Genomic DNA, 288,358 nt, shown 5'->3' with positions numbered 1-288,358 from the left:
TCTCACATCCACACATGGCTACTGGAAAAACCATAGCCCTGACTAGACAGACCTTTGTTGGCAAAGTAATGTCTCTTCTTTTTAATATGCTGTCTAGGTTGGTCATAACTGTCCTTCCAAGGAGTAAGCGTCTTTTAATTTCATGGCTGCAATCACCATCTGCAGTGATTTTGGAGCCCAAAAAATAAAGTCTGACACTGTTTCCACTGTTTCCATCTATTTCCCATGAAATGATGGGACCAGATGCTATGCATTACTTCACTTAAAACAACAAATTGATATGACAGGCTTTACTGTACCCATTTTATAGATAAGGAAAGTGAGGTTTGCCTAATATATACAATAATTTAGGGAAACTACTGGTAGTAGTGGAGAAGGAAATGGCAACCCACTCCAGCATTCTTGCCTGGAGAATCCCATGGACAGAGGATCCTAGCAGGCTACAGTACATGGGGCCGCAAGAGTCAGACACGACTTAGTGACTAAACCACCACCACTGGTAGTAGAACCTAAACGTCCTACGTCCTAGTCTGTCTTAAATGAACCATGTTGAATCCTCCTACACTTGGCTGATTAAACAAACAAACAAAAAATTATAGAATAAGAGACTTTGATATAAGGCATAATGTCAATCCAAAGTTGTGTGCTGTGAAATCAACATTGTGTTGTCCAGTACTTGATGTCAGTTTGATAACATAACAAAGCACGTAGAATCTATTCTTTTTTTTTTTTGTCTAAAGAGCAAAATATGTCCATACATACTTTTTTTTTTAATTTTAAAATCTTTAATTCTTACATGCGTTCCCAAACATGAACCCCCCTCCCACCTCCCTCCCCATAACATCTACATGTATACTATCATGTAAGAATTGAATCGCCAATCTATGTCTGACGCAGGATACAGCATGCTTGGGGCTGGTGCATGGGGATGACCCAGAGAGATGTTATCGTAGAATCTATTCTTGTACTTCACAGAGCTGACAATCAGCCTTTCATTGAGAAAACAGTGCCCAACCCCACTGGGTTTTAAAACTTCATCTGTGCTTCGCATTTGTACCAAACATTGCAACCATTATTGGTAAGAACTGTCAAAATGCATTCATCCTAATCACTAAAAGGAAACTATTTCTCAAAATGGTTGCTTTTTCAACAGCACCTACCAGCTATATATTCAGATGAAAGAGACAAGTGGAGTTGTGTGTTTTTTTTTAATCAATAAATTGGCTCTTATGGAAGTCATTAATGCAAACTGTTTAGCAAGAGAGGCTGATTTTTCATTCCTAGTTGGCATTCCATAAAAAAAATATTGTTGCACTGAGTCTCTGAACAAATCTTATGATCAAGAATCACTATCCATAGTGCCTGTAGAATGCTCCCTGGTCCACCTACTGGAAAGAAAAGGACATATTTGGCCCGGAGGAGAACCTAAAATTGCCTGTGCAGAGGAGGCCAGTCTGGGCTGGACCCAGATATAATGGGAGCCACCTCAGATTCTTGAGCAGAGATGAAGAAAACAAAACTTATAAAACGTTTGGCCTGGTACTGTGTTCAGTCTTCTGACCTGGCCTTAGAGTTAAATTGCTGACTAGAGGGTGTGTGTCTTATGGGCGGAGACACTTGTGATTCATCTTCATGACAACTTCCCCCACCCCAGCCCTTGAGTTGGCAGCACGTGCACAGGAAGGGCTTGACAGAAGCTTGTGAATGTGGGCAGCAAGGGCGTGGACTGGGAAGGGTTTTATGAAAGATACTGATTTCTTTGCCCTGATCTACCATTATAAAGCATAGTGGGTTTTTTTCCTAGCTTGTAAAAACTAGATTTTATGTATTTCTGCCTTTATGCCTTGGTTTCATTTCTAAATAGAACTTGTCAACCAGAAATCCCAGCTGACACTTCTAGAGAGGGAAAAGTTTTTCATCTCTGAGTTGGTCTCAGATAATGAGGCTGGGATTTCCTGCTACATAGAAACGGTGGATATTTTCCAGAATTTTCCATGCTTAAACTGGTTTGGATTCTGGTAGCAGAGATCCCGATACCAGATCTGGCATACTTGAAGCTGCAATACTTCTGAAGGAACAAGCTTGTATCTGTTCTTTCTGGCTCTCTCTGGAGAAGTCACATCATGCTGAAGTGGGGGTCAGCTAGGAATCAGGGTACCTGGAGTCCACAGCCCTCTGTGGCTACCTCAGTAGGTGTCCTTGAACAAGTTGTTCACCTCTCTATGCCTCAGTTTCTTTTTCTAACAGGAGCAAGGTCCTGCCAGAAAAAGACTCTCTCCAAGGCCCATTCTGGAATCACAGGCCATTTACTAGTTAAAAAGCATATTATTCTACTCAGGATTTTACATCAAATGTTACCGAGAAAAGTAAGAGAATGATACTGCTCCAGGAGCCAAAATGCACACACAGAGAGATAGGTTGGCGGGGGAGGGCAGAAAAGAAAGGTAGGCTGGCTGGCGTGGGGTGGGCGGAGAGGGGAGCAGCTTGCAGGAGCCCCTCAGCCGCAGAGGACCACCTTTGTCTGCATTTAACTCCAATTTGAAAGCAAGTGAGGATGATTTGAGAGAATAACATTGAAATGTATATTATCACATGTGAAATAGATCGCCAGTCCAGGTTCGATGCATGAGACAGGGTGCTCAGGGCTGGTGCACTGGGATGACTGTGAGGGATGGGATGGGAAGGGAGGTGGGAGGGGGGTTCAGGATGGGGGACACGTGTACACCCGTGGCTGATTCATGTCAATGTATGGCAAAACCACTACAATATTGTAAAGTAATCAGCCTCCAATTAAAATAAATTAACTTTTAAAAAATGAAAGCAAGTGTGCTCAGGTATTGAAGAGGTAGCTGATATTGACCCTCCAGGGAGCTCCTATGATCAGGGCCCAGTGCTTCCCTCATGGCCCTGCCAAGGTTGAGTTAAGAATTCTCCAGGTAGGGAATTCTTTGGAGATTCTTGCTTAAGTTTTTGGAATATTTCCCCCGAGGAAACCATTCTCTGGGAAGTGGACAGGTCATATTGGATGGGTGGGTAGGAAGGGTTGCCCAGTTAGCTATTCCTGAAGGGGGAAAAAAATGTCCCATCTGAGCCCGCTTCCCGGCACCAGGTCTCCCTAAATCCCACTCCAATACTCCACGTGGACACTCCTCCCCCTAGAAGAGGAGTTCCCAAAGGAGGAGGTGGGGTGGGGGGGGGGGCGCTTCGTTTGTTTAAAAAAAATAATCTGCCATTAATCATGCCTGTAAGAGCGTTTATTAATGCCCTGTCAACTGTTCAGAGTGAAGGCAGCCGGTCAGCTGCCCGCCCTCCCCGTTAGCTGTGTGCAAACACTGGTGATTAAGCGCCAGATTTAACATCCTCATGAATATTTAAGAGGCTGTTTTTGAAAGTTTCCTGTCCTTTTACACTAATAGCCCCATTAAAACCTGTTTACAAGCCAGTCAAGAGAGTAACTGCATGCACTTAAAACATGAGAGTGCTCCCCCAAGAGGGGCACGTGACCACGTGAAGATCAATACTCGGCTTAAAGTAAGACTGTCTGCCCGCCCCCAGCGGAGCCCAGCCCCGTGAGAGCCACGTGAAAGAGCTGGAAGGGACCCAACTTGTTAATTAGACCAGTGAGGTGGGGCACGAGGGAGCAAGCCCTGGTTACTGGGCTCCGCACTGCCCTACGTGGGGTGACTCCAGCTCCAGAGACATTGTAGAAGTTGCTGAATGATGTCAACAGCCACCCGTTCACCAGCCCAAGGCCAGCCCAGGAAAGGAAGTGAGTCTCCGGGCCTGAATAACATGATCCACCTGCTGGCTCTTGCCTTCCACACACCACCCCGAGCACTGGGCTCTGCTTCTGTCCCAGGCTCATCCAATGAATCTTCTCCAAGGAGTTAATAAAGGCTTAAGGAGAGCAAGCATAATGAGAAAGGGTTCCTTAATTAAGTCACTTGCTCAGTCGTGTCTGACTTTTTTGCTACCCCGTGGACTGTAGCCCACTAGGCTCCTCCGTCCATGGGATTCTCCAGGCAAGAATACTGGAGTAGGTTGGCATTTCCTTCTCCAGGGGATCTTCCTGACGCAGGGATCAAACCCAGGTCTCCTGCATTGCAGGCAGACGCTTTGACCTCTGAGCCACTAGGGAAGCCCTAGGCTTAAGGAGAGCAAGTACAATGAGAAAGGGGCCCTTAAGGATTCCCCAAAGCTTTAGGGGTTCAAAGGGAGACAAGGCGAATTTGTGAAGGGAGGTGGGAGGTGTTGGGAATGGGGGGGGGGGCATGTCCCCTTTCTGCACAGAAGAGCTGGTTTGCCATCAGCACCTGAGGCTGCCTTTCTTGCAGTTAGGAAGGAAGAGTGAAGTGTGGAAAACCACTTCCTCTTTGGAGCGGGGCAACAAATACCGGAGGTTACATGTAAAGGAATGGACAGACAGGTGGACCAAGGGCAGGGGCTCTGCCGAAGGACCTTGTCAGGCGCAGGTCCTTCCCAGCCGTAAGGGTGGGCAGGTGCGCAAAGGACCAGCCTCACTCCAGGTGCAGGACTCTCCAACACTAGCTCTCATTCCCCGTCAGCCTCCTGGGTCTGCGCCGAAAGAGTCCAAGAATCCCCTTTAGAGCAAGGAGGTGTGCCCTGAAATTTACCCTCTGAGTTCTTGACTGTTCTTTGCAAAATTCACCATGTGGTACACCTCATATTCCTATGGCATTGTCGAGTCCCTCAAAATGCAGCCCAGAACTGCTCTACTTTTTATCTAATATACTGCGTGGCCTAGAGATAATTTTTGCTTTCTTTCTGATGGGATATGTGCATGGTGATACAGTATACATTGATATATAATGTTACTCACTGATCCGAAGCATTGTAATCTAGGAATGCCTTCTCTCCAGAAATTCTACAAGAAGCAAAAGTTAAAACCAAAAGACTTCTGAGCAGCCAGAAAAAAACTTCACTAACATTTTAAGCATTTTACTCATCAAGTCCTTATTCCAGTAGGTTAGTGACATTTTTAACATGATTCCAATAAGTCTGGCTCTCTGTATCTCCAGTCAATTAGAAACAGCAGAGGAGAAACTGGCCATAGGAATAAGTCATATCTCTGGACAGTGAGAATAATAATTTTTAAATTCTGGAAAGAGCACCAAGAACCCCAACCACACAGCAGTCCAGGGTCATTTATTCCAGGGGTGAATAGCCTCCCACACCACCACATGCCCCAGTGGTCAGTAAAAAAGGTGATAAGCATAATGTTTCATGTGTAATGAAGCAGGAAAGGGTGTGTCACACAATGCTTTGAAAAGTCTATCTGTAAAAGTTAAACCTTTTATAGTTTGGGAGCTTAGAGCTAAGCCTTCAGCTATCCAGAAAATGTATCTCCAGAAGAACTCACTTATCCTCTGGGTTGTTTTTTTTTTTTCTTTTTTCCTTTCAATACATTCACATTTCTTGTTTCCACCACAGAGTGTTCAAACAAATCTGGATAAATTTATATATTAGGAGGGCAGAATGTCACATTGAAAAGCTGGTTTCATTACTTTTCAGGCAATGGTGTCCTGGAGCTGGTTGCCTTAGCTCAGGAGAACTGAGTGTTACATGTTCAGAAATTTTATGGGCTAGTGTTGTTGCTGTTCAAGAGCTAAATCATGTCTGACTCTTTGCAGCTCCATGAACTGGAGCACACCAGGCTTCCCTGTCCTTCACTATCTCCTGGAGCTTGCTCAGATTCATGTCCATCAAGTTGGTGATGCTATCTAGCCACCTCATCCTCTGTGGTCCTCTTCTCCTTTGCCTTCAATCTTTTCCAGCATCAGGGTCTTTTCCAGTGAGTCAGCTCTTCATATCAGCTGGCCAAAGTATTGGAGCTTTCAGTGTCAGTCCTTCCAATGAATATTCAGGGTTGATGATTAAACATTGAATTATATAAACTTACACTCAAGTAACTTATACTAAAGACAAAGATAGTAAATATGCCACTTCTTAATCATTTTGTGGGATTTTACTCTTATCTTTGCTCTTGCAGGTATTATGTCTATCGTATCTATGGTGAAAATGCCTCCTAAAACCGTGACTGCTGCCTGTCACTCCCAATGCCACATTCGGCGACATCCCTTCAACAGTTTGAAACGGCCGTGGTAGGAATATTTACATCATAGAAATTGGCAAATGCCACACATAACGTCTGTTCAGGTCTCAGTACAGCACTGTTTGGAATAAACATGTCTCAGGCTACACAGGTTACAGGGTGAATTCCTGAGTAAGCACGGGAAGGTTGCTGTGCTTGGGGAAGCGGAAAGGGAGATGGGCTGGTTTTTCCGATGATCTATTACTATGTGACCTTAGGCAAATGGCTTCCTCTCTCTCAGGGTCTCCCTTTCCCCAGCTGTAAAGTGGGAGTATTGAACTTGATCGTTGCTAACGTCCTTTCTAGTTGTAACACTATTCAACTCTAGGGTGCCTCAATGACTCTCAAGCCAAACAAGCACAGAGGCATTACACTCCAGCCCTTGGCAGGCAGGAAGGAAGGAATTTAGCAACACTTCCTCCTTCTCAAACCCACTCCAGTACTCTTGTCTGGAAAACCCCATGCCTCCGGGGTTTAGCAACCATGTCCATGGGGTCGCTAAGAGTCGGAGACGACTGAGCAACTTCACTTTTCACTTTCATGCATTGGAGAAGGAAATGGCAACCCACTCCAGTGTTCTTGCCTGGAAAATCCCAGGGATGGGGGAGCCTGGTGGGCTGCTGTCTATGGGGTCGCACAGAGTCGGACATAACTAAAGCGACTTAGCAGCAGCAGCAGCCTCCTTCTCAAATACTGCCCAGAAGAATGTAATAGCATGTATAAAGCAGCCAAAAGGACCCAGACAAGTTGAATCAGATAATAGAATTTGAGGTTCCCATTTGCTTTCATTCATTCTTCAGACTGCAGTTTGCCACTAACACCAGCAAAGCCATTTCTGAAATTCAAGGTATTCTCTAAATAGTAAAACCCCCAAGAAATCTTTTAAGTGTTCAATATTATGATCCAGAGACTTACAGAGTGATGCCCTGGAAAATGAAAAGGCTTTGGACTCAGAAGACCTGGATTTGGGTACTTGACATTCCAATTCACTTTTTCTGCTTGTGTAAACTTGGACAACCGAAATATGTTCCACACTCAGCTTGCAGTAAAATGTGAACAATTCCTAGTGGTATAGACTAGGGCAGCCTTTCTAGAGAGACTTTTTGGTGGTACTTATTCAAAGTGTCTGCTTTATGCCTCAGTCACTGTCCTCTTGAGTTTGTATCCCACAGAAATTCCCATCCAGGCCCATCAGCAGTACTGACGCTTGTGCCAGAGTTGGAAGACACCACAGTTTTCACTACCACTGGGGGTTTCCCTGGTGGCTCAGATGGTGAAGAATCTGCCTGCAATGCAGGAAACCTGGGTTCGATCCCTGGGTCAGGAAGATCCCTTGGAGAAGGGAATGGCAACCCACTCCAGTAGTCTTGCCTGGAGAATTCCACGGACAGGGGTGCCTGGTGTGTTATGGTCCAAGGAGTCGCAAGAGTTGAACAGGACTGAGCGACTAACACACAAAGTTTCCACTAGGGGGTGTAGATGAGTAAACCATGAGGGACTCACACAGTGGAATATAATGCAACATTTAGAGACAAAGGGGGGCTTCCCTAATAGCTCAGTTGATATAGAATCCGAATGTAATTCCGGAGACTCCAATTCGATTCCTGGGTCGGGAAGATCTGCAGGAGAAGGGATAGGCTACCCCCTCCAGTATTCCTGGGCTTCCCTTGTGGCTCAGCTGGTAAAGAATCCGCCCGCAATGCGGGAGACCTGGGTTCGGTCCCTGGGTTGGGAAGATCCCCTGGAGAAGGGAAAGGCTACCCACTCCAGTATTCTGGCCTGGAGAATTCCATGGAGTCTCAAAGAGTTGACATGACTGAGCGACTTTCAGAGACAAAGAAACACAGAACGGTGCTGAAAACATAGCATTGAGTTAAAACAAGCAAACAAGAGTGAAAGTTCAAGAAAATTACCACTTAGGTAAGGGCTGCCCAGGTGGCACTAGTGGTAAAGAACCTGCCAGCCAATGCAGGGGTTTGATCCCTGGGTCAGGAAGATCCCCTGGAGGAGGGCACGGCAACCCTCCCCAGTATTCTTGCCTGGGGAATCCCATGGACAGAGGAGCCTGGCAGGCTACAGTCCAGGGGGTCACAAAGAGTCAGACACAACTGAAACAACTTAGCGTGCACGCACCACTTACATAAGTGAAAACTGCACACATGCTAAACAAAAGACACCTTTTACATGTGCACACATACACAACAAGATAAACGTCAGACACATTTAGAATGATTGTGTGGAGCAAAAAAGTGGGAGTGGGAGAGAGATATAAAAGATAAATGTATTCATTAATTATTATGAAAACAAGACAGGGCAGTGTATAGATACTGACTAGTGTGCTGTGTAGTAAATGTAATGAACTCAACCCCCTAAACCTAAGCCCAATTAAAAAATAATGAAAAATTATAATAATACTTTACCTACCCCCACACAATTTTGGTGAGGATGAAATGAATAATGTATGTGAAAATCATTTGTGGACTGTGATATGTTACATAGATACATCAGTATAGTCATCATTTTTACAGTATATCTGAGAAACAATGAGTTGGGGGCTGAAGGAAATATTTCAGAAATATACTAAGTGAAATGAAGTGAAAGTCACTCAGTCATGTCCGACTTTTTGTGACCCCATGGACTATACAGTCCATGGAATTCTCTAGGCCAGAACACTGGAGTGGGTAGCCAGCCATTCCCTTCTCCAGGGGAACTTCCCAACCCAGGGACTGAACCCAGGTCTCCCATATTGCAGGTGGATTCTTTACCAGCTGAGACACCAAGGTGTCTCATATTTCTGTCTTAATAAGTTTAACTGATAAGGTTACAAGTGCCTTAATTAAATATGACTCTGTAAATCACAAGTTTTTAAATAAAATTGTGGTCACTCTCTTTTCTTCTTCTGGGTAATGTATTTGTGGTCGACATTGCCAATCACTGACCCATAGGCAGAGAGAACCCTGCTTCCTGAGGGATCCCGTTGATCACACAGCATGGTGCCTTTATCCCCAAAGGATCAGCTGTGATTCGTCTAAGACAAGCACAGAAACCCCATTTCTTGGAATGAGGTGAGTGATGGCTGTCAGTGGGACTCAGATCTGGGAAAAGATATAACAGGGAAGGTTTGCTTGGAGGAGACTCCTGGAAGAAAAATTTTCCCTATTATAAAAAGAGAGAGAAAGATAAGCTCAAGGGCTTCCATCTCCTCTAATCTGAAACAAGAGGATGTGCTGTCTGCAGCTGGGGCAGCCACTGTGACCGTCAGACAGGAAACCTAAGGACAAGTGGACAGTATGGGGCTAATTGAGCAATATGGAGAAAGAACCAGTTTCTGGCTGACTCGGATAGCTGAGCCACCACGCCAAACCTAAAACGGCCCGGACCTCTGGCCATTTGAGCTCATTAAATGTCTTTACTACTTTAAACACTGAGTCAGACATAACTTTCAAACTTTTCCTGGCTGATAGACTGTTTAACGTGGCCAGCCTTGAAAGGAGATGTCCATTTTCCTACGCATGTTCTGAGAGGAATGTCATCCTTCTCCCACCTTTCCATCATTTTCCCAAATATTTCATTTGGCAGACTTTGCAGGAGCAGTGAGCCACGGTTTAAAGCAAGCAGGGCCTGACTGTTTTGTGTCAACCAGGAGAGCAAGCACGCATAAAGCAACCCAGGCCTCTGAGATGTCAGGAGACGCCAAGAGTTCTGCAAAGGGGAACTTTAACTCTGAAGCCAAAGATGGTGAGAAGTGCCTCATAAGGAAAGGTCGAGGACAAATGTGCGGACTGGAGAGAAGACAACTTATGGCCTTAAAATGCCATTAGGTCTGGGTGTGGAAGAGGGCTTTGACTTGCTCTGTGTGGTCCCATTAAACCAGTGGGGAAAGTTTTAGCTAGAGATCTGCCCAACTCCAGGAATGCTTATGCTATAAGACTATGAGCTTCTGGGCCAACAAATGTGTGCAAACTAAAGCATTCTTCATTCAATAGCGGGCCTTTTCAACCCCTCCCTTCAGGGGCTTCACTGGTGGCTCAGATGGTAAAATATCTGCTTGCAATGCAGGAGACCTGGGTTCAGTCCCTGGGACAGGAAGCTCCCCTGGAGGAGGGAATGGCGATCTAATCCAGTATTCTTTCTTGGAGAATCCCATGGACAGAGGAGCCTGGTGGGCTACAGTCCAGGAGGTCACAAAGAGTTGGACACAACTGAGCGGCTAACACACACACACACACACACACACACACGGGGCTCTGTTGAAGCCCAAGATTATAAAATCATGTCCTCCCCTTGAAAAAAATGAAAATTATCTTCAGGATCATAATTTAGTGAAAATGGGTAATAGCAGAGGCCCTTGATGGAGGTAAGAATGCAGAATGGAGAATCTGAGGTCATCATAAATTATTTTCCAACTCTACATTTTTGGAGAACAAAAAACATGGTCATTTTCTAAAGAGTTGAAAATAGAATTACCAGAACTGAACTGATGATCCAGCAACTCCACTTCTGGGTATATACTCAAAAGAATTGAAAGCAGGGTCTCAAAGAGGTATTTGTACACCCATGTCCATAATAGCATTATTCACAGTAGCAAAAGGTGGAAGCAACCCACATGTCATTAACAGATGAATAAACACATGTGGAATATGCATACAATGGAATGTTATTCAGCCTTAAAAGGAAGGAATTCCGACACATGCCACATGAGTGACCTTGAGGATGTCATATTAAGTGAAATAAACTAATCATAAAAAGATAAATACTGGGGCTTCCCTGGTGGTCCAATGGTTAGGAATCTGCCTTGCAAGATGGGAGACTGGATCCCTGGTTGGGAAACTAAGATCCCACAGCTGAGCCCAAAGTGCCATAACTAGAGAGCATGCACAATGCAGCAAAGACCCAAGGCAGTCAAACAATTCTTTCAATTTTAAAAATAAATAAATACGGTATGGTTCTACTATGTGAGGTACTAAGAACAGCCAAATCCACAGAGACAGAAAGTAGAATGGTGGAGGCCACAGTTGTTTAACAGGTATGGATTTCCACTTTTGCAAGATGAGAAGAGTTATTAAAACTGGTTGCATCTCAGTGTGAATGTACCTAAAGTCATTGAATTATACACATAAAAGGGGTTTAGATGGCCAATTTTGTTATATATTTTTACCACAATTTTTAAGGGGTATGGTTGCTAGATATTTTTGTAGGACCCAGATCCAGGAGGTATATTCTTCACAGTCCAGGGTGCAAGGACCCTCATCCCCTCCAGACCCAGAGGAAAAGAAAACCCATTCTCAGAGGCACCAGGGAGGAGGAAGGAGCGAGCACAGCCACTGCTCAGAAGCTCTGCCCAGTACCCGGCCCTGCTTTGGAGAAGTTATTATCACCCTCCTGCAAAGGGCATTGCCCTGACTCTTGGGCAATCTAAACAAAGAACTCTAAAAAGAAGCAGTGAATTAAATAAGAGTTGTCTTCAACATCAGCCATTCTGACCCTTTTGTTCTTGAGATCCAGAGGGGGGATATGATTTTGCCTACGATCATGCCTCAAATTAGTGAAAAGACTAGAACCATCAGAGTTCCAAGAACCATCCCCTCCATTCACAGGTAGGTCGGTGCAAGTATTATTTAGCATTGCTAAAGAACTTCATATTTGCAAAGTGCTTTATGCTCGTCTATTATTCATGCACTAATGAGAATACTTAGATTGTGCCTTTTCTCCAAGGAACTCAAAGCACTTTGTAAATGTTAACTCATTCACCCTCTATGTCCCAGGGGGACAGACAGAAATCCTCACCCCTTGGTTCTGCACTTGGTAAAGAGTAAGTCCAGCAGAGGCAGCAAGCATGATGGAAGGCAGGCTCAGACCAACAACTTTCAAGTCTTCTTTCCGTATAAATAGTGCGCCTGGTACTGAAATTAAAGCCCTAGAGTCCAATGAGATGTTTCTCTGAAACTGAATGGCATGCATGATAGCAGAGAAAGGGAGCTTAAGTTGTAAGTAGAGGGAGGAAAAGGAACATTTTCTAGCCACATTATAACAGTCAACATTCACTGAGCCTTCCTGAAGTGCCTTCTTAAATGAACAATACAAAGAAATAAAGCAATCCAACAGAATGAGAAAGACTAGAGATCTCTTCAAGGAAACTGGTGATCTGTGACAACTAGAGGGGTAGGTTGGGGTAGGAGGTGGGAGAGAGGTTCAAGAGGCCGGGGATATATATATATATATACACCTATGGCTGATTTATGTTGATGTATGGCAGAAACCAACACAACATTGTAAAGCCGTTATCCTCCAATTAAAATTTTTTTAACTAAAAAAAATAGAAAGAAAATTGACAATATCAAGGCAACTGCAAGGATGGACAGGATAAATTATAGAAATGGTATGGACCTAACAGAAGCAGAAGAGGTTAAGAAGAGGTGGCAAGAATATACAGAAGAACTAACAAAAAAAGGTCTTAATGACCCAGATAACCACAGTTGTGTGGTCACGCACCTAGAGCCAGACATCCTGCAGTGTAAAGTCAAGTGGGCCTTATAAAGCATTACTACAAATAGAGCTAGTGGATGTGATGGAATTCCAGCTGAGCTATTTCAGATCCTAAAGGATGATGCTGTTAAAGTGTTGCACTCAGTATTTCAGCAAATTTCTAAAACTCAGCAATGGCCATGGGACTGGAAAAGGTCAGTTTCCATTCCAGTCCCGAAGAAGGGCAGTGCCAAACAATGCTCAAGCTACTGGACAACTGCACTCATTTCCATGCTGGTAAAGATTATGCTCAAACTCCTTCAGGCTAGACTTCAGCAGTATGTGAACTGAGAACTTCCAGATGTACAAGCTGGGTTTAGCAAAAGCAGAGGAACTAGAGATCAAATTGTCAACATTTGTTGAATCATAGAGAAAGCAAAGGAATTCCAGAAAAAAAAAAAATCTGCTTTATTGACTATGCCAAAACCTCTGACTGTTGCAAAAAGTCAGACGTGACTTAGCAACTGAACAACAGTAGTATGATGCACCAGGCTTGCAACTCCTGAGTCATCTTATTGCCTCCTCTTCTTAATCTTATGATTGGATAATAATTATCTTCCTTTTCCAAATGAGAAAACTGGGATTTGGAGAGTTTAAAAAGCTTTCTCAAAGCCATCTCTAGATGGTGGCAGCATTGTGACTAGAACCCAGATCTCATTGCAGGGCGTGTGCTTTAAAGCTACATAGGAAACCGCTACTTCCCAGTGTTAAGGGATGCCAGAAACCATCACTCAGTAATGTCACAAAATCCTGTTCTAAGACAAAGTTACCAACCAAAGTCACTAAGGAGGCTGAGGGATGAAGGAAAACCCCCAAGAAGATTTTCTTACCCTTCCTTCTGGCATCCCATCACTTGTGGCTTACATCTACAATGTCAATTAGCCATTCATAGTATGGTCACACACACTTTCAAGACTGCCTCTCTCCCACCAGACTATGAGTTCCTTGCCTTTGTCATCTTTGCATCCCTAGTGCCAACATGATACCTGGTTCCCAGGAGGTGTCCAATATGTATTTTGGGGAAAGGAAGAAATACAAGACTTTTGGATAGTCCTTAATCCATGTCTGAAAGTGAAAGTGAAAGTCGCTCAGTCATGTCTGACTCTTTGCGACCGCATGGACTGTAGCCTGCCAAGCTCCTCTGTCCATGGAATTCTTCAGGTGAGAATATTGGAGTGGGTAGCCATTCAACCCAGGGATCAAACTCAGGTCTCCCGCATTGCAGGGGATTCTTTACCATCTGCACCACCAAGGAAGCCCAATACCTGTCTGAACCAGTTGCCAATGATCTTATGATTCTATATTTGTAGCTACTGACATAGGTCATAAGTTTTATTTTTATTTTGAAATTTCTCTCTACCCATCATCTTCTACAAATAGGGAACAATCCATCAGCAGAGTATTGAACATCTGTACCATTATAGGGCTGTGGGTGTTCTGAAGACATCCATGAGCTGATGCTCTTTACCCTCCCAGAGTTTACATTCCAGTTAGAGGTGTGATAGTAGAAAACAAGAGACAGTTGGTGAACGGCATGAGATAAATTCATATGCTAAACTGAGGTTTAAACTAGAGAGTTTGGGGGAGTTGGGACTGGGAAGGTTTCATGGAGAAAGTGATATCTGAATAAGACCTAAATAGAAGGTTAAGTATCTGTTAGGAAACAAAGAAAATGGCCCTATTGAGACAACATGTGGGGCCAAAACAGGGCAATGAGTGTGGGCTGTGGGGAGGTCAGGAGGAGAAATAGCCTGCCAGGAGCAGGTAGGATGTATTACATAGGCATTTCTTTTCTAGGCACAGAAATTCACTCAACTGAAAGTCAGCCACTGGCACTGGATGTACAAGAAGCTATTCAACATCAACCTCAGATCCAAAAAAATTGTTTCTCTACTCTCTTGTTCACTAACAAAGGAGAAAGGATTTAAATTGGTGTGTCCTCTTTTAAATTAACTCACTGAGATTCATAACTTGAGTTGAAAAACCTAGAAATCTATAAAGAAGTTATACATTCTACACAAAATTGAAACTTCCTGGTACTGCAGTAATTAGAACTTCAAACACTAATAAAAGACTGTACAGTTAATTAGCAGTAGTCATAAAAGTCTAAGAACAAATATCCTACATATTAAATACAACAACTAATGTAATTGCCACATACAGATGGAAAAACTAAAGAGAGAGATGGTTAGACTCTCACCCAATAATGTTGTCTCAGAAACTGAAACATTTTTCCTTGGTGTTTGTGGACACAATTCCTTGTTATTTGTTGTTGTTAAAACACCTTGATCTCTTTTACTTATTCAAATATTTAGTGAGTGCTGAAAATAAGTAACATCCTTTCTTTAAACTGGGGTATAGTTTCTTATTAGTTTCCATTGTACACTGAAGTGAATTAGCTATGGTGGTGGTGGTGGTTTAGTTGCTAAGTTGTATTCAACTCTTGTGACCCTATGGACTGTAGCCCACCAGGCTCCTCTGTCCATTGGATTTCCCAGGCAAGAACACTGGAATTCTGGTTCTCCAGAAACAGCTATATGTACATATATATCCCCTCCCTTTTGGATCCCCCTCACACTTAAGTAACATCTTTGATAGGAAATAAAAGTTGATATATTTGAGCTTTAGGAAAGAACCACCAAGATGGTTTAGAAGTCATCCATGATTGCTTGCATTTAACTACTTAGTTATATATGTGATTCAATGGAAATGTATGCAGAAGTCAACTCAACTCCTTAGTACAGTAATACTATTTTCACACAATCTTTACTGTTAATATCAGAATATTTTATTTGTTAGTGGACTTTTCCAGTGGCTCAGCGATAAAGAATCTGCCTGCAATGCAGGAGACCCAGTTTCGATCCCTGGGTCGAAAAGATCCCCTGGAGAAGGGAATGGCTACCCGCTCCAGTATTGCTGGAGAATCCCATGGACAGAGGAGCCTGGCAGGCTAAAGTCCATGGTGTCGCAAAGAGTCAGACGTGACTGAGGGACTGAACGTTCACGGTTAAGCTACCCTCTAAATTCCACATCATTTTCTCATCCTAGAGACCAAATTTGTAAAGACACATAGACAGACACACACACATCCAACTGGTGACTGGTTTTACACATAGGTGAAGTCAATAGCCAGTGATCTAGCATTAGGTGAGGACGTAAGGAACATCCCTCCGCAAATCCCTCAGTATTACCTCCCTCACCAGCCTTAAAACACTCCATCTCCAGGACAGCTTGATGAAAAGGCTCCTGGAAGAAAACAATATCCCTTATTAAGTATTCTTACCCCTCCACAAAAAAAAGAAAAATCAAATTTGAATCTGCCATACCTCTAGATTTAATGACCAATTTACAGGAAATAAATCAGATAAAGGAACACATTAAACAACACCATGGAGATAAAGTCAGAAAAATCCAAACTGAAAAAATTCTATAAGACAAAAACCTAGTTTCTTCAATAGATAAGTTGCAAGGATAAAGAGATGGAAGAGAAACCTATAGATTAAATATTCAAAGATATCCAGCAATCACACTCTTTTTGCGTTTACCCAAAGGAGTTGAAAATTTCTGTGCACACAAACATGCACATGGTTTTATAGCAGCTCTGTTTATAATTTCCAAAACTTGGGAGCAACCAAGATGTCCTTCACTAGATGAATGGATAAATAAACTACAGTACATCCAAAGAATAGAAAATTATTCTGTGCTAAAAAAAAAAAAAAAATGAGATGCAAATCCATGAAAAGACATGAAGGAAGTTTAAGTTCTTATTACCAAGTGAAAGAAACCCATCAGAAAAAAATCACATACTGTGTGATCCCAACTTAAGAAATTCTGGAACAGACACAACTTTGGAGACAGTAGAAAGGTTAATAGTTGCTGTATGCTCTGTGTAGGCAGGAACTATGATATTGTATGGGATCTCCTATACCAAACACAATGCCTAGGCCCAACCAGGTATCAGTGACAAACATAGAGAAATGTTTGTCAAATTAGCAAAAGAAAACTGGAATCACATGATGATCTACCAATCTAAGGAAACATGACTCACAAGAATTTGAAACCAAAAAAAAGAGAGAGTTGAGAGGGATGTTGGCTTCAAGTCCTGCCTGATAGAGATAGGGGGAAATCAGTGATTTCTCAATGTGTAAGCCTGGGCTAAGGGATATTTCACTAAATATGGGAATTAAAGGATGCCCAGGACAGTCAGCTGCAGGGTCTGGGATAGTGCCAGCTTGGAGGTCAGGACCACTGGCTTCTGGCCTCATTTCTATACCCACTTGGCTGTGTACCCCGAGCCTGTTTCCTCTTCCATGAGATACACTGGAGCAGGGATTTCTGCACTCCCAGCTTTAGCACAGGTTGACTTTATGGCCAAATCAGTAGGACAGAGAATCAGATGTCACAAACATGATCATTTAACAGAAAAATCTCCCCCATGTCTTGGTTAGATTTCCCCAGAAATAGACTTCAAGATAGGATGTGAATGCAAATACTTTATTTGAGAGATGACCCCATGAAGCAGCAGTAGTGAAGCAGGAAAGTGAGACAAGGAAAAGAAGGAAAGCAACAGTGGGTGAGCCACCAATCAAGCAACACTTGGGGGCACACGCAGTCACGCTGGCAGATGATGTAAAACATGCCAGAGTTCTGCCACCTGCGGAGCAGGTATGCATGCGTGCTAAGTCACTTCAGTCGTGTCTGACTCTTGGCGACGCTATGGATTGTAGCCCATGACTCTTCTTCCCATGGGGATTCTCCAGGAAAGGATACTGGAGTGGGTTGCCATGCCCTCGTCCAGGGGATCTTCCCAATCCAAGGATCGTACTCGCGTCTCATTTCTCCTGCAGTGGCAGGCAGGTTCTTTACCACCAGCACCAACTGGGAAGCAGGTAAGGAGGAGATTTACACACCTACTTTCATCAAACATTGGCTGGGGGCTAACACCCAAGAGGAGGAAGCTTCCAACAGGTCCAGATTGCAAGGACAGTCACAGATGTTTGCCCTTGGAAGCCATTTGGGCATGTGATCAAACAATACCAAAGGGATAGGGGCAGGGTGTCAACAGCATCAGTGGCAATCTGGGGACTTACCTGAGTACATTCCTTCCTCTTGGTTTGGTCCTAATTCCCAGGGAGTCAACTGCAAGCAAAGTCAGATCTTGAGATTTGGCAATGCCTGGAATTACTCATGGTGATTTTTACTTCTGTGAATAGTCAAAGTGTTAGTCACTCAGTTGTGTCTGATTCTTTGAGATCCCATGGACTGTAGACTGCCAAGCTCCTCTGTTCATGGAATTCTCCAGGCAAGAATACTGGAGTGGGTTGCTATCGTTTTTCAGTCGCTAAGTCATGTCTGACTCTGCAACCCCATGAACAGTCGCATGCCAGGCTTCCCTATCTCCTGGAGTTTCACTATCTCCTGGAGTTTACTGAAACGCATGTCCATTGAGTTGGTGATATCATCCAACCATCTCATTTTCTGTTGCTCTCTTCTCCCGCCCTCAACCTTTCCCAGCATCTGGGTCTTTTCCATTGAGTCGGCTCTTTGCGTCACAGGGACTTCCCTTGTGGCTCAGCTGGTAAAGAACCTGCCTGCAATGCAGAAGACCTGGGTTCAATCCCTGGGTTGGGAAGATCCCCTGGAGAAGGCAAAGGCTATCCACTCTACTATTCTGGCCTAGAGAATTCCATGGACTGCATAGTCCATGAGGTCTCAAAGAGTCGGACACAACTGAGCAACTTTCACCTCACCTCGCATCACATGGTTGCCAAAGTGTTGCTTCAACTTTAGCAATCGGTCCTTCCAATGAATATTCAGGGTTGATTTTCTTTAGGATCAACTGGTTTGACCTCCTTGCAGTCTGAGGGACTCTCGAGAGCCTTCTCTAACACCATGATTCGAGAGCATCAATTCTTTGGCAATCAGTCTTCTCTACAATCCAGCTCTCACATCCATACATTACTGTGAAAAACCATAGCTTTGACTATATGGACCTGTGTTGGCAAAGTGGTGTCTCTGCTTTTTAATATACTGTCTAGGTTTGTCATAGCTTTTCATCCAAGGAGCAAGTGTCTTTTAATTTCATGGCTGCAGTCAACACTGGAGTGTGTAGCCATTCCCTTCTCCAGGGGATCTTTTTGACCCAGGGATTGAACCCAGGTCTCCTGCATTGCAGGCAAGTTCTTTACTGTACGAACCACCAGGGAAGCCCTATGTTCATTTGTGCATTTCTTCTTTCTATAAGACAAAAAAGTGCCGATTAGACACTGCCTCAGTAGTGTGGCCTTGAAGGCTGCTACAAGAATCTCCTGCAAAGGCTCAGAGCAGCAGTTTAAAATTTTTGTCGCCTGAAAATCACTTCATCATGTTTCTGGGTCCTGCTCTTCTTTTACAGCTTCAGGGAAGGACTTGAATTCCATCCAATTAAATGTGTACAACTTCAATTGTTTCGAATCTGCCTTCATGCAAATGATACTCTAAGGAACTGGTTCTTCAAGATGAAAAAAGGGGGCTGAATATCGCCTTGGATTTTTTTTAACCTATGCATGCAAGCCTTTTTAATGACAAAGAATACGATTTTCCCTGAAAGTACTTATTCCTTTAAAAAAGAGAAATAAAAACAGTGTTCTCACTACATTCTTTCTTTTTCCTGTTTTCCCCTACAAGTGAATTTGTTCCAGCCACTGTATTTTTGGTTGCTATTTTTCTTGCTTTGAGACTGTGTGTCTCCATGACTCAGATGACCATCCTAGCTGATTTTTTTCCTCATCAGTGCACCGTTTGGCAATGAACAGATACAACTTGAGGTGATTTGCAGGCAGGACTGGTTACTGCACCAGAAGCAAATCTGCCAGTTCCATCTGGGGCTTGTCTCAGTTTCACATGCAGGTGACTAAATGGCACCTGCCTGCCTCTGCCTCCTCCATCACCAACACACACACACACACACACACACACACACACACACTGTTGTGGGCTTCAGCCAACTCCGTACAGTGCAGTGCTCAATTGAAACTCATCAGAACACTTGGAAATGACAGAGTGAACACCAGGAGCCTGTTTCTAATGATATTTTCAATCACCAGGGATTTCCCTCTAAGCCATGCTTGTCTGTTTTTTCAAATTGCTAGAAAGGACATTAATAACGTTATCCTTCCCTCAAAATAGGGTAAGAATTTCATTGAAAAGGGGTTGATGGACTGGGTTTGAAACTCTGGGCTCCCTCCTTCTCCTCCAGTTAAAGGGTCAAACCAGGCGGGCAGCTCTAACATGCTGAGAAGTCAAAAATTCCCTTCTGAAATGATTCATAATGTTTAAAAACAGAAATATTAAGCGGCAGAATTTTTGTTTGTTGTCAACCGCTACTCTCACATAACAAGGGACAATGAGACCAAGAAATCAAAGATGAAGAAAACCCACAGAATCTCCAAAAACATTACTTCTTATATCAATTACTGTATCAATGCTACAGCCTCCCACTTCTTTTTCCTTAGTCACCAACAAGAGGAAGAATGGCATGGAGGAAACAGTATTGTCCCAGAGAGTCTGCAGACTGGGCTTAAATTCCAGTTCTCGATGAGACTGGGGAAGCCACCTCACCTCCCTGGCCTCGGTTTCCTCATCTCTAATCCCTGCTTTTTCCACCTCAGTTATCAATACTGACATGAGCTAAGACACTGGCAATTCCCAATCCATTCTAAGAAATGACTGTTTTTACTGACCAGGAGGGCAAAAGAATTAGCACAGGTCCATGAGGGAAGTACATGCAGATGGGCCTGCAAATCATGGCTAAACACAATGGACTCATGAATGAGACTCCCCGTTGCTATGCAGGGAAGTGAGGATGAGGAGGGGGCGGCAGGAAGGGACTGCGGTGGTCTTCTGCTCAGAAAGTAAATAATTTCCTCTCACTATCCACCTATCTGAGATCTGAAAAGGTGAGCAGATGATTCTTATAAGCAGCCCTTTCCAACCTTTTATTTCTGCTTAGTATGGCAGGTGGGGGGCGGGGAGGGGGAAGGCTCCGAAGTTCCTTTTCCATGTAAATAAAAAATTCTGGATAAAAGATAAAAATTATATTTTAAATATACCACTAAAGTATCAAAATAAAAGAAATACACAGATAACAAAGATAAAGTGAAAGCAAGAACTCTGGCAGCTAAATGGGTTCCAAGGCTAGACTTGCCCTGAGAGTCTCTTCTGAAATCTGAAGACCCTGAATTTTAATTTTGAGGGCTTTGTGGGAGATAAGGTAAAAAGTCTACATGTGCGACTCTGACATAAAGGTGGGATTGCATACTCTGTAAAAGGGCAAATGGTAAATAAACCTGCCGCTCAGAAAAGGCCAACAAGTAAACCTGTCTATTTCAGCCTTAGTGTTGGATGGAAAAAAATTTCTTCCATCAGAATCTATGTCTACAAACTGGATCTCACACAGGATTTTGATCTGAATTCATGCTGTTTATGCGGTCCAATAAATCTTAAGGTTTGATCCTGGAAACATGGATGACTCTCAAAAACATTATGCTAAATGAAAGAAACCAGATGCAAAATACCACATATTATATGATTCTATTTATATGAAATGTCCAGAAACAGCAAATTTATAGAAGATTTATAGCAAATTTATAGTCTGGGGCTAAAAGTGAAATGCTGAATAACTATAAGTGGGCAAAAGGATCTTTGGGGAATTATGGGAAAGTTTTTTTAACTTTTTATTTTATATTGGACTACAGTCACTTAACAGTGTTGTGACAGTTTCAGGTGGACAGCAAAGGGGCTCAGCCATATATTTGTATGTATCCATTCTCCCCCAAACTCCCCTCCCGTTCAGCAAAGGTCCCTGTACTGTACAGTAGGACCTTGTTGGTTATCCATTTTAAATATAGCCGTGTGTACATGTCAATCCCAGATTCCCTAGCTATCCCTTCCAGAAAAGTTTTAAAACTGCATTGTGGTAATGTTTGTTCAACACTGTAAACATACTAAAACTCATTGAATTGTATGTTTAGAATTTTATGGTATGTATGCGATGCCTCAATAAGTTTTTAAAAATTGTCCCAGGTGTACAGACAACCAGCGAAAGGAGTGCAAGTCCTCACTAGAGAAATAAAACTTAAGAAAGAATTCCCACAGATAAAATTCCAAGTGAGATGAACAACTCATAGATGAAAATCATAAAACATAAGAAACCAAAATATTTTGAATTAGGACTAGCAAAAACATAAATAGCAGATCAAGCCTACATAAATGTCAGATGATGGAATTAACTGACAGAATAAATAATAAATAACCACATTGCTAACTTTATTAATTATAACTATAAAGTAAAAGAGACACTTGGAAATATGTGCAAGCAACAAAAGGCTCTAAATTCTACCAAGCATATTTGGAAGAGATATTCCAGACATATTATATATATATTTATTTATACTATATTTATATATATAATGTAAAATTGCATATATAAAACATATTATAATAATATATAATTATATTGGCCACACCACACAGTTTGCAGGATCTTGGTTCCTTAACCAAGAATCAAACCCAGGCATGGCAGTGAAAGTGCCAAGTCCTAACCACTGGATCACCAGGGAATTTCCAAAAATTATATTTTTAAATGCACCACAGATGTGGCAAAATCATAAGAAACACACAAATAATAAAGATAAAGTGAAAGCAAGAATTCTGAAGGCTGAAGTTTATATTTATTTTACATACACACACAAACTTGAAATTGAAATTTTAATGGACTGCTTAAATAATAGGTTAATAGTAGTTAAAAAAGGAATTAGTTAAGTGGAAGGTAGATCTAAAGAAATTAACCAGAATTCAGGGCAGAGAGTATACAAGACATGTAGGGTAGATTGAGAAGGCTTTTCATATGGCTAACCAGAGCTCCTAAAAGACACAAGAGAATATGGAAGAAGAAATATTTGAAGAAATAATGGCTAATAATTTTTCAGAACTGTTGATAAAACATCAATCTTCAAAATCAGGAATCCCGAAATAAGTTGAGCCATTATAGTACAACTAGAAAAACATCAAAGACAAAAATAAAATATTCAAAATAGCCTGGAAGACGTGAGAGTTCAACTATAAAGGAACAGCAGTTTGAATGACCGCTAACTTCTCAGCACGACAACCCAAGAGCCAGAACCCAGTGCTCTGATGTCATCAATGAGCTGACAGAATGCAACGGTCACCTTAGTATCCTACAGCCAGAAAAGCTGTCACAAACTGAATGGAAAAAAAAAATGTTCTTTAAACAAAGAGAGAGAAGGAAACAGGAAGAACACACTACCAAGAAACTCTCATTAAAAGAAACTCCTTAGGGTGTCCTTTTGTCAGACAGAAAATAATTTCCAGAGATGAAAAGGAATGACGAATAATAGACAAAAAATATTGACATGTGTATGAGTAAATGTGGGTAAATGTGTGAGTAAACTAAACAAGCATTGGTTATACAAACAATATTAATAATGTCCAAGTTGTGCGACTGAAAAACAAGACTAAAATCCAACAGAACTAAATATAAGGCAATAGGGGCCAATAAGAGGCACAAGGGGTGATCAGAGTTAAAGCATTGTAAGATCTTTGTATCGTTCAAGAAGACGATAAAGATATTTAGTCTTTGTTAAGGTAACTAGGCAGTTATACATGACCGGGACAATGATAAAAGAACATATAAATGATAAAAGAAGGGAAAAATAAAATGAGGATTTTTTTAAAAACTCAATCCAAAAGAAGGGAAGGAAGAGGAAAACATAAAAGCCAGAGAAATATCAACAATATCAACAAATGATAGAAATAAATTCAAATACATCATTAATCAAAATAAATCCATTTAAATAAACCAGATTATTTTGTTAAAACACACAGTCGAGACACTGAAGTAACCTAAATGTCCATCAAGAGATGAATGGATAAAGACGTGGCACATACATGCAATAGCTGCTGCTGCTGCTAAGTCGCTTCAGTCGTGTCCGACTCTGTGAGACCCCATAGACGGCAGCCCACCAGGCTCCCCCATCCCTGGGATTCTCCAGGCAAGAACACTGGAGTGGGTTGCCGTTTCCTTCTCCAATGCATGAAAGTGAAAAGTGAAAGTGAAGTTGCTCAGTCGTGTCCGACTTTTAGTGACCCCATGGACTGCAGCCCACCAGGCTCCTCCGTCCATGGGATTTTCCAGGCAAGAGTACTGGAGTGGGGTGTCATTGCCTTCTCCGACTAGTCAGCCATAAAAAAGAATAAATAATGCCAGCTGCAGCAACATGACTGGACCTAGAGATTATTATACTAAAGTGAAGCAAGTTAGACAAAGATAAATATCATATGATATCACTTACATGTGGAATCTAAACTATGATACAAATGAACTTATTTACAAAACAGAAATAGACTCACAGATATAGAAAACAGACTTATAGTATTATTTTATTTCTGTTGTTCATTCACTAAGTTGTGTCTGACTCTTTGTGATTTAAATAATAAAGTAAATAAGATATGAAACACCAAAAATAATTTAAAAAATTTTAAACCACATTGTTAGCTTTATTAGTCAGTACGTCAGTCAGTTCAGTCGCTCAGTCATGTCCGACCCTTTGTGACCCCATGAATCACAGCACGCCAGGCTTCCCTGTCTATCACCAACTCCCAGAGTTCATTCAAACTCATGTCCACCAAGTCAGTGATGCCATCCAGCCATCTCATCCTCTGTCGTCCCCTTCTCCTCCTGCCCCCAATCCCTCCCAGCATCAGGGTCTTTTCCAATGAGTCAACTCTTCACATCAGGTGGCCAAAGTATTAAAGTTCCAGCTTCAGCATCAGTCCTTCCAGTGAATACCCAGGACTGATATCCTTTAGGATGGACTGGTTGGATCTCCTTGCAGTCCAAGGGACTCTCAAGAGTCTTCTCCAACACCACAGTTCAAAAGCATCAATTCTTCGGCGGTCAGCTTTCTTCACAGTCCAACTCTCACATCCATACATGACCATTGGAAAAACCATAGCCTTGACTAGACAGACCTTTGTTGGCAAAGTAATGTCTCTGCTTTTCAATATGCTATCTAGGTTGGTCATAACTTTCCTTCCAGGGAGTAAACACCTTTTCATTTCATGGCTGCACTCACCATCTACAGTGATTTTGGAGCCCAAAAATATAAAGTCTGACACTGTTCCACTGTTTCCCCATCTATTTCCCATGAAGTGATGGGACCAGATGCCATGACCTTCATTTTCTGAATGTTGAGCTTTAAGCCAACTTTTTCACTCTCCTCTTTCACTTTCATCAAGAGGCTTTTTAGTTCCTCTTCACTTTCTGCCATAAGGGTGGTGTCATCTGCATATCTGAGGTTATTGATATTTCTCCCGGCAATCTTGATTCCAGCTTGTGCTTCTTCCAGCCCAGCGTTTCTCATGATGTACTCTGCATATAAGTTAAATAAGCAGGGTGATAGAGGGCAAGTTAGGCTGAGGTGAAAAATAAGTGACCAAAAATCTTAGCTGCTTACAACAACAAAGATCTGCTTTAGTTATTTATTGCTTCAACAAGTCACCCCAAGTCTTAATGGATTATAACAATGACAATCTCTTATTTTTCATGATGCTGTGGTTTGGTTGGGCAAGCTTACGGGCACTCATCTGCTGGATCAGTGGGAGCTGCAAGTTTAACCCGGCCTCACCTTGGTAGGAACAGCTAGAAGGTGGAACTCTCTCCATAAAGTCTCTCATCCAGTTGTCTAACCCAAGCTTCTTTACATTGCAGCTGGGCCCCAGGAAAGTGAAAGCACCTTATGGCCTAGACTCTGGAGCTCATTCAATGTCACTTCCACCACAATCTAACAGTCAAAGAAAATCACAAGCCAGCCCAGATTCAAGTAAAGGGCAGCACAGACACGCAGTCGCCCCAGTTTATTTCCCAGTCAAGCAAGATGTCCACTGCAGGGCCATTCCATGTTGCTTTCCACCCAGGCTGATCAAAGTTTCAAAACACTTCCAGTGCCAGGTAACAGGGAGATGAGATCACAATAAAGAACATGAGAGCTCCTAAAGTTCCCAAAGTGATCTTTGCTCATATTTCCAAGTATGTAATCGGCCAAAGCAAATTACATGGCCAGGCCTGCTGGAGTGTGCTGGCTTTATAAGGGGACCTTAAAAGAGATCATCATTAGAAACGCTACTGAAGTATGAGCTAGTTGGGTGAGGAAAGAGAAGGAAACCACAAAAAGCCTCAATAATATGCAATGCTAAGAATCACAGGCCAAGAGAATATTTTATGTGATGCTAACAGAATTAACTGACACTGACAGTTACAGGCTATTATGGAGCCCACGCCCAAGATGCCAAGTTATTAGAAAGAGTCTCAAAGGGCTTATGCCACTTCTGTGTTCGACACACACCAAGTCCCCTACTGCCATGGAAAGATTTCTGGTTATAAAACTGCAGTGCTAGAATCCCCCAAATTTTCCTCTAGGCCAGCCTACTCCCCTGAGGATCACAGGTACAGGAAAATGTTAGGATAAGTCAGTGTCAGTGATCATTTACTGACCATCTCCTCTCTACGTGGGCTTCCCTGATAGCTCAGTTGGTAAAGAATCCGCTTGCAAGGCAGGAGACCTCAGTTCAATTCCTGGGTCGGGAAGATCCACTGGAGAAGAAATAGGCCACCACTCCAGTATTCTTGGGCTTTCCTTGTGGCTCTGCTGGCAAAGAATCCACCTGCAGTGTGGGAGACCTGGGTTTGATCCCTGGGTTGGGAAGATCCCCTGGAGAAGGGAAAGGCTGCCCACTCCAGTATTCTGGCCTGGAGAATTCCATGGACTATATAGTCTATGGGTTGCAGAGATTCAGACATGATTGAATGACTTTCACTTCTTTTCTTCGCTTCTCTTCCTCTCTATGTGCTGTAGTGAATGCCAAACTGAAAGATAACCTCAAAGGTCAGGAAGGAAAGATGTTAAATAATAAAAGATCAACACAAAAGCTTACATATAACAGACAGCTATTGTCTGCTTTCTGCTCTCCAGGCCACATAGGCCACTGAGATATCTGTACTTCTGTTGGCAGTTTAAGGTACACCTAAGACACGCTTACTCCTTGGAAGAAAAGTTATGACCAACCTAGATAGCATATTGAAAGCAGAGACATTACTTTGCCAACTAAGGTCTGTCTAGTCAAGGCTATGGTTTTTCCAGTGGTCATGTATGGATGTGAGAGTTGGACGGTGAAGAAAGCTGAGCACCGAAGAATTGATGCTTTTGAACTGTGGTGTTGGAGAAGACTCTTGAGAGTCCCATGGACTGCAAGGAGATCCAACCAGTCCATTCTAAAGAAGATCAGCCCTGGGTGTTCTTTGGAAGGAATGATGCTAAAGCTGAAAGTCCAGTACTTTGGCCACCTCATGCGAAGAGTTGATTCATTGGAAAAGACTCTGATGCTGGGAGGGATTGGGGGCAGGAGGAAAAGGGGACAACCGAGGATGAGATGGCTGGATGGCATCAGCGACTCGATGGATGTGAGTTTGAGTGAACTCCGGGAGATGGTGATGGGCAGGGAGGCCTGGCATGCTGTGATTAACAGGGTCGAAGAGTCGGACACAACTGAGCGACTGAGCTGAACTGAAGACACAGGGAAGTAGAGCAAACAAAAAGGCAGCCTATAAATGATAAAGCAAGCCATAGAGAGTCCAGGTGCTGGAAGAGATCCAAGGAAGGAAAAATCGCCAAAGCCTGAAATGGTCATATTGAAGGAAGAGGAACCAGAGATGAAACTCAGATGATGACACAAAATTATCCTTTGAAAGAAATGGAAAACTTTTATAAAAAGTGGTAACAACATGAACCAGGCCACTCTCCCCAGAAAGTCCCCAAAGAATGGGGTACGGGAAAGAACGGAAAGAAAGGTCCTGCAAAGAATTACATTATGACTTCCTCAGTGTGGGCTCCAAATCTCGACACACACACACACACACACACACACAAAAGCACTAGTAAGAGGCTAGAGCAGGTGACCCACTCTTCCCTAAGCTGGTCAAGCCTCCAATTAAAACAACCTCCCACTTAGTTCCACTTTTGCCAGTTTGTTGTTGTTCAGTGACTAAGTCATGCCTGACTCCTGTGACCCCATGGGCTGCAGCACTCCGGGTTCATCTGTCCTCCCCCATCTCCCAGAGTTTGCTCAAATTCATGTTCGTTGAGTCAGTGATGCTGTAAGGGGAAGATAAGGGGTCTTGTTGACCTTATGTTTGAACCCCTAGGTACCTCCCCCAATGCTGGGCAGCGCTAAGCCTGGTGAATTGGTAAAGTAAGTGCATCCTCTTCTAGGTCCCTTTCCTCCTGCTCTCTTTCCCTCTGTGGATTGCAGCATGTTCTCTCTAATCCCAGCTACCTGCCATTGTCACACTTTTTACACCTTAAAGCTAATCAAAATATATAATCTTGGTGGGACTTTCTGTCGGTGCAGTGATTAAGACTTCCCCTTCCAATTCAGGGAGTTCAAGTTCTGTCCCTGATTGGGAAACTAAGATCTCACATGCCTCATGGTCAAACAAACAAACAAAAAACCCAAAACATAAAACAGAAGCAATATTGTAACAAAATTCAATGAAGACTTTTAAAATGGTCCACGTGAAAAAAACTTTAAAATATATTTATATAATCTTGGGGGAAATCTACTAATTTATCCTAACTTATAAATGGTTACTTGAGTTTGAAGAAATGTCCAAAGAAGCAAATCACCAAAAGTATAATTTCAAGTATTAGCAAGGTAGCAAGGAAGTTGTTCTGAGGGGCAGATATTTTTGCCTGAGCCTCTGAAATTCCAGAATTTCCCCCTGGTGGCTCAGACAGCAAGGAATCCACCTGCACTCAGGAAACCTGGGTTCGATCCCTGGGTTGGGAAGATCCCTTGGAGGAGGGCAAGGCAACCCACTCCAGTATTCTTGCCTGGAGAATCCCCATGGGCAGAGGAGCCTGGCAGGCTACAGTCCGTGGGGTCACAAAGAGTTGGATACAACTGAGTGACTAAGCACCTCCTATATCTAACACTTTGGGCCTATATACAAAATCCTTTCTATCAATTCTTACTACTTCGTGCTTATAGCAAGCTTAAAAAAAAATCTGTGGGGTATTTATTGTCTCCCTGAGCAAGAAAAAAAGAGATGAAATTATATCAACCCCTCCTTCAATGCCCTATTGCAGTAGGATAGCTTGACTATCAAGTAATTTCACACAACATGATATAAAAATGGAAGAGTGAAATCTGGCATTTTTGTTATATTAAATACATTTTTGCTTCTGAGCTAGCCAGATAAACACAGAATATGTGTCCTCCAAAAGGCAGCAGAGATGAGCACTGTACTTGTTTGTTGTTGTTTAGTTGCTAAGTTGTGTCCAACTCTTTGCGACACCATGGACTGCCATACCAGGCTCCCCTGTCCTTCACTATCTCCTGGAGTCTCCTTAAACTCATGTCCACTGAGTCGGTGATGCCATCCAACCATCTCATCCTCTGTTGCCCCCTTCTCCTTCTGCCCTCAATCTTTCCCAGCATCAAGGTTTTTTTCCAGTGAGTTGGCTCTTTGCATCAGGTGGCCAGAGTACTGGAACTTCAGCTTCAGCATCAGTCCTTAAAATGAATACTCAGGGTTGATTTCCTTTATGATTAACTGGCTTGATCTCTTTGCAGTTCAAAGGACTCTCAAGAGTCTTCTCCAACACCACAGTTCAAAAACATCAGTTCTTCCACACTTCTGTATGGAAGTGTGTATGATCCAACTCTCACATCTCTACATGACTACTGGAAGAACTATAGCTTTGACTATATAGACCTTAGTTGGCAGAGTGATGTCTCTGCTTTTTAATACACTGTCTAAGTTTGTCATAGCTTTCCTTGCAAGGAGCAGGTGCTTTTAATTTCATGGCTGCAGTCACTGTCCACTGTGGTTTTGGAGCCCAAGAAAATAAAATCTGTCACTGCTTCCACTTTTCCCCTTCTATTTGCCATGAAGTGATGGGACCAGATGCCATGATCTTAGTTTTCTGAATGTTAAGCTTTAAGCCAGCTTTTTCACTCTCCTCTTTCACCTTCATCAAGAGGCTCTTTAGTTCCTCTTCACTTTCTGCCATTAGGGTGGTATCATCTGCATATCTGAAGTTATTGATACTTCTCCCAGGAATCTTGATTCCAGCTTGAGTTAATAATGTGCTATTAAAACTACATGTGTCAAATTATTTCATGCACATTGCAAATGTATGGTATATCACAGTTAGGACAGTGCTATGGTCTAAATGTTTGTGTCCCCCCAAAACTCATACTGAAATCTTGACACCCCCCCTCCCCCACCAAAGGTGATGGTATCAGGACTTAATCAGCTTTGGATGGGCTTCCCTGGTGGCTAAGAGGTTAAAGCATCTGCCTGCAATGCGGGAGACCTGGGTTCGATCCCTGGGTCAGGAAGATCCCCTGCAGAAGGAAATGGCAACCCACTCCAGTACTCTTGCCTGGAGAATCCCATGGACGGAGGAGCCTGGTGGGCTACAGTCCACGGGGTCACAAACAGTCGGACACGACTGAGCGACTTCACTATCACTTTCACTTAAGTCATGATGGTAAAACCCTCATGAACAGGATTACAGGCTCCAGAGAGATCCTTAGCTCTTTCCACCAGGAGAGGACACAGCACAAAGGTATCTACTGTGAACTAGGAAGAGTATCCTCATCTGACCATGTTGGTGCCTTGATCTTGGACTTCCCAGTTTCCTAGAGTTATTTATAAGCCACCTAGTCTTTGGTACTTGTTATAACAGCCTGAACAGACCAAGACAGTGTCAATATGCCCGAGGGCCAGGCTAGATTATGGGCCTAAAATATTTAGGTTTCTGCCACAACCTTACAGGACTGACTAAGCAGGTAAAAATCTCCTACTGTCTGCTTTCACTGATCCCATTTTTCAAGGGTTAAGACAGTAATTCGGGCTTCCCTTGTGGCTCAGCGGGTAAAGAATCTGCCTGCAATGTGGGAGACCTGGGTTCAATCCCTGAATTAGGAAGATTCCCTGGAGAAGGGAAAGGCTACCCACTCCAGTATTCTGGCCTAGAGAATTCTATGGATTGTATAGTCCATGGGGTCACAAAGAGTCGAACACGACTGAGTGACTTTCACTTCACTTCACTTCAAGACAGTAATTCAGTTTAATCTTAGTGCTAAACATTTGTCTGAACGGAAAAACAGGAGACTTGCTCATGGGAGGTTTCAGTTAAAACATTCACAGAATTTAGTGTGACAGAAGAAAACAAGAGTTTATTGGTGCCCGGTGGATCTAGAACCCATCTGCTTCCATGCATACAACTCTGGGTAGAGTTTAGGCTCCACACACACCTAGAGGGGAAGTCCCAACCATTCAGATGCGATGCACACTCCCATAGCCCCTGATTTAGAGCTTTTCTTGAATTGTATACATCATTTAGGTCCAGATATTTGTCCTCTTTGATTGTATTTCCCACCCCCTTCCAAGCCACACTCTTTAATCACGGACACATTTTTTCCTTCTCTTCAGTAAATATCTCCAACATGAATGAGAGTACATGTCCTGTTTTACTAGTACACTTTACAATGCTTTTCCCAGCTTCAGTCTTCCCTTTTATAAGCAAATGTCCAGGCTCTCTCAGTTCCTGTTAAGCCAGGCTTGAACATAGTTACTAGCCTGCTTATTTGAGACTAATAAATGTCTTTGCTTTCTATCCCATTCCAAAGAGTTGATTCTCTCCTATTTCTCCCCCTCCTCTCTGCCCACCCTTCTCTCTCAATTTACAGACCTAAACTATGGGGGTAATAGGCCTGCCACTAAAGACACCCTTCGAGAAAGCTAAAAATAATTTTAGCATATTAACAAACATTTGCTATCTAAGGATATATCTTCACGGTAGCTGGTATTATGGATGGTTGAAAAAGAAATAGAAGGAAGGCAAATTGCAAAAAGCCAAAATGTTAGCTTTTAAGTTGACCCAGGCAAATCCCTAGCAGCTATGCACCCTAAATGGCCTCCTTTACCTTTGTTCACAGGTTAAAAAAAAAAAAAAAGGAGGGTAGGGGCGGAGTGAAGTTTGGACAAAAGCACTTGATAAACAAGGCCATCTCCTTGTCCCAAAGCCAACTGTAGAGTCCCCATCTAATGTCAGGAAGCCATCCTCCTCCAGCAGTCAATTCTTAGTAATCCAAAAACGTACTTATTTATCCCACTGTCAACAGAAATAAATTATATCCTACTTCCCTGTCTTTTTTCATTAAGGAAGGGGAAAAAATGAAGGAATATAATCTATTTCCGCTGTAATTAACACTGGGCATGAGGGATCTTTGCGAAACCTTTGCCCTAGCAACTTTCCCCCTAGCAGAGGATAAAAGGGTGAGAACCTTGGAGTTCCCCCTCAGACATCTAACTGAACTCCAAACCCGGAAATCCCAAGAAAGAGAGCGGTTTCCTGAGAGGCTGTCAATTTACACGCATTTCTCATCCCACTGCCGCCCTCCTTAATTTTAGGCGCCCTGATCGCCTAAGGTAGGCATTCGATTTTTATACTTTCAAAACACTCTGGGCTGGAGAGAGGCCCTCCTCCCGGCAAATCCCGCCCGGCCAGTCCTAGGAGCGCGGGAAGGCGCTGTTGCTGCGGTAGGAGGACCAGGGCCGAGCGGGGAAAAGGAGCAGCGAGCAACACTCACGAAATCTGCTGAGCCTTGGATCGCGGACCTAGGTCTGCACCCGTGTGCGCCACACCCGCCCGGAAGCTCCTGCCCCGCCTCCGCCCTGCGGTGACCCGGTCCACCGCGAATCTCCAGTGCCGAAACCATGCTGGGCCACACGGTTCTCCCCAGCTGACTTGGGAATCCAGGGAGAGCGAAGCCTGGCATGACCCCTGTTCTCAGACTACCCAATCTGTTCCCACAGCACTTCCTGCCTCTAGGCAGAGAGAGGAAAGGGGTGGGATAGACTAAAAGTTAAAGGCTTTAACCTCACCCTCTTAAGCTTTCCAAATGCACAGAAACTACTCAGAGAAGCTCGGACTCGCCCGGCTAGGCTGCGAGATGCAATGCCCTCCGCGGAGAGAAATCCAATCCATCCTCTGCCTTCCAAGACGAGTTGCCTCTCACGACAGAGACGAGAACGGCCCAGGGCCTGCAGAGGCACGGGCAACCCTAGGGAGAAACTTCAGGATGTAGAGGGCAAACGGCCTCTGGCATCTGCTTGAGGCCCAGAGGGCAGGGCGATGGTCCGCACTAACAACAGCCTGGGGAGTCCCGGGCTGCCTGCAGAAGGCGGAGCCGGGCTAGCCCTGCGCGGAGAGAAACGAAATAGGAATGCCCAGCGGGCGCGGTAGGCCGCCGCGCGCGGCCAAATTCTTTCTCCCAGCGAAAGAAGGCGCCCAGAGCAGGAATACAAAGGGGCGGAAGACCTGTTTCTAAACCAAACCCGCACCGCTTAAAACTGGCCCTTCCCTTCTCTTTGGAAACTCTGCACTAGAGCCTGGAGACCTACGAGTTCCGTCCTACCCGAAAGGTAGGACGCTCAGAACACGCCAGCACTTTCTTCCGAGAACCCGCCGCGGAGGGGGACTGAAGGAGAGAAGAACTCAAGTTGGAATGTTTGCACTCTGCCCCTTGATTATTAGATGGAAAGACTAGAAGAGTTCTCGTTGCCTGTGCGTAATTCATTCTGAAACTCTCTGTCCCCGTTTCTTTTCCGTAAAGAGGGCCGGTCTCAACTGACAAAGTTTCAGATGTGGCTGTAACCCCAGTCCTACTCTCAGGCGTAGAGATTATCGCAAGATAGAATAGGAGTTTACCATTCAGATAGCCATTTCTCTGAGCCAACAGTCTCCTCCACCTACCTCCAAGTCTCCCACCCCCATCCCGGAGAAAAAGAAAATCACTGTCTGATTTATATCTTAGCTTCTCCGGGTCAGAGGGTCCTGAAGCTTGCAGCGGATATCCAGAGCTGGGCGCTAAGGTCAGGTCTAGATTTTTCCCCCAGAAGCTAGTACAAAGTGAAAGAAGCAAGAGGGAAAGTGCACCATACCCGGAAACTAGATTTGACTTTGGGAGTGAAAGACGCATTTAATCTAGAGATTTTCCCGCCACCGTGGTTTAGCCCCACATCACCACTCCGCACCCAACAGGTTTGCAAACCCGGCCTCGAGCCCAGGGAACTTGAGACCCGTGCATCTAGGAGAGGGCAGTCTACTGCATGAAGTCACAGGGTTACCAACCTGATTTGCTCTCACGCAGCGCTAGAGCCGGCAGCGGCTTGCGCGCGTGTTGACTACGGCGCACAGTCGGTCTGCGGTGCCTTCCACCCGCCAGCACCGGGCTGTTCTCTTAATGAATTACTAATGAGTTAAAATTGGGCAGCAGGCTTAATTAAAGCGTAGAGGCAATGTGTTTACCACATTGTAATTGAACTCATTAGGGCTATGGCTTTTTGTTTTTTAAGCAGCCGCCTTCCTTCTCTGCGTCGAATAGTCTATGGGAAGCGTTTATTAGAGAAGGAGGGGGTAGCGGAGAAACAGTCCATCAATTCTTTCAATGAAAAAGACAGGATGAGAATGGTAGCGGGTGGGGGTGAGGGAGGAACCTCCAATCCGTGGATGTCTCGGTGGACTCAGGGCTAGACCGAGGCTTCCCAAAGGTCCAAGGGAAGAGGGACCCGATGAGAGTGCCGGCGTTTGGAAATTTGCCTAGGGAGGGACCAGGCGGGAGCCAGAAAGATGGCCTCTGTGACACCCCAGTACTCCCAAATGTGGCCCATATCCCCACCATCCCCCCCGGACTTCGATTGGACTCGCCCCTCAAAGCGTCTGATACTCATAACGAGATGGATTCGCTAACTTTTAAAAGCAGCATATGAGTTTGGTTCCAAAGCTTTTCTCCCTGGTGGTGCTGAGATGGACTAATTCTCCTTTTGCCAGTTTCCCGGCACCCCTCCCCACTCCGCCCCACTGCCTTGCTGAAGACGCATAAAGGGTGCCCGCGACCAGCGCTCCCTGTGGACTCCGCCCTCCGGGCCTGACCTCACCTCAGGTGGTCTTTTCCCCAGAGGACTGGGGGAGGGTGCCGGCTTTTAGCCTAGGCCCTCAGGCAGCGAGAGAGACGCCCACCTGCGCGGCCTGCGATAACCCTTCTCCTGGCAGGGAGCCCAAGCTTGCCTGCCCGGGCTGCACGCCCCCAAAGCAAATTGTTCCCTCTTGCCTCTGGCCCCGCTCCAGTTATCAGGCCTCCAACCCTGGCCTCCCCTCCCTTAATTTGTACCACTGGGCGTGGAAGGGTGACGGGTGGGAAGCCGAGGTTGGCGCAGCGCTCCTCTCCTTGCCCTGCCCTGCCTGACCAACAGGCGGCGTCAGAGACCTAGGTCTGGGCTGGGGAGTAGGGTAGGGGGGTGCGGATCTGAGCAAGCTAAGCGGAGAAGCTGGGCTCCAGGAGAGCGACCCTCACCCCAAACTTACGAACTTGGCCGGGAAGGGACTAGGAAGAGCTAGGTGTCTGCGGAAGACCGCAGAGAACGAGAGAGTCGGGCGGGACAGAGTCGCGGCGGAAAACCCGACCGCGAGCGGGAGTGCAGAGGACCGCGGGCGGCGGAGAGCGGCAGTGGAGCCGCGGAGCGCGAGGCAGGAGCCGCGGACCGCGCGCGGACGGCTGAAGACCGCGAGGGCGGCGCAGACAGGTAAGTGGCCCCGTCCTCCGCGCTCGGCCTCCCCTCCTTCGGAGAAAACTGGCTTGAAGGGGATTCCAGGAACTTCTGATCGCCGCCACAACCCTACAGCTGACCCCTACCTCCTCTCTTTCCTTACCCCCACCACGCCCCCCACCCCGCTTTAAACGCACACCCATTCCCAATCCCCACCCCGCACCGTTTGTGGATTTTGTCAAACTCTTCCACCCTGTCTATCCTACCTCCTCTCTCCGCCTGACCCGGAAGGTTGAGGTAAATTGTCTCTAATTTGTTGCTAAAAGATTAATTGCAGAGGGTGGGTCGATTTGATTAAGGCAATTAATCTTTGGTTACAACGTTCTAATGTCACTTGCGGGGGTGGGGCGGGGACTGGAGACAGAGAAATAGAAAGAGGAGTTTGTTTTTTTTTTTCAAGACGCTGTGGAAAGAGACTTCCCTGCCTGGGACTACGGCCGCATCTTCCCTCCCACACCCCCGCAGCCCGCAGCCCTAGAGCCCACGTGTGGCTTCAGCACCTCTAAGCTGGGACAGCGACTCCCTCGAGCGCGCCTGGTAACTTCCGGTCGCGGGAGTTCACACCTGGCCAGCAGAGCAGGCGCTGACCCGGAGTTTACACTTTGCAGGCAGAGGCTGGAGCTGACCCAGACGAGGAGTACACCCTCTCGCGTCCCCACTGCCCAACCATTGGGCTTCCCTTTCCCCACTTCAAAGCAGGATCCAACCAAACTGAAAATCCCCAAGACTCAAGCCCACCCGGAGGTGGGAAAAGCAGAAACACCCAAATGCTCCTAGTAAAGTTCCCAAAGCTGGAGTTTTCTCTTTTCGTAAATAATTAACGCTGGTCATAAATAACTGATGGAGGCAGTGGAGAAAGGAGGGAGGAGGAGGCATCGAAGAGCCAGGGCGGCCAAAGAGAAATCGAAGAGTTTGTTAAAGGACCATTAAGTAAGCCTTGCTGGGAACGGCATTTCTCTGTAGATGGCAGAGCGGTTTCACCCAGGCACCCAGTCATGGGATAGAAGCAGGGAAGCAAGGCACCCAGGGGATTGGGGGTTGTGCTGACCAAGCCTGCAGCACCCATCAAAGACCCAGTCTCAGCAGTTTACCCATTCCCTCCCCTCTAGACCAGACCTATCTTCCCAGAGCCCTCTGAACCTCTAGTCATCCTCCAGCCATCTGTCATTCCCAAAGTGCTGAAGTTCTAGGCTAGATAGTTGAGACAAAGGGATGGATCTAGGCTTTGAGCTCTGTGAGTTCTGCCCAGGCCTTTGGCAAGTCCTGCCCAATCCCAGCTTGCAGGCACCTTCCTAAAGCCACCTCCTCACTCCATCCCAAACTATACCATTTTATTCTTTTTAAAAACCTGTCTGAAATTTTGGGACTTCAGCCTCTTGCTGGTTCATTCTCATCCTTCCACATTAGAACCTTGAAGAACAGGGTAGTACACATACACACACATACCCCACTGCTAAATGCTCTTACCCTGCCCCTCCACCATCTCCAATTCCTGACTTTCTTTGAGGGTCTTAAGCATGCTGACCTCGGGCACCTTGTATGCACCCCAGTTCTGAACTGAGACTCTTAGGCAGGGGTCTCAGAATCTGGAAGAAAGCCCAAGAGGAAACCCTTCCTCCTAGGTTGGAGGCCAATGCCAGTCTTTTGACCCCTTTAGGAAACACTGGCCTCTCACCAGATGGCCAGGCTCAGATGGCCAGCATATGCTTTCAGAGTGAAATTTCTGAGGACCCTTAAGCCAAGGATCCAGCACAATCCTCAGGCCTTCAGTGAGTCCATTCTGCAAGGAAAGTCATGTCTTTTCCTAGTACAGATTGTCACAGACCCTGGGAAGAAAATATTGTAGACTGTAGCAACCACCACTGGCTGAGAGGTTGGGTTCTGACTTAGGGACAGGCAGGAGCCTTGTAGCCTTTCCATTGGTTAACAGCTTCCACCAGCCCTACTTCCCTGAGGACCAGATTTGGATATACCAAAGGCCAGCCTGGCTTTTCTGGGTGGGAGCAGAGAAGAGCTTCCAAAGTAGGTTGGTGGCCTCAAGGAGTCTAGATTTTTAATGAAAATTCTCACTTGTCATCATGTGATATGAAAGAAAACACTGAAATCAGTTTTTCTCATCTACTTCATCCCCATCCCAACATTTCAAACCCTGAGCTCTTACCTTTTAAAGAACTGGGAAATTCTGAATGGGGAAAAAGAATAGGACAGTTTAGGGAATTGTCTTTCTGCCTCAATAGGGACACAACAACCCAATAGGGTTGTGAAACTAGACAAAGGGGTGGGAGGAAATCAGATCTGGAGGAGAGGAGGCCAGCCCTGGATCCGAGGGTTGTTTACTTCTCATATAAAATATAACTCCCCCAAGCAGGAAGTTGCTGCAAACAAGTATCAATAATGAATGAATCTCCTGTAATAAAATACTTACATAATTAGCACAAGTCAAGTGGTTGCATTATGTTAACCTTTTGCAACTCCAAGCTGGAAAATTTTGCTCCAGAATTCCTCCAAATGCTGTTTTCATTCTCACAAGAGGGTGAGAGCCGAGTGCTTGCCCAACCTGCCTCTCTGTTATAAGATGGTTTTCCATTTCTGAATCAGAACGTAAGTACTTCTGAAATATAACAGAAAACTCTCTTTGGTGAATTCAGAACAGTCATTAACATTCAGTTTTAAGTGAATGTTAACAGTAAATAAAGAAATCTCTTGATTGTAATAGTAGTAACAAAGCAATAATTACCCAGTAGGTGGTCATCAGTAATGATAAATGTATCATTATTACTATGTGAGTCTGGGAACTTGGTTTTGGAAACTACTTCAGACTTTTTAGTAGCATGGCTGGTTACAAAGCATTTCTTAGCCTGCAAAAGCCATATAATTTTATACACAATTTAGGTGAAAATAAATTTAAATCTGTATATTACATTTTTAATTTCAAGTTAGTAATTAAAGTTGGTTCATTATATCTCCTCTGAAACCCTCAGTGCTCATCTCCGTGGTTTGTTTGTACAATTTGTTTCTAAGACACCCAAGGTTACACAGTTCTAAAAGATGGAAAATTTAATTATTTGCCAACATTAAGAGTTTGTCGATGATATCATAACGCATCTTGCAGAACTTTGGAACTGGTGATTTTGTCTTTGATCTGGTTAGCTCTGCTTTCGCTTTGAACCCCTAACCTCAAGAGGGAAAGCCTTTTTGCTTAAAAAGTACTTTTAAGTACATAAAAATAGAAAATTCCTCTCAATATTCTCTCTGAATATTCAGTGCTTGCTATTCTTTTCAGGGGAAAAAAAAAATCAATGACTCAGATTTCTAACCCCCTCTACCCTGGGATTTATTTTGCTAATATCTAATTTCACCTTTTGCTACCACTGAGCTAACGACTGCAGGCAGGAGGAAAGCTGAAGTCATGAAGCTTATTGGGCAGCCTGAGAGCACATGATACTTTAATAATGTATTAGCTAATGGGATCAAGCTTGATGGCAAAGGAAAAATTTTTCAAATAGGGAGGAGTGAGAGGGAAAAGAACAGGAAATGGAGGGGAGGGAATGTCTTCATTTCCCCAGGAAATAAAATCCAATGTTCCTTCCACCAGTGTCAGCTGGGGAGATGTTAAATGTATATCTATGTCATTTTCTCTCTTGTGACATGTCAACAGACAGTCTACAGCCCCTCCCCCTACTCCTATTCCTCTGCCTCCCCTCTTCAAGATATAAAAGATCCTGCTCCACACCCGTTCTGCATCCTTAGCCTCAGTTACTTCTTAAATTGCTTCCCTGAAACAAAAGAGCCAGTTTTTTGTTTTTTTAAAGCCTCAAACCACATTTCTTGGTCTTGGTGGCAGTTGAAGTCTTCATACAGTTAGACTCTTTTTGCATAAATCCACTAAAATACTCGCCTTAGTTTTCTCTCCCACAGTCTTTATTTCTTGTTCCACTTTCTCCTTTTCCTTTTCTCCTTTCTCGTCTCCTTTCTTTAGGAGTGGCAATCAAAAAAGGCAAGCATCTTGCCTTGTTATTCATGATTATAGCAGCATCTTTGAGATGCATCTTTGCCAATGAAAACTCCATGTAGATGCCTATCCTTTTGTTGTAGCGGCCTAGGTTATTCAGGAGCAGAGACAAAAGCCTGAAGTGATGTGATCTAAATGAGCTCTGGGGTTTTCCAGCTGGGACCACCTCCATTTCAAAGGACTCCCTCCTTCCCAACATGGGGAGGAGGGAGGTGGAGGGGGCAGGCTCATATGTGTATGCATGCACAGAAAAAGAGAAAGGAGAAGAGAAGGAAGGGTGAGAGCCTAGTGGGCTATGCCTTGTGCCAATGTCCCTCTCTGATGCACACTCCTAGATATGTTCAGGGAGCGTGCATCTGTAGCCTTACATGTGTCCTCAGGTATTTTGTGTTCCTTTGCATTTTATCTTGGTCCACTAATATTTGCTAAGTAACCACCCAGTATACCAAGTTCATGTTCCATTCTGGATTTTACTACTTCATGTAAACTATGTGCGCATGTGTGTACTTTGCTGTATGTACAAGCTTGTGAGGACTTATGAAGAAATGTGAATTCCTTTTTATAAAGAAGAAAGTCCAGTAGCAAATATTTCCATTAGTCCTTGGCCTGTGTGAACTGGTGGTGTAACCGCTCTTTCTGCCACTCACCCAAGGGCAAGTTTTCTTGGGAGAATGTTTTAAGGGAAATTAAACATTGGTTCCTTCTCCTACTGTCTTTATTTCTTATAAAGGTTTGCTTGAAAGATAAGAAAGAATCTCACTGATTCCCATAGTCGTTGCTGCATGAGGAGCTGAAGGAATCACTGGGGCTGGGATACAGTGCAAAATGTATTCATTTTCTCTTCCTTTCCTCTATTCTGATTTAGATTTTTAGGTTTGTGCTCTCATTGTACTTCTCTTCAGATGCTCTGGCCCCAGGAAAAGGGTTCCCATTTATGAACGGTATTTTAGAGAAGGCTCAGAGGATTTTCTCATATCTTCTATGACTTCCATAATGGATGAGTTTTGGTTTGCTCCTGGTCCTTTGTTTCCTTCATGTAATTCCAGCCAAAGCAATGGAGGAAAAACCAGGGAGTCTAAGCTCAGCTTTCTAGGTTGCAGAAAGCTCTTTTGGGTAGAAAGGTGGAACTAAGGACTATCAGCAATTATTATCATTACAGCAATTACCACTGCTAATTTTTATTATCAACTTATTTTAAATGGGTTGAACAAATAGAAGCTAAGGTTCTGGCCACCTGTATACAAAATAAACACTAGACCAATTAGGGGGTAGGATAAAATTTTAATGAAAAGAACTGAGGTTCCTCCAGGGAACCTGGTTCCCTCTATGCTCACCATGAAACTAAAATGCCTTTGAAATCTTTTATTGTGGAGCTATTAAAGACTCCAAACATATCTTGGAACTGTTCAGGCCTAACCCTTGTCTCCATTCTCCAAGGAAAGTGCTTTTAAAGCTAGCATATATTAAGTGACTACTTTGTGCCAAGCATTTTACATATATTATCTTATTTAATCCTCACAACACCCCTGTGGGTTACATATCAATCTCTTCATTTTGCAGATGAAGAAACTGGGGTTTAGGGAGGTTAAGTATCTAAGCAGAATTCCACAACTAGTAAGTGATTGAGGAGAAATTTGTACCCAGTTTCAGTCTAACTGAATTGCCTGTAGTTTCTGATACACAAGAATTCTTCCATCTCTGCTACTTCTGCTAGTCTTCTGGTTTCATTCTGGGCCTTGCAGGTCTCCTTTTGCAGACTTGGAACTAACAGGAAACCATTTCTTGCCTTACCTGATGCAGAAACATCCATTCCAAGGACACTTCTTGCAGGGACACAGAAGCAGTAATATTTCTGCTGAGAATGGGATAAGAGGGAATGAGTGAGAGAGAGGCTGTTTCTTTGATCTGTACTGTCATGGGCTCTCCAGTACCGAGGCTGGGAGTAGAAAGAGAGGGGATATCTGTTGTTTCTGATTTTAATGAATTTATATTAAGGCCTTTATTTTCCTTTCGGGTCAATGCAAAACAGACGTGGGGGTGGGGAATGGCTGGAGATGGAGTCCTTTGAGATGGAGCAGGTGTGGCAGAAGTGTGTGTGGGGGGGGGGGGGGTGCGGTTCTGTGTCGTCTCTTGCCTGTCTCTTAAGTCTGCAAGGCCATGCTGGAGCCCAGAGCCCAGTATAAGGGCTCCAGTGATTATAGGCTGGGAGGCTTTTTCCGGGAGGGCGTTGAACGCGGTAGGATCTGCTACGCCTCGAAGCGCTGCACCGCGTCAGCACCGCGGACAGCTCCTCTGTTTTGGCCTTCGACTCAGACCCCAGAGATCACACGGCGCCTCTGGGAAATAGCTTCCAAGGTGGAGGAAGCCCCGGTCAAGTGTGGGTTCGCTTCAACCGATTGTTAAATTCTGAAGCTGGAAACCTTCATCCACGCAGCCGCGCCCCGCTATGTGCGCCTGCATCGAGGAGTCGCTTCTCCAGTTCAGAGGCAGCCAGCTCGGTTTGTGGTTTTCCTTTGGGTCCGGTGTCTGGGCTCCTTTACCTGTCCCTGGCCTGGGTAAACCGCAGCCGCCCAGAACGGAGATGAGAGTGGAAATGCTCTCCTCCGTGCGGTGATAGATCATGCAAACGGATGACACCAGTTTAACCAATAAAACAATTTGAATCAATTAGCCGGCTGAGGAGAGTCCCGACGTGTAAAATGCATGTCAGCTCGAATAGGAAAGCATTGATTAACTCGGCCCCTATCCGCTGCCTCCCGCCACCGCCTGCTCCTCCCTGAGCTTGCCAAGCTCTCAGGGGCCAGGACAGGGACTGACAAGGATCAGGCGCCCCTGGTCTGGAAGAAGAAAATGGAAAGGCAGTGGAAAACCATCAGGAAGCCTGTTCAAGCTTAGGAGACAGCAAAGAATCAGAGAGATAGTGAGTGGCAGAAAGTTGCTCACCATCTCAAAACGTATAATCAGGCTGTAATTCCGAAGTCCAGCTCCAGACTGGTGAGGATTTGCTGGAGCATGGAGTCTAGGGTTCTCCACCTTAATCTTTCAAAAATATGATTGGCCTGACAGGTCAAACAGACGCCCTAGACTCGCTGGGGTAATAAAATGCCATGCTATTTTTAGAATTATTGGTGCAAAAGTACTTAGCATCATACATTTCTCTTTGCAGTGAAACTTCTTTGCATTAAAAAAAAAATCTCAGGTTTGTATGGCCAGTAAGTCACCAAGGTAAAGTATAAATGTTTATGTTGAAAGATGATGTAAGGGGGTGGCTACTGGTACCACTCAGATGTGGATTCAGTCCTCAGAGTACCAAAGGTGGGAGGAAAGGCAATGATTCATCCCATTTCTCTCTTCAAAAATAATTTTTTTTTCTTAAAATAGGGATCTGTAGAGGACAAGGAGCCTTTGGGGGCACAAATGGGAACAGCAAAACCAAAAGGGAAGATCCTGTGATTCTTCCTGCTTGGCAGTGACCACACATCTCCCTGTGGTACATTAATGAGAAGACAGGCTTTTCATTGCTTCCCATTTTTGGTCTTAAAATTTGTCCCATTTCCCAGCTTTCTTTCCATGCAGTTCAGGCTTTCTTTCTAGTAGCCCGGGTTCTAGGAAGTGTGAGGAAGCCGAGCCCTCCTTTTGTGCTAACCCCTGACCTCAGACCTCAGACCTGACCTCAGCCCTCAGGGGCTTCTCTGATAGCTCAGTCAGTAAAGAATCTGCCTGCAGTGCAGGAGATCGGGGTTCGATCCCTGGGTCAGGAAGATCCCCTAGAGAAGGAAACGGCAACCCACTCCAGTAGCCTGGAAAACCCTATGAACAGAGGAGCCTGACAGCCTACAGTCCACGAGGTCACAAGAGTTGTACACAACTTAGTGACTAAACCATCATCTCATCTCAGAGAGGAGGCAGAATCAGGCCAAGGCCCTGGAAACTTCAGAAGAGCAGGTGGGTGGGCAGCCTTCAGCTTTCCACAGAAATGGATTTGTGAATGAAAATGATGCTCTTTTGGCAAATGAGCTAGGCAGGCACCCTGTGAGTTTTCCTTCTTTTAGGATAGGAGGCTCAGAGGGCACTTAGGGAGCATTCAGTTGATTTCAGCCCCTTAGGACAGAGCCCAATTTGTGCCCATAATGTCTTCAGAAACTAGAATTTGGGTGAAATATTACTTCACAGCCATTTGAAACATGCTCGAACAAACGTTACAATTTTTGTGGCTCTGAAACTGTTTTCTGCATATTCATTGAAAATAGCCACAATCCCTGTATCCCTCACTTTTTGTTCAACTGACTCTTTTGTATTACTGACCTTTAATGAAGTGCTTTCACACATTCATGCTCAAATTTAGTGATGGTCTGTGGATGCTATGAGGCAGTCCTGCCAGGCTTCCAGGTTAGTGGAGGTTGTTTTTTCAACCATTTCCACAGTGTGACTACCCAACTCTAAGCCTGTGTGTTTTACCAGGCGGCAACTGAAAATCTGGCTCTGATAGCAGAGGAAAAACTTAAAAGATCTCCCAATCACACTCCCTGTAGGTATTCTTCTTAGAATATCCTCCAAATAGGCAATTTTATCCCTTTCTGATAAAGGAGAAGTGGTCATTTTGACTCCTAATAGCTGATCCATTAAGAAGTGATACACTGACACCCCACTATATTGTATGTATGCTTTTCTTTGTGAAAGTTATGGGAAATGGTCCTTTCCCATCATCACCATTGTTGTTGTTATTTCCTTTTCTTAAAAGAGCTTGCTTCTACATAATTCCCTGAGAATTTACTTCCCTGGGAGCATCCTCAACTTGCATAAGAGCAGGTCAAGGTTGGGGCCCTCCTTGCTTTCGTGTCTCAGCTTTTCCTTGTGCTGAGTTAGCCTGCATGGCTTTTACAAAATGGGTTAGAGAACTATTCTGAATGAAGTTGATTGATGAGTGCACACGTGCTCTCATTGGGGTCCTCACTCAATCGCACTTTCCAAAATAGAGAATGCTGCTCTGCATCTTGTCCAAAAAAGGGGGCAAACGTATATTCCAAAGTGAAGACATTCTCCATGCTTCCTTCCAAGTTTTTAGATTGGGCACGCTACTCAGAAACTCTCTTCCTCCTCGGCTTTTCTCATTGCCCAGTGTTTCAGTGGACCGCTGAAACTATTCTATTCTCCGCTTAAGTGCGGTTCCTCTATCTTCGGAGACACAGTGAGGCTACCGATTTGCGCAGCGTACCCGAGGGAGCATTCGCAAAGCAGGGTGGCTCAGAGAAATGAGGGGAGGAGACGATAACAGGCAGGGATACAGTCAATTTAGAGGCGTCCTTCTAGAATCCTGGGCCTCTGGGATCCAGGTCCCCGGGATGCACGCACACTTCAGGGCTCTCTACGGCTGAATCAGATCTGCAGCTCCAGCACCGCGGCTGCGCTTGCTCTGGGTTGGAGAGGTGGTTGTCGATTGCGGGTGGGTTTAGGTGTTAGCTTTCGTGCCTGCTGAGAAAGGATCTGCTCGCTCTGCCTTTCGCTCTCCCTCCTCCCTCCCTGTAACATGCCAGCCCTTTAATGTGGAGTGTCAGGGAGACGGTGACGTCACCTTGCCCGCTGGGTGGCGTCCCCTCGGTCCGACACGAGTTCAGAGACAGAGAAAGGCGCTGTCAGACTGCGCTCCACCTGGGGCTCGCCTGCCGCGGTTTCCGCGCGCCCACACTTTCTACGGTCGAGGGGACGCCCCGCCGCAATTCGGGCGGTCCTTCTCAGCCGGCCGGGGTACCAGCGCCGTTAGCGCCGACGAGCGCCAGCATCTGCACGCGGAGCCCTCCGAAGTCCCGCCCGCTGGATTCGAGGACTCGCTTGGATGCTTCGCCTCCGAGCGACCTCGGAAGATGGGCCCGCAGCCACGCGAGTAAAGACAGCTAGGGGTTACCAGGTACTGCCCGAACCAGCCGGCCCCCACTTGGCGCACAGCTCGCGGTCCATGATTTGGGATCCCCAGCGGTGGGATTTTCCTGGTGAGGTTGAGGGGCAGCGGAGGGTTTCGGTGGTGATTGGTTTGAGAGCCAAGGGAGTTTAGCTGGGGGTCATTGGCTCGTAAATCGGATAAGGAAGTTCGACAGCTTCCTCGGATAAACTAACTTTTAATTGTCTCTTCCTCCCTCACTCACGTAAAAAAAAAAAAATCTCCCTACCTAAAGCCTCTTATTTGTGTCTCTGCTCTGACAGGAGTTTCTGGGAGCGCTTGGGGTGAAATTGGAACACCCCCAGTCGGACACACGTCTGCCGGGGCAGAGCTGCGGAGGCGGCGGGTCTCTAACGTAGAGCAGCTCCCCGATAGGGCCAGGCCCGCTGAACACATCAACTCCGGAGCGAGAGTTGTCATTATCCCAGGGTTAAATAAGATAAGAATCTTGTTTGGGGAGCGGGGATGAGCACTGAAGGACAATTTGGCAAAGCTAGGATTGGTTATTTCAGGCCCAGGTATCACGGTGCCATTTATCGCCCTGTCCCCTGGAAATACTGATCCATCCAAAGTGACAACAAGCCCAGCTTTCCTCTCTTTGGTCGCATTTGTTCAACCTTCCTGGAGGCCACGGAATGTAATGAGAACTGAGGATCCAGGGGTCAGAAGGGCGAAGGTTGTCAGGATAGAAGTTACAGGAACCCAGAGAGGACAAGGATATGACCATCTGGGTAAAGGGGTATGCTAGTGTATTCAGTGAAATCTCTATAGTAACAAACTCCAGCGTACTTGGGGGAGGGTGGTGATGCCACTGCCACTGGTGATTTTCCAGGGCAAACCATACTCTTAGGAGCTGCCCTGGACAAGAAGCTGTGCAAAGGTCACTGTTGGTTTCTCAGGGAATGAGCCACTTTCCTTGCTTTGACTTAGTGTCATCACAAAGGTTTCTTTCGCTTGCTTTTGGTGTATTTTCAATTTACTGGCTGTTTTCCCCCATTAAGTACCCCACTGACCAGATATGACAGGAATTTCACCACAGGCCCAACTCTGGGCTTCCGCTTTCAGCGCTCCCACAGATTATCAAGGCCAAGGTTTATCCCTACCGTGGGGCACTTATTCCCCCTATAAGGTGAAGAGATATCTACACAAATCAGAAAAAGAAATGTCACAGAAAGTGGTTCACCTTACAACTAAATTTGCCTTTTAAAGCCCACCAGTAAGGATCCCCAAGAGCTGTTCTGTTTCTTTGCACCGTTTCTGGGCTTAACACTCTCACCTGTACTTATTTGCTCATTGTCATGGAAATGACAGGAAAATAGTATCTGAATATTTTCAAGTCTACAACTTCATTTTTTTAATCAACCTATTAGAGCCAAAACCACTCAATTTAGCAAGCAGCTTTTAGAAAACTTGAAACACCTATTTTGGTGTAATCTTGCATATAGCTCTGTACATTTTTCCCCAAAAAATTTCTAACTGAAGTATCAAAATATCTAATGGCAGAGATCAGGGAGAAGGGCTTTCGTTTGCTTTAATGAGCTATGCCTCAACCAGCAGTGAATTTCCCCCAAGGAAACCACAGATACCACAAACATTGCTTTTTTAAAAGCTTGGGTTTATTGTTTTAACCAAAATCAATCTATTTTCAAGCAAATGTGAATGGTCTCTCGTTTACAATTTGGGCTTCAATGGCCAAGCCTCAGTTTTCCATAACTTCTGTAACCTGTCCTAGTTACAACTGTCATCATTACTTCGTAATTTCTAACAGGCATGCAATTTTATTCTAATGGCTTCCATACATGCGGGATAAGGTCTTGAGTTCCTTAGGAAGTGACTTTTTTAAAAATTTACGTGGGGTATTTAGAACTGAAGTACTTCCAAATCCCCACGCTTCCAAAGGATCACCTGAAGAAATTTGAGAGAACTTCCCTGTGTCCGAAACTTGGTCCCCTTGCCCAGTGATAATTATATCTTAACCGAAGGAAGTTATTATGATAATTTTTCAGTTAGCCGCACAACCCACCCCTCTGGTAATCTAAAAAGGCTCTAGCCAACGCTTTCTCCTTTCCCTTCCAGTCTCCAAGGCTGACCCGGAGGGCTCGGCCCGGGCTTCCCCGGCGGAGGAGATGGCTTCCAGCCCGCTGCCGGGGCCCAACGACATCTTGCTGGCGTCGCCGTCGAGCGCCTTCCAGCCCGACGCGCTGAGTCAGCCGCGACCCGGCCACGCCAACCTGAAACCCAACCAGGTGGGCCAGGTGATCCTCTATGGCATTCCCATCGTGTCGCTGGTGATCGACGGGCAGGAGCGCCTATGCCTCGCACAGATCTCCAACACTCTCCTCAAGAACTTCAGCTACAACGAGATCCACAACCGCCGCGTGGCGCTGGGCATCACGTGCGTGCAGTGCACGCCGGTGCAGCTGGAGATCCTGCGGCGCGCCGGGGCCATGCCCATCTCCTCGCGCCGCTGCGGCATGATCACCAAGCGCGAGGCTGAGCGCTTGTGCAAGTCGTTTCTAGGCGAAAACAGGCCGCCCAAGCTGCCCGACAACTTCGCCTTCGATGTTTCGCACGAGTGCGCCTGGGGTTGCCGCGGCAGCTTCATCCCCGCGCGCTACAACAGCTCGCGCGCCAAGTGCATCAAGTGCAGCTACTGCAACATGTACTTCTCGCCCAACAAGTTCATCTTCCACTCCCACCGCACGCCCGACGCCAAGTACACGCAGCCGGACGCAGCCAACTTCAACTCGTGGCGCCGTCATCTCAAGCTCACGGACAAGAGCCCCCAGGACGAGCTCGTCTTCGCCTGGGAGGACGTCAAGGCCATGTTCAACGGCGGGAGCCGAAAGCGCGCGCTGCCCCAGCCGGGCGCGCACCCCGCCTGCCACCCGCTCAGCTCAGTCAAGGCGGCCGCGGTGGCGGCGGCGGCGGCGGTGGCCGGGGGCGGGGGGCTCCTGGGCCCGCACCTGCTGGGGGCGCCGCCCCCGCCGCCGCCGCCGCCGCCTCTGGCCGAGCTGGCCGGCGCGCCGCACGCGCCGCATCACAAGCGGCCGCGCTTCGAGGACGACGACGACTCGCTGCAGGAGGCGGCCGTCGTGGCCGCCGCCAGCCTCTCGGCCGCCGCCGCCGCCAGCCTCTCGGCGGCCGCCGCCTCGGGTGGCGCCGGGGCGGCCGGGGGCGGCGCCGGGGGCGGTTGCGTGACCGGCGCGGGCGCGGCGGCCGGCGCCAAAGGGCCGCGCAGCTACCCGGTCATCCCGGTGCCCAGCAAGGGCTCGTTCGGGGGCGTGCTGCAGAAGTTCCCGGGCTGCGGGGGCCTCTTCCCGCATCCTTACACCTTCCCAGCCGCCGCCGCCGCCTTCGGCTTGTGCCACAAAAAGGAGGACGCGGGCGCCGCGGCCGAGGCCCTGGGGGGTGCGGGCGGCGCGGGCGCGGCGCCCAAGGCCGGCCTGTCGGGCCTCTTTTGGCCGGCGGGCCGCAAGGACGCCTTCTATCCGCCCTTCTGCATGTTCTGGCCTCCACGGACCCCGGGCGGGCTTCCGGTGCCCACGTACCTACAGCCCCCGCCGCAGCCGCCCTCGGCGCTCGGCTGCGCGCTGGGGGAAAGCCCGGCCCTGCTGCGCCAGGCCTTCCTGGACCTGGCCGAGCCCGGCGGCGCGGGCGCGGGCCCGGGCGCCGAAGCGGCGCCCCCGCCGGGTCAGCCCCCTCCCGTCGTGGCCAACGGCCCGGGCTCCGGCCAGCCGCCTCCTGCGGGCGGCGCAGGGGCCCGCGACGCGCTCTTCGAGTCGCCCCCGGGCGGCGGCGGCGGGGACTGCAGTGCGGGCTCCACGCCCCCGGCCGACCCGGGCTCGGTGACCGGGGCCGCCGGAGCGGGCCCCGCGGGCGCCCGAGGGCCCGCGGCCCCCCACCCTCACCTCCTGGAGGGGCGCAAAGCCGGCGGAGGCAGCTACCACCACTCGAGCGCCTTCCGGCCGGTGGGCGGCAAGGACGACGCGGAGAGCCTGGCCAAGCTGCACGGGGCGTCCGCGGGCGCGCCGCACTCGGCCCCAGCGCATCACCACCACCACCACCACCACCCCCCGCACCAGCACCACCACCACCACCACCACCACCACCCCCCGCAGCCGCCGTCGCCGCCGCTGCTGCTGCTGCCCCCGCAGCCCGACGAGCCGGGCTCGGAGCGCCACCACGCGGCCCCGCCGCCGCCGCCCCCGCCACCCCCGCCGCTGGCCCCGCAGCCGCACCCCCGAGGTCTCCTGTCCCCCGGTGGCACCAGCTGCAGCTACCCCAGCGAGGACAGCTCCGAGGACGAGGACGACGAGGAAGAGGAGCAGGAGGTGGACGTGGAGGGCCACAAGCCCCCCGAGGGCGAGGAGGAGGAGGACGAAGGTCGAGAGCCCGAGGACGACGAGGAGGAAGACGAGGAGACAGGGGTCCTGCTAGCGGACCCCTTGGTCGGCGGCGGCCGGTTCCTCCAGGGCAGAGGGCTGTCGGAGAAGGGGAGCAGCCGGGACCGCCCGCCGGCCGCCGCCGGCGCTTTCCCGCTGGCGCTGAGCTCCTCGCGGCTGCTGCAGGAGGACGGGAAACTGGGCGACCCCGGCGGCCCGGACCTGCCCCCACCGCCGCCCCCGCCGCTGGCCTCGCAGACACAGAGCGGCGGCCTCGGCAGCAGCCCCGGCAGCCCGGTCCACCATCCATCACTGGAGGAGCAGCCCTCCTACAAAGATGTAAATATCCCCTTTAGGCTCCTTCTAGCTAATTATTATTATTTAAATGCACCTTTAGGCGGAATCGGTTACATATGCGCAGGAAAGATGAATCACCAGATTTCCCCACAGAAATGAAATATTCAGTGTGTTTGGAAGGGCTTCTTTCCTACCAAGGGTCCTCCATAAAATGTGGTTTCTGGTCTCTCTCTTTCAAAGCCTCTGGAAGGCCTTGGGGCCTCTTTTTCCCTCCTGTGTTCAAGTTGGCTGCTTGTAGAAGTTGGGGAAGACCCCCTAAGTTGACCAAGTCCTTCTTCTAGTCTACCGGTCTTCTTTGCCCAAGCCGGGGCGCCCCCCTGAGCACAGCTGTTCCCCCAAAAGCAGTGGGGCCACAAACTGGTGCAGTCTGAATAATCCTATTATTTTTCTTCTCTATAATTCAGTGCCTCCCGCAACCCAGACCCCAAAAGATCAAAAATACCTTGACTTCAAAAGTTAGATTCAGTTTCGTTTGAACTGCTTTAATGGCTGCTTGAACCCCAGAGCTCTAGCCAGAATGAACACGTCTGTAAGATATTGTGTCCAGTAAAACAAAAGACAGACTCTTTAACAAGACTGGCTTCTCCCAAACCAGTCTCCACTCAGAGAAAGTGCTACCCAGGACCCCTAAAGACCAAAGTTAAATTTAAGTGGCTCAGCATTCAGTGTTCACTCAAGTGTGCATAGAAAGCACTCTCAAGGACTTGAAAGTCCAGTGACTCTGTGCTAACTCAGTGTAGATGTGGCAAATAACGTGTCATGTTGCTTTACAGAGTCTATAGTAGGTGCATGTTTAACATACTACTTCGTAAAGGATAGGGCAGGTACATGGAGTCTTACACTTGTATTTAAACACAATAACTATTCAAAGAAGATAATCATCAAAAAAAAAAAAATGAAGTCTCCTGAGGCTCCACGGAGTCACTTTTATTGATGCTTCTTCCTGCTGACTGTTGACATTAGCATATGGTTTCATCCAGGCATTGATTTGTGTGTCTAATTCTTCTCCATACAGAATCAGAAAACTAAGGAGAATAATCAAGTTATTTTATCTACAAAGGACGACAACAACTTTTCAGGTAAAATAAAATAACCTCCCCGTTTTCTTTCCTGTATTTAATCATTTCTGTGAGACTTACACCCAGCATTTCCTGCTCACACCACCATTCTGTGGGTTTTCATCCACTGAATTTTATGGGTTTTTTTAAATATCACAGTTTATATTTTAAAGAGCTGCATTTCTGTAGTTTCCAAGCAATGACAATTTTTCAAATAACAGCACTGTTGTCCCCAATCTCAACATATCTCTTTGCATTTAAATGGTGTCAGTACTCAAAACATACACAAATACATGTTAAAATTTTTGTATATCTTTGTTTCCCACTTGTCTATACAGATCACTTGTAGATTTTGTGTTTTGTTTGATTCTAGATAAGAACAAGGAGCATAGCTTTTTCATCACGGACTCTGATGCTTCGGGAGATTTTTGGAGAGAAAGAGCAGGTAGGCTGGGACAAATAGAAGGAATGAATAGTCAGATGACAGAGAGAAGGGTTGAAATTCATAATCAAAAGACTGAATATTTAGTACAAGGGTAAAGATAAAAAAAAATCAATTCCTAGTAGATATAACTAAGAAAAACACAAATGGGAAAGCAGTGACATTAATAGCAATAAGATTATTAATTGCTGGGCATATTTCAGAAGAAAATTCAGAAATATATCAGGTTACACAATGAAACAGGCTGGAAAAGCATAAAATGACAATAATTGAAATGTTCTCTTAGAAACCTTCCATTAAAAAGGATCACAGCTTATTGCTTTTAATATCTGTCAGAAAGACATTAAAGGTGTTTTATGACATCTATGCCAACATTTATATTATCTCCATGATAATGATCTCTACACAAAATGTATAATACATTTACAAAAATTACATTATACAAATTAAATGAAACCACCTTTTACTGATTGCTAAATGTCTCCAAGGGGTTTGGGAAAGACGTGATTAGAAGTTTTGATACTAAGTTGTCTATTGCAGTGTCTTAAGGAGAGGGTTTTGTTTCTTGGGAAAAAGGAATCTAATTTTCCATTTATGTAATGCAAACTGCCTTGGCTTTGACTATTCACGGTTAATTGACTGTCAAACGAGGTTGTTATCCTGCGGCAATGTCTGCAAATTTGCCTGTCAAATGAGACAGAGAGAGCAAGCTAGGAAGTGAGGGAGAAGGAAAAAGAGTGGTGTGGGGAGCAGAAATAAAGAAAATAGGATCTTAAAGAAATCTTATATAACAGCAAAGTACAATGGAAAAGGTCTCCAAACCTTTGTTTTTGCTTTCTCATAAAGGAAACTTCTCAATACTTTAAATGGGAAAAGGCAAAAACACCTATTTTAATGAAAAAAAAAAAACCTTTATATATCATAGGAAGAAAGCTATATATATTATGAGATATTTCCAAATTATTCCCTGAATATTTTATATAAATATCATCCAGTTTGGGTTGACTATGCTAAGGAGTTACTAAGAATAATTTAGTGGTATGTCTTTGGCCACATCAAGTCTCCATAAAATTCACAATGCTGGCTTTTGTGCCTTGTGATTTTACCTGGTTGTTAGCACATTTTAACTGTTTTTCTTATCACTTTCACACTAAAGTATAGCCCTTTAAAAAAAATTTTTAATCACCTTTCACGAATGAATTTGCTCTGTGTCTAACATGATAAAGTTTTTAAATGTGGATTTTTCTGTGATAATCTAAAGTGCACACATAAAGTCAAAAGCAGTGATTTTTGCCCAGAAACTACCTTTTCCCTAAGTGTGATATTTGACAAAATTGAGGTTTGAAATGGAGAGGATTGCTACCAAGGCATTTCTGATGGGTTTGCACACACACACACACACACACACACACACACAAGGGTTTATAATTCTATTCGATTGATTCTCTAATATCTAGCCACTTCCCAGACATTTCTGGATAGTCAATTGCTTTTCTTTGTTTGATATGTGTAGAAATTAATAGCCACTGGAAACAACACATTCATGAATATAAAAAAACAATTTTGGAAACATTCCTCAACCTCAGATCAAATGATATTTAGCAGCTCTGTATAGCTAAAAATAAATTTAAAAGTAGCCCAATTTCTCCCATGCCTGGAAACCACTGATGGGAGTCTATATGTATCCCAGTGAATACAAATTAATCGAGCTGTTTCAATAGCTGACGTGGATGGAGACCTTTGCTAGGTCGGTGTTGTACAACCAGTGAGCACTTAAGAGAATTCCCATTCCTCTCTAACCAAAATAGACACAGCTTGGAAAGAGTTTAAAAGCAGTGTCACATCCTAGTGGCACTGTCAAGTTAATTTGGGGGGAATTTTTATCTGTTTTTATTTTATTTTATATGCAGCCCTATCTTTGAGCATCCCCATGAAGCTCGAAGTCTAATAAAATAAGAAAACTTGCATATAGCAATGACTTATGTTTTCAAAATAATGTATAACCCACTCAGAGACAGAATAGGGATCCCACTTTTCATTTACTTAAGACAAGTTTTAATTTCATGTTGCTTGTTAAAATTAGTACTTTGTAATGTATATGCTTAATTTTAAGGTTGTTTATCCTAAGTTTGGAGGTTTTTATTTTGGAGTTAGCTATTGGTGATTTTAAAGTTCAAATTAGACTATATTTAATATAAAATAACACATTTAGGGAATAATTCACATCAGACTTCATTTTGCTAAAGCATGACTCATTAGAAGTCTCTTTGCATCTAAGCTCTAACTCTGGGTGCAAACTTTAAAGAAAATAAAAATAAAATTTTATAAATGTTCTATAAAAAATTAAAATATACATAGTTTTTAAAGAGGTATCAATAATTTGTACAAAATTGTGGTATAATTTGATGTTTAAATTGTTAAAATAGTTTTCATAGATTTAATGAGAAGATCCAAGTTTCATAATCTGAAATCATCTTTTTGGAACTTTAATTTCCTACCTTGTACCTAATAGCTAGTATTCATAATTCTTATAAAAATTTTAAATCAACATTTCAACAAATGTGTATACCCATTAAAAATCTAAATATATTAGAACATATTGATTTCTTTACTGAATTATCTCTTCTTGATTCCATATACATGAATAGTCTCTGTAGATTTGTTAAAAACTGAATTTCTCTTCTTTGCCTTCCTCCAATTTTCATGACTGGACTGGTTCCATTTGAATATGAGTTCCTCCTGGCCTTGGAAGGGGTTTGGTTCCCCCATACTTAGTAAGTTCAGTAAACTCTAAAACAGGCATTAGAATCAAGGATGATAGCGAGAGTGGATCAAAACCACAGACTAGACTGTTGTTTGATGTTCAGATGGAAATAAGAATGCCAAAAGGAAGGAAGTCAGGATCTGTGTTCACATAAAAATTCCTCAGTGCCTGGAACTCAGGGCAGCACAGTCAATAGTTATGTTGGTAATAACACCTAGTCATACTATTGATCTATTACTAGTCCCTACCTCACAATAATTAATTTGATACAGATTCCCAGAGAAACTTGTTCCACATCGATTTTCCATATTACAATTTCATTCTCACATTATTCAGGGAAGCATGTAGGTAGTAGGTTATATCGTATTATTATTATCCTGTATTGAATGGGAGACAGGTGGGACGTGAAAGGGATGAAAATATATTATTAAAATGAACAAATGTTTGGCTGAAGAATATATTTTTAAATATTTATCTTGGAGTCACAAGAATTTCATCCTCATGGTTCCTTTGCCGAAAGTGTTAGGGAGTTTGGGCTTTTGTAGGACTTGCTGTACTTATGGCTGTCCATGCTTATAGGGAAGATCAACTCATGGTCTTCACAATGGAGAAAATCCCAAAATGGTCACTCAGTTGACCTATGTGCGCATGTTTATTTGCTCAGTCATGTCCAACTCTGCAACCATATGGACTGCAGCTCACCACGCTCCTCTGTCCATAAAATTTTTCAGGCAAGACATACTGGAGTGGGTGGCCATTTCCTCCTCCAAGGGCTCTTCCTGACCCAGGGATCAAGCCTGCATCTCTTGCTTCTCCAGCACTGGCAGGCGGATTCTTGACCACTGAGCCACTTAGGAGGCCCCCGTTGGCCTGTTTTGGTATTAAGGTACTTACTTGAGATCAAACTCCAAGAATCCATTCATTTAGCAAAGTGTCAAAAATCCAGATGAACCAAAAAAATTATGAAGCCTTGTGATGAAGTGCTTTGGAGTGGTAGCAATAGACTGCTTTATCCAGAACGCCTTGCTGGTGAATGGAGTTATTTTTCCCCATGTAACAACTGTTAACTTCCACATGTACATGATAGCATTCATTTGTTTATTTACTCAATTACTCCCCAAATATTTCCGAACACCTGCTGTTCAGTTCAGTCGCTCAGTCGTGTCCAACTCTTTGTGACCCCCATGGACTGCAGCACGCCAGGCTTCCCTGTCCATCACCAACTCCCAGAGCGTGCTCAAACTCAGGTTCATTGAGTCAGTGATGCCATCCAACCATCTCATCCTCTGTCATCCCCTTCTCTTCCCAACTTCAATCTTTCCCAGCATCTAAGTCTTTTCAGATGAGTCAGTTCTTTGCATCGGGTGGCCCAAGTATTGGAGTTTCAGCTGTAGCATCAGTCCTTCCAGTGAATATTCAGGACTGATTTTCTTTAGGATGGTCTGGTTGGATCTCCTTGCAGTCTAAGGGACTCTCAGGAGTCTTCTCCAACACCACAGTTCAAAAGCATCAATTCTTCGGCGCTCAGCATTCTGTATAGTCCAACTCTCACACATCCATACATGACTGGTAGAAGTACCATAGCTTTGACTAGACGGACCTTTGTTGGCAAAGTAATGTCTCTGCTTTTTAATAAGCTGTCTGGGTTGGTCATAACTTTTTTCCAAGGAGCAAGCGTCTTTTAACACCTACTGTATGCTAGCTATTTCTCCAAGCTCTAGAGATTCAGAGGTAGAATCAATACCAATCCCTGCTCTCAAGTTACTTTCAATAAAAAAGAGGAAATGCATGAGCTGTAAGACAGTATGAATACTGTAGTAATCTAAAACAATATAACATCCAATAAGATTTATATAGCCATATGTCTCTTTAGCCAGTGTTTAATTCAATCATCATTATTGGATAATATCAGTATTTTATTTCTGTGCATATACAGTGTAACATAGAATAATGAAATGTCTTTTTAAACTACCTAACAAGTCAGTATGCAATTTTTCATTTTTACATGAATTTTTCACTCCCATGACAATCATAATTATAGTTTATTAGGAAATTTCTGACCTTTTTCTAAACATAAAGACTTGCTTCAATATGTCCCTAATACAGATTCAGTTTAGCAACAACATTTAGTTCTGCTTTGATTTTTTAGTACACCATTTTAATTAAGTTTGGCCTTTGTTCCACCTTTCAGCCCTCTTAGTAACTGTTGAGTGAAAGTGAGTGTTAGTCGCTCAATTGTGTCCTATTCTTTGCAACCCCGTGGACTGTAGCCCACCAGGCTTCTCTGTCCATGGAATTCTCCAGGCAAGAATACTGGAGTAGGTAGCCATTCCCTTCTCCAGGGGATCTTCCCAACCAAGGGATCAAATCTGGGTCTCCTGCATTGCAGTTGGATTCTTTACCAGCTGAGCCACCATGGAAGCCCCTGGTAACTGTTACTTTTCAGCAATTTTAAAGAAATTACATTTTTTAAAGATTTTTTAAAATCCTTTCTATTAGTGTTCATTAACCTTATTCATAGCAGATATTATACTTCTTTGTAATTAGAGGGACCAAACAGAGTTTTAAGCAGCCAAAATCACTCAGAATTCAGAACCTTTATATATAGGGCTCTTTAAAATAAGACCCATGGCTTTAAAGGCAAGTAGTATAAGATTAGGGGGATGCCAGTTTGGTCAAAATATTACCTACTCAAAAGTATAAATGACAGCATTTTGCTTGCAATCCCAGAGTCAAGTTTTGCATATCCTTTTTGAATAACTTCAGTGAAGTTAAGTGATTTGAAATTGAATGCAGTGGGGTAAGCCGGTGAGACAGCTGAAAGCTATTGCAGGTCATGGAAATCACGTGAAGTGGAGTCATCCTCCATTTCAATCCCTTTCATTGTGTAGAAACGCCAGCACCATTGGACTCTCAGCGTGGCTGCATCTTGTTTTATGTATAGAAGTTTTAAAATCAATTTGATTTTCACTGGTATGATTCTCTAGTGTACTTAATATGCTATGGACAGATTCCTGAGAATAGTAAGAAGCAGTTACACTTCTCATGAATATATAGCGGATGAGGCACTCTGATTTATTATTCCATTCTATTTCAAAACACGCTTATGATTTTTTTTGTAATAAAAGAAGAAAATTTCTAAAAAGCATAGACTGGTAGATCTGAGTTTTAATTCTCTCATCTACTAGATGGCTTTGGGTAAGCCTTTTGACTACTTTGGGTCTCAGTTTATACACCTCTAAATTACTATCAACATTTTTATGAACAATGACTTGAGGTATTTAAATATATGTATTTGAAATGAACTAATCCTCATAATATAGATACGAATTTCTTTTTATTTATGAAAACATTTTCTTTTTGTGGCTTTTAATAAGATATATGAGACTCAAGGAGACAGAGGACAATTTAAAACTCTTCAGAAAAAAATTAAAAATAGCATTAATTGACAAGTTCTAGAACTCAAGAGAATTCTAAATGAACTCACAATTCACTAATGAAAAAAATTTGATATGCTGATTTAAGAAGCAATGTGAATGCAACTCACGATAAATGTTGATCACAAACTATAAACCCACCGATATTAATCTTGCTCTTGTTCATTCTTTTTGGTTAATGGAGTTAATATTTAGTTAGCTCATTTTGTAGCATACCTTCTCCAGTGGTATTGATTTTCTTTTCTCTTCTCTTCTGTGACCTCACTACAGTGCCAAAAGTCACAGGGGAGAAGTTTAATGTAGACTTTAACACCAAGAAATTAACACAAGTCCACGTCCCACTGATAGAGGAGAAAATTACTTAACCTTGCTTTCTGTGTAATTGATTTTTTATACCTTAATGCAGAATGTTCTTAAAAACCTCTCTAAACCATACATTGTGCTAAATCTTGATTATTGTTCAAAGTACCAGTTCTATAAATTGTAGATTAACTTTGACCCCATCCAAATTGTGCCTCTAAGATAGATTATTAGGGAAACAAAAAATTAACTTCCAGAAGTCTTAACGTCAGATGATAAAACTAAGATTAATTATGAAAAATCAGTGTTTCTTTGCAAGTAAAACACGCATAAGAAGAGTCTCTCAATCAACAGATGCCAGGCTTGTGCTGGGGCTGCCGGGAGTCAGAGGGCGGGACCTCAGCCCAGCCCAGAGAGCATGGCAGTGCCCCGGGAACTGTGTGCAGGCAAGCTTTGTGTACACGTCTTGCCTTCTCTTCCAGGGTCCGCTCCGCTGCACCAGAACACATGTGGTAGCACATGAGTCCCCAGGGATGACAAACATGTGGATGAAATTTTTTATTCCTCATCCAAGTGTTAGAATGCATGTGTATCTCGTGTATAGACACAGCCCCAAACCAAGATAGTTTCATTGACTGAATTTACCCTTCAGTGTGCATTTTCTGAAATGTATTCTCTCCAAATGTTTTTCATCAGTTGTTGTCAGCAGCCATCCTGGGGGAACAGGGAGGACCTTTCAAAGACAAGCAACTTGCTAACCCTGGGGCTGCTGGCTGGGGTAATGCCACTGAGTGCTGTTTGCAGGCTCAAAGGAGACTCTAAAAGGGAGACAGCCAAGATAAGGAGTAGCAAACAGAGTGGGGCTGAAAGGAGAAGGAAGGAGGATGTGTTTCCACAGGAGGGACAGGCAAATGCCCACAATTTTACTCTGCATCCAAATGTCAGGCGTTTTATATTGTACCCTATGTACTTAGATGCCCTGTGCACACACAGGATACAAGACTTAAATGATCTTAGTTATTGAATTGAAGTTTAGCTTGAGAACATACTATCTTTTTAATCAACTTTTCCTCCCATCTCACAGCCACCAACAAACAGAACAGGTTATCTGACCTACTCATTTGGCTCTTCAAATTAAATGAGCTCTAAAAAAAGTAAGATTATTATTATTATTTTTTTTTTTTTTTGCAGTTGGAGGCCACAGCAGACATGGATGTGAATTAGCATTTTCGTCTCTTGGTTAACATTCAGTGCTATAGTTTTGTTTGTCCCTGGAAGAAATTTTCCAAATGTCAGATAGAAACAGAAACTGAAATAATCACAAACTTCTCCAGTTAACTGAAAATAGAGAATAAAGCTTAGACTGTACAATGGATCAAAATATGCTTTTTTGGTCTGCAGGAATGAGTTAGTGCTTGAAAAACATTATGATAATTGGAGTTTTACAATAACATTAATTTGTATTTCTTTCAGAAACCAGATTGGATTAAACAAATTACAAGCATTTGTGGAATGTACCTGTACCCTTCCCTAGAGCAGAGGCTTTGGAGGTTACCTGTAGGGCAGGATTCCTCTGCCTTCAGAAAGCAGATTTTCTAGCTGAGGAAGACCAAACTAGCGTAGGAAAGAGTCAATGCCACTTGGCGGACTTCTGATAATGGATGGACTAGTGGGGGTGCACTGCAGGGAAGAGAAACCACCTAAAAGAGAGCCAGGAGATGTGGGAAATAAAAGTCTGCCTTGGGGAAAGGGTTTGTGCTTAGTGACAGAGAAATTCAGGTTGGTGGAGCTGGATGGGACAGGGTCACTGGAGAACCTGGAGTGGATCGTGCAGTGTAGACCACAGGGGACCACTGCAAGGTCTGTAAGCAGAGGTGTGCCATGGTGTTTAACAGAAAGTCATTACCATTGTGACTTGAAATGTAGCTGTGGTCAATATGTTGGCTTTTTTAAGGTTTTTTCCCCCCACTTTGGATACTCCAATTCCCCCTTCATCTGCTATTTACTGCTCATGCCTGCTTTGGCATGGCGAATTCTCACATCCCTCTCTCTTGTACTTGCAGTTTCTGATGGCTGTGTAAGTGAGGGCAGAACCAAGGGTCGGGTGGAGATGTGGGACTTCCTGGTCCCAGAGGACCGTGGAGAGACCAGGGAAGCAGGAACCATGTGGCTCCAGGCTCTCTGGGCTCCGCTGCACTCAGCAGAAGTGGAGTTTCTCTGATGTGCGATCGTGCTGTCTCTACCCTCCTGGGGCGAGCAGGCTTCACAGGCAATGTCACAAATGTGCGTTTGTGTAGACTCATCCAGAGCCACGGCTCTTCATCGCATCCATCTGCAGGATGGATTTTATGCCCGAATTATCCATCATTCTCCAACTTTAAGCTATTTTCATCCATTTTCTTTATAATTAAGATCTCATGCTCCCCTCCACCGTGGCCTTTGTGTAACTTTTTTATTTTTTTAAAGGGGGAATATAATGGGAAGATAGTAAGCATTTTAGTTTTGGGATGTCTCCAAACCCATTTATTAATTTTGGAGAAGTAAAATGCGTTTAACCTGATGGAATATGTATAAAAATGGGAAGCTCATTGTCAACTAAATCTCATTTATTTAATCTAGTGTTAGACTGCTTTCTTTTCTTTTAACCAGATGGAAAACATTAGCAGTAGTAGTGAACAAACATATCCAGGCTCCCAGAGGTCATTTTTAACCATCATTAAGAATCTGGTTTTCACAGATTAGTAATATACAAAAGGCAACGGTCCAGTAAAGGATACACGAAAGGCAGCTGAAGCTTCTATGCTCCTTATTTACCTAACGCTGACCCACTTTTTAAAACCCTTTGTAAGTGAGACATTTGAACCTCCTGAACTCAAAATTGGCAGATTTGCCTGAGAAGCTGTAGCAAAATATCTGTTTAAAAAACACACTGATGTAAAATATTATTAAAACCTCCACAAAATGGATAAAAAGTTTACTATAAACGTTACCGGTAGATTTGCCTGTTATTTATTTAGTTTTCATTTACTACCTATTTGTTTAATGCTTCATAGCTGTGTAAACTTACTGTGAAGTGGAAAAGATAGACATTTTTACATATCATATATTAATTTTTGAAATTAATTATCTAGTTGAAATGTAATACAAGGTAAATAGTCCACAAAATACATTAATAGATCAAAAAGAAACTAATAAGCAAATGGCTTCTAGAGTTGCTTATTCAGAAACTCTCTCATTTAAATCATGTGTTGTGGTTGGGGAAGTTGTGGAATGATGAAATCTCACTAGGTTCTGTAGATAGGTACAGACATGTGTGCACGCTTGTTTCCTTTCTTGTTCAACCTCAATATGTAAATATGAAACATCTACGAGTTTAACTGGTTAGCTGACTTTAAAGTAAACATAAGCAAGGCGGCACATAATATGAATTTATCTTCATTTTTAAATACCATTTTTCTTGGCTTATGGGGCTTCCCAGGTGGCACTCGTGGCCAGTACAGGAAATGTAAGAGACGTGGGTTCAATCCCACAGTGGGGAAGTTCCCCTGGAGGAGAACATTGCAACTCACTCCAGTTTTCTTGCCTGGAGATTTCCATGGACAGAGGAGCCTGGTGAGCAACAATCCATGGAGCTACAAAGAGTCAGACATGACTGAACCACCTTAGCACGCGTGCGCGTGTTCTTGATTGATGTCTGTGTGATTTGTGGTCAGCCTTCATGTTACTCTTCTTTTAATGTTAGTTGCTCCGTCATGTCCGACTCTTTGTGGCCTGGTGGACTGTAGCCCACCAGGCTTCCTCTATCCATGGAATTCTCCAGGCAAGAATACTGGAATGGATTCCCATTTCCCTCTCCAGGGGATCTTCCCAACTCAGGGATCAAACCTGGGTCTCCTGCGCTGGAGACAGATTCTTTACCATTTGAGCCACCAGGGAAGACTTTCTTTAAGATAATAGTAATTTATAGGAATTATATTGAGATATGTATGTAAAATGCTTTGCAGATATTTTCTCATCATTTTACTATATGGAGAAGAAAGCCAAAGTATTAATATTCAAAAGTCTGTAGAGAGAGGTAATGTCCAAGATGAGAGTGAGAATGAATTTGTGCAAATATGGTCTAGATGGTACAGAAAATGGCTGCCATTAAGGAATTCAGGTATGCCTTGGATATTATTAACAATGAGGAGCCAGGGGAAGCGCCTTCCTGTAACTGTGCACATGCTTGTGAACATTTGTGTATTTCTATTTACATGTGCACACATGCTCATCTGCACATACGTCCTCCTGACAGTCATCAGGTAAGCTACAGAATCGCTGGTTATAATATCATGTTGAAGATTTCTCTGTCTGTCCTTGATACTATATATAGGCTGTGGCTTTGGGAAGAAATTCTGCTTTCCTCTTTGCAGAAATTTTTACCTTCACAGTGAAGTTCTCCAGTATTCCTGCAGGTCCCCAGGACCACTTCCATTCTATTTCTTGCTGAGGAAGGAAAATTAAAAAACAATGAGAAGAGAACTGAAATGATCCATCTGGTCTGTGCTATAATTTAGAATTCATGACCACCCAGTGTCCCTTTCAGTAACAGCTGAAAAGATTTTATTGAATACCTAGCATGTGACCAGCACTGTGCTAGGCACTGGCCATACAGAAAAGACAGAGCACCTGTTTCCAAATAGTACGCCGCCTACTAGGTGCAGAAGGCTGCAAGGAAACAGCACCGAGGACACAGAGGAGCTAACCCGAGGGAAAGAGGAGGGGGATTCAAGAAGCCTCCCCAGAGCACATTTGCTGGACTGCCACATCTCTTTAGAGGAAAATGGAAAGCTTCATTAAATTATTTGGATAATTGCAGATAGCAAGTTGAGATTTTTTTAAAAATTCTGATAGTTGAATGATTACATTTCTTTGCTTATGTTTTCTGGACTATATAGACTCAATTTATGACTCAGCTATACACTTTCTTGGCTCGCTATCATTCCAGTTAGCCCCTGCAAAACAGTTAAGAACAACAATCTAAGCTCTATCCATAATATAGTTTGTATGGTTGAAGACGAGTAGCTAAGAAATTATCTTGTTAATAAATTATCATCAGTAAGTATGTGATTGTTAGAAAGTAACATGACTTATTTCACACCTTTCACTTAGGTTGATTTCCTCTTAAACAACCTATCAATTATTAGGAAACCGCTTCCCTGGTGGCTCAGAGGGTAAAGAATCTGCCTGCAATTTGGTTCGATTCCTAGGTCAGGACGATCCCCTGGGGAAGGGAAAGGCTACCCACTCCAGTATTCTTGCCTGGAAAACTCCATGGACAGAGGAGCCTGGTGGGCTACAGTCCATGCAGTTTCAAGGAGGGGGGACTTCCGAGGTGGCGCTAGTGGTAAAGAACCTGCCTGCCAATGCAGGAGATATAAGAGACACGGGTTTGATCCCTGGGTTGGGAAGATCCCCTGGAGGAAGTCGTGGCAACCCACTGCAGTATTCTTGCCTGGAGAATCCCCATGGACAGAGTAGCCTAGTGGGCTACAGTCCATAGGGTCACAAAGAGTCAGACACGACTGAAGTGACTTAGCACACGCGCACACACACACACCAGGCTCGTATATTCTATCCCAGGGACAACTACAGCCACCTCCCACTTCTTCACTGCCCATTTGGGCGACCCAAGAAGACTGAAGGCTGCTTCTGGTCTTGGGGGCCTTCCAGTTAACAGCAGGCTTCTTCACTTCTGATCAGATTTCTACCAGAAACGGCGACTCTTCCACCTCCTCTTTTGCTGTTCTAACAGTTAGCATCGTAAAGACTGGCTGGTGATGGGGACGGGAGGGGGTGACGCAGAGAGTCTGCTCTCCTGGAGCCACTGTCGTGGTGTAGGTGGCCTCTGACCTCATTTCTGTCACGACCCGCCCCGACCGCGCCCCGCCGTGGTTTAGGGGAGATACATGAGCAAATGAGGACAACATTTGGCTCTGAGGACTCCCACTTTGAAGTTATATTAAATACAGTCTTTTATAGATAGATAGAAAGTGAAAGCACAAACTTGCAGAAAATAGTCTACACAAAACTAATACTTTTTCCTCCTTTTTTACAAGGTGAACACACACAGGAGACGAATTCACCTCATTCACTCAAAAAGGATGTAGAAAATATGGGGAAAGGTAAAGAAAAGTTTTAATTCTGTAGAACTTCTCTTAGCTTTAAAAAACTAAAGAGATAACAGGAGGATATATTTGCTCTACACCATATTTTAAGCTTGACAAGCAACATATGAATAATATATGGACCATTGGGTGGATATAATTGAGATTAATGCATACATATCAATCAATACATGACACTGTAATATAATACTTTAAAATAATATATTACATTGATTTATATTCATGGATTTCTGCACAAAATCTATCCTATGTCTATGCAACACTTTTTAAACTAGTAAAATATTTTGTCTTATAATAATAAATTGCCATATATAACAGTTCTCTGGAGAGTTATTTGTAAAGATTAGTAAAATGACTCTTCTTTTTTTCTTTATTAGAAGAACTTCAGAAGGTTTTATTTGAACAAATAGATTTACGGAGACGACTCGAACAAGAATTCCAAGTGTTAAAAGGAAATACATCTTTCCCAGTATTCAGTAAGAAATCACTTTTATTTCATTGCATTATGATACTTGATAACACTTTTATTAGTCAGTGTAAGTACATGATCTTCCTGTGACGTCTTTAGTGTTTGGAGATTGTAGCCTGTTATTTATTTTATCCGCTCACAGATAAAATTTCTTATAAGAACGTTTTAGTGTTAATTGTATTGGTAGATATGTGTTTGTGCATATATATAGTGTACATTTAAAACATGTATGCAAATATACCCTTAAGTATATAGATATATTTAAATAGATATATTAATATTTTTAAAACAAAAGAACTACTCAAGTATTTTTTTCTCTAAGGCAGGAAAAACAAAAGAACAGTTAATTCCTTTTCTCAGATAGTGCTAGAGAGCTGTCTGGTGCTTGAAATACGAAGATTTAAAATTTAACTATTCAATATACCTATATTTTGTTAATTAAAATTAGTATAATTTTAGTAGTTTTGGATTCTCCATCCATATTTAGCATTAAAATTTCATTTCAGATTTATTGGCAAAAGAAATTATGGCATAAAAACTTGGTTCTGCTCCCAGAGTCCTAGAATTTCAGAAAGACCTAAGATGGGTGTCCAGATTCCTAAAATTCTCCAGTCATGTTCTGAATCACTCTTAGATAAGTAATGGGTTGACCAAAAAGTTCATCCATGATCCAGTACATCACAGTAGTGTTTTTCAAACTTTTTGAAGTTTCATTTAGTCATATTCCTTTCTCCAGAGAGAGGAAAGTGGGAAATAAAATAATATGTAAACATATTTTAAATTATATACATTTAATTTTTTTCTGAGACTTTGAGCATGTCAGTACCCTTTGTTTATTAAACCAGAAATCAGAAAACTCATGTTGATAATTCCTGGGCAAGAGTCACAAGCAAATATCTGGAAAAAGACTTTTCAGTAATCGTGGCAATTTTAATAGTATGAAAATAAAGGTCTACCAGAGCTTCTCAAATGTGATCGTCAGCACGACTGAAAGACTTGGCCTCTTGGGTGGTAGGTTTGAACAGTACTGGGTTCCTGGTAACATGTCAGACTAAGTTGCACCAGAATGTTTAGCAGGGATAAAAATGAAGAGGGCTTATCACGGAAGAGAGTACTGGCCACAACGAACAGCAGAGTTGGCCAAGTTTGAGCTCTGTCAGTATCCACAAGGGAGGTTTGGTGCTCATGATGATACTTGAGTATTTTGAATTTGAAGAATGCCTCCTGTGGCTCAGAATAAGATCAAAGGGAGGAGAATGACCAATAGCTCTTGATAGTGTGTTAGGCTCATCATGACATTTGTAGTGCTAAGAAAAAGAGGAACATAGTTAAAATATCTTTGAGACCTTAAAAAACAGGTGCTTCCAAATAATCCAGGATTCCCTAATTTCTAAAACTGTACCTTAAGATAAACTGTACAGATCCTTGCAGCAGTGAGCAGACACTAAGTGATTTATGTCCCCTCTAAGCTGATGTTTATCTAATTGTTGAGTTTGCGGATCCAGCAGACTGGATCCAGACCCCAGTGAGTCCCCAGAGTGTCTACCTAACTCCCTATGAAGCCAGGATAGCCATAATTTTTACCACTAATAAAAGTTGATCAACTGTTTTAAGGAATTGGGACTTCCCTGGCAGAACAGTGGTTAAGACTCTGTACTTCCACTGCATGGGGCATGAGTTCAATCCCTGGTCAGAGAACTAAGATCCTACATGCCATGGCGCAGCCAAGGAAAAACAAAATCATTTTAAGAAATTAAGTAATTTGTACATTTCTTACTAGTTATCATAAACATGCAGATGTTTCTGTTTTTTCAAAAGTTGGGATCCCAGTTTCCATTCAGACCCCTCATTCATCCTTTCGTTGTGAATTAAGATAACTCCTCTATGTTGCCATGTGTATGAAACACTTAGATTAAAAAACAACAGAAAATTTTTACTCCTTTTTATCTGCAGTGTACTCCACTGACCAAGGAAGTGGTGTGGGTACCCAAGTTTGAATAATGCGTGGTTTAGACCCACCACAAAGAGGCAGTTAATTTCACACCAGTGAAATAGCAAATGCCCATTATGTGCTTGTTAACTAAATGTGAGAGGCCGTGAGGCTGGCAGACAGATTTAGCTTCACTCTGGTGGAAAGGGGAGGACAGAATTACTAAAGCCACATCAGAAGGAAGCAGAGAGGAAACCCAAGCAGAGCATTTTACTAGGAGGTGGATTCAGTCAGGACACTTCAAATCTAATTCCCTTAGAACACTGGATACTTAGGCTAAGTTATCACCTGTAACTTACGATTCCAGGCTCAAAATCCCCTAAGCTACTTTGTGGCTCTGCCACTTCCTGGTTGTAGGACCTTGGAAACTGTAACATGGGCCAGATAATCCTTGTCTCATAGAAAGATGAGGACTACATGAGAGGATCCACATTAAAGTCCGAGAACATCCCTGGCACAGGATAAGTGCTTAATAGCATCGGCAGTGACAGTGATGGTGATGAGGAAGCAGGAGGAGGAAGAGGAGATTATTCATTAGCATTGAGTTCTTGAAAAGCATTTCTGGAATACAGAGCATGGTGGTTAGTAGCCGGGTCTCCAGGTTTGGACGCTGACTTCCCCACGGAGTAACCTTAGACAGCTTTTTACCTGACCTCCTTTTTAGCTGTAGAACAATACTAGTGCCCACTTTGTGGCGTTGCAGAAAGGATTAAAATGTATAAAGTGTTTAGCATAGTTACTTATCCGTAGTAATGTGAGTCATTGTTACTATTACCATTTTAAGTATAACATTTATGTTCCTACAGGGGCTTTATTGTAAAGCAGCTGATATTAGAAAGCAGAACTTCTAGAGCTTTATCGGGCTGTAGTTATAGAGGATGGGACAGGCAGCAAAATTGGTTTTGATACAAGACAATTCTGTTTAGTTGTCCAACTGAGCAGATAAGCGAAGAGAAGTCAGGAGGGGATCCTAAGGAAAGGTGGGAGAAATGTAATCTAGAGTTGGGTAGAAATAAGAGTTGGAGGAAACGGCTGAAGAGGAGCTTCGCCTCTGTCACAGTCACTGAGGTGCCAGCAGAACAACGGGTCCCACATCCTGCGGCGGCGGCCCATGTTTAATTAGACAGAGGCCCTGCGCCCAGCAGGCCACCAGGCTCTCCCGCTAAGGACCAGTCTGATCGTTGCTGCAGCCGCAGATCCAGTCGTCATTTTGTTATGACACTGTGTCTGCCTTCCCTAGTGAATCTCTCCTTCCTCCCTTCTCCTCCAGCCCCCGGCACCTTCCTTTATTACAGCATTCAGGCCTTTGCTGTCATTTTTTAGTCGTTTTACTCTCTTGCCACTAGCCATCAGTGTAACCTCAGAGCCTAGCCCTGACCTGGGACCTGCCAAAAGGTTGCTGGATGAAGTCACCAGTGGAGAAGGCCCTTACCCGCTCTCTCTCTCTCTCTCTCTCTCTCTCTCTCTCTCTCTCATATGTCTCTGCTGCAGGGTGTAACCCTGGGTCCTTACCTCCCTTCCCCACTCCAGCTCTTTCTGCTTGCTGCCGCTAGCCCAGCCTTCCTAAAAATCTACCTTTGGTGCCACATTTTCCACGCACTATAGTGGTTTTCTGGTGCTGATCATATTGCAACTAATCTGACTCCTGACTGGCTTTTAAAACCCTCTATAATCGCCCCACTCACCCTGCTTATTTCTCCTTCTCCCCCTGTTCAGCTCTCTACCCCACGGACAGCCCTTACCCCTCATTTTCCACCTCTGCACCCCTTGTTTCTCTAGTCTAGTTCCTCGTCTAGGTGCTCCTCATCGTTTGGAACATGGCTCCAGTCCCGCCACCTCCAGGAAGCCTTCCTGCTCCTGCAGTATGCACGCTTTGCTGAAGTCCCAGCTCCACTGGTGTTTTTTGTTAACTCCTCACTGATTCTTTCACCCTCCACCTGACAGTTGTAAATAAGCTCAGGAAACCATCTTTGTTGCTGCCCACCCAAGAAATTGTGGGCATAGAGTGTACTCTCAATCAATGGTTGATATAAGTTTGGGTGTCATATTCAAAGAGATGATGAGATTGGATCACTGATAAAGGAGATTAGTGAGGACTCATGAACTGAGTCCTTGGATTTGCAGATATGATGACCAATTCATGGCACTGAGAGAACCAAGTAAAAAGGCCAATGGTTTGCAACAAGGAAGGCCTAATGACTGAGGCTTTGTGAAAAACTTAACTGGTAGGTGTTAATCATGTCACTGTTTTAGATTTTTATTTAAAAATCTGTTTCCAAGTTCCTTTTAAGATTACTTCTTAAAAGACCCAACTATATTTCGTCCATCTGAATATGGTCATCCCATCTTTCACCTGTGGCTGTTACTAGATTCATTCTGTGATCAGTAGAATCATAGAATTCTTCTTTGCTCACTCTTTATACAGTGTCCTCTGGAGAGGGAGGGAAGGGAGTTTCTAAAACATGGTATGGATCAAAAGTCTCTATTATCGTTTAAAAGCAGTGACAACAAACTGAAGACTGTGTAAATGAAATAAGCCCCCAAAGCTCATTGCGTGATAAGTAGGCTCTACTGGGGGAATTAGAGCTACCGTATGAGTCCTCTTCTTATTTCTAGTGCCAGGAATGTAGGCTGGATACTTCTTGTTGCTATTTGAAAGACTCTTTGGCTTTTCAGACTGTCCGTGTGTACGGAAAACAGGTGTTGCCACTGTGTTTGGCTGGCAGAGTGCCTACGGTGCTTTTTCTGCCACCTCCGTTTATGCTGTCATCTTCCCAAAATAGTTGGGCTCTAAGTAATTCTCATTAGAGAAATCAGCTCACTGATTTTTTCATCTCCAGTTAAATTGTGCCTTCATCGCCTTAGAACATAGCAAACTTTTTAGTTTTTTTCTTTTGCCAGTTAGCAGTCTTTATATCTCCCAATTTATGCTTGTTGTAGAAGAGTTTAAGTATGCAGAAATATAAAAGAAAGAAAATAAAAATCACCCATAATCTTGTCACCTAGAGAAAACCAATGTCAACATTTTGGAGTTGCAGCCTTTCTAATGCATATTAAATCATTGTTTAAACAAAATAAAATATTACACATGCTATTTTTTTTTAACCTTCCTTTTCTCCACTTAACATGAACTTCTTTTCTTGACTACCCAGCAGTCTATAAATGTAGTCTTATATTGGACAGTAAAGTTTATCCAAGTTTTAGACATCATTGTTACTATATCTTTGCACAAATCTATGATCATTTTCTTAGGATAAACTCCTAAAAGAACTGCTGTGTCAAAGACATGATCTTTTCAAAGCTCTAGATGCAAAATTTTATGTTGCTTTCCCAAAACGTTGGATTCATATTCCCATCCTTGAAACACCATGTGTCATCTTTTCTTTAGATCTTTGGTAACTTAAATGGAAAAAGTGGTTCCTCATATTATTTCCTTTTCTTTCATTGCTGGGGATATTAAACACTTTGCCAATATCTGCCGTCCCTTTGTACGTGTTGTGAATGCCGTAGTCTTTCCTCATATTTCTTTTGATATGTTCATTTTCTTATGGTTTGTGTGAACTTTTTACATACTAAAGTATTCTGTATCATGTTGCAAATTTTTTTTGCTTCAATTCATTTTAAAATGTTGACTTTGGTGTTTTGTGTTTGCATTTGTTGTCACATCAAAGCTTTAAATATTTATCTAATCAAGTCTATCAGTCTTTCTGGCTTGCTTTTTGTCTTTGGCACCTTTCCTCATTCCACTTCTATAAAAATATTCACCATTTTTCTATCACTTTAATAGCCTTTTGTTTTCATTTTAATTTAAAGAATTGTACTGTATGCCATCAGAGAGCCATGAGCATGAATTAAGTAAGGGCTAGCTACCATCATTCCACTCTAAATTGCCCTTAGCTCTTTCCTCCTCCAAAATCAGCCTCTCCTGGGATTCCAGGGAAGTGGCACAGCCAGCTTCAGGCAGACTTCGTTCCCACCCCGATCAGAGGCACTGCAGAGCTCAAGAGGGACAGAGGAAGCTGCCAAGGCTCAGAGAGCATGTCTTGTCTTCACAGATGGATGCCTGTTTGGGATGTACTCTGGCCTCTGGAAAGCACACTGATCTTCTGAAGGTGTCTGGCCCAGGCACGAGGCCAAGGATGCTGATGGAATGCTGGTTCTTATTGCCTTGTGCCCAGTCTATGGGCTTTGACCCACCTCCAGAGCATCCTGAGGTGGCAGGTGGATTCCAGCCCCTCATACAGCCCCTGACTCCTAATTGTTATCAGTGCAAGTCAAAATTACCCACTTCTCATCTACCAGTACAGGAAAGAGAACTGAGTGTCTGAAGCCCAACCAAGTCGATTTGCCTTGTCATCAAATCTTAAAGCACTAGAGAAGGAAAGGGCCTTACAGAGCACATTATTCCATACCCTTGTTTGTTCGGATAAGGGTCTGAGCCTCGAGTTGGGTAACTGTCATTCAAGGCAGATCCAGACCTTCTGGTGGATATTTCAGTGCTCTTTTCATTCTTCATCCGTTAACCAGCCCCTGCCGTGTGTCAAGCACTGTGGTGGGCTTTGGAAATTTTAGAAGTGTCTAAAATATATCTGTCTGCCCTCACTGTTTACCTCAAAGACACATGTATGACACCTAATCATAGTATGAACGGTGGATGCATTAACAGAGATATGTGTACAGTACTGGAGGAGTAGAAGAGAAGGGTGATTGATCCTGGAAGGAGAGGGCAGGAGAATCAGAGAACATTCTGGGAGACATAACATTTGAGCTTGAAGAAATGGGAGAGGTTTGCTCTAAGGGCAAGGTCACACCAGTGGTAATCACACTGTGGCTGGGAGTACAGTGCATGTGTGAAGACTGGAGCGTGGTTTGGCGGGTGATGGGGTGCAGGGAGCTTCCTCCACCACTGCGCTGTAGTCAGCTGAGTACTTGCTGTTCCCCACTCAGCCGCTGCGACTTAGTGCAGAGTGCTGATCACATCTCCTCCCCGCTTTCCTCGCCGGTCACCCTCCAAGGGAATCAGGGCTCCTCCTCTAACCCTAGCACAGTACTACAGACTTACCTCTATTACAGCGACTTTCCCATCAAATTCTGAGATGAGACTAGGAAGTGGGTCTTTAAAAAAATACATGTTATAAAAGTCAAGACTGTGGAGAGGATAAAAAGATCAAGTCTGCTAGAGATGGAGGGGAGGGGAGCAGTGAATGAGTAGAGCATGGAGGATTTCAGGGCAGTGAGAATGTTCTGCCCAATACTGTGACGACAGAGACGTGTCACTATAGACTTGTCCAAATACACAGACTGTACAAAACACCAAGAGTGAATCCTAAGGTAAACTATGGACTTCAGGTGATAATGGCATGTCAGTGTAAGTTCATTCTTGGTGGTCAGTTCTGGTGAGTTATGTTGGTTATAGGGGAGTATGTATAGGAAATCTCTGTAGCTTTTTATTAATTTTGTTGGGGACCTAAAACTGCTCTATCTTTTTTAAGTCTCTTAAAATTAAAATAATTAAATTAAAATCTCTTCGAAATTATTTAAAATATTATAGAAAGATTTGTTGTTCCTGTGTGACTGTTTGCAACCCCATGGGCTGCAGCATGCTAGGCTTCCCTGTCCTTCACTATCTCCCAGAGTTTGCTCAAACTCATATGCATTGAATCAATGATGCCAACCATCTCATCCTCTGTCACACACTTCTCTTCCTGCCTTCAGTCTTTGCCAGCATCAGGGTCTTTTCCAGTGAGTCAGCTCTTCGCATCAGGTGGCCAAAGTATTGGAGTTTCAGCTTTAGCATCAGTACTTTCAATGAATATTCAGGACTGATTTCCTTTAGGATTGACTGGTTTTATCTCTTTGCTGTCCAAGGGACTCTCAAGAGTCTTCTCCAGTACCATAGTTCAAAAGCATCAGTTCTTTGGTGCTCAGCCTTCTTTATGGTCCAGCTGTCGCATCCGTACATGACTACTAGAAAAGCCATGGCTTTGACTAGATGGACCTTTGTCAGCAAAGTCATATCTCTGCTTTTTAATATGCTGTCTAGGTTTGTCATAGCTTTTCTTTCTTCCAAGGAGAAAGTGTCCTTGATAGAAGTCAAAAAATAAAAAGAACAGTGTTTTTAGTTTCTAAGTATCCATAATCTCATGTAAAGGGTTTATCTCCTTGAAAGTGATGCGAAACCATCATGGACTTTTAAGCAGGAGAGTGAAAGGGATTTGAAGAGGAAGGAGGTGGAGGCCGGATGGTTGGTTGGGAAATTTTTCAGGCAAGAGGTGCCTGCATTTGGGAGGTAACAATGGCAAAGAGGAGAAGATGGAGGTGGAATATACAGGACTCACACCAGCTGGCTGCCGAGATGAAAAGAAGAGAAGAAAAGATGACAAAGTTTCTGGTTTCTTCAAGGCCCTGCCCTGGCCATCCAGCACAGATTCATGTGAGATCAGGTCAATTTCTCAATTAAAGCTGAAAAAGCTGAAGTTAGCCAAGTCCCCCTTTTAAAAAGATCACATGGAAACGATGAAACAGCAAGATACACATTAAGAAGTCATTCCTTTCTGGAAATACAATAAAAATGATCAATATGTAGAATGGCAAAGATATTTTGCACAGTATCTCTTAAAGATCCTTCCTTCCTTCTCCGATTGAGGCGTATGTGTGCGCATGGTAAGTCGCTTCAGTCATGTCCAACTCTTTGCAACTCTGTAGACTGTAGCCCACCAGTCCCACCAGAATCCCATGGACAGAAGAGCCTGGAAGGCTACATGGGGTTGCAAAGAGTTGGACATGACTGAGTGACTAATACACTCTCAGAATTTACTATTTATTCTGATTAAACCACAATCTTGGAGAAAATATGTCTTCAAATAACCATAGCACAGAGAGCTCACCCAGGTGCTCTGTGATGACCTAGACAGGTGGGCTGGTGGGGAGTAGGGTTTGGAGGGAGGTTCAAGAGGAAAGGGATATATATATATATATTCTTATGGCTGATTCACATTGTTGTACAGCAGAAATCAACACATTGTAAAGCAATTATCTTCCAGTTAAAAAAAAAATATTTTTTTAAAGGGGAAGTGTTTCTGTGGAACTGTCAGTAATGTACTATACCGTCAATGTGCTAAATATACCAAAAGTAGATTTTGCACTTTAATTAATTTCTTTCTCTGCTTCTCGCTCCTTCCAGATAATTTCCAGGATCAAATGAAAAGGGAACTAGCCTACAGAGAAGAAATGGTGCAACAGTTACAAATTGTAAGATGCATTTCTACTTAAAAATAAATTCAAGGTGATGGGTTTGTTTTCAAAACCACCTGATATGTATGAAGCTGCTCCTGTTTTTTGCCTTGAAATCCTTTGGTCCACTTACCTCTCCGCTGGTTTAGATGCTAATTGCCAAGAGATTTACTTAGATGCAGGATAAACAGATGTGTCAGTATGTTTCCTCTAAATGTAACTACCTACCATGTGTTGATGGACAGATGTGTACATCGTCTCTGAGAGTGAACCAGAGGTACCTGCATCGTCTTCCACTGTGCAAACCTCCGAACACAGCGCGGGGCTGTGCCAGAGGCCCAGGGAAGGGCCATTGTCTTTGTCTTCCCCCTCCCTCCACCATCCAGACCTGAGCCAGGCCCACCGCTGTCAATAGAACTTAGTATAAACACAATTCATCAATTAAATTCCCTTGAAGGATGATGAAAAGAAACGAATTATTTCCAAATGAAGTATGTTACTCACTCTATCCTGATCGTGTCTGAAAGTAGACACGGACTGAAATCTGTTGATACAGAAACAGGGAAACAGGAAAACATCTACTAATTAATGGTGTGAGTTTTTTGTTTTTGTTTTTTGAGTTGTATTTTCTTTTTCTGTTTTTCTCGCCCTTTATCCCCATGCAGACGCATCTGGTATTATTTATTGGTGCTTTGAAAGTCATCTCCCAAGCTTCCTCATTTTCATGAGTACAATGGGGAAATAATTTCTGCTCAGTTTTTGTAAGATATTTTTAATCACTTGGGTAAAGACATAACACTGATTCTTAATGTTATTCACAGCACGGTTGTTATAATTTGGGTTGTTTGGCGTTTCTGAGCTGGTCCCCGCTATCCTTCTGCCATGAAATGTTTGTCTGCGCAGACTCGCCTGTCTTGTCTAGAGAGCCAGGCACCTAGCTCTCTGTCAAGATTATTTAAGAAAGATGGTTATTGATGTTTCCTTTCTGCGTGGGAGAAAATCGTGCTTGCTTTAATGGAGATTGCCGAGAGTCATTTTGAAAGCATCCTTGTATTTCACGACATTTTCCCCCATTCTGAGGGCTCTATTAAAAGTGCTGCTAACTCTAACCCTCCTTCTGATGTTTTCCTGGATCTCAAGTGCTGGTTAACGACTCTCAGTTCTGAAAACCACCTCAACTTAAGATCCTCTTAAATAGGATCCTTCTTCTTGTTTTGGTTTTGTTCGTGTTAGTTTTATTTGCACCTAAATTCATTGGGGAAGAAAAGCATTTTCTTAATCAGTTGGCCACTAATCCCCCACAGGAGTTAAAAAAGAAAAGTATCTACTGTCCTTAGCTTTTGATACCTAGATAATAAGAGCTGCTTATTACTTGCTGTGAATTTATGTATTGCTTAATTTGCCCAAAGAAAGAATATAAAGATAGAATCAGAGGTACAAGGATATAAAATTTTAAGACTTTACTTATTTTACATAGGATACGATTTTCAGACTCTTAAAACAAAAATTGGCGTACGTGCAACCAAAAATGTGTGACTCCTGGGTGATGATGAACATAGCAAAATGGGCATTAGGAAAGGAAACTAAATAATTATTTTAGTGCTAGTTATTAAGGCCAGTTATGTAACTTTAATGTCTTAATTTTCTTTGACACTTGATTTCTTTAGTAAAAGAGGACGTGACATTGCATCCATGTGATAAGCAGACAGTATTAATAAAGGGAAAAATGTCTCATGTCTTTTGAGATATTTGGTGTATGGGATGGTACAAACTGGTATTGCAGAATATCATTATTGTATTGCAAAGTATTCTATCGTCATGTAGTCATTTATCTAGATAAGTGTTATTAATTCATATGCTTCTAGATAGTAAATTTTCCTGATTGGAAATTAAATTCTTTGGGAGGAGTTGGAATGTTTCCCCCCAACCCTTGTAGGTACCATGTAATTTCTGAAATCCACAAAAGCACATCCACACTGCCAACATGAAAACTGGTGAAATAGGCATGATTTATTCCTTTTGCTTCTTCCCCTACTTTTGTGTCCCCTATCCTGAAATGTCCGGGTCTTCGTGTTGCCTTCAACACCAAGCATGGTGTCTAATATCAAATAGCTATCAGTAGACATTGCTGAATTAATCACCACCCATGGATGCCCCTGACTCTGATAATCTAATGTACCCATCCTCTTAATTCTTCTCCAGATTTTCCTGGCTTGGTCCTGATTTCCCCAAATATTTTTTTGTGCTGGGTAACTACTACCAAAACTATTAAAAGAAGCCTTACTAGTGAATTGTGCATGCATGCTCAGTCGGGTTTGACTCTGGATGGTAGCCCGCCAGGCTGCTCTGTTCATGAAATTTTCCAGCAGAATACTGGAGAGGTTGGCCATTTCCTACTGAAGGCGATCTTCCCCACCCAGGGTTCAAACGTGCGTCTCTTGCATCTCCTGCTTTGGCAGCGAATTCTTTACCACTGCACCACCTGGGAAGCCCCACTAGTGAATTACCAGGAGCTTATGCTTTACTAACAGATACAAGCTTTAAGGTCTGCAAACTTGAGTTCAAGATTCATCCTATATAGTTCATTGTATCAGTTTCTAAACCAAAGGGACCCATTGAAGGGCCAACCTAGTATCTTGATAGGTATATGATAAGGCACGAGTGCTTAATAAGCATGAAATGCAGATGTAAATCATAAAATGCTATGCCAGTATAAATAATCAATTTAATGGCGTGCTCTTTCCCAAAGTAGTACCTCTGTTAGTGGAACTATTGGCTAAAGATACATTTGTGCAAGAAGGACTTGTGTTCACACTATACCATCTGCTTTAGAATTGAGGCAGTGGACTCAAGATTTCTTGAATGGAAACATCCTGTCCCTTATTCAGCTTGTATTTGCTAGAGTACCTGGAGAAAAATGTCTTTAGAATTATATCTAAATCAAGTTGCCAGGTATCACATTTATTGACTTTCTCAGTATTTTTGGTTTAGTGCTCTAACTCATCACTAAATATGGATACATACTTTGTTCCTTGAGAACAGAACAATTCACCAAAATTATTTTATTCATTTATGCTTAAATTATTTTATATTTAAAGTGTATAGAGCATAAGTTACAGAATAGTCATTTACCTGCAGAATAGATTTCTTTTCCTTTAAATGAGATGAAAACCTACTGTATCCTGCAGTCATAGAAAATTCAAGTATATTAAAACCATCATATTTTGTAACAATTCCCATAGACCCACAATGCATTTATCCTATGCTGTTACACAGTGTTCTTATTCAAGATTATATTGAAAGCATCTTGGGTATCATTGCCATAGAAAGAAAACTTATGAATTTCTTTGGTGCCTGCATTTTTAGATTCTCTGCTGACTGTAATTTCCATACCGTTGCTTCCTTATACAGTTTGTTAAATGCAAAGTTGTGGTGACTATAGATTCAAATGATTGATTCTCTTTGTACATTTATAAATGAATGTGCATTTATTTCAATGTGAGATTTAAAGCATATGCAGTTTGTTTAACATACCTGGGCCACAAGCTAATTTTTTTTTTTTTTTTACAAATAGCTTAAAATTAGAGTTTTAATGTTCTTAACACAGTTTATGTTATAGTCCTCCACCTCTGCCTTGGGTTTTCAAATGCTTAAAATGTTTTCGTTACCAAACTAGATTTATTCATACAAAGAAATATGTTCCTCTCGGTATGAATCAAAAACATTTTTAGAATTAGCAAGTTCATGAAGATGTTTATTACATTAAATATAATCAAGAGCAAAAGATTTCTCATTCACAAGTGAATTATGATTCTAGGGAAAAAGTATTCAATTTGTAAACCAAAACCATTATCCTTTAGGATTAAGAAGAAAGTGAAAAAACTGTTACAATGATATGTGTAGTTTCTTTAAAATTTAAAGGATGAAATGAAGGTATTTTGCTAAGTGTATGACATTGTTTTAAAGATTTTTGCTAGTGTATGGTTGATTGACAATATTATGTTAGTTTTAGCTGTACGGCAAAGTGAATCAGTTATACATATTTATATATGTCACTCTTTCTTAGATTCTTTTCCCATATAGGCCATTACAGAGTACTAAGTAGAGTTCTCTTTGCTATACAATAGGAAAAAAGCATTTTTAGTTGTCCTTATTAGCTATCTATTGTATATATAGTAGTGTGTATATATCAATCCCAGTATCCCAATTTATCCCTCCCCATTTTTAACCCCTGGTAAGCATAAGTTTCTTTCTACATCTATAAGAGTATATGACCTTTTGATTAAAGTTTTTCCAAGGACTAGGATATAATATAATTTACAACATGAGCCGAGATTACTATAATGTCTTGATAACCTTTTTTTTTTTTCATTGCTAATTTGGCAACACTTTTTTTAAAGCAAGTACATATATGTTGAGGCTACTACCATTAGCTTTGTTCAAGGCATGTCATAGTTGAAGGCATAGTTGTTGAAGACATTAGTCATCGTTCTTGAAGAACATTGTGAAGCTGCAACAGAAAACACGATAAATGACTGGACTCAGATTCACATCCTTTGAACTTGCTGGATTGCTTCCAAGGGCGCATAGATTAAGGGGAAAAAAAAAAAAACGTTTTTAAAATGTGCTGGTCTTTAGGTGCCCTCTACTGTTTTTCCAGAACGCTGCAGTCACACACAGCCAAGGGGAACCGGTCTCAAAGTTCTTCATTCAAAGCCTCAATTAACATCATGTTAGTCCACTAGATTTAGTACTAATGTTTCATTCACTGTGGACTTGTGAAAAAGCAGTTTACAGCTCTCTGATGGTGTGAGCGCTGTGCTTCCTTGCAGGGAAAGGAGCAGTGACAGGTCTTTATCATTGCTGTAGAAGTGTTCCTTCTTCGGCAAGGACACAGCTCTTCAAAGATAATACAGTCTTTTCTTGGAGGTGCTCTAGGATTGACTAGGATGGGAACTTGCCCAGATTTCTACTCTCTGAACCTGGAGAGTTGTATATATGTAAATGTATGTTTTACATATGTAAATATGTTTTACGTATTTTTAAAAGGTAGATCAAACGCTTTATTTTTAGAAAATATCCCTGGGTCCCTAGAGGATTTTGATTTTGTGACTAAATGTGTAACACATCAGAGGACTTGATCTAAGTCTGAAAGTCTGTGGAAGCTGCCTTAAGATTCTCCAGGAGATGGCTTTGACTAAAGTGGGTCCTCTTCCAGTTATTGACCTATTGCCTTGCATCTTGACAAGGCAGTCACTTGTTTATAAGTTGTATATCCTTTTTCACATCATTCTCTTTTTGAAATGTAGATCCACTTTAATGTCTGAGCTCAGACTAACTCTCTCTTGGCACAAACTAGGAAATTATCCTTTTTGGCAAAATCTCAATACTTTTGGTACACTAGAGCCAACTAGGTAATTTAGAAGTTACATAATAACTTTCAGAGGTTTTTGTCCATGCCAATCTTGATGATTTCCAAGCTGATCAAGATGAAAAGAAAGCTTTTATGAATTCTAATATGTGGGGTTTACATGGCGTAATTGTCTTAAATGGAGCCTCTAAGGTCATAAGCTTCCCAAGATGCGGAAGACAGAACCTGATGCACCACCAATCATAAAAGTGCCCATTACTTGATGTATCATAAGAAAAGGAAGCTTCTAACTATTATTCTAGGATGCCATCAATCATAATACAGCCAATTTCAGAAATGTTAAAATCTGAGGGGGAAAGTATATCTTAGAATCAATGAAATAGGATAGTTTCCATGAGCAACTGGGCCGTATGCTAATATATTCTTTATTTATCATTCATGATTTAGGACTTGGAATTAATAATTCTCAGCTCACAACGTGAGATAAACAGTTCTTCACACAGATCTAAATTTCAGTCTGGAGATTTGAGGATCAAATATCCTTATTTGGAAATGTCCTTTTTTTCCCTGAGTCCTCGTAAAGAATTTCCTTATCAGCTTCCCATCTTAATGAGATGCTGCGTTGCTGTTTCTGAAAAAAAAGAGAAAGAGAAAGCATTCTGACTTAGATGTGAAAGTAGTGCCCTTCAGGCAGTTTTCTTTAGGTTAGGGTGAGTACTTTACTGGCTTTGATGAGATGGCTCATGGTGATATTAACTTATCTCGTGTAGTGCCTGGTACAGAAGATACTTACTAAATCTTTGTGGCATCTAATCTTTATGTTGAGAATGCTTTCTAAATGCAAGAGTGACCCAAATGCATTTTATTAGGTAATTCTCTATACCCCAGGTTTCCATCTTTTCCACTTGTTATCCTAAATAATAGAATTCCATTCAAGGCTCTCTGATAGCATTCATCTAAAGAGAGAGGTGATCCGTGTATTTTTGGCATATTGTTTCATACAACATAGTGGAAAATCAAGGTTCACGTGTGTCTCTGTTAATAGCAGCTATAGCATAACACAGAGTGGAAAGACAAGGTACCTAGAGTAGGTCCCTGTGTAACTGTTCTTGTCGTGGTTATCTAGCTGACCTTAGCTTTTGTCCTAAAATGTGAGATTAGGACACTGAACTTTTTATGGTCCTATATGAAGCAACATCAGTGCTGCTGTCCTGCCCTTTATCGGATATGTCTCTATTGTATACATCCATGTTGTGGTTGTGTATCTAGACACTGAGACAGTTATTTTAGTTTTCTCTCTCTTTTTCATCAAAAAGACTGTTTGATTTGACAAACCAGTTACTATGGCCAACTGGTCCAGTTAATGTTAGTCACTAGCATCACTGTAGATTTGTAGCTCCTTCCCGTTAATAAAAGTTCATATTTATGCACTAGCGGATCAGGAGAGCAAAACATAAATATACTGGGACTGTGAGAGATGTCTAAAACAAGACACAAAATATTACTTAATTGAGTGGCTATAATTTTATTTCCTTCACTGCTTTTACATAATATCAGCCATAGTTCATGTTACATTCTAGAGGCTGAGTGTTTCTTTAAATGTAAAATAGACTTAAATCACTAGATTTCTGAACTTAGTCTTGTAATAATGAAGGTAAATAACATAACTAGATTTAATGGAGAGGCAAATGTAAATAATATTATACATGTAGTCCAATTTCAGTTGTTTGAATTTTCTAGCATATCAAGTGTGAGGGACTTTCATTCAAAGCCCCAGTATTGAAGAGTATTTTTCAAGTTTCAGGTAGAATTCTCAAGGGTCATGTTTTCCATTCAGCGCAATTATTTCTGATGCTTCTTAGTAGTTACCGGGAAATTACCCAGAGTAATAGTTTGTATTTAGTTAATCTTATTTGTGATTTATAATGAGACATTTGATTGCTCTAGTTAAATGAAAAGTTACATTGAACTAGCTTGTAATCACATTCTTGTTTGTGACCTTGGACATAGGAATACCATATTATTAAATGCAAGTTTGTTTTTTTTTTTAACTTCTTAAGTCAAATGTCACATAGGAACCTCAGAGACTAGCTGTAGCAACAGTCTAGTGTGATCATCTGCTCTGTCCTGAAATGCTTTCTAATGGGACTTAGGAATGCTGTATCCCAGAAGCGCCACCCTGCTGGGGAGAATGGAGACCTTTTCTCCTCAGGGCAGATCCGCAGGCATTCAAATCGCTAGGCACAATGAAGGGCAAGGGTCTCCATTACACCTCTGTCTCCAAGTTTAGCTCACCTGGAGAGTTTTGCTTGTTTTTATCTTACAGATTCCCTATGCAGCAAGCTTGATCAGGAAAGAAAAGCTTGGTGCCCATCTCAGCAAAAGCTAAAAGGTGAGCTCACCAGAGAAAACTCTGAGTTGCTTGCTTGTGTTCCTCACTGATGTACTTGATGGTAGCCCCCTAGCACCGGGGGCTGGGTGGTGCTGCACTCTATGTTTAAGCTGATACACTGTTGAACTTCATTCTGGTCCTGGGACTTCCTGAATAAGAAGCTAAGTGCATCTTACAAATTCTGTGGAAATTTTCTAAAGCTAAGGAAATTCTCAAGTCAGTCTTGTACATGTGGTCTTCGTTCTGTTTTGAGGTTTTCTGCTCCTTCTGGTTCCTCCTAATACCCCGATTCCTGGTACGCTGAAGGAAATCAGAATGTCTAAAGCTGTGCTTATTATGTTTCCTCTTCTTTGCTCTCTTCTTGGCTCAAATTCTTGCTGAAATCCAGCTTGCAGTGAGTTACTGGCAGATGGTGCTGTGAATAACTGCAGGCGACATAGACCTTCGAGAACTTCTTCTGCAGGTTTAGCCATTCACTCTTTTATAAAACAGTCCTTGTTTCTCTACAGATGAGGACAGATCCAATGTCACATATCTGGCAACAGTTTAAAAGACAAGAATTCTGGACACCTAGGGGAAAGAAGACAGTAAAAATTCAATGACTGTATTCAGTTCAGTTCAGTTCAGTCACTCAGTCATGTCTGACTCTTTGCGACCCCATGAACCACAGCACACCAGGTCTCCCTGTCCATCACCAATTCCCAGAGTTTACCCAAACTCATGTCCATCGAGTCGGTGATACCATCCAGCCATCTCATCCTCTGTCATCCCCTTCTCCTCCTGCCCTCAATCTTTCCCAACATCAGGGTCTTTTCTAATGAGTCAGCTCTTCGCATCAGGTGGCCAAAGTATTGGAGTTTCAGATTCAGCATCAGTCCTTCCTATGAACACCCAGAACTGATCTCCTTAGGATGGACTGGCTGGATCCCCTTGCAGTCCAAGGGACTTGCTAGAGTCTTCTCCAACACCACAGTTCAAAATATTCAGAATATACCTAACCATTTCAAAAACAACTTTTTATGATATAGAAGAAGATATATATAATTATTAGAACTGAAGGAATGCAAAGCTAGGACACTGTTGTTTTCGTAGCAATACACTAAAATGACCTAGCAGCTAGAACAGCTAAATCAGTGAAAAACTCAGATGTCAGAGGTGGTGTTTGTACGTGCTCATGGCCAACTAGGATTGTGGTCATTTATCAATTTTATTCATTCCCATAAGAATGATACTACTCACTCCTTCCCTCTGGAACCTATTTTCACCTCAATAGAATTTATTGGCAAAAAAAAGAAATTCTATGCAGTGCAGGTTCGTGGTTCCTCTTCTTTCCTTACGTTTCTCTTCTGCCTATCACAGGCTTCCTATACTATGCACACGTGACAGTTCTGCTTCTTGCCATCATCTTTATTAGTGATGCATGCTAAGTGGCTTCAGTCGGGTCCAACTGTTTGTGACCTTGTGGACTGTGGCACACCAGGCTATTCTGTCCAGGGGATTCTCCAGGCAGAAATACTGGAGTGGGTTGCCATGCCCTCCTCCAGGGGATCTTCCCGACCCAGGGATCGAACCCACGTCTATGACATCTCCTGCATTGGCAGGTGGGTTCTTTACCACTAGCACCATCTGGGAAGACCCTTATTAGTGATAATCTTCAGTATTTGTCTTAAACAATTGTATGTATGTCACATTTCATTAGGAGCTCAAAATTCTTTCCAAGACAGTCTCTCATTCATATGCTTTCCCTTAATTTTATGCACAGGGAACCGAGATACGGTGAAGAGAGATATGATGTTTTATGTCTCTGTTGCAAAACCAGGAAGGATTCTAGGCCTCCTGACTTTAAGTGCAGTATCTGCTTAGTCCTTATACAGTGACTTCTGTGAGCAGGTGTTTAGCCACTGAGTTGCTCGGACAATAAGCCATTCTGTTTTGAGACACTCAGATATTGTCATTCTGTTTCCGTCTCCATGAAATCATACACTTACACAAATGCACCTGCGAGTTTGGCTTCATTCTGTACATTCAAGTATTTTTCTTAAGTCTGAAGTTGATTTGAGGTGCTTTCTTTCTCAGTTTTATAGACCGGGTTTGTCCCAGCAGTGTGAAATAAATAATTTTAGGACATTAAGTCTAATAAATCTTAATGCAGGATATCAAGGTAATCAGAGCAAGAATCATCCAAATGAATACTGATAAACCCGTATGTATAAAAGTTTGAAAATGTCAAACTACTTTTCTTTCAAATCAAAGAGTAAATACTGGAATGTGCTTTTTAAGTAACCTTTTCATTGAACTATAGCACATTCACCAAAGCCTACGAATCACCAAGTTATACAAGTTGTGAAGTCAAGAACTCAAAGCTCAGTGAACTCACTTGGGTTCTAGCACCTTGTGCCTCTTTCCAGTCACTCCCCTGACCCGAGAAGACTGGTTTTGCTTGTTTTTGAACTTTAGCAAAAGACATTATAGAGAACAGTCTCTTGTATCTGGCTTTTTTCACTCCACCTTTTTGGTACATCCATTAGACTGTAGTTTGATTTATACTTAGGGACTTCAATAAACTCTTTTTACCGTCCACTTCCCCAATTCATCTTCTCTACTTGTCACACGTGAGCTGCTCTCCACCTGCAAAATGAAGACCTACCACCCAGAAACCACGCCTTTGATGGTGACATAGTGTACAGAGAGGTGGAAAAAAAAAAAAAGATTGATTTGTGTTTAGTAAGTAATGCTTCCTCCATGCTGATTTTGTTTCCATCCTTGCAAACAACAGGGATTTCTCTAAGTAGACCCTGGTGCTTTCAGAAGATTAGTGGTTACTTAAATGCTGAGCTAAATCAGCCAAGCAGAGAATCACAACCATATTGTTAGAGGCAGTATTTGATTCTCAACATGCCAAGCCTGCAAGGAATTACCCCAGGAGAGATGACAAAATAAAAATCATTACACCAAGAGAGAGAGACAAATTCTGTCTTGCTGAGTGACCACAGGTTTCCAAATTAGGGACTGATGCATTAATGTCTTATGCAAGAGTGACCGTTAAGGTAGTGTGCTGTGTTCTTGCCACCCAGTGGATTCCAGTGTGACTATTAAGAGGAGGAAGCTTTTCAAAACCACAGGCAGTCCACTTAATAAGCTGAGCAAGTGCTGCCATGTATCACTGCTCTACAAATCTTATTTGTCCTGCATTAGGACACCAGAGATTCCATGTCAAATCAAAATAAAAGTCCACCCCTACCAAGGGACTAACTATGCAGTTCCATCAGAAGAGCCAAATTGTGTTTTTAACAAGATAAACCTCAAAATTTAGGTGTATATACTGAATAACTCTTAATTTTCCCTTGATAACTCCTTACAGATCCATTATCCATGGATTCATCGAAACCTTTCTTCAACCTAAGCATAGCCCCCTTTGGGGCAATGAATTCTATTTGTTTAGCTGCCAGCTGTGTAAACTGTAGTTTATTTTATTTATCTTTAAACTACCTCCTAAAACAAGCCCTTGTAGATTAGACATTGCACTGTTCCGTGCATTCGCTTTATCGTGAGCTCCTAAGTACAATGGAAGTGAGTTAAAAAATATTGCAACATGTTGTACATATTATCCTTTCGTCTGGAACTGTTTTTAACACCGGAATTATTCCTGATGCTCTTCCTTACCTTCAGTCATTAATATGCCCCAGTTCCTACACAGATGTTACAGTGTAATGTGTGTGAAATCTACACTGCAAATAAAAATGTCATGATGCTAACACCAATTTAATATTACTTTACATTCTTTTTCCCAAACTCCACTTAACATTATACAAATGTCATCCCTGTGACTCAGTGAAACACTTGTGTCTTTCACAGAGAACAGAATCATTTTTTACAAGTAAAAAGTGAATCATAGGTGTGGCTCATTCATAGTCATACAGAAACTTGCTGAACAAGCTGGAAATAATAATAACTGGCATTCACTGAGCACTAACCATGCCAGATACTTGGTCAGATTCTCTGCCACATTCTCTCTTTTGATCCTTACAGTTCTTTATGGTTGATCCTATTACTGTCTCCATTTCATACATGAGATCACAGGGGTTCAGTGAGGTCACTTAGCTAGAAAGTGACAAAGCCAGGATTCAATACAGGTCTGTTTAACACTAAGCCCCTTCTCTGTCTTTCCAGGATTATTGGGCTGGTTTTGAAAGAGTCTGACTTTCAAATCTGACACTACTCCCCTATGTCATCTTAAGGAATTTCATTGACTATCTTTGAGGCTCATTCTTATCTATGAAATGTGGATGGCCAAACCTGATCAAAACCTCCATCAGTTCTAAATGTTGACTGTCACTCTTGAATGCCAGTCTTCTGCCAAATTCTTTCTCACCAACGAGCTGCTTTTATTAAAGTCTGTTCAAAACCCTAGATAATACCCAAGAGTATAACCCACCTACTTTTGGCCTTCTGTCTGCATTTTTCTTCATCACTGATTGCCTTTTTACATCTTTCTAGAGAGTTTGAAAATATGATTTTTTTTCCCTATGCTAACAACATCTAGCTCTTTGGTAAACTCCTGTCATTTTTACTGCACTTCTGGGATAACTGCTATTAGAAAATGGCAAGGAAAAGGCCTTAAAAGGGTGTGGAGGAATTGTAATTGAACACTTTGTGTTTTTCTTGTGTAACAATCAAAAATAAAGGGTGGGAGCTGGGTAGCATGTTTCTCTCCTCTGATGTCAAACAAAAGAGTCTCCATTGAGAATGAGAGTGTGCTGCCATATTTCTCTGTGTGTGTGTGTGTGTGTGTGTGCGCACGCGTGCACGTGCGTGCTCAGTAACTCGGTTGTGTCTAAGTGCTTTGTATCAACTATTTTATCTTCAAAACAACCTACTGAGAGAAGTACTGCTACTCTCCTCATCCTACAGCTGAGCAGACGGAAATGCAGAGATGAGGCAGTTGTGTGTTCTCACTGCTAACAAGCGGCAGGATTTGAACCAGGCTGCCCACACTTCATCCACTCTCCCCTGACTTGGAACCTGAAATCATGACTTAATTCACATCTTCCATTATCAGTTATAAATACGTGGTTAATAAACCGATCCAGTGGTCCCATTGATGTTGAATGGCAAAACCTCCAGTCATACCTCTAGAGCTGCCCTAACACCCAGAACAAGAAAAACGGATATAACTTGGACTGTCCAGCTGAAGCCAGCAGGACATCAGTGCCTGTAACTCTGTCTGCCCCTTTACCGCAGGCTACCTGGCTTAATGTTTGCTCACAACAAATCGGAGTCTCTGGAACCCAACAGAATGACCTTACTGTGAAGAAAGGGCAGCAAAACTGCCAGGCTCTGATGTAATAGTTCCAGTTTGGCTCAGCGTCAGCAGAGATGCATAATCTAAGGTAGCAGGCAAACACATGGGGAAAGGAAGATGCTTTCATGGGCACTGGTTTAAACATTTTTATCCAAACTGTACTAAAAATGTCTCCTTTTAAGGATATACTGAATATTACTTTAAATGTTTTAAAATTATCTGATTGTATCATACTGAGGTTGTCATTCTGTGCTTTTTGTCTTATTCCAGGTGCGCAGAACCACTTCCTCTTATGCTCTTGTAAGATACAGCCTGCCCCTGAGCACTTCGGACCCGCACAGAGACTGCAAATGGAAAGGGCTTGGGAATCAGATAGAAAATCAGGTTCGGGAGAACCCAAGGACAAGTGACCTCAAAGCAGCGTGGACAACCATGTAAAATAGACTGTAGCGGCCATTCACTAGTGGGGGGAGGGGGGAGCCAACCAGAGCAGTCAATGCTTGTCGCATCTTTTGGTGGAACCAAAGTTCGAGTCTGTGTTTTTAAAGGCCAACCGAACCCAGAGCATGGGAGTGCTGTTAGCCAACTGGGGTGGGAAACCCATGGACAGTCCCGGGGGATCTCAGGGCTGCACAATTGGAGAGAACAGCTCTACAAGACTGCCTTTTACATCTGAACAAGTGATTCTTGGTGAAAAGACGACACAAGACCTGTCCCAGGAGCGGGGATCATGTTTCAGCAGCTAGGAGGGTATCAGCCGTGCGAACCTGCTTTTCCTAGGAAACTGGACAGACTTGTATGTGGCCCCTTCCTCTCTGGTACTTTGCCTGCTGTATGAATGAAGATTGTATTCCTCTGGAAATATTTTACAGTCTAATATTGAGTGTAATTAAGAATATAATCATGTTATCAAAAATGGTATTTAACTCTGTTGTAGTTTCTTTAACATTCATGTGGATAAAAAGTCTATAATAAAAAAACTATGAAGTAAAGTTTGTGTTCATGTAGTTATAGACGTCTGCTTAGGGGCAACACTAATACTTTTTAGAATTATTTTGGCTTAAAATGTTTGAATACATTATTTTTGGAAATGGAATTCCTTCAGAAATGGTTATTGAAGTCTAAGTTAGCCTTTGGCCACTGTCAGCAGCTAGAGTCCTCCTCATCATGATGGTATCTTTGGGTAAAGTAAGGTTCTAAATTTTGGCTGTGTCTTCTAACAGTATTGGTGAGGGAGTCGGTAGTGTGCCTTTCTCTATACTGTGATGTTTAATCAAAGTCCATGAGATAATTTTATGCCAAAAATTCTGCCTCTCAGATGAAAGAGATAGACAGGCCACAATGGTGACCCTCTGGAGCCAGGATGTCTAAAGTAATTCTGAGTTGAATGGAAGTCTACTGTGGATGCTCTCCTGCCCTGGAATTGCTAAAGACCATCCTACCTGAAGAGGCATCTCACCAATGGCATCCCTTGACACATTTCAAATGAAGTTTAAAATGCATTGCCATGATGTTTAATATTTATCCTCCACCGTCTTCATCATCATGAACTATCAATACAAACTTCACAATTAGCCCACCCTTGAGATAAATTTTCTTATCCTTAGCTGCTGCATTAAGAAACCAAAGGAGGGATACTCATTAGTGATTTTCTTCCCAGCCCGTGAAGGATGGGAAGCTGGATCAGAGAAGGGATATAAACAAAGTCCTGGGGTCTGAGGACAGGTCCCCAGTGACACTAGCAAAAGACAATGTGAAGACGCTGCAGCTGACCACTGAGAGGAGGCTGTTCTTCCAGGAGCCGGGGCATGGGGCTCACACAGCCTGTCGGACATGACACACATTTCTGAAACTGGCGCCCATGCTTGGTACGAGGAGAGGAGCTGGTGAGTCAAGCTGATGGAGAATTTTCTCCTACAGAAGCTCTAGATTACACATAGGGATGGAAGCCTAGCATCCTTAGCTTTGTACTCTTAAGTCAATAACACCGGAAGTGACAGAAAATTACCAGGAAAGGCACAGACCTGTCTTCATGACCAGCCACCAGGGGACAGCAGAGGTCATCTTCTGCAGAAACTAAGGGACCAGATAACCTTCAGAGTAAGAGCAGAAGCTCCAGAGGAGAAATAACTAAAGATTTGCAGATGAATTTAAAGTCTTTTTCTTAAGCTGCCATGTAAACAAGGTGGGCCACAGTATATAGGGTTGCAAAGAATCGGATACGACTGAAGCGACTTAGCACGCACGCAAGCAAGCCTGAAATGTCATTTTTTTTCTTTTCAATTGCATCTTTATTGGTCTCAGAGTTATTAGTGCTAAAATTCCAGCGAATGATCTTGCAGCAAAAGAAAAATTAGAACCAGATAACAAAATATGTCTGAGAGCCTAGACAAGTTATTCATGGCATAGCCCTGAATTGAGTTAATGGTCAAGCTCAGAGTGGGAGACCATTGACCTCTGCTGCTAGAATGCTGAAACTACATTAGTGCCTTGTGGATCTCCAGCTAAATTCCAGGTTCCATGGAAGCCCAGCTCTGCGTCTTTCCTTGAGTGCTGGAGACTCCTGTTTCCTTTCTCTCATGGCCTCAGAGTCCCCCCATCTTTCAAGGTATTTTGTTTTCTTTTTAATCAGACTGAGTCTATTCCTCACAAACCCTGGCACTTATCAATCCTCCATGCAACTCTGAAGTTATGCACCAAAATTTTCAAAAGGAAATCCAGCATATAATATGGAAACATCAATAACCCATTTATTTTCTCATTGAGCAGAATAAATGCCTCCCCTCTGTTCTAGCGCTGTATCCTAGCAATGCTTGATGCTTCTAATTTGGAACAGAAAGAATTTGTCCCTAAAACTTGATGTGATTGTGTTATCTGAGCTGCCTTGTGGAAAGAGAACATCCATCTAGAACACCACATGGGGCTAAAAATAAAGCTACCCTCCAGAAGGACAAATAAAATCCTTGGCTCCATGAAATGACAGCCAAAAAATGCTGTATTCTTTACTTCAACTATTTTATCATTCCAAGGTTAGCCCACATATTAGCGAATATAGAATATGAGCATTGCAAATAAAAGTTCTGTTTTAATTCCAAATGAAATTATAAGATCAGAAAGGGCAATAGCAAACCAAAGCAGAAGTCCCAGCCCATTAATTGGGATAGACTAGACAGTTCAGACTGATGCTTTTGATCCTCAGAATGCCTGAGAATTGCTCATCTATTTGCCACAGGCAAGGAGAGTGGGGCATCATATCCCAATTTCCTTATATTGTGCAAGAAGTATAGCCTCAGCTCTATGGAAAATAGACAAGAATTCTCTCCTAGCTACAGGGGATATAAATGAGAAGAGAGGAACACTTTCATTTATGGGTAAGAGTTTAAAGCAGCCTTGGTCAGCAGTGAGGAAGGTCAGAGAAGAGGAAAACCATAGCCATTCTAAGGACAGGTAACCACGTCATTCATTGGGGTGAAAGTGAAAGTGTTAGTTGCTCAGTCATGTCTTTTTGCGATCCCATAGATTGCAGCCTGCCAGCCTCCTCTGTTCGTGGAATTCCCTAGGCAAGAATACTGGAGTAGGTAGCCATGCTCTTCTCCAGGGGATCTTCCCCACCCAAGAATCAAACCTGGGTCTCCCACACTGCAGGTACTTCTAGCCAGTTTCAGGCCAGATGAAGAGAGCTCCTTTGTCTTGCTCTACAAAGTTCTGTGCACAAAGCTCAAGTGTGACCATCTTAAAACATTCCCCATACACAACTTATATCACAGTTTGCAATTATACACTCTTTCTGGGGAGGTTATACACCCTAAACTATATAAGGGCAGGGAAGGGTTGTTTCAGCTCACTACCATCTCCCTAGTGCTGAGAATAGTCTCTGGCATGCAGTAGCGATACAAAACATTCTTTGCTGAACAAGTTGAGTGAATCTCATTTGTTTTATTTGGGCCACCATAAGAGTCACTCATTTCACTGTTACTACTTTAAACTCAAAGAATTTTGACATTTCTTTTGGTTTCAGATGCCTCTATGTGGCAAATTGCTGGTTGCTCTCCAACAGACTATTCTCAGACGGCAATGCACCTCGATAAAAGACTACCTTTCCCAGCTTACATGCTGTCAGATGTGGCCAAGACGATGGAGGTAGAAATACGTGGAACTTTCAAGAGGGTCCCTTCAAAAGAGTTTGATTAGTTAGGCAGTGTTTCTCTTTCCTGATGTATGTAATGTGGAGGAAGCCTCGGAAGTCTTCTTGGACCATGAAGGTGACTTTTGAGACAGAAGCTATATGCTTGTGTGGCACAGAAGGATAATAGAAGCCTGGATCCCTGACAACTACTGAGCCCCCATTCCAACTCTGGAGTGCCCACTTCCAAGCTTCTTTTGTATTGGAGAGAAATGAGGTTCTATCTTGTTTAGCCACTGCTATTTAAGATGTTCTGTTAACTCTAACTGATTACAAAACCCTTTTCTCTATTTGGGAGCTCTGATCAGCCAACAGTCACACAACTTCCTGTTTGTGTGACAATTTCCCAATACATATTTATTCTGGTTACATCATTAGCCCATTGATTTAGCTCAAGGAAGTCACGGGGTTTTGAAGTCTATTTAGTCGCTGAGTAAAGTCTCAAGTCCAGTTCTTATGATCATGGACAGCTTTTCCTACTCAATCTCTTGGCTCCATCATCACAGCTGAGCAGGTTTACAACCTGTCTGGTATCCCTGACTGCAATATAAACTGGTAAAGATGAGGGGCCCTGATGCTGTGAAAGACTGAAGACAAAAGGAGAAGGAGGCAGCAGAGGGTGAGATGGTTGGATAGCATCACTGACTCAATGCACATGAATTTGAACAAACTCAAATTGATAGTGAAGGACAGAGGAGCCTGGTGTGCTGCAGTCCATGGGGTCACAGAGTCAGATATAACTTGGCGACTGAACAACAACAAAGATGGGGGAAGGGGCTGGACCTGAACTTGATCTGCTCCCCAGAGTAGCACAGAAACTGGGTTGGGAAGGTACACTGTTGGAAAGGCAAGTAAAGCCGTGACCAGATACGTAGCCAGGACCCCACAAGGGAATAGAGCCCCATAGCACAGGCGTCTCTGAAGCAGGAGGCTACTGATCATCATTACCCACAATAACAGGCCCCTCTGCTTACCTGGCCTTCATGGGCAGATTTCAGCCTCAGGTAAACACACCACTGAGAACAAATAGTGTGGTGAGGAGCAAGCTCACTCCTTGAGTCCGGGATGTGCCAGGCGGAGAGAGATTTGACTCAGGAGCCCATATGGACACGGGTTCTCCTATTCAGAGGGCAGCAAGGTAAGCTTGGGATCAGATGGTAGCCCTGGGACTCCAGACTTGGGCCACCACACAAGACTAGAAGAGAGCTAAAGCTTCCCAAGTGCCTCTGGACTCCAGGCTCTGAAGCAGTAATACGGCTTTGGGAGGGGGTGTAGAAAGAGAGCTGGTTTGGAGCTGAGAAGGGATGGGAAGAACAATAAGAGCTGAAAATATTTTCTGCAAATTTCCAGACCAGGCATAGTATACATGTTATTTAGAGGTAATAAAATCAAGTTACCTAAAGTAAATAATCATTCTGAAAATTCACAACTCGGTCCTAAATTAAGAACTTCCCTGAAAGCGTTGGTAATGTCTGGAGTTTTCAAATAATAAAATTCATTCTTCTCATCCAACTTTTATTTCATCTCACTATTAAGGACAGTGGCTTCCTTGATGATTGTTAATGATGGCTTTCTTTATTATATTTTAGACCATTTAGCAAAGTTTATTGATTTATACTTCCTTGTAATTAGTTGTAGTGATTAAAATAGCTTTTATGGCCCTCTAGAGATTGACTTTATAAAGAATCAACATTTCCCCCAAATCATGTGCTTTAAAAACATGGTTAAATACTCTTTGAATTCAATACTAAACCATCATTGGCGAAACTGTGATTTTATATGTAGCTGCTTTCTCATCCCTCTACTTATATGGCACTATCACCCAATTACTTGGCAGCCAGTAATAATAAAAGCAGCCAACTTTCAAGGAGTGATGACAATAAGCAGAACATTGTACCAAGTGTCTTAAAGCATTATTTCATTTAATCCTCTCAACAACCCTCTGAGGCAGAGACTACAGTTCTTAACTATTTAATTGAAACTGGAAGGAGTTAAGTCACTCAGCTGGTAAGTGGAAAATCGGAAATTTGAACCTTTCACCATTGTGACATTAACCTCTGCTTTTAACCATTAAATTCCACTGCTTGCTGCCGAGTGAGCCAAGCAAGGCACCCTGTGCACATGGGTGAATTGGGAGTCCCCTGACTGTCATAATCTGAAGGGTGCTGGAGATCTCTCATAAACAAAATATCTCCCCTCACCAGCTTCACTTGAAGCTGAAATCCCACCAGTTAGCATGATTCTTTTGACTTAGGTATTATATGTTCCTTACTCTAAGACAGTGCAACTTGAAGTATAGTCTGTCTCAGAGCTAGAACAATAAAAATGAAAATACAGAAGTAAATCCTAGTGACCTTGGATTAGGCAATGGTTCCTTAATTATAATACTTAAAGCAAAAGAGACAAAAGAAAAATAGGTAAATTGGACTTCATGAAAATTACAAATTTGGTGCTATAGATGATACCATCAAAAAAGCAAAAAGAGCTTAGAGAAAAGGTTTGCAAATCATGTACCTGACAAGGGATTATCCAGAATATGTGAAGAACTCTTGGGAACTCCCTGGTGGTCCAATGTTCAGGTGCTTTCACTGCTGAGGCCCAGGTTCAATCCCTGGTCAGGGAAATAAGGCCCCACAGCCTCACGGAGCAGGAAAAAAAAAAAAAAAACTCTTACAACTAGATAATAAAAAGATAAATAACCCAAATAAGAAATGAGAAAAAGATCTGAATAGACACTTCTCCAGAAAAGATATACAGATACCAAACAAACACACGAAAAGAAACACAGCATCATGAGTCACCAAGGAAAGGAAAATCAAAACTGCAATGAACTCACTTCAACTCATTTCACCTCAAAATTCATTTCACATACAGCCACTGTGAAAAGTTTGGCAGTTCTTCAAAAAATCAAGCATATAATTACCATATCACTCAGCAATTCCACTTCTAGGTGCAAACCCAAAGTTATTGAAAACAACCATTTAAATATTTGTATACAAGTGTGGTCAGAGAAGGCAATGGCAACCCACTCCAGTACTCTTGCCTGGAAAATCCCGTGGACGGAGGAGCCTGGTAGGCTGCATTCTATGGTGTTGCTAAGAGTCAGACACGACTGAGCGACTTCTCTTTTAGTTTTCACTTTCATGCACTGGAGAAGGAAAAGGCAACCCACTCCAGTGTTCTTGCCTGGAGGATCCCAGGGATGGGGTAGCCAGGTTGGCTGCCATCTCTGGGGTTGCACAGAGTCAGACATGACTGAAGCGACTTAGCAGCAGCAGCATATGAGTGTGGTAAATAGCAGCACTATTTACAATAGTCAAACTGTAGAAACAACCCAAATGCCCATCAACATGTGAATGTATAAACAAAATGGGGTATATACATACAATGAAATATTATTCAGCTGTAAGAAGAAATGAAATACTGACACGTGCTACAACATGGATAAGCCTTGAAAACATGCAAAATGAAAAATACCAGGCATTAAAGGCCACAGAAAGCTGGATTCCATTTATATGAAATACCTGAAATAGGCAAACCCATAGCAGCAAAAACTGGATTGGTGGTTTCCAGAGCCGTGGGGAAGCGAGAATTGGTAGAGACTGCTTAATAGATTCAGGGTTTTCTTTTGAGTAATGAAAGTGGGAACCAAAGAGAAAGTGTCTGTCCACAAAATTGTGAGTGTACTAAATATCACCAAAACGTCACTTTAAAACAGTCAATTTCATATTAAGTGAATTTCACTTCATATTAAAAAAGTTAAGAATAACCATATCAAAAGATATGCAAAACCTTAACACTGAAAACCTCAAAACATTGCTGAGAAAAATTTTTAAATTTTTAAATGCTTTGAAAATATACTATGTATGTGGTTTGGAAGATTCATTATTATTGAAATGTCAATTGTCCCCCAAAGTATTTATAAACTCAATACAATTTCAAATTCCCAGAAGGACTTTTGGGAGAAACTGGCAAGATGACTCTATAAATAAATACAAATGCAAAAGACTTAGGGTGCCCAAGCAATTTTGAAAAAGAAAATAAAGATTTCAGGAATTTATATCATCTAATTTCAAAACTTACTATACTATAGCAGTCACAACAATGTACAGCAGAACTGGTAAAAACACCAGAGTGACTGAATAGAGATCACAAACACAGGCCACACTTTCATGGTCTTTGGATTTTTGACAAAGGTGTCAACACAATGGGGGAAAAAGTCTTTTCAACAAAATAGTGCTTGAACAATTATGTATCTGGAAATGAAAAAAGAAAAGTGAGCTTTGACTTCTACTTTATACCATACCCAAAATGTAATATGAGACAGGTGAATGACCTCAATGTAAAACCTGAAATCATAAGCATTTCAGAGCAAAACAGGAGTATATCTTTATTAATAGGAGCCAGGAAAATATTTCTTAGACATAGGAAGCAGCAGCCACCAAAAGACCAAATAACAACAAAAAAACCCTGATAAACTGGACTTCATCAAAATTTAAAACTTCTGCCCATCAGGACACCCATAAGATGATGAACGTGCAAGTCACAGAGAAAATATTTGCAAACATATGTCTAACAAAGAACTTAGATTTAAGACATATAAATAATTCCTTCAACTTAATAAAAATAAAAAGCAACCAAATTCAGTTAAGCAAAGGAACTGAACAAACATTTCACAAAAGAAATATACTAATCATGAATAAACATATGAAGAAGTGATCAACATCATTAACCATCAAGATATGCAAATTAAAATGACAAGATACAACTACATAGTTAGCAGAATGACTAAAATTTTAAAAAACTGACATCAAATGTTAACAAAGTTGTGGAGCAGCTAGAACTCTCATATATTGTTGATGTGAATATGACATGATGTAAACTCTTTAGGAAAACTTCTGGCAGTTTTCCTAATATTTATGTGTTCATTTATTTATTTATCTTTGCCTGTGCTGGGTCTTCATTGCTGGGCTTTTTCTAGTTGCAGTGAGGGGGCTATTCTTTGTTACATCTCAAGGTTTCTCATTGCAGTGACTTCTTTTGTTTCAGACCACAGGCTCTAGGCTGACAGGCTTCAGTAGCTGTTGTGCTGGAGCTTAGTCGCCCTACAATGTGTGGGATCTTCAGGACCAGGGATCAGATCCACACGTCTCTCATTGGCCAGTCGATTCTTAACTGCTGATCACCAGGGAAGCCCTCTAGCAGTTTCTTATAAAACTACCCTTTGACACAGCACTTCCACTCATTCATCCAAAAGAAATGAAAATATACATACACAAAGACTGGTACAAGAGTGTTCATAGCAACTTTATTAATAATCACCAAGAACTGCAAACAGCCAAAGTATCCATCAACAGGAAAATGAATTTTTAAATTGTGGTATATTCATATGATGAAATATTAGAAAGAAGTGAATTAATGGTATATGCAATAACATGGGTAAATCTCGAAAGCATTTTGCTGAGTGAAAGAAGTCCTACATAATAGTATATGCTATAATTATTTGACAGTTTAGAATGGTTTCAACCAATCCATACAGCGTAAAAATCACAACAGTGGTCATCTCTGGGAGAGTGGAGGTAAGGATTAATTGGGAAAAGACATGAGAGAACTTCTGGGATGATGGCAGTGATCCATATCTTATTTGGGTTACATTTATTTGTAGTCCTCATGATGTTTATTTTTAGTTGTATGCCCAGGTCAGTGATTCCCAATATTCACCATACATTGGAATCACTTGGAAAGTTTTCACCACCAGAGACTAACTTGATTAGCCTGGAGTGCAGCCTAGGTATCAGAATTGCTATAAGCTCCCTAGGTGTTTCCAGAGAAGGCAATGGCACCCTACTCCAGTACTTTTCCCTGGAAAATCCCATGGATGGAGGAGCCTGGTGGGCTGCAGTCCATGGGGTCGCTAAGAGTGGGACACGACTGAGCACACACGCAGGGACCTACAGTGTGGTAGAAGTGCTATGGTGGGCACACACAGGATATCTTGAGACCATAAAGAACATCTGACCTAGACTATTTGAGGCTGAGAAGGCACTTCTAGTGTCTCACTCGCATCCTTATTGATACACTTTGGCAGGAGAAGATGACACTGAAAGTGAAAGTGAAAGTGAACACGCTCAGTCGTGTCCGACTCTTTGCGACCCTTGGACTGTAGCCCACCAAGCTCCTCTGTCCACAGGATTCTCCAGGCAAGAATACTGGAGTGGGTTGCCATTTCCTTCTCCAAGATGACACTGAACTGAGCCTTAAAAAATAAGAAGTTGCCCAAATGAAGAGTGACTGCAAAGGAATGGAATGCAAGGATGGAGGAAGAACGTTCTAGGCAGAAGTAACACCCCACTATGGCACCCCTAGAGAGTATCAGCTAACCATTGATAGAATAAATCACTCTAAAACTTAGTGGCTTAAAACAATGATTTGTCATGTTTTGTGAGCCTGTAGGCTGACTGACCAGTTCTGCTACTGCTCTCCCCTGGGCTCACTCCTGTGGCTGCAGACAGGCACAGCAGGTAAGGATGGGCTGAGACAGCTGGGCCCTCAGGGCCCTCCATTCCATGAAGTCTCTCATCCTGGGCTTTTTCATGTTGCTGCAGTCCTAAAGCAAGTGTTCCAAGAAGGAAAAGGCAGAAGTCATAAGGCCTATTGTTACCTAGGTTCCAGAACTTGGACTAAAGGCCAGCTCAGATTCAGAGTGGAAAGAGGAGCAGCAGAGAAGCTGTGACCAGAGTCAATAGATGGCATGTGCAACACTGTTGGCATCACCTCTGAGATCCGGTTCCCATCATCCAAATGTCCTATTTTGCAACCTCAACCACCTTCTTTCTTTCTATATTTGTATCAGCTCCTTCAAGGCTTCTAGTCCCTGACTTCCCAACTTCTCAGCCTCTTCCTAACCCTTTCTTCTCTCTCAGCCCAAGTGGTTCATCTCCTGAGTGCTCCTCTCACCTGCCCCCAACATTTCTACTCAGAGGGTGGAGGGGTTGGGCAATCAAGAAGAAATCATACAACCCAGAGGCATGGCAGATTTGACCTGCCTACTCTCAGAATCTCAGCTCTCAGCTCCACCTCTTAATGTTTTCACTTGTATCTGGCCAGTTCCTCTCCCATCGCCCTCTAAAGCTAGTCCAGCTCTCCACTGCTTTATAAGCTCTTGATGCAAACCCTCTTCCTCACTCTCAGCAGACAGTGATCGTACTCCAGTAAGCAGACATAAATTATCAGATATGACCTCTCTCAACTTCCTGTTCTTACCTACAGAAGTATCTACCTCATCCTTTCCCTTCAGTCTCAAGGGATGATGTTTCCCCTCATCCAATTCAAATCTCAACTTCTCAGACTTCTCTGGTGGTCCAGTGGTTAAGAATCCACCTGCCAATGCAGGGGACACGGGTTCAAGCCCTGGTCCAGGAAGATTCCACATGCCGTGTCCCACAACTACTAAGCCTGCATGCCTAGAGCCCATGCTCTGCAACAGAAGAAGCCACCACAATGAGAAGCCTACACACCCCCAGGAAGAGTAGCTTCCATTTGCTGCAACTAGAGAAAGACCACGTGCAGCAACAAAGACCCAGGGCAGCCATAAATAAATCAGATCTCAACTTTTGCCTGTGCCCTTGACCTTGGACTTGCATTTGGCTTCACAGAATCCAAATTGAAGGCACACAGAGTGAGTGGCTCGTAGCAAGGGACAGAAGCCAAAATACTTACAGAGAGAAAAAAAATCAATAAGCAGAAGTCATGGAGCAGCAAGAGTAATTAATAAGCATCAACCAAGAGGAAGCAGAGGCTTTCAGTAATCAGAAGCAATAAGGCAAAGAAAAAACAGACTTGAGAGAAGGTGGCTGTGAGAGGCGGGAGCAGCAGAGGCAGCAAAAACCCAAGTCAATTCTTTTACTTTTAATAACTATTTATTTATCTTTGGCTGTGCTAGGTCTTCTGTGCTAGGTGGGCTGCTCTCTAGCTGCAGTGCACAGGCTTCTCATCGCAGTGATTTCTCTTACTGAGGAGCACGGGCTCTAGGGTGTGTGGGCTTCAGTAGTTGCAACTCCCTGGCTCTAGAGCACAGGCTTAATAGTTGTGGCACATGGGCTTAGTTGCTCTGAAACATGGGATTGAACCTGTGTCTCCTGCATTGGCACACAGATTCTCTACCACTGAGCCACCAGAGAAGCTCCTAAAATCAACCTTATAGTAATTAAATGAGGAGGTAAGTAGACTGGTGTGGCTCTGATAGCTTAGCAGCCTACGTAAGCAAACCAAACCTAAGCCAGAGTCAAAGCACCCGCGTCCAAGAGAGTGAAACTTAAGAACAGCCAATCACAAATGGCCAACTAGGCTTCCTCCAAATAAGGCTTAAACTATAACCAATCAAATAATTGCTTTGCTCTGCTTCAGCATCTTCTCTGTAAAAAACTTGGGCCCTGTCTGGAGTGCTCCTAACCAGCTAGCTTTGACACTGCTGCTGATGTTGCTGCTAAGCCTCTTCAGTCATGTCCAACTCTGTGCAATCCCAAGGACTGTAGCCCACCAGGCTCCTCTGTCCACAGGTTTCTCTAGGCAAGAATACTGGAGTGGGTTGCCATTTCCTCCTCTGAGCTTTGACACTGCCCTATTGAAATAACTGTCTGATCAAATAAACTCTTGAAACAACAAATTTTACTGTGCCTCAGTTTACCTTTTAACAACATAACAGCCTATCATGAAAAGAGGGAACTACAGACCCATTCTTGGGCTTGAAAATCAGTATCTAGATCACTTCCCAAGTTCCATCCCTGTCTTTGTGAACTCAGGTGTGTGGCACTCCTGGGTCCTTGTGAAGCCTGGATGCACAATCAAGAGTCCTGTTTTCAGAAACATATTGGGTTGGCCAAAAAGTTTGTTTGAGTTTCCCATAACAGTGTATGAAAAACCTGAACAAACTTTTTGGCCAACCCAATAGATATTTGCAGAAAAGTCCAATAGCGTGAAGTTACTTGACTAGACCTCTACAAGTCAAACCTACAAACAAGTGCTTAACCCAGTACCTGTGTTGCTTTATGATAGTCCTCATTTTATCTACATTTATGTCTAAAGATGTAAGAGGAAAGATATTTTCTGTGTTCCACACTCAAGGAAAGTATGTTAGGAGAAAACCATGTGGTTTTCCTATTACTTATAAAAAGGGAAAATATTCCATATAGTGTAACAGGTTTCAGAGCCCTCACAGCCCCCAAATTATTTCTAACATCTGCAGGCGTCCTTCTTGATATACTTTGGTTTCCCTTCCCCCAACCCTATCTTTCCTGAGTATATGAGGTTGATTTAACAAAGATTAATAAGGTAATGTTTGGAAAGAGAGCTCTTTTCTTTAAGAAGCTATGTAAATAACAACAGACATAGGAAAAATCCCTTGGGAGATATTAATTAGTTCTCAGAACTCCTAAGAGGTTTCCTTCCTTTAACATCAAGTAACACAGAAGGAAAAATCTTGGCAATAACAGATGGGTGTTCCATCTTCTGGAACAGAAATTTTTATTCTTAACTCTCAATAAGCCTAAGCTAATAAGATCTTTAGCTACTCCAGAACCAAAATGATTTGATAGCATAGTCTCAGATATCTGAAGACTTAAAAACTAATCATTTTGAGGTGCCACAAACATGCTGTATAAGAAGGCAAACTCTAGATGAACGTTGAAAATCTTTTGACTGCTCCTGACTAGTCATTCCCCCAACTCTCTCCCTCTCCTTGGGCCTTTCTATTCCCTGAGACACAGCAATATTGAAATGAAGCCAATTAATAAGCCTATAATGGCCTCTAAATTAAAAGGAAGAGTTGCACATCTCTTATTTTAAAATCAAAAGCCAGTGATGAAGTTTATTGAGGAAGGCATGCGAAAGTGGAGACAGGTTGGAAGTCAGGCCTCTTGTGCCAGACAGTTAGCTACACTGTAAATACAAAGGAAAAGTTCTTGAAGGAAGTTCAAATTGCCACTCCAGTGAACACGTGACTTATAAGAAACCAAAACAGACTTATTGCTGATATGGAGAAAGTTTTAGCGGTCTGAATAGGTCAAGCCAGCCACAAGGTTCCCTTAAGCCAAAACCTGATCTACAGCAAGCTCCTGATGCTGCTGCTGCTAAGTCGCTTCAGTCGTGTCCAACTCTGTACGACCCCATAGACGGCAGCCCACCAGGCTCCGCCATCCCTGGGATTCTCCAGGCAAGAATACTGGAGTGGGTTGGCATTTAAGCTCCTAACTCTCTTCAATTCTATGAAGCCTGAAAGAGGAGAAGAAGAAGCTTCAGAAGAAAAGTTTGAAGATAGCAAAGGTTGGTTTGAAGTTTAAGGAAAGAAATTATCTTTATAACATCAAAGTGCAATGTGAAACAGCAAGTCCTGATGTAAAAGCTGAAGCAAATTATCTAAAAGGTCTACCTATGATAACTAATGCAAAAGGCTCCACTGAACAACAGATATTCAGTGTAGATGAAACAGTCTTCTATTGGAATAAGATGCCATCTAGGACTTTCAAAGCTAGAGAGAAGTCAATCCCTGGCTTCAGAGCTTCAAAGGACAGGCTGAATCTCTGGTAAGGGGCTACTGAAGCTGATGACTTGAAGTCAAGGCATGTGTGCGTGCTAAGTAGCTTCAGTCTTGTCTAACTCTTTGCACCCCTGTGGACTGTTGCCCACCAGACTCCTCTGTCCATGGGATTCTCCAGGCAAGAATACTGAAGCGGACTGCCATGCCCTCCTCCAGGGGATCTTCCTGACCCAGGGATTGAAACCACGTCTCTTAAATATCCTGCATTGGCAGGCAGGTTCTTTACCACTAGTGCCACCTGGGAAGCCGTGTTGAAACCAATGCTTATTTACTGTTCTGAAAATCCTAGGGCTCTTAAGAATTATGTTAAATCTACTCTACCTGTGCTCTATAAATGGAACAATAAAGCCTGGATGACAGCATATAGCTTCACAGCATGCTTTACTGACTATTTGAACTGTATCACTGTTGAGATTTACTGCTCGGAAAAAAAAAATTCAAAATATTACCGGTCATTGTCAATCACCTGATCATCCAAGAGCTCTGATGGAGATGTATAAGATTAACATTGTTTTTATGCCTGCTAATACAACATCCATTCTGGAGCCTACATATCAAGAAGTTATTTCTACTTTCAAATCTTATTATTATATTTCATAAGGCTATAGGTGCCATGGATCATGGTTCCTCCAATGGATCTGGGCGAAGTAAACTGAAAAATTCTGGAAAGGACTCACCATTCTAAACGTCATTAAGAACATTTGTATTTTCAGGAAAGAAGTCAAAATACCAACATTCACAAGAGTTTAGAATAAATTGACTCCAACCCTAATGAATGACTTTTAGGGGTTCAAGATTTTAATGGAGGAAGTAACTGCCGGTGTGGTAGAAATAGCAAGGAACTAGAGTTAGAAGTAGAGCCTGAAGACATCACTGAATGGTTGGCATCTCATGATAAGGCTTTCACGGGTGAGAAGCTGCTTCTATGGATGAGGAAAGAAAGTGGTTCCTTGAGATGAAAACTACTTCTGATGAAGATGCTGTATAAGATTGTTGAAATGACAAGAAAGATTTAGAATGTGACATAAGCCTGGTCAATAAACCAGCAATAGGTTCTGAAGGATTGATTCCAATTTTGAAGAAACTTATACTATGGGTAAAATGCATGCTACAGAGAAATCATTCAGGAAAGGAAGAGAATTCGTATGGCAAACTTCATTGCTGTCTTATTTTGAGAAATTGCTGTAGCCTTCCCAACCTTCAGCAGCCACCACCCTGAACAGTCAGGAATCACTAACACTAATGCAAAACCTTCTACCAGAGAAAAGATTCTGATTTGCTGAAGACTCAAATGATGGTTGGCATTTTTAAGCAATAGAGCATTTTTCAACTAAGGGCATATCCCATGGACAGAGAAGCCTGGCAGTGTACAGTCCATAATGTCACAAAAGAGTTGGACACGACTTAGTGACTAAACAAAAACAAACACATATTTTTTAGACATAATTCTATTGCATACTTAATAGACTACAGTATGGTATAAGCATAACTTTTATATGCACTGCTGCTGCTGCTGCTAAGTCGTTTCAGTCGTGTCCGACTCTGTGAGACAGCATAGACGGCAGCCCACCAGGCTCCGCCGTCCCTGGGATTCTCCAGGCAAGAACACTGGAGTGGGTTGCCATTTCCTTCTCCATTGCATGCAAGTGAAAAGTGAAAGTGAAATCACTCAGTCATGTCTGACTCCTAGCGACCCCATGGACGGCAGCATACCAGACTCCTCCGTCCATGGGATTTGCCAGGCAAGAGTACTGAAGTGGGGTGCCATTGCCTTCTCTGTTATATGCACTAGGAAACCAAAAAATTTTGTGTTTATTGCCATGATCTGGAATCAAACCCACAATATCTCTGAGGTATGACTGTCATTTGGACTCAACCTGAATTTGCTGTCTTGTAGCTGGACTCTTTTCCTACCCTGGTCCCCAATTTCAACCTTCTTGCCTTTGCTGACACTATTTCTCCACTTGAAAAACCCTTCTTCCTTCCTTTCTTCTTGCCTAAACTCTGTCTAATCCATAAGATTCAGCAGCTTAAGACCACCCCAGGTCTGGTTTTAAATCTTCAGATTTTCTCCTTTCTCTAAAAGCTTTAAGGGTAGTTAGTTTTCTGCACCAGTCACTTGGCCTTTCTTATGTACTGCTTTGGGTTTCTTATTACTCTCTCTATCTTATGTGTGCCCAGTGAGACTATAAACTCCTGCCCTAAAGGGGCAGGAACAAATTGTCCTGGTCCTACAATGCATTCCTCTTGGCTGGATAAACACAGCTGCTCCATAAGTGTTTCCTGAAAGAATTGGATGTCTTAAATTATCTAAACTTGTATACAGGTTTGTAGAGAACTATCAAAACTTGTGGAAGACTCAGCATACAGAAAAGTGGCCAACCTAGCTCTCGTCTCTCTGAGCCATACTCCATTTGTTATTACCACTCCTTTCTCCCTCCCCACTTTTTCTCTTCACAGTCTCTATCTGTCCTTTGCTTATATTATACAGACAAATGCTTCTTGACTTGCAAACTTCCATCTGTTATGTAGTTTTGTCCAGATCTAAAGTAGGTTACCTCCACCGATGCCAACAAGTGACTCTGGAGGTAGTCTGTTCAGTGCCGTGGACTTAATAAATGAACCTACCACAGTTCTTGAGGGCTTCTCGGGTGGCTCAGTGGGTAAGAATCTGCCTTCAATGCCTTAGACACAGGAGTTGCAATTTCGATCCCTAGGTCAGGAAGCTCCCCAGGAGGATGGCATGGCAACCCGCTCCAGTATTCTTGCCTGGAGAATCCCATAGACAGAGGAACCTGGTGGGCTACAGTCCACACGGTTGCAAAGAGCCAGACACGACTCAAGCGACTGAGCACACACCACAGTTCTTGAACTCTGCCTTTTCCTCAAGCCTCTGCCTGCCTTCTCCTTCCTGTCACTGCCAACTCCTTTTTAATTCATTGTAGATTTATTTCTTCCTGGGAATTCAGCTACTGTCCCCACAGATGGCCGCATTCAACTTGACGTTATGAGTTTGTTGGTCTGCATTTTGTTTTGCTGAGTCCTGATTATATTTCTTGGTATGCTGCAGTCCCTGGGGTCACGAAGAGTTGGACACAACTGAGCGACTGAACTGACTGACTGACTATATTTCTCACTGAAACCAAAGTGTGCCTTTTCTTTCTTTCTTTCCTTCTTTCTTCCTTTCTCTCCCTCCTCCTCTTCCTCCTCTTACGTCTCTTCTTCCTTTTCCTCCTCTTCTCTTCACTATATTTTTAGTTAGGCTAAACTAAGAAATGCTGTGCTAACAAGTAAAACTGAAATCTCACTCAATTGGTGGGTTAATATTATAAAAGTTTGTTTCTTGATCATATCACAGTCCGCAGTGGATCAAGAGAAAGTTGCTGTAACTCTAACAACCCTGAGATCTTTGGAGCTCTCCACTGGTTTCATTCCATCCATCCAGAGACCAAAGGGGAATAAATATTAAACAGAAAATCCACTATTTATTAACTGCCTTGACCTGAAAATGAAATTCAGTTCCATTGGCTAGAAGTCAGTTACACTGTCTTGCCTACCCGTAGGGAACATTGAGACACGTAGACATGTTGTATACCTGTACTCAGTTGCTAAATTGTGTCCGACTCTTTGCAGCCTCATGGACTGCAGCCCACCAGGCTCAGACTCTGTCCATGGGATCTCCTAGTCAAGAATACTGAAGTGGGTTGCCATAGGAAGGATAAAACTGGGTGTTGCTGAATGCTAATGATCTACACCACACCAATCAATTCTATCTTCCACTTGATTCTCATTTTATCTATTGTATGGAGTTTATTTTTAGAATTTATCAATGCTTTTTAGGACTAGGACATACTGGAGAAGAAAATGGCAACAACCCACTCCAGTATTCTTGCCCGGAAAACTCCATGCGCAGAAGAGCCTGGCGGGCTGCAGTACATGGAGCTGCAGAGTTGCACTTGACTTGAGTGCACATGTACTTAGACACATACACATATATCTTTCATCTTAGGTTTTTTTCTGTTGACTGCTTGCTTTAATTTGATCAATTCTTACAGCTTTTTGTTTTTCACCAATCTATTGCCAGAGTACATCCTCAAATAACTTTCTCCAAAAGAATTCTAGAAACTTGTCTATATATCAGTTTCTTGAGGAAAAGGTCTCAAAAGGTCATGTGTATCATTGTGTGTCTAGTGCCTAAAATAAAGCCAAAATAGACACTCAATAAATTTTTGTCAAATGACTAGGCAAAAGCTTTGAGTCTTTTGTACATTTAAAAGTTTTTTGTTTAAATATTTTTGTTTAGGAAATATTAGTTTTGCCTTTGCGTTTAAAATCTTTATTTTTCCCTCACCATTAATAGATAATTTGATTGACTATAGAATATTAGGCTCTAAATTATGTTCTTTCAATACCTTGAAAGAAGCATACGATTGTCTTCTACATTTAGTGCCAATCAGCTTCATATTTCTTTATAGATAACATTCTCCCTCTCTTGAATGTTTTAGAACCTTCTTTTAATAGGATTTAAATTTTATGATTTAATAAGCTTTGAAATTTCATGATGGTTGGTCCAGGTTTGACTTAAGCATTTAAACTGCGAAGTATCACATACGTCTTCTTCCTTTGAACACTCATGTACTTTTCACCTCTAAAAATTTTAATTTTTCTTATTACTTCCTGTCCTGCATTTCTGTCCTTATGAAACTCACTCTTCCTATGTTTTCTTTCTTTCTCTCATATTTTCTGTCTCTATGTTTTTTTCCTATATTCTTGAATATTCTTTCAACTTTATCTTCCCCTTTTGGAGGACTATTATGTTTTAACTTTAAGAATTCTTTCTTTTTCTCTGATAGTTCCTCTTGTATAGAAATTTCTGTGTACGAGGAGGGGGAGGCAGGGAACTCTGTTTAAATTTTAAATCGCTTTCATTACCACTAATTGGCCTTTACCCCCCTGAATTAGCTCTCTTTTCTCCTGCAGTCGGTTTGCATCTTTATCTTTCCATGTTGCTGATTTTCATCATGTGTCCTGCTTGCCTGTTTATATTTAATAATAATGAACTTGAATGACTATTTGTATAATGATGTGGGGAGAAATATCTAACTGAAAGCTCTATGTATGTTGAAAAGTATGTAATCAGCAGCTTAGACCCAGCTGCCGCTGCTGCTGCTGCTAAGTCGGTTCAGTCATGTCCGACTCAGTGCGACCCCATAGACGGCAGCCCACCAGGCTCCCCAGTCCCTGGGATTCTCCAGGCAAGAACACTGGAGTGGGTTGCCATTTCCTTCTCCAGTGCATGAAAGTGAAAGTGAAGTCGCTCAGTTGTATCCAACTCTTAGCAACCCCATGGACTGCAGCCTACCAGGCTTCTCTGTCCATGGGATTCTCCAGGCAAGAGTACTGGAGTGGGGTGCCATCGCTAGTAGGAAATAAGTTGTCAAGCTAACAGCCTCCCCAATTTCAAAATAAGAATGGCCCTGTCTTAGTGCAGCACTGTGCCCATTAGAAGACTTGGCTCTTCTCAGATAGTTTAATTTCCTAAGAGGAAAGTACTTTCAGTCTTGCCCAGGGGCAAATGCAGACTGTTCACTATATTGTCCAAGTAGTTTGGGAGTCAGGGCTGGGAAAGCTGACTATTCCGTAAGTATGTCATCAGTCAACTCACATGTTTTCAGCTCCAGTTGTCCTTCTGGATCTCTGGTATACCTCTGAATCAGGAGCGCTCATGAAATTCTTCAAGACAATGACTTCTACTTCCATGCAGCCCTTTCATGGTTCATTCTTGGCTACAGCTTTATCTACTGAATGTCATTCATTGATATGCTTTCTACTATTGTTTCATCTTCCAGAGATTGTTTGAATTTCTTATGTTCTTCTATATCTTTAGTGCTAGAAATGTATCTCACCCTTTTATTCCTTTATAATTTAATGGAGTTTAGGAAAGAGGCAGAAGGAGAAGGAAATGGCAACCCACTCCAGTATTCTTGCCTGGAGAATCCCAGGGATGGGGGAGCCTGGTGGGCTGCAGTCTATGGGGTCGCACAGAGTCGGACACGACTGAAGCAACTTAGCAGCAGCAGCAGCAGGAAATAGGCAGAAGAAATACATGTACATGATATGCCATCTTGAGCTAGTAGAAAAGCACATATATTTAAAAGCTCCCAGGTGATTCTATGATCTGCTAAGTTTGGAAAACATTGTTCAAAACTATCTTTTATTCTCACTTTCTTCATTTTAAGCAGTAAGCATTTAATGCTTTGTAATTCCTTGCATTCTATGACTCATTTTTCTTACTAGTTGATAATTTTCATCAGAGCAGGATGTCTGATTACTATTTGTGATTAGCCTACTGCATCTTACCCAACCCCTTATACAGTGTAAAGCACCTTTTAGAAATTCAACAAATCCTCCTTGAGAAAAAGAATGAACAAATGAATAAGTAAGGGAAGGAAAGATATGCATTTGAGTAACTAGTTTCTCTAGTCTTTTTATTCTGCTGTTATTTACTTCAAGTTTTTTAACTGTACATAGCTATTCAGGATTAATTTCCTTTAAAAATAGATACAGTGACTTGTCTTCATTTTTTAAAGAAACTTTCCATTTCCAAGAGCCCTATTTTCAGAAATGCTTCATAATGTACAAGCTTTCACCTTGCAAATGGTTTCATTTGAGTCTCATGCCAGGAATAGCTTGTTTGAATCCATAAACATGAATGAGGCTCATCTTGTGGGGTTTTCCTATTTTAGTCCAATGCTTACCTCAAATAGAATCCATTTGGGTGAATTCTGCTGCCATAAACCCATTTAAATTCAAGGTAGCCATTGTAAATAGCAGGATTAAAAGCAAACATACCTCAGTCATCACTGATTCATATCTCAGACATAAACAATAAAATAGATATGTCTATTAAAATACATTAGGATAAAAATGTTACAAACCAATAATCTACTTTTATTCTTTACGGTGACTCTAAATATTTAATAAATAACATATCTAATCCTTATCTTAATGAGCTCTTTTTTAATGAATGCAGAAATAGATATGCTGAAATTTAAAAATAGGCATACAAAAAGGGCAGCTAACACATTTATTGAATTATTATAACATCTGACTCATGAAATTTTCTTCATCACACACCTGATATTTTTTATTGAGTTAATAAAAGGTTTTAGTCAGTTTAAATGTTAACTGTTTTCTTCAATCAGTAAGTGTTTTTATTTTTTACTGGTGATTCGGGTACTGTTCATAGCATTTAAGTCATCAGGACAATCAGCAAAACCCAGAATGTGGAAAGTTCCGCAGGACAGATGACCTCATTTTCTCAGCAAATAAATTGCTTTTCTTGATTGGTTTTAGAAGAAGTACTTGGACAACCTGGGAAGAATAAACTGTAGAGAAGCAAAGATAAAAACACAGATACCAGTTAAGAGCTATGGCACTACTCTATCCAAGAAATGATGGTGAGTTGGATCAGAGTTTTAGTGGTAGAGAAGGTCTAGGTAGTCAGATTTGAATATACTGTATGTTGATGTTCAAGTCAAAAGAATGTGCCAATGGAGTGTTACAGAGTGTGAGAGAAAAAGCTAGAAGAATGGAGTTGCCATTAGCTGAAATGCGGTGCAGAGAAACAGGTTTCAGAGGGAAATCAGAAGTTCACTTCGGGGTAAATTTGAGATATGTATAAGACATCTAAGTGGTGGTCAGCTGGAAATAATGACTGAGAATTCACGGGTGAGTTCTAGGTAGGAGATACAAATTTGAGGATCTGCAGAGAATATAAATGTTTTCAAGCTATTAGAATAAGTTAGATCACCAGGGGAGTAGATAGAGATCTCTTCCCTCAAAAATACTGTGGAATGAACAACCCCAGCATTTAGTAACTTAAAAATGATTATCGCTTATTCTCATGGATCTCTAGTTAGATGAGGGTTTGCTGATCTAGGCTGGCCTTGACTTGAGTGATTTGGCTCTGCTCCAAGGGGTTCTTCTCTCAGAACTCAGGCACTATTTTTTCATGGCAGTGTCAGAAGTGCAAGAAGGAAAGGAGAAATATATAAGGCCTTGTGAGGTCTAGGGGCAGAGCTGGATCAGCATTACCTCCATCGGATTCTATTGGCCAAAGCAAGACATAGCTGAACTCAAAGTCAAGGACCAGCAGAATGGGAAGGCAAAGGCACTGATGCACAGAAGGGCAAAAATTCGAGTTCATTCATGTGGTCTCTCACGAATCCAAGGACTGGGTCCATCCTGAGTCATTTTAACTTTAAAAGATAAGATATCTTGTTACTCCAAAAGATAAGTTTGAATTCTGCATCTATGCTGTTTCCCGCATCTAATTAGGGGCTAAACATATTACCCTAGACATAACCTTAACCACTGCTGTCTCTTGCCTAAAGAATCTTTATTGAAGGCAACCATTCTTTGACTCTTGTCAAAGGAATAAAAATATTAACTCCCTATTACCAGTTACAAAGAACGTTTGTAGAAAGATGATCCAAGATGCCAAAGCTTGCCATCTAACAGTCTGAAGAGAAAAAAAGCAAAGCAAAACTTGAAGAAGCAAATGATAAGGAGACATCTGTGTCTAAGCCTGGAAAAACAGTTTCATTCTCAACAATATTGTCCAATAAGGTATCTAACGTGAATGCATGAAAACGTCATATAGACATAAACTTAGCACCAAACAGGAAGCTCTAATTTTAGATAAGCAACAACCAGACATTATTTTTCCAGCTGCTTATAGACTACTTTACGCATTTTACCCAGTTTTTTATTTGGAGATAGATTTTTATTTTACTGAGACACCTTTAATTTTTTGGCTACAAAATCTTTGTTTCCATTTGGTCCAAGGCTTGGGCAAGGGCTCCAGGTTGGTTAAAATATAAGAAAGCCTTCTTAAATGAACAATGCAAAGAAACAGAGGAGAATGATAGAATGGAAAAATTAAAGATCTTTTCAAGAAAATTGGAGGTATCATATCATGGGAATATTTCATGCAAAGATGGGCACAATAAAAAACAGAAATAATAAGGACCTAACAGAAGCAGAAGAGATTAAGAAGAGGTGCTAAGAATACACAGAAGAACTATACAAAAAATGGTCTTAATGACCCAGATAACCATGATGGTGTGGTCACTCACCTAGAGCCAAACATCCTGGAGTGAGAAGCCAAGTGGGACTTAGGAAGTATTACTGGAAACAAAGGTAGTGGAGATGATGGAATTTCACAACTCCAGCTGAGCTATTTCAAATCCTAAAATATGATACTGTTAAAGTGCTGATTTCAGTATTTCAGCAAATTTGAAAAACTTAGCAGTGGCCATTAGGACTAGAAAAAGTCAGTTTTCATTCCAATCCCAAAGAAGGGCAATGCCAAAGAACGCTCAAACTACCACACAATTTTGCTCATTTCACATGCTAGCAAGATAATCCTCAAAATCTTTCAGCTAGGCTTCAACAGTATGTGAACCAAGAACTTCCAGATGTACAAATTAAATTTAGAAAAGGCAGAGGAACCAGAGATCAAATTGCCAACATCCGTTGGATCATAGAAAAAGCAAAGGAATTCCAGAAAAACATCTACTTCTGCTTCATTGACTATGTCAAAGCCTTTGACTGTGTGGGTCACAACAAGCAGTGGAAAATTCTTAAAGAGATGGGAATACCAGACCACCTTACTGTCTCCTGAGAAATCTGTATGCAGGTCAAGAAGCACCAGTTTAAAAAAAAAAGAAGCAACAGTTAGAACCAGACGTGGAACAACTGACTAGTTCAAAACTGGGAAAGAAGTATGTCAAGGCTGCATATTGTCACTCTGCTTATTTAACTTCTTTGGAGAGTGTGCGTGCTCAGATGCTTCAGTCATGTCTGACTCTTTGCAACCCTATGGACTGTAGCCTGCCAAGCTCCTCTGTCACAAGATTCTCCAAGCAAAAATACTGGAGTGGATTGCCATGCCCTCCTCCAGAAGATCTTCCAGATCCTGGAATTGAACCCGTGTCCCCTGCATCTGCTGCATTGCAGGCAGATTTTTTACTCACTGAGTCACCTGGGAAGCTCTCTATGCAGAGTACATCATACAAAATGCTGAGCTGGATGAGTCACAAGCTGGAATCAAGATTGCCAGAAGAAATATCAATCTCAGATATGCAGATGATACTACTCTAATAGCAGAAAGTGAAGAGAAACCAAACAGCCTCTTGATAAGGGTTAAAGAGGAGTGAAAAAGCTGGCTTGAAACTCAATATTCAAAAAACTAAGATCATGGCATCTGGTCCCATTACTTCATGGCAAATAGAAGTGGAAAAAGTAGAAACAGTGACAGATTTTATTTTCTTGGACTCCAAAATCACTGCAGACAGTGACTGCAGCCATGAAATTAGAAAATGCTTTCTCCTTGGAAGAAAAGCTATGACAAACCTAGACAGCATACTAAAACACAGACACATCACTTTGCCAACAAAAGTCGATATAGTCAAAGCTATGGTTTTTCCAGTAGTCATTTACAAATATGAGAGCTGGACCATAAAGAAGGCTGAATGTCAAAGAATTAATGCTTTCGAATTGTGGTGCTGGAGAAGATTCTTGAGAGTCCCTTGGACAGCAAGGAGACCAAACCAGTCAATCCTAAAGGAAATCAGTCTTGAATATTCATTGGAAGGACTGATGCTGAACTTGAAGCTCCAATACTTTGGCCACCTGATGCAAAGAGCTGACTTACTGGAAAAAGCCCCCGATGCTGGGGAAGATTTGAGGGCATGAGAAGAAGGGGGTGACAGAGGATGAGATGGCTGGATGGCATCACTGACTCAATGGACATGAACTTGAGCAAACTCCAGGAGAGAGTGAAGGACAGGGAAGCCTGGCAGGCTGCATTTCATGAAGTCACAAAGAGTTAGACATGATTTAGCAACTCAACAACAACAAGGGGTGCAGAGAAGGGCTTCAGGCAGAAGCCCTGACATTAGCGGGGTTCCTCAAAGGCCTCTGGGCTCCAGAGGCTCCTAGTCATGCTTGAGGGTGAGCCTTTTGAAGAGATATTCGCCCAACCCAGCCTGGGGACCAGCCAGCCTGCAGAGGTTGGTCAGGTGTTCTCCCATCTTCAAGGAAGTGTCTCTCCAGGAACTCACAGAGGTAGGGGTCTGTGAGGGCAGAACCCAGGCCATGCAGATCCAGAAGGGCTGGGTCAGGTTCTTCTCCTTGAGAAGGGTGGCTTCCATAACACCCTGGGTTTTCCTGACTCATCTTGAGATGGCTTCTGCATGTCCTGGAAAAGGGTGCAGCTGCAATGCTGGTTTTGCATTTTCAAGAGACGCTGGGCCCTCTCTTGCTTCTTCTCAGCCAGTTCACAGAAGTGGCCCATGTCCTCCAGAGCCACATCGTTCTGGTCAGTATAGAAGCCCAGGAGGCCAGCAGACGTGTGTTGACCAGGCAGATGACGGTGGCCTCCACCTCAGTGGAATAATTCTGATGATTCTGGGAGCTTATGGTTGATCACTAATAAGAAGCTATGCTTGAAAAATGATGTTCGCTGGTCTTGGTGATCGGGGAGAGTTGAGCGGCTGATTCTGAGGGTTGTGACTGAAAAAAGATTGGAGGGTGGTGGGAGGCTGGTGTAAGGGTGAGGGGGTGCGGGTCCCTGGGTCTATTCCATCCAAACATTATCAAAGCAAGAGACGCATCTATGGGACCGCTGAGTGCAGTGCCGAGACAACTATTTTATAAACACATTTTAAAAATCCCAGAATTTGAATGTTTTTGGAAGTAATGAGATCAGAGGAACAATTCTTTTTAAGGATATAATCTGCTGTTATCAGCTTAGTCTACCAGCCTGGATATTTGAAAAGTGATGAATCAGATCAGTTCAGTTCAGTTCAGTCGCTCAGTCGTGTCCGACTCCTTGTGACCCCATGAATCGCAGCATGCCAGGCCTCCCTGTCCATCACCATCTCCTGGAGTTCACTCAGACTCACGTCCATCAAGTCAGTGACGCCATCCAGCCATCTCATCCTCTGTTGTCCCCTTCTCCTCCTGCCCCCAATCCCTCCCAGCATCAGAGTCTTTTCCAATGAGTCAACTCTTTGCATGAGGTGGCCAAAGTACTAGACTTTCAGCTTTAGCATCATTCCTTCCAAAGAAATCCCAGGGCTGATCTCCTTCAGAATGGACTGGTAGGATCTCCTTGCAGTCCAAGGGACTCTCAAGAGTCTTCTCCAACACCACAGTTCAAACGCACCCATTCTTCGGGGCTCAGCCTTCTTCACAGTCCAACTCTCACATCCATACATGACTACTGGAAAAACCATAGCCTTGACTAGACAGACTTTAGTTGGGAAAGTAATGTCTCTGCTTTTGAATATGCTATCTAGGTTGGTCATAACTTTTCTTCCAAGGAGCAAGTGTCTTTTAATTTCATGGCTGCAGTCACCATCTGCAGTGATTTTGGAGCCCCCAAAAATAAAGTCTGACACTGTTTCCGCTGTTTCCCCATTTCCATCTATTTCCCATGAAGTGATGGGACCAGATGCCATGATCTTCGTTTTCTGAATGTTGAGCTTTAAGCCAACTTTTTCACTTTCCTCTTTCCCTTTCATCAAGAGGCTTTTTAGTTCCTCTTCACTTTCTGCCATAAGGGTGGTGTCATCTGCATATCTGAGGTTATTGATGTTTCTCCCGGCAATCTTGATTCCAGCTTGTGTTTCTTCCAGTCCAGCGTTTCTCATGATGTACACTGCATATAAGTTAAATAAGCAGGGTGACAATATATAGCCTTGATGTACTCCTTTTCCTATTTGGAACCAGTCTGTTGTTCCATGTCCAGTTCTAACTGTTGCTTCCTGACCTGCATACAGATTTCTCAAGATGCAGGTCAGGTGGTCAGATAACCAGGTACAAATATTGTACACAAATATTGTATTTTAAGCTGCTTTTGCTAGATATGGAGATTTTGGAGACTGAAGGAGCCCTAGAGATCATAATCGCCTAATTTTATGGGTGATATAACAAAGGCCCAGAGAGGTTAACCTGATTCTTTTGACAATAAAAGAATTAGATCATGTGAGTTGTAACCCAGCGGTGGGGATAGAGAGGGGTGACTGTGAGATGCTTTTCTCTCATCTCCACTTCATCCATCCCCTAATCTCCAGTCATCTCTCTTTCCCCTCTCTTCAGTAACCAATAATCTAGTAAAAAAATAAACTGCAAGTCACCACTCAACCAAAGCTTCCAGACAAGGCCCCCATGTTCCCCTCCTGCTATCCAGCCCAGGATAGAAAACCTGGAGTGGTCACTCTCCCCTTACAAAAACGACCTTCTATCTCTATCATTAGTGTCTAGAGCTTTGTGGATCTTGAAAAACTGGAGGATTTGTTGGCATCCTGTTGTTTCTTTTATTCCCTTTAATTTATCTTCCTGTGTTTGTCCCTACCTGATTTGCACTTAAGGCCGATTTTGGAGATAGTGCTTATGTATATCTGTGGGAAACGATACATCTCTTCTTCCCTGTAGGCTCTAACTTGTTGGCCCATTTAAGCTTAATTTCTTCTTGGGAGTTTAACTAATCATTCGTGGTTTTGGCTAGAATCTCTTCCAGCAGCTGCAACACACAGGCTTCCAAAATCCTTCCTGGGCTTAATGTGCTGCTTTTCCCTTTTTAAAGGGGAAACTGAGAAGTTCAGGAAAATGATTACTTTGCATGTGTGGCTGTGTGCTAAGACACTTCAGTTGTGTCCGACTCTGGCGGCGAGTGTGAATGCTGATTAGGCCAGCTGTGTCTATTAGGTAAAATGATCAAAATTAGAATTCTTCCTTCATACAGAGACCGGGAGACAGAGGGCCTATTGTTCCTGGTAATAGCATTTTATTTTATTTTTCATTTAATTTTATTTTTTAAAGGTCAACTTCTTATTTTTTTTACCTTTATTTAGTTAGTTTTGGCTGCACTGGGTCCTCATTGCTGTGCACAGGCTTTCTCTAGTTGCAGTGAGCAGGGGCTACTCATTGTTTCGGTGTGCCGCCTTCTCATTGGGATGGTTTCACTTGCTGCAGAGCGTGGATTCTTGGCACAGGAGCTCAGTAGTTGTGAAATCCAGACTTAGCTGTTGCATGGCACGTGGAATCTTCCCTGACCAGGGATCGACTGGTGTGCCCTACACTGGCAGGTGGATTCTTAACCACTGGACTGCCAGGGAAGTCCTGGTGATTACATTTTAAAGGAATGGCTTTCAGGTCCTTGAGTAAGACACCCTTCAACAGGAGATACATATATATCTCAAAGGGACAGAGGAAGGACTCACAATCATAAATCCACTTTCATAAGTGCTCTAAGAAGGTGTGGTCAGGGGCCTATTTTCAGGTGTGGGCTAGAACAAACAGTAAATTTTGGGGGGAGCCTTGAACTTTCTCAGGCAGGCACTTTAAGGAGGGGGGGCTGCTAGGGATTTCTGTGGTGGCTATGCCTACCAATGCAGGAGACGCAGGTTTGATCCCTGGTTTGGGAAGGTCCCCTGAAGAAGGAAATGGCAACCACTCCAGTATTCTTGCCTGGGAAATCCCATGGACCGAGGAGCCTGGTAGGCTACAGTCCATGGGGTCACAAAAGAGTTGGACACGACTTAGCAACTAAACAATAACAAGGGTCAATTCTTATGAATTGAGTTGTTAGAAACTAAGTCTTTTAATATGCACATAGGGATTGGATGAAATCATTTGTGTTGAGAACCTGTAGTTTTTATAGGCCAAGGTTGAGTTTGATCAAGGAGAGAATGTTTCTCATCCAGTAATTTTAAGACCTGTTGTAAGGTCAGATCACCCAAGATGGCTGTTCTCCTTCTCTCTGTAACCCCCTGCTCCACCAGGACCTGCTTCACCTACACCCTACAGTAAGGACTGACCCACCCATACACTTGCCCCAACCCCAGCCAGTGACTGTTCTTGTTGAAGGAGCAGTGAAGGGCATGGCCCTCTGCTGGTTTCCCTGGTAACCAATCAGCCAAGGTGACAGCCAATTGCTCTGTAACTGGCAATCCCCCATCCCCACCCACCAACCCCACCATTCCCCAGGAATGAAGATTGCTGCCATATCTTGCCCACCTTGGGGTGTCACTCCAGGGCCTTGCTTTTGACAGTCAGTATTCCTGCTCCTGGCCCCTCATCCATTAAATCATTATTTCTGTTTCTGACTCCTGGGTTTTCCTTTGGTCTTGAACTCGGGCAAGCACAGTCCTTGGAGGCCTTTGGAGTGCAACTCAACTCATATTATTTCAGTTAAATTTTTATAAAAACTTGTATTTGCCTTTTTCATCTGTAAAACAGGAATTACTTATTAACATCTCATACAGCACTTGGGAGCATCTAGTACAGCGCTATCCAGTGGAAATATTGGGCAAGACCCCATGTCATTATCAATAACCTCATTGCCACATTAAAAAAAATAGAAATAAACAATAAAAATTAATGTTTGCATTTTATTTACCTAATATAATCAAAACATTTCAACATGTAATCAACATTTTTAAATTATTGGGAGATTTTACGTTCTGTTTTCGTCTGTGTATTTTACATTTACAACATTTCCGTTAGGGCCAGACACTATTCAAATATTCAGTAAGCTGCCGCATTGGACCGCGCGGGTCTACACAGCTCAGCAGACACGCCCTACAGAGGTGAGCGTAGGGCGGGTCTTAGCCAGACGGGGCGGAGCTTCTCAGAGCCCGTGGGGGGGGCGGAGCTTCTCAGAGCGCGTTTTGGGCCTCGCTGGCTGCCGTAGGAAGCGCTGGACGTGGCCGCGCCACGTCCCTTGCCGCCGGGGGAGAGGAATCAGTTGGGCCTCCGGGTGGGTGGCCATGGCCTTTACGTTGTACTCGCTGCTGCAGGCGGCCCTTCTCTGCGTCAATGCCATCGCCGTGCTTCACGAGGAGCGTTTCCTCAAGAACAGTGAGTCGGGCCAATGGGCCGGACTGAGGGGGCGGCGGCGGAGCTTGGGGATCGCCGACCCGAGTAGGGCCGCGTGAGAGGACCACCTGGGCAGGGACTGACGGGCGGCCAAGGGCTCGCCCCTTTGGGGCCCTTCTTTGGGTGGGGAAGCCGAGCCACTCTCGTCTCACGGGAGTGAAGATTGTTCTATAAAATCAGTTAGGGTTAGGGTTAGGGTTGGACGCCCGCTGGGTGCCAGCCCTCGGGGGTCGGGAAGCGGAGATAAGGAGTAGAGCCGGGGACTCCACTGCCTGCGACTAGTTTAGGCTAGGAATTTGGTGCACGTTTCCATAGCTGCTTTTAACTGTCAAAAATCTGAGGTGTGGGTTTTCAGTGAAAGAGGGAGGGGCGTGGCTCATTTTGGAGCGTGGGTAGTTTGAAGAAGGAACTGATGGGAGGGTCATAGGGGTTCCTGGGCTTTGGAGATAAGAGGAAAGGAAGCCTGTTGGGGTTATCACAACATCCAGCCATGCGCATTCCAAGAAAAATTTATTCAGCGCAGTTTATCGGGTGCATGTGATGCGCCAGCCTAGAATCTGAGCGTACAGGGAAGACAGAAATTATTCCTACCGGGATCTCGCAATCCAGCGAGCTCCATGCCACTTGGGCAGGCTGCTTTTTTTCTGTCTGAGGCACCATTACCGCAGGATACTGCATGATGGTACATCATTTGTCACAGCGTGCGGAACATGTCAGTGTAGATCACTGAAACTCAAACCCATGAGCAAGATTGATTTGTTTCATTTATTCCTTCAGGAGAGATTTATTGAGCACAAATATGTGCCAGGCCCATGTAATAGGAACTGAGGTTACAACAGTTATCCTACCCTTCTAATGGAAGTTACTCTAAGTAAAAGCTGCTGCTGCTGCTGCTGCTGCTGCTGCTAAGTCGCATCAGTCGTGTCCGCCTCTGTGCAACCCCAGAGACGGCAGCCCACCAGGGGGACGTCCCTGGGATTCTCCAGGCAAGAACACTGGGGTGGGTTGCCATTTCCTTCTCGAGTGCGTGAAAGTGAAATCGCTCAGTCGTGTCCAACTCTTAGCGACCCCATGGACTGCAGCCCACCAGGCTCCTCCGTCCATGGGATTTTCCAGGCAGGAGTACTGGAGTGGGGTGCCATTGCCTTCTTCTAAGTAAAAACTGAAGAAGTACCAATAACAAGTATGCAGAATGTTACAAAAGAGATGTGTTGAGACATACTAACTTGTGAGTCTTTGAAATCTTGGAGGAAATATGTCTAACCGGAAACGTGAAATGTATGAGTAAACATTAGGTGAAGGGTCAGGAAGTGAGGAGTAAAAAGCTGGTGTGAAAATTGGAAAGGTCCTAAGCAGGGCAGTGATGTGATCAGATTTGTGTTATTTGCAAGATCTTTCTGGGTGCTTTATGGAGAACACATCAGAAGTGTAGAAGAGTGGATGTGGAAAGCACCATTTCAAACAGGGCAAGTAGATATTGTGAGTATAATACAAGTTGAATGGATATAAGAACAATAATGATACCTAATGCTTAACACTAACCGTGTGCCAGAAATCTGTATCCAGTGCTTTACACATACTAACTTGTGTAACCCTTACAGGAACCCTGTGAGACAGGTACTGTTTTCATCCCTGCTTTACACGAAGTTGGAGGAAATGAAGAAATGGTAGCTGCAAGGGGATACTGGGATATGTTTTGTGGTGGTTTTGTTTTTAGGTGTCAGCAGCAACAGTGAGAACTAGTCAGGTTCTTTTGTTAGGTCAGTGCCATGAAAAACTTGGGGAGAAAGTGAACACTGAAGCAAATATACAAATATAAAAAAGACAGAAGAGATGTAAGAAGGTATTCATATGCAGCATGTGGACCTTGGTTGACTTCTACTTCACACATCAACTGTAAAAAACATTTTGAAGATTCTCATACGGACTAGATACTAGATGATATTAAGGAATCACTGTACATCTTGTTAGTGTGATAAAGATGCATACTGAAATGTTTAGGAGTGAAATACTATAGTACCAGCAATTTATTTTTAAAGAAATCAAGCAGAGAAAAAGGTGAAGCACATAAGGCCAAAAAAGAAATCAATAATTTTAAAAATTATCGAATTATTTAGTTTTGGCTGTGCTAGGTCCTGGGTGCTGCACGGGCTTTCTCTAGTTGCGGTGTGCAGGCTTCTCAGTGCAGTGGCTTCTGCTGCTGCAAAGCACGGGCTCTAGAGGTGTGGGCTTCCGTACTTATGGCTCCCAGGCTCAAGAGCTCAGGCGCAATAGTTGTGGCACCGGGGCTTAGTTGCTCCATGGCACGTGGGTGGTTTCCAGATCAGGGATTGAACCTGTGTCTCCTGCATTGGCAGACGGATCCTTAACTACTGAGCCATGAGGGAAGTCCCCCAAGTCAACAATTATTACACAACATTGTAAATCAACTATACTCCAGTATAAAAGATGTAACAAATCAGCAAGTTATTAAATCTGAGTGATAAATATGTTTTAGAACTTTCATAATTAAAGGTTAGAAAAAAGAATGGCTAACAGGAAGGAAATAGTAATGAGAGAAAAATAAAAGATACAGGAGAGAAATGAGGTGATTGATAGCTCAAGGATTCTGAGAAGGTGGGTGGAGATGGGACCTAAGGTACACATGGAGGAGATGGCATAAGTGGGAGGTGGGATACTTTCTTTATTGAAAAAGAAGGAAAAGTTAGCTGGAGAAGCAGGTTCCTAGATTTGGTGGCAGGAAGTTTTTCTCCATTCCTTAGAACAAATAGGCCAATCACGGTGACCAAGGTGAAAAGATGTAGCAGCGAACATGACACACTGTCTTTGTTCTCAGAGAGGTAAAACAGATAAATAATTATACAGATAGTTGAGTCTAGGATAAATGCTTTGAAGGAAGAGAACTAGGTAAGAACCATGGGAATATAACCTCCTGGTTGAATTAGGACAGTGTTGGTTCCTAAGGAAATACCATTTAAAGCTAAGTCCTAGAATAGGAATAGGAATTAGTGTATTTTTGGTTACCTTTCAGACTTCTAAGTGGAGATGTCATGTAGGCATTTGTGTATACAGGTCTGGCACCCAGAAGGGAGGTTTGGGGAGGATTTACACATGGGGATTTTTAGTGTTGGCTGGTAATTTCAAACCGTTGGAATGAAGGCTGTTTCTCAGAGAGGTTCAAGGATTGAGGCCTGAAATTATTTATTCATGTCAGGGTTCTTGGTTGCAAGCAGCAGAAGCTGATTCTGGCTAATTAAGGAGAAGGAAATTTAATAAAAGATTTTTGGACAATAGAACAATGGAGCAGAGTGGAGAATCCAAATATAGACATATATTTATATGGACACTTAATAAAGGTAACAGCAGAGTGTGATAGGAAGGTCGATAAAAGATTCTGGGTTAACTGGATATTCAAAAAGAAGTAAATGAATCTTGACCCTCTGCTTCAAGCTAAACACAAAAGTCAATTGCAAGAACATTGTAGATCTAAGTGGGAAAGGTAAAAATAAAGCTGGAAGAAAACAATTTTTTTTTTTCTGAAAGGGCCATATTAAAAATACATAGCAAGCTTTTGCAGGCCAGGAGACAGAATTGAGGCTATTAAGTGGCAATTAGCTGTTTATAAATGTAATACATCATTCTTTTTTTTCCCCCAGCTTTGAGATTGAATTGATGTATAACACTGTGTAAGACATATCTGTGATGATTTGGTACGCAAATATATTGCAGAATGCTTACCACAGTAAGGTTGGTTAACATACCCTTCACCTTACATAATTATCATTTTGTTGTAGATATTGTTTCAGTGAGAACATTTAAGATTTACTTTCAGAGCAGCTTTCAAGTAAACAGTGCAGTGTGTTAACTGTGGTCACCATGCTGGACAGTAGATCCCCAAATTGCTCATTTAGTAACTGAGAGTCCCTTTTGACCAGTGTCTCCTGATTCCCCCTCACTCAGCTCCTGGCAACCGCCATACTGCTGTCTCTTTCTGTGAGTTCAGTGGTTTTAGATCCCACATACAGGTGAGATAGTACAGTAGTAGTCTTCCTCTGAGTTATTTCAGTTAGCATAGTGTCCTCAGAGTCCATCTTTGTTGTCACATGTCAAGCTTTCCTTATTTGTGGCTGAATAACATTTCACTGTATATGTACATTACATTTTCTTTATTCATTTGTGAGTGAATACTTAGATTGTTTTCATGTCCTGGCAATTGTGAATAGTGCTGCAGTGAATATAGGAGTGCAAATATCTCTTTAAGATAATGATTTCATCTCTTTTGGATAAATACCCAGAAATGGGATTACTAAATGTGCTTCTGTTTTAAATTTTTTGAGGAACCTTCATCCTGCTTTCCATAGTGCACCTGTACGAATTTACATTCCTGTGGACAGTGCACAAAGGTTCCCTTTTTTCCACATCCTTGCCAGCATTTATTGTCTCTTGTTTTTTTGGTAATAGCCGTTCTTACAAGTGTTCTTACAAGTGTGAGGTGATATTCCACTGTGGCTTTGACTTGCATTTCTCTGATGAATAGTGATGTTGAATACATTTTCATGTACTTGTTGGCCATTTTTATGTCTTTGGAAAAATATCTATTCAAGTCCTCTGCCCACTTTTAACCAGATTATTTGGAAATACCATTATTAATGGAGAGCACTTCCAAAATGTTGGTGTGAGAACCTCCACTGGACCCTCTTTTCAATGAAACCACTATAACTAGTGAATATTATTTAAAAAACAAACATTCAGAGTCACCAGGAATTGTCATAAGAGTATACAACAAACAGAGAGACTTTTTTTTCTGCCAAGAAAATCTATTAAAGCTCAGTAAGAGCAGTGAGTCTCTCAGTGAGAATATCCAGTTCTCCCTCCTCCCCTACTGGGGGGGGGTGGGGGGAGGAAATAATAAAGATTACAGTGGAAATTAATGAAATACAGACCAGAAAAACAATAAAGAGAATTAACAAAACTAAAAGCTAGTTCTCTCAGAAGATCAACAAAATTGGCAAACATTTACCTCGACTGAGAAAAAAAGACTCAGATGACTAAAGTCAGTGATGAAAGGAGACATCACTACCTTAGAGAATGAAAAGGATTTTAAGGGAATGGTGTGAACAACTGTATGCCAACAAATTAGATGATTTAGATGAAACGGACAAGTTTCTAGAAAGACCACAAACTATTGAACTGACTGATTAGACCTATAACTTGTAAAGAGATTGAGTTAGAAGTTTAAAAACTTTGAACAAAGGAAAACCCAGGCTTCATTGCTGGACTCTGTCAAACATTTAAAGAAAACTTAATACCAAAATAGAGAGGAGAGAGGACATCCCAACTCATGCCTTGAAGCCAGTATTAACTTGGTATGAAAACCAGACAGAGCACAAGAAAAGAAACCCCAGACCAGTATCTCTGATGAATATGAACACGAAAATTCTGTGCAGAACACTGGCAAACGAAACCAGGTGGGATTTACCCCAGGAGTGCAGGGTTAATTTAACCTTTTAAAATCAATTTGATTCATCATATTAGTAAAATAAAAATCACATGGTTATAACAGATGCAGAAGCAAATTTGACAAAACCCCATACCCTTTCATGGAGAAGGAAATGGCAACCCACTCCAGTACTCTTGCCTGGAGGGTCCCATGGCTGGAGGAGCCTGGTGGGCTGCAGTCCATGGGGTCGCACAGAGTCGGACACGACTGAGCGACTTCACTTTCACGTTTCACTTTCATGCATTGGAGAAGGAAATGGCAACCCACTCCAGTGTTCTTGCCTGGAGAATCCCAGGGACGGTGGAGCCTGGTGGGCTGCTGTCTATGGGGCCGCACAGTCAGACACGACTGAAGCGACTTAGCATACCCTTTCATGATAAAACATTCGAGAAACAATCTGATAAAGAACATCTATGAAAACCCCCCAGTGAGAGTTGTGTGAGCCTAAATGATAGAGAAATTCCTAAAGGAGGTAGATCTTAACAGTCAGTCAGGAGACTCCCCTGGTGGTCCAGTGGCTAAGATGCCATGCTCCCAATGCAGGGGGCCTGGGTTCAGTCCCTGGGCTAAAGATTCCATGTGCTGCAACCAAGACCTAATGCAGCTAAATAAGTAAATATTAAAAAACAGAAACCAGTAAGTCAGATTTGCATCAATGTACAGAGAAATGAGGGCTTCTCTGGTGGCTTAGCGGTAAAAAAATCTGCCTGTAGTACGGGAGACACAGGTTCAATCCCTGAGTCAGAAAATCCCCCTGGAGAAGGAAATGACAACCCACTCCAGTATTCAGAGCAATCTGTGAGGCTACAGTGCATGGGGTGTCAAGAGTCAGACATGGCTCAGCAACTAAACCACCACCACAGAGAAATGAACAAGGTATTCCATAGGCCTTCTGTATGATAGACATAGATGAGCGTGGCAGTTTATAAAACATTGAAGAGACTCTATAGATATATGTTTCTATTTAAATATATATTACTGAAAAGCATTTGTTTAATTTCGTCAAGGGTTAAATGGAAATGATTGTGTTGAATTGGGAATTATATTGAAACAAGAGAGATTAGTCTAAGTATACTAGATCATTCACTTCAGCAGTGCTCTTTTTGATAAAGGTAATTTTTTTCAAACTTACATTAGTAGAGTTCTTGTGTGGTTTATTAGGTACTTTTACATTTACGATAGCACTGCAAACTTGGTGACACAAAATAAAGCACGTTCATTTTCTTTCATAGAAATGGAAACTGATCTCAAAGAACCTGAGGTTTGCCAGTGGCCTCAAAACTGTAGTTAATACTTTTTCTTCAAAATGTATCTAGCTGAGGATTGTTGACTGAACCTGGATGGATTACCCTTTTGTGTGTGACTTTTTGAAGTCTGGGCAGGGGAAGAACATTCTGTGGTGTTTACAGTTGGCAGCATCAGCTGCTGGCTGGTCTTATCATTTGTTTTCTGCTGGGCCCTCTAGCTATGGACAAGAAAGCTGGAGTTCAGTCTTTATCCTCTATTCTTCTAAAGCAATTATTTTCAACTCTTTCAAGTTTTAAATCATTGACCTACTATTGTGAAAGGGTTTAGCACAGTCATTCTTGTGTAAGCGCAAATACACATATACTTCCCTTCTCCGCCTCTCACATCTCCAGCCAATTATTGGTTATATCAGTATTCCATATTTAATATGACTATGCATATTACAGCTGAACAGTAAAAAAAATCATAATTTTATTCTTCTAGTTGATTTGTGGTTCAAGTGTAGAATTCTAGATTGGAACCACTTTTTCTAAAGTTCTAAGAACATTATTCCATTTAATTTTGTCATTTCCTTTATTGATGTTAAGTCTAATGCCATTCTGATTCCTGACTCTTTGTAGGTAGAGACCCTTTAGGGTATTCTCTTTAACTTTGCATGCACAGTCACTTCAGTCATGTCTGACCCTTTGCGACCCTATGTTCTGTAGCCCACCAGGCTCCTCTGTTCATGGGATTCTCCAGGCAAGAATACTGGAGTGGGTTGCTGTGTCCTCCTCCAGAGGATCTTCCCAACCCAGGAGGTGAACCCCCATCTCTTACATCTCCTGCATTAGCAGGAAGTTCTTTACCACTAGCACTACCTTGGAAGCCCTTTTATCTTTAGAGGTCTGAAATTTTACAATAATGTGGCAGTCTATGGGTCTCCTTTTCATTCATTGGGCTGTACCCTGATTGGGCCCATTTGGCCTAAAGGCTCATATCCCTCAGTTCTGGGATATCATCTCTTAATATGTGATTGATAATTCTTCTAAAAGCTTTTATTGGAGTAGAGTTGATTTACAGCGTTTGTGTTAGTTTCAGGTGTACAGCAAAGTGAATCAGTTACATCCTTTTTTTTTTTTTTAAGATTCTTTTCCCATTAGGCTGTTATAGAGTGTTGAGTAGAGTTCCTTGTGCTATACAGCAGGTTCTTATTATCTTATTTTTTATATATAGTAGTGTGTTTATGTTAACCCTAATATTTCCCAGATTATCCCTCCCCCATCCCTTGATAATGATAAATTTGTTTTCTACATCCATGACTGTACTTATATTTTATAGTTCATTTGTACCCCCCTTTTTTTTGATTCCACATATAAGTGATATCATCGTGATATGTCTTTCTGACTTCACTCAGTATGACAAACAGTCTCTAGGTCCATCCTTGTTGCTGCAGATGGCATTATTTTGTTCTTATGGCTGAATAGTATTCCATTGTATATATGCACCATGTCATCTTTATCCATTCCTCTGTTGATGGACACTTATGTTGCTTCCATGTCCTGGCTGTTGAACATTGGGGTGCATGTATCTTTTTGAATTATGTTTTTCTCTGGGTATATGCCTAGAAGTAGGATTGCTGGATCATAGGGTAGTTCTAGTTTTAGTTTTTAAGGAATCTCCATACTGTTCTCCATAGTGGCGTAGTGACTGTATCAGTTTACATTCCCACCAACAGTGTAAGAGGGTCCCCTTTTCTTCACACCCTCTCCAGCATTTATTGTTTGTAGATTTTTTGATGATGGCCATTCTGACTTGTGTCAGTTAATACCTCGTTGTAGTTTTGACTTCCTTTTCTCTGATAATTAGTGATGTTGAACATCTTTCTGTGTGCTTTTTGGCCGCCTCATTAGATAAATTTTCCTGTGTTTTCTTTGCTCTTTCTGGAACTCCAGTTATTTTGACATATTGATACTCCTTTTTTAATGTTTTTCTTGTCTTGTAGGTGTCTTCAGCTTAGTGTGTCAGCCTCTTTTGAACTTTTTGTGCTGATAGAGCAAGAACAAGTGCTCCTTTTTTACGTTCCCTTTTTCATGGCATCTTGTTCTCTGAGTTTTGTAGCTATGTTTTGCCCAAGTCGCGAAATCTCCCAGTGACCACCAGGGAGCTGATATCTGATGCAAAAGCAAGAGAGTTTTTATTACCAAGCTCGAGCTGGGGCTCCCACCGATACTGATGCAGCAGCTATAGGGAGGAGCCCTGAGCTCTGGGTTACATTGCTTACATAGTGTATTATCGCGTGAAAAATTAAAAAAACGGGAGTCTCCGGGTCTGATTGGTCACCTTCTGATGAAGGGTTAGGTGTTGAGTTCTGATTGGTTTTCCTTTCCTGGGCTTGACTCGAATTTCCCAGGCTGGCCAAGGGTTCTGATTGGTTCGCAGGTGGTGGGGTGAGGTCAGGGGATTCCCAAAGGCTCTTTTCCCCGAACCTTACAAAATGGAGTAGCTTTGATTCTTCAGCTACAATAGTTTTTCTCTAAGGATGTTCGTTGTTTTGTTTTTTTTTTTAATGAACTTCTTGGATTCTTCCTCAGAGCCTTCTTTTCTGGCTTTACTCTATCCTACCATGTTCAGAATTGTTCCCTCTTGACTGTCAGTTCATTCTAAGAGTAAACCTTGAGAGGCTCTTTGGAAGCTCTGTGTATATGGTTGGGATTTACTCACCAGTGGGCGTCCCAGTTAAATTCGCCGTTTCATTAAAGCCCCCTGTATGTCACTAACTGAAGTCTTCCTGGGCAGCTGGTCAATTTCCAGAGTAATTGTGCAACTTCCTGTCTGCAGAATGTATGTATTCTTATGTTCCAGACTTATGTGATACACAAGCAGGGAAAGCGGGCAGGAGTCTGACACTTGGGTTTGTAGACCTTAATTAATTCAGTCCACCTTCCTGAGATTTCCCCAGGTCTTGGAGCTTCCCTGCTTCAGTCTCCACTGAGAGTAAACCTGTCTCCTGAGGGGTTAAGAGAGAGAGAAACTCTTCCCATCAGTTCAGTCTAGGGAAAGGGAGGCAGAGATGAGTGGCGCTTACTGCTCCTGTGGGGACTTTCATTCAGTCCTCCTGTGTTTCCAAAACTACGTCGCCCTCACTGGCATTTTGAAGTTTCTCTCAAGTTTTCTGGAGTCTCGGCATGATTCGCCTCAGTTTTTTATTGTGTGCTCCCTGGAGGTTTACGGTTCAGTTTTCTCTGCTAAGTCAGTTATTGTCTGTCTTTTTGTGTTGTTGTTCTGATTAAGTTCTCTTGCCCGGGGACTTCTTTCTTATTACTCTTGTAAGCTCAGTGGGAAGAGAATCCACCTGCCAGTGCAGGAGACACAGGAGATACGAGTTGGATTCCTGGGTCGGGAAAGTCCCCTGGAAATGGCAACCCACTCCAGTCTTCTTGCCTAGAAAATTCCACGGACAGAGGAGCTACAGTCCACGGGGTCGCAAAGAGTTGGACATACACTGTCTTATTAGTAGATTTCGGGAGAAGTCTAAGTTAAAAGTGTGTGTCCATTGATAGGGTTCAGGACATGCTACCCCCAAATAAGTCACTGTGGCGTGTTGAACATCTTAAGGTGAAGGAGTTAGAGAAAACACCAGAAGCAGAGCAATCAGCCCACCCTCCCCCCTGGCTGCCCCTTCTTTCCTGAAAGCAGGAGATAAGTTTCTCATGTGAAAGGTATCCTCCCCATACCAGAAGGAAGAGAGACATTCTTAGCACCAGAGACAGGGAACTGAGGGCCAGACAGACTGTATTACTTTATTATGTTACCCATAGCCCAAATGCCTTTTCTTGTTAATTCTTCACAAATTTATTCCATTGTCTAAGACATAGAAAAGTTTCCTGTTATGCTCACTTTTTAGGTCTTCATTTTCTTGTGAAGACTCCCAGGTACATGTAAAACCTTAAAAAACTTTGTATGCTTTTCTGTTAATGTCTTTGTCAGTTTAATTTTCAGACATAACCAAGGACCCTAAGAGGGTCAAGGAAACATTCTTCCTTACAGTAACCATTATGTTTACCTGAACCAGGCTGCTTTCTTACTGTGCAGAGTTGTTAAGTAGGTTTATATGAGCAAGACTAATCTGGTTTGGAAAATAATACAACTGGTGGTGGTGGCCATTCTGTGTTTTATGTCTTTTCAAGACATGATTATGAAATAATTTTCACCACATTATAAGTAGTTAAAGGCTGGTACTACACCTCTGAACTTAGATGACAAAAAGAGAATTGCCATATAGTGGAGAATACTGATTTGAGCTACCTAGAAAAGTGAGAGAAAGAAAATACCTAGAAAGTATGTGGGAGAAAGAAATTATAGTAGAACTTGTTATATAGTAAAAGTAAATGTTGGAGAAACAGCATAAATAAAATTTGCTTGCCAGAGATCCAGAAGTAGGAAGCAAGCAAAATGCAGGTTTGAGATTGTTTTTAACTTGGGGAGATGTATGCATTTAATGTTGGAGGATTTCTTCCTCCCTCCCTCAAAGCTACAACTGAATGATTGGTTTGTGTTACGCTTTGTTTATCTTAAAAATAAAGAAACATGGTTCTTTGGAAACGATCTTAGGATTTACCATACCTTTCTTTATCCAAAGTTAACTTGGTTTGCTATAAATTCAGTTTAATTCCACAAATGTATATGAAGTACTTGCTCCAGGGTGGAGGAGAAGGGAAAGGTAAAGAAAGACTAAATTTAGTTCTAGGAATTTATAATATGACTTACAATCAGTAGTTACTGTTTGGGTAAAACAAGTTTTATTATGACATAGAGGGGAATTAGGAAAGGCCTTGACTTTTAAAGTCAGACAGACCTGGATTACTTTGCCAACAAAGGTCCATCTAGTCAAGGCTATGGTTTTTCCAGTGGTCATGTATGGATGTGAGAGTTGGACTATAAAGAAGGCTGAGCACTGAAGAATTGATGCTTTTGAACTGTGGTGTTGGAAAAGACTCTTGAGAGTCCCTTGGACTGCAAGGAGATCCAACCAGCCCATCCTAAAGGAGATCAGTCCTGAATATTCATTGAAAGGACTGATGCTGAAGCTGAAACTCCAATATGTTGGCCACCTGATGTGAAGAAATGACTCATTTGAAAAGACCCTGATGCTGGGAAAGATTGAGGGCGGGAGGAGAAGGGGACAACAGAGGATGAGATGGTCGGATGGCATCACCAACTTGATGGACATGGGATTGGGTGGACTCTGGGAATTGGTGATGGACAGGGAGGCCTGGCGTGCTGCGGTTCATGGGGTTGCAAAGAGTCAGACATGACTGAGCAACTGAACTGAACTGAGACCTGGATTCAAAAGCTGCCTTTAACATGTATAGCAGTTAGTGGGAATTGAGTGTGAATAGCAATACTTGGAGGGTTGTGGTATGATAGAGGGCTAGGATGTTAATTTAAGGAGCTTCTAACTTCACTCAGTAGATGATGGAAATCATCACACATTGTGAGCTAGAAAGATCTGGCCCTTTAAGGGAGAAAGAGGTTGAGATGAAATTGCAGAGGCATCTATTGAGAGTCTGGCCAAAGATGGTAGAGGCTGTGATCTTAACCACTGTGATGGAGGTTGAACTCTGGGAGCTCGAAACGAGTAACACCTCTGTGGACTAGGAAGGCTGTGAGCACAGGTAGCTAGGTCTTGAAGGGTGAGTGGGAGTCAAAACATACCTATTCTGTTGTGAACTTGAGTTTTATACCGTAGCATATCTCAGTATTGATGTGACCAAAAAAGCAATCATTATTTAACCTTTATTTCAACCAAGTAAAAGTAGATTAAGCAATATGAAATCTTGTTACCTGATACTTGGTTCTTTCACGTATAAAATAAAAACTTTTTCTCCATCTTCAGGTTAAAGGGTTAGTGTGTCAGGAATTAATTAAGCCCTGTAGTCATAGGAGATTAAAAAAAATACCTAGTCATATGAGATATGAAAAGTGGACCTGAAATAAGGACAAGGGAAGGACATTGCAGAAATGAGGATGTGTGAGCCTCTAGTAGAATGTGTAAGGCAATAAAAAAAAGATGAACAAATAAAGGTAAAGAAGTAATGATTTATATTATCAGGAAAATGATAGAAGAAGGTAAAAGACCCATTTACTAAAAATAAGTGGGATTAGAGTTAGATAGTAGGCTAAATTCCTCACCTCAAAATTGAGGAATGAGGAGGAATGGTCAAGTTAAAAAGATATACCTCTGTTGGCATGCCATGAAGGCCTATCCAAGCTGTGAACGGGTTTGTATTAACATTTCCCCAGGTGAACACGTACTGAAACTTAGATACAACACCTTTATACTAATAATTACGTTGGGTTTTATGAATTCTGAGTTGAACTAATGTATTATTCAACTTGACAGTATGCTTTGGTTCTCAGTTCTGACCTGAAAAATGTTTTGTTTAAAAAAGAAGAAAGAAAAGAGTTAGGTTGTCACAACAGTCATCTTTACTGAATTTAGTGCCATGGAATAATTTACTAGGCTGTAGTTTATTTTATAAAATTAAAAGGGAAATTAAATGTGCTGCTTATCAAAAGTAAAAAATATACTCTAAAATTTTTAAATCATATGATATATTTTATGTCTTTAACAGAGACTCAGAGTTATGTTTTAGAAGGTGACTAATGAGGGAGCAAGGCAAGTGCATAATAAATTTTAACACAGCTTATCATCTTTATGTTATGCAGTTGGCTGGGGAACAGACCAGGGAATTGGAGGATTCGGAGAAGAGCCAGGAATTAAATCTCAGCTAATGAACCTTATTCGATCTGTAAGAACCGTGATGAGAGGTAAGAAGCAAAACTAGTAGAACACTCTTTCACTTTAATTTTGTGGTTTAAGTAGCAAAACTTCCAAGTGTGAATGTCATTTTTAGTGGGAACATTTTTCTGTTTGACTTGGCTTTCCCGCTTAAAAAGTCACTAGTTTCTTTCCGCTCTTGCCTTTTCTCTCTGTTTAAGCCAGCTGATGCAGATGGAGTGCTCAGCCATGTGATGTTTCTTTGCTACCTGTATGTCACCTCTCGGGGTTGAAAGACATTAGCGTTCTTGCCTTTTAGAAGTTCTTTTTGCTTCTAAGTAGAATAGTTATCTAGAGTCCTGTAAGACTTTCAAGAGAAAAATACAGGCCCCATGTCTGTTATTTTATTAGAAAATATTTTAGAACAACTCGGGAGTTCAAAACCTTTTATTAGAAACTATTAAAATTAGAGTCTCTTACTACCTCTACCTCTGTCTGTCTATTAGCTGCTTTCATCACAGCTTTGGGTAGAATGATAAATAAGTTCATTCTTCATTTAGTGATGAAGCTACAGAATCTTCTTTGCACTGTGTTTCTAATGTCAGATGTCGCTGGCGACCCTGTGGGTCTACTCCTGCCCGGGTCCAGTTTGCTTGTGTTCCCGGGGCTGCTCCAGCACTATCCCCAGATTACTTTGTATTGATCTAGTTGTGCCAGTGCGACCCTTATCCCAGTCACACAGGCCCTCTTTCAGATAAGTTTTGGATTTTATGATCCAGTGCGTTTGAATGTTGCTGTGTGATAAGGACTTGCAATGTGATTCTGACGACATTCTGTATTTCTACCTTCCTGATGCTAGTGACTATGACTTAGTTTTTTTCTGATTTGTCTAATAATTAAATTTGCTTTTTCTTTGCAGTGCCATTGATAATAGTAAACTCAATTGCAATTGTATTACTTTTACTCTTTGGGTGAAGATCAATGGGGGAAATGGAGACTCCGAAGACGACCTGCCGGCAGAAGTTATTACTTCAGTCTTTATTGAAGTATACATATCTTAGCTGGCTCTCCTTGGACTTGACAAAAATGTAAACCTTACAATAAAACCAGAGTCCCTATTTATCTGATTTTTTAAAATGTTGCACTTACAGTTTTATTGTAAAAAGATCAGATCATCAGAGGCCATAACTATCGAGGATTGGAATACATTTGATTGCTGACTGCTGATAAAAGTTCATGCTACAGAAAAGATTGTTAAAAGGGTGCAGGACTGTCACTTCTGTGTTTTTAGAGATTCCTCTCTTTGACTTCTCAGGGATGAATTTTTTTTTCAAAGTTCTTGTAACTTAGTTATGATGTGAGAACGATTATCCTCCTAGATAAAATTGAAAGGATTTTTAAAATATAAAATGTTAGGTAATCTGGATTGTTTTATTTTGAACTCGTTGGTTAAGTATTCTGTCTGTATACTGTCTCAGCTATGAAAAATTCAAATCCATAGTAACTATTGAGGAGCAATACTCTGATTTCTGGAAGAGTTCTAATTTTCTTAAGTTGGATAGTCACATGTTGATTGTGTTTGTAAGTTTCATTTTAAGTTTGATTCATGCATTTGTTATTTTATTAATTGGCCTGAATGATGAGACCAGATCAGTATCTACATATTTCCAAAGGTTAAAGAAAAATCTGTATAGAAAAGTCTATGCCCTTTTTAACAATGATGACTTATTTTTTAAAATCAGCATAAATAGTAGCCTGTAAGAGCAATCCTAAACAATCACCATTAAACCACACAATGTAAGAAGACTTTATTGTTAAGCATTTACCTCCCCAAATTATCACGTTTCTTGGAGTAGCACATTAAGGGGTGTGATTGGTGATTCTTCATTCTGTCAGTCACTAGAGTATTCATGGTGGATAAATTGTCTTTTGTTTTGTTTTTATGTCTTAGACCATCCCATATTTGTTTATCCCATAATACCATTTTATGCAGAAAGATTAAGACAATGTAAATGGTTTTTCTGGAAATTAGTAAATAATGCTTTAAAAGGGGTGGAAAGGCATCTGTGTTTAAAAGAGAACATTTGTAAATAAAATTCAATTTCCAAGTCAAACACGTTTCTGTACCTTAGTATATACCTGTCAGCTTAATCTTATTTTGTGTGTAATACTTACTCTGTGTGTTCTTTGCGCTAAAATCATTGCACACAGATTTAATGAGTTTCTTTTTTCTTCAGTGAATTAACAGCATTGCTGACATATATCAGGACAACTCATGAACAATTCTGATTCTATGACTTAAGGACAGGTTATTAGATGCCTGTTGGCCATGCCTGAGCTGGAGATGGAAGATCTCTGAGTAGGGGTGCCTTATAGCTGAACCAAAGTTGATGAGGGATCCTTAGTTGATTTGTTGCCTAATGGGAGTAACTAACATATTTTGCACTTAAAGGCAATTTAAGAATCTGACGCATGAATTTGAATTTAAGCTGTTGAACAGATTCAAAAGTAGCAGTTAACTGAGGGCACTCCTGTTTCTCCACAGGCAATGAGCCATATAGAATTTTAAAGAGAAAGAAGAGACCTTGGCCTGATAGCACTTTATTGAAGATGTTACAACACACTTTTTTACTCATTTAATGTTGAGATACTATCCAAGTTCACCTTTCAGTGGAGAGCAGTCACAGCAGGGCAGGATCAGAGTATTCTGTAGCAAAGTGGTTCTGAGGAAAGTGCAACATGGGCATCAAAGTATTTCCTCTCTAGGAGCTTCCCTGGTGGTCCAGTGCTTAAGCATCTGCCTTCCAATGCAAGGGACACAGGTTTGATCCCAGGTACGGTCGGATCCTTCATGCCATGGAGTAACTAAGTCTATGCGCCACAGCAACTGAGCCTGTGCTCTAGACTCCTCACGCTGAAATCACTGAAGCCTGCTGGCCTAGAACCTGTTCTCCACAATAAGAGAAGCTTTTGCAAAAAGAAATCAGCACACAACTAGGGAGTAGTTCCCACTCTGCAGCTAGAGAAAGCCTGCCCACAGCAACGAAGACCCACCACCGCCAAGTAATAAGTCTTTAAAAGATGAAAGGAAAAAAAGAGCTTTCTCCCTAAAGGCCTCTTACACAGTTCTAGCTCTACTGTGCCTGAAAAGAGGTCTGTAAACTTTCACAGGTTAACCCTGGTTTCCCCAGGGAAGTTGCGATGCAGTAACGTTAGTGTCTTATTTTAGTAGAAGGTAATTTAAGTGCCTGCCTGCCTGCCGACATCTTCCCACTTAGCCATTCTTAGGATTAACAATCTGTGATTATTTTGGACTCCAAATACCTGTAGTGTTAATGGTCTTGTGTATTCTGACCCTGTGTCTATATGCCTATGACCTAGGATGAAGGATCTTGACTGTAGTCTGTACATACTCAAACTCATAGCCTAGTCCTTAATCAAGTGGTTTTCAAACTTCGATTGTTAACAGCAGAACTGGATTTCCAAAAGAATAATAATTTAGAAGTGTAATCTTCTAGTATCTTAAACAGATGGCAGACCTCCCTGGTGGTTCAGTAGTTAAGAATCTGCCTTGCAATGCAGGGGACACAGGTTTGATCCTTGGCCGGGGAATTAAGATCCCACAGGCTTCAGGGCACCTAAGCCCATGTGCCACAATGAAGAACCCACAGGCTGTAATGAACACCCAGCACAGCCAGAAATAATAAAACAGATGGGAGCAGGTCCATTTTTGTATATCAGTTGAAGCAGGAATGAGACTCATAGGCCCACTGTTCAGCATCCACTCTTAACAAGCTTCCTAAGGTTCTTCCACCAAACCCTAAGCTTTCAAAAATATGGTTATGAAGTATTAAAAAAAACAACCCTGCTTTTTGTAGAGTAGGCATGGTGATCTGTGCCCTGTAGATATTTGTTATCACTTGTGTGTATATATGTGTATACTCATGAAGTGACCTGAGACAAGGCAATATATTTGAGTGAAATAGGAAGCAGGATATTGCTAGTATATCAGCCAGAACTATTTATCATATGGCTTAAATAAACTTCCTAAGACCTCAGTTGTTTTGGTTGCTTCATCTGTAAAATTGGTCAATAATTGTTTCAGACCAGACGTCTGTTACAGATTTCATATATATATATATACGTGTATAGCACATGCATGCACGCGCGAGTCATCTTTACCAGGTCACTAACCTTTGATCCTAGATAAAAAAGATGTTCTGAAATGTTTTTTGTGTGTGAAATAAGTTACTTTCCTACTGACTTGTAACCAAAGTTATTACCAATAATAAAATTTTGATACCAAGCATAATGGAAATCTTTCTTGCTAAAATTTTCCTTGGCCTCTGATTGGTCATTAGATGTCAGATATTGTGAAAACACAAGGTCCTGGGACACACTGGACAGTATCCACAGACAGTCATGATCAAGATAAATTAGATACTCATGATGAATTTAAGTTTAGGAATTCTATTCCTTTTATTCTAGTTCTGATACTGTCTTATTTACATCTCTACTCCTCTGGGGTTTTGTACCATTTTTTTCTTTTGAGGTCCCATCCCATCTTGACTCATCTTGCCCTTTGGCAGGCAAAGTCATTTGAATCTTTTCTGAAGAGGAAGCCATTAGTCATGGTCTATTATTCCACATCTCAGTGAAAGACACCATACCACCCAATTGCCCAAACCCAGGAACCTAGTAATCCACCTTGACGCCTTCCTCTCCCTTACCCTTAACCTAATCTTCCACCAATTTCTGACTGCTTACGTCCTAAAGATCTTGAATTTGTTTGCTTTGTTTCCATACAGTTTAAGCATCTCTCTTGTAGCCCTGCAGTAAAATTCTTATCCAGTCTCACATACATTTTGGCACCTCTCCCATCTGTTCCATATTTCAGCCAGAGTAAGTGTTTAAAAAAATACATGCTTTGATATTACCTACTTAAAATCCTTTGGTGGTGATTTAATTTGATCAAATACACACAGCTCCTAGTTCTGAAGGTGAAATCAGGAATAGTTTACATTTCCTTCTACTGGCCCTCCAGCAGAAAACTTTGACTTAACAAATATAAGATGAAAGTAACCTGCAGTCCCAGTGAGGAAGAAAAGCAAAGGGTCCCTAGTCCAGGGATCAGAAAGGGTTAGGGCTTACGATAGGCTGACTGCAGCAGTGGGCAGAGGGAATGTGGGTGTTCTAGCAGTAAATGAGTCCCCAGTCAAGTGTAGAGCAGCAGTTTTGTCAAGGTGTTTCATATGTGTAAATTGATGTCAGACTGCTCTTAAAAGCTTTTCATTTAGTCGTTTTCATATAGAATGCCTAGGATGACCATCTCTGCACTCAAGGGGTTTAGTTAGATCAAAAGGAGGTGAGTGGAGACTCCCAACGTGTATGGAAAGGAAGCAGTGAGTGAAGTGGTTCTACATATCCCAAGATGTTGCTCCCCTAGGGATAACAGACAAGACCGGTCTCATCTGTTCCTTAGAGAGGCAGGGCAGGAAACTTGCCAGCATAAAGTGTTGGAGTAAGTTTATGCTGGAAAAGGGACATTTCTGTCAGTGGTAGTGGTTAATAAAAGACAGCAATGAGTGCCAGATGCTATTCAAGTAGTAAAGCAGGAAACTGCTTCAGAGACTGGGTATTTCAAAGGCAGTATCAAGGAGATGACTTCTGAGATAAGTCCAGAATGGGTGAGAAGTGTAACCAGAAAAAAGCTAATTCCATGTTGGATCTGTTCCTTTAACCTTTGTGCTCTGTTGTCTGTGCTTAGTCATGTTGACTCTGAACCTTTGTAAAGGATTGTTGCTCACAGCCTAAAATATATAGTCCATTTTCAAAGGTTCCGCCTCCCAGGCTTGCCATGTCAAGGTATACAGAGATAAAAAGTTGCATAACAGAGAATAACATTTATCTCAAGTTGGAGGTTTACAGGAACATGATGACCTGATGTGAGAGTTGGACTGTGAAGAAAGCTGAGCACCGAAGAATTGATGCTTTTGAACTGTGGTGTTGGAGGACTCTTGAGAGTCCCTTGGACTGCAAGGAGATCCTACCAGTCCATTCTGAAGGAGATCAGTCCTGGGTGTTCACTGAAAGGACTGATGCTGAAGCTGAAACTCCAGTACTCTGGCCACCTCATGCAAAGAGTTGCCTCATTGGAAAAGACTCTGATGCTGGGAGGGATTGGGGGCAGGAGGAGAAGGGGACGACAGAGGATGAGATGGCTGGATGGCATCACCGACTCGATGGACGTGAGTCTGAGTGAACTCCGGGAGATGGTGATGGACAGAGAGGCCTGGCGTGATGCGATTCATGGGGTCGCAGAGTCGGACTCGACTGAGCGATTGAACTGAACTGATGACCTGACTGAAACAACAAAGGATTATCGCATCCCCTTTTGGGGTCTCCCGAGGCACCAATAAGTTCACAACAGCCCACATCCCCTCTCCTTTCAGAGTAAAATAAGCCTGAATTCTAATTCAGGTTAAACAGTTCTTTGGGACCCCAGTCAGCCACATTCTCGGTCTGCTGGCATTTCAAGTAAAGTCACGACCCCTTCCCCCAACCCCTCTTTTTGGTGTTGTGAAGGCTGTCTCACTGACGTGGCAGAGTAAGCGACGATGGCGCAAAGAAAAGTAATAATAACTTGGTTTGACAACACTGCTGTGGAACGAGAAATTGCCTACTGGACAAAAGAAGTTTTTGTTTTTCCTGCTTAATTCAAGCCCAGCAGTGCCCCCACTTAAAGGGATTAGGTCTCGATAACCACTTACTCGGGAGAAGGCAATGGCACCCCACTCCATTACTCTTGCCTGGAAAATTCCATGGACGGAGGAGCCTGGTGGGCTGCAGTCCATCGGGTCGCTAAGAGTCAGACACGACTGAGCGACTTCACTTTGACTTTTCACTTTCATGCATTGGAGAAGGAAATGGCAACCCACTCCAGTGTTCTTGCCTGGAGAATCCCAGGGACGGGGGAGCCTGGTGGGCTGCCGTCTATGGGGTCGCACAGAGTCGGACATGACTGAAGCGACTTAGCAGCAGCAGCAGCAGCAGCAGCAACCACTCACTCTGTTACAGGGTAACGAGGTAGCACTAGACCGGTTAGCTCGCAAAGGAAACGGGAAAATAACCCAGGGCGGACGGGTCGGAGACGTTTGCGGGGAGGCGGGACTTCCGGCGCAGCCCAGGTCCTGTTTCCGGCGTCGTCAGGACGCTTCCCCGGCGCTCTGGGCGTCCCGGGAAGGACGCGGTGGAGGGGTGGGCCGTGCTGATTTTCTCCGCTAGCCTGGCCTTCGCCTTTGCTGAGAACGGCTCTGCGAGCCCGGTGAGGAGCCGCTGTGGAACGGGCGAGCGCCCGCCCGTCTGGGGGCTTCCTTTCTTTGTGAGGAAGCTGAGGACATAAGCGGTGGCATCTCTAGGCCGCCACCCTCCTGGCGCCCGCACCAACCCGCGCGCTCGCTGGGTGAGGCTGGCCCAGCCCTCTCGGCCGGGACGGCCTTCGACGCGGCACCGCCCAACAGCGCTTCCGCCCGGCCTGCTAGCTCTGGGTGAGCGGCTCTGGGGCGTTGGTCGTTCCAGGAACTTGCCCCTGGACTGTATTTCGAAGCCCGCGTCCCTTCCCGTCTGTCTGGCGTTTGCCAGGCGCTGAACCTCGCGCTGGCGGAGGGTGCGTGATGTGTCCTCCTCAGGAGAAGGAGGAGGGGATCGCGGTTGAGTTAATGCAGAAATAGCCCTGTTCGTGGAATCGTTCCAGTTATAAGAGCTAGAAGTAGGAAGATGATTCCAAGCAAAGACGACATAAAGTTGTTGGTATAGTCTAGATGAGAGATGATGATTTCAAAAGCCAAGATAATTTGGATAACAGTGAAAGGAAGTGAGTGGATTTAAGACTGTACAGGAGGTAGCAATGATATGATTTGGCCTTTGACTGATTGGGAGGAAGGCTTGAGACAGTCTGGTGGTTACATCTACGTTGATGGTGCTGCCATTCACGCATAAGGGTCGCAGGATGAAGAGTAGCTTCTGGAGGATAACAAGAACTTGGATTGAGAAGCCCCAGGGATATTCAGGGGGAGATATTCTCTGAAGTATCTTGAAAGTTCTTTTGGGGATGAGAGAGAATTTTTACCTTTCTTCTTTGCATCGAATATGTACCAGTATCAATTGATTATGATTCTTGTAAAGTATCTCTCAGGTAACTTGTTCAAGCCATGGGAGATGGTGGGACATGGACTTATATGAAGAAACAAGGACCGCCTTTGAAGCCTGTGCAGTTTTCTGGAGTGATACTAAGATCTTGCAGTTTATCAAGTACTAACTTGTAGTTCGGATTTGTTGTTCAGTCACTAAGTCGTGTGGAACTCTGTGACTCCATGGACTGTATAGCATGCCAGGCTCCTCTGTCCTCCCAGTGTTTTCTCAAATTCATGTCCATTGAGTTGGTGATGCTATCTAACCATCTCATCCTCACCTGCTTCTCCTTTTGTCTTCAATCTTTCCCAGCCTAAGCGTCTTTTCCAATGATTCAGCTCTTTGCTCCAGGTGGCCAAAGTATTGGAGCTTCAGCAATAGTCCTTCCAATGAGTATTCAGGGTTGATTTACCATATTCTTACCTTTAGCGATGCAGTGTATTTTAAAGAATCCTTTAACTGTCACACGTCTAAATAGAGTCACTTGGAACAATCTAGTCTTTTGCCTAACAAGTTGCTTCTTCCCCTCTCAGGCAGGTTTATAGTTGGTGCTGTTATTGATGTACTGCTCCATTTCAAGGTCACAATAAAGATCAGAAATAGAATAACATAAGAGTTGGACAGGACTGAGCAACTGAACTGATGAGGACTGTTATAAAAGAAAGGATTTTGCAATGGAATCTTGATTAACCAGAGCTCATAATATCTTTTATTGCCTCTGCACGCTCCTCCTTAACCACCTCTCCCCTTGCAGATTCATTATGAAAGACGGATAGAACCAGAGGTTTATTTTAAAATACTTGATGAGGGCTGTTATACTGATGTACATTAATTGGAAGATTTTAGTTTTTTATGACTATTAAATGTATGAGAAATGACTAAAACATAGCAAGACTAGTTTTTATTGCGAAATATGTCATCTACACAAGAGCACACAAAACACGTCAGTTTTAAATAATTAAAAAACACTGTGTACTCACTGTCTAGGTCAAGAAGACCTTAGAGGCACCCTTGTGCTCCTGGTGTGCATCTCCTGCCCAGCCCCTGCAAGGATCACTGTCACTCTTGCCTTAATCATTCCCTCCTCGTAGTTTTATCACCTGTGTAAGCTGTAATATGGCATGTATTCTTTTGTGACTTGCTTCTTTCACTCTATGGAAGATTCTGGAGAGTTACCTAGGATGATGTAATTGTAGTCATTCATTTCCACCTCCTTTTGCATTCTGTGTTTGAATACACCACAATTTATTCTGCTGTTGATAGACATTTGTATTGTTTCCAGTACCTGGTTATTACACACAGTGCTGCTTTGGACATTTATCTAAAGGCAGAGTATGAAAAAATCTCTAGGATTTAATACCTGGGAGTGGAACTGCTGGGTCATAGAGTATGGTGATGCCAAATTGGTTCCTAAATGAGTGTTTGGTTTATTCTCTCACTTAGCCATAAAAGGGAGATGCTTTTGAAAACCTTTGATGTTTTCTGACTTAAATTTTGCCTCTTTTTGTTGTTGCAGTGATCTCATTCTGCTTTAAATTTGCATATCCTTGGTTACCAATGAGTTTTTAAAAAGTCTTCATTTGTTTATGTGCTCTTTTGTAAAGGATATGTTGATGATTATTCAGTTCAGTTCCATTCAGTCGCTTAGTCGTGTTGGACTCTGCGACCCCATGGACTGCAGCATGCCAGGTTTCCCTGTCCATCACCAACTCCCAGAGTTTACTCAAACTCCTGTCCAGTAAGTCAGTGATACCATCCAATCATCTCATCCTGTGTCGTCCCCTTCTCTTCCTGCCTTCAATCTTTCCCAGCATCAGGGTCTTTTCAGATGAGTCAGTTCTTTGCATCAGGTGGCCAAAGTATTGAAGTTTCAGCTTTAGCATCAGTCCTTCCAATGAATATTCAGGACTGATTTCCTTTAGGATGGACTGGTTGGATCTCCTTGCAGTCCAAGGGACTCTCAAGAGTCTTCTCCAACACCACAGTTCAAAAGCATCAATTCTTTGGCGCCCAGCTTTCTTTATAGTCCAACTCTCACATCCATACATGACTACTGGAAAAACCATAGCTTTGACTAGATGGACGTTTGTTGACAAAGTAATGTCTCTTGTTTTTAATATGCTGTCTAGTTTGGTCATAACTTTGCATCCAAGGAATAAGCATCTTTTAATTTCATGGCTGCAGTCACCATCTGCAGTGATTTTGGAGCCCCAAAAAATAAAGTTTGTCACTGTTTCCACTGTTTCCCCATCTATCCCATGAACTGATGGGACCAGATGCCATGATCTTCGTCTTCTGAATGTTGAGCTTTAAGCCAACTTTTACACTCTCCTCTTACACTTTCATCAAGAAGCTCTTTAGTTCTTCGCTTTCTGCCATAAGGGTGATGTTCTCTGCATATCTGAGGTTACTGACATTTCTCCTGGCAATCTTGATTCCACCTTGTGCTTCATCCAGCCCAGCGTTTCTCATGATGTACTCTGCATAGAAGTTAAATAAGCAGGGTGACAATATACAGCCTTGACGTACTTCTTTCCCAATTTGGAACCAGTCTGTTGTTCCGTGTCCAGTTCTGACTGTTGCTTCCTGACCTGCATACAGATTTCTCAGGAGGCAGGTCAGGTGCTCTGGTATTCCTATCTCTTCAAGAGTTTTCCAGAGTTTCTTGTGGTCCACACAGTCAGAGGCTTTGGCATAGTCAATAAAGAAGAAGTAGATGTTTTTCTGGAACTCTCTTGCTTTTTCGATGATCCAGCGGATGTTGGCAATTTAATCTCTGGTTCCTCTGCCTTTTCTAAAACCAGCTTGAACATCTGGAAGTTCACGGTTCACATACTGTTGAAGCCTGGCTTGGAGAATTTTGAGCATTACTTTGCTAGCGTGTGAGATGAGTACAATTGTGTGGTAGTTTGAGCATTCTTTGGCATTGCCTTTCTTTGGGATTGGAATGAAAACTGACCTTTTCCAGTGCTGTGGCCACTGCTGAGTTTTCCAAATTTGCTGGCATATTGAGTGCAGCAGTTTCACAGCATCATCTTTTAGGATTTGAAATAGCTCTGAAATTCTATCTCCTCCACTAGCTTTGTTTGTAGTGATGCTTCCTAAGGCCCACTTGACTTCGCATTCCAGGATGCCTGGCTCTAGGCTGGTGGTCACACCATTGTGGTTATCTGGGTCATGAAAATCTTTTTTGTACAGTTCTGTGTATTCTTGCTACCTCTTGTTAATATCTTCTGGTTCTGTTAGGTCCATACCATTTCTGTCCTTTATTGTGCTCATCTTTCCGTAAAGTGTTCCCTTGGTATCTCTAATTTTCTTGAAGAGATCTCTAGACTTTCCCATTCTGTTGTTTTCCTCTATTTCTTTGCATTGATCGCTGAGAAGGGCTTTCTTATCTCTCCTTGCTATTCTTTGGAACTCTGCATTCAAATGGGTATATCTTTCCTTTTCTCCCTTGCCTTGCTTCTCTTCTGTTCATAGCTATTTGTAAGGCCTCATCAGACAACCATTTTGCCTTTTTGCATTTCTTTTTCTTGGGGATGGTCTTGATCCCTGCCTCCTGTACAATGTCATGAACCTCTGTCCATAGTTATTCAGGCACTCTACCTATCAGATCTAATGCCTTGAATCTATTTGTCACTTCCGCTGTATAATTCGTTTCAGATTTGCTGTTTTGTAAAGGGTATATTGAGATCTTATGCCATTTTTTATGCTATTAACATGCTATTAAGTGTTTATCTTTTTCTTAATATTTATAGCTTATATTTCCTGGACTCTGATCCTTTCTGCCATGGGTTGCAAATCTATTTTTCACTCTATATATTTCTATTCTCTTTCTCTTTTCACAGTACTGTTGAAATATCTGTTTTTTCCTTTATTCCTTTATGCTTTTATATCTCAAGAAAGCCATTCCTGCCCTCAGTTCATGAAGATACTCTCCTATCTGAAAGTTTTGCAGTTTTCCCTTAAACATGTGGTTGTTTAATCTTGGGGGGAAAATGTGTCTGTAGTATGATGATGCATGCCCAGTTGCTAAGTTGTGTCCTACTCTTCGTGATCTCCTGGGCTGTAGCCCTTTAGTCTTCTCTGTCCATGGGATTTTCCAGGCGAGAATACTGAATTGGGTTGCCTTTTCCTTCTTCAGGGCATCTTCCCAACCCAGGGCTCAAACCCGAGTCTCTAGCCGCATCTCCTGCATTGGCAGGCATATTCTTTACTACTGAGCCATTTGGGACACACTACATCACATGTAGTGTGATATAGGAGTCTAATTTCATTTTTTTTTCTGCTACAGATAGTCATTTTTCTTTCTTCACTGATCTGAAATACTGTCTCTGTCATATATCAAGCTTCCACACTGGTTGGGGTTAGGACCCAAAAAGGGTCGTTTTTTTGGTTCTCTATTCTGTTCTGTTGATCAGTTTGTCTCTTCATTTGCTAATACCTCAACATCTTAATTAGTTACAAGACCTGATTAATTGTCTGGATATTAGGAAAAGCAAGGCTCCCATCTTCTTTCTCTTCAATCTTGGCTGAAGTATCTTGGCTGTTTGTACTGGTGTGTGTTTTAGAATCAGCTTATCAAGTTCCACAGAACCCTTGTGGGATTTTGATTGGAATTGCTTTAAATTTCCTGGTCATTAAAAAGGAAAGTTTATATAATATTCGGTCCTTTAAAAGATCTATCTATATATTTAAGTCTTCTTTGTGTCTTTCATTGAGGTTTTGTAATTTTGCCATGGAAGTGACTCTTGTTAGACTTTCTGGTAACTGTATTTTCTGACACTACTGTAAGTGATACCTTTTTAAAAATTAGTTTTCTAATTGTTTGTGACATAGTGATTTTCCAGTGTTAATTGCTATAGTTTTTTACTTTGTTTTAGACTCCTGAATTTTTGTATATACAATCAATTCATCATGAATAATGTTAGTTTTGTTTCTTCTTTCCAATCCTTATACCTTTTTCTTGTACTGCATTAGCTGAGGTATCATTTGCAATGTTAAATAGAAGTGGTGGAAGTAACATCCTTGTGTCTTTCGCTGTCTCATTGTTTTTAGTTTATTACTGATACATGATATCATAGTAAGAAGTGTAAGTTATATACTTATAAGTATATTACTGATAAGTCTAATGTTGGCTATCTGTAGGGGTCGCACAGAGTTGGACACGATTGAAGTGACTTAGCAGCAGCAGCCGCAAATACTCTTTTATCATCTTAAAGAAGTTCCATGGCTCAGTATAGTAGGGAGTTCAGTTCTCTCAGTACTGCTCTATAGATCCAGTGCAGTTCTAGTCAGAATCCCAGTGGGGAAATTTGGTGTTTGTTTTGATGGAAAATGACAGGCATCAATGTGGATCAATTTCAGAAATACAATGTTGAGCAATATGTGAAAGCTGAAAAATTATGATCTCATTTTTATAGAGTTAAAAGACATTAATTTAAAGCTGTGTGACAAGTAAAAATATTAAGAAAAGCAAGAAAATGATTATCACAAAATTCATTATGTTAATTGCTTCTGGGAGGTAGGAAGGAAATGTAACTAAAGGGGCTTATATAGGAGGCTCGACAGTATTAGCAGTGTTCTTTCTAATCTTAAACTAGGGGCTGGCTAAACATACAACTTTCATTTTTATATTACCTTTATTATTAGATATGAAAACATCTTGTGCCTTCAGCCCATTTTTAAAAGAGATCTTTTTAAAATTTATTTTCCTCCAGAAGTTGAAAATTTGTAAAAAAAATAGTACAATGAAAGTCATATGCATTCACCACAATTTTCTAATTGTTAATATTTTGCTCTATTTGTTTTATGTCTCTCTCATGCATTGCACTTATTTGTCATGTCTCTCCACATATCTTTAATTTGAAACAGTTCCCCAGCCTCTTCTTTGTCTTTTATGATATTGATTTTTTTTTTTTTAAGTTCAAGCCAGTTTTATAGAATTTGGAATTGCCATGATTGATTTGTGTTAAACATTTTTGGCAGAAATTCTGCAAAGGCAGAACTACTACAAAGGTCTTCCTAGGAAGCATGTAATGTCAGTTTCTCCCATTATTAAGGGTGTTAATTTAATCATTTGGTTAAGTGCCGGGGTCCAGCCCCGGTGGTCCAGCCCCGGTGGATCCAGGGTGATTCGAAAGTGGGGACGGAATCGGCGTCCTAGGAAAAAACTTATTTAATTACAGATATAGAGAGAGATTGGAAAATTAGTGGAGAAAAGGGGGCTGAATAACTTGGTTTACATGGAATACCAATCACCACCTACGTAGGCCACAGGTGTCTTTCCGTTCTCCTGAAGGAGAGGAGGCGCTGAGGCCTCCCCGGTCCGATCTTAGAAGCCCAGGCAAAATTAGCAGGCTTGATGAGTACCCACGTACCAGATGGAAATTCAGCCAGAAAAATGGGGAGCAGGAAAGAAACGACACAGGGGAATCAGTCTTTCCAGAAACTGATCCCATTTCTTTATTTTTCAGGTTTGCTTATATACCTTTTGTTATACATAGGGATGAATACAGAGTCACGCGGGGCGGGGGGGGGGGGTGGGGTCAGCAGTCCTGACCTTTATCAAAATCAGGTGCTTCACATAAATGTATTAAAAAAAGGTCTTAGGGGTTTTACATCATCTTCTGGCCATGAGACCTGCTGACATTTTACGACCCTTTCTTTCTGATAACCAAAAAACTTATTTTTCCAAGGGTGTTTTTTCTTAAACCAGGCACCACCCTCCAAATAAAGTTGCATTCCTTTAGGGTGAGGGTGTATTGGGTTACGATCAAGAAAGGAATTTATTTAACCTGAGGTTAACATGATTAATCCTAAAGGTTAATACTTATTTCTCCTGTATGCTAGTTATATTCATTATAAGGGCAGGGAATATGGAGATTCAGCAGCAAACATCAGCCCAACAAATGAAAACCCTTCACCAATGTTCCCCTAAAGATCTATTTAGTCTTAAGATAGTGATAAAGTTACATTTTTACATAGCAAGGACACAGTGATTTGTAACAAAGTACAGTGATCTATAACAAAAGAGAAAATTCATTAAATCAAAAAGTCTAGTATTGCTAACATCAAAAACTACTATATTTCCTTTTCTATATTCCAAATACATTGATTAATATATTCCCAGGTGCCTAAGGATATGGAGGCCTGGCGGCAGTCATTGACTCAACAATGAGAAAGAGCCCTATGCTAATTAAGATTTTCAAAATACTCCAAACTCTCTGTGCTGTTTAAGGTTGAGAGGTAGTAAACAATCATGTGCATAGTGGCAGGAGTGTGGATAATCCTGTCACACAAGCTAGTCTGCTGGCAGAGAGGTTTGACCTCAGACACCCTTGTCACACCAAGGACAGGGAATTAGCAGCAATTATTGGCACAACAAATGAAAAACCCTTCAACAATATAATTCCTAACCAACCCACTATACCAATAATTTGTAACTTCCCGAAAGAATCTGCCTTTAGTAAGTCTAAAACATCTCATGCCTCTCACGGCTGGGAGGCTGCAAACAATCACATGTGGCCAGACGAACCTGTACAGGCAGGCTAGATAACCTTCAGAGGAGTTCGTAAGTTGAACCGCTCTTGTCACGCCCAGGAATTTTTATTGACATGGAGCTGTAAGTTAACTCCTTCTCCGAGAGAGGTAATGGGGGTCAGCGCCCCGTAAAGTCAGAGGTATAGGTGAGAGCATGAAACAGTAAAGTAGGTACACTCTGGTTTTGGGGGTAGATGTTCGGGAACGGGGTTTCCTGAGGCTCGATCCGCCTTTGTGTATGCCGAAGCCTCCTTCCTCATGACCTTTGCCATGGGAGGAGTTCCTCACACTGGCTCCTGGCAGTTAAGGGATTATTTGGCCATTTTCTCCACGTAAAAGTATCTAGAAAGTATCTCATTTGTAGTTAATGGAGAACCTTAATTTGTGGGTGATTATTTGAGCCTGAGTGATTAAACATCCTTGAACAGTGTGGGTTTGAACTGCGTGGGTCCATATAATTGGATATTTTTCAGTAGTAGATATTACAGTGCTACAGTTGGTGGTTGGTTGAATCCAAGGATGTGGAGGAACCCTGGATGTGGAGGGTGAACTGTAAGTTATGCATAAATTACCCCCCGCATTGTTCAAGGGTCAACTACTATTCCCTAACAACTTTTCACCCAGTGGCTGTATTATGTGTTCCTCATTTCTGCTGTCCTTTTCTTTTTGGTGCTCAGATTGCCCCAGGTTTGGTCAGTTGAATCCCCTGGTTCCCTTGTCCTTTTTGTCCCCCTGTGATCTGGTAAAACATTATCTTCCAGACTTGCCTTGTATTTTGGCTGCCCCAGCCCTGCTTTGTTTAGTGCACATCAGCTGTGGTCATAACTATTGGAGTCTTGTTGCCTCTTGTTCCTTTTAGTGGAGAGTGGTAAGAAATACGTCAATATTTTTAAATCACGAATTCATAATGACACCTCTAATTCTAAACCACACAACAGGGTTCTTGTCCTCCCATTCCATGTTTATAGCTCTTTTCTTCCATTTGATAGCCCTGATTTTTTCCTAAACATCAACAGTACATGCTGATTTACTCAGTCCTACAACACACACGGAATTATTTTGGAACTCATTCCACTACCATTACCAACAACAAGCCTGCTAAGTTCAAGATTTTCTTGCAGTTCTTTTGTCCTTTGAGTATATCCTATGGCAGGGCTAGAGTCAGCACTCTACAGAAGTTGTCTGTAGTTTGTTTGAATTCCATTTTAGGGCTGGCTTAATTTAAATTTGAATACATAAACCGTTAACATTATTCAAAGTCAAAACTCAGCTTGAGCAGGTTAGTAACTTCTCAGCGTCTCAATTTCTTGCTCTAGGATTGCTGAGGACTTTCAGTGAGGTAGTAAAGACTACAGAGCGTTTAGCAGCGTGCAGATCACCTTTAGTATCCGGTAAATGGGAGCTGTTCTTTCTCTGTGAATTCCTCCCAGTCACTTCTCACTTCTTTCTTTTCCTAGTCTGTGACCCCAGGCCATGCATGGGGTGGGGTGGGCGGGCAGGTGGAGGGAAGTACCTGTTAGACAGATGAGTGGGAAAGAACAGGACACATGGATTATGTTCCTGGATTATGTTTATCACTGCCAGGCATTCTCCTTAACTCATGAACCCTCTCAGCCCTACGGGTCTTCACAAGTGTGTTTCCCCTTCTATAGATGAGGAAGTGGAGGCTTGGTATGATTAATGCTCTTGCCCAAGGGTAGGCAGCTGCTCCTGAACCCTGGACCTACCTCACCGTTACCCCTGGTGCTGCTTTCCCTGCCTTCTGCATCTCCCTCACTTGGGACCCAGGTTCCAGCTCCCTGAGGGAAGCCCTGATCGGGTTTGGGAAGGAACAGGGCGGGCCTGGAGCTGTCCTGGCTGACGAATCCCTGGGCCCAGCTGGCACACCATCTCTGCGCCTTCCTGCCTCTGCATCGGCCTCGGGTCTGGACATGCCGACAGCTGACCACCTGGGAAATGCACTTTTCTCCAGTTTGCCCAGTGGCAGTCCTCAGTGCTCCTTGATCAGCAGCTGCCACTGGCCAGCAACTGACTGCAGTTCTGGGCTCACTCAGGGTTTATTTTTTATGTTTATTCCTTGTGTGCAGAGATGGCTGACATGGTCTGGGAAATAAGAGGAGCTAAGGAGCTAATACCTAGAAGCTGGAGGGAATTCAGGAGTCATCTTTGCCATCCCTCTGCCTGCTGACAGCACTACCCCTAAGGGGGACCAGCATTTAACAGGGTAATGCTGGACAGCCTGGTGTACTCCTGGCAGCTTTGGGAGACAGACCCAGCAGGGATTGGCAGGCTACAGAAGACGTGAGAGAAGACGAAATTGGGGTAGAGGGCTGTGTACGTGTTACACTGATACCTTCATCCCACATTGTCCAGCTGTAGGCAGTAAAGCTTGAGGCTTCCTCTTGCCTCCCTGCCCCACATATTGAGGAGAAACTCAGGACCAGAGAAGGCACGTGGCCAAAATCACACAATGAATTTGAGGCAGACCCAGGACCAACACCCAGGCCCGGTGACCCAAGCTCTCACAGTGCATGTCGGAGGGAGCTAGCTAGGAGAGAGAGGTGTGCCCCCATCCACCTGTGTCCCAGGGATGCAGTCAACCACCTGAGAGCTCTTCCTGACTACTTGTATCATCCCCGGGTTCTCACCCGCTTTCCCATCTGCTTCTCACTTTAAAGAAGATGGCTCTTCCAGCTCTGCTGTCTCTTCAGGGCCTGACACAGTAAGTGTTCAGTACACATTCGCCATTTGAAGACACGAGGAATAGGGCAGCTTGGCAACATCCTGGGAGGGTGAAATGAGCACACACCCTCAGACCCAGCAAGACCTCAAAATGTTCACACACATGGCCACTAGGAGACATGCACAAGGATGTTCACAGAGGCACCCTTCACTATAATACATGCAGAGCTGCCTCAGCCTTCATGGTCAGAAGAGAAAGATAAATTGTGTTTTCACACAATAGAATAATACCATACAGTGGTGAAAATGACATATATTTACGTGTGTTAACATGGCTCCATCTCACAAGCAATGTGGAATGGTAAAGCAAGTCATGAAGTGTACATAGAAGAACAGTAATACTAAGCTGTCAGCACTTCAAAATCAGGAAAGTAGTAACCTTGGGGCGGGAAAGAAGTGGACTCAGATCTGAGGGGTACACAGAGGGCTCCAACTCTGCCGATGATGTTCTATTTCTGAAGTTGAATGATGGATAAAAGGGATTGTATTATTCTTGATACCTTTTGTATATCTGAAATATTTTATTATAAAAACAAAAAAATGGAAAAAAATTGTTTCAAAAACTAAAAATGCAGGCAGTCCTATCCTTTTGTCTTTAGATTCCATACAGTTCCTACCTCTCATTATCTTTAGACTGTTATCTTTATACTTAAACGTTGTATTCCCATTATATTCCACTGTCTATATGATAGAACTCATAATAAACATACTTTAAAGGAGATATATGCAAAAGGGAAATTGGACATTATAGCGTAAGGAAAATATTTCCTGACTAAAATTACTGTATAACTTGAAATATCCTCCTCACTGATTTACAAATACTAGTAGCTCTTTGGCTATATATGCCACTTCAGGATATAACAGTGAAGATTGGCGATTAGAACATTTTCATGGTACATAGCCAGAGCGGAAAAAAATTTTGCCAGTGATTTAGGGCTTCCTTCCATCCACCCATTCTTCAGAGTACATTTTCTCACACATAAAAATAGATGAATGAATTGCTCCATGAAGAATTATTTCAAGAAATCTGAAGTAAATGTAACCCCTCTTTTAACATTTCCCTTAAGACTTCAGAAAACTTTTATGGGTGAAATTTGGATTTTTTATTTTTAAAAAACATTTCTTTTCTACAAGAGAAGCAGCTTAACATTAAGCAGTATCTTTCTCGATACGAGTGCTATTTTGAAGTCTTACCAGGTTTTAATTGTCCATTGTTTCCTAAACTGTATTTTTAATTTCATTTGCTCTCTCCTAGGGAATGAAGGATGGCAGCACGCCGTGCATTAAAAGCTGTTTTGGTCGATCTCAGTGGCACACTTCACATTGAAGATGCAGCTGTGCCAGGCGCACAGGAAGCTCTTAAAAGGCAAGCTATCCTCCACGTTCAGCTGACAAATATGTTTGTAAGTGCCAGTTTACCAAGGCAGATCATTAGCTGAATGGATGGCCTTGATGGCATTTCACCGATTTACCGCAGATACAGGAACTGCCTTGGGCTTAGCTGGAAAACGGATGCATTGTTGTGTCTTCCACAAATTGTTCTCCAAGCCTTTTGTTAGGTTCGGCCTTTTGGTCTGTCTTTTTGCTCTTCGTGTGTGTCTTTTTTCTAAGTAATGTAAATTTGGGAATGAAAGCTCGAGATTGGAAAATGTGGAATAAGTAGCACTGGAAAAATCGCAGATGAATCCTGGAATCACAAAATGAAACACACACATACACAAAGGCATAGTTCTGCCCACTCCTCCTTCAGCTAAGATCTAGCACTGAGTGTGCAGCTACTCAAATAAAATTTAATTAAGGGACTTGAAATTTTAGCATTATCTCCATTAACTAAATTTAATGCTTTTGAAGGTTGAAGATTGTCTTATATTTCTGATGCATCGCTTACCAAAAGTCTAGATAAAAATGTATATTATAGAAAAGCTTGTTAAAGTGAACTGAACGTGAATATTTGTTTCTGAGTATCCTGGAAAAAATACTCCTCAGGACAGTAGAACTGGGACCTCCTTGGAGGCTCAGTGATAAAGAATCCACCTGCCAGCGCAGGAGACACAGGAGATGTGGGTTTGATCCCTGGGTCGATCCCCTGAAGAAGGAAATGGCAACGCACTCCAATATTCTTGCTTGGAACCTTCCGTGGACCGAGGAGCCTGGTGGGCTGCAGTCCATGGTGTCAGACAGAGCTGGACACGACTGAGCACGCATGCATGGCAGAACTAGTAATGTTATTTAGCATCTTATCTCAAAATAATTTAGAAGCGGATTTAAAGTCAGCAATACTTAGCATGTAGTGCTTTATCATTTTACACCTTACAATCTTCATAGTCTGCTCTCATTCAGGGAAACTCGTGACTAGTATCAGTGCCAGGTATTGTGGCAAGAGAGCAGCACCGACTTGGTGTTCTTTCCATGTGGGGCTTCAGCAAGTGTGAGATTAGATCTGGTAGGCATCAGCTGCAAGCTATTGATGTAGCTGGGAGTCATGGTGGTCATTTACAGGCAGACAGCAACATGTTGTTAAAGGCCCAAATAAATCAGTTGGAGAGTGGGACTTTCTCTTGACTCCTTGCCATGGTCTTTCTCAGGCTTTCTAGGGAAAAGGTTACCTGTTTATCAGTTTGCTCTCCTGTTGGACAAGTGCTTGTACAGCTTCAGAGATGAGCTTTCTGGTCTGGATGGATAGAAAAATCTAATTTCTGGTAAACAATGAATGACATCTCTAAGTACATCTGTAACCTGTGAGCCTGCCATTCTGGAGGGGCCAGAGCCTACAAATTGTCCTCTCACTGGCACAGGCGGGTCATCACCCCAGAGAGATCATATACTGTCACTGCCAGTTTTGGTTTCTCTGGAAACAAATAGCTTTAGGGAAGTTGAGCGACTAGCAAAAGGAAAGGTTTTTTTTAAGTTCTTGTCAGAAATAATATGATCATTTCAGTGCTTACACTTGTTCATTTTTCAGATGATAGTTATATTAAAGTATTCAATTTCTTTTGAGAGATCTTAAGCACTTAAATTTAGTGTGTTTTTAGGCAAAGCCACCACACAGGTATTATAGAGAGAATCATGATTATAATGAAATATTTAATCATATAAAGGTATTGAATGCTCTTTGAATAAATGCTTTAAAATCTCTTTTGTTTTGTTTTCTGGCTTATTTTAAATTATGGACAGTGCTTTTATGCTTTGCGTCTGTTTGGGGCAGGCATAAAATACAAGGTGTGCATGGCGTGTGTGAGCGCTCAGTCATGTCCAACTCTGCGTCCTCGTAGACTGTAGCCCGCCAGGCTCCTCTGTCCGTGGAATTTCCCAGGCAAGAATATGGGACTGGATTGCCATTTCCTATTCCAGGGGATCTTCCCAGCCCAAGGATAGGACCAACGTCTCTTGCATATCCTACACTGGCAGATGGATTCTTTACCACTGTGCTACCTGGGAAGTCCAACAGGGTATTAATATAAAAATTTTAATTGTAGGTCAATTAAAATTAGTTTTAGATTAAAACGCTGTTGTTCAGTTGGTAACTCGTCTCTGACTCTCTGCAAATCCCATGGACTGCAGCATACCTGTCCTTCACTATCTCCCGGAGTTGGCTCCAATTCATGTCCGTCGAGTCTGTGGTGCCATTCACCCATCTTATCCTCTGTTGCCCCCATCTCCTCCTGCTCTCAGTCTTTCCCAGCATCAAAGTCTTTTCTAGTGAGTCAGCTCTTCACATCAGGTGGCCAAAGTATTGGAACTTCAGCTTTAGCATTAGTCCTTCAATGAATATTCAGGGTTGATTTCTTATAGGATTGACTGGTTTGATCTCCTTGCTATCCAAGGGACTTTCAGGAGTCTTCTCCAGCACCAAAATTCGAAAACATCAATTCTTTAACATTCAGCCTTCTTTATGGTCCAACTCTCACATCCATACATGACTACTGGAAAATATCATAGCTTTGACTATATGGACCTTTGTCGGCAAAGCGATGTTTGTCATTGCTTTTCTTCCAAGGAGCAAGCATCTTTTAATTTCATGGCTGCAGTCACCATCTGCAGTGATTTTGGAGCCCAAGAAAAGAAAATCTGCCGCTTTTTCCCATCTATTTGCCATGAAGTGATGGGACCAGATGCCATGATCTTATTTTTTCAAATATTGAGTTTCAAGCTATCTTTTTCACTTTCCTCTTTCACCCTCATCAAGCAGCTCTTTAGTTCCTTTTCACTTAGAAAAGGATACTGCCATTAGGGTAGTATCATCTGCATATGTGAGATTGTTGATATTTCTCCTGGCACTCTTGATTCCAGCTTGTGATTTATCCAGCCCAACATTTTGCATGATGTGCAAATTAAATAAGCAGGGTGACAATATATAGCCTTGTCATACTCCTTTCCCAATTTTGAACCAGTCCATTGTTCCATGTCTGGTTCTAAATGTTGCTTCTTTGTTTTAAAAAAACTGGTGCTTCCTGACCTGCATACAGATTTCTCAACAGGCAGGTCACGTGGTCTGGTATTCCTATCTCTCTAAGAATGTTCCACAATTTGTTGTGATCCACACATTCAAAGACTTTAGTGTAGTCAGTGAAGCAGAAGTAGATGTTTTTGCTTTCTCTATGATCCAGCGAATGTTGGCAATTTGACCTCTGGTTCCTCTGCTTTTTCTGAATACAGTTTATACATCTGGAAGTTCTCAGTTCACGTACTGTTGAAGCCTAGCTTGAAGGATTTTGAGCATTATGTTGCTAGCATGTGAAATGAGCACAATTGTGTGGCAGTTGAATGTTCTTTGGCATTGCCCTTCTTTGGGATTGGAATGAAAACTGACCTTTTCCAGTCCTGTGGCCACTGCTGAGTTTTCCAAATTTGCTGAAATACTGAATGCAGCACTTTAACAGTATCATATTTTAGGATTTGAAATAGCTCAGCTGGAATTCCATCACCACCACTACCTTTGTTTGTAGTATTGCTTCCTGAGGCCCACTTGACTTCACACTCCAGGATGTCTTGCTCTAGGTGAGGGACCACATCATTGTGTAGGACCAGGAAAATATTTTTTTTTTAATTAAAGCTGGAGTATTATGAATTCTTTCTCTAATACCTGATTGCCAGTTTAGGTTCCAAGAAGTAGATTATGAAATCAAAAGCAGATTATGAAATTTTGTATGAAATTTTACATACAAAATCCTATATGTATGTAGTTAAAGGAGAAAGCACATTCTAGTCTATCTATAAAAATGACATGTTTCTTTCTCCAAGTAGTTTCTGTTTGTAAACTAAGTAGCACATTAGGGCTTAGCCAGTGTCTAATTGGCTCAGAAGAAAGAACTCTTGAGGTGTCCTCTGTCTCTTAGCATAGGGGGTCAGACCCTGTCCGGAATGCAGGCCAGAGTTCGTGTCTCAGCCCTATAGCTGCCCAGCTGTGTACAGCTGAGCCCAGTCATTAATCCTGTAGGGCTGAGTTTTCTCTCCTTCAGAAGGTTACACTAGGTAGATAATCTCAAGATAACTTTCACCTCATTCTGTGAGTACAGTAGTTACTCAGCTTTGGGTCTTTGTTTTCACTTCTTTGCTTAAAACCTGGTAGTGAAATTCAGTTAAAAGTATAGAAGGTTCTTGAAAAGGTAGTCTTTATAGCCTTTGTAGATAAAGCGGTCCACAGGGTATGGATAAGCTGTAAGCAGTTTTGGATAGGTTATAAAACCTGTTGGCCATAAAAACACTCAGTGACTTACCTTTCATTTTTTGACCTTTGGCAAGGGCTACCGAATTAGGTTTTATGGGGCTAGAATGTAAAAACTGCCTGTTGACACCTGAATTATACTTTTCTAGGTTACGTGCTACTTCTGTAACGGTTAGGTTTGTGACCAATACAACCAAGGAGAGCAAGCAAGACCTCTTGGAAAGATTGAAAAAACTGGAGTTTGATATCTCTGAAGATGAAATATTCACGTCTCTGACTGCAGCCAGAAACTTGGTGGAGCAGAAGCAAGTCCGACCCATGCTGCTGGTTGATGATCGGGCTCTGCCCGATTTTAAAGGTAGGAGGCATTCGGAAAGATTTAACAATTAGCTCTTCATATCAGCTTATAAGTTACCCTTAAAACTGGATGTTTGGAAGCATTTATTCAGACTTCCTCTTACTGAAATAGTCAACAGATACAGTGTTTCTCAAACCTGTTTTGACTGCCATCCACAGTAAGTGAAACACATTACATAGAAATTCAGGACATATGTATGTGTACTTGTACAGGTTAAATAATACTTGCTCTTACTGTGTGACATGTACTCTGTTTTCTATTTGGTTTGAAAAGTGAAAGTGTTAGTCACTCAGGACTCTTTGCAACCATATGGACTACCCTACCAGCCTCCTCTGTCCACGAAATTCTCCAGGCAAGAATACTGGAATTGGTATCCATTCCCTTCTCTAGGGGATCTTTGCCACTCAGGGATCGAACCCAGGTCTCTTGCATTTCAGGCAAATTCTTTTCCATCTGAGGCATCCTTTACCATCTTTACCACCCTTTACCCGGGAAGCCCATTTTCTGTTTGGTTTATTTGTGTAATTTTCATGCTGCTTAGAGCCATTCAGATTAGTTTCACAGTCTACTGACGGATCGTGGCCCACAGTTTGAAAAAACACAAGTCAAGATTTCTCTGAGCATTGCTGTCCTCATTCCTGGAGCCACTGTATTAATTTGACTAGAAAAGATAAACCAGTATCAACATGTTTAAAGATAGATGTCATTCTGTATAGTGTGAAGCTTTTGCAGTAACCATGAAATATTTTCAGTCAAGGAAAAATAAAACTTTTCTCTTGGAAAAAGCCTAAACTCTGGAAAAATATCCTAGTGTTATGAAGCTTTGCCACATTGCTTCTCTTTATAGATGATAGAGTAAAGTACACAATATTGACAAAATAAGTATAAATTATAAAGTCATCATTATAAAGCCGTGTTATAGCTTTGTAAATAATAATTTGGAAACCTATTCGTGGACAAATGCAGAACCTCAAAACTTATACTACCAGGAAATATACCTGTATATCAGTCAAAATTATTATTTGCAAGAAACGGGAATCAGCTTTGGCTAAATTAAATGAAAATAAATTTATTAAAAGATCTGATGGAATATAAAATGGCACAGCTCCTTTGGAGAGGAATTTGGCAGGAGCTCTCAAAACTGCTTGGGAAGCAGCACTGCCTATTATAGGCCTGCAGCTGCTAGATGTACTGACAAATAGGTATGAGGGCTTATGAGTAAGGTGGGTCATTATGACCTTATTTGGACCTCATTATGACCTTAGAAAATTGGAAACAACCGAAATGTTCATTGGAAGAGACTGATTAAAACTAGCGTATTTCCACAAAATGGAAGGAATGCTTTGTAGCTGAAAGGTAAGTGATAACGAATTCTGTCTCCTGATAAGAGTGATCTTCATAGGATATAGTAAGTGAAAAAAGTAAGGTTTAGAAAACCTTACGCATTTGCTGTGTAAGAAAATGAGAGGGAAATGGCTATGGCTATGAATGTATTTGTCTTATATTCGTGAAAGGAAGCTGAAGGAAGATAAGTGAAAAATTAGTAAAAATGGTTATCTAAAGGGGGAGGGCAGGAAGAGGAGATGTGATCTCTCTGAATAAAAGTACATTATTATCTAGTTTTGATATTGGAACCAGGTGAATATTTTACATATTTAAAAGACAGAAAGTTAAAAAACAAGCCAATCCCTAAAAACCAAAAACAGAAACAAATGAACTGTATATAAAGTTGATGACATAACCACTCAAAGAATTATTTTACATGACTTTAAAATACAGTATTCTGATAGTTCATTCATAGGGGATAAATTGAAGGATAAAAGAACTACAAAGAAACCTAAAACTGTGTTCAGTAGTCTTAGTGTTTATTAGTAGTATTGATATTATTTTATAATTATGGGTACATTACAGGATAAAGTGGTAGTTATGCTAGTATTATCAGTACTCCAGACTTTAAGTGTAAGTGGAAAAAAAAAATACAAATATAAAAATCAAATAAGGTGTGTGTTAATTTTGAATTAAAAATATTATGATCAACTCCCTTGGTCTTTTAAAAAATACATACTATCTAGATCTTCTACTAAAAAGGCAGAGAAGCAATGAAACCCTGTGGACAAACTATACTGTCTACTATGATTTCCTACTTTAGTTCTGTGAAGAAATGGGAGATTCTAGATCCACAGGGATTGTATGAGTCTGGGATAACTTAATTTTTAGCAAGGAAATTATTGAAAACGAATAAAGTCTTGGCTAAAGGACAGTGAAGCCAATTTGAAGGGATAATTTGAGCATCAAAAAGAATAATGATTGTAATAGATTGCAACACATCTTATGTACAAAATGATTAAAATGATACTCAACCCCACAAAACTCATTGGTCACTATTGGAGGTTGTTAGGGCAGTAACGCATTCTGAAAATTGGCAAATGAAACAAGGATTTATCCTGCCTTTCCTATTTTAATTGTAGTTTAGAGTAACTAAACATTTGATGAGAGTTCTTTATAGAAGAGTTCTAGCTAGTAAATGCAGACAGAATGGCAGGATTATAAAATCGCAATTGCCAAACCCTAGTGAAATAGGCAACAGTGTCAACAGATTTTAAACACAGTAGGTGAAGAATTGATGAGGAGGTTCGGAATGGAGGGATCATGCTGACACCACTTGAACCTGCTGATCAGTCTTAGCACCACTAGATGAGGAACAGCCAGATCCCTTGTGCTTCGTGCTGTGATACAATAGAACGTTCGTAGCATCGCCTATGAAATAAGCTTGCTTAGTAATTGAATGTGAACTTACCAAACCACTAGATCCAGTTACTGGTTTATATGAAATAATAAGAGTAAAGGAACAAATTAAATGATAATCATAAGCAACCAGTCGAATCCAGAAAGTAGGACTTTTTCCAAGATCAGGTGCTTTAGTAGATAAGGTTGACAGAAGACTGCTGCTGTAGAATGAGAAGTAAAGGATAACAATGAAATGCTATATATGGACCTTTTTGGGTGTCAATTACATTTCAGATATAAAAAGACGTTTTCGAGACATTTGGAGAGATTCAAATGTGGTCTAGGTATTGAGTGAGTAATAAGAATTATAACTGGGCTTCCCTAGTGGCTCAGTGGTAAAGACTCTGCCCGCCAATGCAGGATACACAGGTTTGATCCCTCATCCAGGTAGATCCCACATACCATGGGGCAACTAAGCCCGTGGGCCACAGCTGTTGAGCCTGTGCTCTCGATCCCGGGAACAGCAACTAGTGAAGCCCATGCGCCCCAGAGCCTGTGCTTCTCAAGAGAAGCCACCTCAGTAAGAACATAGCACAACTGGAGAGCAGCCCCTGCTCTCTACAACTACAGAAAGGCCCACACACAGCGATGAAGACTCAGTGCAGCCAAAAATAAATGAATAAAAATATTATCATTAACTTTGATGGTATAATGTTGAAGTTTTTTTTTTTTTTTTAGGTCTTTATCAGTTAAAGATATATAGTGAAATATAAAGGGGTGAGATGATGGATATCTGGGATTTACTTTTCAAAGGCTTTAGAAAATGTAGAGAATCATAGATACAATTGGCAAAATGTTCAGTTCAGTTCAGTCGCTCAGTCATGTCCGACTCTTTGCGACCCCATGAATCACAGCACGCCAGGCCTCCCTGTCCATCACCATCTCTCGGAGTTCACTCAAATTCATGTCCATCAAGTTGGTGATGCCATCCAGCCATCTCATCCTCTGTTGTCCCCTTTTCCTCCTGCCCCCAACCCCTCCCAGCATCAGAGTCTTTTCCAATGAGTTGACTGTTCACAGGAGGTGGCCAAAGTACTGTTGCAAGAGGGCATCAGAGGGCAGACACACTGAAACTATAATCACAGAAAACTAGTCAATCTAATCACACTAGGACCACAGCCTTGTCTAACTCAATGAAACTAAGCCATGCCCTGCGGGGCCACCCAAGATGGGTGGGTCATGGTGGAGAGGTCTGACAGAATGTGGTCCACTGGAGAAGGGAATGGCAAACCACTTCAGTATTCTTGCCTTAAGAACCTCATGAACAGTATGAAAAGGCAAAATGTTGGTGACTGCTAAAGCTGGGTGATGGATACATCAGGACTCATGATGATCTAGTCTTTCCATTTTTAAATATCATTTATATGTCTACAACAACAAAAAAGACTGTTTAGGTGGCCTGTAGAACTAACTGCCCAGTTGGGGGCTGGGGGTAAGTCTCTGGGGTTGGGCCCCAAGCAGTACTATGCAGCACCTAGCAAGCAGAACTGATCGGGCGTCCCCAGTGTGCCTCTGCACACTGACCTCTGGAGCTGGCTTGTTGACCCCAGTGGCACTGGAGACTGGAAGTTCCAGCTTGCCCTCCTGCCTCAGAATTTCCAGTGGCACTCTCCCAGTTGCTTTATGTTCTTAGCTTCCATTGTAGAGCCCGGGGTGGGCGCTTTTGATTGGCAGAACCTCCGTCTCAGGCCAGTACCCATAGCTGCAGAGAGGCTGGAAATACAAGTAGGCAGTGTTTTCACCCTCTCAAGAGAGGGTGAGATCTGCTCCTCACCAAGCCTTTTGAGCTAGTGGATTCCCCGGTTATGAAAATGATATTCAGAAACTGGGCTGCCAAAAATAATGACACATACATTCTGTGATTAGTATATTTATATTTCTGGGCCAGCTGAAGTACTGCAAAAGTTTTTTATCCAGACCTTTTACTTTATTTGAAGAAAGATTCTGGTTGTGCAGCAGTGAGCTGGAGTCAGCACATCTAAGCAGAATCCCTGGTCTGGAAGAAATCTTTGTTATTTAGTGTAAGACTGAACTTGCAACATGGAAATACCCAGAGTCGATGGGTTATTGAAGGGAATGGAAATATCTTGGCTGATATTGAATATCTTAGCTAGTGGTAGATGGAGAAAATAAAAAGAATACAAAACTTCAGCTTTTAACTATAGCCATTGATTTTATTTTCTCCCTTCAACAAGCTGCAACCAGTTACTCAGTGCTCGTGGCTGCCGGTTAGGAGGGAATTGAAGATCTTGACTATCTGCTCTTTCTACTACTTCTCACATTTTGGTAGAATTGATAATGAGAATGCTTAAAGGCAGGCAATAAGAGAAGCAAATAGGAATCGGCATATGAATAATGCACAGACCCTCCAATCAGAGTTTTAATAACTGCGATGGTGAATACCCTCGTTTGGTTCTTGTATCTAAAGTCTTGTTATCAGGTACCAAGGCCTTAAAGCATGTTTTTGTTATAGAATGATACTTGTGGAACTAAATGTGCATGAGGTATGGTGTAGAAAGCTATAGGATCTACAGTGCATTCCATGTTTATCATGACTGTGTGCCTCAGCTATGTAGCTCAGAAAGTCTAATTTTCTTTGCCTCTTAGCTTTCCAGTCCCTCATCAGTTGCTATTGATCTGATACCTCATAGAGAACTGTGGTTGTTCTGGTTGATTTTAATGAGTACAGCTTTTTGAAGTTACAAATTGTTACTTGTTTGAGAACCTCAGGTTACAATTTTTAATTCAGATCTTCTAGTTACTTAGTAGCTGTAAGACTGCAAAAGTAACATGCAAAACTACTAGGAGACCTTTTTTTTTTTTTTCTTTTAAGTATAGCTCATACTTCCAAAGTATATTGCGCAGGATAATCTCTTAAACTTCAGATTATTGCTACAACAAAAAATCAGACTTGGTTGACTAAAACTGCTTGGTTATAAATTGCGACATTACTGTTAATTGCATTTTTCAGTAATTTTTTCTTCACATTTTCAGGAATACAGACAAGCGATCCTAATGCTGTGGTCATAGGATTGGCACCAGAACATTTTAATTATCAAATTCTGAACCAAGCCTTCCGGTGAGTCTTTAGCTATTTATTTTTCATGTGATCATATACTTACTTCCTAAAATAAATTGAATCAAAATTTATTTGCAAATCTGCTCTAGAGTGAGACTGATTTAATTTTTCCCCTTGGATTTTTCATTTTTATAAACTTTTCATTTTTTATCTTGCCTTTTACTTGTTGGATATTAAGCAGGGTGATTTGCCTTTAAATTTATGACAAGTTAAGTAGTCCTACACATTGCATAGATGTATTGTAACTTAAAAAAGATTTCTTTAACAGCTTAGTAAATTTTTGGAATTTAACATCATTTTCTTACCAGTGCAAAGGTGTTTAAGAATAACTTATACTTGATGTAGAATTCACTTCTTGATATAAATATATGTCCTAGAATCAGAATGTTAAAACTTGTTACAAGGTTCACACATCTGGCACATTATTTGATCTTGAAGATGGCTATCCTCATGTACAATCTGTGTGGCCGGAAATAACACTACTGAATGCCCCTTTGTCTGTGACTCTCAGTTACTGTAATAGTTAAGCCTTTATTTAAATAAAAACAAATTCACTTTTTATAATCTCTCAGTAGACATTATTTCCCAGAGATCCACTACTATGCCAGATAACTTGAGTATTAAAATTTCTTTCCTTCACCTACTTCAGTTTTCTGTTCTAGCTTCTTTGGAGATAGACGTACAAGGGGATTATCTCACCTGCTCCTTAAGTAAGGTTTGTAGCTATACCAAAAGCAGTTTTCATTTGAAATAGAGAATTTGCTACTATTTCTTACTTCCGAGTTGGCCCCCTACTACATTTTATTCAGTTCTTGAACCACAGAATTCAAGGAGAAGGTATTGATTGATTTTAGCTGGTAATTTGGGAAGGACATATTTAATAGGAAGTTGGGAGGTCTCTGTCTTAGATAAATACTAGACTCAGGGTAATAAAAATGTATGTTGACATAATACTGACTTTGTAATTGCTCGGATGCTGTCTTAATTAGTACACTTCCCTAACCATATTGATTTTTTTAAACACTACATTTTAAAGCATTATAGTGCACTTATAAGTCAACTCTAATTTCACAAATGCACTTAACAGCTGGGTGGAAAGTTAACAGAAGGATTTTAGGTCTTGCCCTTCTTTGCATATTGATGTCTCCACAGAGACTGTGCCTTCCAACCAATGACTACAGCTGTTTGGATTGTGAGTGACAAATATAGACATCTCAAATGAACCACCGATTAGTTAAATTGCTATTCAGGTTTATAATGAGAATATACATTGGATTTTAAATCCTGTTGCATTGAATACTAGCTTTAGAGGCATATTACCCGTAGGCAAATACATCAGCCTTTCATGTTACACAAATATGTCTAAAATGTCTGAATAAAATTGAGAGCACTGAATTTTAAAGGATTGATTTTAGGGAAGGATAGGAACCACCAGTAGGGAATAGAGGTGATTTGGGTTTGGAGTCTATGAGACATTCAAATCCTAAAAGCCATTGATGTCTTTTTTCCTTTTGCCTAGTACTAAAAGGTGTATACAGCCATGAAATTAAAAGATGCTTACTCCTTGGAAGGAAAGTTATGACCAACCTAGATAGCATATTGAAAAGCAGAGACATTACTTTGCCAACAAAGGTCCGTCTAGTCAAGGCTATGGTTTTTCCTGTGGTCATGTATGGATGTGAGAGTTGGACTGTGAAGAAAGCTGAGCGCCGAAGAATTGATGCTTTTGAACTGTGGTGTTGGAGAAGACTCTTGAGAGTCCCTTGGACTGCAAGGAGATCCAACCAATCCATCCTAAAGGAGACCAGTCCTGGGTGTTCATTGGAAGGACTGATGCTGAAGCTGAAACTCCAATACTTTGGCCACCTCATGCGAAGAGTTGACTCATTGGAAAAGTCCCTGATGCTGGGAGGGATTAGGGGCAGGAGGAGAAGGGGATGACTAAGGATGAGATGGTTGGATGGCATCACCAACTCAATGCACATACGTTTGGGTGAACTCCGGGAGTTGGTGATGGACAGGGAGGCCTGGCGTGCGCAATTCATGGGGTCACAAAGAGTCGGAAACAACTGAGCGACTGAACTGAACTGAAAAGGTATAAAGTGTAATATAATAAATACCCATATGTCTATCAACCAATTTAAGAAATATAAGTTATCAACATGTTTGCTATCCCGTATTTATCCTCAGTTTTGTTAGCCAAAGCCCAAAAGTAATCATTTTAACATACAACTAGTTTGTTTCCAGGAACATATATATAGCCAAAACTGAGAATGTATATATGCTGTGTGGTAACTTGCCTTTTAAGTTTTTCTATATGCTTAAATATTCTTCTAAAACATAACTTGATTCCCAGAGCATATTCCACTTTAAAAAGTGTTGTGCATTTCTGATTATTGGTTATTTCCATGTTTATGAGTTAATTTTTTAAAAAAACTTCTGAACATGTTTGTTAAGCAATGGTATGTTTCCATAACATGTTTTCTCAGAAGTATAGTTGTGAGATCCCAGGAATTTAGGGAAAAAACTAAATGGAATTGCTTAACCTAAGAAAAGTCACAGAAAAAAATATTTTTCTAAATTAAGAGCAGCTGTTCTCCAGCTTCACTAGGAGCTTATTAGAATGTTGTTACAACTAAAGATAAGTGACATCACAGCTTTCATATTTAAATGCAGAGATGAAGGCTGCTTTTAAAAAAAGTTTTATGTTTTGAACACTTTGTTAATGATTTCTATCCTATAATTGTTACAAGGAATGAGAATCCTTCATAAGTCTTCAGTTCAGTTCAGTCACTGAGTCATGCCCGACTCTTTGTGACCCCATGAATCATAGCACGCCAGGCCTCCCTGTCCATCACCAACTCCCAGAGTTCACTCAGACTCACATTCATCGAGTCAGTGACGCCATCCAACCATCTCATCCTCTGTCATCCCCTTCTCCTCCTGCCCCCAATCCCTCCCAGCATCAGAGTCTTTTCCAATGAGTCAACTCTTCGCATGAAGTGGCCAAAGTACTGGAGTTTCATCTTCAGCATCATTCCTTCCAAAGAAATCCCAGGGCTGATCTCCTTCAGAATGGACTGGTTGGATCTCCTTGCAGTCCAAGGGACTCTCAAGAGTCTTCTCCAACACCACAGTTCAAAAGCATCAATTTTTCAGCGCTCAGAAGTCTTAGAGGTATGCAGAAACCAGTTTCTCCTGTGTTTTGGGAAGAAATTCTTATCCCCATAAATGGTTTCTGTTGAATGTTGGATTGCTTTCCTTTCCCCTTCTCATTAAGAAAAATAAAAAGTTTTATATTTAATATATTCAATTCCTTAGAAAGGGAAGAGGAGAAGGGGAGGGGAAAAAACTCAACAGAAATCAGTTTCTGCCTTTGTACAACAACTCCTGAATCTTTTCTGAGAGCCCTGGCATAAGGAATTCTAGAATAGTGTGGCAGCAGAGCTTAAATTAGAAATATTTCTATGGGCTTTTTCTATTTTGAAAGAGCAGACTGCTATGCAGTCTTTTTAATTAAAGTCCAGACTATAAAAATAAAACACTCCGGAGATGACAAATTGTTGAAGACTGAAGAACTTGAGTTATTTAAAGCGTTCCATTAGTACATGCAGAAGAACAACTTTATATGCCAATTTGAAGATCCAGAATACCGAATTGAGTTTAATGTCAGTTACTACTCATTTTTTAATTAAGTGGGGAGATTCTTCTATGATCAAGGCAGTTCTTGCCACTCGTAAGCAAAAGGTTTAGGTGAGTAAACTACATAAATACAATGTTACTGATCTTTAAAAATTTGATGTATATTCTATACAGTAAAGGATACAGATTGTCAGTGTACAACTCAGTAAAAATTGACACATAGATACAGCAGCATAACCCCTACTCTGATCAAGATACAAAACATTTCCAGCACCCGAAAAGGTTCTCCATTCTAGTCAGTGCCTCACCTTCCTCAGGGAAGCCGTTGCTCTGACTTCTGTCAATATTGCAAGTTTTCGATCTTCATATGATTGAAATCATACCGTTGTAGCATTTTTTGATTTCGGTCTGCTTTTGAGATTTATCCAGGCTGTTGCATGTAGCGGCACTGTGTTCTTGTTTTGTTTGTTCTTTATTTTTCTTGTGGTATTGTAGTCTATTGTATGGCAGTTCCACAATTTATTCGATCAATAACGGACATTTGGATTTTTCCATTTTTGGCTCTTAAGAAAGCTTCTATGAACATTCGTCTACATGTTTTTTGGGGACATACCCATTTATTTCTTTGAGGTCTGTATCTGGGAAATTGCTGGATAACAGATAAGTGCCTGCTTAGCTTTCATCAATATTGCTAAGTAATTTTCCACAGTGATTTTATAAAGTTATACGTTCCCACCAGCTATGAACCAGAGTTCCACCAGTCTCTCCTTAGTCTCTGTCACTATGGCTGTTCTTTCTGGTGTGTATAATGGTATCTTACTGGGTTTTAATCTGTATTTCCCTGTGAGTAACGTTGCTGAAGCCTTTTCACATACTGGCCATTGGGTAACTTGTTTTGTGATCTCCCCATTCAAATCTTTTCTCCTTTCTGAGGGTTATAGTTTTCTTAGAGGTTTGTTGGAGCCCCGTGTGTGTTGTGTATACAAGGCTTTGGTTGGATATATGTCCTACAGATATCTTATTTCTGTCGGTGGTTTGCGTTCTTTTAACAGTATGAGAACAGGATGTTTTAAATTTTGATGGCGTCTAATTTGTCGGTATTTTCTTCTGTTGTGCTTAAGAAATTTTCGCCCACCTGGAAAATCCCATGGACAGAGGAGCCTGGTGGGCTGCAGTCCATGGGGTCGCTAAGAGTCAGACACGACTGAGCGACTTCACTTTCACTTTCACGCATTGGAGAAGGAAATGGCAACCCACTCCAGTGTTCTTGCCTGGAGAATCGCAGAAACAGGGGAGCCTGGTGGGCTGCCGTCTATGGGGTCACACAGAGTTGGACACGACTGAAGTGACTTAGCAGCAGCAGCAGGGTCATGAAAATATTCTCCATATGTTTTCTTCTGCAGGCTTTATTGTTCTACCATTAGCAGTTAGGTCTAGGGCTTGTTTTGAATGGATTTTTATGAATTGTGTGAAGTAAATTTCACTTTTTTCTTTACAGATATCCCGTTGTTTCTGCAACATTTACGGCGTTAGATCCATTCTTTCACAGAACTGCAGTGATGTTTTAGTGCTTTGACATAAATCAAGTGACTATATAAGTGTGGCTCTGTTTCATATTTGTGCAGTTCCACTCTGTCTTGAATACTACAGCTTTACAATAAATCTTAATGTCTGGTAGTATACATTCTTTAACTCAGTCGTTTTTAAGATTCTACATCCTTTCCATGTGAATTTTGGAATCCACTTGTCTCTTTCTACCAAAAAGGCTCACTAGGAGTTTGATTGGTCCTTCATTAAATCTACAAATTTGGGTATAACTTACTGAATAATAATGTGCTGCCAGTGTATGAAAATAGAATATATCTCCATTTATTTAGATTTTATTTTTACATTTTTCAGCAGTGTATTGCAATTTCTAGAGAATAGGTTAGTTATTTTGTTAAGTTAATCCTTCTATTTCCTGTTTGATGTGATTGTAAGTAGTATTTTGTTAAATTTTGTTTTTAATTGTTCACTGCTAATGTGTAGAAATATGATTGAGATTTTGTATGTTAACCTTGTGTTTATTCATTGACCTTCTTACATTCACTTGCTAATTCTAATAATTTATTTGTAAAATCTTTTGAATTGAATTTTCTACATAGATAATTGTGTCAACCACACATAATGACAATTTTACTTCTCCCCTACCAGTCTTTGTATTTTCATTTGTTTTTCTTTATTATACTCTCTGGGACCTCAATTACAATACCAAACAGAAGTGGTGATAGTTGGTAGCCTACTATAAGTGAGAAAATTGCTGTGTTAATATGACATTGGAGATATTCTGGGGGTTTCAATTAAATGTTGATGGGATTCTCTCTTGATATATTTAATGATTTGCTATTGTTTTGTTTTGATTTGAACTTTCAGTAGTTTGTGTTTGTCAGATTGATTGGTATTCGTTGTGATTGTATTGAATGTCAAAGTTTTTGTTGTTGTTGTTCTGGTTCTTTTGAGGGATGTGTGCTGGTCTTTGTGGCTGCATGCTGGCTTTCTCTGATTGTGGCCAGAGGGGTGCTCTCCAGCTGTGGTGCCCAGGCTTCTCATTGCCATGGTTGCTCTCATTGCAGAGCATAGGCTCCAGGGAATGGGCTCTGTAGTTGTGGGGCACAGGCTTAGCTGCCCCACCATAGGTGGAGTCTTCCCAGACCAGGGATCAAACCTGTGTCCCCTGCGTTGGCAGGCAGATTTTTAACCACTGGACTACCAGGGAAGTCCATGGAGGTGAAGATTTTGGCATCATCTAATTGTTGTTCTCAACTCTGGACACTTTTGCTCCCAGGGGGACATTTGCCAATGTCTGGAGACATTGTTGGTTGTCATAACTGGGGGAAAAGAGTACATCTATGCTGCCAAACATCCATCAGGGTATAAGACAGCCCCTTCTCACAATAAAGCATTTTTCAGTAAAAAATGTCAGTGTTGAGGTTGAAACCTAATCTGATTCAGGTCCTTCATTTGATAAGAAACCGAGACCCACAAATGTGAAGTGATTTGCTGTTACCTATTTTAAGTAGCACAGACACTACCCTTCCCATATTTATGAATAGAAATAATTATCATTACTGTCAGATATTATGAAAAAGTTTGCATGTATCATCTTTATTCCCCCAAAAGGTAAGCATTATTCTCCGTGTTATAGATCAGGATCAGGATACTGAGGAATATGGTGCTTCATCTATTAATGAATTTATTTAGTAAGTGTCTAATGTCTAGCCCAGAGTTTGTTTGGGCTTTTTTAAAATATAATTTTGTTTGTTTATTTATTTATTTATTTTTTGGCTGTGCTAGGTCTTCATTGCTTTGCGTGGGCTTTTCCCTAGTTGGGGCCAGTGGGGGCTCCTTTCTAGTTGTGATGTGCAGGCTTTTTGTTGTGGCTTCTCTTGTTGCAGCGCACAGGCTCGAGAGCGTGTGGGCCTCAGTAGCTGTGGTGTGTGCGCTCAGCAGTTGCGGTTGCTGGACTCTAGAGCCCAGACTCAGTAGCTGTGGCCTATGGGCTTAGTTGCTCCACGGCATGTGGGATCCTCCCAGCCCAGGGATCGAACTCACGTCTCCTGCATTGGCAGGTGGATTCCTTACCACTGAGCCCCCAGGGAAGTGTCCCATTGCTTCTTTTTTATTTTGCTTTGGATTTTTTTTTTTTTTTTTTTGAAGTAAGAAATACAGTGATGAGCAAAACTGATGGGCATAGTGGAGACTATATGCTAGTGAGGAAGACAAACCAAACACAGCTGAGTAAGAATTATAAACTATGGAAAGTTGATAGAAAGGAAAAAAGATGAGATGAAGCTGAACTGTGAGGAGGAAGTCCACTCTGTAGGGTGGTTGGCAGTGGCGGCTTCTGTGTGCTTACTTCAAGCTGAAATCTGACAGGTGAGCAGAAGAAAGCTGTGTGCAAAGTATGGGGCAGTGTTTCAGGAGGAGGGGACAGTGTGTGGGGGGGCTGAAGCAGGAAAGAGTTTGACCTTTTTGGTATGTGGTCAGCAATAGGGAAGGTGTCTTGAGATTGGAGATGTAAATGGTGGCCAGATGAGGCCAGGCCTCACCGGCTGCAGAGAGGACTTTGGATTTTATACCCTTTGCAGTAAGAGGTTATTGAAAGGTTTTTAAGCTGAGCAGGGACATACATGATCTCGCCTGTACTTTTAAAACTCCTGCTATTGCCTGTATGATGGGTTGGTATACTAGGGCAACAGCAAAAACCAGGAAGACGAGTTGACTATTGCAGAGATTCAGTAGAGAAAATAAGACTGGAGACGTTTTTGTTTTTCTTTTGGACTCGGAAGTTATTGGATGTGCTAATAAAGGGATATGGAAGGGTGAGGGAAAGTAAGAAATCAAGGATGACTGCTAGGTTTCTGGCTTGAGCAATGGGGTGAATTTACTAAGCTGAGAAAGACTGGGGGAGAGTCGTTTGGGGGAGTGGGAAGAAAAGGACTCAGTAATTTGATGTTGGGCGAATGGGAAACTTCTGGCAGTTGCTTAAGCTGCCATGTAATTTCATTTCCACATGCTCCATCTTTAGCAGAAATGGTAAAAAGTTGATCTTTTTTTTAAATTTTTTTCTAGAAAAGTGGTTTTCTGGAGTTCTGGGTTCCTGCTCTCCTTGATCTCAGCTGGCATTGCCCAGTGGTCTTGTAAAACGGGCTGTGCTGGACTTGGTGTTCTTTACCATCCCTTTCAATAATGTGCTCCCTGGCTAGGTCTTTTTTATAGTGTTTTCCCTTTGTCCACATGGAATTTATAGCCAAAGATTTCTGCATGAGGCCTTCTTGATGCCTTTTTTTCTTGTTTCTTGTACCTCAATGGACTGATAGTCAAATAGAGATAGAAAATCCTCAGATTTCTTGCTGACGCGTTACTTCTGATAACAAAGAAATCAATTGCCCTGCCTAGGAAATGTACAAACACCTCTAAGTAGTATGGTGTCTATTTTCTCATATTTTTGGAAGTGTTAACTATTTAAAAAACACTTTTAATCTGTGTCCTAGAAAATAATTTACCTTTCAGTCTATCCTGAACATGCCTTGGCTCTTGCAAAGATTCAGTAAATCTTCTGCTATCAGAGAAAAATGACAGAAGCAGGAACCACTTCGCTGAGAGATGCCTGTCTTCTCCAGGCCCATGTGGAACCAGTTCCCATTTAGAGAAATGCAGAGGAACCCACAGTTTCAGTCCTTCCAGGGAAGGCACTAAAGCACTGCCTGGGAATTAAGTACACACATCAATCAAGCTGATAAGTCTTATACCCAGTTAATATATAATAAAATATTAACAAAGCTAAATCAAATGAGTTTTTAGTTTAGCTGTGTAAGTGAAAAGCAATTTTGAGGTCTGTTGCATAAAGAATTCCAGTTCCGTGGTAGAGTAGCAAATAAATGGGATTGGGGGCAGGATGACAAGAGGGGAGATAGATAAATCACTCACTATTCTCTCCTTGCGATCAGCTGTGGTTCTTTAGGGCCAGCATAGTGGCCTTATCAGGTTTCCTAACCGTTGGATTTTAAGATCTGCTTAAGAAATAAATTTGTATTAATATTAGAGAATAAATTTGAAGGATCCATCCTGTGCTGTGAGCAATTCGTAGTAACTAACAATAAGGCCCTGTAATAGGCCAGTATTGGTTTTTACTTAATAAAATATTTAATCATAAATGTCTGAATCCTGCATCTCCCACAGGAAGGCGTTTCCATGCCCACTGACAAGAATAATTTAGCAGTTTCATAGTTGAGCGCTTAATTACTCATAATTGTGAAGGGTAAGATGTGATGAATTCTGCCTCAATGGACATACTAAATATTTTAACTACGTAGATGACTTAAAGTAAATTAAGCTAGTGAGATCATTTATTCCATTGGTTAAAAGCAGCTTAAGAAGACTATCATGTCCCGTATATGATGCGATGATAATAGGTGTGTGACTCTTTGCTGTGTGCCTGTATGTAGGCTGCGGTATTGGGATGGATGGCAGATTATATTTGGATGGGGTTGGTGGGGTTTGAAGGATTTCTTCCGTTATGTTTTGCCTGAGTCACTAATGAGGATCCTTAACTATGTGCAGTTTGGTTCTCTAAGGAGAAAACTCTTCGTGCCCTTTCGGTTGATGTGAGAGTATCTGTCCTCCATCAGGAAAAAAGAAGGGACTTGACATTTCCCCTTAAGCCTTACTGCTTTGTCCTTCAGTGAAAACGGCCTGATTTTCAAAGTAACAGCAGAAGCAGTCAAAGGGTAAAATGAAGAGGGGATGATACAAGCAGAAGATATTTGTAAAATGCTCTATGAAATTTCTGAATTAGAATCTTACATTTTGGAGTAGAGAAAAGAGGGAGCCAGGTATTTTAGGAGTTAGCTAAACGTGTCACTGCACAGCAGTTGAGTCATATTGTAAAAGGCTCAGGAGCTTCCTGCTTACCATTAGGGAGGTTGAAACTACTTGTCTCATTAAGTTAAGCTTCTTCCCTCGAGTGTCTTATTTAGCTTTACTTCTCTTAATTCTCTTTCCCTGATGATTTGGGTAAAGCGTCTAAAACCACTAAAGGTAAAAGGTTGAAGCAATCCCAAATTTAATAATCTATCACCTTTCTTTAGTGTATCTGAATGTAATTCCCAGCAGTTCCTAGCAAATTCATTAGAAGACAGCAAGTCATTAAAAGTTAATACGAAACTATTTGTTTCTGTGAGTGAATAAAACTACTTTGTAAGTCTGACATTCTTTTCCACTCATAAAAAAGCATTGCTTTTAGCCAACTTCCATTGTCTCTGACTCTAGGTTACTCCTGGATGGAGCGCCTCTGATAGCAATCCACAAAGCCAGGTATTACAAGAGGAAGGATGGCTTAGCCCTGGGGCCTGGACCATTTGTGACTGCTTTAGAGTATGCCACCGATACCAAAGCCACGGTCGTGGGGAAACCAGAGAAAACGTTCTTTTTGGAGGCATTGCGGGGCACTGGCTGTGAACCTGAGGAGACCGTTATGATTGGAGATGTAAGTAGAAGAGCCCAGGAAATGCCCTGGGCTCACCTATCCTGCTGGGAAGAGCCAGCTTCAAAGCACTGCTTTGAAACACAAGGGACCCTTTATCAGCAATTGTCAGATGGTAATAAGAGGCCACCCATAAAGCAGGCTTTCCAGTAGTTGTTCACTGATATTCTAAAGAACTGAACTGTTGATTATTTCTGACAATCTTCACAGTGTGATGCTGCTGCTGCTAAGTCGCATCAGTCGTGTCCGACTCTGTGCGACCCCATAGACGGCAGCCCACCAGGCTCCCCCATCCCTGGGATTCTCTAGGCAAGAACACTGGAGTGGGTTGCCATTTCCTTCTCCAATGCATGAAAGTGAAAAGTCAAAGTGAAGTCGCTCAGTCGTGTCTGACTCTTAGCGACCCCATGGACTACAGCCTACCAGGCTCCTCCGTCCATGGGATTTTCCAGGCAAGAGTACTGGAGTGGGATGCCATTGCCTTCTCCAGTAGTGTGATGAGATATATACAATTCAAAAGACCATCAGATACAAGACAATTAAATGCTTTATATGTCTTTTTGGAGAAAACTTATATATATATTTTTTTACTATTCCTTAATCCAGAGACCACCTGTTCCTAAAGAATTCTCTCACTATTGATTTTTTTTTTTTTTTTGCTAGTATATGCTTTATGGAAGAACTTCCCAATTTGCCACAGATAGCTAAAGATATCGATTGCCTCAGGCTTTTGAGTGGCAGGGCTGGCTCTGGTGACCAGATGTCCTAGCCAGTGACCTTTGGCTGTGAGCACGTTGTCAGTTTACCCTGGTAAGAAAGGCAATACCAAAGAATGTTCAAACTGCTGCACAGCTGCACTCATCTCACACACTAGCAAAGTAATGCTCAAAATTCTCCAAGCCAGGCTTCAGCAGTACGTGAACCATGAGTGTCCAGATGTTCAAGCTGGATTTAGAAAAGGCAGAGGAACCAGAGATCAAATTGCCAACATCCGTTGGATCATCGAAAAAGCAAGAGAGTTCCAGAAAAACATCTACTTCTGCTTTATTGACTACGCCAAAGCCTTTGACTGTGTGAATCACAATAAACTGTGGAAAATTCTTTAAAAGATGGGAATACCAGACCACCTGACCTGCGTCCTGAGAAATCTGTATGCAGGTCAAGAAGCAACAGTTAGAACTGGACATGGAACAACAGACTGGTTCCAAATAGAAAAAGGAGTATGTCAAGGCTGTATATTGTCACCCTACTTATTTAACTTCTTTGTAGTGCACATCATGCGAAATGCCAGGCTGGATGAAGCAGAAGCTGGAATCAAGATTGCCAGGAGAAATATCAATAACCTCAGATATGCACATGACACCATCCTTATGGCAGAAAGTGAAGAAGAACTAAAGAGCCTCTTGATGAAAGTGAAAGAGGAGAGTGAAAAAGTTGGCTTAAAGCTCAACATTCAGAAGACGAAGATCATGGCATCCAGTCCGATCACTTCATAGCAAATAGATGGGGAAACAATGGAAACAGTGACAGACTTTATTTTTTTGTGCTCCAAAATCACTGCAGATGGTGACTGTAGCCATGAAATTAAAAGACGCTTGCTCCTTGGAAGAAAAGCTATGACAAACCTAGACAGCATATTAAAAGCAGAGACATTACTTTGCCAGCAAAGATCCATCTAGTCAAAGCTATGATTTTTCCAGCGGTCATGTATGGATGTCAAAGTTGGAAAAGGAAGCTGAAAGTGAAGTCGCTCAGTCGTGTCCGACTCTTTGCAACCCCCATGGACTGTAGCCTATCAGGCTCCTCCGTCCATGGGATTTTCCAGGCAAGAATGCTGGAGTGGGTTGCCATTTCCTTCTCCAGGGGATCCTCCCGACCCAGGAATCGAACCCGGGTCTCCTGCATTGCAGGCAGACGCTTTACTGTCTGAGCCACCAGGGAAGCCCTAAAGAAAGCTGAGTACCGAAGAATCTATGCTTTTGAGCTGCGGTGCTGGAGAAGACTCCTGAGAGTCCCTCGGTCTGCAAGGAGATCCAGCCAGACCATCCTAAAGGAGATCAGTCCTGAATGTTCATTGGAAGGACTGATGCTGAAGCTCTAATACTTTGGCCACTTAATGTGAAGAACTGACTCATTTGAAAAGACCCTGATGCTGGGAAAGATTGAAGGTGGGAGGAGAAGGGGATGACAGAGGATGAGATGGTTGGATGGCATCACCGACTTGTTTGAGTAAGCTCTGGGAGTTGGTGATGGATAGGGAAGCCTGGTGCTGCAATCCATGGGGTCACAAATAGTCGGAGACGACTGAGCGACAGACTTACTGGAAAAACGTTATTTCCTATGTGTGCTGTGAGGGGAAGAGTACTGGAAAGCACACTACCTTGTGGTCAGTGGTAGGTGGCAAGGATTATATTTCAATTTTAAATAATAATGCCTTAGGCTGGAAGGGACCATCAAGATTGTCTGGTCCAAACCTCCTCACTTTATAAGCTGAGAAACCTTAGCCCAGAGAGGTAGGCCTCATGCCGGATGACCCAGAGCTGATGAGTGGCATGGCTGGAAGTAGAACTAGGGGCCCCAGACTCCCTCCAGAAGAAACTGTAGATCCCCTGCTGCCTTGAACTGTGCTGGTGCTCATGGATCGCAGTCCTGACTGCCGCCTTCTGCTTCTAGGTTTCTGCACCAAAACCCACTAGGCTATCACTGGACTCAGTATGGCTTTGAAAAACTGTCTTTTCAGTAACAACTTTTCCCTCTGGCAGGCCTTTAGCTGACTTTTCTAGGCAAATGTGTATTCAAGAAAGTGGTTACCTTAACCTGGAGCTTTCCGAATTCGTGGTCCCTGGAGACACTGCTGTTGGGACAGCATGTAGGGTGGGAAGGGCACGTGACAGCAGAGCTCAGCTGTCTGGAGGGTTGTCGTCTGAGAGAGCGGTGGCTTTTCCCTCCCTTTCCATGTCTGCTTTCTCCCACCTCCCTCTTCCTTTCCCTCTCCCCCATTTGCCTGCTTCACAAGGCAGGCTTAGATGCAACAGAAAAGGTTGTAAGTTAGACCTTGAGTGAAGATTGTGAGAGAAATTCTGAGACTGATTTCCAAGGGTGGTTGTTAAATTACATGAATGATTTTAAGGGAAAAGTTTGTCTTTGGGCATGATCTGAATAAATTCTGCTTATCGACATGAGATGGCAGGATTGATTTTATTGATGTTTCTTCCATTTCTTGGATTTTTATTGCCTTGCATTTATCACAGTTAGCTGAGTATATTCACCCCTATCTTGAGTAAGAATTGAAAAACAAGAGCTTTCCTTTTAAACTGGTCTGTTATTCCTAAGTGTGAAGACAGTCTCATAATCTGTTTAAGTATACGGTCTGACTTGATTCCTCCTGTTACTGACAGTCGGATGAAAAGTAAGGATAATGTCTTACGTGGGCAGCATGAGACCTGTGTTCTGAACCTAGTTCACTCACTGCCCTGCAGCTGGATCATTTGCCTTAAGAGCTGCCAAATGATAAAATACCTTTTTTCCATGATCTGTTTTAAAAGGAGATAGATGGGAACTTCCCTTGTGGTCCAGTGGTTGAGACTCTATGCTCCCAATGCAGGAGACCCAGGTTTGATCCCTTGTCGGTGAACTAAACCCCACATGCTGCAACTAAGACCTGGTGCAAACGAATAAATAAAAATAAAAAATATTTTTAAAAAAGAAATAGATGTACATGTGCAAAACATGAAGCACTGTAGCTGCCCTTTTTATGTTTGGTTACTGGGGTCACTACTCTTGTTCTTTACCTCTGCCTCCATGATGCTTCCCTTTCCAATTATGCCCCCTTAGACTGTTACATGTGGGTTTATCCTTTTTTATACTTCCCTCACTCTCGTTTTAAGAAAAAACATGGGATTGCAGTTGGCCATTCCAGCCTAATAAATCGTTGGTAGGTTGGTTTGTTGGCAAGCTCACCGAAGACACTGGACTAAGCGCTTCGTCATGCTTTTCTAGGACTGCAGAGATGATGTTGGTGGGGCTCAGAATGCCGGCATGCGGGGCATCTTAGTCAAGACAGGTACGTATCTTCTGTACAAGCTTTCTCTGATACAGAATGGTAAAATACACCATTCTTAAAGAACAGTCTTTGAAAAAATGGCAAAGCCCACTGGGTACTTTAATTCTTTTTCTGCCACGAAGCAAAAATAAAGTGGGCTTAGGACTGCAGGGAAGAAAGACAATGTGAGAGGGCCCGTACTGTGCAAAGCTAGGAAAATCAGATCCGAGTTCAGAGGTGTTTTCACACTTCCTCAGAGATAGTCGTACAGAAGACAGTTAGCATTTATATGATTTTCTGGATATACAAATCACCGGTTGACTAAAAAACCATTGATCGAGGGGCTCTGTAAAAATATCCTTTCCTTTTGAACCAGGTATAAAATGATGACTTTGAGCTCTTTGGGGACTAACGAGCTAAGTGATACTTTGTGTTAATGTTGTCTTAAAAACACATAAAAAACTGTTTCCTTTTCATGTATTGTTTTAGTAACAATTTCCTAGACCAAAATTAAGTAAACTGAGTGTGGGCCCTCAAATAAATTTAAGGAAAGGGAAAGAACTTAATGGGGAAGCCTCAGCTAATACGGTGTCATGATGACAGCGGACCAGTTAGGTGTCTTGGGTCTCAGTCTCAGCTCTGCACTGACTCTGAGATTCTATCAGAGCCCTTCACCTCTTTGGGCTGTTTATAGATAGATGATGGGGCTGGACTGGTCCCTTGTAGCTCTGTGCCATTTTCCAGTGTGGAGTCTGATGAATAAAATCCTCTCAAGGTAAGGAGAGACAAGGCATGAGAGCTGTGTGAGGGCGTGTGCTGTTGTGCTGAGAACTTGATCAGCCTCCTTTTCAGATAAAATGAAAAGGTCTCCCCGACACCTGCCGCCAGGGGGTGCCTGCTGAGCTTGGAATTAATAGCACATGTTTGAGGATGACAGCCACGGGTCCAGTCCGAGAATTGTCATCAGACTCTTATCAATTAAATAGCAGATAAGGGGTTCTGTGGGCTTCCCTGGTGGCCTAGCAGGTAAGAATCTGCCTGCCTATGCAGGAGATGCGGGTTCAGTCCCTGGGTTGGGAAATCCCTGGAGAAGGAGGAAATGGCAACCCACTCTAGTATTCTGGCCCAGAAAATCCTGTGGACAGAGGAGCCTGGCGGGGTCCAGTCCCTGGGGAGAGTCAGACACGATGCGGTGACGGAACAGTGACAGCAGAAGGTTCCGTCAGTGGCCTCGTGAGTTCATACGCCAGGCTTCGTACAGGTCGTCCAGAAAAGGGAGAACTTAAACAGAGTCATAGAAGACCAGCCACCAGGAAATTTTTAGAAAAACGTGTATTTACTCATGACTGTGGTGTTTGTTCAAGAAAATGTGGTTGCATGAAAGCTATTTTGAATTTAAGAACAGAAACAAGACAGCATGAGATGCTGTTGTAATTGAATAAGAAGTACTTGTCAGGCCCTGTGCGTGGGGCTGGCTTCCCAGGTGGCACTAGTGGTAAAGAATTTGCTTGCTAATGCAGGAGACGCAAGAGACTCAGGTTTGATCCCTGGTTCAGGAAGATCCCCTGGAGTAGGTAATGGCAACCCACTCCAGTATTCTTGCCTGGAGAATCCCATGGACAGAGCAGCCTGGCGGGCTACAGTCCATGGGGTTGCAAGAGAGTCAGACACGACTGTGCCACTGAACACACACAGTGTGAACCAAGAGGGCAACAGTCTTCTCATGCAGGAGGTCTAGGGGTGAGCCAGGGGACCCCTGCAGGTGGTGGCTCTAGTCGCTTGAGAACTAACAGTGTTCCTGCACATTTCTCATTCAAAATGATCACCGTTTTCCCTGGAACATCACTCTGCTTTGATGGACGTGGAAAAGAGGACAACGGGACATATCGGGGAGTCAGGGAAGGCAGGCACACTCATCGTCTTCCCTTGTGTCTGAATTTTCAGACTCCTGACAGTCACCATTTTATGATCCGGGCATTGAGGAAATCCACAGATCACTAGTTCTGTTCTTGCGTCCCCATGAACATTTCCTTTCTTAGCTCGCATAATTAAGGATTTACACCAAGTGTGAAAACTGCTCCTGTGCCAGTGTCTCGTGGGCCCAGCTCCCCCTAGCTGGTCTCCATGGTTCTGCCTTCTTTTCTGACTGGCCGTTGGCTGTGGTCAGCCCATGACAGAGGCAGCCTGTCAATCTTAGAGAAGCCAGCAGCTCCACACAGTCACATCTAAAATGTCCAAGTTATGTAGCTAAGTTCAGCTCATGGAAACAGACCCATTTGTACTGTTCATCTTTGGTCAGAAAAAAAAAAAAATCCCAAGTCAGAGCACTGTTCTGAAAGCGTACAGAGCTGCTGGTTCCACTGATGGTTTTGAACTGAAGGCAGTGGACAAGAGCTTGGTTTCTCACTGTTGAAAATTACCATGGAAATTTTAACTTACTCAGTGATTGTCTTGAGCAATTTGTTTCTCAGTTAACACATGTTAAATGCTCAATAGACATTTGTAAAGACTTTTGACTAGCCCTGCTGCTGTTCCTGCTGCTGCTGCTAAGTCGCTTCAGTCGTGTCCGACTCTGTGTGACCCCATAGACGGCAGCCCACCAGGCTCCCCTGTCCCTGGGATTCTCCAGGCAAGAACACTGGAGTGGGTTGCCATTTCCTTCTCCAATGCATGAAAGTGAAAAGTGAAAGTGAAGTTGCTCAGTATTGTCTGACTCTTAGCGACCCCATGGACTGCAGCCCACCAGGCTCCTCCATCCATGGGATTTTCCAGGCAAGAGTACTGGAGTGGGGTGCCATTGCCTTCTCCGTGACTAGCCCTGACCAGAATCTGTTTAGCATGTAAAACAATGACCTAGGAAAGATGGGATCACCCTTTGTCCAATGTTGTCAACATGGCTTCCTGCATTCTGCCTCTGTTTACATTTATTCATCCAGGAGAGTACAGGCTGCCATGCTGCGTCAGGCCTGAGTGGCGGTGGCCTGCCCCCTTCCCTCAGCCAGCATTGTTGAGCGCCTGCCACGCGCCAGACACAGTGCAGGTTGCTAGAACTTGCACACACATGTAAGCCGCTGTGTCAGTCTGTAGAAACCGCAGGGCCAGACTAAGCAGAAGCATGCTGCAGGCCCCTCTCTCCATGGCTAAGAACCCTGACTTTCACACGTCAGTCCTTAGACAACTAGGTCAAAGAAGTGGGTGGTATAGTAAAAAGTAGTCATTAACTTACCTGTGAGACCATGCAGAAACTTTGCAAAGGTTTATACTCAATGGGATTTAAGTTTAAGAAGAAATAAGCAGTAGAGTTTGCTGTGTGGACCATACTGTGGACAGATGCCCTGAGGATGCTGGGGAAGTTACCTTTGTGCATTTGATGCTGGCTCCTTTCCTGTAGGAATTCGCAAGTCAGCAAGACAGGACAGGAGCAGTGTCACCACCACAGTGCCAGGGTGTGGGCTGGGGATATTCAGGCTTCGTGTTTGCTGGACAAAACCTTTTAGGTAGTTGTAGAAAACAAAAGGGGTTGTATTGTAGAAAGTGGTGAGCCTATTGTTTGGAAACCCAGGTTTAGGCGGAGAATAGGGGAAACTGCAGAATAAATAGAGTTCACAGAAAGGGGGATGAGAGAGCACGCAGAAAGGGGGATGAGAGAGCACGCAGAAAGGGGGATGAGAGAGCACGCAGAAAGGGCGAGTGCAGAGGCCGCAGCGAGGCTGCAGGGCAGTCGGCCTCATCCCCAAGGCCTTGACTGAAGCGGCGTTCCTCCTCGCGTCCCTCCGTCCCTTCTTTCCTGCCTTCCTGCCTTTCATTTAACCCGTGCTACAGAGTGCGCACCGTGTGAGGGGTGCTGAGCTGGGTGACTGAGGTCCTGGTGGGCAACAGCAGACACTTGGGGTTCTCCCTGGAGAGCACTGGGACACATGAAGGGCGTCTAAACGGGGGTCCTGCACGGCCTGATGGCCATTTGTCAGGTCAGCTCTGTGACCCTGTGTGACCAGTTCCTCTGCGGTGCCGGGCTGTTCATTTGTGGGTCTCGAATTCCTCAGTGCCCTGCTGGGCAGCCTGTCCGGCCAGCCTGCACGTGAGCACTGTGACCATCCGTCTCTCCCTGCCCCTGGCGCGCTCATTTGCCCACTCACAGGGTTCCTGTTGGGCAGCGGCTCATGCTGTTTCCAGTCACCCATGAGCTGACAAGGCCTCTGTCCTGTAGGGTCTGGGCTCTCATCTAAAAGCATTGATTTAATCACTGTCCGTATTGTTAGGGCTGGTGGGGGAGGAAAATTTCACCAGGTGAGGAGATTTGAGGGCACCCTTAACTGTCAGGTGACCCAGTGCCTAGGATCCGGCATCCGTTGCTAAGAGACCAGAGAGCCTGGAAAATGCTGAACACATCTGGCTTTGGATTGCTTCGTGGCATCCTGAAGCCTGGATGAAAGGTGCTGTGGGGGCTGTGGAGCCCCTGGTTCTCTTGGCACTGTCAGGGTGGCCTGTGTGCTCAGAGGCCGCGATTACTCTGGCATCCTGGCAGTAGCCTCTGTTCATGGGCTTTACTTTCATTTCAGGGAAATATCGAGCAGCAGACGAAGACAAAATTAACCCAGCTCCTTACTTAACCTGTGAGAGCTTCCCGCACGCCGTGGACCACATTCTGCAGCATCTGCTGTGAACCATTCCGTGAATCTGAAGCAACTTGAAATGCAGCTTTTCATCGACTGGAATGAATCCCTCAACACACTCAGCGCCGGCCTTGACAGACACAGACCACTCAGCCCTGCTCACCGTTTAACCCTCTTTTATTGTGCAGTAATTAGAAAGAAAGGTATTGAATTGCAGCCAGCCACTCAGCCAGGCTAATCCCTTTTATTTCATAAAAGAAGATGAGATCCAAAAAAAGGGAAAGCTGAGATTGCATGTTCCTTTTAAAATATTCATCAGGTTAGCAGGGCTGCAGAGTCTACTGCAGGGAGCCTTGTTCTCTGCCCTCTCCTCAATGGTAAATTGGTGGGCTTCAGGCTGACTAAAGTTGAATGGCGTCTTTTTAAGTTATAAAGTACTAAAGGGTACATTAGGCTGTAGTTTTAATACTGAGTTCAGCTGTGAAATCCGTCAGAAGTGCCAAGTGGAGTACAGAACAGAAGCAACAAAATAAATTGTCCTTTAGCCCAAATGATGGAGTGGATTTGCTTTCACGGATGTTGAAAACTAGATTAGCTTACTGTATTACTCCCAGCCTGGGTGACTTCTTTTTCTCTTCATTAACCAGAGATAACTAATTTAAATTTAGAACCTGATTTTAATTTAAAATAATATTTCCATTAATAACCTATTCATTGCAGATACCTATTATACTGTGTAACAGTTGTTTTGGAAATTTTATGTAAAATTAAAACTATCAGTATTTCACAGATGTTTTAATTAGACATTGTTATTAACAGGAACAGTGCAGAAACTAAAATCAAGCCTTTAATGTCTTACAGACCATGCATTTTTGAGGTTAGTGTCCACCTGGGTCCCATTAACTGTACATTTGCAAGATTTCATTATTTTTGCCTCTGACACTCTGGGAAAAATCCTTCAGAAACTATTGGGACAGATTCAAGCTTTTATGTACTTGGTTACCACGGCTGTAAAATGAAATCTCGCCTTGTAGCATGGATGATTCTTCTCATGTTAAACCCACCAAAATGAAGGGGACTGAGGAGGTCATGATTTTCCTTGTACATTTGCATACGCTGATGATCCTGGGCCTTTGCAGTTGTTTTACTGGGCTCTTGGGCGTTGGATTTTCAGCATGTAATTGTCCATCATCTTGGTGCTCCCTGTACTGAAGCACACAGCGGTGCTGATGAGCTTCGGGTTTTCATGCTTGGTTAGAGATCACCTTGGTCTTAGGTGGGAGGGGGCAAAGCTAAATGGCCACTCCCCCTCCTCCTGGCCGTTTGCTGCACGCTGATCTTACTGTGCAGATGCCGTACTTAGTCCTTGCACATGCCAGAGTGCAAAAGACAGCAGTGCGGGGACACCACCCAGACGGGAAGGGGGGGGCAGTGGCAGGGCACAGAGCCTGGCCAGCACTGCCAGCTCGCCCCTCCGTGACCCTAGCCACTCCCCTAGCCTCTCCTGCCTCTGCTCCCTTCTCCGTAGAGATAACCACGGTGCCCACCACGTAGGCGTGTTGTGAGAGTTAAATGCACAGCCCACATATTAAGGACTTTGAATAGAATCAGGCAGATGCTAAGTGGCCCGCGTTTGCGACGATGAGATGCAAATATAGCAGTGTCCACGTTTAACCATCTGGGAAAGTTTGGTAGAAGTCATCTCTATAGCCAGTTCAGTGGGGAGGGTCTTCCTGAGAATTTAAAAAAGAGACATTCTATGATATTTGAACTCCTTCAGACCAGGGCTGCAGAGGGAAGCGTCTCGTGCAAGCGGAGAGGCTGCTGGTATGCTCACCTGTTCCCCAGCACCTGGACAGCGATTCCTTGGCCTAGGCATTCTCAAGTGTTTGCTCGCTACTGTGTGTGAAGTGGCTGCTAGGACATAAGTGTATGAGAGGAGGATCTGGCCTCAGGGCCAGGAGGATGCCCAAGGCAGTGTGGAGATCCTGTGTCCCTGTCCTGTGATGTGGTCCTGCCTGCAGGATGGAGGAAGAGTCCCTGCCTTCATGCCGAGCACTTGTTAGAGTACACCTGGACCTTCACTCGAATCCTCTCCCCACCGGACAGGACTGTGTCTGCTACAGCACAGAACAGGTACTCAGGCAGTCACCGGGCCAATCAAACTTGGCTGTAAATATCACAAGAATTTAATGCTAGGATGTATAACTGTGGGTAGGGAGGAGAAAATAAGTTTCATTTTAGACTTGCTGTCCATAGAAGAGGCCTATTAGACCTTAAGCAATGGCTCTGGTGCTCTGGGGACAGGTTAGAGCTGAAGCCACACAGTGGACATGACTGACAGGTGTGTGGCAGGAGAGGGTAAGGCACCATGTGCGCCCAGCCCCGCCGAGGAAAGTGGCTGCTCCACCTCCCTCCACTCTCACGTGGCCCTGGAGGCCATTAAACCTTAGTTTACCGTTTTATTTAACAAACGCTAAATAGGGCTTTCTAACTGACCTGTCCAGTGTTGAAATTACTGGAAACATTCCCAGCTCAGCAGGTTGGTCTGCGTTGGGCCTCATGGAGGAGATTTAATAACGAGAGTACATAAAGGACTTTATTTTCCAGCCATTACATTTAAGGACTGTCCTGTGGTACTGACCCCAAGGATAGTGTTTGTATCAGCTTTACTGTAATCCTTTCCTGGCCCCAGAAAGGGACCAAGTGACATCTTAGGGCTAGAAAGGGCATTAGAGAACATCCACTGTCGGGAGGTGGTCATTGCGTGTCTGCTGTGAGCTAGGTGTGTGCTTGGTATGATGGGCGAAGGACCAGTCCTGGGGGAGACACAGTTGTGCCCACGTCACACTCACCATCCAGAATCAGCGAGTTCTGCAGTGACTCTGCCTACCCACCATTCCACCCCTCCCAGAGCAGATAGTGATGCCCCGAAAGAAGGGGGCTTGCCCACCTCCTTCAGCAACGGCTCCATCAAACACCTATGGCTGTAGATGTCACAGACCCCCCTGGAGTGACAGTTGTCGTCACCTAACCCTACTTCCACACTGAAACATTACAGGAGTGAATTGTACAGGAAAGTCAAAATACACCTGTGTTGATGATGTTCAGTTGATTTTGGATCACTGGTGGTTCATGTAGGATGAAACTCAAGTCCTTGGGTACCTATAGTAAAGAATTTTTAAAACTGCACTAATGTGTTTCATTAAAACACTTGCCTCAGGTGGCAGAGTCCCTTGTCCTGTTAGCAGTTATCTGCATGGAGCCAAGTCTGTATCAGAGAGTTTTCTTTGACATAAATCACAAAATTTTGCCCAGAATAAATGCACAAGGCCTTTGCTAACGTTGTGTTACACCAGCCACCTACTACTCAAAGTACTGCTCTCCTCAAGAGGCGAGGTGCCCTAACACCAGAAATTGTTTATCATCATTCAAACGGCATCTATTAAAATGAAACAGATTTCAGTATCTTTTTCCAGTATTTACTGTCATACACATCTCAGTGCCTGCTTGTTTCAATGGCTGCTGTGCCTGAGGAAATCAAAGTTCTTTCTTAAACGCCCACCGGGAGTAAAGCACCAAGGAAGGCCGAGCAGACTGTGTAACTCCCAACTCCCAGATGCAGATCCTCTAGTTGGGAAATAAAAGCACGCAAACAGGGCACCCAGAAGTCCAGGCGGCTCGGGCAAGTTCAAGGTGGTTGTGTAAGGCCTCCCAGAGAAAAGCTGATGTGCAGTGAGCGAAAGGCTTCGGAACAGTAATCACAATGTCCAGCCTCTGAAGCACATACGGTGCTCAGACAAGTCTGGTCTGTGTCATTTCATCCATTCAGGAGCAGTGGCAGAAAGTACAACCGTGGTGCTCACATTCAGGTAGGGTAGACAGACAGTCACCCGTACACACAGTTACGCCATGCAGCTACGGACAAGTGATGAGGAACAGAGCCAGGAAGCACGAGGTTGCTGTCCCTTTCGATGACTAGTATGCCATCAGGGAAGGCATCTGATGGCCAGAATGAGTGCCGTGGGTGAATCGGGTGAAGAACCTGAACTGCCAGTGTCTGAATTACCAGGAGATGGTAAATGCAAATCCATGACTGGTTTTCCTGGGAAGGTCAGAGGGTCTGCATTTCCGTGTTCAGTTGGAGCCAGGTCGCTGCTGTGTCCGCAGTTCGCCACAGTCCCCGCCTCCTTACCTTACTTTACCCATGTGTTACTATGCTTGAAGTTCTATAGGCATTTCCATTTTGACCTCTGCTTTAGAAGAAAATACCACGTGTGGAAATAAGTTAAAATTTCCATCAACAACTAACAGGCCGGTCTCCTGCTGCTGCCGCTGCGTTGCTTCAATCGTGTCCGACTCTGTGCGACCCCATAGACGGCCGCCCACCAGGCTCCCGTCTCTGGGGTTCTCCAGGCAAGAACATGAGTGGGTTGCCATTTCTTTCTCCAATGCAGGAAAGTGAAAAGTGAGAGTGAAGTTGCTCAGTCGTGTCTGACTCTTCGCAACCCCGTGGACTGCAGCCTTCCAGGCTCCTCCGTCCATGGGATTTTCCAGGCAAGAGTACTGAAGTGGGGTGCCATTGCCTTCTCCAGGCTGGTCTCCTATATCTCTATAAACTTAGATATACTTTTAGTCTACTTTTAAAAAAATAACCAGAGACTCTAAACAGCAGATTAATCATGTATTACCTAATATCTCTCAAAGCCCCACTCAAGAGAGGAATAAAGTTGGAATAAACCCACAAGAGCGGTAGAGGAGCCATCGGCAGGTGAGAGAGCACAGTTATCTAGGATCTGTGAAGAGGTTGGAGCGTTTGTGCTAAAATCAGCATAAAGAAAAAAAACAGAATTCATCCTGTAAGACAACCTCAAAAACTCAAGGCTTGGAGACATTGAGCAGAGAGGTATGAGGTATGGGGCAAGTTTGAGAAGCAAGGAATTGGTTCAAAGCTGGGAAAGTGGCTGGAAGCCCAGAAACCCTCCCCACCCTAAGTAGCCAGATGAGCACCCTCAGCGAGGCAAGAGAGGAGGTTTACTCTGGGAGAGTGGGCCTGTGAACATAAAGGCCTTGGAGACGTGGGGTTGGGGGTGGGCCAGGGTGAGATGAGCAGGGCAGGGCTGAAAACGGGATTAGGTAAATCTGCTTATGCTGCACCGGTCTTCCGGCCCCCTTCCCCTTACCTCCCGGACCAGAGTGCATGGGAATGGGCTTGAAGCTTTATCTGATGTGTGAGGCCATTTAGAAGAGAACACTGATGAAAGTGAAAGTCGCTCAGTTGTGTCTGACTCTTTGCGAGCCCATGGACTGTACAATCCATGGAATTCTCCAGGCCAGCATACTGGAGTAGGTAGCCTTTCCCTTCTCCAGCAGATCCTCCCAAACCAGGGATCGAACCCAGGTCTCCCTCTTTGCGGGTAGATTCTTCACCAGCTGAGCCACAAAGGAAGCCCAAGAATGCTGGAATGGGTAGCCTATCCCTTCTCCAGCAGATCTTCCCAACCCAGGAACTGAACTGGGGTCTCCTGTGTTGCAGGCTGATTCTTTACCAACTGAGCTATCAGGGAAGCCCTCAACACTGATGGGCATCTGACAAATCTCAGAATGTTGCCAAGAAAATTTAGCAAATGAAAGAAAGGAGACAGTTATTAATTCCAAGACAGACAAAACTCATCAAGAAAGGAAATGTAACCTGAACCAACTGTTGCCTCTGCGGTGAACAATGTCCAATGAACAATGTCATAAAAATATGATTATTGAGTTAACCTAAAACTGTAATAAAACTATTTGAGGACGATAGGGAAAGGATGTATGTGTGTAGTATAGATGGGGCAAAGGAATGAAAAAGCGACATTTCATTTCATCCAAAGCAGGAAGTCATTAGATAATGAATAAAAGTGATGAAGAAGCCACTAAAATAGAGGGATGATCTAAGAACAGTCATGCGTGATCATTTGTAGACAAACTTTCCAAGGAATGGGGAAAGGAGAATGTGACTGAATGTAGGTGGAAGTGCTCCAAAGATGAATTTGGAGATTCTCAAAAGGAATGGAGGAAGGATGTGTCGGTGGGCTTTGGAAATGGAAGGTTACATGGATTTGTGGGAAGGATGGCCAAACCACACTTACCTGAATGGAGTCAGAAACTCTCGGGCAGTAAGCTGAGGGGCCCAACCCTGTTGTCACAAAGAATGCTGTCCACAGGAGCCCTCCTCCACTCCTTTGCCTGTTCACTCTTAAGTACATGTACAGTACATGTTAAGTACACATATATTACATGTTAAGTACCCTCTATCTTAAATACATCTTAAGTACATGTACAGTACATCTGTTTTTCAAGTGGAGGTTCCATCCACTTGAGATTTTATGAAATCAGAAAGGATGGCAAAAGCCACAAGCAAATGCCCTAACAGCTGTAAGAAATGTCAGCTGACAGCTGGACAAAGAAAATAACCCCAAAGCACAGAAGGCACCTCTTGGAAATTGAGCAGCGAGGCCGCTGAACTTGGAGACCTCCATGTCCTGGCTATCAGCAGTGCTGCTCAGGGCCTACCTACTGACCATGAAGAAGTTTCAGCTGCGCTTCTGCTAAGATGAATGTCTTCTTGTTTCTTTTAAACTCATTTTATAAGGGTATATTTTCAATTTGATTACATTTTCCATGAAATGATGTCTTAAGAGGCATTTGAGAATATTCTATTCCAAATGATCAATACCCCAATGTGTGTGTGTGTGTGTGTGTGTGTGTGTGTATGTGTTTTTAAGGGTGAAATCCTTAGGACTATTTAGCCAAAATGTCCTTTTTTTCCTGGAAGTGTTTTCTGGATGAGTCTGACTTGCAGAGATGAAGAAAACAAGGCAAGGGAGACGACAGAAGGTGGCCGCCAGGGGAAATTCCAGGCGGGGGTGGGCATAGCGTTACTTAGTGAAAGTCTTCCAAATGTACCAGCATCTGCAAGTGGATGCCTCAGATGGTGGCTTTCTGAATGAGATGTTTCCAGCTGTTTCCAACCGCATAAGGAGATTAAGGAGGAGCCTAAGAGCAGGGAGGACTGTCCCAGAAGCTTAGGTATCCCATCCTAAGCTTTGGATCCAACGAGGAGCCGTGGCAATGGAAGAAGGGCTGAACACACAGGGTGTGAGATGTGAAGATGTTAACAGGGGCCAGAACTCAAAAGACTGCAACTGGTGGGTGGGGAAAGTGGTTGCTTATCCCCTCTGCTATCAGCTCATCTCCAGACGTGGGCTTCCCTGGGGGCTCAGATGGTAAAAATCTGCCTGCAATGCGGGGGACCTGGGTTTGATCCCTGGATTGGGAAGATCCCCTAGAGAAGGGAACGGCAACTCACTCCAGTATTGAGGCCTGGAGAATTCCATGGACCGACTAGTCCATGGGGTCGCAAAGAGTGACTTTCACTCAGAGATGGGCCAGTGACATTCCTGAGTGGGGCTAGTCTGTTAGGAGTTGGCTCTGCTGATAGAATGGCTGGAGTCAGAATCAGGGAGAGCTGATGAGATTCAGAATATTGTCAGAAGAAGGAAGCAAACTCTGCTTCCTTCTCATGTTCTCTCTTATCCACCCTTGAACTGTCTGCTGGTGGTCTGTCAAGCTTCGCTTTTGATTGGCTCCCCAACTCAGAACCACCCTGTGCATCCCAACACAACTTTCCCAACCACACCTTTTTCAAAATAAAAATGCCAGTTCACAAAGAAGGAACACTATAAGAAATCACTCATTGAAATTTTATGGGGTCTCACTGTCAGAAAAGTCTGCACTGCCTGACCTCATAGCACATATACCTGTAATTAGAATCGTCAGTATTTTGCTGACATTGACCATGAAAATATGTATTTCCAAAGTAGTACAGTTGTCCAAATTAATCCAGTCTTCAAGATAAATTTTGTTTGCTATTCCAAGTTTCTGTTCTTCCTGTAAACTTACACTAATCAATGAGGAGGCCTCTGTGGTTTTCTTTGAGGCCAAGTCAGGGTAAATGTGACCTCACACAGACTCGAACTCACTTTGCCAGGCTGCATATCTCTGAGTCAGACTTTTTGCTGAAGGCTTGGTATGGGCGAGCACATCCAAAAAGTCGGCAGTGGTCACTGTATCCAGCTGGATCCCAGGTAAATTGCTGCTCTCTAGATGGAAACACAAGAATAACAGCTCAACAATCGACCTAATAGTGATCAATGCTCTTGAAACGCTAATAGACCTTCTTTCAAGACAATGCATAATGCAGCATTCTTAATGGTTAATGCAGCAACAGGCAAGGCTAAAGGAGGTTGGGGGAAAACATCTTTAATGCGCAACTCAGCCCCTGAAGCCCGTACAGAAAATCTGACTTAAATGTATCGTTACAAAGTATTATTTAATATTTATACAGTGCCGCAAATAGATCCAGCCCCACATAGTGTACCAGAGAAATAAAAGCCCGAGCCCTAAGGAGTTTATCACCTGGGGGCAAAGTTGATCCAAAACAGAAGAGAAGAGGAGAAAGGAGTTGGGTGCAGAAGGAAGATTTCCACCAAAGAACGAGTGCCAAGGTAGGGAGTAACAGAGGCGGGGCGCCACCTGCTGGCGAAAGCTAAATTTTTAAACAATTTTCTCTCCCAGAGCCCCTTGGCTGTCATCCCCACCATACCTGACTGGTGATTTTCAAGGGCGTTGAAGATCTTCCTCACAGTCCGCATAGCTGCTTCCCTGCAGACTAGCTTAATGTCCGAGCCAGAGTAGCCTTCGGTCTCCTGAAACACCCGCAGATCGAGCCATTAGGCAGCAGGCAGAACGCTGGCGGTGGTTACATCCTCACAGGCAGGACCAGGGGTCAGAGCCCCTGTTTGGATTCCGTGTCTGTCACCCATGGACACTATATAAAAGATTCCCGGATAAACAGTGTTTGCGGGGAGAGAGGCTGCTAACGTGTCTGGATAACCTAAGAAGCTGGGCAACGAACAGCTTCCTAATACCATCCAAGCAAAGGTGGTGAGATGCTGGTGAATGACTGGCCCGCCCGAGTCAGCCTAATGGGGCCTTTGTGCCCAGATCCCAGGATGATCAAATTTGGTGGACATTTTTATTCTTGTAAATAAGATTATAACCTGTCTCTAAGGAACCTCAGCGAACACCACGTTCAAGTGTCCTTTCAAGAAAGCAATGACACCAGTGGCTGTGGGGTAACAGACAGGTGACCTAAAGCCTTACTGTTTGTGAAAGATGTGCATTTAATCATCACAGTAACCCTCTGTGGCCTGTTACCCATTTTACAGATGAAGAAGCTGAGGCTCAGAGAGGACATGATGTCCCCAAGGGCACACAGCTAATATAAGTGACAGGGCCAGGATCTGACCGGAGGCCCTCTGAGTCCAAGCCCTTTGCTGTTTCCACTTCATCACATCCCTTTCTGCTGGAATGCTTGCAAGGGACTAACAGCTCACTCTTTCATGAAGGAGAGGCCTGTCAGGTTGTTGGGGGTAGCTTGGATCTTTTCTAGGTGACTCCAGCCTTCGAACAGCTCACGAGATGACCCTGCCGAGAAGAGGGTCTCGGGGCGGCCTCCCCGGCGGCTCACCCGGCTCAGCAGGCTGTACTCCAGGTCCGCGCGCAGCTCCAGGGCGCTGCTCCTGCTTACAGGGGGCAGCCAGTGGTGGATCATGGCCTCCCGGGCCTCCTGGCTCGGCAGGTCCACCAGAATCCTCTTCTCCAGGCGGCGCAACATGGCACAGTCCAGCTCCCTGAATCACAGCCGAAACAGAGGAACTGGTTTGAGGAAGTAAACTCGCTTCGTGAGCCACAACTGTATCTGAAGAACAAATTAGCAGGTGATAATCCTGCATCTTCCCTGTGACGCTACGTCTGTGCTTGAGGGGACAGCACCACCACTTCGTGTTGTTTGGGAGAAAGAAAGAGTTAAAAAAGAAGAAAAAGAGAGAGAGAGAAAAAGGGAGGGAGAGAGGAAAGGAGGAAGGAAGGAGAATAAGAGAAAGAAAAAAAATCCCCCAAAGAACTCATGTGAATTTTAAATGACTTAATTTGAGGCGAAATAAATCCAGCTAACAACAACCAAACATGTGCGCATTCCCAACGCAGCTGTAACATCAGGTTTTCAATCTGATCCTGCCAGTGAGTGCATTATTCCTGACAATAACGAGGGCACTCTGGGACGGACACTAATTCTTCCAAAACTCACATCCATTCTGGAGCAGATGACAGTCTCACTCCATTGTGAGTGAAAGTGAATGCTCCTTCCTGGGTGCCCAGTGCAAGTGTGGCCCTTTGAAACACTGACCCTTGCTCCTCTCTGATTTGGTGACCATGTTACTCTTTATTAGTGGCTCAGCCAAACCAACACACAGACTTCACGCTATCAGGCCAGGTTTGTGCAGTTTTGCATCTGTGGGCCATTTCCTTACATTTCTTAATATATTGGTAAAAATTTCAAGCAAGTAGAAAAATAGACTAAAACGACAAATAGCCACATACCTACCATCTTGACCTAACAGGTAACATTTTGCCATATCTGCTTCATATCTATGTATCTATTCTTGTTAGACTATTTCAATGTAAATTCCATCATGAAATTCCACCCCCAAATGCTTCAGTGTGTATTTCCCCCCAAAAGGACTTTTTATATAACTACAATATCATTATGACGCTAACAGAATCATTACATGTCTAACGGTTATTCCATATTAAAATCTCTCCAATCATCCCCCAAATATCTTTTACTGTTTTTTTCCACCAAAATTCAATCAAAGATTATGTACCACGTATGATTCTATGTCTTAGTTCTCTTGTAATCTAAAGCAGTCTCCTTGCTTTGGCCTCTTTTTGAAAAGATAAGGCTAGTTGTACAATGCCCTACATTCTGGATTCGCCTGTTTTCCTCATGGTATCAGGTAACTGGTTCCTCTATCCCCAGTCCTCCAAGATGGAAGTGAGATCTCAAAACTTAATCAGACTCGGGATAAACAGTTCTGTCAAGTATATTTCATAGATGATACGTTTTCGTATTAATTACATTGGAATCCACATGTTGGTGTATCTCACTTTAATGAGGTGATGTTTAATTACGGAGATTATCTGCTGACCATGGCTCTCTGCATTGGATAAGATCCCTTGCAAGGAGTAAGTGTTCTATGTAGACTACTCTGGCACCATGTGAAAACCCCTTTCCCCAGGCCATTTCAACTAGGGGTTTTGGCATCTGTTGATGATCTTTGAATAAACTGTTTCATGAGAGCGATGCAAAATGGCGATTTAAAAAACCTTTTCCATTCCAAATGTATTATTTGGAATTATTATGTAAAGTGGAACTTTCCCTCATTGACTGCAGCTCTGGTTACCTTGAGTACCTATTAAAAACATATCATTCTGAGTGTAAGTTTGTGAACTCTTTGCATGTTAAAATTTCAGTCTCCTAGATGGGAAGGAAATCTCTGATTTTCCAGGGTAAGAAATTAGGAAATGCCTGTGTGTTGGTTTGGCTGAGCCACTAATAAAGAGTAACGTGGTCACCAAATTTTCTGTCCTAAAGATACCAAGACTCTGCAAAGCATCTTCCCATTTTTCTTACTCTCATTCTGAATCTATGTCAGGATATTTCAAGTTGAAAAGGAAATATATCTGAATCTAAATTGGAAGGACCAGATTTCTTAAAAGATTAAGTTTTTTTCTTTACCTATTACTCCTCCAAGCTAAGAATCCAGTCCAGGGCGCTTTCCTGGCAATAACAACTACCTATTTCTTTTTCGCATTTGCTTTATCAGCTTCACTCTGTGGAAATTCATCTCATCAGAGACTCAGCCACTTGCACAACCATGCCCCCTCCCTCTCAGGGCCAATGTTTATATTCCAGACACAGGGTCAAGGGAACTTTGCAGGCCTCTGAGTGAGAGAGTGAAAGTCGCTCAGTCGTGTCTGACTCTTGGCAACCCCATGGTCTGTACAATTCATAGGATTCTCCAGAATACTGGAGTGGGTAGCCTTTCCTTTCTCCAGGGGATTTTCCCAACCCAGGGATCAAACCCAGGTCTCCCGCATTGCACGTGGATTCTTTACCAGCTGAGCCACCAGGGAAGCCCTCTAGGAGATTATTTTGTACATTTGAAATAATAATAAAAACTAATGCTTAAATAGCACTCACCAAGTGGCAGGTACTGTTTCAAGCACTTTTCAGATATTAATTTAATTTTCAGAACCACCCTGTGAGGTAGGCACTACCATCTCCAATAAAGATGAGGAAACAGGTACAAAGAAGAGTAGCTTGCCTGAGGCCAAAGCGAGTGAATGGAAGCCGGGGACTTGAACCCAAACAGTGAGGCTCCGCAGCCTGTGCCCCAGTCACTGGACTGAGGCCAGCGCAGGAGCGGCAGAGAGACCCCAAGTCACGTTAAGGTGAGATCTCAGAACCCTGAGAACCACGAGAGGATCATAAACGTTTCCAGAGAGGGAAAATGGGTTGTATCCAATGGATGGAGAATAAGATTTCTCATCAGCAAAGTGAGATAGTAATAATAATAATAATAATAATAATAATAAAAAGAATAGGGTGGTGCCTCAAAATCCTGAGGGAAATAATTTCCAATGTAAAAATCAGTATCTTGATGAAACCAATATGCAGAGCCTAAAAAAAAAAATCACCTCCCACATACCCTTTATCGGGAAAGTTCTGGAGGACCCAAGGAGGAGCCGAACCAAAGGGCCACGTGGGCTCCATGAAACAGAGTGTCTCACAGAGAGAGAGATGACATGGGGACCCGGGGTGCAGAGGATAGCCACTCAGTTTGGAGCTGGTAAGAAGGTTCTGGAAGGTGTGCCTCCAAGAAGATGAAATGGACTGAACACCTGGTAAGTCTGAGTGAATTCAGAGTTGTTTTGGACAGTTAGCAGAGAGCTGGGCCTGGATTAGCGGCAGGAGGAGGGGGGTGAGGGGTGACGAAAGGAGGGGGTCAGGGAGATCTTCTAACAGAGAAGAGAAACCGTTAGACTCACTTTCAGGAGTTCAGTCCAGGAATCTTCCCCTCCTGTCAAGTGTACTGTCAACCGCTGAGTCTCCAGTACACAGAAACGAATGTGATTAACTCCCTACTTGTATGTAAATAGGCTTCCCTTGTGTGGCTCAGCTGGTAAAGAATCCGCCTGCAATGCGGGAGACCTGGGTTCGATCCCTGGGTTGGGAAGATCCCGTGGAGAAGGGAAAGGCTACTCACTCCATATTCTGGCCTGGAGAATTCCAGTCCATGGGGTCCCAAAGAGTCGGACACAACTGAGCGACTTTCACTTTCACTTTCTATATAAATAATAGGCTATAATAACAGGGAGGCCTGGGCCTTGGACTGAAGGAATGTTGGGCCCTGTAAACTTCAAAGATAAAGCAAGACCTGAGCCCCTGAAAACCAAGAAGGAAGAGAGAATAAGCTGGAGAAACGGCAGCGCTGGGGTGGTGGGCAGTCGCCATATTTCCCCCAAGGCCTCCGCTTGGACCAGCTGTCCCTCCGGAAAGGGCAGGGGCTGCGGAAGGACGGCTCTTTGGTGGGGCACCTCTGGTCTCTCCATCCCAGCGGGAGGGACTTCTTAGTGAGAGAAGACCAGATCCCCGAATGCCCCAGGAAAATGGAGGCAGCAGAGGGAGGTGGGAAAAACAATCCCTCACGACAGATGGTCTTATTGATCAGCTAATGCCCTAAAGCAAGAGATCCACCTCAAAACTGCTTGTGGGCACAAAATAAGTGCAAGTCACTGACAGCCGGGCCTGATGAATGTACTTTTAATGACATCAATAATAATATAATCATACAAGGGAGGAAACAAAGGACAAATGGAATGTACCCAGGAATCATTCTTTCTGCCAATATATTCAAGTGAAAAAATTTAACCTGCGGCAACCAGGAAACACTCCCTTTAGCTGCTACACTTTGATTTTTAAACCTAAATTATTCTGTTTTCACATCTCCTTTATCTTGGTCATTTCATAGTTTCATCACCTCGAAGGTCAAAAGCAACCAGCAAGAGAGACTGTGACTCAGTGAAGGCTCACAGACCTCACAGCCTGACCACTGGACCGGTGCCCACTGCGAGAGACAAGGTGGCAATGCCCGCTGGCCACCTAGACAGTTTACATGGGCCACGAGACGTCACGCCTGAGCACCTGGGCTCCTGTGCCAAACTGTCAGGGCCCTTCCTCAGCCCTTGGTCTGTGTCTCCTGTTAAACCATGTTGTTCCTGGGAAAATGATCATGCCAAAGTTAACAGAATTGGAAATTAAACATAATTCCGGTTTGCTCTTTCCATCATGAAAACGTTAACTTCAAGCCATCTCAGTGTGGCAAGAGGAAAGCAACCTTCAGATTGTTAGGCAGAGTCTTTGCAGAATGTCCGTAACCAACGTGAAGTAAGAAAGCGTGACAATCCTTGAAGAGCAGATTCCAGAACTGTCGTGGGCTTTGGCAGATGACAACCAACGAACAAAGCTTCAAAGGCTACTTCGTCCACTGCATTGAGCTCTGCAGGAGCTGATTCCTCCTATCTACACTTCCCACTTGGACCAAACTCCTTTGTCTGCTTCTGTCTGAATTTACCTTTTGCCATTCTAGTGGAGAATCTATTCAGGCCATTTTCTTTACTGGGAACTTTCACTTTGTCTACTGGAGCCAGATACATTTTATAGGCCCAGTTCAAGTGCCCACTACTCCATTTTCTAAGTATCTTTCATCAGAAATGGCCTCTTCCTTATATACTTTTATCCTGTGTATTGTCCGTACCAGCCATATGGCTGGCTATAGCCTTGCTGAGAAGTCACTTCAGTCGTGTCCAACTCTGTGCGACCCCAGAGATGGCAGCCCACCAGGTGCCCCTGTCCCTGGGATTCTCCAGGCAAGAACACTGGAGTGGGTTACCATTTCCTTCTCCAATGCATGAAAGTGAAAAGGGAAAGTGAAGTCGCTCAATCGTCTCCGACTCTTAGCGACCCCATGGACTGCAGCTCACCAGGCTCCTCCATCCATGGGATTTTCCAGGCAAGAGTACTAGAGTGGAATGTCATTGCCTTCTCCAGCTATAGCCTTACTTCCTAGTTATTTGTGTTTATGTCTTATCCACTGTCCCATCAGATAGCCAGCCTCTAAACCATATATCTTGGGTGCCTCATCCATCACACAGAATACTCACAATAGGTACTCAATAGACACTACTTTGGGTAAGTAAGGAAGCTTTCAGTTCAGGGTTACTGGCTTCAAGTAAAATGATCGGCTCGCTTACAGCCCAGTCTTTATTTATGAAGGTAAATCTGCTTTGCTGAAAACTAGCACTTTATAATCATCATTAGCTAGAATTAACAGAGACATCAGTTTGGTCCGAGTCCTACTGATGTTGGGGTTAAGAGCATCACTCATTTATAATAAAGGATCGCAACTACTTCAAATTACTACAATACCGACAAAGGAAATATATTCCAGTTACTCTTGCCAGAAAATATATGATCAATAATTGAGAAAAAGAAATGGGAAGCTTCTTTTTCTAACAAGATGATGAGCTAGACATTGAGACATCTCTTGATATAAAGTCCCTTAAAAAGCTTGCTAGGACATATTTTTTTGGAACACACAACAAAAGAGTCCACAAGGAAGTGGCACCAAAATTCTCAAGCCCTAAAAACGAAGAAGAAGCCAAAACTCAAGGCTGGGCAAGTGAAACTGAAGTTGTGGTTGATTCAGGAGTGTTTGCCTCTTAGTTACCAAAAAAGTTTGGATTTTAAAGTCCACTTGTGGGATAGCATAGAAGGCCTTGGACCCATTCTAGATGGTAGGTGGAAACAAAGTCCATCACATTAAACAAACAAACAAACAAAAACTAGATGGCACATCCTTTATCACAGGGTGGGTCAGAAAAATCCCCTCACTGGAAGTGGAAGGAAGAAGGGAATTTGTCCGTCTTGTACTTTGGGGGGAGGGGGAATCTTCAGTGAAAATCTTCAGTACGCACCTTCACAGGCACAGCTGAAGAAATGCTGCGCTGAGAAATCAGCTTGCAGTGGCCCACAGCCTGACCTAGTCAGACATAAATTTTCTGCGGAGGCATGCGTACAAGATCCCCCTCAGTAAATGGAAGCTCACCATCCAAAATCATGAAACATAAGGAACCACCATGACAGTCTGCAGAAGAAGCTGAGAACAGAACTGGACTCCACTGACACAGGCCATAAAATAACTGCATTTAAGACGCATAGAGAGAGAAAAGAGGGGATCAAAAACATGAGCGAGAGACTGCTTCTGGTCACGATAGAGAAGATAGAGATAGGTCAAGATAGAGAAGACCGCCCCTCTCTAGTCCACACTCTGCAACCAAAATCCCTGCAGCATCTAGACCTGGGAAGACACTGGGACGGCAGGTGAGGGGCTGAGGGGCTGAGGGGCAGGCGGAATGACGGGGCAGTGTTCCAGGGGTTCCCTTCTGGCCTCCCACAGCCCTCCCACATGGGGCACTGGAGAAACCTGCTGGCAAACTGCAGACAGGCACAGACAAAAGCCCCAAGAAAATCTCTCGAACAAAGGACTGGCAAGGGGAGGTCCATCAGGACACAAAGCCATTTTGATAATACCTCCGCTGCTTCAGCCCAACACCAAAGGGAAAACTGCCCCCCACCTCGAGTGTCTGTGCTGGGAGCCAGGGTGGAAGGAGCTTGGTCCGATGGGTTGGTGCCATATTAAAACCCTCAAGAAGAAGAAAAGTGTAAGATAAATTGCTGGTGGGAAGCTGCTATGGCACAGGGAGCTCAGCTGGGTGCTCTATGACGACCTAAAGGGGTGGGATGGGGGTGGGAGGGAGGCCCAAGGGAGACAGGATGTATGCACACTTACAGCTGATTCACGCCATTATACCACAGAGGCTAACACAACGTCATAAAGCAATTATTCTCCAATCAAAACATTCAAAAATTAATTTATAAAACAAATTACAGCTCACTCACACAGTGGGATTCTATACTGAAATAGAATTTTCAAAGTTGTCCACAATATATTAAGTGAAAGAAAAAAAAAAACCCAGGCCGTAAAACAAAATAATATGTAACGTTTTTGTTTCTGGGGGTGGTGGTGGTGTCTGTGTATACAATTATAGGGGACTGATCACTTTCAAGCAATACCAAAGCATATAAAATATGATTTTTATGATGAACATGTATTCTCTTTGTAAACAGCTAAAATTATAAAAATGACTTCCCTCTGAGGGAAAAAAATTACCACAGAAGGATACACCAGCAATAAATGATAACAAATAACCAAAACACTTCCACCATTAGGATGTATACAAAGATGATAATACTTAAATCACAGTGCTGAAATTATGAGCGATTTTATTCTAGCTCTCAAATTTTCTGTAAAATGGTTACGTTAATTTTATATTTTTTAAAGTTTGGTCTTATAGTTCACATGTCAACCTGCACCCTAAGAAAAAGTAACGCCGCAGGAGGCCAGGCTAAAATCAATTTATGTCTGAGGGAACCAGACTGAGAAGGTGTGGATGGGGCGAGACCGAAGATGCTCGTGGTGACCTCCTGCCGGGTCAGCCCCGTGTCTGCCCCGCTGCGCCCATCAAATCCTGCGCCTTGCACTTCCTTCCTGGTTGTGTCAGAATCACCCAACAGCCACATGTGGAGAATCAAAAACTCGACAGGATTGCATGGGTTACTGAAGCTTTGTATGGAGAGAAGCAACTTCAAGCAAAACAATCTGATCACCAGTAGACATGGACATACTATTGTTAAAAAACAAAATTCAAATGAGTAAATTTAAAGATCTGACTTTTCTTGTTCAGTGACTCAGGGATCCACGAGCATCTCACCTAGCAAATAGAAAGGAATGCTGAAGAGCTGTGCAAAACGGAAGACTTTCATAAGCAGGAGACATAAGAAAGCGAAGAGCAGAGAGGGGACTGTTTTAGACAAGGTCACCTTCTGCTGGGGAACAGCAAAGTCCACCTGGTGGATTAACTCACCAGTACTGACCAGGTAATTCCAGACTGACTGGTTAAGACTACATTCCTGGAAGAGGTTGAAATTACAATTAGGTTATGTATGAACAAACTGTGGAAAATTCTTCAACAGATGGGAATACCAGACCACCTTACCTGCCTCCTGAGAAATCTGTATGCAGGCTAAGAAGCAACAGGTAGAACTGGACATGGAACAATGGACTGTTTACAAATTGGGAAAGGAATATGTCTAGACTGCATATTGTCACCCTGCTTATTTAACTTATACGCAGAGTACATCATGAGAAACGCTGGGCTGGATGAAGCAAAGCTGGAATCAAGATTGCTGGGAGAAATATCAATAACCTCAGATATGCAGATGACACCACCCTTATGGCAGAAAGTGAAGAGGAACTTAAGATCCACTTGGTAAAAGTGAAAGAGGAGAGTGAAAAGGCTGGCTTAAAACTCAGCATTCAGAAAATGAAGATCACGGCATGCGGTCCCATCACTTCATGGCAAACAGATGGGGAAACAATGGAAACAGTGACAGACTTTATTCTCTTGGGCTCCAAAATCACTGCAGATGGTGACTGCAGCCATGAAGTTAAAAGACGCTGGCTCCTTAGAAGAAAAGCTATGACCAACCTAGACACCATATTAAAAAGCAGAGATATTACTTTGCTAACAAAGGTCCAACTAGTCAAAGCTACGGTTTTTTCCAGTAGTCGTGTATGGATGTGAGAGTTGGATCACAAAGAAGGCTGAGCACCAAAGAATTGATGCTTTTGAACTGTGGTGTTGGAGAAGACTCTTGAGAGTCCCTTGGACTTCAAGGAGATCAAACCAGTCAATCCTAAAGGAAATCAACCCTGAATACTCATCGGAAGGACTGATGCTGAAGCTGAAGCTCCAATACTTTGGCCACCTGATGCAAAGAACTGACATCGGAAAAGACCCTGATGAGGAGAAGGGGGTAACAGAGAACAAGATGGTTGGATGGCATCACTGACTCAATGGACATGAGTTTGAGCAATCTCCGGGAGTTGGTGATGGACAGGGAAGCCTGGCATACTGCAATCCATGGGCTCACAAAGAATCAGATACAACTCAGCAACTGAACTGAACTGACTGAGTCTTGGTTTAATGACATGGGCTTAGAATGAGTGACTTCATTTTGGGCCTGTTGCCACTTTTTTAAAAACAAAAGATTTTAAATGCTTACAAGTAGGATTGAATGCCATCGCAATGAAAGATGCAATTATCGGATCAGAATGAGTTAATGCAAACCACTATTTGCAAAAAGTTTTCAAATAGAACATTGATCTTATGAGATGCTCTTTAAGGTAAAGGATTCTGGGATCAAATAAATATGGAATGCACTTCTCGTAGCTTTTCTTAGAGAGTCAGAACACACAAGAGCATCTTGAAGGCACTTAAAAGTCCTGTCACGGGGAAATCAGTTGAACTATGTTTAACTCAGTGTCTCTGAGTTAAATTAGATCCCATGAAATCTCATTTTGGGGGATCTGACCCTGTGGGAAACCATTCTTGGAGAAATGTTGGTCTAGAGGGTGATGACAGTCAAGACATGAGGCTGAAAGGTAGGACCTCAGAGAGCACAGTTTCTCCCTGGAGCCCAGCAGATGCATGGAGTTATTGTGGAAAAGCCCAGGGTTATGTCTGCTGCCCTCTTGGATCACATGTATACACTTCTGTAGAGATCTCACGCCAGACAGGAGAGAGCCCACATGTGAAGAAGTTAGTTTACACTGGTACATTTTTGCACATTCCCAGTATATAAACCCCTTCCAAACCTTTCAGATCTTATGCTTTCTTCTACGTTTTATAAAATCTAGAGTTTGGTCATATCATGTGGATGATTTTTAAGAGGGATAGTGAAATGTCTAGCCCTTTTGCAAATACTGGGTTGGCCAAAAAGTTCACTACGGTTTAACAAAGAAAAGATGAGTTTCAACATGCTTCACACAAACAATTTTTGTACCTTCTTTGTACCAACTACCATCAAGTTAAATAGACATCTAAAGATGGCATTTACTTTAATAGCCCTGTTCAGTATTTTGTTTTCCTCTGGGCTCCCAGAGCTGAGTTTTTGAATACTCAATAGTCGAGGCGGGTCAGATTAGCCCTAATCGTGTTTGTTAAACACTTCTTCCATAGCTATTGCTTTAAGTGGAAATATTAAAGGTGCAACATTTGTTATTCCTCTCATTGCTAATTTACCCATCAAATAACACAGATGAACTGTTATTTCTTGCTTCTTTCTTGTCATCTCTGTGATGCTACAGATCAAGGAAGGGGCTCCTTGGAGGAGAAGCACTGAATAAACAAAGATGCTGCACGCCGTCTCACTGTGAGAGGGAGAAAATGATGGATGGCCCTTGGAGACAGAACGGATTTGTCTAAGGAAAGTGATAAGTTAACAAGCAGTAGACGATAGCCTAGCGCTCCGGAAGATGTTGTGGATAAGAAACACCACTAACCAACCAGAAAGGACTTCTTTGGGGATTTTACGACTGGGTTTTTACATACTTTGGTGTGATTTAGTTACTTCAAGGGCAGACTGCTTTTATCAGAGAAGTTTATTCCCTCATCTAAAGCCAAAATAAAGGTATGTCCCAATATTCTTTCGGAGAAGGCAATGGCACCCCACTCCAGTACTCTTGCCTGGAAAATCCCATGGACCGAGGAGCCTGGTAGGCTGCAGTCCATGGGGTTGCTAAGAGTCGGACATGACTGAGAGACTTCACTTTCATTTTTCACTTTCATGCATTGGAGAAGGAAATGGCAACCCACTCCAGTATTCTTGCTTGGAGAATCCCAGGGATGGCGGAGCCTGGTGGGCTGCCGTCTATGGGGTTGCACAGAGTCGGACACGACTAAAGTGACTTAGCAGCAGTAACAGCAATATTTTTGATAAAAATTTTTGCTGTTGTTCATTCGCTAAGTCATGTAACTCTTAGCAATCCAGTGGACTGCAGCACGCCAGGCTTCCCTGTTCTTCACTGTTCCTGGAGTTTGCTCAGATTTATATCCTTAAGTCGGTAATGCTATCTAACCATTTCGCCCTCTGCTGCCCCCTTCTCCTTTTGCCTTCAATCTTTCCGAGCTTTTCAGGGTCTTTTCCACTGAGTCAGCTCTTTGCATCAGGTGCCAAAGTATTGGAACTTCAGCTTCAGCATCAGTCCTTCCAATGAGTATTCAGGGTTGAATTCCTTTAGGATTGACTGGTTTGATTTCCTTATAGTCCAAGGGACTCTCAAGAGTCTTCTTAAACACCACAGTTTGAAAGCATCAATTCTTTGGCTCAGCCATCTTTATCGTCCAATTCTCACATTCATATGTGACTACTGGAAAAAACATAACTTTGACTAGGTGGACCTTTGTTGGCAAAGTGATGTCTCTGCTTTTTAATACACTGTCTAGCTTTGTCATAGCTTTCCTTCTAAGGAGCAAGCGTCTTTTAATTTCATGGTGACAGTCACCATCCACAGTGATTTTGGAGCCCAAGAAAAGAAAATCTGTCACTGTTTCCACTTTTTCCCCATTTATTTTCCATGAAGTGATGGGACCGGATGCCATGATTTTAGTTTTTCAAATGTTGAGTTTCAAGCCAGCTTCTTCACTCTTCTCTTTCACCTTCATCAAGAGTCTGTTTAGTTCCTCTTCACTTTCTGCCATTAGAGTGGTATCATCTGCATATATGAAGTTATTGATATTTCTCCCAGCAATCTTGATTCTATTTTGTGCTTCATTCAGCCCAGAATGTCACATGATGTACTCTGCATATAAGTTAAATAAGCAGGGTGATGATATACAGCCTTGACTGTATATCCCAATTTTGAACCAGTTTGCTGTTCCATATCCTGTTCTAACTGTTGTCTCTTGACCCACACACAGGTTTCTCAGGAGACAGGTAAGGTGTTCTGATAAAAATCCTATTTCCTAATTTAAGAACTTGGGCAATATGTAACAAAGGACTTTTTAAAAACCAATACCCTTTGATACAGCAATCCTACTTCAAGAAATCTCTCCTCAAGAAATAACTAGATTTTGGCCAAAGATTTTTATTCAAGGAAGTTCGTTTCAGTGTTATTTATAATAGAGAAAGTTGGGAGCATCATTTACGTTCAACAGGAAAGGAATGATTAACTAAATTATAGTATGTTCGCATGTGGGAATTTTGGGCAGTCATTACAAAATCCAATTTCCAAGGATTATTTAATGACATTGGAAATGTTCTTACTATAATGTTAAGTAATGAAAGCAGGACACTGGTGGGAATACAAAATCCACAACCGCTATGGAGGGAAGTTTGGCAATCTCGACTACAATTTCATGCACATTAACCCTCTGACCCAGCAAGCTTCCAGGAACTTTCCCCAAAGATACACTGAAAAACACACCAAGGGATGTATGTGCGCACCATTCCTCACTGCAACGTTGTTTATAATAGCAAAGAGCAGGAATGGCCAAGTGCCCATCAGCAGGTGAACGGGATAAATTATCATATGAACTAGATGGAACACAGGCAGCTACAATGGGAGGGAGAACTTTCTGTACTTATTTAGAAGGATCGCCAACATTTTGTTATGGAAAAACTAAAAATACAGGACAGTTTCTATAATATGCCACCTTTCGTGTAAGTAAATCAAGTTCAGTTATTTTACAGTTTTCTTAAAAAAAAAAAAAACTCGAGAGTTTCTTTGCGGAGGATGTAACAATTAATGTCTGTCATTCCTCCCATTAATCCAGTGAGTCTCAACTAGAGATGATTTTGCTCCCGAGGGAGCACCTGACAAAGTCTGTGGACATATTCTGGTTGTCACAACTAGGGGTGACGCTACTAGGATCTGGTAGGAGAGACCAAGGATACTGCTCTGCGTGGCAAAGTGCACAGGAGGCCCCACAGCAGGGTTATCTGGCCCCAAATGTCAGGGGCGCTGAAGATGAGAAATCTCAGATTAGCTCTTCATCTTAGTTATGTCAGGTCCATACCATTTTCTTTATAAAAATACTACTCTTATGATAGTACTGGTAATATTACTGGAAATGCTGTTATAGACACAAATATAAAATATATCTACATCTTAGGATAAAGTGAATAGTAATTATACCGTTGTTAAGAACTAAAATTTTCACAAAGAAAAGACACAAATATAAAATCAATTAAACTAAAAACCTGGTAATCTTAAATTTGAATGGGAAATACCAGCACAAACTCATCATTTGCCCCTTTTTGACACTAGGTATGTTATTTCCTAGCTCTACTCAATTGAAAGGCCACGAATCAATGATAATCCAGTAGCAAGGAACACCCGTAACTGTGGGACTATGATATTTAAACAGTACTTTTCAATGAAGGGAACCAGGGCTCTGTGAATCAATGGTTGATTCCAAGTCTGTAGCAGAATATTAAAATTGAGCCTGGGTCCTCTTGTGAAAATGACAAAGAAACTTGGCTTTGCCACACCTAACAGCAGGGAAGACTAAGAAACAGAATTCAGAAACTGGGCTTCTATTATTACATTAGAAGGATGAAGTAAATACTGGAAGGCAGTTATCAATCTCTGCCACAGAGGTATGGGACTGACAAATTACCCTTGGATTTGCACTGTCCGATACAGTAGCTACCAGCCACGTGTGGCTATTGGGCACTTAAACTGTGGCTAGTCCAAACTGGAACAGGCCATAAGTGTAAAGTATACACTGGATTTCAAAGATTTAGTATGAAAAAAAAAGTAAAATATCACAATAATTTTATATTGATTATATATGGAAATAACAATATTTTAGATCTACTGGGTTAAATGAAACATGTTAACAAAATTGTATTTTATCTGTTTCTTTTGCTATTTTTTAATATGGCTTCCCTGGTGGCTCAGACGGTAAAGCGTCTGTCTACAATGTGGGAGACCCAGGTTCGATCCCCGGGTCGGGAACATCTGCTGGAGAAGGAAATGGCAATCTACTCCAGTTCTATTGCCTGGAAAATCCCATGGACAGAGGAGCCTGGTAGGCTACAGTCTATGGGGTCGCAAAGAGTCAGACACGACTGAGCGACTTCACTTCACTTCACTTCAGACATTTTTTAAGTCTGTACTTCTATTAGACAGAACTATTGCCAAAAAACCGGTCACAGTGTCTGCTGAAAGACTTGGGGCTTAGGAAATGGGATAGCCATGGCAAGTTTAGCAAGGGCATGAAAAGATAGAGAGGAACAAAAAAGTTCAGAGATGGAAGGAGGGAGGGAAGACGGACTAGTGGCCAAATAATGGAGAAAATATCTACAAATCATATATCTGATACACGACAAAACAAATCTTATAACTCAATAACATAAAAATGGACAAAGGATTTGAAAATACATCTCACCAAAGAAGATATGCAATTGGCCAATAAGCACATGAAAAGATGCTCACTACAAATATCATCCGTCACCATGGAAAAGCAAAGCAAAGAGGAGACAGCACTTCTCATCCACTAGGATGACCACAACCAAAATGACAAAAAATAACAAGTGTTGATGAGGATGCGGTGAAACTGGAAGCTTGGTGCATGGCTGGTAGGAGTGTAAAATGGTGCAGCCACTTCTGAAAACAGATTGGCCATTCCTCAAGTAAACACATGTGTGTGTATTTAGTCACTCAGTCGTGTCAGGCTCTTTGCAACCCCATGGACTGTAGCCCACCAGGCTCCTCTGTTCATGGGAGTCTCCAGGCAAGAATACTGGAGTGGGTTGCCATGCCCTCCTCCAAAGGATCTTCTCAACCCAGGGCTCGAACCTAGGTTTCTCTCACTGCATGCGGATTCTTTACCAGGTGAGCTACCTGGGAAGCCCAATTAAACATAGAGTTACCATAATAATTCCACTCATATTAATAGGTACAAAAGTAGGCAAATCTATAGAAACAGAAAATAGATTAGGTGGTTGCTTAGTGCTGGGAGTGGGAGATGGGGATGATTGCTAATGGGTATAGGGTTTCTTTTGGGGTAAAGAAAAATGTTCTAAAATTGATTGCGGTGATGGTTGTACAACCATATAAATATAAATATAGCTAAAACCATTGAGTTGTACACATTAAATGGGTAAAGTATATGGTATGTGAGTTATATATCAATAAAACTTAAAAAAAAAACCAAATGATGTTATACCAAACAAGGCATGAGATCAGAGAGAGACAGGGAGACAGGACTCATCAGTTACCTGGAGGTTGCTGGGCACAACACAGGACTTTAAATATCAAAGAGAAAGAATTCCTCATTTTTAGGATGAACTATATTTTATGGTTACCAAATAACCCCTTTGGATGGGGGAAAGTTCTATCGCAGAGAATAATTCCAGCTGTCAATCAGAAGGCATGACAGAATCACACTTCTAGTGAAATAAGTGATTCAGGCAAAGATATCAATGGATGCTTCAAACATTGATGGGAACTACACAGTGGAGGACCCTGGCTGACACACCTGAACCCACGGATCAACCCTGGTATAACCAAAGGTGGGACGACCGGGCATTATATACGGCTGCATACGATGATATGTGATATACTCAGCATCACCTATGAAGTATGTTCACCCCAGAATTCCAGTGGTCCTGAATCAAATCTAATCAATCTAACCTTTAGTCTAGAGTAATTTTAAGGGCAAGGAGAACTAGCTAAACAGTACCATGGGGATACAATGAGCCATATCCAGGAAGTTTAGGCTCTGCAGGACAATCTCTCTAGTAATCAAGTCAATAGCAAGGGGTGGGGGAAGAAAGAGTCTGTTCTAGATTAAAAGATACTTAAGAGAACAGCCAATTACAAAATGCAAATTTTGTTTGGTTACCAGTTCAGTAAACCAACTGTACAAAGATATTTTTGGAATAGTATGGGAAATCTGAATATAAACTGGATATTAGATGATATTGAGCAATTATTGTTAATTTTGTTGGGGTTGATAATGACATTGTGATAATGTAAGAAAATGTCCTTATGTTTTTAAGATGTATGCTGAAGTATACATATGTGAGCAATAACATGAGAATCTGGGATATAGTTTAAGATATTGCAGCAAAACAAGAGAGGAGGTAGAAATAGATTAAAATCAATTGGGCCAGATGCTAGTTACTGAAACTGGAAAATGCTGAGTTCTTTGTACTCTCATCTTTAGTGTTTGTCAAGAATTTCTGATCATAAAAAGTTTTTTAAACCCAGCAACGTTCAGGTGGGTAGGACAGTTCCCAGGTATGCTGTAGGGTTGCAATCTGTGATGTCAAGGAATTCAAGCTTAAAAACGTATGTATTTGCCATTTGACATGATGGAAGTTCACTTTTTTCATGATGAGAGGTAATTCTTTCAGAAAAGCCCTTCTGAACTTCTTTATTTGTGATTGCTTGCCAGCTTTTTGTTTTTCTTCTCTGAACCATTTTGAGTTTATCAAAGACTGGTCGCCCAAGGGAAACAGTGGCAGCACCATCACCTCCCAGTGAAGTCCTAGGATTTGCTGGGAATGAAGGCTCTCCACTCCGCCCTGGCAGGCACAGCCCTTTCCAGAGCCATGCACAAAGCTGTCCAGTTTTCACCCACCCTCCTCAGCTGGCTCTCACAGGCCCCCCAGGACATAAGTAAAGAGATTATGATCAACCCTGTTTCAAACAAGTGAAGGAATGGAGATTCTCTCTCTGAAGGATTCTCCATGCCTAAATGATGGCTCTCTGATTTCAACTTCAACATTGTGTATAAAAACCTTTCTCCTCACAATGTAAAATGCTGATCACCTTAGCACATCAGAAAAGTCATGAATTTGAGAAGTGGCGAAGTTGGGTTGAAATTATTTAGTTAAAATAACAGACTCCACATGAACGTCCTTATCTCTCTCCAGCGACTTCTTCGGGAGCCTAGATGATCAGCGTGCACAAATAGAAGCATTGCATCTTTGAACAGAGAAACAGAAATGGACGAGGTACGGGAAGGGGGAGGGTGTGGCTAGCTCAAGCTCCATTGCAAATTGGCTGTTGAAATTGGGTGGATTGACCTTGGCCTCCTCTGCAAATGGCAAGAGCAGCCTTTCCTTATCTGTCTGCTGTCTCACCTGTAGCTCAAAACAAACAATGTGAACATATTCTTGAGAACTATAAAGGGATTATAATAATTTTTTAAAATATTCTCTCCAAGTCGAAATTATGTTTCTCTAGTCATCTCGAGAAACATCTCTTATTTCCCAATTCTACTTCTAGAATTGTTCTTATTTCACTCTGGGATACAGTTTGAATAACAGACTCTCTGAGTAGATTATAGTTTCAATTAGAGATTATTTAGCTTCATATTTACTGCACAATATTAAAGATTTTCCTGGTAACTCAAAAAAAGTTTAAATTTAACACTGTTAAAATCCAAACATATTATTTCTGGAATATTCTTGAGTCTGGGAGACTTTAGTATTTTATGGTTCTCTGCCAAAGCCCTGTTTAAACACCGTAAATATTTGGCTCAGAATGTCCATTTTAAAGAGTCAGTGGTAGCCCTGACCTATGTTCCTTCGGTTCAGGCAAACTCTTTCACAATCCAAGTAGCAAGGATTGAGAATTTGGTCCAGGAAAGCCTTCAGCTTAACCTTCCAGGGCTGGAACCAAACAAGGAGACTTTGCCTGAAGCGATCAATATGATATCCGCACCTGCACAGTGGCTCCTGAAAATGCATTCAGAATGTACTCTCTGGATCTCTTACCATGGCAGGTTGGAGGCTGCTAAGACAAACACGAGATCCTCGGAACGAGCCAGCCCGTCCATCTGCACCAGAAGCTCCGTCTTCATCCTCAGGCTGCCTTCATGCTCTCCCCTAGAGTAAGGCGAGGAGGTGAGATGCTCCCAAGAGGCAGAGTCTTTGCTTCCGAGACCACAGTGAGGCTCACAGTAAGGACGCGGTGACTGCAGACTGAGTTCCCCTCGGACAAGTAACCCCTGCCCTGCCACATTCTCAGGAGCTGCTCACCCCAAGGCTGGAGGAAATGAGCAATTGGAACTCTTTTCAAATAGTACCAGAAAGGAAGTAAATTAATACAATGATGATACCGAAAAGAAAACCAAAGGTTGGCAATGAACCGGAAAATAACCGAGGGGGAGACCGTGGCACTAGTAGACTTAAAAAGGCAGCCCAGCTGTACCGACCTGCAGAATCATCCACCCTTTAAAAAAAAAAAAGGCTTCATTGAAAATCGTTTTCATTTATACAGCGGGCATGAGAGTATTTTACACACATTATTGTTTAGTGTAATCTATGGATATAAACTGTCCAAGAAGCGAGATGAGCTACAACACAATCTGTTTCCTTCTCTTCTAATGAAGAGGAGAGAACGGCGGGGAAACTAGGCTTTCCATGCACAGCATGGAAAACGGGTTAGAGGCCGTTTTCTGTGCAAATTCACCCTCCAGTTTCCCCGCCACCCCCACTGTCTGAGGCCACCCTCAGGACCCGAGAGGACCTGCACAATCGAAATGGGGCTAAGCCTGGACACCTCCAGCAAGCGCTCATGTAGATCAAGTTAAAGGACAATAAAAGGCCATTCTAGCACAACACACACTCAGGGTCTCATCTCTGCACGTGCATGCTGGCAGCCCAAATTAGGCTTCTGGGATTTTTTTAGGAACTGTGCCCCTTTCTACCTCAGAGAAAAGCCAGTCTCACAGTAGAGTTATATATTTATCTAGTATTAACACATAATTCGCAGTCTTTTAACATAATATGACCCCCAAAGTCTTCAGAGCACCTGCCCTTGTTCCCTGATCCTTTTGTTAGGTAGGTAGAACAGGGAAAAGGAGTCCAAAATGGCGGTGGCTGCAAGACAAGGAAGGGAAAAGCCCGTGAAAATGGAACAAAAAAAGGCCCGAGGACTGGAGTGAGGACCTCAGGTAAAACAAACACTCCTGGCTGGCCCAGTTTACAGAGGACAGGCCCAGGGAGAGATAAACATATAAATAGAGGGGCCAAAGCCAGCTTTCTCTCTCCTGCACGCTGGGGCACTCTTCTCCTCCGTCTACGTGCCCTCACGGCTCGAAGATGGATTTTCCTGCTATCTTCTAAATAAAATAGAGCTGTGACACTGAGCTGTAACACTGATTTGTCTAAGAGCTATAACATGGTCCATTCGAGACCTGAGAGCTATAACACGGTCTATCCAAGACCTGAGAGCTGTGACTCGCCGAGGGGGCTTTAATGTCCGTCACTCCAAATCTTTGTTGTGACGAGACAAAGAACCGAGGAACATACACTCGCGTGACACTTTGAAGCCTCCAGGTTTAGTGTTTAACTTCCAGAGGAGGAAACTGACAGGCTTAAGGCTAATAGAGGAGGAGTTTCCAAAGCAGCTCAGTCACAGCTGTGGGGAACCCTGGGGATGGAGGCCGACAGACTGCACACAAGGGTGAAGGCAGGCCGCCTGCATGGGGCCGTGCCGACGAGTGACACTCGGCACTCCGGTGGGCTCCCCGCCAGGCCCCGCCGCAGCTGCCTCTCCCATCAGGCCCTCTCTGGAGTCCAGGGCTGACTAGCACCCTTTAAGCCATAGAAATAGTTGCAGTCCTGAGCATCCTGGGTATGTCTTGATGGCTATTTTCTCTCTGCTGGGGAAATGGTTCTTCATAAGTAAAATTTCATAAATTAAATTCTAGTTATACTTCCAACAAGATAATTATTTGCTTTTTATTACTATCAATTTTGTCTTGATGACAGACCGCTGGAGGCCATCAATAAATGCAGCTGTGCTGAGATTTCCCTGAGACCTGTTTTTTCAAGCCAGGGATATCAAGGTTAGTAAAACGTTTCAAAGAAAAACAACTCTTAAAACACCACTCACACACACATACACACACACAGAGGGAGAGCCTCATTACAGTCTGAGATGTGGGCTTTCCGGCTGGGGACCCTAGTGGACACTTAATCTTTAGAGATAACGTGTGTGACATGTTCACAATCGGTCAGGCTGAGCCGCAGTCTGGTGTCACAGAGAAGCAGTGACTTCCCCAGCCTCACACACCTTCTCAAGGGCCTCCTCTCCAGACTCGGCCCTGGGGAGCCCCGCTCCCCACAGGCAGCCCCTCTGACTCCAGCAGAGGCGCTTACAGGCAGCTATTTTGAGCTAGCATAACGGTTATGGCGGCCTGGGATCAGGGGCTGGGTGATCTTTGGGCCTGAAAACCACTCTGTGGGGAAGGGGGGAAGGGAGGAGGACATTTCCTCCGGTTATAAAAACTACTTAAATCAGCTATTCAGTTAACAGGATCTAATTTAAAGACCTTTCCGTGTGTCTGCAGAAAATTTGTTGGCTTATTAATAGGCTCATTCTGCTGGTAAATGTCGATGGGCTTCCGACCATCAAACACACTTACAGGAGGGGAAAAGTGAGGACCAAAAAAACACTCGGTCTGTTACCCAGGAGCCGTGCCTCTTTGGCTCATCACTGACTCCAGCTCGTCCAGGAAGATGGTGGAGGGGGCGTGATAGCGGGCAAGTTCAAATAACACCTGGGTGGGAGAAAACCAACATGTTCAAATCCATATACTTAAAGTTCTCAGATGGCCCCAGAGATTAAAAGATTAGGATGGCTGTAATATTAAGCATCTATGCTGCACTTTATCTCACAACAACTTTATAATCATTAGTTATTTCTCCCTAGCACTACCCCATGGGGTTGGATGGTCCAATTATTTCCATCTATCACCTGATAAAATGAGAGCCAGAGAGAATAAGTGGTGAGCTCAAGGTTACTAATCATAAGTGGGAGAGCTTAAGACAAAACTCAGTTCCTGAACTTCCAGTCAGTTAGTTAACCCTTGAGATCCCCTGCCAATGACGTGTTCCATATGGACACAAAAGCTGTAGAAGATGTAAAATCATTTAACAATTTTTTTCGCTTAACACTTAGGGACAATAAGAAGGTAATTCTCGGAAGAAAGAACTGCAGAAAAAGAATAGAGATCCAGTTGTGAGCAACAAGGCTGAAGAATTCTGCCCTTTTCTGCTCCCCAAATTACTCCCCAGGACCCCCCACACTGCTGTTTGGTAGGCTCAGGTACTTCGAGGCAATTCCCGATTGAATAAAATGCTCAATTCCAGAGTAAAATATTATAGACTGAACAGGAACAGGAAAGCAACCAGCAAAAGAACAGACATATAAAAACAAACTCAAGAGCTCTAGAGGGAAATGTGGTGGTGAGGAAAAGAGTATAAGAAACTATACCTTTTTTCAAAAAGCCCTGAAACTGATCACTTGAGCACCATATACAGTTTTTCCCTGGTTGATCAGAGAAAGCATTAGAGATTTAGAAAAGAATAGATGTTCTTAAATAGGCATAGGGGATTTATTCTCCCTGTCACTTAGCACTAGCAAAGCATCACAGAGTAAAGAAGAGGGGAAGGGCTCAGAAAAGGCCAGATTGTGGTTTTCGTAGTAGTAGCCAGTCATCTTTTACAGGCCTCGCTGTCACTGAATGGGAACAGCCTCATCTTTACCATTGCTGTGCGTGTGGTCCCTGCCTGTTCATGTGCGTGCATGCTAAGTTGCTTCAGTTGTGTCCAACTCTTTGCAACCCTATGGACCATAGCCCACCAGGCTCCTCTGTCCATGGGATTCTCCAGGCAAGAATACTGAAGAGGGTCCCCATTCCCTTCTCCAGGGGATCTTCCCAACCCAGAGACTGAACCCACGTCTCTTATGTCTCCTTCACGGACAGATGGGTTCTTTACCACCAGCGCCCCTTCCAAGCTGATATGCACTAGTGTTTTCCTTTCACAGAATCCTATTTTATGTGGCCAGGACAACTCGCTCAGTCCAAGGAGCTTACAAGAACAGTGTCAATGCTGGGACACTCATCACAAAAGCTCTTTAGACAGACAACAGATACCAGCTCATTAGAGGCAGGAAGTCTCTTCCTGTCACGAACAGAAAGGCTCAAATAGAACTGATAATAAGGATGATTACAGCAGCAGCAGTCTACCCGATGAAAAATGGCATACTCGGACTCTTTTGGAACCATACACATTTTAAGGACTCCCCAAATTGCAGAGAGGCCATCGGGTTCAATAAGACCAAACATCCCGGTGGAAGGAGAACCACATTTGAAGCCCACCTCTCCATGTGGACCACTACTTTCCCATGGCCAGAGAACATATGGAATCCTGGGTAAGCACTCGGGAAGCATTAGTCTAAAATTTTTCAAAAGTACTTGGAGGAAGTTAAATCATGCAATCAGGAGGGGGGGGCATGGCCATGAAATGTTGAAAGATGTAACCACCAACAGGTGTGTGCATTTGCTAAAGAGACCACTCAACTACTCAATAGCATCAACTCCTAAGAGGCATAAACATTAGGAGGGAAGGGAGAAACAAAAGGGTTCCCTATAAATAACTCCTTAATTGGAGTAGAAAGAGATGCAAATGGTAGGAAAGCATCTCTGCTTTAGGAGAAGGTCTTGAAGGGCTTTCTTTATCTGAAAGCTTCACAATAAGAATCTTGAGAGCATGACCAAGATTTTCCAGGTGTGGCTCTTTCCAGGAGCTCAGAAAATAGAGTAATTTCAGAAAGCACAGAAGATAGGTTCCTTCCAGGTTGCGTGATTGTGTGCACACCTAGTTGTTTGGTCATGTCTGACTCTTTGTGACCCTATGGACTATAGCCCACCAGACTCCTCTGTCCAAGGAATTTTCCAGGCAAGAATACTGGAATGTGTAGCCATTTCCTTCTCCAGGATCTTCTCCACCCAGGGATCGAACCAGGGTCTCTTACATTTCCTGCACTACAAGCTGACTCTGTTTTCCTTTTGAATTATTTTTAATATCCAAAATAAAAATGTATTTCACAGAAAGAAATATGAATATCTTCTAAACCTATAAAACGATGTTAAATTCATTCAGAATGAAAGAAATGCAAATCTCAGCGCTGAAATATTACTTTCACTATCAGACTGGCAAAGATTTTTAAATTGGGGTGCTACATGGTGTTGGCTGTGGAAACCAACACACACACATTGACGGGAGTGAAGCTGGTGCAACCCTGTCAGCAGGGAATTTGTCAACCAGTGGTTTTCCTTCCTTCTGATCAGTGACTCTACTTCAAAGAAACTGTCCTACACTATACTATATGCAGACAGGAGCTTGGAGAGCTTTCTTCATAATAGCAAGAGACTGGGAACAATGGAAATGTCCATTGAGAAAAGGCTGGTTAAACACATTTTGTCTTTAACCATGCAATGAAATGGCATGCAGACATATAAAAACCATGTTAGGGCTGTCTATAAAACGGTAGAGCAACATCCAAGTTACATTGTTAAGTGTGAAAAAAAATCACAAGGTACAGAAGAGTATATGTACTATGTTCCTACTTGTGTTTTAAAAGCAAGGGAAAATCGAGATATGGTTGTTGAGGTTAATGTGAATACAAATAAATGCTCTGGAAAGCTGCACCAGCAACTGTTCTGGTTTCCTCTGGAAAGATAGCTCAGGGGTCTTTTTACTCTTAATATTGTTTTAAAGACAACTTTTAAAATATTTGGTAAAGGAAAGGGGAGAAATTGGGGGTGGAATTGTTTCCTCATTCTCAGAAGTCTTCCTGAAGCAGAGGAAAATTGGAGTTAAATAAAATGCTCCCAGAGAATGGAGCATTCTAGTTAAATGACTTTTCTGGCTGTTCAACATTGAACAAGAAAATCCATATTCATAAACATCTGAATTTTTTCTTCTGCTTAGGTGAGTCCTGTCCAAGGAATCTGATGGAATCTTTTCTCTGAACACCTTACAGTGTTTTTTGCTCACTGATTCGAAGCTGATTCTGAGGGCACCTTGTAAGTTTTGCTGTTCCTCAGCCCATAGAAATGGAATGTTAGAAAGAAGTCTTCAGGCTGATAAGAATTCTAGTTAGTTGGATTTAAGCTAATTGAAATATAGCTAACTAGAATCAAATGAAACCCATAAATTTAAGAGCATTAAGTTTAAATCCCATCTGGCACTGAGTTAGACTCAAGATGAAGAACAATGAAACAGAAGATGTCAGCATAGATTTCCAAAAATTACAATCTGATAGGGGTGATAAAAATTTATAAAAATATACACTTTTGAAGTAACTTGAGGACAATCACAAAGTAATAAATAGGTTATTTTAGGTATTTTAGGTAAATCAATCTTTTAAAAATATTTTATGATCACTTTCAAATAAGCCATAATATTTTGAAGATGAGCCTCTCCAAGGAAATGTAACTTAAGTGCAATATTTTAAAGGAATTTTTTTTTCAGAAAATATATTTACATTCACTTTGTATTGATTACTTACCAGTCACCCGACAGAGTGCAATAGTTTAACAGGATTTCTGAGCAGGACCCACCTTACATTGAAGCATAAATTAAAACAAGTATTTTCTTAAGGTGACTGGAAGGTATAATAAAATTTTATAATATAAAATATACCATATACTACGGTAAATGGGATTGATTCCTTAATTTCTTTCTGATTGGTCATTGTTAGTATATAGGAATGCAAGTGATTTCTGTATATTGATTCTGTATCCTGCAACTTTACTAAATTCACTGATTAGTTCTAGTGATTTTCTGATAGTATTTTTAGGGTTTTTATATATAGTATCATGTAATCGGCAAGTAGTGAGAGTTTTACTTCTTCCTTTAGACTCTGGATTTCTTTTATTTCTTTCTCTTCTCTGATTGCTGAAACTGGGCTTCCAAAGCTATGTTGAATAATAGTGGTGAGAATGGACATCCTGATGTCAGAGGGAATGTCTTCAGTTACTCACCACTGAGAATGTTTGCTGTGCGTTTGTTGTATATGGCCTTTATTATGTTAAGGTAGGTTCCTTCTATGCCCATTTTTTGAAGAGTTTTTACCATAAATGGGTGCTGAATTTTGTCAAAAGCTTTTTATGCATCTATTGAGATTATCATGGGGTTTCTATTTTTCAACTTGTTAATATGGTGTATCACATTAATTGATTTGTGTATATTGAAGTATCCTTGCATCCCTGGGATAAATCCAAGATCATGGTGTATGATCTTTTTAATGTGTTGTTAAATTCTGCATGCTAGAATTTTGTTGAAGATTTTTGCATCTGTATTCATCATTGATATTGGCCTATAACTTTCTTTTTTCATGATATCTTTGCCTGGTTTTGGTATCAGGGTGATTGTGGCCTCGTAGAATGAGTCTGTGAGTGCCCCTTCCTCTACAATTTTTGGGAAGACTTTCAGAAGGGCAGGGATTAGCTCTTCTCTAAATGTTTGATAGAACTCCCCTGTGAAAACATCTGGTCCTAAGTTTTTGTTTTTCGGGAGATTTCGATCACGGTTTCAACTTCAGTGTTTGTAATCAGCTTGTTCAGACTTTGTATTTCTTTCTGCTTCAGTCTCGGGAGCTTGAACTTTCCTAAGGATCTGTCCATTTCCTCTAAACTGTCCATTTTATTAGCATATAGTTGATCATAATATTCTCTTACAATCCTTTGTATTTCTATGTTGTCTGTTGTAACCTCACCTTTTTTGTTGATTTGATTTTTCTCCACCTTTTTCTTGATGAGTCTGGCTAATGGTTTGTCAATGCTGTTTATCTTCTCAAAGAACCAGTTTTTAGTTTTATTAATCTTTATTATTGTTTCTTTCTCTTTTTTTCATTTATTTCTGCTCTGACTGTTATGATTTCTTCCCTTCTTCTGACTTTGGGATTTTTTGGTTCTTTTTCTAGCTGCTTTAGATGTAGAGTTAGATTATCTATTCAATGTTTTTCTTGTTTTTTGAGGTAGGGTTGTACTGCTATAAACTTCCCTGCTGCTGCTGCTGCTAAGTCGCTTCAGTGGTGTCCGACTCAGTGGGACCCCAGAGACGGAAGCCCGACCAGGATCCCTCGTCCCTGGGATTCTCCAGGCAAGGACACTGGAGTGGGTTGCCATTTCCTTCTCCATAAACTTCCCTAGAACTGCTCTTTTTGCATCCCATAGGTTTTGGGTAATCGTGTTTTTGTTGTCATAAAAGAAGCAAGAATATAAAACGGGAAAAAGACAGTCTCTTTAATAAGCTGTGCTGGAAGAACTGGATAACTATGTGCAAAAGAATTAAATTACAATACTTCCTAACACCATCATTTCAGTTCAGTTCAGTCACTCAGTCATGTCTGACTCTTTGTGACCCCATGAACCATAGCACACCAGGCCTCCCTGTCTATCACCAACTCCCGGAGTTTACCCAAACTCATGTCCCTTGACTCGGTGAGGCCATCCAACCATCTTATCTTCTGTCGTCCCCTTCTCCTCCTGCCCCCAATCCCTGCCAGCATCAGGGATGTGTCAGCTCTTCTGCGACTCTGAGAAGAGTCAGCTCTTCTCATCAGGTGGCCAAAGTATTGGAGTTTCAGCTTCAACATCAGTCCTTCCAATGAAAAGCTAGGACTGATCTCCTTTAGGATGGACTGGGTGGATCTCCTTGCAGTCCAAGGGACTCTCAAGAGTTTTCTCCAACACCACAGTTTGAAAGTATCAATTCTTCGGCGTTCAGCTTTCTTCACCGTCCAAATCTCACATCTATACATGACCGCTGGAAAAACCACAGCCTTGACTATTTTGTTGACAAAGTAATGTCTCTACTTTTTAATACGCTGTCTAGATTGGTCATAACTTTCCTTCCAAGGAGTAAGCGTCTTTAAATTTCATGGCTGCAATCACCATCTGCAGTGATTTTGGAGCCCCCAAAATAAAGTCTGACACTGTTTCCACTGTTTCCCCATCTATTTGCCATGAAGTGATGGGACTAGATGCCATGATCTTTGTTTTCTGAATGTTGAGCTTTAAGCCAACATTTTCACTCTCCTCTCACTTTCATCAAGAGGCTCTTTAGTTCTTTTTCGCTTTCTGTCCTAAGGGTGGTGTTATCTGCATATCTGAGGTTATTGATATTTCTCCTGGCAATCTTGAGTCCAGCTTGTGCTTCTTCCAGCCCAGTATTTCTCATGATGTACTCTGCTTGTAAGTTAAATAAGCAGACTGACAATATACAGCCTTGACATACTCCTTTTCCTATTTGGAACCAGTCTGTTGTTCCATGTCCAATTCTAACTGTTGCTTCCTAACCTGCATACAGGTTTCTCAAGAGGCAGGTCAGGTGATCTGGTATTCCCATCTCTTTCAGAATTTTCCACAGTTTATTGTGATCCACACAGTCAAAGGCTTTGGCATAGTCAATAAAGCAGAAATAGATATTCTCTGGAACTCTCCTGCTTTTTTGATGATCCAGCAGATGTTGGCAACTTGATCTCTGGTTCCTCTGCCCTTTCTAAAACCAGCTTGAACATCTGGAATTTCACAGTTCACGTACTATTGAAGCATAGCTTGAAGAATTTTGAGCATTACTTTACTAGCATGTGAGATGAGTGCAATTGTACGGTAGTTTGAGCATTCTTTGGCATTGCCTTTCTTTGGGATTGGAATGAAAACTGATCTTTTCCAGTCCTGTGGCCACTGCTGAGTTCTCCAAATTTGCTGACATATTGAGTGCAACACTTTCACAGCACCACCTTTTAAGATCAGAAATAGCTCAAGTGGAATTCCATCACCTCCACTAGCTTTGTTCGTAATGATGCTTCCTAAGGCCCACTTGACTTCCCATTCCAAGATGTCTGGCTCTAGGTAAGTGATCACACCATCGTGATTACCTGTGTCATGAAGATCTTTTTTATACAGTTCTTCTGTGTATTCTTGCCACTTCTTCTTAATATCTTCTGCTTCTGTTAGGTCCATACCATTTCTTTCCTTTATTGAGCCCATCTTTGCATGAAATGTTCCCTTGGTATCTCTAATTTTCTTGAAGAGATCTCTAGTCTTTCCCATTCTATTGTTTTCCTCTATTTCTTTGCACTGATCGCTGAGGAAGACTTTCTTATCTCTCCTTGCTATTCTTTGGAACTCTGCATTCAGATGGGTATATCTTTCCTTTTCTCCTTTGCTTTTCACTTCTCTTCTTTTCACAGCTATTTTGCTTTTTTGCATTTCTTTTCCTTGGGGATGGTCTTGATCCCTGTCTCCTGTACAATGTCACAAACCTCCGTCCATAGTTCATCAGCCGCTCTGTCTATCAGATCTATTCCCTAATACCATACACAAAGATTAACTTGAAATATACTAAAGACCAAAATGTAAGACCAGAAACTATAAAACTCTTAGATGAAAACATAAGCAGAACACTGTATGACATAAATAATAGCAAGATCATTTGTGACCCACCTCCTAGAATGGAATAAAAACAAGAATTAATAAATAAATGGGACATAATTAAACTTGAAAGCTTTTACACAGCAAAAGAAACTATAAACAAGGTGAACAGACAACCCTCAGAATGGGAGAAAATAAAAGCAAATTAAACAACTGACAGAGAATTAATTTCCAAAATATACAAGAAACTCATACAACTCAATACCAGAAAAACAAACAACCCAATCAAAAAGTGGGCAAAAGACCTAAACAGATATTTCTCCAAAGAAGACATACAAATGGTAATAAACATAAAAAGATGCTCAACGTCACTCATGATTAGAGAAATGCAAATCAGAACTACAATGAGATATCACTTCACCCCAGACAGAATGGCCAGAATCAAAAAAATCCACAAACAACAAGTGCTGGAGAGGGTGTGAAGAAAAGGGCACCCTCCTACACTGCTGGTGAGAATGTAAATTGATACAGCCACTATGGAAGACAGTATGGAGATTCCTTTAAAAACTAGGAATAAAGATACCATGTGACCCAGCAATACCACTCCTAGGCATTACCCTGAGGAAATCAAAACTGAAAAAGACACATATACCCCAATGTTAATTGCAGCACTACTTACAGTAGCCAAGACTTGGAAGCAACCTAGATGTCCATTGACAGATGAACGGATAAAGAAGCCGCGGTACATATATAATTACTCAGCCGTAAAAAGGAACACATTTGAGTCAGTTCTAATGAGGTGGATGAACCTAGAGCCTATTATACAGTGAAGTAAGTCAGAAAAAGAAAAAAATATCCTGTATTTACGCATATATATGTCATCTAGAAGGATGGTACTGATGAATCTGTTCACAAAATAGCAGTGCAAATGCAGACATAGAGAAAAGACTCAGGGACAAGGGTGGGGGAGAAGAGAGTAAGATAAATGGGGGAGAGAGTGAGATAAATGGAGAGAGTAGGATGGATGCATATACACTAACATATGTAAATAGACAGCCAATGAGAATTTGCTGTATGACTCAGGGAACTCAAATTGGGGCTCTGTAATAACCTAGAGGGGTGGGAATGGGCGGGAGGTGGGATGGAGATGCAAGAGGGAGGAGACATACGTACACCTGTGGCTTCCCTGATAGCTCAGTTGGTAAAGAATTTGCCTGCAGCGCAGGAGACCCCAGTTTGATTCCTGGGTTGTAAGATCCACTGGAGAAGGGATAGGCTACCCACTCTAGTATTCTTGGGCTTCCCTTGTGGCTCAGCTGTAAAGAATCTGCCTGCAATGTGGGTAGACCTGGGTTCGATTCCTGGGTTGGGAAGATCCCCTGGGGAAGGGAAAGGCTACCCACTCCAGTATTCTGGCTGGAGAATTCCATGGACAAAGGAGCCTGTTGGGCTACAGTCCATGGGGTCGCAAAGAGCTGGACACAACTGAGCAACTTTCACTTTCATGGTTAATTCATGTGGATTTATGACAGAAATCAAAACAATATTGTAAATCAATCTTCAATCAATTAAAAATGAATAAATATTTTTAAAAATATATACCATATACTCTTAGAAATGGTATGTTATAAAGATAAAAACAATCTCCTAAGGGAATAAAAAAAGATCCCTCCAGCCTATGGCGCTGTGGAAGAAAGTTGGCTGGAGCATCTGAAAGAGTAAGTTTTAAGTTTCTTGATTCTTCCTTAGAGTATCTAGTATAAGGACAAGCATACCACAGTAGCCTCTCAGTAAATCTTAACTGAATATACTGAACATGCTTAATAATAAATGTTTCTTGAATAAAAGAAAAATAGGCCACTACAGAGACAATTTTTTTCATTGTTCTGTTTCTATGTCATGTGAATCGAAAAGGGGCTGTTGGCCAAATTCCCAAATAAGGGAGATCATGTTTGCTGATAGGGACACCGCTAGCAGCTACATAGTAGTCAATCCACCTCCCGGGCTTTTGGTCATTAAGATCCAGGATAAATTTGAACATTTAAATCACTGAAGAACAAACAAGACCACTGTCATCATTTTGTACCACTGTCTTCTGCCAGAATTCATTCTAAAGAAACAAAATTAAGAAACCCTACCCGAACAAGCTTTTCTGAGTCCCCTCTCCATTTGCTGACAATGGTGGATGCAGAAATATTAAAGAAGGTGGTTTTGCATTCTGTAGCCACAGCTTTGGCCAGTAAAGTCTTTCCTGTACCTGGAGACACATGTGGGTAAAACATGAGCGACCCTCGAACTCCATCCCTCTGCTCACAGACACAAGACAGTCACACAAGCAACACAGGAGGTGGGCACACAGCACGTGCTGCCTCAGTCCCGAAGGGAAGACAGATGCACACTCATCCCCTGCACACTCGCTTCACACCAAGATCACAGCAGAAAGATCCCTTTACCTGGAGGTCCGTAGAGCAGCAGTCCTTTCCAGGGGGAAAGAATTCCTGTAAACAGCTGTGGGTACTGTGGGAGCAAGGAACAATGATGAGATTTGGTACCTGCAGGGCAGCCTGCACACCCTCAGCTCAGGCAAGCTAGGGGAGCTAGGGTGAAACACAGGCAACTCTGGGCCAGCCCCTCCTTTTTTAAGACTGGCTGTCTCTCTCTCTGTATACACCGCCCCCCCAACACACACACACACACACACACACACACACACACACACACACGAGTATCTAATTTATCCCAATTTGACTTTCACTCTGGATAGGATGCATGGCCGAATTTTTTTGCCTTTTAAAAGAGCAGTTATTTTCAGGAGAAGAAAGGCACGTATGGGTACTATCCCCTCCATTGCAGTAGTCACCGCTCACACGCAAATAACGATTTCCCCTAGAGTTCGAGCAGTCTTTTGAATGTTGTGAAGCAGGTACGCTCTTTAAGATGCCAACTTTTTAAAACCAATATAGAAAGCTGTATGTGAGTAAAGTTCAACGTTATGGTGAAGCCTGATTTGGAAGTTGAGAATATGCAATGCATAATACGTAATGAGACACCGACTCCAAACAGGACATGCATGGACTTCAGTGAATCTCTCCTGTTAGTTCAAATTCAAACCATCTGGAGTTGGTAAAGGACAAGAGAGAAGGAAAAGGAACAGCAAAATTATAACTAGCTATTAGCTTCTTGCCAATGCTAATTCAAAATCTTGACATCGTATGGAACTTCAAATACCACGGCGACAACACATCCAGAGAGTCTCAATGAGATGCTCTAGCCTTTTGCACAAGAAGACTTGAACAATGGAGCCACTCAGGGGAAGCAGGGAATACCTTTCTACTTACTCTGACCACCAATGTAGTTCCTCCCCTACGTGTCTGAACACAGGAAGGAAGAAAGGAAAGACAGTCCAAACTGACTGATTTTGTCTCATTCGAATAGAAGCATCCAAAAATCAGGGGCTGCAAGGGCTCAGGGGTAAGAATAAATAGGTTATTCAAGAAAGTAAATTTGTAATCCTGACTGCAGGAGATCACCAAAACTGGCCACTAATTATTTGCAGCTCCTTACATCAAGAGGCAGAGGATATTTCTCCACCACTTGGATCTGGACTTGACCTCATGAATTGAGCCAGTGGGGCCTTAGCACGTAGAAGAGACTTGAAAATAAGGGCATGGGAAAGGCTCAGCAATTGGGGCCTTTCTTGCTTCTGTCTGGGAACTCGCTGCCACCACGTGAACAAGACTGGGCTCTCCTGCTGGAGGATGAGAGGCAGAGAGAGGCCTCAGGGGCCCTGGTGACCCCAGCTTTCCCAGCCTCTCCATCTTCTCCAGCCAGACTGGCTGATACCCTAGACATGTGAGTGAGCCCAACCAACATCACGCAGAAAAGCGTAAGCTGGCCCTGCCGAGCCCAGCCCCAAATGCCCACCCACAGAACTGCTGCAAATAAGGAAATGATTGTGGTTCTAAGGCACTAAGTGTTGGGGTGGTCTGTTACACAGCAAAAGCCATGTGGGTACACTGACCTCATCACCACTGCTGTAAACCAAACATGTAGTCTTGCTTTCTATTTTTCTTCCTGTTTAGTATCAAACCAGTCAATCCTAAAAGAAATCAACCCTGAATATCCATTAGAAGGATTGATGCAGAAGCTGAAACTTCAATATTTTGGCCACCCGATGCGAAGCATTGGAAAAGACCCTGATGCTGGGAAAGATTGAGGGCAGGAGGAGAATGAGAAGGCAGAAGATGGGATGGTTGGATGGCATCATTGACTCAATGGACATGAGTTTGAGCAAACTCCAGGAGATAGCGAAGGATAGGGAAGCCTGGCATGCTACAGTCCATGGGGTCGCAAAGTCAGACTTAGTGACTGAACAACACTGACCTCACTGCCACTGGTATAAACCAAACATGGAGTTTCCTTTTTCTATTTTTCTTCCTGTTTAGTGAGCCACTCTGCACAAAGATTTGTCAGCAGTAAGCAATGAGAACAACTCAATGGCTCTACTACCTGGTGCCCTGGAAGGGGCTGTCTAGTCTTTACAACCAGCCAAAAGCAAAGCCCTCAATGATGGGAGTACTGGGGACAAGGCGGAGGGAAATCCATGCAAACACAGTCAGATGCTCTCTCCTATGGCAGGCATTTTTACTATAATAAGTATATTTAGGGAGGCAGGCTAATAGTAACTGACTAATCATATATACTACGGAGTCTTAGATTTTAAATTACCTCTTAGAGGAGACACCTGCCTTCAACCAATATGTAACATGATTTCAAATGGCCCAGAATGGACAGAGCCTTGGTGCTCCTGTGTTGACAAAATATTGTGACATGGGCAAAAAGTTAATGTATGACCAGTAAACACATGAAAAGAGGCTCAACATCACTAATTATTAGGGACATGCAAATCAAAAGTATAATGAGGTATCGCCTTACACCAGGCAGAATGGCCATCATCAAAAAAATCTTCAAACAATAAATGCTGGAGAAGATGTGGAGAAAAGGGAACCCTCCACTGTTGGTGGGAATGTAAAATGAGAATGGATACAGCCTTATGGAGAACAGTATGGGGATTCCTTAAAAAACTAGGAATAAATCTACCATATGGCCCAGCAACCCCACAACTGGGTATGTACCATACAAAAATCATAATCGAAAAAGACACATGTACTCCAGTGTTCACAGCAGCACTATTTACAATAGCCAGGACATGGAAGCAGCCCAGATGTCCATCTACAGATGAATGGATAAAGAAGATGTGATATATACCTACAATGGAATATTACTTAGTCGTAAAGAAGAATGAATTTGAGTCAGTTCTAGTGAGGTATATGAACTTAGAGCTTGTTATACAGAGTTAAGTAAGTCAGAAAGAGAAACACAAAATATAAGATATTAATGCATGCATATGGAATCGAAAAAATGGTACTGAAGAATCTATCTGTAGGGAAGGAATGGAGATGCGGACGCAGAGAATGGGCTTGTTGACACAGTGGGGGAGGGAGAGTGGAACAAAAGGAGAAAGTAGCGTGAGTGTATATACGCCGTCAGCTGTAAGAAGGACAGCTGGTGAGAAGCTGCCGTGTAGCACAGGGAGCCGTCTGGTGCTCTGTGATGACCTGGAGGGATGGGATGGGGGGAAGAGGGGAAACTCGGGAGGGAGGGGATGTATGTATAATTATGGCTGATTCACATTGTTGTATGGCAGAAATCAATACAACATTGTAAAAATTTTTTAAATATACTTGAATTTTAAAAAAAGAAAAAAAAAAGTTAACTTATGAACAGAAAATCACCCTGTCTTTCTCTTCCTGATAGGTGAGCTTGCCCCATGGATAATGAACAGAAATCGGGCCTCCCAAGAGGCCTCCCATCCTTACCCTTGTAGGATACACAACAGCTTCTTTGACTAACTGCTTGGCTGCATCAAGTCCAATAATGTCATTCCACTTTATGTTTGGATTATGGAGATAAATGTCCTGCAATGCACATTTGATCATTCTGTTAAAACTAATGTTCTCCTTCACAGCTATAATAAACACAGGAGCAGGAGAATACTTGACTTGCAATAGGACACAAAGTGCTTGTGATAAAAACAGCTTTTCGTATTAGATACATATGTATATACATATTGTAATTTGACATCAGTTCACCAAAGGGATGCCATGAAAATATTTAGTGATTTTCCCTGAAGAAGATATTCATAATATAATACTGTACTTTTAGGGTTAAAAAAAAATCTCCTAGGGACTTCTCTGGTGGTCCAAGATTCTGGGCTCCCAAAATAAGGGGCTTCCCAGGTGGCTCAGTGAAGATCCAACTGCCAATGCAGGAGATGTGGGTTCAATCCCTGAGTTCGATCCCTGAGGTCAGGAAGATCCCATGGAGAAGGAAATAGCAACCCACTCCAGTATTCTTGCCTGGAAAATCCTATGGACAGAAGAGCCTGGCGGGCTACAGTCCATGGAGTTGAAAAGAGTAGGACATGACTTAGTGACTAAACAACAACAGTAATACACCATAAAATTTACCGAAAAGAAAAAAATCTCCGAACAATGGACTATACCTGTCTTCAAGTCAATAACAAACCATGCTGATTTACAACTGTAATCAAAGAAGCTACAGAACATGCCTACAAATTACGTTAGCTTTTATCCGAAACATAGTTCCTAGCTGGTGCCTGGACTCTCTCCTGCTCCTTGATCTCAACAACACTTTCTAATTTGCTACATAAAAGAGATAATGCTCCTCTGAAACCAATTTCTCTTTTTCCCTAGTGATTGCTCCCTACTTCCATCAGGAGCAATTGCTTCTACAAAATCCAAGGAAGCCAACAACCAAGTGAAAGTACAGTTTTCCCCTCACAGAGTAGAGCCCCATAGCAACCACGGAGGACCCATAGCAACCACGGAGGATAATCAATTAAGGTAGCTTTTACTGATAACTAATTTGCAGTCTCCAAACTTCAATTTCACAAGATGCTCAGAACAGTCACTCAGGGGCTTTTCTCAGTGGAGCTGTTTTGGGCAAACTTGTCTAGAGTGTTATAGCAAAAAGAAAAGAAAAAAAAAAACCTACCTCCCTTCCACAGTCATTCTGAGTGACTACAGAACAATCTGGAAACTAATTTTATATTTATTTATTTTTTAAAAAGTGATACATGTACATGATTGAAAAAACATAAAACCGGGGACTTTCTTGGTGGTCTAGTGGTTAAGAATCGCCCTCTCAATGCAGGGGACATGGGCTTGATCCCTGGTCTGAGACTGAGATCCCACGTGCCAAGGGGCAACTAAGCCCAAGTACCAGCTAAGCCCCCAAGTGTCGCAACTACTGAGCCCTCACACTGAATCAAAAGATCCCTCATGATGCAGTGAAGATCCTGTGTGCTGCAGCTGAGACCTGGTGCATCCTAATAAATCTATATAATACGTAAAAACATATTTTTTAAATGCTGGTGAGATGCTGTGCCCCCATTCAGTGCCCCATCCGCCCAGGTCCCTCCACAAGGGGTGACAACGTTTCTTAGAGAAACTCTTTACGCAGGTGATTTTGATACTGTGTGATTGTAGGATCCATTCCTGGGTGAGATGACAAAGGTCTCGGTCTTCCCAAATCTTGGGAGAACCACCCCGTCTTGAAAAGACCAGCCACTCACTCTTATTATCACACTTTCTTAGGAAAAGCTTTGCACACAATGGGCATTCATTGGAGTTCAAGGCGTCCATCGGTAACAGCAGAATCTCTCGTCCTCATCAAGCATTGACACTGAATTCCACATGGTGGTGTTTATAATTTCCCAGTAGGAAGTTCCTCCTTATCTCAATCAAAAGTTATCAGAACTCAGTAGAACTGCCTCAGCGGGAGGTGAGCTCCCCATCCCTGTCGGCTTTCAAGCAGAGTCCATATGACTGCCTCTCACAGTTCTGTAGAAAGGATTCCAGGTGGAATCATTCCAGGCCACTTCTACTCCTCAACTTTATCATCACTAGTCGCGGTATCCATTTGCAAAGACAGTAACAAGACTTGATTTGGGGGTACAACAATATTTTTCTCTGCTCTCTTATGCATCCTAATTACCGTAGCCTGGATCAACCTCTCATCCTCTCACTGATAATAACTTCTGAGCTGGTCTTATCTCCATTTCTTTGATGGCCTTCCACACTGTCATTAGAACAAGCTGTCTAAAAGCACATTTGATTATCCCATTCTCCTGATGGATGCCTTTCAGAGATTCTCCGTCTAATATAGACTGAGCCCAGCCTCGGGTCCTGTTCACAGCGCCCTAACACGCAGGAACCACAGCCTCGCTCTCCAGTCCCTTCTCCCACCATTTCTAATGGTGTTTCAGTTGGTTCCCCAGAAACACTGCATAAGTGCTACAACTCACTTGTCTGTACCTTGCTCAGAATGCCTCTCCTCTGCCCTCTTCTGCCCTCTCTCACGGGCTATTTCCTGTGTCTCTTCTTCCCTAAGAAGATACAGATCCTCCCCAGCTCCCATTCACCTATGTGTTCCCAGCTGCTAGCACATGCCTGACACATCAGAGGTATGTAGGGGACACCCGCTGGGCTAAATGGAGACCTGGGGACCTTAACAACCTCAGAGCAGCTGTGCAATTTTTGCATCATTTTAAACATCCAGGAAGGAGCCTGCCTAGGTTTCAGTCTTTCATTAAATATGAGATCACTGGAGATTAGAAAAATCTCCTACAATTCAGGAATCTATTCTGTTACCAAGGAACTTCCCCAAGTCACAGAGTGAAAAAGAGGAGGATCTAGAAATCAAATCCAGGTCAACCTATTCCCAAGCTTGTGTGTCATCAGCCACTAGATTTCACTGCCTTTAGGTCCTGGGGGACCAAGCTTGAAAAAAATCAGTCGTGTAGATGGTAAGATCTTTCCCACTAATCTGTTTCTTCATGAAAATTTCCAATTATAAAACCAGACTCCTGACATCTCTATTTCTAGGCTTCGACTGTTTAAACAAAATACAGACGTCCTCTCTCCTTCTCTTAGAGGCTTTCTTTCCTTAAATCTTGGCTTAGCTCTAAAACCTTTCACCTGTCCCTTCCTTTCTAAGTCCTTTTCTCTTTGGGTTTTCTTGGCCTCTATAGTGAGATGGTGGGCTTTTTGTATTGTAATTTTATGATTCTATAATTTATTCATCATGCATTATTGTGCCTCTAAACAATATGAGTGCCTTCGCAAGTGGGGGCACTTTATAAATAAATGATCATATTTATTGTTATTAATAAAAGAAGCAGCCCACAATGCTCCTGGAGCCCCAGTCTGCCTCCGTAAATTTGTGAATTGAATATCAGATCTTACCCGGCTCACCACGGCTGCCAATTCTCGCATCTCACTGTTCATGCCAATAAATGCACTCAGAGGTTTCAAGAGTCGTTCCTGATGATGAGAGTAGAAAGCCTCACGTTACAAAATTGCTTCATCACTTAGGAAGGAAAACAGAGCACAGAGCTCCATGGCACAAATGGTGGCAGATCGCTGTGCCCTTTAACTGGATCTCAAGGCTCCTCTGGACTCAAAACTGTATTCCAGAATTTCATCTGGATTTTGACAGTTTGCCAGATGAATGCCCCATCCCAGCCACTTACTGAGGGGTCTGGGTTACAGTCGAAGCTGTTCAAGCCAAGTTCACTGGTTGCTCCTTTGATGGCATCAGTGAGCAGCCCTCGGAAGTCAATGATTGGGCCCTGAAAGGGAACAATATTTATTGCAGTGGCCATTAAAACAGGAGGGGAGACTATCCTTAGTAGCTCAGCTTCATTAAATCAAGACACATTTATGTACCATGGTCTGCAGTGCAAACTTAAAGCTTTAAGAGGAAGCTATGCTAATAATGAATAAGATGATTTCCTCAGGTTGGGGCACTCCAGGAAAAAAAGAAAAAACACGTTATAAATAAATTTTTCACAATGAAGTTGGCTTGAATAAAATTCCCGAGCATTTTTCAGTTCCTGATGCACCACCAGTTTCCTACGTGTCCAATTCCCCTGCATCATCTTTCTTTTAAAATATTCCACACATGGGAAGAACTCATTGGCACAAGAATCATGATAGTTCCTATCTACTGACTATACTGTACTTTCACCACTCAGGAGAGTGCCTGGCACAAATCAGGTGTGTGAGGTACCTGCTGTGGATTACTGCCAATTCTTATAACACTTCTGCTAGTCGGGAGTGGCAGCCTAGTTTCACAGATGTGGAGGTAAGCCTACAGAAGTGAAATGATCTACCCAGGGTGCCACAGCTAACAAGAACTTAAGACCAGGATTCAAACCCAGGTATCTATCTTCCATACCCAGACTCCTTCTGATGCCACTGTTCCCCCTAGAGGAAGAAGGAAAAAGCAAGAATACGTGTCAAAATTAAATAACAATAACAGTAGCCAACACTTACTAAGTGTTTATCGTGCGCTCTCTGTTCATTATGACATTGGAGGTGGACACTATGATTATTTCCATTTCACAGATGAGAGAAATGAGGCTTGGAGAGATCTAAAAACTTGCCCAAGAATCACAGTCAGGAAGGTGAGATGTGGGATTTGAACCTAGGCAGGCTGACTTCAAAGCTGGTGCCTTGAGAACAATACACCTAGTAAATTTGCAAAGGGACTTGGGTATCATGAGCTTTGGAGGCTCTGAGATTGGGCACCTCTGAGATGGCAATGAAGCGCCGGTTTTTGGAGATGGGCCCCTGACTATAAGCCCTTCTTCAGCTCATGAAATGCTAGGCAGAAACTGTCCACAGCTTAACCTGAGGGCATTTCTGCTGCACACAGAAATTATAGCCAGATTCTTTCAAAGGTTAACTGTTGGATTAACTAGCCCCTTCCTTGACCTGATTAGAAATATCCATTCATATCAATGTGAGATGTTCATAAGAGCAACTAATGCTGCAACACTGCTGGGCACAAAAGTGACTGGACAATGTGATGAAGGTAGTAACGGTGAGCAGGGAAGTACTTTTTTATGGGCGGCGCTGATCGGAATGTGTCACCTCCAGCAATCACCCACATAATTGGGGCCCTAAAAGGAGCCAATTCCCCTTGATTTCCAGGGAGATGCTCCCCATTTCCCTCCAGACACACATACCCAGAGTTTAGTTTGCCTGAGAAGCGCTGGCTAGAGGTGAGTCAGCAGTCCCATAGGATCGAAGAAAGAAAGGTAACTCTGAACGGAATTCAGTCCTCAAAGCTACAGTCAAGAGAAACACACTGGTGTCGATGCTGCTTTTAAAAAGTGACACGTTTTTACCTGCCTTTAGCCTACAGCTACCCAAACTGGGTCTTTTCTGTTTGAGAGACTCTTACGCACGAATCAGGACATGAAGTTCATTAGGAAAGCAGTAGAAATAGCTATCGAGGACAAGACCAACCTTATATCAACTGAGGTTCACATGAAATTACATTCAAATCTGGAGTCATATCTCTAAGGAGAAATGGACACTGCTAGTCAACTCCCACTGACAGGGCAGAAAGGAATGAATGTGAGGCCACAACTCCTTAAATAATGTGGGAGACTTTATCACTGTAATCACAGGATTTTTAAGCTGAAAGGAACCAAGCCATTTCTTCCAAACTCTGCAGTTTACAAATGGGAAACTGAGCCCCTTGGAGATGGAGCCACTCATTCAAATCCACCCATCCAGAAGGGAGACCCGGTCCAGGACCTCAGGGTTTCATCCTCAGCCCATCTCTTCCCAGTTCACCCTATAGCCAACTTTGATCATCACATATTACCTTACTTACCTGTTTGACAAATGTAACAATCAAACTTTTTCATTTTCAGAAAGAAAAAGGAAATTCCCCATTCAGTGTTCGGTTCATGAGTCCCACTTACTTTTTTTGGATGGACGTTTTCTTCTCCTCTGCCTTTGTTGATTCCAGATATACTTAAGCCAAAATCAGCACTCTCCTTATGAGTGTGACTGACAACCTCCTGGAGAAAGAGGAAGAGAAGTGAGAAGTCAGCGACAGAAAGCAATTTGAGATGCTGGCTGCAGCTGCCTGTCCCGTCGTCCCAAATCCTTCTGCAAACGGGGACCTCCATGTGTGATTCCACCACTTTTGTGCAGACCCAACAAGACGAATAAACACTGCTTGTGCTGGGTGGGAGGAGCTGTCCCAGGAAGCCACAGGCTCTGAGCCCCACAAACAATGGAGGAAATGACTGGGCCTCCACACCTCCACTCATAGGCCTGTCTTTTCTCCTGGGACCAGAGGTGTTTGTGGCCAGGGGTGGCTGAGTTTGGAAACACAGCAGAGTCAACAGTCAGCCAGTCTCCTGTGGGATTTATCCTGCCCCTCCCGCTTTACCTCGCTTCCACCTGAGCCAGTCCACAATGGCCAGGACCACACAACCCCCTTGAAGACGAGAGATTTTCTCTGACCAACTGAGTTGTGAGATAATGACTTTCCATCCGCCCGGACAGCTCTGACATGCATCCTTCCCTTCCCTCTTCACCATTTCCATTGGTTCTCCTTCCTTTAAACCTGGTTGGTATGTTTTGTCCTGGACCGAAGGTTCTCAGCATAGGTTTCACTCACCTGCCCATCTCTCCCCCCAGAAAGCCCAGTGTGGAGGTCTGGCTTAGCGACCCACCATGTGCGCCTTGGAGAAACCCAACAGGAGACTTGGAGCCCGGCCACACCAAGACCACCCCAACCTACACGTAGGACCCCAGGGACACCCTGTGGGACGGGAAGAGCTGGCACGTCCAGCTCCCTCAAGAGGAAGCCTGAGCCTTGTGGGAACCAGGCCCTCCTGCTCTGACTGGGCCTAGGATTCACCCCTCAAGGCCTGTCGCCCAGCACGCAGACCAGCCAAAAGTTTGTGGGGAGGAAGGAGTCCTCCACCAAGTGCTGGAAGAAACTCTTAGCTGAACGAAATCAAACTGTCCTCGAGGAAAAAATAAACGTGACTATTTCCTTGGGGCTGTTTCTCAGCCACCTGCAATGAGACCAGCGCCAAGCAAAGCCGACCTGTTTAGGATGCTCCGTGTGGAGGGGCCTGGCTTCCCCGAGCTTTCCCACCGTGGTTTTAGACCGTGGCCTCTGCTGGTTGATCTTGGGAAGATTCTGACAACTGTCCGTCATCACCCTAGGGCAGGGAACAAAGACCTTGGAGGAAATCCTGTTAACTGAATCTGAGATCGCAAACACCTCACACAGAGCATTTAAAGAGAGTTCTGGAAAGATCTGGAGGCACAAATCCATCTGGACCGTCCTCCCACCCAGCCCTGCCCATCTTCAGTTTACCTCCCAGGTCTAAGGCAGGGCTAGAGGGTCCACCGCCTCCTCTCATGACACAACCTCTCATTTCAATAACTGTTTAGAGTATAAGATTATACACATGTGCCATGCATCATTTTTCTAGCTATCTTTCTTACAGCCAACAATTTGCCACCCAACCTCGATGGTTGCCGTGTATAAACAGCTACCCAGAGAGGAGCTGAAGAACCCCCAGCTGCCCCCTGCCACCCTGCTCCAGGGCTAAAGGAGGAAGGCACTCCCAGACAGTCGCTCCCAGAGCGTTCCGCCAGATACGGAGTGCTGAGGCAGTTCCAGGGATGAACCTGCAGCTGAAAAGCAATCAGGTTTCCTTACGCATTCCGAAGCTGCCTCTTAAAATGCTCCTCACTGTTTCTTTTCACAAGTAGTTATCATTTATTACCGGAGTCTGACTAGCTTTATGGAAACTATAAAGGAAAGAAGAACACTTTGGTGAAAACAAAGAGACTGTTTGGAAAGAACTGCACAAAAGCAAAGGTAGCCTCAGGCTGAGGGACCCCGTGACTGTCATGGTGAAGCAGGCTCGGGCTCCGCGGCTCTTCTTTAAACGACACCAAAGGTCTTCACTTATAAAAGATGAGGCGAGAGGGTGGGATGACTTGGGAGAATGGCATTGAAACATGTATAATATCATATATGAAACAAATCGCCAGTCCAGGTCTGATGCATGATACAGGATGCTTGGGGCTGGTGCACTGGGATGACCCAGAGGAATGGTACAGGGAGGGAGGTGGGAGGGGGGTTCAGGATGGGGAACATGTATACCCGTGGTGGACTCATGCTGATGTATGGCAAAACCAATACAATATTGTAAAGTAATTAGCCTCCAATTAAAACAAATAAATTTATATTTAAAAAAATAATAAAAGATGAGGCGGCTAAGTGCCTTCCTTTTCAGGTTGCGGACAAAGGACTTGGAGTCACAGAGCAGGGGATCCAGAGGGGCTCACAGAAACTCTTAAGGGCCCAGTGAGTTACCTACGATCACAACCCAAGTTTTCTTCTTTTAATTGGGTCCTAAGATTTTTTTTTTAAACTTTGCTCACGGCCTGAGTGATTGTGTGGTCTCTACTGGAAGCCCACTGCCACTTTCCCCTGAGGTCTGGGCTTTCCTGTAATAGCAAAGAGCCACAGGCCTTGATGCCCCGCAGCTGTGTGGTCCTGGGCACTTTGTGAACAGGCTCTGCTGACAGGCGTGTAGCCCGGATTGGGAGGAGGGGAACACGGGGGACACTGAGGCAAGCATCAACCCAGAAGAGTCAGGAGACAGAGGGGCTCCAGTCAGATACCACGACTCCCAAATGAGACTGGGATTTGAGAAGCTGGAGAAAGAAATACACAAGATGAGTGTGAGAAAAGGAGAGGAAGAGAAAGACCCGATTCCCTCCAGACTGTCAGGACGTGATCTGGGGTACACAGAGAAATGACCTTTACGATTCAGAAAGGAAAAATATTTCTGGGGAGGTGCTTACTATGTTCTGGGAACTCACTATGTGTCAGACTCTTGCTCCAAGCTTGTAAGTGGCAGAGCCAGGAATTGAACCTGGATCTTTTGGTCTCTGAGGTCCATACTTTTCATACCACCTAGCCTAGAAAGACAAAGCATCGGCGGATGCAATTCTTGGTGGTAAAAGCAGAGAGCCGACGGACAGTGGTCCACGCCCTGGCCGTCTGTAACATCAGGGGAGCCCATGCCCCCAGGGTCACAGGACCATGGTCTGAGACTGCTGCTTGGCAGACATGGAGCCGCACTGGAGAATCTTCTGGAAACAGATCCCACAAACTCTTAAGGGTTGAGTTGGTCAAGATGAATTATCATTTACTTTACCTTCTGGTCTTCCCTCCACTTCTTTGAGGTAAACTGTTTTCTGTTGTGGCAAAACAAATATCAAGAGGAGAAGGACATTTAAATTTTTAAGAGAAAGTGATTTTTCAGGTATGTTTGTCCTTTTACATCGTTCTTAAAATTTGTGCTACATGCAGAAACTGTAAGCTATTCTCATCTAGAGAGGAATGGAATTACCAGCAAAGAGAAAGAAGCCCATGCTTCCTAAGCATTTCCACACAAAGACCCCAAAGGCCTCAGAAGATATTAAACACGTTGGGAGACCACAGACTCGGTGGCAGCTCCAGTGCGGGCTGCTTTATAGTTACCATTTCATTAAGTTTTCATGAACTTGACACTATTTTGCTGTGGTCCCTGGAACATGGCTCAGAAGGTAAAGAATCTGCCTTCAGTGCAGGAGACCTGGGTTCGATCCTTGGGTCAGGAAGACCCCTGGAGAAGGGAATGGCCACCCACTCCAGTATTCCTGCCTGGAGAATTCCATGGACAGAGGAGTCTGATGGGCTACAGTCCATGGGGTTGCAAAGAATTGGACACAACTGAGCAACTAACACTTTCACTCTTACTTTCTGGGACACCAGAATGGAGCACTTATCAGTCAAACCCTGCCCGTTTACCTTAAACTAAAGACACTGCGCCCAATATCCCAGGAGAGTGTGGTTTCAAGCTAGAACTAGCATTAAAGTCAAGCCATGTCAGTAACAGTCCTGTGACCCAGTGGTTAGGAGTCTCTGCTTTTTCCTGCCAAAACTCAGATCCAACAACCAGCCACAGATGCAGAGCTATGCACACTGTACTGGAAGGGAGCGCAGATAAACCCCTCTTGCTCTCAGACCCCTTCCAGCTCTGTGATTCAGCCCTGGCTATTTTTAATTGACATTCCTTTTGGTTTCCTGGTCCCTACATGAAATGTTAAAGTCTGTGGCTTAACAAGTGCCTTGTAAACAGGACAATGATCTCCCTTGGTTTATAATTACTTCCCCCACTTACAGACTTCTAAGTCAATGTCACTACAAAACACAGGGCCCTAACTTTAGATCTTTCCTCCAGCCAGCCTCCTTGACTGCTAACCTATACTGGGTCTTTGCATTATATTGATCATTATCTGGACTGATGGCTTTCAAAAGCATTTCATTATCTATACATGAGCTATTAGCCTCACCAATACTCATTTTCATGTTATTTTCAAGATAGATAATAGGTCTTCCCAACAAGAAAAAAGTCTTCTGTCATTTATTGTCTTCCAACAGCTCTTTCCATCTCTAAAGAAAAGAAAGAAAGTACCTGTGATCTGCTGGGGTTTTGTTTTCATTGCCCTAAATCATACAGTCCTCAAGCAAATGCGGACAAGACAAAAAGGGACATCAGTGTCCAGACGATCATGTTTAAATTGTCTGCACTGGATCTAAAAGAGGCTACAGAATCCTTCTGGTCTATTCTTTCAGTGTAGAGTTGGGGACATCCTCTATCTGGGAATAAAATGAGGAAGACACACAGAGCTTAAAGATGAGATAGCGCCTTACTTCTAGAAAATAGCCATGTACCTGTGTCTGATGCCTTTTTGACAATTTTGGGGTATTTCTGAAATTTTACAAAATAATAGCTCTCATATTCCATCAAAATAGTTTCAAGATCAACGTTGTCACAAACTTGAAAGCGTTGTAACCCCATTTTAGTTTCTTGCTCCAAAGCATTGGCTGCATCAATATATCTGGCCATGTCACAAAAGAAAGAAAAACAAAATTAACTCTAAGTAAAGAGAATAAAGGCAAAGTCCAAAGAAACTCAATACAAACAGTAAGCGTATATTAAAGAGTACGTTAAACAAAAACTAGAATATACAAGGTTTGCCTGTACAGTAAAGAGCTCCACCACATAGGTTAAGTATATCCAAACACTGTCTTTCAAAACATTTTGGGGTCCAGCAGCTAAGACTCTGCACTCCCAATGCAGGGGGCCTGGGTTTGATCCCTGGTTAGGGAACTAGGTCCCACATGCTGCAACTAAGAGTTCGCATGCCACAGCTAAAGATCCCACATGCCTCAAAGCAGATGGAAGACTCCAGGCGCCAAAACTAAGACATAGCACGGCCAAGTAAATGCATAAATAAAAATTAAAGTACTTAAAAGTCAAATAAGTAAATCAACTAAGAAAATATCTTGTAATTTACTTTTATTCATGTTTAGCCAAAGATGGTTATTTGCCCAACTTGCTTGCTTCTTTATTTACTAGTATTCATTTCAGGTAACATTCGACGAGTGATAAAACCCCAGTTTAACCACACAGGCAAGGCTTGCCATCATTGAAGTAGCTGAAAAGAATATGTCATGTGCTCTGAAGGGGATTCCAAAAATCTGTTGATCGACATCACTAAGGAAATTTAGTATAAGAAAATGTCATCTGCTTGGATGTGTTGTTTCTGATCACTTCTTCACTGGTCACAGATGATACCAGCAGCTTCCTCTGTATGCACGTAGTGTCAGCAGCGTGGGTCCCTCACTCATTTTAACCTGGTCAGTCGGAAGGCCGTCTGACTTAAGTGGTCTCAGCAATAAAAGCAAGCTCCTTGTCTCACAATCCTCCGAAAGCGGAAAAACTCTCTGGTTTTAATCTGAGTCCTCAACCTCTTTGAAAACCAAAAACTCTCTCCTGAAAAACATGCAAATATGTACAAATTAGCATATACTTTCAGGAACTCATCCAAAGACCTCAGATTGCAGGCTCCAGTGAGAGTTCTTTCTCTTTGATTTCAAACCTGGGAACATATAGAGAAAACTTTCCTTTTTGTCATGCTTCCTCTGTGTTCCAGATTCAGATCAGTCAGAGGACTAAACTTTCTTGAAAGGGGTTGCCATGACTATTTCCAGTACCTTGCTTATTTTAAAGAATTTGCAAATGTGAATTGATCAGGTCAGTCAGCTTCTATGCTTATTAATGGCTCATCAGGCTTCTATCCTATGTCTTAATCCCCATTTTACATAGGAAAAAAACTAAATCCACTTTTATTGATAATTTTTTTTTAGTATAATGTAATACATGCTCATTTAAGAAAAAATTAGAAAATATAGATAAAAGAAAATTGCACTACTCAGACACAATGTTAACATCTTCTCTCTTTCCAAACATTTTTAAATGACTTAAATACACATATACTTATATACATACACTCGTTTAAAAAAAAAAAAAAAAAAAAGATGGGAACATTCACTAGAGATTGCCTGAATATAAAGATTGCTTTCCTGACATCACATTCTGAACACTTTCCAGGATCATAGAGTTTGGGCTTATAAATGATAACAATAGGTGATGGCAGGTCCCATATTTCTTAAACTAATTGATCAGGAAAACAGGATTTTTTTTTTTCTTTGCCATTCCATGGGGCATGTGGGATCATAGTTCCCCTACCAGGGATTGAACTTGTACCCTGCACTGGAAGCGCAAGGTCTTAACCACTGGACCACCAGGCAAGTCCCCAGAGCTATGTCTATGTGTTCCAATCCATTGGGTTTGAACGAGGTCTCCATTTAACAGAGCTGGTAGGAGGAGCTACTGGAAATTCTTAACCAACAGAGTGACAGGACAGGACTTTAAAAAGAGGTGTGAGCAGTAAGGAGAAAGCCAAAGTAGAAAAGATGAGGGAGAGGCTGGTAACATGCGCTGGGGCCAGAGGAGGCACACGTGCGGAGCTAGACCCCTCACTGTCTGCTCTCACTAACTCTCCCTCATGCATCTGATCTCTCCTCTTTGTTTACCTACTGGTTCACTTATGCCCTGCCCCTGCTTGCTCTGTGCCCCTGTCTAAATCATCCTTGTCCATCACAACTGTCTATCCACATTTTATACATCTTTCAAGACCAGCTCACGTGGCCTTCCCTACAACGCTTTCTCTATTTATTTTAATACACAAAAATCAATCCTCTCAGCTCTTCGTTAAAGGCAGGTCTACTTTCGTGACACTAATATGTCCTTAAACATTTTTCAACTTGATAATTCATTCATTTCTCCCTTTCCCAGCAGGTCTCTGGAAATGATCAACTTTAGCATAACGTCTATCAATTACAGATGCAAGAGGCCATCTCGTGGCAGAAAAGGGAAACGCATGCTTTGTAAACAGTCGATTCTTGAGGCCGTAATAGCACCTGCAGGAGAAAGGATAGCTGTGTGACTTTGGTCTTTTTGTTTTCACAGTTCTCCTTTCTGATACAGTTTCTAGAATACAAAAAAAAAAAAAACCAGTAATTACCTGTGTGGATGGCTGTGTCTTTCTTTCCAATTATTTCACCCACCTACCTGCTAGTAAGTTCCTCAATGGTTGTTCAAATAACACTTATCAAGCATCTATTAATACAATGCTCATAATGTTGGGATCTTATAAGGTGAGTCCAGGTTTATAAGGGTCAGTGAATCTGTGAAGGAAGTATTTCTCAGAGTGTTCCTTGAAAAACTAGTCCCTAAAGATTGCCGGAAGAAATATCAATAACATATCAGATATGCAGATGACACCACCCTTCTGGCAGAAAGTGAAGAGGAACTAAAAAGCCTCTTGATGAAAGTGAAAGTGGAGAGTGAAAAAGTTGGCTTAAAGCTCAACATTCAGAAAACGAAGATCATGGCATCTGGTCCCATCACTTCATGGGAAATAGATGGGGAAACAGTGGAAACAGTGTCAGACTTTATTTTGGGGGGGCTCCAAAATCACTGCAGATGGTGACTGCAGCCATGAAATGAAAAGACGCTTACTCCTTGGAAGAAAAGTTACGACCAACCTAGACAGCATATTAAAAAGCAGAGATATTACTCTGCCAACAAAGGTCCATCTAGTCAAGGCTATGGTTTTTCCAGTAGTCATGTATGGATGTGAGAGCTGGACTATAAAGAAAGCTGAGCGCCAAAGAACTGATGCTTTTGAACTGTGGTGTTGGAGAAGACTCTTGAGAGTCCCTTGGACTGCAAGGAGATCCAACCAGTCCATCCTAAAGGAGATCAGTCCTGGGTGTTCATTGGAAGGACTGATGTTGAAGCTGAAACTCCAATACTTTGGCCACCTGAAGTGAGAGCTGACTCATTTGAAAAGACCCTGATGCTGGGAAAGATTGAGGGCAGGAGGAGAAGGGGACGACAGAGTTGGGATGGCATCACCAACTCAATGGATGTGGGTTTGGGTGGACTCCTGGAGGTGGTGATGGACAGGGAGGCCTGGCATGCTGCAGTTCATGGGGTCGCAGAGTCAGACATGACTGAGCGACTGAACTGAACTGAACTGAACCCAATGTTTGCCAAGCTTACTTGACCATAAGCTCATGTGAGTCATATCAATTAACATTCTGCAGAATGACTATTGTAGAGTTCCAGGCGCTTAGAAAACACTGTCCTGAGGTAATTTAGCTCAGAGTTTTTTGAATGGAGCTGAGATTTTTATCAAAAGATAATGAAAAATGGGCCAAACCCACATTTTTAACTGCTTTAAGTCCTTTGCTGATCCAGGTGGTGTATTAGAAGAATAAAATCCAGCTCGTACCTCCTCCACAGTAAAAGTAAGCAAGGACTCATATATGCTCACTTGGTGTCAGGGGCTACTCTAAGCATGTCATATATTTAATCCTCATAATAAAAGCATGTGCCTGACACTCATTATCTTCCACTTTACAAGCAAGGGAACTGAGGGACAAAGAAAGTAAGTAGATTGCCCAAGTTCACTGGTTAGCAAAGAGTAGAGTGGGCATTTGAACCAAGGCAGATTGGCTACTGCATCAAGGCAGAGCCTCTTGATGAAGGTAAAAGAGGAGAGTGACAAAGCTGGCTTAAAAGTCAACATTCAAAAAACCAAAACCAAAGATGACGTCATCCGCTCCCATCACTTCACGGCAAATAAATGGGGAAAAAGTGGAAACAGTGCATATTTTCTTTTCTTGGGCTCCAAAATCACTGCAGACAGTGACTAAAGCCAGGAAATTAAAAAAGCTTGCTGCTTGGAAGAAAAGCTATGACAAACAAGCTATGACAAACCTAGACAGAGTATTAAAAAGCAGACATCACTTTGCTGACAAAGGTCCTATAGTCACAGCCACAGTTTTTTCAGTCGTCATGTGAGTGTTGGATCATAAAAAAGGCTGAGCACTGAAGAACTGATGCTTTCGAATTGTGGTGCTGGAGAAGGTTCTTGAGACACAAGGAGATCAAATCAGTCAATCCAGTCATTCCTAAAGGAAATAAACCCTGAATATTCATTGGAAGGATTGATGCTGAAGCTGAAGCTCCAATACTCTGTCCACCTGATGCGAAGAGCTGACTGACTGGAAAAGACCCTGATGCTGGGAAAGATTGAGGGCATCAGGAGAAGGGAGTGACAGAGGATGAGATGGTTGGATAGCATCACTGACTCAGTGGACATGAGTTTGAGCAAACTCCAGAGATAGTGAAGGACAGGGAAGCCTGGTGTGCTGCAGCCCATAAGTGACAAAGAGTCGGACATGACTTGGCGACTGAACAACAATATTGGCTCCTGAGTCTGTGTTTCTATCCTGCAAGCCCTTCCTACCACACCAACGACCAGCCCTGGTTTTAGAGCAGACACTTGGCACTACGCTGCCCTTGGAAGTGCTTTCCATCAGTGAATGGTGGAAAGTGCAGAGCAACCCACTGCCCACATGCAGACTGCCTGGCTCGTCGACTGCTCTTCTCTGGCTCTGGTGTCCACTCCCTTGCTACGTGGGGACACAGAGATTTAGCAGTTGAGCGTCACCTGATTGGTCTGCCTGCCAACTAGGTGTGGGGGCCAGGGATTCATTTCTCTGGCCAGAGGCTGGTGATGAGCCATTTTCTCAATAAAAGTTAAACCCCAACACCAAAAAAGAGAAGTGTCTGATAAAACTGTGTTTCAAAGTAAGTGGACTGAGAAATGTTTGTTAAAGATGATGCAGTTCATTATGTTTCAGTTCAGTTCAGTCGCTCAGTCGTGTCCGACTCTTTGCAACCCCATGAACTGCAGCACGCCAGCCCCCCTGTCCATCACCAACTCCCAGAGTCCACCCAAACTCATGTCCATCACCCAGTCGGTGATGCCATCCAACCATCTCATCCTCTGTCGTCCCCTTCTCCTCCCGCTTTCAATCTTTCCCAGCATCAGGGTCTTTTCAAATGAGTCAGCTCTTCACTTCAGGTGGCCAGGGTATTGGAGTTTCAGCTTCAACATCAGTCCATCCAATGAACACTCAGGACTGATCTCCTTTACGATGGACTGGTTGGATCTCCTTGCAGTCCAAGGAATTCTCAAGAGTCTTCTCCAACATCACAGTTGAAAAGCATCAATTCTTCGGCACTCAGCTTTCTTTATAGTCCAGCTCTCACATCCATACATGACTACTGGAAAAAACATAGCTTTGACTAGACGGACCTTTGTTGGCAAAGTAATGTCTCTGTGTTTTAATATGCTGTCTAGGTTGGTCATAACTTTGCTTCCAAGGAGTAAGCGTCTTTTCATTTCATGGCTGCAGTCACCATCTGCAGCGATGTTTACCATGTTCATCATGAGAAAAAAGGCCATTTCCAAAATTTTGATGTAAGATATTATGAGAAAGGCCACATTTTGTAATTGAAGATATAATGTGGTCAGTCCAGGGGAGAAATATTACTCAGCAACAAAGTTTGTTCAAAAGTGCTGTTAAAAAAAAAAATTGCTGGGACTTCCCTGGTGGCACAGTGGGATAAGAATCTGCCTGCCAATGCAGGGGACTCAGGTTTGATCCCTGCTCCGGGAAGATTCCACATGCCATGGAGCAACAAAGCCCGTGGGCCACAAATACTGAGCCTGTGTACGGCAACGACTGAAGCCTCCTCTGCAACACGAGAAGCCACTTTCGTGAAAAGCCCACAAACCACAACAAAGAGGAGCCCCTGCTTGCCGCAACTAGAGAAAGCCCTCTTAAAGCAATGAAGACCCAATGCAGTCAGAAATAAATAAGTAAACAAAAAGAATTTTTAAATGCTGTTGTTGACTTAGTGAATGAACTTATGGTTGCTGGGGGGAGGGGGAGAGGGATAATTTGGGAGTTTGGGATGGACATGTACACACTGCTATATTTAAAATGGATAACCAACAAGGAACTACTGTTTGGCACATGGAACTCTGCTCAGTGTTATGTGGTACCCTGGACGGGAGAGGAGTTTGGGCAGATTGGAGATATGTATAACAGAAGGCTGAGTCCCCTTTGATGTTCATCTGAAACTATCACAACTTTGTTAACTGGCTATACTCCAATATAAGATAAAAAGTTTTTCAAAAATGCTGTTTTATAATCCATCACCCAAAAGGATGCCTTTGAAATTTTGACAAAAAAAAAAGAAAAAACCTCCACGATAAAAAGTCAAATCTTTCAATAAGAAAAGAATGCTTCACTAAGTTGCAGAGATTTCATTTTCTGACTTTAAAAACCCATCTTTTTTTTAACAAAAAATAGGCCACACATACATTTTGATTTTCCTAAGGTAATCCTCAAACAAAAACAAGTCTTCCACACCAGAGCAGAGGAATCAGACCCTGAAGACTTTGGGGGCAAGACAGGCCTGCAAAGTGCCCCCACTTAGACCCAGGAGACTTCCAGTAAGTTCCTAGATGCCCCTAAGCCTCAATTTCTTCAAATGTAAAAGGGGGACCCTAATACTACTTCCCTTAGAGCTTAAAAGAAAAATTCCTCAAGGTTTCTAGAACGGTCGGTCATTCCCCTTGGTAGGGTGCTGCTGCTGCTAAGGCACTTCAGTCGTGTCCGACTCCGTGTGACCCCATAGACAGCAGCCCACCAGGCTCCCCGTCCCTGGGATTCTCCAGGCAAGAACACTGGAGTGGGTTGCCATTTCCTTCTCCAATGCATTAAAGTGAAAAGTGAAAGTGAAGTCACTCAGTCGTGTCTGACTCTTAGCGACCCCATGGACTGCAGGCTCCTCCGTCCATGGGATTTTCCAGGCAAGAGTACTGGAGTGGGGTGCCATTGCCTTCTCCATGGGAGGACGCTAGATTTGTTTATTTAAAACAGCTGCTGCTGGCACAGATCAGAGAAACAAGCATCAGCTCTCACTTCCGTCCCAGCCACCTCCTACCTTCCAGCTTGCCTTCCTACCTCAACACGAGGGTTACCAGACTCTAAGCTACAGTAGATCTCCTATTTCACGGACAGCTACGACATTTATCGGAGGAAGAGATGCTCATTCAGTCTTTTGGGAAAATACCAGCAGCCGGCTGGTTCTTTATGCTCTAAGGAAAGGTTTCTCCATCAGGGCGTGATTGACATTTGGGGTTGTCCTGTGCATCTGAAAGGCGTTCAGCAGCATCCCAGCCTCTTCCCACTCGATGCCAGTACACCACTCAGAAGGACTCCAGACGCTGCCAAATATCCTCTCAGTGGTTCTCCAGGTTGAGAACCACTGCTCTAATGCAAATGTTTTCAGCCCTAACCCTGAAACCTGGATATTTTCTTCCAGGCTGAAAATTAAAAGGAAAGGAAACTCTAAAGAGTAGCCTTCAGGGCCTTCCCTGGTGGACCAGTGGTTAAGACTCCGAGTTTCCAATGCAGGGGGCGAGGGTTTGATCCCTTGTTGGGGAACTAAGATCCCACATGCAATGCAGTGCACCAGTCAAAATAAAATAAAAAATAAATGTAAAAAAGGAGCCTTCAGATACTCTGTAGTCTCTCTTCCTCTCCCAACACCCAGCATGCCAGCAGTCTTCATTGTAAGTGCTCACATATTTTTTTTCTAGTTGCACAGTCATGTGACCCCATGGACTGTAGCCCGCCAGGCTCCTCTGTCCATGGAATTCTCCAGGCAGCAGTACTGCAGTGGGTTGCCATTTCCTTCTACAATGCTCTCACATTTTCAAATAGGGTAGGTGGCCAAACTCAAATGCTTCCCAATTTCCTCAGGAAAGAGAGTTGAGTACAAGTCATCCAGGTAAATGCAAAACCTTTATATTGAGAGAAGGAAAACTGAGGAATAAGAAAGTTTTCTTTGTGTGCCAGCAATGGGACTTCAGAAGTCTTATTAAAAGGCCTACACCATCTTCAAACCTGAATGGGAAAGGGCAAGTATCCCATGAACTGGGTAGCTTTGTTAATAAAATTTTTTTAAATGTACAATGTGAAAAATATCTAGACAAATGAGACAAATAAAAATGTGTCTAGGTTGCTGGAGGTGGGATTGGGACATTGATAGGTAGGGCACAAGAGATTTTTAGAGCAGAGAAGCTGTTCTGTACGATACTACAAGGGTGGATACGTGACATCACGCCTTTGTCAAAACTTGTAGAACTATATGACACAAAAGTGAACTCTGACATAAACTACAGACTTTAGTAATAATATATCAATATTGACTCATCAAGTGCAATAAATGTACACACCAATGTAAGCTGTAATAGGGGACACGAGGCAGGGCGGGGGATTGCTGATATATGGGAGTTCTCGCCCATATACCAGAAATTTCTGCTCAATTTTTCAGTAAATCGAAAACTGCTCTAAAAAAAAGTTATTAATTGCTTTTAAAAGTGTGTATCTGGAAAAGCAGAGGTCAGAGAAAGAGAGGAATCATCTCTGTAAATATCTGTAACGTAACATACCCTTCTTGTGTTAAGTAATGCAAAATCAAAATCAGAAGATTTTTTCGTCGTGCTTCTGTCCTCATCTCGCACTGTGAACAAAAAAGAAAATGCAGATGGGATGACAATGAAATATAACACTCCTTGTATAGCAGTAAACCCTTGAAGGTAATTGTAACCTGTCAAAAGCAAGAAGCATAACTTAAAGCCTGCAAGGTAGTTTGGGGTCTCTAAGGATATATAAAGTTGTTTTTCCATTGTTAATTTTCTTCTCAGAGCTGCCTTCTCAATTGTAAACTGAAGGTACAATGATCTCAATTGGGATTGCACTTGACTAGTTCACTTCTTACTGCCAAACTAATTGGCATTTTATTGCTTATCACTAAAGGAACAAATATATACACATTTATTTGGACCAGGTGAAGGAAAGTGATGTTAAAAGATAAACTCTTTTGCAGTCTTATGGACTGTAGTTTGCCGGGCTCCTCTGTCCATGAGATTTCCCAGGCAAAAATACTGGAGTGGGTTGCTACTTCCTTCTTCAGGGGATATTTGAGACTGAGGGATCAAACCTGCATCTCCTGAATTGGCAAGCAGATTCTTTACCACTAAGCCACCAGGGAAGCCCCTAAATTCACCAAGGATCCCACCCAGACCCTGCACAAACATGGAGATGATGTGAGAAGGAAATGGCAACTCACTCCAGTGTTCTTGCCTGGAGAATCCCAGGGACAGGGGAGCCTGCTGGGCTGCCGTCTATGGGGTCACACAGAGTTGGACACGACTGAAGCAATTTAGCAGCAGCAGCAGCAGCAACAACACACTATTGTAAATCAATTCTCCTTCAATTAAAAATATATAAATTTTTTTTTTAATTGTGGAGATAAGTTCAAACAAACCGCTCAGGAGAACCCCCCCACCACCACTCCGGGCATTTAGAATATCCTCTTTTTTTTTTTTTTTTTGACAGGAAATAGCATTTATTGGTGAGCATGATTAAGGAGGGGACAGCGCTGATGCTCATGAGTGCAGGACCCGCCATTTGCCAGGGGACCACGATTAGGGATGTATTTGACCCCACAGCCATCAGGGATGAGTCGCTTTTCTGCCACCATGTTCTCAAATTCATCCGCGTTGAATTTGGTAAATCCCCACTTCTTAGAGATGTAGATCTTCTGGCGGCCAGGGAACTTGAACTTGGCCCGTCGGAGGGCTTCAATCACATGTTCCTTGTTCTGCAGCTTGGTGCGGATGGACATTATGACCTGGCCAATGTGGACCCTGGCCACTGTGCCCTGGGGCTTTCCAAAGGCACCTCGCATACCTGTCTGGAGTCTAGATTGGGAAACAGCAGGCCAGTCATGAATACCCACTAGGAAGAGTTGTCTCCAAGGTCCCTTAGGGCAACCTGTACAGGCAACAGGTTGCATACACTACCAAGGAGCCTGCTATTTGCAGCCATTGCACACTGGGCCCCCATGGGGAAAAGAGCACAGTCGGCTTAACTGGCTGCAAATAGAATATCCTCTTGAGTAGCAGGGGCCATAAAAGGGACATATCCCAAAAACAATACCCTTATTCAAACTGAATGAAGCTGTACTTTTATTCATAGTATTAATGTGCATTAGCAGTATTAATTACATTATCTGGTATCTCACATTCCCTTAAAATGTATTCATAAAACATTTACTTTCACTAATACTTCCCTTATTTGAAAATGCTTACCTTTATCTAAAGAGAACACAGGTAAGAACTGGATAAAAGCAAGAAAGGCACGAGTGGCCCAAATTATATCATAAAATCTAGGCACAAACACGATAATGACACATAGAAACTTTCCAGGCATTCATCCAAACTTTCTAAAAATTAATGTAATAAAATTGAAACATGCATTGTTGTTGTTCAGTTGCCCAACCGTGTCTGACTCTTTGGGACCCCATGGACTGCAGCACTCCAGGCCTCACCATCTCCCAGAGTTTGCCCAAGTTCATGTTTATTCCATTGGTTATGCGTCCAACCATCTCATCCACTGACACTCTCTTCCTCTGCCCTCAGTCTTTCTCAGCATCAGGTACTTTCCCAATGTTCACATCAGATGACCAAAATACTGGAGCTTCAGCATCAGCATCAGTCCTTCCAGTGAATATTTAGGGTTGATCTCCCTTAAGATTGCCTGGTTTGATCCCCTTGCTGTCCAAGGGACTTTCAGGAGTCTTCTCCAGCACCATAGTTCGAAGGCATCAATTCTTTGGCAGTCTGCCATCTTTATGGTCCAGTTCTCACGACCATATGTGACCACTGGGAAAGACCATAGCCTTGACTATCCGGATCTTTGTTGGCAGAGTAATGTCTCTGCTTTTTAACACACCATCTAGGTTTGTCATCTCTTTCCTGATAAGAAGCAATCGTCTTCTGATTTCATGGCTGCAGTCACCGTCCCCAGTGATTTTGGAACCCAAGAAGAGGAAATCTCTCACTACTTCCACCTTTTCCCCTTCTATCTGCCATGCAGTAATGTGGCCAGATGCCATGAACTTAGTTTTTTTAATATTTAGTCTTAAGCCAACTCTTTTGAAAAAGGGACAGAGAATAAGAACAAGCTCTTGGAAGTTAAAAACATTATTGTCTAAATAAATTCTGTAGAATGGTTTAAAGACAAGGCCAAGAAAACTGCTCAGAAAATATTTTTTTTTTAAAGACCAAAAAATGGGACACTATAGGGGAAAAAAATCTTAAAAAATCAATCCAGGTTATGCCCCGTTAATACAGGTTCTTAAAAATAAACTAGAGAAAGCATAGAGGAATAATTTATCAAAGAAATAATAAAAGACATTTTATTTTAGAATGGAAGCATGAGAATGTCTGGTTTGACAACGGCAAGCACAGCGAATGGAAAAAGGCTGACATAAACAAAGTTGTGTAATTTCAGAACACCAGAGTTAAAAAGATTCTAAGTTTCCTGGGAAGCAAAGATCCTTTACCTTCAAAGGATCAGGAGTAAGAAGGTTATGCCTTTTCAAAGGATCACATTTTTAAATAGAACAAAGACACTTTTAGCCATGCAAATTCTCAACCACATCTCCACGTGCCTGTGCTTTCCCGGTGGTTTGGTGGTTAAGAATCCGCCTGCCAAAGCAGGGGACATGGGCTCGACCCCTGGTCTGAGAAGATCCCACATGCCATGGGACTTCTAAGCCTTCGCACCTTGACTATTGAGCCTATGCTCCAGAGCCCACGACCTGCAACTACGGAAACCTGTGGTCTGCACAGGGGAGGCCACTGCAGTGAGAAGCCCACACACCTCAAGAGTAGCTCCCACTTGCTGCAACTGAAGAAAGCCCACATGCAGCAATGAGGACCCAGTATCACCAAAAATAAACAAATAAACCTTTTAAAAAACCGTCAAAAACGGTAAAATTTATGTAATGTGTATTTTATCACAATGAAAAAGAAACTTAAAAAGGGATAAAATGTAGCACTATTTGATTTTTAAATACCTGTATGCATGTCTTACATGACTTTTTTTTTCCCCTATAGTGTCCCATTGTTTGGTCTCTTTTTTCTTTTCTATTCTCTGGGCAATTTCCTTTGCCTTGTTTTCAAACTATTCTACAGAATTTATTTAGACAATAACATTTTTAATTTTCAAGAGCTTGTTCTTATGCTCTGATGTTCCTTTTCCAAAACATCTTGTTCTTGTTTTTTGAATACACTATTCTCTTATGATTCGGAGAAGGCAATGGCACCCCACTCCAGTACTCTTGCCTGGAAGATCCCATGGACGGAGGAGCCTGATGGGCTGCAGTCCACGGGGTCGTGAAGAGTCAGACACGACTAAGCGACTTCCCTTTCACTTTTCACTTTCATGCATTGGAGAAGGAAATGGCAACCCACTCCAGTGTTCTTACCTGGAGAACCCCAGGGACAGGGGAGTTTGGTGGGCTGCCATCTATGGGGTTGCACAGAGTCGGACACAACTGAAGTGACTTAGCAGCAGCAGCATTCTCTTATGATTCAAAGTCAGTTATGCTCAATATTTGCTGTTTATGTAGGCAGGTAAAACACTATTTTATAAAGATATTCACCCAAAATGATTCAAATAAAATTTTGTTGCTTAAGGTGACAAGTTTTTATTCAGATTGCCAGAAAATACAGAAAATGAAGCAACTTGTGTTTCAAAGACCTTGTGAAGGAATCATAGTAAGTACTACCTTTTTAACCAAAATTTGTTTTCTGCCATTCAAAGATAATTATTGCTTTCTAAAAATATAAATTTGCATTTTATCACCCAGTTTATACACATTTTATTGTTATTTTTTTAGTTAAACTTTTTTCTTTGAATTCAGGGTAAAATAAATAAAGCAAAAGTCCCCAGAAGTCTAAGAGAAAAGGAGATTAAAGGAAAATTATAATCCTTGAAGTAATAAAATATTTAACACAAAAAGTAGTGATTTAAACTGGGAGAAAATATTTACAAATGACACATTTGATAAAGAACTATTATTCAAAATATACAAAGAGCTCCTAAAATTCAACAATAAGAAAACAAAAAATACAATTGAAAATGGGCAAAAAAAAAAAAATGAACAAACACCTCACAAAAGAAAATATACAGATGGTCTAAACAAATATATGAAAAGATGCTCAACAACATATGTCATCAAGGAGTGGCAAATCAAAACAAGATAGCACTGCACACCTATGAGAATGGTGAAAATCCAAAACACTAACACCACTAATACTGAGGAAGATGTAGAGCCATGGGAACTCTCATTCACCGATGGTGGGAATGCAGAATGGTACAGCCACTTTGGAAGACAGTTTGGTGGTTTCTTACAAAACTAAACATACACTTACCATATGATCCAGCTGTCATGCTCCTTGGAATTTACTCCAAAGAGTTAAAAACACATCTACACACAAACTTTCACTCTGAAGCTGCTGATGCAGCTTTATTCATTGCCAGAAACAATTAAAATACCCTTTCAGTGTGTGAATCAATAAAGTGCAGTACATCTACACAATGGATTATCAGTACTTAAAAAAAAATACCAAGCCATTAAAAGGCATGAAGGAAACATGCATATTACCAAGTGAAAGAAGCCAATCTGAAAAGGTAACAATGGAAGAAACTTTCAAATACTGAGTTACAGAGAAGTCACTCTGACTAACACGTGATTTGACTTAGTCTAGAATAGCCAGTCTGTAGCCTATCAAATATAAATTGTACATCTGCTTTAACCATTAAAGAAAAGAATGCTTTTAAAAATCAGAATGGAGTAACTGTGGTTCAAGCATCCAAAATGGAGCCTGGTGGCCATTGTGAATGTGGTTTCAGACAGGTTCTACATTACTAAGAACTTGAGTTTCTGAACAGTATAAGACTCAACACCACCACTAGCTATCCTCACACCAGTATCTGCTAGCAGCTGCAACCATGTGGACCCCAACCAATCCTTCCTCCACAAGCACAGTTACTTCTTGCCAGCTCCAGTTATAATTCTTGATAAAGCTGTAACCTTCCAGTTTTTGCCTTTAAAAGCCTGCCCCATTTTGATCCTGCAGAATATAATTCAAATGCTTCTTGAATCTGTGTCTCCCAGGCTATAGTCCCTGGCTTGGCTCAAATAAACATTCTCTACTCTTATTATGGGATTGGCCAGGTGGCTCAGACAGTAGAAAATCTGCCTGCAATGCAGGAGACCAGGATTCGATCCCTGAGTTGGGAAGATCCCCTAGAGAAGGAAATGGCAATCCACTCCAGCATTCTTACCTACATGCATTCTTGCCTACAGCAATCTACAGTCCATGGGGTCGCAAAGAGTTGGACACGACTGAGCAACTAACACTTCACAACATTCCTGTTATAGGTTGTTTATTGATTATTTATATCAACAGTTTCATACTGTATGATTTCACCTATGTGACATTCTGGAAAAAAAGCAAAACTATGAAGACAATAAGAAGATCAGTGGGGAGAGACGGGGAGACAGAACACAGAGGCTTTCAGAGCAGTGAACTATTCTACATGACACTATCAAGGTAGCCACGCTGTCAAAACCGATAGGGTGTGCACCAAAGTGACTTTTAATGCAATGCAAACTATGTACTCTGAGTGATAAAGATGCGTCAATGTAGATTCATCTGATGCAAGGTATTGATGATGCGGGAGTTGTGGACATGTGAAGTGGGAGATATACGCAAATTCTCTGAACTTTCCACTCAATTTTGCTGTGAAACCAAATTTGCTCTTTAAAAAAAAAATCTTTTTTTTTAATATGAATTGATTTTTAAACAAATATATCATAATACTGGGTTGGCCAAAAGTTCATTCTTTTTTTTTCTGTAAACTGGATCTAAATAGCACTCAGTCATCTTTAACTTCATTGGAAACAATTTTGTCAGACTATTTTAACAGCAGTCATATCAGTGCGCAATTTTTTAAAAAAAGCATCAAAATTGGTGAATTTTTGTGTAGCTATTTTAATATTGAAGATGTATGAAAAAAGCAACATTTTTAGCATGTTATGCTTTATTATTTTGAGAAAGGTAAAAACTCAACTGAAATAAATAAAAAAAGATTTTTGAAGTGTTTGGAGAAGGTGAAAAAACATGTCAAAGGTGCTTTGTGGAGTTTTTTGCTAGACAATGCTCCACAGTCAAGTAGACCAGTTGAACTTGATAGAGAGCAAATCAAGACATTAACTGTGAACTATCAATGTTATATCATACAGGAGACAGCGGATATACTCAAAATATCCAAATCAAGCAATGAAAATAATTTGCACCAGCTTGGTTATGTTAATCACTTTGATGACTGGGTTCCACATAAGTCAAGTGGAAAAAAAAACCTTCTTGCCCATATTTCTGCATGTGATTCTCTACTTAAATGTAATGAAAACTGTCCATTTAAAAAAACAAACTGTGACGGGCAATGAAAAGCGGATACTGTACAATAATGCAGAACGGAAGAGATCATGGGGCAAGCGAAATGAACCACCCTCTACCATACCAAAGGTCAGTCTTCAACCAAAGAAGGTGCTGTTGTGTATATGGTGGGATCGGAAGGAAGTCCTTTATTAAGAGCTCCTTGTCAAAAACCTAACAATTAACTCCAACAAGTACTGCTCCCAATTAGACCAACTGAAAGCAGCTCTCAACAAAAAGTGTCCAGCATCAGTCAACAGAAAACACATAATCTTCCATCAAGATAACAAAAGACCACATATTTCTCTCATGACCAGGCAAAAACTACTAGAGCTTGGCTGGGAAGTTCTGATTCATCCAATGTATTCACCTGACATTGTACCTTTGGATTTCCATTTATTTTGGTCTTTACAAAATTCTCTTAATGGAAAAAAATTCAATTCCCTAGAACTGTAAAAAGTGCCTAGAAGAGTTCTTTGCTCAAAAAGAGAAAGTTTTGGGACTATGGAATTATGAAGTTGTCTGGAAAATGCCAGAAGGTAGTGGAAGAAAATGGTGAGTACATTGTTCAATAAAGTTCCTGGTGAAAATGAAAAATATGTCTTTTATTTTTACTTTAAAATTGAAGGAAATTTTTGGCCAACTCAATATATTTAAACTGAGTCACCCTTCAAAATAGTCACCTTAGTAGGTCACGCTTTTATTCCATTGCTCAAAACATTTCTGAAACTCTTCTTTTAAAATCATCTTCAATGTAGATTCATCCCTGTTAGCTCAGATGGTAAAGCATCTGCCTGCAATGCAGGAGACCTGAGTTTGATCCCTGGGTCAGGAAGATCCCCTGGAGAAGGAAATGGCAACCCACTCCAGTACTCTTGCCTGGAAAATCCCATGGACGGTGGAGCCTGGTGGGCTGCAGTCCAGAGGGTAGCAAGGAGTCGGACACGACTAAGCGACTTCACTTCACTTCATCCTCCCCTAGCCCACATTTACAAAAATAATATGTGGCCCTGTAGAAAAGTGGAACAATGCGTAAATGCACAAGAAAAAAAATAAGATATTTTGGTTACATTCTTTCCATCTTCTTACAAAATAGGCTTCTCGTGTGTTTTGATTAGCTGTGTCTTTTTCCTTAAAAATACTTTGTAAATATTTTCCCAGTTATTAAAAGTTTTAATGACTGCACAGAAAGCATCCAAACTTAATCACCCCTCAGCTGTGGGAGAGTCCTCTTGTTTGAAGCTGGGCCTCACCAAATTTAAGAACACCCTTTATTAGCAGCTTTGACTGTTTCTAAAGTCCAAATTTGCCGTCAGGGATAGATCTGATAACATTAAGAGAGTTTTAAAAGCAGATGACAGGCCACTCTTTAAAAATGGCCCTGGGTACATCTCCCCCTCTGTCCCTGAAGAAATCTGTAGCATCAGGGTGAGTTAAAAAACTGGAAAGCAACTTACCAAGGCAAGATAAAGAATCAAGAAGGGAATTACAGTAATCTTTGCTACTCTTTTATCTGTTATTATGAAATATATAATTCATATAGAAGAGTATAAAACATCCATTCCTTTTTAATAATAATAATAACAGGCTTCACCCTGGTTAAAGCCCAGAACACATTCTGTGTCTTAGAAACCCCCTCACTGTTCCTTTCAGACGTTTCCCCTCCTCCCACTAGAGGTAACTTCCATCCCAATTTTTACGCTCAGCATTCCCTTTTTCTTTCTGGTTTTACCAACTATGTGAAAGTGAAGGTCGCTCAGTTGTGTCCGACTCTGTGACCCGGTGGACTATACAGTCCATGGAATTCCCCAGGCCAGAATACTGGAGTGGGTAGCCTTTCCCTTCTCCAGGGGATCTTCCTGACCCAGGAATCGAACCAGGGTCTTCTGCACTGCAGGATTCTTTACCAACTGAGCTATTAGGGAAACCTACCATATATCCTTAAAAAAACACTGTAGATAGTTTTCACATTTTTTAATATTCAAAAATATTTACTCATGATCACATTTTAAAGAACTGAAGAGTCTATTAATAAGAGAATGAATAAACACTGTGTGACACATTCTTCTTTTAACTTTCATGTGTGTGTTAGTCCCTCAGTCATGTCTGACTCTTTGCGACCCCACAAACTAACCCGCCAGCCTTCTCTGTCCATGGAATTCTCCAGGCAAGAAGACTGGAGTGGATTGCCATTCCCTTCTCCAGAGGATCTTCCCAACCCAGGGATCAAACACTGGTCTCCTGCATTGCAGGCAGATTCTTTACTGTTTGAGTTACAGGGAAGTCCTTCAAATGTATACAGCCTCCCTGTCGGGGAATCAAACCCCTGTCTCCCACATGACAGGTACAGATACTCACCACTATACTAACAAGGAAGGGCTTTTTTATTGGAGGATAATTGCTTTTCTTGGAGGATAATTCACTTTTCTATTGGAGGAGAATTGCTTTACAATGTTGTGGTGGTTGCTGCTGTACATCAATATGAATCAGTCATAATTTTACACATCTCCCCTCTATAAAACCTCTCTCTCTCCCTATTCCACCCCCTTGAGGTCGTCACAGAGCACCAGGCTGGGCTCTGTGTGTTATAGAGCAGTTTCCTGCTAGTTATCTATCTCACATATGATGGTGAACACATGCCAATGTTACTTTCTCAATTTCTCCTAGCCTCTCCATCCTAGCTGGGTCCGTAAGTCCGTTCTCTAGGTCTGTGTCTCCATTTCTTCCCTGGAGATGGGTTCATCAGTTCTATTCTTCTAGAATATGTCGTTTAGATAGCGTACATATATATATACTGTATATACATGCCTGGAGAATTCCATGGACAGAGAAGCCTGGCAGGTTAGTTTGTGGGGTCGCAAAGAGTCAGATATGACTGAGGGACTAACACACACACACAAGTTAAATTAAAAACAGAACGTATCACACAATGTTATTTATCTCTTAATAATAGACTCTTCAGTTCATTAAAATGTGATCACGAGTAAATATTTTTGGCTTTCCTGCTGGCTCTGTCAGTAAAGAGTCTGCCTGCAGTGCAGGAGACCTGGGTTCGATCCCTGGGTTGGGAAGATCCGCTGGAGAAGGGAATGGCAACCCACTCCAGTATTCTTGCCTGGAGAATTCCATGGACAGAGGAGCCTGACGGGCTACAGTCCATGGGGTCACAAAGAGTCGGACACGATTAAGTAGCTAACTTAATATATATATTTGTTTTTCTCTTTACTTCACTCTGTATAACAGACTGTAGGTTTAGGTTTTCATATTTTTTAACATTATGTGAATAGAATTCACATTTATTTCTTCTTGTGACTACTTTTATTTCACAGTATGTAATTTCTCCCCCCCGCCAAAAAAAGTTCATATCAAAGTAAGAGCTTAGCTATAATGCAGCTATTTCATAATATCTTCATTCAATTATCTGCTTCCACTGCTTTCTAGTCTGTGGGCATAATTTTAGTGTCTTAGAGGGTTGCTATCTTAAGGCTTCTCAAGGTAACTTCTGTTTCCCAGAAAATAGAAGTATCCTGTAGTGCTAAGCTTTTCTAATGTTATCAAAATTAGTCTTGGTTATCCAAGGCTCTTTTTTGGTAAATCAATTTGCCTCACCTATAGTGCCATCTAGTGTATGAGGAGGGGAAGCACTTCCTGAATTTTGCTCTTCAGTGGCTAAATCGTATTTGACTCTTGGAGAGCCCACAGACTAGAGTACGCCAGTCTTCCTTGTCCTTCACTCAGACTTAAGTCAAGTCGGTGATGCCATCCAACCATTTCATCCTCTGTCCCTCTTCTCTTCTTGCACTTGATCCTCCCCAGCACTGGGGTCCTTTCATGAAATTTGGGTAGTTCCGAAGGACTGTTTACAGAATAAAGATGATCAGCATAAAATTCAGTTCAAATCAAGCTTGCAAAATAAAAACTAAAACTGCATGTTAAACAAGCAAGATTGACGGAATACGTTTCTAAATCTCCACATTCTCAAACTCACACCTGAAGGTTTGACTCAGAACCTAGGTCTCTGGCTCCCAGGCCAGTGACCTTCCCTCCATCAATTCCTCCCCTGCATTAACCCCGACTCATCAATGTCCATTCCCACCCCTGCAGATTCACGAGACCAAAGAGAAATTGCTGTTTTAATTTGTCAAAAATGGTGTGCCAAATTTGCCAAAATCAAACAACTGTGGTTACCAGTAACTCTTGGCTGACCTCACATTAGTAACAAACGGTGTCCCTGACAGGTCCTCAAACTGAATCTCACAATTTTAGTGACCATTTCAGAGCAACTACTGGCCAGGCCTCAGTTAATTAGTCACTCTGCTGCACCGGGAGAAGTGTATCTCGTAGGGGATTATGCCTTTAGCTCCAGAAAAGTCACAGTCCTGCTGTACCTGAAGCTCGTCTGTTTCATTTGTAAGCAACGGTTTTTGAGAACAAAAGGATCTGAATTAAAGAGCCGTGAAAGCCACAGACATCCCCAGAGGGACTGCACCGGACACTAACTGTGACCATGTCTACCTGGGCAGTGTTTTGCAAAACTGTAGGTGTCTGCCAGCATCGGGGTCAGTGTTTGGTGGCAACTCAACAGCTATTAGTTACTTTGTTCATAGAGTTCAGAGTCCCTCCTTGCTCCACTCTGGAAGTACGAGCTTCTTCCTAATCTAAACACGCACTCGTGTTCTCTTATGACTAAGATGCTTAGAAAAGACGGGTGTTTTCCTTGTGCTCCTCAGTATGACACGCACTGCTCTGGCTTTGGCTGGTAGCCCTGAATTTCCTAAAGGTGCTCACCTGGGTAGAGCCCATGTTTATTTACAGATTTATACCACGAACACTATAATAATCTTAAAATATCTTCATTACTCCCCAAAGAAACTCTGCACCCCTTAGCCGTCACCCTCTGTCCTTAAAAGCCATAGAACTGTACATTTAAAATGGGTGAGTTGCATGGTATATGAATTATATCTCAACAAAGCTGTCTTAAAATACATAAAAACAGGGAGAGGTAGGGAGAAAAAGGCTAAAATGAATGTAAATAATTTGAGTAATTGTTTTAGTAATATAAAATAAATGATATGACTGGAAATACAAATGATTTCATGTAATATTCTGAAGTTACTCAAAATGGAAATGGGAGGCTGCTTATCACCCACATGATTATGAGGGTGTCCTTACTGCCTGGATGGCAGAGCCGGGTCATATCTTAGAATGTGGCAATGATGCTCGTTTACTTGTTCTGATGAACTGGCTGTAACAAACTTGCTGAGTCAAAGTGACTACAGGATAGAGTCCCCAGAAAGAAAAGAACACACAAAATCATCTAAGCAGATATTCCCTTCATATGTTTTCTTTTTGGTTGTATCAAAAAGCTTGCTGTGCACAGAAAATTTAAGAAACCACCTTAAGTATTATTAATATTTCTTCAGTGTATCTGGACAAAAATATTAGCTTCTTTCGAAAAGAGTCTCAAAATTTTTTAATGCAGAAATTTTAAAGATTTTACCCAGCTAATATTCAGAGCAGGCAAGCTATGAAAGAATATGTACTCAGATACAGTTTGTAGGAATATAAACTAGTACAACATTTTTACAGAGCGACATGAAACACATGCCCACCAACTCACAATTCCACACCTCACCATTTATGCAAGATCAATTACACTATATTACAGAAATGGTTCACATGTGCAAAATAATTAATGTTCAAGGATATTTAATAAAGCATTATGCACATCCTCCTCTGAAATTAGAAATATCTAAAACACTAGTGGTAAAGAATCCACCTGCCAATGCAGGAGATACAAAAGATTTAGGGCCGATCCCTGGGTCAGGAAGAGCCCCTGGAGTAGGAAATGACAACCTGCTGCAGTATTCTAGCCTAGAAAATTCCATGGGCAGAGGAGCCTGGCAAGTTACAGTCCATGGGGTCACACAGAGTCGGACATGATGGAGCATGCGCACGCGCGCACACACACACACACACACACACACAGAAAATGTCCATTAGAGGTTAAATAAATCATGCTACAGGCTTACCAAGGATTACTATGCCCCAATACAAAGAACAAAGTAGATCTATATACAGTGACAAGGAAAGATTTTGAAGACATAGTGTTTTCTCCCCACCCACATAGTGTTTTCTCCCCACCCACTTACTGTCTGTCCCCTCCCAAGTAGAAAGAAAGTTTGAATTAAAGGTAGTGTTTGGACTTCCCCAGTGGTACAGTGGTTAAGAATCTGCCTGCCAGCCCAGGGCACACAGGTTCGATCCCTGGTCCAGGAAGATCCCACATACTGTGGGACACCACAGCTGCTGAAGCCATGCCCTAGAGCTTGTGCTCTGCAACAAGAGAATCTGAAATGAGAAGCTCTCTCACCTCAACGAAGAGTAGTCCCCACTTGCCTCAACTAGAGAAAGGCTTCGTGCAGCAACGAGGACTCAACGCAGCCAAAAATAAATAAATAACTTTTTAAAATATAAAGGTAATGTTTAAACTGGACAAAGAAAAACTTCGATTAATACAAAAAGTTTAAAAGGAAACGTTTAGCTTTCCACCCAACCACTATTGCTAATTTCTCATGTAATTGTTCTGAATATATCAATACATATATCAATATATCAATGATTCCATTTTTGCAAATACTCTTCTAAATTTGCAAAAATGGAACCATTTTGTGTATACTGTTTGGCATCTTGCCTTTTCCCCCCATTTAATAATATGTCTTGAACATCTCTGTATGTAAGCAAATGCAGATCTACCTAATTCTAAGACATACGTAGTGAAAATGAAAGTGAAGTCACTCAGTCATGCCTGACTTTTTGCAACCTCAAGGACCATAGCCTATTTTCCAGGCAAGAGTACTGGAGTGGGTTGTCATTTCCTTCTTCAGGGTCTCTTCCTGACCCAGGGATCGAACCTGGGTCTCCCGCATTGCATGCAGACGCTTTACTGTCTGAGCTACCAGGGAAGCCCAAGACATATGTAAGGTGAAAAGGTATCTACATATCTAATATTTTTTTTCCTTTCTTTCTCTCTGAGTGAAAGAGTGTGGATGTGTATTTCTCTGATTTGGTGAAAAACTTAGCTATGTAGTACCTCTGGGTAGAGGAATGGGATGAGGGTACAGCAACTCCATTTTTTTTCTTTTTATCCAGAGGTTCTGAATTGTTTAATACTTTGGCAAGTACAAAGCAAGGAAACCCAATAGGCTGGATTCTACTGTTCACAGATCAAAAAATTTCTATGCTAAGGAATTCCATCATCGCCTTGGCAGATGAGCCACTCTGATATCAGGGTCCCTCCCCTCTTCTGCATCAGTAGGTACGGGAGTGGGAAATGTCCTGACACTGATGCTGGCCTTGGGCGTTCCATTCACTAGGAGGGAAAGATCCAGCCAAAGGCACCCACAGGCATCTCCTCCTCCACACTACACTTCCCACTCCCTGTCCCCCTGACCTCGCATGCCTATACACCGAATATACAGATGCCTTTCATGTACATATACACTAAGGCATAGAAATCTAGGGATCCAATTATCCACACACATATGGAGCGCCTTGGGTTTCACAGCTGCCCTCACCAAATGAGCTGAAGGATTTGTTGGAATAATTTCCTTCAAATTCCTTTTAGAATCCCTGCAGAGTCACTTAATCAGTGAATCACTGACCTAGTGAAATCCTGGTATACCAAGATGAATGGGAAGGCAAAGCTCTAACTCTTGGAATGGCGGGACTTCCGGATCCTGAGCTGATCTGAGCAATGTTGACCATATTCTTGACAAGACTATAAACGACCTGTCAGAGATGCTTGAGCAAAGTTTTACTAGAGTCCTGGAAAACGGCAGCGTCTCAACTCCAGTCAAGAGTATTTCTAGGGTTTTACGGCTGGAATCACTAAGTCTGGCAAGCAGTCTCGCTCTCTACAGCAGATAATGGGGACTTAAGGACACGCTGTGGCTCAGTAACTTAGAATTCTTTGATCATGGGGTTGCTTCAAAAATGGCTTTCTTTCTATGCAGATTGTGAAACAGCTTATACTTGAGGTACCCAGGCCTTAAAATAAAATCACTACTTTTTCTATGAGATAAGTTTGATGGAAATTCAGAATTTGTTAACAGCAGAAAAGAGAGCTAAGAAAACTCTATGGAAATACCTGGTATTAACTATTTAAGATATGTAATTACTTGAAACACAGAATGTCATCTTATAAATTTGTTAATTAAAAGTATAAAGTTTGCCAGATCTGTAACATCTTCTACTCATGTCATTCAAATGAACATAGAAAACTGTCTTCTGGATTAAAAGACTAAGAATAGGGCCACCACCAATGGTCGATTTAAACTGTAAAAGGTAACGTGCCCCCGAAATGGACACAATTAGATGCTCAATTAATTTCTGTCTACCAAAGAAAGGAAGCCCAGAACTGAGCATCTAACCGAGGCGTCTCCTTTGTCTCTGCTTCAATAATCTGCCTGTTTTCTACTTCCTTCATTTCCTTTGTGGGCTATTGTGCAACAAAAGTGCCTCCATTATCAGATTCAAAATTGAATCCTATGATACTGTAGCCTGAGGAAAAGGAAGCATTGAATATCATTCCTAGCTTTAGACCCAGAAGATATTTAGGAAATGTTACTGTATATACACTACAAGCAGCATTAGTGCTTTTAATTTCTTTTTTACGGGTGCAATGGAGATTAATTTGCATGAGCTCGTTTCAATTTCTGTAATAAGATCCAAATTTTGCATTAAGCTTTCCATCTCAAAAACAAACAGTTAAAAAGGACACATTTCTTCTTTCAAATGTTTTTATTATAGTTCTCTTTTACAGTCTTTGCATCTAAGATTCACTTAAAAGCTTGAATATATACACCCATAAGTTCTAATTTGTTTTTTGTTTGTTTCCTGATTACCTCCTGTTTCTACCAGGAAACTTCCCAACTTTCAAATGCTGCTCAACTTGATAAAGCACTAGAACTACCAAAAGTGGTGTCTACAGATCCAAGAAAGGCATTTACTATACTTAATAAAAAATCAGAACCGGTCAGTTATGCTCAGGAACAGTGTTCCATGAAGGGAGGCATGTACAGTCAATCCTGAGTATGAACTGGTTATAAAATTGGGGATTTCAGGGAAGTATAAAGCCTATTGAAATACAGAGGACTTTCTATGCCATGCCATTGTTATAAACACAGAACCAGATTATGGAATCACAAGGTTTATGTTCTTGTCAAAAGCTCATGCTCAGACAGACTACTTTCTAGTTGCAACATAGCTGCATGATGGAAAGATCAGACTGCCATCCTGGTAAGGTGACATCACAGTCTGACCAGGCATAAAACAGCAGGTGAAACCTCGAGGAAACAATCAGACAACTACAGAAAGGGAGATGTTCTGCAGGACGATTGACATGGCTTCTTGAACAAGTCAGTGTCATTAAAACTAAAGGCGAATGGCCAAAATGGTGGAGGAGGAAGACCCTGCACCCACCTCCTCCCATGGGCACACCAAAATTACAACTACTTACAAAGCAACTATTGATGAGACCAGAAGAAGAGCAGGAAATGTTTTCTATAACTAAAGACAGAAAAGAAGGAGCCACAATGAGACAGGCTGAGGAGTGGAGATGCTGTACAGTCAAGACCCATATCCATGGGTGGGCAGCCCACAAATGGGGGGATAATTACAACTGCTGTGGTTTTCCACAAGGAGTAAGGGGTTCAAGCTCCACATCATGATCTTTAGCCTGGGAGTCCTGCACCAAGAAGATGAGCCCTTAGAATGTTTGGCTTTGAAGGCCAATGGGGCTTACTTTCAAGAGAGCCAGAGGGCTGCGGAAAATAGAGACCTCACCTCTATTTTTTTTTTTCCTTTGTGCACACAAAATCCCATATGTGCTGGGATCCAGGGCAGAAGCAATAATTTGAAAGAAGCCTGGGTCAGACCTCCCCGGTGATCTCTGAGAGCCTCCTGGAGAGGCAGGAAGACATGGGAGTTCACCTCGTAGACACAGACGCTGGTAGCAGCCGTTACTGGAATCTCATTCTATCACAAGGACACTGTTGCTGACTAGTGCCATTCCAGAATCCTCCCTGGAGCTTGCTAGCATTGAGACTGGCCTCACCCACAAGCCTGTAAGCACCAGTACTGGGACACCTCAGGCCAAGTAGCTAGACAGGTGGGGATAAAACCCTACCCACCTTGCCCCAGGACCTGTCCCCCAGAACCCTCATACCAGTGAATCTGGGCTAGCCCCAGGACTCCAAAGGGCTCAGTCCCACCCATGGCAGGCTAGCACTAGCCCTGGGAAACCCCTGGCCCTGGGCCCATCCACCAGCAGGTCAATACCCAGCCCTAGGACCCCCAAGCCCCAGGATTCAGCCCCACTCACCAGCAAGCCAACACCTGTTTTCGGACACCCTGGACTCCACAGATAGCTGTGTCAGGAACAGGCCCCACACCAGCAGGCCATCTAATTAATTTGAGACACCCAGCCCTGCAACCAACCATCCTAGGACCTGGCTCCACCCATCTTTGGACTAGCACTAGCCCCAGAACCCCTCAGGGCTTTGTACCCAGCTGTTTTGGGACCCAGCCTCACCCACCAGTGGCTAGCAGCTTCAGCACAGGCAATGAAACAATATGGTTTATAGCTATTTATATTGCTATATATATAAGGTTGCCATTTCCTTCTCCAGGGCATCTTCCTGACCCAGGGTTTGAACCTGGGTCTCCTGCATTCTAGGTAGACTCTCTACCATCTGAGCCACCAGGGAAGCTCTCTATATAAAGCACCCAGGCCTACCAGACAACCCACAGTAGTCAGCCTGTCACAACATAAGGACCCACACGGCCCACATAGGGGAGAACCCTAAAGCATACAGTTCTTGCAACCAGAGGGAAGTGCACTGCTGACTGCTGGGAAACACAGGACATCTCCTGCAAAAGTCTACTTCTCCAAGGTCAGGAAATATAGCCAACCTACCAAATACACAGAAATAAAAACAGGAAATTAGGCAAAATGAAGTGACACAGGAATATGTTCCAAATGAAGGAACATGATAAAACTCCAGATGAACTAAGTGAGCTGGAGATAATCAATCTACCCAATAAAGAGCTCAAGGTTATAATTGTAAAGATGCTCAAAGAACTCAGGAGAAGATTAGGTGAGCAGGGTAAGAAGTTGAAAGTTATTAATAAGGGGTTAGAAATAAGGAAGAACCAAAGAAAGATAAAATCTACAATAAGTGAAATTTTAAAATATACTAGAAGTAATCAACAGTAGATTAAATGATACAGAGGAATGAATCCGTGAGCTGGAAAACAGAGTAGTAGAAATCACCCAAGTTGAACAGAAAAAAAAGAAAATTTAATGAAGAGAGTTTAAGACAACTCTTAAACATTAAGGTATTAACATTTGCATTATAGGGTCTCAGAAATAGGAGAGAGAGAGTGTGGCAGATAACTTATGTGAAGAAATAATAGCAGAAAACTTCCCTGTGTAAAGAAATGGACATCAGGTCCAGGAATCACAGAGATTCCCAAACAGGATCAACCCAAAGAGGACCACATCAACACAAACTGTAATAGAAGCAGCAAAAATTAAAGAGAGAGATTAAAAATAGGAAGAGAAAAACAAAAAGTTAAGTACAAGGAAACTCCCATAATGTTATTAACTGACTTTTCAGCAAAAACTTTGCAGGGCAGAAGGAACTGGCACAACATATTTAAAGAGATGAAAAGGGGAAAACCTATAACCAAGAATACTCTCTCAGGCAATGCTTTCATTCAAATTCGATAGAATGATCAAAAAGTTTATAGACAAGCAAAAGCAAAAGGAGCTCAGCCCTCCCAAAACAGCTTTACAAGAAACGTTAAAGAGACTTCTTTAAGTGAAAAAGAAAAGATTGCTACTAGAACTAGGAAAATTATGAAAGGAAAAACCTCATGGGTAAAGGCACACAGACAATAAAGGCAGTGAATCAACCATGCGTAAACCTAGTAGGAAGGTTAAAAGACAAGGGTTGAGTTTTCCTGGGGGTCTAGTGATTAAGAATCTGCTTGCCCATGCAGGGGAAATGGGTTTAACCCCTGGTTCAGGAAGATTCCACATGCTGTGCGGGGCAACTAAGCCCGTGCACCACAACTACTGAGCCCACGCACCGCAAGTACAGAAGCCTGTGTGCCCTAGAGCCGATGACCCACGAGAGAAACTACCACACGAGGAGCCCGTGCACAACGACAAGTAGCCCCCCCTTGCTGCAACTAGAGAAAGCCCGTAGGCAGCAACAAAGACCCAATACAGCCAAAAGTTAGTAAATACATAAATCTTAACAGAAAGACAAGTGTAGTAAACTCATCTATATCCATATTAAGTAGTTAAGGGATAAAAATGATGTCAATCAATGCATGAGACAGGGCACTCAGGGTCAGTGCACTGTGATGACACTGACGGATGGGATGGCGGGCTGGTGGGCGGGAGTTCAGGACGGGGGACACATGTACACCCATGGCTGATTCATGTGAATGTATGGCAAAAACCACCACAATATTGTAAAGTAATTAATTAAAATAAATTAATTAATTTACAAAAAATAAAAGACAAATCAAAAAAATGTCAAAAGCAATAAACATTGGAAAGTAAAAATGCAGGATTGTTAAAATGTATTTGAACTTAAAAGACCAGCATCTTAAAATATATATTTCTATATATATAAACTTCATGATGACCACAAACCAAAATCTATAATACAGACACACACATGCAAAAAGAGAAAGGAATTCAAATATAACACTAAAGATGGTCATCAAATCACAAGAGAAGAGAGCAAAAGAAGAACAAAAGAAAAAATACAATAACAATCACAAAACAATTTACAAAATTTATATATATATATATATAATTACTCCAAATGTAAATGAACTAAATGTTGTAATCAAAATACACAGAGTGGCTGAATGCACACAAAAACAAGACCCATATATATACTGCCCACAAGAAACTCACTTTAGATCTAAAGACACACATGGACTGAGAGTGAAGGGATTGAAAAGGGTATTCCATGCAGACTAAAATGAAAAAAAAAAAAAAAAGCCAGGGTAGCAATACTTATATCAGATTAAAGACTTTAAAACAAAGGCTGTAACAGACAAAGAAGGACATCACCTAATGACCAAGGGATCGATCCAAAAAGACAATTATAAATATATATGCTCCCCAGATAAGAGCACTTAAATAAATAAAGCAAACATTAACAGATAGAAATGGAGAAACCAGTATTACAATGATAGTAAGGGACTTTTTAACAGCCCTCACTTACATCAATGGCAGATCATACAGAGAGAAAATTAATAAGGAAACACTGACCTTAAAAGACACATTAGGCCAAATGGATCACGTTCATTTATATGAAACATTCCATCCAAAAGCAGTAGAATACACATTCTCTTCAGGTGCACATGGAACATTCTCCAGGATAGATCACATGCTAGGTCACAAAACAAGTCTCAGTAAATTTAAGAAAACTGAAATCATATCAAGCATCGTTTCCAATCACAATACTACGAGACTAGAAATCAAATACAAGAAAAAATATGCAAAAACACAAACATGTAGAGGCTAAACAATATGTTACTAAAAAACCAAGAAGTTGTTGAAAAAATTCAAAGGCAAAATTTTTAAAACACAGAGAAAATGAAAACAAAAATACATGATTGAAAATCTATGAGATAAAGCAAAGGTAATTCAGGGAAGTTTATAAGTAAACTTAGAAGTAAGTTTATAAGTAAAACAGGGACGTTTATAGCAATACAAGCTTACCTCAGGAGACAAGAAAACTCTCAAACAACCTAACCTCACACCTAAAGAAACTAGAGAAAGAAAAAAACCACAAAGTTAGTAAAAGGAAAGAAATAATAAAGATCAGAGCAGAACAGAAAAGATCAATGAATCTAAGAACGGGGTATTTGAAAAGATAAACAAAACTGATAAACCTGTAGCCAGACTCATAAAAAAAAAAAAAAAAAAAAAAAAGAGGGCCCAAAAAAATTTAAGTCAGAAATGAAATAGGAGAATTTATAACCAATGCCACTGAAATACATAGGATCATAAGAGAGTACTACAATTATATGCCAATAAAATAGACAACCTAGAAGAAACGGATAAATTCACAAAAATGTACAATCTCTCAAGACAGAATCAGGAAGAAATAGAACATATGAACAGAACAATTGCCAGTAATGAAATCGAATCAGTAACAAATAAAAACAAAAAACTTTCCAACAAACAAAAGTCCATGACTAGATGGCTATACGGGTGAATTACACCAAACATTTAGAAAATAGGTAAACTGATACTTCACCAACTATTTCAAACACCTGCAAAGGGACAAACACTTCCAAACATATTCTTCCAAACATGAGGCCAGAAGTACCCTGATGCCAAATCAGACAAAGACATTACACAAAAAATTACAGGCCGGTATCACTGATGGGCATAGATGTAAAAATCCTCAACAAAATATTAGCAAACTGAATTCAATAGTACATTAAAAGGATCATACATAATAATCGATTGGGATTTATCTCCAGGGAAGCAAGGATGGTTCAATATCTGCAACTCAATCAATGTGATATGCCATATTTAAAAATTGAAGACTAAAAGCCATATAATCATCTCAACAGGTGTAGAAAAAGGTTTTGACAAAATTCAACATCCATTTATGGTAACACCAACAACAACAACAAAAAAACTCTCAACAAAGTAGGCACAAAAGGAATATAATAAAGGCATGATAAAGGCCATATATGACAAGCCTACAACTAACATCATACTCAATGGTGAAAAGCTACAAGCATTTCATCGGAGATCAGGAACAATACAAGGATGCCCACCCTCACCACTTCTATTCAACATAGCACCGGAAATCCTAGGCACTACTATCAGAGAAAAAAGAATTAAAGGAATCCAATTGGAGAGAAAAAAGTAAAACTATCACTGTTTGCAGATGACACAATACTATACATAAAAATTCTAAGGATGCCACCAAAATCTACTAGAACTCATCAGTTAATCTGGTAAAGTTGGAGGATACAAAATTAATATATAGAAATCTGTTGCACTTCTGTATACTAACAATGAATTACCAGAAAGAGAAATTAAGAAAAAATTCCATATATCATCACATTAAAAATAAAAAATACTGAGGAACAAATCTAAGGAGATAAAAGGTCTGTACTTGGAAAACTATGACACTGATTAAAGAAATTGAAGACAACCATGTTCATAGATGGGAAGAAGGAAAATTATTAAAATGACCATGCTGTCCAAAGCAATCTACAAATTTAATATAGTCCCTATTGAAATATCAATGGCATTTTTCACAAAACTAGAACAAAAAATTCTGAAATTTGTATGAAACCACAAAATAAGCAGTCAAAACACTCTTGAGAAAGAACAAAACTGAAGGTATCATATTCCCAGATTTCAAACCACAGTCATCAAAATAGTATAGTACTGGCACAAAAACAGACACATAAATCAATGGAACAGAGTAGAGAACCGAGATGAAACCACACTTATATATGGTATTAATCTACAACAAGGGAGGCTAGAATATACAATGTGGAAAAGACAGCCTCTTTAATAAATGGTGTTGGGAAAACTATGTGAAGTGAAGTCACTCAGTTGTGTCTGGCTCTTTGCAACCCCATGGACTGTAGCCTACCAGGCTCCTTCGTCCATGGGATTTTCCAGGCAAGAATGCTGGAGTGGGTTGCCATTTCCTTCTCCAGGGGATCTTCCTGACCCAGGGATCGAAACTTGGGTCTCCTGCATTGTAGGCAGACGCTTTATCGTCTGAACCACCAGGGAAAACTATCAAAAGTATCAAACTGGAATACGCTCACACCATGATCAAAAATATATTAAAAATGGATTAAAGATTTAAATGTAAGACCTGAATCTATAAAACTTCTAAAAGAAAACGTAAGCAATATGCTCTTTGACATTTGTCTTTGTAATATTTTTTGAATGTGCTTTCTTATTAGCTAAGGGAAACAAAAGCAAAAACCAACAAATAGGATTACATCAAAGTAAAAGACTTGCACAGTAAAGGAAATCATCAACTAAATGAAAAGGCCACATACTAAATGAGAGACTATATTTGCAAACAGTATATCCAACAAAGGGTTAATATCCAAAATATACAAAGAACTCACACAACTCATCAAAAAACAACCAGATTAAAAAAGAGGGAGAGAATCTGAATAGATATTTTTCAAGAGAGATACAGATGGCCAAGAGGCAGATAAAAAGATATGCAACATCACTAATCATTAGGGTAATGCAAGTCAAAACCGTAATGAGATATCACCTCATACCTATCACAATGCGTGTTATGTTGTGTGTTTAGTCACTTAATTGTGTTTGACTCTCTGTGACTCTGGACTACAGCTCATCAGCCTCCTCTGTCCACGGGATTTTTCAGGCAAGGCCTGTCACAATGGCTAGTACCAAAAAAATAACAAATATCAAGTGTTGCTGAGGATGTGCAGAAAAGAGAATCCTCTAGCATCATCGATGGGAACATAAATTGGTATGCTGCTGCTGCTGCTAAGTCGTTTCAGTCGTGTCTGATTCTGTGTGACCCCATAGACAGCAGCCCACCAGGCACCCCTGTCCCTGGGATTCTCCAGGCAAGAACACGGGAGTGGGTTGCCATTTCCTTCTCCAATGCATGAAAGTGAAAAGTCAAAGTGAAGTCACTTCAGTCGTGTCCGACTCTTAGCAACCCCATGGACTGCAGCCTACCAGGCTCCTCGGTCCATGGGATTTTCCAGGCAAGAGTACTGGAGTGGGGTGCCATTGCCTTCTCCCTAAATTGGTATAGACACTATGAAAAACAGTATGGAAATTCCTCAAAAAGTAACAATAGAACTACCATATGATCCAGTAATTCTACTCCTGAGTATTTATCCAGAGAAAATGAAAACACTAATTAGAAAAGATCTATGCACCTCTATGTTCACTGAAGTATTATTTACAATAGTCAAGATATGGAAGCAACCTAATTGCCCAACAATAAGTGAATGGATAAAGAAGTTGTGGCATATATATACAACTGAATATTACATAGCCATAGAAAGAATAAAATATTGCCATTTACAATGACATGGATGGACCTAGAGGGTATTACACTAAGGGAAATAAATTCAGCTGAGAAGGACAAATGCCATATGGTTTCACATGCGTGTGGAATCTAAAAAACAAATTAACAAACAGAAAAAGAATGAAAAATACAGAGACCAAACAGGTGATTTGCCAGAGGGGAGTGAGAGGTAGGAAAGAAATAGGTGAGGGAGATTAAGGGGTACAAACTTCTGGTTGCAAAATAAATGCACAATATGGAGAAAATAGTAACTATGTAATATCTAAAGATCAAAACTAACTTATTGTGTTGATCATTTTGAAATTATATAAATCAAATGTATACCAAATCACTGTCATAAAATAGGAACTAACATAGTGTGGTAAGTAAATTATACTTCAAAAACAAACAAACTCATAAAAAAAAGACAGATCAGATTTGGGGCTACCAGAGGCAGTAGGAGGAGAAGGAGGAATTAGATGAAGGTGGTCAAAAAGTTCAAACTCTCAGTTATAAGGTAAATAAGTACTAGGAATACAACATACATGATTAATACTGCTGTGTGTTATATATGAACATAGTTAAGAGAGCAAATTCCAAGAGTTCTTATTACAAGGAAAAATTTTTTTCTATTTCTTTAATTTTGTATCTACACGGGATGCTAGATGTTCACTAAACTTATAATAATCATTTCACAATGTATTAAGTTAGATCATTAGGTTATATACCCTAAACTTATATAGTACTATATGTCAATTATATCTCAATAAAACTAGAAGATTAAATAAATAAAATAGAAATAGAGAAAGTAGGGACAGGGGGAGCTGTGAAAATTCAGAAATATTTAGGGGATACAATGAGGTACAATGAATGACCCTGTTTTAGACCTAGATTACAGAACTAGTTGGTTAAAGAATAACATGTACTGTACAATTTCGTTTTGATAAAACATGTTTTTTGTGCATGTATGTGTATACACATATATGCCAAAGGATCCGAAAAGATATATGGATATATACCAAGGTTCACCATTGGGTAATACACTAGTATATCTGGGTTGTGGGAATATTTTGGTTTTACTTATTTATTCTGTTTGTTACCTATTATTTCTTTAAGTTTGACTTATTATTATGTAAGTAACCATTAGAACTGCCAATTTATACTACTGAGAACCTTGAAAACAAAATAAACAAAACTGGGGGCAGAAGAAGAAGGGGACAACAGAGGATGAGATGGCTGGATGGCATCACTGACTTGATGGACGCGAGTCTGAGTGAACTCTAGGATTTGGTGATGGACAGGGAGGCCTGGCGTGCTGCGATTCATGGGGTCACAAAGAGTCGGACACGACTGAGCGACTGAACTGAACTGAACTGAACTGTCAGGAATTCTTAGATTAATAAATTCTAAGACTCCAGGAGTTGGTGATGGATAGGGAGGCCTGGCGTGCTGCAGTCCATGGGGTTGCAAAGAGTTGGACAAGACTGAGTGACTGAACTGAACTGAATGAAGAACTGGGAAATCCTTAAAACCTAGAATGATGAGAGAAATATAGATTACTTATTGTTATCCATAACAATGAAGGAAAAAGTTTAAAGCTGAACCATAGCTCACAATGAATACTTATAGAATTGCTAAAGAGATTTTAAAAAGTTTTAATGTAAAAAACAAAGATAGCAATCACTGGTCTTTCCTGATTTGGGCAAGAGGTCAGGTCAGGTGCATTCTTAAAGAGTTCTTGTTCAGTCACTAAATCATGTCCCACTTTTTGCGACCCCATAGGCTGCAGCATGCCAGGAGAAAGTTACTATAAAGAGAAAATTAGACACAGAATCTTGGTCCTCTTCTGACCCTAGTATCCCAACCACTTGGGCTCACTGAAGACACACAAATATTTCTGTTCTTGTCAATGACAGGATCCTGCTTTCAGATCCAAAGTCTGGTTGGCGAGGAGAAGGTCACTTCTCTGCTTACAAAGGGAAGAAGATAACATCAGTGACTTGGAATTTCTTTAAGTCCAAGAGCGATGAGGAGACCAAAGGTAATCAGATAGTCTTGGGCTATCTAAGAGAGGAACCAAGCTCTTCGAAGAGCCTGGCATCTATACCAAAGTTGTTGTTCAGTTGCTAAGTCGTGTCCCACTCTTTGCCATCCCATAGGCTGCAGCATGGCAGGCTTTCCTGTCCTTCACTATCTCCAGGAGTTTGCTCAAATTCATGTCCCTTAGTCAATGACACTATCCATCTTATCCTCTGCCGCCCTCTTCTCCTTTTGCCTTCAATCTTTCCCAGCATGAGGTTCTTTTCCAATGAGTGAGTTATTAGAGTTCTAGCCAGAATCTAACAATCTAGTGAGATCTGATCTAATCAAATAAGATGTAATCAATGATGACATTTTAAGTTGTCTATTTAGTTGTGCCTTTTAGTAGACTGTCCTAGTAGCTCAGATGGTAAAGCGTCTGCCTACAATGCGAGAGACCCAGGTTCAAAGATCCCTGGGTCGGAAAGATCCCCTGGAGAAGGAAATGGCAACCCACTCCAGTATTCTTGCCTGGAAAATCCCGTGGACCGAGGAACCTGGTAGGCTACAGTCCATGGGGTCGCAAAGAGTCGGACATGAGTAAGCGACTTCACTTTCACTTTAGTAGTAATAATAGTAACAATAAATTTCGGCCTTCCAAGATAAGGGTTTGTTTCCTCGAGCACACTTCGGTCTAAGGCACCACCATGAACTGATCCATTTCAGGCCCTACTGCTGACGTTTGGTGATCAGAGCAAACAGCATTCATTCCTCTCAGAATTATTGATACCTTCGTTAGATATTGCTTGAGGGCAAGTCAGACACTGCTGCTGCTGCTGCTGCTGCTGCTAAGTCGCTTCAGTCGTATCCGACTCTGTGCGGCCCCATAGACGGCAGCCCACCAGGCTCCCTCGTCCCTGGGATTCTCCAGGCAAGAACACTGGAGTGGGTTGCCATTTCCTTCTCCAATGCATTAAAGTGAAAAGTGAAAGTGAAGTCGCTCAGTGGTGTCCGACTCTTCGTGACCCCATGGACTGCAGCCTACCAGGCTCCTCCGTCCACGGGATTTTCCAGGCAAGAGTACTGGAGTAGGGTGCCATTTCCTTCTCCAAAATCAGACACAGGGACTATTATTGCCCTCATGGGCCTAATCTGTCGGATTTTAGGCAAATCCCTTTCTCTCGGTTAGGCCTCAGGTCCTCGGCGTATTCAGAGCTGTGACTCTGGACCTCAACTACCTGCCGTCAAAGTGCGGCTGCACCTCTTCCTGTTTCGTGATCACAGGCAAGTTACTTTATTCTAAGCCTCACCCATAAAATGGGGATAATATAACTTCTTTGGTTCTTACAGGCTGGAATTACTCGACGGCAGGCGTCCAGCGCTAGGGTGGTTGTCGCTACTGCTGCTCTGGGGACGGGAGCGGGGCGAGGTGGCCCAGGGGTTCCTGGTGGTGATGTAACGTGGGCACCGCTCGCAGCCCCCGCAGGAAGGGGGCGCTGCGGTTTCCTCAAGTCCCGGACGCAGCGCAGGTAGCGATTGCCGTGGGCACGCTGCGTCCTGAGCGCCGGAGGCGGGGTCGCGCGCCGTGTGCACCAGGGGGAGCTCCAGGCAGAGCCGGGCGGCGGCGCGGTCCGAGCACCAGGTTGCTGAGGAGCCGCGGGGCCTGGTCGCCCCATCCTCACACCAAGGAGGTCGTGGAGAGACAAGTGCCCTCGGTCTCGCCCGGCCCCGTGGCGGTTCTAGCAGAGAGCCGGGTCTGCCCGACGGCAGTGGCGGGCGCAAAAGCCATCGCGTCGGAAGCTTGGCCGGGACCTAGCAGCGCAGTGGAGGAGGCTGGCTCCGGGGGACTGAAACCCTGAGAGGAACCTGCCCCAGAGAAGCTCCTCAGGAGGAGGAGGCGATGGAGGGAGACGGCCGCGCACACCTCGCGGACCGCAGCGGTCGCTCGCGTCGCCGCGAGCACAGACAGCAGCAACACAGACACCCCTCAGAGCCCGCGAGGCCCCGTCATGAGTCCTGCGGCCGGGAGAGGGACGAGGACAGAAGGCAGTGTTGCAGAGGTTCCCCAGCTTATTCCTCAGAGCGGGCATACTGTGGTTACAGACGGTCCCCCCCACCGTCTACACGTCCTCGTCTGATGTCCGGGGACCGTCACAGACGCCCCTCGGAGGTCTACGTTGTACAGCGGGGACCTGAAGGAGGCCCCTATGATGCCCCTCGGGCCAGACTGGGGTTCAGTCAAGACCACGGCCTTTGTGCCCCCCACGGGAGGGAGGCTGGGAGCCTAAGCTGGGGGTACCAGTCTCCCCACGATGACAAACACCCTTTGGGTGCCAAAGAATACGAGAAGTCTTCTACTTTGACCAGCCAAAAATCAGTCCTGGCTTCCTCCAGAGAGGAAAGCCCGCGGCCTGTCCCCAGCGACAGAGCAAAGGAGAATCTGCCTTCTACTAGCGTCAAAGTGGAGGAAAGAAGGCGCCGCGGGATCCAGTTTTCACCTTCTTTCGGGCACACTTCAGACTTTAAAAAGCAAAAGCAGAAAGACTCAGAGAAAACCAAACCAGACAAAAACAAGCAAAGCCTCAACCGCTTGGACATAGCAGAGGGGACAAAAGGTCTGTTACCCATGGTGAAAGAGAAGGCTACCGATAACCAAAAGATTCAAGAAGGGAAAGTAAGACCTCCCCATTTGAATGGAAAGCCAGATGGCTCCCTCCCTGAAGTTGAGGAGACAGATATGGATAATGAGTGCAAGCCGCCCACCATGTTTTTTCATTCATTCCTCAACCAGGACCAGCCTAGGGAGGAAAAGAAAAAGATTATGAAAACTTCAGCCACTGCTCTAGAAGAGAAAGGACCTAAAAAAAATGACTCAAGTCAAAACTTGGACTTGGTTCAGGAACTGCCTGAGGTGAATGAAAACAGATCAGAGAAGCAGCAACCATCTGGAAACGTCTGGGCCAAGCTGGAAAAGGTCCCCATTGATGCACCTGTGTGGCCAGATCTTCCATTACCCAGGATCTCCGCCAAGTACCATCCACTTCCTGCCTCTAGATTGATGTCCTCCTTCCGACCAAAGCAAAAAGCACTGTCTTCACCCCAGAAAGTGGAAGAAGTTGGATTTACTGGATGCAGAATGAATTCTAAGATGCAAGTGTTTTCTGGCTCTAAGTGTGCCTATCTCGCCAAAATGATGACCCTGCGCCAACAGTGCATCTGGGTACTTAAAAACAACATCAATTCAATCTTTAAAGTGGGAGGAGTCCCATATTCAGTTCTTGAACCCATCTTGAAGAGCTGTGCACCTGATCAGCTGTATCGCATAGAGAAATACAATCATACACTAGTTCAAGAAACAGATCAACTATGGAAAATTCACTGTCACCAAAACTTTAGGAAAGAAAGGCCACAAGAGCATGAGTCATGGCGAGAGATGTACATGCGGCTTCAGGATGCCCAAGAGCAGCGGCTTCGAGCACTGACGGTGAATATCCAGACTGCACACGCCAATAAACCCAAAGGCCGACAAGCAAAAATGATCCTACTCAACTCTCTGGCCCAGCCACTTTCTGATGTCCAAAGGAGGCGGCAGTCTGAAACACAAGAAGCAGCTGTCCCTGAAAAAGTCAAGATCAAGCCAGCTCCATACCCCAGAGAAACAAGCCATACTCCCTCCAGCAGCAATGGCCTTAACCTTACCCATGAGAAGCCGGCCCACACATGCTCAAGCACTACCAGTACCCACTTGCCACAGGTGGTCAACGGCAGGAAACCTGTGAAGAAAATTGCTCCCATGATGGCCAAGACAATTAAAGATTTCAAGAACAGATTCTCCCGACGATAAATTGAGGCCTTGCCTTGGAGGTGGAATTCAGGGTGAGAAATACAAGGGCAGTGGGGGTTATGGAATGCGACTTTCAAAGGAGACCAGCAACTTTTGCTTTGTAGAAACTTTTGGACTCGGACGCCTATAGTTTTCAAGTGTTGTACCTGTAAGCCTGCACACCAAGCCCCTGCTTCCCTGCCTAGAGAACACTTCAGAATTCTGAAAATGAGGAACCTCATTCTCATTGACAATTTTAAGATCCATTATACCTTTGTTCTTAACTAACCTTGGTAAACAGTGAGACGTAGTCTTAATTAAAAAATATTATCTTCAGGTTGTATTTATATAAATAAAAATATGTAAACATGGGATTTTTTTTTTAAATCTCAGAGTAGATGAGGCCTTTTTGAACACAAACCCAGAAGCCATTAATTAAAAAGGCTGATATATTTAACCACATAAAAAACTCTAAATATATAAAAACGGTCAAGAGACAATAACTGGGAAAGATATTTACAACTCAGTTAACATTCAAAAGGCCAATTTCCTTTATATATAATAAGTGCCCACAAAGCAAAGAAAAAAAGATCAATAATTTACTATAAAAATGGACAGTATAGGAAAAGACGGTTCACACAAAAAGAAACACAAATGACTCTATATGAGGAGATGCTCAATCTTACAAAAATGCAAATTTGAAACATAATACACATTTCCACATATCAGTTGAGTAAAATTCAAAAAATTAATAGCCTGCTATGTTGGAGCATATGATCATATATTACTAGTAAGATGATAAGTTGATACAACTTCTACTGAAGTTAAAAGGCAAATTTATATACATTCTTTGGTACTACAGTATCACTTAGGATGAGAAACTGAATATATAAATGGATAATGGCCAGACCCACATAAGCTCAGAAAGCCAAACCGCAACCTCTGTAAGCAACCATCTCAGAAAACCAAATCACAGACCATAGCAATCTGTCCAAGAAACTAAATCACAACCTCCTCAGCAACTGGCCCAGAATGGTCAAGATTTGCTCAACAACTGCCAGCCTCCCTATTTTCGCTCTTAGCCTCCAAGTCAGGACCAACCAAGAAAGCCGAATATGACCTCCAAATCAATCACATAAGATGCCCCACTTCTAGGTAGCCCAACTCCAGATTTCCCAAGTCAACAGCCTCCAATCAGAAAATGTTAAATACACACATTTCCCCTTTTTTTTCACTATAAAGCTTTCCCACTCCCCTGCCTGCCAAATGCAAGTGATGACAGTTGACTTTCTTACTATAGCAAGCGCTCAATAAATAGCCTGTTTGCTCAGTATGGGTGGTTTTCATTTATTTCTACAGAATTGCATTCGTCAGATGCACACATGTCAAATATACACATATACAAACTGATATAACAATTTCACTGATAGGATTTTATTCTACAGACACAACTGTGTGTGTGTATTTAATTAATACAAAGACATGACCATGGCATGTGAATCCACTTTTCTCTAGAACATCTGCCGGCCTCTAAAAGGCTAAGAAGCTGAGTAGTATATTTGACAACCTCAAAGTGCTAAGGTGCAAAAGTTCTAAACCAAGACCCATGAAGATAGGGGACCCTGGCAAAACCAATGAATATTCAGTCCTTATTCCATTCTAGGAATGAGGACAAAAGATAAGGTAAGATGCCCATGTTCTGTATGGCCCAGAAAAATCTCAGTCCCTATATTTGGATTGAGTCCCTAAATTTCAGTCCCTAAAATTCTCCAGGCCAGAATACTGGAGTGGGTAGCTGTTCCCTTCTCCAGGGAATCTTCCCAACCCAGGGATTGAACCCAGGTCTCCCACATGGTAGGCAGATTGTTTACCAGCTGAGCCACTGCAGAACCCCAAGAACACTGGAGTGGGTAGCCTATCCCTTCTCCAGCGGATCAGGAATTGAATGGGAGTCTCCTACATTGCAGGTGGATTCTTTAGTAGCTGAGCTATTAGGGAAACCCCAGAAAAATCTCAGTCCCTAAATCTGGATTGAGACGTTCCTGAATTGCTAGCTCCTCCCACCAGGCACAAGACAGAAACAAGCCTAAATTACCTCTACAGGAAGATATCATCATCCTTCATCACAAATTATTTCTAAAAACAAATCAACTACACTACAATGCAGTCTAAGAGAAGAACAACATAAATGAAAAACATTAGGAATAACAGAAAATTGAAACATGGACCTCAAGATATTAGAAGTATCAGACACAGACTTGAGGAAAACTATTTCAATCAATATAATTTACAACAGTCTATAAAAATCAAGTAGGAACAAATTTAACAAAAGATATTGCAGATTTCTTTTGTGGGATGAATGGTATCACCTTTTCCCCAAATTCATATACTGAAGCCCTAACCATGAATAACTCAGAATGTGACTGTATTTAAAGATAGAGCCTTTAGCAGGTTAATAAATTAAAATGAGACCATTAGGGTGGGCCCTAATCCAATCTGACTGGTGTCCTTGGAAGAAGAGGAAATTGGACACGTGAAGTGATGCCAGAGATGGTTCTCTAGTATAGGAAATACCATGTTGAAGACACAGCAAAAAGGTGGCCACTTGCAAGCCAAGGAGAAAGGCCTCAGGATAAATCAAACCTGCCAACACCTTTTTCTTGGACTTCTAGCCTCCAGAACTGTGAGAAAATAAATTTTTGCTGTTTAAGACACCCAGTCTGTGATATTTTATTATGGCAGCCCTAGCAAAATAATGCAACCTCTATGCTGAAAATTACAAAATAGGGCTAAGAGATATTTTAAAAGTTTTAACGTTTAAGAATTGAGAAAATGATTTTTTTAAGATGTTCTCCTTAAAACTGATGTATAGATTGAATGCAATCTCATCAAAAACTCAGTGAACTTTTTTATATAAATTGAAAATCTGATTCTGACATTTATGTGGAAATTTAGAACCAAGATGGCATTGAAAAATAGCTAGGTCAGAGAATTTATACTACCAGTTTTTAAGGCTTAGTATTAAGCCACAATAATTAAGATAGTTTGATACTGGCATGGAGATAGATAAATCTATCAATCAGAACAGAGAGTTCAAAAATAAACCCACAAATATATGGTAACGTGATTTTTTACAAAGTTGCCACAGTAATTCAAAAAAAATTTTAAAGGTGCTAGAGCAACTGGATATCCACTCCAGTACTCTTGCCTGGAAAATCCCATGGATGGAAGTGCCTGGTGGGCTGCAGTCCATGGGGTCGCTAGGAATCGGACACGACTGAGTGACTTCACTTTCACTTTTCACTTTCATGCATTGGAGAGGGAAATGGCAACCCACACCAGTGTTCTTGCCTGGAGAATCCTGGGGACGAGGGAGCCTGGTGGGCTGCCATCTGTGGGGTTGCACAGAATCGGACACGACTGAAGCGACTTAGCAGCAGCAGAGCAACTGGATAACCCAATAGGAAAAAAAATGAAACTTAACCCCTATCTCACATCAAACACACAAATTAATTGAAGATAACAATTCTATATGTCTAAACATATAACATTTGAGAAGAAGGGGATACCATTCATCCACAAAATAACATAACATCAGATAAAGCAAAAACTGACAAAATCAAAAGGAGAAATAGGCAAAAAATACAATTACAGTGAGAGATACTTACATGCCTTCGAACAAAAAGAAAAAAATCTATAAGATATAAAAGATTTGAACAACACAATTAAGAAACTTAACCATACATTGAGCCATAAAACAACTCTCAACAAATATCAGAGGACTGAAATCCTGTAGAATGTTGCTAGTAAATACAACACAATTAAACTAGAAAACAATGTCCAAAAGGTATCAGCAGACTTCCCATATGTAAATAATACACTTCTAAATACTTATGACTCAGGGAAAAATCATAATAGATATAAGAAAATACTTGGAACTGAATGAAAAAAGCAAAAGTCGTTCAGTTGAGTCTGACTCTTTGCACCCCCATGGACTATACAGTCCATGGAATTCTCCAGGCCAGAATACTGGAGTGGGTAGCCTTTGCCTCCTCCAAGGGATCTTCCCAAAACAGGGATCGAACCCAGGTCTCCCCCATTGCAGGTGGATTCTTTACCACCTGAGCCACAAGGGAATGAAAAGGAAAAATTAAAATGCTACATATTAAAACATATGGAAGCAGGCAAAGCAGTGATTGAAGGAAAATTTAAATCTTTAAATGCATCTGTTAAAAGAAAAAAGGTAAATATTAATAAATTAAGCAAATATATTAAGAAATTATAAAAAAATAATAAACCCAAGGAAAGTATAAGAAAGAAAATAACCATTTTTTACACTTTTTTTATTATTTTGAATTTTTTATTTTGTATTAGGGTATACCTGATTAACAGTGTTATGACAGTTTCAGGTAAATAGCAAAGGGACTCAGTCATACATATACATGGATCCATTTCCCCCTCAATCCCCCTCCCATCCAGATTGCCACGTAACATTGACCGGACTTCCATGTGCTATACAGTAGGTCTTTGCTGGTTATCTGTTTTAAATATAGCAGTGTGTACATGTCCATCCCAAACTCCCTAACTATCCCTCCCATCCCCAGCAACCCAAGTTTGTTTTCTAAATCTGTGAATGTCTTTCTGTTTTGTAAGTCCATTTGTATCATTTCTTTTTAGATTTCACATATAAGGGATGTCATATGATATTTCTCCTTCTCTGTCTGACTTAGTTCATTCAGTATGACACTCTCTAGGTCCATCCATGTTACTGCAAATGGCATTATTTCATCCTTTTTAATGACTGAGTAACAGTCCGTTGTATATATATAATACATCTTCTTTATCCATTCCTCTGTCTATGGACATTTAGACTGCTTCCATATCTTGGTTATTATAAACAGCGCTGCAATGAACACTGGAGTGTATGTATCCTTTCAGATTATGTTTTTCTCTGGATAGATACATGCCCAGGAGTGGGATTGTAGGGTCATATGGTAGCTCTGTTTTTACTTTTTTTTAAGAACCTCCATACTGTTCTTCATATTGACTGTACCAATTTATATTCCCACCAACAGACTGGAAGGGTTCCCTTCTCTCCACACCTTCTCCAGTGTTTATTGTTTGTAGATTTTTTGATGCTAGCCATTCTGGCTGCTATGAGGTGATAGCTCATTGTTGTTTTGATTTACAAAGAAATAATAATTTTAAGACTGCAAAAGTAGAGAAATAGAAATCAAACAGATCATAGACAGGGTCAACAAAACTTGTTTCTTTGAAAAGACTGACAAATTTGATAAAACTTTGTTAAGACTAATGAAGAAAAATAAGAGAGACGGCACAAAAAACCAGTGTAAGAATAAAAAGGGAAGATGATTACAGATTCCATATATATTTAAATTTTTAAGAAAGGATATTATGAATGATTATGCCAATAAATTCAAAAATTTAGATGAGATAAATAAATTCTAAGAAAACATAACATACCAAACCAACAGCAAAAAGAAATTTTAAAGTACCAACAGTTTTGATGAAAATAACCTGAATTTGTTAAAAACCAACCAATAAACAAACAAAAAACGAAGAAAACACTTTCTATGGGAAATCCATTCTCAGATTTCTTTCAAGGCAAACTCTACCAAACATTCAATCAAAAACACAATGGCAATCTTCATAATTTCTTCTACTGAATGAAGAAGAGGAAATATTTCTCAATTTTTATGAAGACAACATACCTTTCATACTAAAACCTGAAAAAGACACTCAAAAGAGGAAAACAGTAGGCCAGTCTCACTCATTAATATAGATGGAAAAAGTCTAAGCAAAATATTAGCAAACTGAGTCACCATTATGTAACATCAAACTTCAGCATATCCCAGGAATGAGGTAAGACCGTTTAATATTAGAGACTCAAACAACAGAGTTAATATACCACATTACAAAATAAAGGGAAATATTATAATCACTTTAACAAATGTAGAAAAGTATTTGGTAAAAATCAACATACGTCTTTGATTTAAAAAAGAACTCTGAACACACTATTTTATATTGCTAAAATAAGATCAACATACAAAATCAATTGCATTTATACATATCAGTAATAAATATAAAATTAAATTTTAAAAACCAAGAAACCACTTACAATGATATGAAAATCATTTAGAATAGTATCAGGAACTGCAAGTATTTCTAACAAAAAATGGGCAAATTTTCTATGCAGAAAATTTAAACTGCTACTGAAAAAAATTAAGGAAGCCAGAATAAAAAGAGAAACGATACTCTTCAATTGGAGAATTCTTTGTAATTCTCATTATTTTTAAATCATCAATTCTTCTCAAATTTATTCTTCCAACTCAATGCCATCTCAATCAAAATTCAGCAACCTTTGTGGAATTTGACAAGTTGATTCTAAAATATGTAAACACATGTCAATAATGTGACCATTTGACAAAAAAGAACAAGTCAGAAGTCTTTGCTCCAGAGGATATCAAGAATGGATTGCTGTTTAGTCACTAAACAAGTGTCGGACTCTTTTGCGGCCCCATGAACTGTAGGCTGCCAGACTCCTCTGGTGATTTCCTAGGCAAGAATATTGGAGTGGGTTGCCATTTCCTTCTCCAGGGGATCTTTCCAATCCAGGGATCAATCCTGCGTTTCCCACACTGGCAGGCTGATTCTTTACCACTGAGCCACCTGGGGAAGCCCATGAAGAATGGATATAACTAAAAAAATGAAAAAAATAAAAATAAAAGAATGTATACAACTATATTTCTAAAACAGTGTGGCACTGGCATAGGAAGTAGACAAAAAGACCAGTGGAACAGACTTGAGGACCCAGAAACAATTTTGCCTATTTTTCAAGTCTATAAATTTTATTTTCTTATATCTTGTTTCTCTTTTTATAATCATGTTTTCCTTAAATGTTTAAACATATTTATAACAACTGTTTTTAAAGACCCAACCCTCCCTCCCCCCCCCCACCATCTGTTAATTCTGTCTTTTGTTGTATTACTGAGTCTTCTGTTGATGGATTTTTGTCCTCGTTTTGGCACATTTTCCTGTTTTTTTATGACCGCTAGTAGTTTTTTCCTTGGATGCCAGTTCTGCAAATCTCTAGACTATATTACCTTCAGTATGTTGAGGGTTTTGGGGAAGCAGATCATTCAGTTATTTGCAGGTAATTCTTATCCTATTAAGCTTTGTTTGGAAAGAGGTTATGTAAAGTCATGTTTATTCTAAGACTAGTTTTGTGCCAAGTCTCTTCAGTTGTGTCTGACTCTGCGACCCCATGGACTATAGCCCACCAGGCTCCTCTGTCCATGGGATTCTCCAGGCAAGAATACTGAAGTGGGTTGCCATGCCCTCCAGGGGAATCTTCCCTCCTGCGCTGCTTTCCTAGAATCTCTAGCAAATGCTCTGCTGTTCCACAAGAGGTCTCCACTCAGGTTGGTTGGACTTCAAACAGCTCAGTGTTACATGAGCACCGGTAGCTGTTCCTCTTAAGGTTCCCTGATAATTGGCTTTGCCCCAGCTTCAAACATTTCCACTCTGTGTATGCACAGCTTAGTATTCAGCCCAAACTCAGAAGCATGGAGCAATTTGTTTGCCAAGCTGCCTCCTCTCTGGTCCTCTTCCCTCCCCATTCTAACCACCTAAGTCTTCCCAAATTCAGCTCCCTGCCTCATCTCTGCAAAACTGCTGGTACTATTTGCTGTATCACATTTGAAAGCAGAAAGCTGTATCAATTTTTTTAAATGTACACAAGACTGATCTGAATGGAGAGATATATACTTTTTGTACTTAAAAATAAAATCTATTAAAATTAATGTTTTTTTTTACAAAAGAAAGAAAGGATGTTAACACAAAACACCAAACATACAAACTCACATGTGTATATTCTCAGTTATGTGGTTAAAAGTAGGGGAATAAAGAAAAAAAAAAAAAACCCACATCTCCAAGAGTTTCAATGTGACATTAGCAAAATGTTCCAGGTTGTCTGATCAGTCTCCCTTTCTTGGTCCAGGTACAGAAAAAATGTGGTTCAACATCAGCCACAGCATTTTTAAAGATCCCCACAAGGCTACACCAGTGGTCAGCAGTGAAGTAGTTAATCTTCCTTAAGTAAGAGCAGAGCAGAGCACTTAAAACATGAGTTACTTAAAATTCAGCTTAGCTTATGGTGATTTAGAGCTCATTTAATTAGTATTTAGAACTGCGCATTGTTTATAGCTATTGGTATTTCAATAGATGCTTAAATGTTTGAACATTTGAAGTTTAATAAGCCTTAGTTCTCTGAAGAAAAACAGTGATGTAATTAAATTTTCAATTATCCTAGGTTTTTTTTTTTAGGGGACCATGTGATTAATAAAAGCTAAGGCATTTAACAACACTCATTTAAAAACCTAATCTGCCACCTCATTAATTAGTTAACACTTATAGTAGCTATTTTTTTTAATATAAAAGTTTCACACAAGCAAAGTCACAACTTTTGAAAAGTACATGTAATGACACCTGAGAATAAATAAAAGTAATTTTGTATCAGATTATTTTGCACATGAATGTGTGGCTCAATTATGGCTTTCTAAACACTGTTCTTCTGCATTGATACCAATTACTGTTTGTTTGGTTTAAATTCTGTGGTCAAATTTAAAACACTGAAGCAATTGCTCTTCAGAGTTCCTTTCCCCCAGGATCTTACCTTCAAGTAGGGGGAAAAAAAAAAAAAAACAGTGGCAGAGGTTTACAAATTGGACATAGCCTTATTTTAATTAAACACTAAATTTAAAATGGAATAGGAGAAAATTCTCCACTCACAGATTTTTGCTACCCACAGATCATTACAGTGCCACACAGGAGGTCATGATGCCAACCCAGAACTGCTGGATCACAACCTGAGTGTTCAAAACACCCCGGGTGTTCAGCATGCACACTACAGACTCAGAAGCCCTTCTGAAACATGATCAGTTTCCCAATCAGGAAAGAAACTTACCAGAGTTCTTGCCCTCAAGGAGCTTATAGTCTACTGGGGTCAGGGGAAGGAAAAGGACAGGAAAGTAAAAGGTCAGGACAAGGAAAAATCCAATTATAATTTACTGGGATAAAGGTGGCATGGTGATGTCTACTCTTTGCATTAAGGAGGGGCACTTTGTCAAGTTTGGAAAGCAGGCTGACCAAAAGAGGCAAGTTTAGATCCTAAAGGACAAAACTGTAAGGGACAGAGAAAGATAAGGGCAATAAAGAGGCCAAGAAGGAAAACAGAACTCTAGGAGACTGTAGTATCAGGAAAACCAAGAGGCGTTTCCTAAAGCTAATCAGCAGTGTCAATGCCCAAAACGTCATGGGTATCTCAAAACACCATGTTTTTATATATAGTAGTCAAGAAGTAAGTGTTCATTCAGGAGCTGATGAATAAATGTATATTTACACCTCAATGTTAAGAAAAAACCAGTATATGAATTCAAAAGGATCTAACTCCCATTCTTAAACTCAGCCACCAACCCCTATCATATGCAAATAAACAACTGTATTTAAAAGTAAATTTTAACATACAAATATGTATGACAAATGCCTGACTTGAAACTCACAATACAAAATAAAGCTATCCTTTAGATACGAATCATACATTAGTTGATGTTTTTTAAATTCACCTCCTGCAAAAGCAACTAGTGCGAGTCTTTGTGCCCAGTAGACAATACATATCTGTAAAACAAAAATGGTTCTAGAGATTGTTTCTCTGCTGTCTCCCCAAATCACATTAAAATGATGGTGAAGGAATATTTTTTTAAAAGGAAAGAGTAATTAAGTATAAATTTTGCACTGAAAAAAAAAAATTTTTACACTGAACAGTGAAGAGAAACCCCCCACCCCCAAACAACTGCCTTTCCCTGTTTAACTCCAACAGTGATAGGAAGCATGCTTGTTTTGCCCTCATTCCCTGTAGGAAAGTGAAGAGCATTTCTTGGAGAAACTGAAAACCTCAGAGCAAATATCTACAGAAACTGGCTTCTGTGGATATCCCAGTAAAAAGGCTCCTGCCTACCTGATCATCCAACATAAAAACTCATCCCTATTTGAGGAGCCTCTTCTAAAGCTCACAGATTCTAATTAGCTTTTAGGTGTCTTGCTCAGGCAAGGTTCACTAGATTTCTGAGGAAAACCTACATGAAAGACAGAGCACCAGGGAAAAAAAGCAAAGAAAAACTTAAGAGGAAACAGACATAATACTAGGAGCAAAAGACAAAGAGGGAAGGGCGTGGGGCAGGGAGGGAGAGGGAGAGGAAACCTTCAGAATTAAAAGGAGCTATGAAAAGGGAACATTGAGACAATAAGAAAGTATCTGGAAATAAAAATATGAAAGCAGAAATTTAAAACTCAACAAAATGGGATAAAAAGTCGAGGAGCTCTCTTGATAAGAAAAAACAAGAGTAAGCAATGTAAAATAAAAGAGAAAACAGCATGTTACAGATTCCATTTGGAAGTCAAACATTCAATGAATAGGACTTCCAGGAAAGGAAAACATGAAAATGAAAGGAAGGGAGGGAGGGAAGAAGGACAAGAGAGAAACAAAGGAAGAGCAAGAGAGGGGAAAAAAAGAGAGAGACACAGAGAGAAATTATCTAAAGAACTAATACAAGAATATTTTCCAGAATTGAGGGCATGAATTCCCTGATCTAGATGGCCCATAACTTCATACCAGAATTGGGAATGAAAAAGAATTCTCAACAAGTGATATCTTCATGAAAATTCAGAAACTAGAGATGGTAAGGAGAAGATTCTAAAAGGATTCAGAGAAGGAATAACATCACACTTGTTGCTACCCCACTGGAGGCTAAAAAATATGGAGAAATCCCTCTTCAAATGCATGAAATCAGTTCCAACCTAGAGTATCAATCTCAGCCCAACCATCAACAAGGTGAGAGAAGGACGGAGTTGCACACATAGCGTGCACGCATGCTAAGCCACTTCAGTCACCTCCTGCCTTGGCAGGCAGGTTCTTTAACGCTAGCGTCACCTGGAAAGCCACTTCATACACTGCTTCTTTGTATGCATGTATGGACATACATACTTCAAAAACTTCGCTTGCTGTGTGCCCTTTCTCTGGCAGCCATTGGTTGGGGTATTTTGCTAAAACAGGGATATAAGGCAAGGAGGAAAAAGAAGAACTTCCCTGGTGGCCCAGCGGTTGAGAATCTGCCAGCCACTGCAGAGGACATGGGTTTGATCTCTGGTAGGGGACGATCCCACATGCTTCAGGGCAACAAAGCCATTGGGCTGCAACTACTGAGCCGGGAGGAGCAACTGTTGAAACCCTACACGCCCTGAGCCCGTGCTCTACATCAAGAGAAGCCATCACATTGAGAAGATTGCACACTGAAGCTAGAGAGCAGCCCCCGTTCTCTGCAACCTGGAGAAACCCCGCGCAGCAACCAAGACCCAGCACAACCAAAAACGAATAAATAAATAGTTTAAGTCACTCTTCTAAAGAAAAGGAAAGAAGGAAAAGAAAAAAACCTGAAAATTTTCTTGGTGAGCTTCACCACATGGAAAGGAGGTTTACAATTCCTTCAGAAAATTTAGGAAGCAGTATCAAAAATACAGAAAAGTAACCCTAAGAATAAGGCAGAGTTAAGCTACGATTGAGTCCTATCCCACAGTTAAATAAAAAATAAATACAACCACAGTTTACCATATGGCTCAGCTGTGAATAATGGTTTCATGGTCGGATTAATATACACAATTACACTGAATATGTATTTAACCAAAAATTATGATAAAACGATCTTGGGAGAATGGAGGAAGGGAAGTATGGGCTAGAGAGAGAGGATGGGGAAGGACCGAGGTAGGATTAAAAAAAGCCGAATGCTCTTTTTCCATCAAAGTAAGCAGAATTTACATCTGAGAATGGAAAATCAAAATTCAGAAATTTTAACTTGTTATTTTGAAGAAGCTGCTAAGAAGGGCAACAGCAGTTGCTTCTGGGGAGCAATACTTGAGGCTGTGAAAGGGAACAGGAAACTTTCTTAAGTTCTGTTCAGTTGTTCAGTTCAGTCGCTCAGTCGTGTCCGACTCTTTGCGACCCCATGAATCGCAGCACGCCAGGCCTCCCTGTTCATCACCATCTCCCGGAGTTCACGCAGATTCACGTCCATCGAGTCTGTGATGCCATCCAGCCATCTCATCCTCGGTCGTCCCCTTCTCCTCCTGCCCCCAATCCCTCCCAGCATCAGAGTTTTTTTCCAATGAGTCAGCTCTTCTCATGAGGTGGCCAAAGTACTGGAGTTTCAGCTTTAGCATCATTCCTTCCAAAGAAATCCCAGGGTTGATCTCCTTCAGAATGGACTGGTTGGATCTCCTTGCAGTCCAACTATTAAATTTTTTAAAACTGAGTGCTGACATTACATTATTTAAAACAAAAATCCAATGAAATATATATATATGAGAACATATATGTTTAAAACTTGAAACAACAATAAAAATCACCCAAATAAAGAGGAAGCATTCTTGAAATCCAATACAGTAGACAACGCAGATGATCAAAGTTCCTATGGACATACATCAAACTCACTGATTATCTTCCCCACCTCAATCTATCCCCTCCACAGGCCCCTAATCAGTACAATTCCTTGCATTTAGACCCCAGGAGTTTAAGACATCAATGAGCATACCTAAATATGGTTCTCCCTAGTGCCACCTTGCATTGGCACCCCACTCCAGTACTCTTGCCTGGAAAATCCCATGGACAGAGGAGCCTGGTAAGCTGCAGTCCATGGGGTCGCTAAGAGTCAGATAGGACTGAGTGACTTCACTTTCACTTTTCACTTTCATGCATTAGAGAAGGAAATGGCAACCCACTCCAGTGTTCTTGCCTGGAGAATCCCAGGGAGGGTGGAGCCTGGTGGGCTGCCGTCTATGGGGCCGCACAGAGTCGGACACGACTCAAGCGACTTGGCAGCAGCCGCAGCAGCCAGGGAGTAACACAATTTTAAGATCACTCTGACTGCTGGAGGAAGAACTGACTGAAAGGAGGTAAAACCAACAGGGGGAATGGTTAAGAGGCTATTGAAATGGTTCAAGTGATAGATTATGGTGGCTTGTACCCAGATAAAGGCTGTAGAAATATTTATTATTAAAGACCCATTATATAAATAGAACCTGTAAGATTTGCTGATGCCTTCCTTAAGCAGGAATTAGCAGGAAGGAGGAGCTATAGATGACTCTCAGAATTCTGATTTGAGCCACTGGGTGGATGGTGGTTTCACATTCCCAGATGGAGGAAGACTGGGAAAGCTACAAGTTTTAGAGAAGAAGGTTAAGAGTTAGGGTTTAACAACTTAACATGCAGATGCTTGATTCTCCATTGGATTTGTCCAGTAGTCAATTGATTTATCATCCTCTGTGTTCCATATTCTAGGATATCACATGGGTTTGGGGGCTCAGCAAAGAAGTACAGTCTAAAGTCAGTTTAAGGGAGTTGCTGGCATACAGATGGCATTGGAAGTCATGAAAATGTATGAGACTATCTAGGGCAGTGGTTTTCAAACCTGGAGTCTGAATTTAAGATGCAAGTTTCAAGATCCTCATTCCAGAGACCTTCTGATTCTGTAATTCTCAGTGAGGTCCAGAAATCT

General features: G+C 42.2%; 6 protein-coding genes and 1 pseudogene across 8 annotated transcripts; 4 read left to right on the top strand and 3 right to left on the bottom strand.

Annotated features, from left to right (window-relative positions):
- Positions 47,449 to 81,684, top strand: SKOR2 (SKI family transcriptional corepressor 2). Its single transcript, XM_018039371.1, has 7 exons — positions 47,449 to 50,046; positions 51,080 to 51,143; positions 51,496 to 51,567; positions 64,164 to 64,229; positions 64,610 to 64,708; positions 73,875 to 73,942; positions 81,622 to 81,684. The coding sequence occupies exons 1-7, from the start codon at positions 47,449 to 47,451 to the stop codon at positions 81,682 to 81,684; spliced, it is 3,030 nt and encodes a 1,009-aa protein (XP_017894860.1).
- Positions 112,770 to 117,610, bottom strand: LOC108633775 (annotated as a pseudogene).
- IER3IP1 (immediate early response 3 interacting protein 1) lies at positions 117,497 to 135,488 on the top strand. Its single transcript, XM_005697182.3, has 3 exons — positions 117,497 to 117,699; positions 131,177 to 131,278; positions 132,148 to 135,488. Exons 1-3 carry the CDS (start codon positions 117,609 to 117,611, stop codon positions 132,201 to 132,203), a joined length of 249 nt encoding a protein of 82 aa, XP_005697239.1. The 5' UTR covers positions 117,497 to 117,608; the 3' UTR covers positions 132,204 to 135,488.
- On the top strand, positions 138,407 to 184,104 carry HDHD2 (haloacid dehalogenase like hydrolase domain containing 2). Of its 3 annotated transcripts, none has more exons than XM_018039717.1 (7): positions 138,407 to 138,775; positions 150,958 to 151,068; positions 155,517 to 155,725; positions 161,507 to 161,591; positions 172,044 to 172,260; positions 176,257 to 176,320; positions 180,859 to 184,104. In XM_018039717.1, the coding sequence occupies exons 2-7, from the start codon at positions 150,968 to 150,970 to the stop codon at positions 180,960 to 180,962; spliced, it is 780 nt and encodes a 259-aa protein (XP_017895206.1). In that variant the 5' UTR covers positions 138,407 to 138,775; positions 150,958 to 150,967; the 3' UTR covers positions 180,963 to 184,104. The 3 variants fall into 3 exon arrangements, with proteins under 3 accessions (XP_017895206.1, XP_017895205.1, XP_017895207.1); XM_018039716.1 differs by having other exon boundaries at positions 138,408 to 138,552; XM_018039718.1 differs by lacking the exon at positions 138,407 to 138,775 and adding an exon at positions 138,788 to 138,894.
- On the bottom strand, positions 188,914 to 235,896 carry KATNAL2 (katanin catalytic subunit A1 like 2). The gene is made up of 14 exons (XM_018039372.1): positions 235,783 to 235,896; positions 234,221 to 234,260; positions 232,084 to 232,201; positions 230,942 to 231,040; positions 228,695 to 228,793; positions 228,408 to 228,485; positions 224,958 to 225,056; positions 221,532 to 221,595; positions 221,217 to 221,335; positions 211,316 to 211,407; positions 208,616 to 208,726; positions 190,484 to 190,646; positions 189,557 to 189,659; positions 188,914 to 189,053 (listed from the first exon to the last, which is right to left on the bottom strand). The coding sequence occupies exons 1-14, from the start codon at positions 235,853 to 235,855 to the stop codon at positions 188,914 to 188,916; spliced, it is 1,398 nt and encodes a 465-aa protein (XP_017894861.1). The 5' UTR covers positions 235,856 to 235,896.
- LOC108633247 (60S ribosomal protein L10-like) lies at positions 245,772 to 246,160 on the bottom strand. The gene has a single exon (XM_005697180.3). It carries the CDS (start codon positions 246,143 to 246,145, stop codon positions 245,804 to 245,806), a length of 342 nt encoding a protein of 113 aa, XP_005697237.2. The 5' UTR covers positions 246,146 to 246,160; the 3' UTR covers positions 245,772 to 245,803.
- LOC102174350 (transcription elongation factor B polypeptide 3) lies at positions 272,811 to 274,754 on the top strand. Its single transcript, XM_018039357.1, has one exon. The coding sequence runs from the start codon at positions 272,811 to 272,813 to the stop codon at positions 274,752 to 274,754; it is 1,944 nt and encodes a 647-aa protein (XP_017894846.1).

This window comes from Capra hircus, chromosome 24 (assembly GCF_001704415.2).
Source record: "Capra hircus breed San Clemente chromosome 24, ASM170441v1, whole genome shotgun sequence".
NCBI lineage: Eukaryota > Metazoa > Chordata > Mammalia > Artiodactyla > Bovidae > Capra > Capra hircus.
This window is presented reverse-complemented; position numbering and strand designations above follow the sequence as displayed.

What these genes read in the sequence shown, in the direction of transcription:
- SKOR2 (XM_018039371.1), top strand. Translation starts at nt 47,449, where the DNA reads ATGGCTTCCAGCCCGCTGCCGGGGCCCAACGACATCTTGCTGGCGTCG. An exon ending in GGACGACAACAACTTTTCAG is followed by an intron (nt 51,144 to 51,495) that starts GTAAAATAAAAT and finishes GTTTGATTCTAG; the next exon opens with ATAAGAACAAGGAGCATAGC. An exon ending in TACATCTTTCCCAGTATTCA is followed by an intron (nt 64,709 to 73,874) that starts GTAAGAAATCAC and finishes CGCTCCTTCCAG; the next exon opens with ATAATTTCCAGGATCAAATG.
- IER3IP1 (XM_005697182.3), top strand. Translation starts at nt 117,609, where the DNA reads ATGGCCTTTACGTTGTACTCGCTGCTGCAGGCGGCCCTTCTCTGCGTC. An exon ending in GGAGCGTTTCCTCAAGAACA is followed by an intron (nt 117,700 to 131,176) that starts GTGAGTCGGGCC and finishes TATGTTATGCAG; the next exon opens with TTGGCTGGGGAACAGACCAG. An exon ending in TGTAAGAACCGTGATGAGAG is followed by an intron (nt 131,279 to 132,147) that starts GTAAGAAGCAAA and finishes TTTTCTTTGCAG; the next exon opens with TGCCATTGATAATAGTAAAC.
- HDHD2 (XM_018039717.1), top strand. Translation starts at nt 150,968, where the DNA reads ATGGCAGCACGCCGTGCATTAAAAGCTGTTTTGGTCGATCTCAGTGGC. An exon ending in GCACAGGAAGCTCTTAAAAG is followed by an intron (nt 151,069 to 155,516) that starts GCAAGCTATCCT and finishes ATACTTTTCTAG; the next exon opens with GTTACGTGCTACTTCTGTAA. An exon ending in AGACCGTTATGATTGGAGAT is followed by an intron (nt 172,261 to 176,256) that starts GTAAGTAGAAGA and finishes ATGCTTTTCTAG; the next exon opens with GACTGCAGAGATGATGTTGG.
- KATNAL2 (XM_018039372.1), bottom strand. Translation starts at nt 235,855, where the DNA reads ATGGAATATGAGAGCTATTATTTTGTAAAATTTCAGAAATACCCCAAA. An exon ending in ACTCAGAAAAGCTTGTTCGG is followed by an intron (nt 211,408 to 221,216) that starts GTAGGGTTTCTT and finishes TCTCCCACCCAG; the next exon opens with GTGTTATTTGAACTTGCCCG. An exon ending in CAAAGAGGCACGGCTCCTGG is followed by an intron (nt 208,727 to 211,315) that starts GTAACAGACCGA and finishes GCCTTACTCTAG; the next exon opens with GGGAGAGCATGAAGGCAGCC.
- LOC108633247 (XM_005697180.3), bottom strand. Translation starts at nt 246,145, where the DNA reads ATGCGAGGTGCCTTTGGAAAGCCCCAGGGCACAGTGGCCAGGGTCCAC.
- LOC102174350 (XM_018039357.1), top strand. Translation starts at nt 272,811, where the DNA reads ATGGAGGGAGACGGCCGCGCACACCTCGCGGACCGCAGCGGTCGCTCG.